General features: G+C 43.9%; 5 protein-coding genes and 1 long non-coding RNA gene across 18 annotated transcripts; 3 read left to right on the plus strand and 3 right to left on the minus strand.

Annotated features, from left to right (window-relative positions):
• Positions 1–3,704: 3,704 nt before the first annotated feature.
• ALG10 (ALG10 alpha-1,2-glucosyltransferase) lies at positions 3,705–9,959 on the minus strand. Its single transcript, XM_054847247.1, has 3 exons — positions 9,763–9,959; positions 9,234–9,431; positions 3,705–6,587 (listed from the first exon to the last, which is right to left on the minus strand). The coding sequence occupies exons 1-3, from the start codon at positions 9,925–9,927 to the stop codon at positions 5,532–5,534; spliced, it is 1,419 nt and encodes a 472-aa protein (XP_054703222.1). The 5' UTR covers positions 9,928–9,959; the 3' UTR covers positions 3,705–5,531.
• Positions 9,960–9,992: 33 nt separating this feature from the next.
• TPRKB (TP53RK binding protein) lies at positions 9,993–12,799 on the plus strand. Of its 2 annotated transcripts, none has more exons than XM_054847270.1 (5): positions 9,993–10,038; positions 10,295–10,532; positions 11,267–11,389; positions 11,682–11,858; positions 12,679–12,799. In XM_054847270.1, the coding sequence occupies exons 2-5, from the start codon at positions 10,392–10,394 to the stop codon at positions 12,763–12,765; spliced, it is 528 nt and encodes a 175-aa protein (XP_054703245.1). In that variant the 5' UTR covers positions 9,993–10,038; positions 10,295–10,391; the 3' UTR covers positions 12,766–12,799. The 2 variants fall into 2 exon arrangements, with proteins under 2 accessions (XP_054703245.1, XP_054703235.1); XM_054847260.1 differs by having other exon boundaries at positions 10,029–10,150.
• Positions 12,800–15,200: 2,401 nt separating this feature from the next.
• On the minus strand, positions 15,201–19,210 carry LOC129214932 (uncharacterized). Its single transcript, XR_008579852.1, has 2 exons — positions 18,767–19,210; positions 15,201–17,515 (listed from the first exon to the last, which is right to left on the minus strand). It is a non-coding gene; the product is annotated as an uncharacterized LOC129214932 (long non-coding RNA).
• A 2,584-nt stretch (positions 19,211–21,794) lies between these two features.
• On the plus strand, positions 21,795–34,304 carry GTSE1 (G2 and S-phase expressed 1). 5 transcript variants are annotated; one of them, XM_054813518.1, is made up of 12 exons: positions 21,795–22,007; positions 23,207–23,286; positions 24,005–24,068; positions 24,149–24,767; positions 26,019–26,186; positions 27,563–27,710; positions 28,933–29,310; positions 29,472–29,544; positions 29,923–30,171; positions 31,368–31,545; positions 32,711–32,851; positions 33,830–34,304. In XM_054813518.1, the coding sequence occupies exons 1-12, from the start codon at positions 21,931–21,933 to the stop codon at positions 33,911–33,913; spliced, it is 2,259 nt and encodes a 752-aa protein (XP_054669493.1). In that variant the 5' UTR covers positions 21,795–21,930; the 3' UTR covers positions 33,914–34,304. The 5 variants fall into 5 exon arrangements, with proteins under 5 accessions (XP_054669493.1, XP_054669494.1, XP_054669495.1 ...); XM_054813519.1 differs by lacking the exon at positions 21,795–22,007 and adding an exon at positions 22,199–22,265 and having other exon boundaries at positions 23,203–23,286; XM_054813520.1 differs by lacking the exon at positions 21,795–22,007 and adding an exon at positions 22,213–22,409 and having other exon boundaries at positions 23,203–23,286.
• A 2,287-nt stretch (positions 34,305–36,591) lies between these two features.
• TRMU (tRNA mitochondrial 2-thiouridylase) lies at positions 36,592–49,220 on the plus strand. Its single transcript, XM_054811175.1, has 11 exons — positions 36,592–36,721; positions 37,095–37,260; positions 39,476–39,582; positions 40,106–40,228; positions 42,109–42,281; positions 43,140–43,193; positions 43,736–43,802; positions 44,705–44,805; positions 45,834–45,978; positions 46,229–46,311; positions 47,511–49,220. Exons 1-11 carry the CDS (start codon positions 36,625–36,627, stop codon positions 47,655–47,657), a joined length of 1,263 nt encoding a protein of 420 aa, XP_054667150.1. The 5' UTR covers positions 36,592–36,624; the 3' UTR covers positions 47,658–49,220.
• Positions 49,221–61,227: 12,007 nt separating this feature from the next.
• CELSR1 (cadherin EGF LAG seven-pass G-type receptor 1) lies at positions 61,228–240,856 on the minus strand. Of its 8 annotated transcripts, none has more exons than XM_054847505.1 (35): positions 237,207–240,856; positions 165,409–166,047; positions 142,823–143,045; positions 138,495–138,610; positions 135,345–135,433; positions 113,608–113,765; positions 113,223–113,386; positions 111,667–111,792; positions 104,439–104,605; positions 103,774–103,959; positions 103,333–103,446; positions 102,842–103,016; positions 101,967–102,108; positions 99,871–99,991; positions 98,444–98,627; positions 97,516–97,617; positions 94,890–94,984; positions 94,363–94,572; positions 91,557–91,740; positions 88,316–88,459; positions 86,886–87,084; positions 86,381–86,548; positions 84,062–84,188; positions 83,233–83,433; positions 78,375–78,549; positions 73,719–73,831; positions 72,314–72,393; positions 70,893–71,019; positions 69,062–69,187; positions 68,623–68,759; positions 68,010–68,113; positions 67,022–67,189; positions 65,874–66,116; positions 65,302–65,566; positions 61,228–63,427 (listed from the first exon to the last, which is right to left on the minus strand). In XM_054847505.1, exons 1-35 carry the CDS (start codon positions 240,391–240,393, stop codon positions 63,403–63,405), a joined length of 8,784 nt encoding a protein of 2,927 aa, XP_054703480.1. In that variant the 5' UTR covers positions 240,394–240,856; the 3' UTR covers positions 61,228–63,402. The 8 variants fall into 8 exon arrangements, with proteins under 8 accessions (XP_054703480.1, XP_054703527.1, XP_054703500.1 ...); XM_054847552.1 differs by having other exon boundaries at positions 65,874–66,074; positions 68,665–68,759; positions 86,886–87,087; XM_054847525.1 differs by having other exon boundaries at positions 68,665–68,759; positions 86,886–87,087.
• Positions 240,857–269,849: the final 28,993 nt, after the last annotated feature.

Genomic DNA, 269,849 nt, shown 5'->3' on the forward strand with positions numbered 1-269,849 from the left:
CAGCCAGGCAATGCTTTGTTTGAGATTTGATGGGAACACAGGAAAATGCAGCACGATTTATGTGTATTAAACTTGCAGGTCTGAAGCAATGCCCTAAAATTAGGGACTCTTGTCAGCAATAATCACCGTAGCCACTCCTTTTGCATTGTATATTCACAAGATTATTTCTATGACAATACTTTTTGGAGGGTTGACATGTAAACGTGGAAATCAAATCTCATTAGAGAAGATCTGAAGGTAGCTAAAGGACATGAACTTTTGCAATTACACCTTTGAAAAGGCGTACATTGCTATTAATATATGTTCATACCAATTTGAATTGAATGCATGGGATATTTAATTTGCATCTACTTAAATCCAGGAGATAAAGCACATGGGACAATACTATTTTAAAAGTGTTTATTTTTTAAAATAAGACAAATTTTGCTTTGTAAAAACACTAGAGTATCTGGGCAACTAACAATCTGAAAACGAAAGCAACTCCTTCCCTATTGCTGACACACAGCTGCAATACAAGTAAGCTCACAACATTTCTTGAGCACAGTAAGAATGGTTTTTATTTACAGATCCACAACTAAGTACCAAAACATCTTTCAATAAATCAGTTCACTCCCAAATTTCAGCCAGATCATTCCCACAGTGATCAGGCCAGCTGCAGCAACAAGCAGCTTATCCTTCCAACTGGAGAAGACACTTCCATTCCTACACGGCAAACATCTCTCCCGTATCGCCACATACTTTAGCAAGCCACTGTGCACTGCTAAATACAGCAGTGCCCCAAAACCCCCCAAAGCACCCCACTCATTTCTGCTGCTGGTAGCACTGCACACACCGAGCTACGGCAGCACTGCAATGGCAATTATATTACCTGTACAAATCCTTTCCCTCTTGCTTCCTGCTCCTCATATCCCAACTATCCCTGAAGCTGAAGGAACAGCATGAGGTCCTGAGCAAATTCTGAGATTAAGCACAAAAACTCACAAATTAAAGGCATTTTAGCTACACATTGCTAGCTAGGTTAGCATTTCTGTCTCATGGAGAGATTATTTTTGTTTGCAAAACGATGTTTATTAGTAAAGCCAATTATCTACATCCATCTAAAGCATACTTTTAAGAAGGATGTTTTTCTAGAAAAGATGCCTCAGCTGACATACAAATGTCACTGAATCAAAAATAAAAAGCATATCCTATCTAACAAGAGATAAGCAAGGAAAGCAAAGCTTTTCAGGGAAAAAAAATAGGATGGTGAATACAGACAAAGAATTTGAGATAATTGGAAGCAATTGTTTTCACGGACTCTGGCTTTACACTTTTTCATTACACAAAACTTAGATGACGCACTTACAATGCAGTATGTCACCTACTATAGGGCTAACAGCCATTTGAGCATTTGTATTTCGTATGTGCATCATCTAACTAAAGAGTGAATATTTCAGAAAATCACCATGTGTCAGTCTCAAAAGTAGAATTGCTTTGCTTTCCTCCATTTGTCCTCCATTTTATTTTCTTTTTAGACAGCAATGAATAGAATGAATATATGAAGAAAATAAGAAATTTAATAATAAAACAGTGGAAGGAAATCTGCTAACTTTCTAAGCAACTACGCTGGTTTAAAACAATGACATCATTTCAACAGCAAGCTTTCAAGTTTCATTTTGTTCTCGGACCAGACACAAAAATTCCACAAATACTAAAAATGTCAAAATAAGACACTTTAAAGATGAGCAAAACTTGTTCTTTTTCTAAAACTTAACATATATATGTATTTAAAATTACATACAAAGATATTTAGCTAAACCAGTAACTGAAACAAGCTATCAGCCATGACAGAACCTGAAGTTTTCTAATTCTCGGAAATAGTCTTGCTAAAACCCCTGACGTTATGACTTCAAGTAGCGTTGCACTAAGGAGCTGGTCACCTCAACGAGATGGCACAAGACTGCCACCTTGTGAAAAAAAACAAACCCAAACAGATCTGCATTAACAGGCAAAAATCAACTGTCTGCCCCCAGAGACTATAGAATACTTTTTCCTACAATATTTTTAATAGAAGTAATCCATCTGATTTATCTACTCTCAAGAAAAGTAACAGATAAAGAAATATTTCAGCATGCACATATTGCTTATGGTGTAAAATTCATGCTAATTTTGTACATGAACATGTGTTGTCAAAGAACTTAAAAGGAATGAAATACGTAATGCTCACAAATTAACAGAAAATACAGTTCACAGCATATAAGATTATCAAACAAACTTCCTATCTTCCCAAATAACAATCTAGTTTTAACTGAAAGGCCCAATGTGTTCAGTTATTTGTCTTTTTTTTTTTTCCCTACCTCAAAACAATTCAGCCATGCTGTGGCTGTTCAGGTCTCTATTTTTATTATTCTGACAGTTATTAAAAAACTATCATCATCTTTCTCTCTGAGAAAACTGAACATGAGCCTTTATTTTTAAACAGCGATTATAAAAAAGTTACCTACGCTATTTTTGTGTTCATCTTGGACATTTCAACAGATTAGTTTGATTTTTTTCTAAATGGTAGCTGATTAATAACATTTACAATAAATTATCGGTTTAATGCTGTTGTAAGTAATTTCATTGCCAACTGATACCTGCTGAGGAATTAACCTAAAGTAAGCAAGTATGATTCTACTGAAACTAGAAGACCTTGGCAACATAAACCAGGCCAAACAGTCCTTTCTGCACGTCTTTTTAAGGCTAATAGCTAATAAACTACGAACAACTACAACAGAAATACTTCAGGAGCAAAATGCTAAAATCAATTTCCAAAAGATACTTGCTCCAAGATTATAAAGTATGTTTAACTAATTCTTACATCTAGATTTAAACAATGCCACTGCTACTGATATTTGTCAAATTTCTAAGAGGTGTTGATGGAATTTGGAGACCTTTCTTTATGACTAATTATGATATAAATACAACCATCTTGATTTCTGAGACTGAATCAGACTAACATTGAATATTACCTGCAAAAGTGAAAACATAGCTTTACTCTAAAAATAAATTATCCTTTCATGTTTTAGTAATTCATGGACACTCCTCTTTAAATTAAACTTATATTAACTCAGCCTGCTTTTAAATTACCAAAATACATTGAGAATAATTGTACTCTTAAATTAAAAAAAATATAAGTATACTGATAAATCCTGTGATAAAAATATTACGCCACCTTATAATATTGGTTTAAAAAAGCCCAACAGTTTGCAGACATCGCTCTACATGTAATTTTTCTAGTGTCCTGTGATGTGGAGCTCATTAGAAGGTATTGTGCTCTAAATTTTGGGGGAATTTTTGCATTCGCTTTTCTTTACAAATGAAATGCATTAAAATTGTATGTATTTAAACTCGGTTCTTTTCACCTGAAACATGGCTGCTATCTCTGTTAAGAGTAAGTAGGAAGCATGAACACTGTTTTCTAAGTGTTGACAATTGAAGGCATTCAGATACCAGTATCATAGACACAGTGGACAAAACAAAATGCCTGTGGACTTTGTAAGCACAGGAATTTTTGCATCTTGTCAAGCAAATGAATACCTCCTCCTCTACAGAAAGCCAGGAAAAAAACCCAGATCTGGAAGACAATTCAGAATTCTAGCCAGAGCCCCTCCCCCTTCCCATGTTACCATTTTCAACTCAGTACTAAAATTTGAGGACACAAATGAAGTTGTACTAGACATATGCTCTTTACCTTGTTTACATTTTTACTGGCATGGTATACAAAAACAAAATTGGAAGCAGAAGGCATGCAAGACTCCCCCCCCCCCGCCCCAAATTTGTCATCCTGGCCACATTGGATTCTTGAAAAGCAACCCATTTTGGGTTTTTCTTGCCCCTTCAACTTATGTATAAGTAAACAGGGAGTGATTGAAAACAGTTTTCCATATCATACACACATTATCAACAAATTACCATACTGGCAACAGGCCAAGAAGCAAACAGTGACCTCGCAAATGTCTTAAATTCAATACAAATAAGCCTACGCATTGAAGAGTGGCTTTAAGGTTTCCTTAGAAGAAATAAGGTGGCAAAAACATTCAACAGGTGAATCTGAGTTAACCACACTCTTCATAGTGTTAGTACAGGGAAGGGATCAGAGCCAGGACATCGATCTGCATACTGTAAAAGGAAAAAAAATAACAGTACCGCTGTGAGTAATAACTCCACAGTACTGACCTTTTGAGAAACAATTCCATTTGAGAGGGACCGGAGTGGCAATGATATGGTATGTTTGCACAGATTTGGCTGCAGTATTTTCATTACAGCATAAGAATGAACTTAAAGATGCTGCACAGTATGTGAAGTTTTGGATCCCCACCACCACATAATTTAGTTATAGTTATAAAACTGCTTAATAGTTAACTTTCAGTGATCAAATATTTTTGAGTCTAATTAAAGTCATTTACTGACAGCAACTATTACAGCCTTCTTTTATTCTGATGATAATGCACTAGATGCTTTTTAAAAAAATACATATATATACACATTGCATTTTACCTTTGTAAAACAAAATACATACTCCCTAGTTCCATTAGATTTGTATATATATGAAAAACATTTAAAAGAACAATTCAGTAATGCCATTAGTATTTCTTTAAGATTACACATCAAAGATCTTAGAAACACTCAGTTCAACCTGGGAGTGCACTCACATTCTACTTCAATACAAACCTGTGAACGCAAAACCTCAGGACATAAAAGCCTGATTATTTCAAAGGGCATTCATTAGACTGCATTCCACTGTGTAACGACACATTTCAGTCTGACGTACATAAATTACTCCCTTTCTAATAGGTCACATTATCAACTGTAATTTATCTTTCGTTGTACAATAACATTTATTCCCCCCAAGAAGGTACATGCACATAGCATCCACTATATTTTCTAAATATCAGTTTGAAATAAAATTTTCAAAATGCTCTAATGATTTAAGAACCTACATTCTGTTTGCAAAACTAATGTAAGCATTTATTGACAAAAAAATCATGAAAATTCAGTGGGATGTAGGAGGTTTTGAAAACATTATACTTCAGCAGTGGTTCATAGGTTGACCACTAGCAAACCCAGATGGAAGTGGCCTGATCCAAGGAGTACATATGCACCCAGAGGTAACAAAAAGGTTAAACACTTAAATACTTTGTTTTAAAGAGAAACTTCTGAAACATAAGCTGTCGCACCTTCAAGGGCATATTATATAATATTTTATTATAATGAAAAATGACTGTAAACATCTCCCTTATTTCACATTAATTACAGAAAGGTGTACTCATATTGAATTTCTTAATTTCAGGAACTCGTAAATTCAGTATATGGAATATCTTCACATTACAACAAATCAGATCTCACATTCAGTTCCAAGAAATAAGCAAGCAGCTTACTTCTCCCATTCCAACTGGGGAAAAAAGTCCTTACATAGTGCAAAACATATTGCTTCATTCCAGAGTCCACAGTCCTGAAACAGAACAGGGTTTTCCTAAGTGTATGAAAGTATCAAAAAAAAAAAAAAAAAGTCACCACATAAACCTTTGGATTTCCTCACTATTTGGCCATTGGAATGTTCTGTTTAGAAAAAGATAAAAACTTACTGCATTCACAACAATATAAAAAGCCAGCTCCAGAAGTTGTCTATATAGAGATGGAAATGGAATATTGAGCCTATATATTAAGAATGGCAAAATAAAGTAACGAAATTCTAGCAATTTTTGAGGAACTGTGACTGCTAATAAACATACAAAATACATTAAGATCCAGAATATCGACTTTGATTTTAGTGTATCAGCAAAACTCCAGCCAGCAAATATATAGACTGGAACTAATACATATTTTACAAGCTCATGTCTTTGGAAGACTTTTCTCCACACATAGAACGTATAATGTCTGTTATCTGCTAGTAAATACTTATGAACATATGTAAATTTCCAGATCAGGAATAAAGATATGACAGTGATTAAGCTGTACTGCACAGGGTGCTTTCGTAATGAAAGAAGGAATTTCCTGATTTTAGTAGGTGTCAGTAAATGAGGGAATGAAAAAAATACAGTAAAGGACAGAAAATAGAAAAGCTGAGGAAAGTGCAAACAGGCTTCATGGCTACTTCTGTCACCAACAACTATTCCACCATTGATGAAGACAAAACCAAAGAACACAGTTACTAATACGATATACGGCCAAGTTAAAGCAGTAAGCATAACTAAGTTTTTAGGTGATATGAGATATTTAATAAGAAACTGCAATATTCTGATCAAATCTGAAAATGATCCTTTCCTGGAAGAAATCTTTTCATCTTTCTTTTTCTGTAACTCTGTCTTCCAGGCTTCATTTAGCTTCTCTGCAACAATATTTCCAGCACAAAAAACTGTCCACACAATATTTGTCTGACGAAACATGAAGCCACAAAATCCAAGGAGAGCTGAAGTTTTATGGTTACCATAAAGGCACATTAAATAGGCAAAGAGAGTAAAAAATACCGATCCTGGGTCCGTATAATAAAGGAATGTAAAAAAATAAAGGGTGGGAAACATTGCAAGAGTTAATGTAGACAAGATTCTCTGGAAACCAGACACAGCCTAGAGAAGAAGCAGAAAAATGTGGTTAGCAATGTCCAATAAAAATAAAATAAAATTAAAAAAACAACAAACCAACAAATAAAGAGTATCATTCTTGAGAATTCCATTAACACAATGTAACATCTCTTATGCTCTTTGGTTCCATTACTGCATAAGCATGCACGCTATATTTTTGTTAACCTCCTGCTATGTTAATACAGAGTGTCGGACTATACAATGTTAAAAGACAAATGAAAGTATGGAACGTTATCACAGCTGAGTTAAAAATATGGCAACAAAAATACACCAACTTCTTTCATACGTCAGGTATTCACATATTTGTGACATTAAAATTACTGTGGGAGTATAACTGCTCCCATACCTAGGATAAAAGAGCTGCACTAATGGGCAAAAGAAAAGAAAAAAAAACCCTAAATGTTTTATGCCCCTGCAATCTCACCATCGCATTCTATTTATTTGTAAGACAGCAGAACACATCATTCTATGCTTATACTACTACCTCTTTTGAAGCCAGTCCATAGGGCAGCCAGTTCCAAGTTTCTAATCTTTGGTGCAGCTTTTATTGTTTATCTTCATTATAATTCATGAAGTAGAAAAGAAACTTTAAAGAAGGTAGGAGACCATGCAGTTAAAAACTCCTCCCCATTATCCCACTCACTACATGATGCATTGCAATTCACAACATTAAAAAATGTTTCTGAACAATGTAGCGTGGGGTGAAACAGTCACCACCTTACAGAAATGAGGAATAGAGAAAATGCTGAGTTCAAAGAAGTGCCAACAATACATTTTCTAATGCTTAGACTACTGTGATGAAACCTTTTGTTTTCTTACATTTATATTTCCACCTCCAAGCATAACATTAAAAATGTTCTGGAAGTGGCAACAATGTATTGAATTTGACCCAATTCTGTATAGTCTTATCATGTGCTTAAACATGAAGAGTCTCCTGTAAGAAAATACATCAGAATAAATTTTCTTTATAGCAAAGGAATCCTTCAGTTATCAGCAAGCAGGAAAAAATGTTCTTATGGTTAAAAAGTGAAACTAAAGAACCTCATTAAGGTGAAATATTTTTAATAGGCCATTAACCACTGGAACAATTTACCTACTGCAGCAATGGATGCTCCACCACTTTAAACATACAATATTCTTGTACACAAGTTGAACTGTTATGGTCTGGATGGGTGGACAGCTAGACAGGTAAAAACCAGCTGGATGGTTTACTGGTCACACTCCATCCAAAGGTGAGTGTAACAATCAGAGTATTGCAGGGATCTACACTGGGACCTGTCCTGTTTAACATCTTTATTGATGACTTAAAGGCAGCGAGAATACAATCTCATCAAGTCTGCAGATGACAATAAACTGGGGGGACCAGGCAATATGCTGAAGAGCAGAGTTGCCATTCCGAGTGACCTAGACAGGCTGGAGGAACGGGGCAAAAGAAATATTATGGAATTCAACAGGGACAAATGCAAATGGCTGCACATGGAAATGAAGAAATCCCCACTACGATACAGGCTGGGCACTCCGCTACAGGAGGATCTGAGGAGCTGCTGCTCTGTGGAAGGGACCCGGGGTCTTGGCACATAGCAAGGTGAACATGAGCCAGCAGCATGCCCTGGCACTAAGGAACAGCAACAGCTTCCAGGGCTGCGCTAACAACAGCGTAGCAGCAGATCAAGGGAAATTACTATCTTCTTCATTCTATTGGTTAGGCTGCACCTAGAATACCACGTCCAATTTTGTGCGCTGTGATACAAAAAAGGCATCAGTAAACTGGAGCAATGGCAGAGGGCCACCAAGACAGGTGAGGGCTGAAGCACCTGCCCTGAGAGTAAAGGCTGAGGGAGCTGGTCTTGTTCAGCCTGGAAAATAGATGGCTTGGGGGGACTGAACAGCAGCCTACCAATACCTGAGGATGTCAACAGGTAAAGGGAGCCAGGCTCCTCAAAGTGGTACACAGTGGGAGGACAAGAGACAAGTCATAAACTGAAATGAGAGGGTCAGACTGGATGTAAAAAAAACCTTCTTCACTGTAAGGCCAGTCAGGCATGAAGCAGGTTGCCCTGAGAGGCTGTGCAGTCTCTCTCCATCCTTGCAGAGTTTTCCAGGCCCCAACCCTGAGCAACGTGGTTGGATTTCAGAGCTGGCCTGGTCTGAGCTGGAGGTGGACCTCCTAAGGTCCGTTCCAATCTGAATCATTCTCCGGTTCTTTCCAACTAGAATTATTCCCTGGTTCTAAATATTGACATCAAACCTGGTATCTTTCTAAAGAACACATTTTAGTTTAAATGCAGCTCACAGGGCTTCACTCAAGATTCGCTTGGTTTGTGGAGAGTCTTAAGCAATTCCAACTAGATGAGCATTCAGACCTTTGGATTGTAAGTCTATATGCGTACTAACTTGAACTTTTATTTTAATGAGACTACTTCTAGTTATGCATAAATTTTTAGAGAGGATTGCACCCTGAGAGAGAAAAAAGATATTAAAAGAAATTAAAGGAACATGTCTCCTTGGCCAAACTGGTAGCAATACCTGCAGTTATATAAAATCGAGGACAGCTCACATGTAGTGAAGCGAACATATGCAGAGCCATCAAAGTAACTTGTATGAGCACACAAAATTATTCTTTGACCATACCTTATTCTTCTGATGGATCTTGGACAGAAGTAAATACAGTAAATAGAAGTTCCCAGCACTGAAAAGCAGGTTAATAAACCTGAGCATTCCCGCAGAGCACACCACGCTGCCCGTCCACCCGAAGAGCCACGCCGCGGGCTTCACTACTCCCACCGACACCAGGTACAAGCCCGGCAGCGTGGTGATCATGGGGTCCCACTGGAAAACGGAGAAAAATGGGGTTACGGAGCTGCTACCACACAAACAAGGGACCAGAGACACGGGACGGGTACAATATACTATCCCCACCCACGTCCCATTTTGTTAGCTTGGATGTTTAGCGAATTTCTGGCATTATTAGGTGGCAATTTTTGAACACTTTGACTCCTGCCTGGCACGCCACTGCACCACCAAGTAACAGAAAGCAGAAACCAGCGTTCTGGGCAACAATGACCACCAATGATTCCCTTTTCCAAGCGCCCACGGTATGTTTATAGAAATCATCGATCCTGACTGGAAAACCCGAGCCGGGACGGCTGCCGCGCAGCACCTGGAGGAAGCGGCCATGGCAGTAGGCCTGCGCCTGGGGGACGTGGAAGACCTCGTCCATATAGGGCCCGCGCTGGCGGCGGTTGATCGCCGCGAAGAGCAGGCACGACAGCAGGAAGGCGCCGCTCATAACGGCGGAGAAGCCGTAGGCCTCTGACCGCTCCATGCTGCCGCTGCCGCGCTGGCCGGGAAGGGGCCGCCCTTCCGGGGAGGGCTGGGCGCGGGGAGGAGGGGCCTGGCGGCGCGGGGCCGCGGCGGAGGCGCTGGCCGGGCGGTGGTGAGGGGTTGAGGGATACGGCGGCGACCAGGCCGGGCTGGGGAGGGCGGGCAGGAAGAGCCAGGCGCGGACGGAGGCTCCCTTCGGCGCGGCCGCCGCCGAGCGGGAAGGGGTGAGGAGAGCGGCGGGCCGGGCCGGCGGGATCGCGGCCTGCCTCCGACCGCGGAGCCCACACGCGTGGGGTTTCCCCTCTAGGAAGCGTTGAAAACCATATATGAATGATTGCGTGTTAATAAAATTGTGTTCTATACGCAAGAGACGAGAGTGGGTGCGGTTCTGTGTAATCGTTACTCCGGCAAACGCGGCTGCTGCTGCTGAGCGCTGCGGGGCCGCTCTGCGCCGTCGGTGCCGAGATGGATTTAACACATCGGCTGGAGCTGTTCCCCGACTGCAGCGTGACGCTCCTCCTCTTCAACCGCGTGAAAAATGCCGCTGCCCTCAGAAAAAAGGCCATGGAAGGATCCATCGAAGGAGCGTTAATAAACCCTGCAATGGTGAGTCAGTGCTTGTGTTGTGCTGTTCGTACTGTGTTACGGTTTGGAAGGCAGTGTGGAAATCCTCCTCTGGGAACTCTGTGAAAAACGACCTGTGCTTGTAATCACCGTCACACGAGTTGCTATATACTTCGCTTTCTCTGCGTAAATGCTCCTCCTTTGATTTCATTACAGTGTCGTACAGCGTAAACGGTCATCTCTGTAGAAGAAAGAGCCTTGGCAGGATTGGCCAAAACAATTTTCGTCTTGATTCACTTCACATCCTGCTTGGTGGAGCTATTTAAATCTTCTTCCATCTGTAAAATTTAGTACTAATTGCTTAATGCTGTCAAAATCTACTATTTGGACCTTTTGTTCTCATTTAAACCCATAACTAGTTTCTTTTTTTTTTTTTTGTTAGAATTAGCAAAGTAGTAGTTAGGGAAGGGGAAAAAAAAGAATCTAATCTGGCAATTTATTGACAGAAGATTTACTAATGTGATTCTTTTTTTCAAGAGTTCAGTAACCTGATTGAGAGAGCGTAGTCTTTCTTTTTATGTCAAGTATTACCCCACACAGGAAATAATCACATTGACTTTGGAAGAGCAAGAATTGCTAAAATAACTACCAGAATACTGTTTTGCTCACTTGTATGATTGCAGACTTTGGCTATCAAAATTAAGTGATCAGGTTTTTTTCAGAGTTCAAAATAGTGTGTTAAATTTCTGTTTAACTACTTCTATTGTGTTTTGCAGATTGTAGATCCTTTTCAGATTCTTGTGGCGGCCAACAAAGCAGTTCATCTACACAAGATAGGTAAAATGAAGACTAGAACCCTCTATGCAGAAATTATTTTCAGCCTCTCACCAAACAACAATGTAAGATTTACTGAACAAATGTGGTTTTTTTGCCAGAGAAGCTTGCTAAGATCCATGTAGCCAAACTAAATATACGCATTCGCTTAACTGTTAACCTGGCTACTAATAGAAGTTACTGTTATTTTTAATAACCCTAATGTGCTGTTATCTCTTTTAACTTGTCAGAATTCCATTCATCTAAAACATATGTCAATTTATAGTCTTGGTTTATTTGACCCAGTAACTGAAAAGGTTGTTTATATGTAGTGAGAAAGTGACTCATAATATTTTGATATTTTTCATCTTTTCTTAGATTTCAGATGCATTTAAAAAGTTTGGCATTTCAGATGGTGACACAGCAGTACTCATTGTTCTGGTTGTGGACAGAGAAAAAAATGTAAATCTGGAAGATATAGCATCTCAGGTAGAAGGCCAACAGGTTTCTCTAGATGAACTCCCCCAACTAACAGACACTGCCAAAGTTAAAAAGGTATGTAGCCAAAAGAGACGACTGGTGTAGAGAAAAGGAATAGTGTATTTAGTTGTCTGATTAAATATCAATGGGCATAATTAACTTAGGGTCTGTGTTTCTTTAGCACAACTGGAAGCTTGTTTTAAGTGAACCTTTATTATTTCTTTCTTATAATTTTTTTACTTGAAAAAAGTTCTAGTTGTCACACCCTGACATCACAAATTTAAAGTCTTCAAATTCTTAACATTGTCAGGAAGTTGGAACATAAAAATAAATTCCAGATTGCTGCCTACCATTTAGGCACTTCTGCTTCTTGTTTTCTCGGGCAAATATCCATTTAATTAAAAATAAATTTTCAGTCCTGAACAGTTTCATAATCTTAAGCACATAAATAGTCCCAGCATGGGCGGCTAAAATAAAAATGTGTTGATTAGCCGCTAGGAGCTGTGTTAGGGCGTGTGTGCTCTTAACAGATTACCATATGCTAGATAGGTATCTTGAAGCATATGTGTTTCACTTGATAAAACTCAGATAACTTAAATCATCTTGATTGTGTCCGTCAAAGTAATGATGGGAGACATGAATAAAATTGAACAAATCATAGCATAGAATGTGTGGAGCTAAAAGTGCTGCTCTCATTCAGTTTCTTAGCTTTCCTTCCTGTCTTGCCTGGTTCCTCAGTCCCAATTTTGTCTTGCAGTCACAACAAGAATTTCCAGTGTAGAAAGTGGGGAATAGGGGGAAGTCTTTCCTTATGTATGTATTTTTAGAAGATACGTGATCAATTTTTTTCTTCCTTATACATTTTTTATGTTTTTCTTGTTCTTTTTTTCTGCAGATGTACAAAGTTACTCCGCAGGAAGAAAAAATCGGCACCTTATTGGATAGTATTGTTTGCAGAATGTCAACAAAAGATGTTTTATGAAAATGTGGAAATAAATATTTTTTTAAAGGAAAAAGATGGCTTTTTAAGATGTAAAAACACTTTATTCATCCTGTGTTTCAGAGAAAGTGGTGTAATACTGAGTAGTTCAGTGACATCTGAGCTTTAACCATAATGAGCAAGCTTGGAAATGGGGGTAATCTGAGCTGTGTTCTAAGCACAGAGGGCAATTCTGCCGTGCAAAGCAGAATTTGCCATTGGCATTTCTGTCTATTTGCTTAATAAGAAAAAAATCACTTTTGCCAGTATCTAAGTTGTTCATAAATAGAAGGCTTGGAAATACTCTTCTCTTTCATCAAATGTTTTGCTAGTCCCAGATAGGATTCAAACATTGGAAATAACTTTTATTAGCCCTTCCCTGATGGATGATATCCTTTCAACAATACTAGTGCTGGAAAAGGTGTCTCTATGGCACGAGGTATTGCTGATGGACTAGAAAAAGGAAAGTTTCCATAAACTATCAGCAGCACCTCCCTCTTTCTGCTGATGGGATGGAGCCGCTGCCCAGCCTTTGGGAACCGGAAGGGGCAGGAGGGGCACCGTGGCAGCCAGGGGTGGGGGCAGTGTGGAGCAAGGGCATCAGAGATGTGTAGAACAATGAATAAATTTGGTACAGATGATGTGTTAGCACCTGACATTCTGATATCATCAGATGCAGCATACTGCTGAGGTACTGCTGTGTTGCTGTGGTACTTTAGTGTTGGTGCTAAAGGATAATGAGAGGTGGTTTTGCTTTATAACGCTGGATTATATGTGGTGATGCTGACTTCCTAGGGCCTGGTTCCAGATGCAGAATTCACCATAGATTTATACACTTAAATTGTCGGTATAAGTTACGTAGCATTCTGAAAGGATCATTGAACTCCTTTTGTTTTGTTGAGCCAGTGTTAGGAAAGGCCCTCAAAGGAACTAGAAAGAGTATTGATTTCCTATAGTCACCAAGTCCAAAAGCACTGCACGAGTATCATTTAATCACATGCTGGCATCCTGTTTAAGAAAACTTACTGACCTAATTAGGTAGAAATCCATACTGCTTGTTATTGTTACACTGTATTGTTTTTCTGGGATGTGTATAAAACTGTGTAGCTCTCTGCATTTTTGTTTTTTTCCCTAACATTCTCTGAGGTATTATGATCTGTGTACTAACAAGATATTTGGAAGAGTGTGCCCCAGATTCTTACACATAGTGTTTGGGAAAACAAAATATATTTGGATGGAAAGGCAAGTTTGAGGTAAGAGTTGAAATGTTATCCACTACAGTAAACAGCAAACTGACATACAGACCTAGTATTGTCTGTGTTTCTGTATTTAATATAGAGATTCCTAGCTTCTGTTTTGCACTTTTGGTTAATTTTTCTTCCCTTGATTAAAACAAAGCCATACAAATATTGTCCTTTTCTGACCAACCAAATCAATGGCAATATACCACACTTCAGGTGTGTTAAAGACAGGCTGCTACTCTCCATTACTTCAAACTACATGAGAGAAAAAATAACTATTGTAGTAATTAATTTCTTAAAGCCAAGATTTTAAAAAACAAAGGCTTAGTCTTTAACTCTCAATTCCACATTTAAACAAGCCTCTTTTTCAAGGGTGGAAATGGTCCCTGGTGATATCATTGGAAATAATTGGGCTTTTTCCAAAGAAAAAACAGATCATGGCCTGAATGCAGAACTGTCGATGGTGACTCAAGAAATGGTTTATCACTGTGAAAGGATTTAGGTATTTGAAGCAAAAAATTTGCTTCCCCTAAATCCAGCCTTGCAACTTTTTAACTCTGTAGGCATCCAAATGTATGTTAGCAAAATCCTTAGGTATGTAAGTTTTTGTGACTGACTGGACTTGTTTTCCTTACAGCGTTAGGGTGCAGGGCTTCCTAGTGCCTGTAAGGTTCACAGACTATGCTGTCCTGCATCTGCCACGTTGGATCAGCTCTGCTTTGGAGATCTAACTAAATATTTGTTAATATATAGAGACAAACTGCCTGACTGAGGAGTTGAGACACTTACTTGAGGTATAGAGATTAATCTTCAAGTCAGGAGATTCTTTGTTTATGCATTTTGGAACAGAGTCAACTTCTCATGTGAATCACCACATAGCCCTGTGGTAGAAGCATTATTATGACATCTGGGCTCATACCCTTCCTCTGAACTGTTGTAGCTGGAGATCTTTTAAGACCTAGTTTGAGGTCCCTTACAGCCCTGTTTTGTAGGATCTAGCCAATACTTGCCAAGTACCAAGGGAATGGCAAAGTTTATCAAAAGAAATGATTCAGGAGAAGTGGCTGTGCTGATTTCTTGATTTAAAGATGGTTTTATAGAATGTATTGTCCTCTCTAAAGGGGACAGAGGCAGTAGTAAAAGATGGAGCTTGGAAGGGCTTGAGTCTTTTGAAATAAAATGTGCATAACAACAATGTGAGAATGACCACGGAAAATAAAAGACTTGTTTTCCTTTTCTGACAGTCCATTTGGTACATGGAGTATATCATCAGGTTGGCTGGCCGAACTGCTGACATTGTTTTTGATAGCTTAAAATAAGAGCAGACAGCTTAAACCACAGCCTTTTTTGAACATGGTTAAAACATCACTCTGGTCTGTTTAATATAAAAGAAATATTAATACAAAGATCACTGCATAACAATTGATACACACGTTCCAAACTTGAGTTTCCAGTTTCTAATACTTGTCAGTCTATTTCACTGGTGTAGAAACACTGAATAGTTTGTTACTGTTGATATGAGTTAAATTATGAAATTGTAATTTACTGTGAGACCTGAATATGCTGTTTTCATGGGTGGATTTACTGGAAATGATTTTGGGAGCTGTAGCCTCCATAGCATCATTCAGCCAGGCAGATGATTTGAGTCTGTTGGCAAGGAGAGATTTTGCCACTGCCCTGCAAGAGCACAGTGTTCCTCTAGTCCTAGGTGCATTATCTAACTGAATTCAACAATTTATTTACAAAAACTGGTAATAAATGTAGATTTTGTTGACCCTGAAAAGTTACACTTGGGTTTCTGAACGCACTAAATAAATTTGGATCTATAATTTAACTGTCAATCAACCATTACTGCTTTGCACTAAGGCAAAAGTTTGAGGAAAAAATGTATCATGGAATGATAGGATGGTTTGGAAGAGACCTTGTATGTTAAATTTCATAGCTTAATATATTAGTTGAGGCATGCAGGCCAGTCCAGATATATTTTATAGCTTAAAATATTATTTGATGATACATTAAGTCAGTGTAATCATGAACCAACATTTTCTATAAGGAGTTTGTGAAAGGTTCTCCTTCCTTACTTCATGCTGGCTCATCAAGTGTGTTGTGCTGTGCTTTGTCTGCCCGCCCTTTTTTCTGGTGGTAGCTGAAACTCCCAGATACCAGTACATGTTCTTCAAGAAAATAGATAATTTTGTCAATCAAGATGGACATTTGGATGTGTTCAAAGCACTTAATGTTCTACTGCTGTCTCCTCTGAACTTTCATACCTCATCTCCTCTATTGTAAGGTGAAAGAGAGGAAGGTGAAGCATTTCCAACACCTTATTTGGATCTCCATTGCTTCAGAGGCAGGATTATCCCTGCAGGATTTATAAAGGGGATCAGTGATGATCCCATGATAAAGTGTGATGAGGTGGTTCCTTAACAACGGTGTTTGTCTGAGTAGGGTAACACTGGCAGAGTGCTGCATGGCTACAGGAAGACAGATTCCAGCACCCATGTCCACCTGTTGAGAGCTGGCACATGTGTGGGCTCCCCAGTTCAAGAAAGATGAGGAACTACTGGAGAGAGTCCAGCGGAGGGCTACAAGGATGATGAGAGGACTGGAGCATCTCTCTGATGAGGAAAGGCTGAGAGAGCTGGGTCTGTTTAGTCTGGAGAAGAGAAGACTGAGAGGGCATCTCAGCAATGCTTATAAATATCTAAGGGGTGGATGTCAAGAAGAAGGGGCCAGACTTTCTCAATGGTATTACCATAAGTTAAAAATATGCAGATGCAAACCCCATATAAACTCTCTTCAGCAACTGAGATCAGAATTTGACTTGTTCAGAGCTCTTCTTTTGCCTGCAGGATAGCTGGCTTTATTGGTTTTTTCTTCCCTACATTGCTGTGACATGGCAGATTACTTGCCTGTTTATAGTATATATTTTACCATGGATGAGGACAGGTAGTCTTAGCAGAGGTAGAGACTGGACAACTTAAGATCAAAACTAGAAAGCTGGGGTGGGTATATAAAACATTGACCAATAAATACATTAGTTGAACTCTTCTTGCTAGCATACTGTGCTTAAAGTAAGTTTTACATACATGCAAAGGGTAATATAAACATGTTTACAGTGCAAACAGTTATATGTTATTCACAAAGTCACATTCTGTACATTGCCTATTAGATTGCTTCACAGGTTCAGTTCCACAAGTAGCAATAGTTAAAGCAGTTTCAAGTAAACTGTAATATGCTGGAACCATTTTTTGTACCTTCTGGGTATGGATAACTGACACAAATAATCCTTTAAATATCTGACAAAGAACACACATTGCTGCTATGAGGATGAATCCTTTCTTGACCAGGCTCCCCAAATTGCCATTAGGAGGATCATGACAATCACTGTATAAAGGGTATGGACTGTAGCAAGATCATCTGCATGCTGGTGCTTGAACCCAGAAGTGCTGTGCCAATTCTCACTTTTGTTCCCATTGGTTTTCTGTCTGTGAGCACGGAGAGAATGTATCCTGCCATAACAAAAAGCAACATTAAGATTAAAAATGATTCTTTCTTATTAACAGTTCAATGATGTTTATAATGAAGTCCGGAGTGTGCATTGTATCATTGACTAGATTTGGGAAGAGCTCTTCATACTGTATGGGGCTAATAAAGTAATTTCCATAATTGGGAATGCAAAACATTTACCAGCCATTTGGTATTTCTCTCCCACTGACAGGCAGAGAGACTGGGTATGGGCTTATTAGAGGACGCACAGTGCTCTTACTCTTCACTGCTGATACAGATTGGTTGTATGAGAAAAAACATAACCTTTCATTTTGCAATATTATGGAAGTGGCAGGGTTTAAAAAAAAAAAATTACCAGTTTCCAAAGCTTTAATCTGTGGGAATAAGCACAGCATGTGCTACATGAGCTTCCCATCCTGCTCCGATAATGTGCTTCTATCTCTGCTTTTCAGAGGGGACTTCCCTTAGCAGTCTGTGTCAAGCTATTCATCAGCCAAAGATACCAGTGAGGAGAAAGTACACAGAAAGTATCTGCAGGATTCTCTGGAGTAACATTTTACATCGCTTTGCCACCTTTCCCAAATGGTTTGAAAGTAGAAGTGTCAGCCTCTGGTAAATGACCTCCAGTTATTGTTACCTCCACTGAAAATTGTCTGCTAAGCCCCAGTGAGGATGTTGTTTTGTTGGGGTTTTTTAAGAGAAAAAAATGTTGAATGTCCACAATTCCATCTGAACTAGAATGCCAAAAGAAGATCAATCACCTTGTGATTTTCATCTAGCTTAGGAAGGGGTCTGAGAAGTATTAGATGTGTTATAGCTCTGGTTCATACATGTTCCTGCTGTTTCTATCACAGAAGAGTAGGAGTTACCAAAAATGTTACCGTAGATACAGCTTACAAGTAAAGAGCTTTTAAACACAAATTATATTTATATACTTATGCACATTTGGAAGAGAGCTGTCAAAACTGATTTGTTAAAAATAAAAGACTAGGAAGTGCAATCTGCAAAAGGGAATTCATCAATAAAACAGAAGTTCTGCAGCTGAGACGTTACAGAAAGTAATTGTAGAATTATAAATACACATTTAACATTCATATCAGGACAAGGGCTACCTTCTGTCTTGTGTAACTGCAAATCAAATAACACAGTTCATGGTCATCTGGCAGCATCATGCTAAGACCACAAGAGGAATATTCTGTCAGTAGTTTGTTATCCTGTTCGTACCTGAGGGGAATGCAGTATGTGCAGCTTACCTCCTGGAAACATTCATGGCGTCTTGGTGATTGAGTTCCCAATGCGTCAGATTTCTTCTTGAAGAGAGGAAAAAGACCTTTTTTATCCTCTTGTTTCCTTGCACAAAAGAGGAAAATCTTCACTCCGTACCATCAAAAAGAATCTTTCTTCCAAGCTCACCAACTTGACCAATGCTAATCTGGGAGTGCTTGATATGTGTCAATCAAAGTTCTCAAATTGCTGGTTTTCTAAAGCTGATTTTGACATAGTTCTTCAAGAAATTCCCTGGAGCAGCTCACAAGGCAAGTGATGAGTAATCCCAACGACTGGCTGCTTTTAGCTGCTGGGATCCCTTCTTATAAACAGTAGCTTGCTGCTAAAGTGTTGCCAAAATCATAGCAACACAAGTAATGCACAGATGGAGGGTGCTGGTGATGAAAAATGCAGGATGAGCTGTAACTTAGAACTACTTTCTATTAGATCACAGGCTATTTTGGGATAAAACTTAGTTCCTTTCTATAACTGTAATTTTATTTAACTTGTCTGGAGTGAAATTTCAAGCCACCATGACTTAGATGTGCTCTAATATTCCAATTTTTTTAATGAAAAAGTAGGTGCCTTCTTTAATAATCTGTTGACTTTTATAATGCAATCATATTCAGTAAGCACCATATCAGCACAAAATAAAGCATTTGGACATTTAGCGTTAGTAACAAAGTCACATACATCCTGTTATTCCCTGACTACCCAGAGCCATGAATTAAAAAGAGGCTGTGCCAATGCAGACGGTCTCCCAAAAGTTGGGCATTGCATGATTAGCTGGGTTAACGGTGGCTTTAATGTAATAAATCCAATGTTCCAGCAACTATTTGTAGGGCTCATGAATATACAAATATAAATTCATAGTTTAGAAAAACAGGCCAAAGTCCTTCTTTCCCAAAACAAAATGTGAACATCATCTTGCATCATCTTTAAACTGCCAAAAAAAGTTCTCCTTCATTTAACCGTTACTTTAAGCTTATTGCCACATAAAATTACTGATAAATCTGAACCTGTAGTTCTGGTGCATTTCTAAAGGCTTTTGCCTTTTCTTCACATAGCATTTATGGTTTTATATAAATAAAATTGGTTCCTTTAGTTTTAGTAAAACAATTAGCAATTTCCAAATATGTCTTGGAATATCACTTACACTCCAGAAAATTAAGACTGAACTTGTTTACTCATACTCTCAGCTGTCTTTAAACTCTTTTCCATAAATAACATCTATAAAAAGAGCTATTTTAATTTGATCAACACTGACCATTTTACGGAAACTGATTGAGTCTCCATTTCCTTTAAGTGAACTTGTTACAAGACTAGTACATCAGTGTGCATTTCAATAGAAGTGCACATGCTGTTTACTTCTAATGGCTGTGTGAGTAAAACTCTCTCACTGGAACTAGTGGAGCTACTGTGGATGTCATATAATTCTTCATTATTAGTAATATATTAAATACAGAAAAATAGAAATATTACAATGACTTGGAGGAAGAAATTCAGACCGATAAAGAATTATTAACTTGAATCACTTCTAGTTTTTCAGACCTGATCCTGAGAATATAGGCAGTTACAACTTTTGGATTCTGTTTTCTGAAATAACATATACAGAGTGGTAGATGCCACAATAAAAGCTGTACGCTTAATTTTTCCTGTATGTTTTTAGTTTTTTTATACTTTTTTCCTACTTCAGTCCTAAAAGCTGTAGCACTTACAGCCTATTTGCCCCTTTCCCCATTAGTTTCATTTTAGTTTTCTGTTTCTAACTGATGTTTTCACTTTTTGACTGAACTAAGCAAAAGGAGGTATGTGCAAGCTTCATTTCAGAAGTGTGAGGTTGTTGGGTTTTGGTCATATAATACACTCTTGAGATCCCCTAACTTTTAGTCTTCTATCATAATTTTCTTTGTGGAAAATTATCCTTTATAATGTGCATGGCCCAGTTTTGTAAATACAACGATGGACTGTGGCTCAACTTAAGTGAAAAAAAATTGCTGTTGAGCTACTAGTGAAACATTCTATAGGCTAAAGCAATGCAAGAGAAAAACAATAAAAATGTAGAATTGAAATTGTTACAGCAGTAATTCAAGGACCCATGAGAAAAACACCACAGAGAACAGGTATAAAATCCTGAGATAAAAAGCTGGAAGACAGAAACTCTGTAATAATGAGGATTGGCCTGTTCTAGGAGCAACAAAGCCTGATGCTTCGCCACATGACTGACCACAGGCAGCCAGGAGGGACTCCTGGGCTGATGAGGAGGGGAGAAAGGTGGGAGGTGAGCATGTTGATACTCAGCCTAGTAGCCTGTTTGTCCCAGCCATTTCGTGTGCGCATTAGCCAATACATAGGATCCTTGCTATATACTCAAGTTGCACATGTACTGCTTTCAAGGCTCCATGAAAGATACCAAAGTATAAGTGCCCAACTAGAGAAAGCGTTACAAAATATTTTGTCTATATGAAAGTCTGCAGGTCATGATTAGCCATTTTCAGCTGCTACGTTCTAGTCCAGTGATTTAGTCATCCCGTAATACTTAGAACAGAATACATCACTCGACTGCAGTTTCTGAGGCAATGCATGTATTAGGAGACAACCCTTAGCACTGCACAGCATTAAATGGCAGAAGAAATGCGGAAGGGTGGTGTTTTCCTGGCATTTCTTACTAACATGGGTCTACTTTTAAAACCATTCTATCAGTCAGCCCATATTAGCTATCAACAGCTGGGACTGACATCCAGGAATCTTGCTATTCCATATGTCAGCTTAGGAACAGGTACATACACCTTTTGGTGCTAGTTAAGTTATTAGGACAATCATATCTAGCAAAGGTGTGGAGGAAACAAAAGGTGTCCGTCTGCGCCCTCCACCACAGCCTGCACGGCTGTGCCCGGCGTCACCCTGAGGCTCCGCACCTCGGCAGGGCCCTGAAGCCAAGTGCTTCAGTACTGCCGAGACGCTCTAGGCAGCTTTCCCTTCCCTTCCCCGGCTGCCGCCACCACGGCTGCCGAGGTCAGCCAGGCAAACCCGGCTCTGCAGCGACAGATGAAGCAGCAAGGCTGGAACCCGCACTACGGAGCGGGAAGCGCCACAGGCACGACCTGGCCTGCGAGGCCGAGGGGAGCAGGAGAGGGCCGTAGCCCCGGACATGGCTGCCGGCAGCCATCCAGCCACAACGCTGGGCTCTGTGATGCTCCAGAGGCCTATCTCTCGTTATACTACACTGTGAGTAATTATGTATATTTAATCTGTTAAAAACTAGCCACGATAAGCGGGTGAGGCCCGGCGGCGCTGCCGTTGGGGAGCCGCGGCCAACTACAAGCCCCAGAATGCCGTGTGTGTGTGTGTGGGGGGGGGGGGGGGGGGGGGGGGGGGGCGGGAGCCCGTGTATCGTTCGAACCTGCCAATGAGGGCGCGCGGGGCGCGATTTCAAACGTCCAGGCGGCATCGCTGCGCTGCTTCGCGCTCGGCGGCCCCGTGGAGGTGAGCGGGGCGGTGGGGGCGGCAGCGGCCGCTGGCTCGGCATCTCGGCGGCCACAGCCGCTCCCCCACGTCGCGGTGTCCGGAGGCCTTCCCCCGAGGCCCGGCTGCTGAGCTGCCTTGGCGATCGGCCTGAGCTCGCCTGAGGTGGGGCGGTGGGAGGTCGGCGGGCGGCTCCTCGCCCCTCGCGGGGCTCCGTGTGGCTTGTGAGCGGCTCCGCCGCTGGGGGGGGGGGGGGGGGGGCGCTCCCCTCAGCTGCGGTGGGCCCTGCTGAGCTGCCCCGTGAGGGACCAGTCCCGGTAGGCCCGTGCTCGGCGTTAATCCCTTCGGTGTGAGGTACTGCTCCTCCTATCGGTACAGCCTGAGCGGGTTGTGCTGAGGTAGGGACGAGACTATCTTCGCTTACAGGAAGCTCGTATTTATTTGATGGGTTTGTGTCCACAAGCAAAAGGCGCTGTCCTGAGCACAGCACGCGTTTCCTCTGCGGAGCAGAGATGTGCTGAGTCTCGGTTATGCCAGTCTCGAATTAGTGCTATAAAAAGTATTTTTAGCCTGCGGGGTGGCAGTGTTCTGCTGCAACTGTCTAGCTGTGCTGCCCGTTGCAGCTGTATCCTTACAAGGAGTTTAGTTGCTGAACACAGAGTTTGCATTAAGGAATTTCAGAAATCCTAGGCATTATGGCTGTATTTAAAGGCTTTGTACAGAGGTGGCAACACTTAACTATGTATATGTCTCAGATAATTTGATAGCACGTTTCAAGAGAGGATGGTGAGATGTGTGACATCCCATAAACCATGTTTGTGTGGCTGTCCCAAAACATAAGAGGCTTCAAAGGGAATGTTTACCTTCTTGCTAATTTGGCAGTATCATAAAATTCTGTGACCTTATTGTTGGTTTTTTTTTTCCAAACCTGCTGCATAGCTAATTTTGTATTTTCCAGACAGTATGGAGGAAGGAAAAGAAATGGCAGCACATTGCTCAAGTCATGCGATTGAAGAAAAACTGGATATTGACATGAGCCATGGTAGGTGGAGAACGTGTTGAGATAGTCACCACCTGATGTATCCCTTATTAAAAGTTAAGACAGTTTGGATCAGTAGACCTCCTGTATCTGCTTCATATCTTGTGCTGTGTACTTGTTTCCTTGCACGGGCTACTGTTGCCAGCTTCAGACTTACAAGCCTCCTCAAAAAGCTTGTGGAGGACTGGTGCTAGAGCATGTGTAGTAGTGACATGATGTTATCAACCTCTCTTCTATATATCTGATCTGAGCTCCTCCCTTTTCCTTATCTGTCTGCTGCAGATTCAGTTAATATTTAGTGTATGTGTTAACTACCAGAAAAATTAATCTGGCTCCTGTTACTGTCCTGTAGCGGTCTGAACTGGAAAAGAACTGACTGATAGGACAACTGTCATATAGCTCTAGATTATATATTCTCACTTTTCTTGATTGGAGGCTGCTGATACCCTTCCCACAGCCAGATCCCATGTTCCTGTTATGGATGCTTAGAAATTAGCATTGAGATCTTTCATGATATTTGTGTATCTATCAGAATTATCATCATATTTGCAGCTGCACCTGCAATTTCTTTGACATAAAACATGGGTTTATTATTTTAATTATTTAAACTTGGTAGCTAAAACTTCTTTGCTATCTGACATCAGCTTTACCAAATTGTCAAAGCATAATGCAATCATTTTTATTGCAAATCCCCACTGTGACAAAATCCTTGTTGTTATAGTTTCAGACTTTCCTCTTCTGACTGATGAAAAGTTTGATTTTGACCTTTCACTCTCTCCAGGAAGGTAAGTGAAGGGGCTACAGGTAAATATACCTTTAAAATGGACACACGTAAGGTGCTGAGCTGACTTATTTTTATTCATAGTGGAAATGAAGATGAAGTTTTTGTTGGACCTTTGAGACACAAAGAAAAATGTATTGCTGTCAATATTGAAGAAAAGCAACACGCTGAAAAAAAGAGTGCACTTTCTTCTGATGATAAACTCCTGTGGAGCCCACTTACAGGAGAGAAATTTGTGGAAATCTTCAAAGAAGCTCATTTGTTAGCACTGCAAATAGAGACTGGAAACAAGAATGAACAGACTAAGATAAGCCAATCAGAAGAACGGGAAAACAAGATTATAGAAAAATTTGTGGAGGACTCAAAGTCAAAATTGAAAATACTGAGAAACCAAAATATAGAGAAAAGTCCCAGGGCTGTTAAAAGGGAGACATACTGTGTGTGGGATAGCCCAGCATGTCAGCTGCCACCTTGTTTTCAGAAGGAATCGGATAAGCTTTTGTCAGATGACAAAACACATGCTTTTCATACTCCTCCAAACAGAAGCCCTGTTAAAATTTGTGTACCTCCTACAAAAATTGCCAGTTCTCCTCTGACACAAGAACAGAACACTGAAGAAAGAAATATGAAGACAACTGGCAAACTGCCAATGGCAAAACCTTCATCCACTTTTGGAAAAAGCGAATTGTTGACTATTGAAAAGGTAAAGACAGCTTATGGGCAATGTTTTCTTTAAACATGGTTTTTGTGTGTTTTAGGAATGTTTAAACTGTCTAGAAGCTTTTATTTTTAAAAGTAAACTTTAATTTTCTGATGTTTCTCTACCTCAGGAGATCCTTAGGCAGGAAACATTATTATATATAAGAAAGAAAAGTCAGGGTAGATACTATGGTATAGTAGCCAACTAATTTATCTATTATGACATTGTAGAGCATCTGCAGGCAAGTTTCTTTTCCATTGTATTCTGGTTTTATGAATACCATCATTCCTGGCTTCTGTTTAAACACTGTTTTGTTGCTGGTAAGATTACTGCACTGTTCTTGATGACTTAATGTGCAAAAATGGCTTTGGTGACTGTTAACCCTTGTCAATTGAGGTGTGTGGGGGGGAACCTCACAATTATTTTAATAGGACAAGAAAATCTTTTAGCTCTGATTCTGTCCACAACTTGTCTCAATCATGAAAAGCACTGATTAATGAGATTACATTTAGGATGTGGCTATATGAACAACTGAAAATGTATTCTAGGATAGCAAGGAAACAGTTGTGTTGATGACCTTGTGTGCATAAATCCCAGTCTCTAGATAGAGCAATAAAGTCCAGAAGATATTCTACACCTTATGGCTTAGACTCCAGTATGTACTGCAGATTTTACTGAAAATGTGATACTGGCTCCTTGAGAACCATCACCTATAGAAAATAGGGAATCCTTTGATTCCTTTGTGGTATAAGTCTCTTCTTGATTTGGGGTGCTAAAAGAAAAAAGCACAGTCTTAATGCTTTAAGTAGCCAAATTGTACCCCACTGTTTAAATAGTTTAAACACTGTTTAAATGTTTGGATGATGCAGTCTGTTGTAATGTCTCATCTTTTGGAAAACTAGAGTAAAGCAGAAGAGTATGAATTAAATGGAGATCTCGCAGCTGTAAGGAACAGCTGTTAACTGTATGTAGGTGAACATGATTATAAGAAATTTGTGCTGTTGAATTGTTGTTGCAGAACTGTCTTTAGGTTGATGTCCAATATCTGGGTTCAAGTATGTTCTAGTACTTAGCAAATACACTCACTAGACTAACTTTAAACTATATTAACCTAAAGACTAAGGACTTGATTAGGTTCAAAGGCTTCATTGACTCTTATCTTTTGTTTCTTAACAAAATCAATTTGTGTAAAAAGCTTATAGTGGTTTCTAGAAACACTAGTACCTTTTTAAAATGTTGCGTTGAAATTTGCAGCCCAACCTAGGAAAACATACCAGTATTTCTACAAATAGAGACTTGAACAGCATGGGATCATCTGAAGATACTTCTGATAAATCTAGTGCTGCTTCAGATGTCTTTGAGTCTTCGTTCAGTGGCAGTTCCTCAGTGCAAGATAAAAAAGCCCTTCCTGCACCAAGTAAGGTAATGGCAAGCATTCTTAATATGAAAATAATTTTTGTGATCTGATAAAAAGAAAAAAACTGAATATAGTTTACTTTATAATTTAAAGCTATATTGCTGTGTATAATGGTTTTAAGGAAGAGTAGTGTCTGTTCTGTAATTGCCGTTCTTGAATGTGTGTTCTAAGTCTATAACACAATGAACATACTTAAGAGCAACTATGTATGTGTTGGATTAACAAGCATTACTTTTGTAAAACTCTAGCTGCAGGGAAGTAATCAGCAATTTTATGCAAGAAACAAAGTTTTTTGATGTGTGTAGTTAACTATACAACATGAAAATGTTGCCCTAACTTCTATGAAGGTAGACTACCTATAGCTGTCAGGAGTTGTTTTGAAGCTTTAGACACCTACTTCCATGCTGTGTGCCAGTTCACTGGGTCACAGAATGGTTGATGTTGGGAGGGACCTCTGGAGGGCATCTGGTCCAACTGCCTGCTCAAGCAGGACCACCTAGTGTTAGTTGCTCAGAACCATGGCCAGATGGCTTTTAAATATCTCTAAGAATGGAGACTTGACAACCCCTCCAGGCAACCTGTGCCAGTGTTCAGTGACTCTTGCAGTAAAAAAAGTGGTTTTTGATGTTCAGAGGGAACCTCCTGTGTGTCAGTCTGTGCCCATTGCCTCTGGTCCTGTCACTGGGCACCAATGGACACTGTCAGATATTTGTATATATTGATGAAATCCACCTTGAGCATTCTCTTCTCTAGGCTGAACAGTCCCAGCTCTCTAAACCTTTTATCAGATGGGAGATGCTCCAGTCCCTTAATCATCTTCATGGCCCTTTAGGCTCTTCCAGTAGCTCCAAATTGCTCTTGTACTGGGGAGCCTGGAACTGGACACAGATCTTCAGGTGTGGCCTCCCCAGTGGTGAGCAGAGGGGAAGGATCACCTCCCTTGTCCTGCTGGCAACATTCCTCCTAATGCAGCCCAGGATACCTTTAGCATCCTTTGCTGCAAGGACACGTTGCTGGCTCATGTTCAACTTGTCCACCAGCTTTCCTTTTCTGCAAAGCTGCTTTCCAGCTAATCAGTGCCTGGCATATACTGGTGCCTGGAGTTACTCCTTTTATTCTTTAATCCATTTAAGTCTATACTCAAGTTTGTGGCAGGAGTAAAAATAACAGTCCACCTACTAGATCTGATGTTCTAGTTCTCTGTAATAATGCAGATATAATAAACTGTTTCTAAGAAAATTCACTTTTTAAACTGTACTCTAAGGAAGGAACTTCTCTAAAATTCACAAATAGAAAGCTATAATACCAAGAAAAAGCACACCACAATAGCGTGTTAAATAGTTGTGTTTTTTCTTTTGATTAACTAAATTTTCTGATTCAGCCTGGCTTAAAGAAGATAACACATCTGAAACTTCCTGGTGTTGCCAGTGGTGTCACAAGAAAGACTACTTCATCTTCTTCATCATCAATTTCCAGCATGAACTCAAGTCTGAACTCAAGTTTACCCATTTCTCCCATAGGAAAAAATGGTAATCGTTCTTACTACAGATTTGTGCCACAAATCAATTTTGAAGTAGCTAAGCATGTCTGGGACTGTGCGTTTGGATATGTTTTAGTGGTGTCCACTACTACAAGCAGTAATAAAGGTTTTGAGTGGAGAATAAAATTTTGTAGGCTAGCCCAATAAATCCCTGTGGACTAATGATAAATCTTACACCTCTGTCGTTTGTAAAAACCAGATTCATGTAAGCCTGATGCCTACATGAGAGGGCCTGACACAGCTAGAAAGTAAGCAATGCCTCAGGAAACCTGTTTGGGTTTTTTTTTGTACATGATCATCTCTATTATAGCCAAGTACGTAAGCTTCTGAATGATGTAAGCTTGGCTAACTTAAAAAACCCCCAACAACCAAACAAAAAAAAGGTGGAAGGCCTAGTTCCAAGTTTCTGTAAGTCTGAAAAGGATGAGCTTTATTCAAGCAGATAAAAAAAAAAAACTCTGGGGAGATAACTGAATACAACCAAGAGGCTTATACTGTAATGTATTATCTATTATACTATTATAAGGCATCAATTTAACCCTTCCAGTAAGCCTCAAAGTATCAGGAAAATGGTCTTCTAAAAATACTGACAGACGTAAGCACCACCGTTCTTGTAGATCTATCAAGATACCAAGTTACTGCAAATTTTTATTTTTCTACTTTGTTTCTGGGTGGATAATAACATATCAGTAAAAGTTAAAGCTTAATAAGAATTACTTTATATGACAGAAGTGTCTAGTCAAGATTCATCCTATTAATGAAAGTAACCTACGGACTGAAAGTAAGAACCTTAGAGAAAACTGAGAAAAGCACTTTGGGGTAGTTCAACCTGTGGTGTTAATCAGTGTAACTTGAACTGTTACCTTCTTAATGCCTGCTTAAGGAACAGCCAACTATGCTGGGAGAAAATGTGGAAAATGTAACTTGAATCTGCAAGCTGTTTTTTTGGCATTCCTCGAAGAATATTCTTTGAGTTGATTGCAGTAATTCAGGAATTTGGTGAGGAGACTTTCTAAAACAAAACTACTGGAGAATTCAGGGAGTAAGTTTTAGTGGTTGTAAGCATTCTCCTTAAACTTGAGTTGCTCAAACATATATTTAAATGCTGTAAATTGCTCATTTTCTTTCCTGTGAGAGCATAATTATTCTGCTTAGTCAAGAAATTACCAATAAGTGATGATTCAGAAGTATAATTTAACTTTCTATTTCAGGAAAATCAAGCATGTCTTCAAAAGCTAGCGTGAGTGGGTCTAAGCTTTCATCTAGTACAAGCAGGCTCGCCTTTGTCAGACCTACCAGTGTGTCATCTCTGCAGGCTGCCAATGCTGAGAAATCCAGAAAGCAAGCAAGATCAGCTAGTACTCCCAAAATACCTGGTGTTGCAAGCCTGGCTAAGTCTTCAGCTTCTGCAACATCATCTGAGGCTGTAGGTAGTGGAATTCAGAGGCTGAGCTCTGTTCCCAATCTGCAGAAGCTATGTCAGCAGAATAAAGATGGAAGTGCGACAAGAGGAAACCTGTGTCCAAAGCCCAGGGCTAGAGTTTTGTCTGTTCCTACAAGTCAAACTAAGGTTCCAGTGAAGACTGGAGGTAAGCATGTACTTGTCTTCTAGCTTGGCTATTAAAAGCCAATGGTACCTTGAATGCTTGTTATCTGTTTCATTACACTTCTGTCCGCCTCTTGGAAGGAATTAGTATTTTAACTGAAAGGTATCTGTGTGGATAGCAATTAACAAATCTTTTCTCTTTAGATACACCACCAAACAAATCGGCACCAAAAGCGACACCATCTCTTGGATTAACATTTTATGGCACACCTAGAAGGTAGGGCTTAACTGAAAACTGAATGTGCTGAGGCATACTTCTAAGAATGCAACATGGCTGGGTGTTGCAACAGTCTTTAGAAGTTCTAACTTCATTGACTGCCCTCCAGGTTGGCTGTGTTAATGCCTATTGGAACTGATTTAAGAAAAACCAAACACCACCACCTCTTCAGAAGAAGAGGGTTTTCTTTGCAGTGCTAAATCGTCATTAATAAAAGTATTCTTATGAAGTAAAGCCCTTGCTATGCTGTGATTATCAACTTCATGATGATTACTGTTTCCTTACTGACCAAAGGGAAACTGATTTCTATTGGTTTGCAGAATAGCTTGAATAAAACTGTTTCTAGATGCTTTTGGCTAATGCCTGTTTGTTTTTTAGTGCCATAGCAGTCAGCACTCCTGTGAAAGCCTCAGAAGATGGGATCTTTCAGAATTCTTGTTTTCCTGAAAGGTCTGTCTCCATGACTCCTGCCAGTCTGAAACGGTCTGGTTTACCTACACCTGTTCGTCGTATATCAGGACTTCCAGTAGCGACTCCTAAAACTGCACCAAGAATGGCATTTTCTCCATGTGCTGCATCTTTTTGCCAAAGTTCCAGCTTTTCTACCAAAAAGACTCTTACAGCTGGGTAAGACAGAAACCTCCATATATGAAATGAGTATTGTAGGCATGCTGCCTCTAAATGAATTTTAATGATGACTTTCAGGTTTCAAGGACCTCTGCTAAATGTTAAAGTGTTTGAGCATAGATGCTGTATAAGCCTAATACAGATTTATATCTTGTGACTAGTAAAATACGATAGGCCTTACTGAGATGAGTCAATATCTAACATTAAAGAATTAAAATCTCTAATAGGAAGTTATTTCTATTTCTTGATCTAGCAGACAACTTCAGACTTCTGTCTGATGCTCTGACTGAAAACAGATTTGACGTTGGCGTTATTTTGCTGTTGCCTTCTGATGAAGGGAAGTAGCTGGTTAAAATGCATATTACGCTAACTTTGTTTTATACTGTTGCCAACGCTTCTGTAAAATTATACTTTGTTAAAGCATCAGTCATAAAGCCAAGGATTTAGTTGACTGAACTTTAGTTTCTGAGCGGGTTTACCTATGTTTCACTTGAAATAATTGCTTGCAGAATGGATGAATCCTACAGTGTTGTTTTCTGTGAAAATAATTACAATGTTGCTGCCTTCATATTGTCAGCCCAACATCTCACAAGTGCCATATATATATGTATGCAGGCTTGGTTCATGGTTGGTGGAGGTGAACAGTATTAAAGCAGGAATGATTCATGGCTAGAAAACTCTTCCTGTATGTCATGTTACTTAGGCTACGTGTCCAAAACAGTCTTTTCTCTCAAGGAAACAATTATTTTCTACAATGATTTTATCATATTAATCAGATTACTGATTACAGATACTCCTGGTCCTCCAACTGGTGTCAGTACTTCCTGTCAGCAGGTACTGAAGTGGGTTTGCTCAGTGGTATGCAATATCTGTAGTTTGCTAGTTGTTTCTTCAAAGTCTAAAATACCCAAATCCCATGTGTGAAGTTAAGTTTATGTAAATTTAAGACTAAATTCTTCATCATTCTGAAGTCATTAGCTCTTTTTTGCATGAGTAGGCTATAAATTTATTGCAGCATGAAATATTTTATATTTTGCAGGTAACTAGCATACTTTTAGATGAAAGTATGGGAAATCCTTTTGTAATTAAAACTTGGGGTAAAAAAGGAGAAAATGAGATTAGGGCATTGGCTTGTCTGTCTTTAGAAGTTCATGCTAATTAAAGAACTCAGTTATTGCCAATGCTCTTTTCCCTAGTTCTAAACAGACAAAAGAGACTAAGACACAGATGTCATCTTCAGAAGATGATATATCTCCTCCACCTGTGCTACCTCTTGCACTTAACTTCTCACCAGAAAAAACTGCTACAGAAGTAGTAGAAAATGAATTAAGAGATGAAGTACAGAGTCAGCTGGCTGAAGAGAAACAAACAGAGGTAAAAAATGAAATACATTTTTCTACAGAACTACTAAATAAACTGCTTGAAAATAAATTATTTCAAGAGGAAGGATGAAAACCGCTTCAGTACACACAAAGTTAAAAATGGATTAACTCTAAGCCCGTGCACCCTCTAGTGCCTATTTTTAGCACTGAACATCTATCCAGTGTTTCCACTAAGTCTGTTCCCATCTCAAAGCAGAATGGTCAAATACTTGTGGATTTCATACTAAACTTCCATTTCTGGATAAGTGCTGTGAAATCCCTGTGGATTTGATCGGAAAAGCAGTGTCACAGGGTGGTTCCTGCCTTTATTGCAGCCATATGCCCTTTTGAGAAAGGAAAAAAAAAAATGAACTGCTGTAGCTAAACTCAATCACCTAACAGCAGTGCAAATCCACATACAATGAGTGAGAATTAAACCCCAAAGCCCATGTAGCAGTAAACTTAGTTAAGTGTCAGGTACTTAGTCCAGTGAACAATTCCCCCCCACCCCCCCACCCCCCAAGAATCTACTGATTTTATGCTTAAAGCTGGCACTCCACAGGCATTTAGGAAAAATGACTGAACTGGTAGTTCCGAAACATTAACCTGTTAAAGTGGCTATTGATTTACAAATATTCAGGTGTAGAATAATCTGTAAATTAATTATTTGATGTTATTGCATCAGTATCATTAAGTATCAAGCTTACTTGATGACACTAAGTATCTGTTATAGAATTGCTTAGCACATGTGTAGAGTAGTTAAACTGGACAAAAGCATAACTGAAGTTTGGAGCTCTACAGAATAGTTTATATGGATAAATACCATTGCACAATAATTGTAATCAAGTCATCTAAATATTAAGAGAGGTATAACTCTTCTATTTGAAATTCAGCTTAACTCTGCTTTTAAGTCAATTGCTTTGTGCCCCAAGGAGCTTTCTTGCTTTTTCTCACTGCATTTTCCCTATTTGTGATGCTAGCCATTGGCAGACCAAGAGCTGAGATTTTTACACCCTGTGCAAACAAACCTGCATGAAAAATACCCAGTCTATAAATTAAGCCTGTCCTGTGATTATTGCAGCTGTATAAGCTAAATTGACTGCCTAAGTATTTATGAAGGAAGCATAGAGAACAGAGGGGAAAACCTGAACTATCTTCTTTTTTTTTTTTTTTTTAAGGCCTTACTGGTAGATATTGGAGTAGACAAATCTCTCCTACACGCTTTGGAATGTGAAAGTAGACCTCTGATTGACCTTTCCAATACTCCCGAAGTGAATAAGATTATTCCTCTAAAGCCTACATTCTCAGGGCAGGTAAAGGTAAGTTTTATATTCAAGTGCAAATATGCTAGCAAGAAAATGTCAACTCGCTGCATAATTTGTCTGCCTAATACTGTAAGAATTATTTAATATTAGCTCAATATGTTCAATACAATACTACACACTAAGGTGCTTTTAAGTAAAGAGAACATAATGTTTAAAATCAAACAATGTGCCCTAAACTAGAGCTCAGTGAGCAATCTGCAAATAGGAAAAGGAGGAGGATGGAGAAAGAGCATAATGCTTAAAGCAGTTAAAGAATGAAAGTGTTCTGAAGCAGGAAGTGAATGCTGCCTTCAGTAGTATAGGCATGCTGTTTTTCTATTTTTGTACATTTTCAGTTCTTGGCACCAGCTCATTTTCAGCAAAACAGCAAGGCTGTCTCTCCTGTTTAACTTCTTTCCTAATCCCTTCCCTTAGATGAAAGATGTGCATTGGGATCTAGTCTAAATTTGACAAGTGTTTCTGGGCAAGTGCCTCTTATACACTAGTGGCGTGAAGGTAGATGCTTTTAGATATTGTCAGATGAACGGTGGTAACTATGAGGATGTAACCTTTGATATTAGAGGTAGTTGGGATCAATTTAATACTGGGTCCTTCAAAATATCTTAAGAGGATCAGGGAAGTCTTACTTCTGGGGGCTTGTTCAGAGGAGTTCAGAAGTGCTCTGCCCTGCCTGGCTGACAGTGTCACTTGAATAGGCATAGTAGTGAAACTTAGAAAAGCCTTTTAGGCTTTTAAAGTGAGTGCGTACAGGCAATAACCACCTTGTGAGAAGCTTGTGCTTGTCTAAGAATGAGCTAGATGTTTAAAAACCTGAACCTAAAAGCTCGAGTGTGGTGCTTGTATCTGTCTTCGGGGAACTAATAGGAATCCTAAACACAAAATAATTGAGAAGACAATGTTAGAGATCAGTGCTGCTAGTGGCTATGTACAACAGCTGACTACAATAGCTAAATTTTATTGTTTTTTTTTCAGCTAATTGATTTGAGTTCGCCTCTTATCACTCTGAGTCCTGATATAAACAAAGAAAATCTGGATTCCCCTCTACTCAAATTCTGAACTTGAGTTGAAATGAAGAATTCTTGACGTCTGTTATCTTTAAAGTGTTTAGGTGTTACTCTTCACTCATACAGTTTTAAGATGGTTATAGATTATCTGATGAATACAATAGAATTCTAACATTGATATTGTCAAACCAAGTCTGATTAATGGTTCTGTTCACAGATGTGCTGCAATGGATGTACTTAAACTGTGTCACTCTAAGGTGAAAAGGGATATTCTCTGTATTGGAAGCCTGTCTCTATTTCCTGCCAATTGTCCTTTGATTCATTATCCCCTATGTGCAGTGAAGATTTAATTTAAAATAAATGAGTTTAACAAACTGTTGTACAAAACATCAACCATTTATTACAGGCTTTGGTTAGACTAGTGTTTCACTAACAAATGTTAAGATGTAGGTAAAGCTAGTGGACTTCAGGGTGTTTTTTCATACAAAAGTGGAGCAAGTTTGGAAAGAAGTGTTTTACTGTTGAATGCTAGTGGAATACACTGACAGCAATGGCTGAATTTGTGTGATTCAAACGAGAAGGCAACAGCTTGTTACTGCCAGATGGCATAGTCTTGACATTTGAAGGTTAGACTTGAACTTTCTCACTCTCAAAGAATAGACAATTGCTTTCTTAACTGAATTTGCCACATGTGGATAATATGTGGAGATTTTAAATACAGGGAGGTGAATAGAAATGAAAAGGCACACAGTAGCCCATAAATGTTGAAGCAACAAGCCTGTCTTGGAGACTAGAGACTTCTGCCATGTAGGTACAGCTTAACGTATTTATGAAAGTTTATCAAGAGCTGAAAGTGGATTTTCAGCTGTTTGTATTAATTCAAAAAGTAGTAGAAGTTGGAGACTCTAAGTATTTAAGTAGGAAGAAGTGTTCAGATGAGTTTGGCAAACAATTTGATGCTGAACAATGCTGCTTAGTGCTATCTGAAGGCACTTGCCTGCTTCTCAGCACAGCTGCCTTTTCTGTGGTTGCTGCAGCCTCAGACTCTGTTCTGAAGGAAGGCAGGCCTTGGGGCACATTGTGAAGACTCCTCTGAGTCAGAGGGAACAAATGGTTTGTCTGGAGAAGAGAAGACTGAGATAGGATCTCATCAACACTTATAAATATCTAAAGGGTGGGCAGCAAGAGGATGGGGCCAGACTCTTACCAGTGGTGCCCAGCAATGGGGCACAAACTGGAACACAGGAAGTTCCATCTCAACATGAGGAAAAATGTCTTCATTTTGAGGGTGACAGAGCACTGGGACAGGCTGCCCAATATCTATATTTGGGAGATATTCAAAACCCGCCTGGACGTGATCCTGTGCAACCTGCTCTAGGTGATCCTGCTTTAGCAGGGGGGTTGGAGTAGATGATCTCCAGAGGTCCCTGCCAACCTCTACCATTCTGTGATTCTGTAAACCCTGCTACATGCCCCTTCCAACTATGAACCATAAAAATGTGGAATTTGTATACTTTCTTTGCTTCCTCTTGCTTTCCTTCTGTGAAAAGCAAGAGGGTTTCTTCAACCAAAGCATTTACTAAAACTTTATTTGAGCTAGTGCTGTGCAGTTAAAAGCAATACTTAAACTAGCTCCTCACTAGACTTTAAACAGGAGGATAAATTAGTTTGGTTGCGTATTTCTAAATTGAAACAGAGGGAGATTGTTTAAAAAAAAAAAACAACCAAACCACAAACAACCCATGAACATTCTTCTTATATGTATTTGTGATGTATTTGTGGTTTCTTTAAAAAAGAGATGAATGGGTTTATCCCCTGTACTTCAAGGATTGGCAGGAGAGCCAAGCATTCTGTGCCCCTTGAACTACATTTTGTGAATGTATGCTTCTGCAGGTGGCAGATCTAAATCCTGGGTTTGAGCATGACCATGACAGGTTCTGAGCAAGGGGGACCCCTAAATGTGTGGTCCTAAAGCAAGCACCTGGCCAGCTGAGTACTGCTGGGATTCACTAACTAGTCATTGGAGTTCAGAGGTGACAGCTTGAGGTGTCTTCAACTAAGAGCCAAATTCCAACCTTCAACGTACAAGCCAGTTGCCCAAACATCCAGAGGCCGTTGAAGCACGGTTAGTGCCTGGGGTGCAGAGCTGGGGCAGACTGCACTGCTCTGAAGTAGCAGCTGGAGCCAGGTGGAATAACCTTTGGCTTATTAAGCAATAATGAACATGAAACTATCAAATGGACACCAGTGTTTTCTTCTGGGCCTTCCTTCATTCTGAGCCTTGTGGCTTGGGAACTCCTGCTTGGAGTTTGGGGGTTCAGGGTGGCCTGAAGTGGGGAGGGTTGTAGGTCAGAAACCTTCTGCTATTTCCACTTTCTGGCTTGTTTAAAGCCACGTTATCCCCTGCACAGCCCCAGCCCTGCCTCTCCTGCGGCCATTGGCACCTTCCCTGCTGGGAGAGGTGCAGGCCAGCTGCATGGCACTGCATTAAGAACTGGATCAGGGAAAACCACGGCCGGTACTCCCAGGTACGTGTCTCTATAAGCGAGCAGGTGGTAAATCAACTGCTCACGCTACTTGTGGGGCTGCGGTAAGAAAAAGGCAGCCCCCTGCCCGAGCTCCTCCTCGGCACCGGAACCCCCGAGGGCAGGCGCGTTTTCCCCGAGCGCCGTTGGGCGCCGCACCGCGCCGGGCCGTGGCCGCCGGAAGCGGGGGGGGGGGCGGCCGGAAGCGGCGGCGCCGCGACCGCTGCGGGCGGGAGCGATGCTGGCGGCGGCGTCGGCGGCGGGACGCCGTGTGGCCTGCGCCGTCTCCGGCGGGGTGGACAGCGCTGTGGCCGCCCTGCTGCTGCGCCGCCGAGGTGGGTGGTTGCGGCAGGGCCGGGCGCGGCGGGGTCCGCTCCCCGCGGTCACCCGCTGAGTGCGGCGGGTGGAACAGCCCCACCTCGGGCAGGGCACCTCGGAGAGCCGGGCGCCTCGGGGGCGGCAGAAGTGAGCGGTGAAGGAGGGGATGGAGAAACTCGGAGTGACGTCGTTGCCAAGAAGAGCTTGTTTTGCGTGAGCTGTTTGCTATAGGGAAAAACAGTCGTGCAGTAACGGCGCTGCAAAGCTCGGCGGGATGTTTGCTTCGTGCGGGACTCTCGCAGTTACTCGAGCAAGTCTTGAGAAACACAGGTTTGGGATCCAGGCTGTAAGAATTTCGCTTTATAAGTCATTCTTACCTTTATTTCATAGGCTACCAGGTGACAGGCGTGTTCATGAAGAACTGGGACCCTCTGGACGAACAAGGAACTTGCTCCGTTGACAGAGATTGCGAAGATGCTTATCGGGTTTGTCAGAAGCTTGATATTCCTTTTCACCAGATCTCCTACGTGAAAGAATACTGGAATGAAGTATTCAGGTAGAAACACGTTTAAAATAGGTGGTCTTTCAGTATATTAGCACGGTACCGTCTTACTGTGAAAAGTAAGGATGGACAGATAACGGGCAATGGGAATTTATTGAAGTATTAGCAGTGCTAAGAGAAAATACTAAAGTCTGTTAAATATCAGAGGAATTACTTTTCTCTCATTCATATTTAATATCAAAATTTATATGTTGGTTTTAGTATGTTTGTTATTTTTGAAATGAATAGATTTCTTCCTGGTTATAAGTGCATAGCAACTGCTTTGCTGCGGCTTGTTTCTTCTGCTTCCAACATACTGGCCCAACCTTATGGCAACTTGAGAAAAAAATATTTAATGGGGCGCTGTTATTGTCTGCAAGCGTAACTTATCCAGTGTGTTTTACGTTAATATGTACTGACTCCTGTTTACCACAAAGTGATCATGAACTATCCATGTTTCTTTAAACTTCTAACAAATTGGAAACTGTTCTCTAAAGAGGATGTTCAGATTTTCTGTGAATTTGTTCCACTTTAAGGGAAGAAAGATCTGCATAGGAAAAACTGAAAGTTTTTCTTGGGAGGCAGGAGAAGGTGGCGAATACTAGTATAACAACATCATTTATTTTTTTATGCACTCAACATAAGTACATAAAAGTTGTTCCCTGATCTTCATCATCCCCCTTTAAGGAGTTCTATTGTTACCTTTTCTTAGAAGAAACTGAGAAATAACCTAGTCATGCTACTTCTGCTTCATGTTGAAACGACGTCAAGGTGAACACTAAACTTTTGTACAGTCAGTGAAGAAAACAGCCCTGTTCTGGAAAAGTTCGCTCCATTTTTCCCTCCTGGTGTGAGAGAATGAATAAATGTTATCAGAACTCTTGAGGGGTGTGGGGTGTCCGTAAATGGCAGTGAATCAAAGATCAGCTTTTCCTTGCTTCTCCTAATTTATTAGTACACTGTTGCCAAACAATCTGTTGTTGCAAATGTCTTGGTTTGTTTCATAATCCTTTCTTCTTTACTGTCATCACTGACCTTGAATTTACTCCTCCTCTGGAGTCTCTCTTTAAAGGGTTATTCGTTAAAACCCACCTTTTACCAAGAGAACTATTCCAGGTCTTGTCTTGTCTTTCCTGTGGTTTGCACAAAGTCTGTTTCAGATCTTTACATCAGAGAGGTTGCATAGGTGTCCCTCGTTGGCCTTTTCTCAAGTTCTGTACTTTACTTGAAGTTCCAAACTGATGAGAGCCTGGCTTTACACTGAGTCTTTTATAAAACTTCCAGCGTCCTCTTGCAGTATTTCCAAAGGCTTATTGTGTTATCATAAGAGTACAGCACTGACCCAGCAAGAGGGAGGACCTCTGAGTAGACCCAGGTGATTTAATTATTAGTATGAATTGTCAAATTCAGAACTCTTAAAAAGGAGTTAGACAAAATAAGAGATGTTGCTTTATTTTCTATATATGAATGTAATGCATAGCATGGTAAGGAAGAAGCAATTCTGTTTCAGATGGTGAAAAGAAAAAACAATTACTAGGGTTGCTGGTGTTTCTTTTAAATCCAGTCTGTGCTCTCAGTTCCTCTAGAGTTCAGTGACTACCGAGAACAAGCAAAATAATGCAGTGGTCAGGCCTTTTGATATCTCAGTGCATCACTGTATACTGGTTTAATTTCATTAGTTATTATTTCAGTGTTTTCAAGCAAATAATACTAAGCACTTTAATTATACAACAGTGTAAAACTACAACGTGACTTTGAGAAACTACTTGAATTTCTTGAAGGAAAAAGAAAAGACAAGAAAAAATCTCTCTAAAATTAAGCCCCATGACTGCTTATGGTGGCGTTATTACAGATTAAGTTATTGTCCATTCAGCTGAGACACAGTAACTCATAGTGTGTACGCCACTGCACTGTCACTTTGAAAAATTAAACAAGATTGTTTAGTAGGATGCGCACAGTGGGCAGCCATGTCTCCCCTGGGGGAATATTAATTTAATAAAATGCGGTTACAAGATTATGAGTGATCATTTGACCCCATCCTCAGTGCACTTTGGAGAAAATCTTCCAAATGTTTTTTATTGGTTAAAATCTGATGAGTATTTTATTTCTTACATATAAATGCTTAGTATGACTGGGTCTCAAGTTCTCATGTTTAAACAGATCGTTCTGTCTTGGATAGTCTTATGCAGTGTTAATAATGTTGATATACGTTTGAATTTTTATTTTACAGTAACCTCTTAAAAGAGTATGAATTGGGAAGGACTCCTAATCCTGATATTATGTGTAACAAGCACATCAAGTTCAGCTACTTTCTCCATTATGCTATGGATAACCTTGGTAAGGCATTTTCAAGTGTGTCAGTACAGAGTGTGTGCTGTGGAAATGCTTAAGGGGTATAAACTCTTGAAAAGGTGGGGAAAAACGTGAGTTCATACACAATGCAGTATTTCAAAATTCGCAAAGTATTTGGTTTTAAGTTTGCCTTTACATGTAGAATCATAGAATGGTTCTTCAAAGGTCATCTAGTCCAACCCCCGTGTTGTGGGCAGGGACATCTTCCACTAGACCAGGTTGCTCCTAATATAGGAATGGATTTAATTCAGGAACATACATTGACCTGACCACCAAGTTTTACATTCTTAAGTGGTCCTTAGAGTACAGAAGCACAAGTGCTGGTATGATGATTAATCGTTTACATTATTTAAATAGCAGGAGTACAGTTATTGTCAGTATAAGACTTCTCTATAGGTTTTCTTCATTCATTACTTTCTGCTTTTCTTACTGGATGTTTATAATCCTGTCTTAAACTGTGAATTTCAAGTATGTGCCTTTGTGTTTTGTGTGGTTTTTTTCTTGATAGGAGCAGATGCAATTGCTACTGGGCATTATGCTAGGACCTCACTAGATGATGAGGAAGTGTTTCAACAGAAATATATTAAAAGACCACAAAGACTTTTCAGAAACCGTTTTGAAGTTAGAAATAGTAAGTGGTTTCTTCATTTCATATTTCATCCTAGATATGAAAGATACATTTAAACTGTATTTGGTGTCACAGAACCGTGGAAGTTTGTTACCTTACAATATTGCCATTTAAACCCCAGGCCTTTGTAGAATGTTGATTGCACAAAACAGGGGATTTACATTACTGAAAATTGCCCTGACTAGTCAAGTATTACATTTTCTATTTTAAGAGTTCTGATCCAGGTGCAGAGGTAAGAATAAGCATTTCAGTAGTAATCAACATTCTGGAGGAGCTGTAATGTGGATTAAGGAGCTAGGGCTATCTTCTATACCCTTGAGAAGTATTTCAAGAAACCTTTATCAAGTATTTCCGTGACTTACATAAAATTTTCTTTTTTAATGTTTCTTCTATTTTGGGGAATGTATTCTTTGGCTATTCAGTATATAGTATAGATAGAACTCATCACGGGGATATGCTTGAATGGAATTTTGGAATTAAGGCTTTGAAATGTTAAAATTAATCACGTACTTTTATGCAGTAATTGGACTGTATGTTGTTTTACTGGAAAAAATTCAGGTTTTCATTCAGTAATTGAACTATTCTGCCTTATTTCTCTGTTCTTCTATAGAAGCCTGGTTTTCCCAGGTAGATCAAGGTTCTGCCTATGCTGCAATTGAAAAGTGCAAATGCAGCATGTGCTGACATTTTTAAAGCCATGATTCTCAGGTCAGCAAAGGTACTAGTAGCAGGAGTGCAGGCTTTACTCTTCACTTTAATAGTCCACCTGTGGCTATACGTAATCAGAGGTTGATCTCGGCACCACAGCAGTTCTCTTGTTATCAGTCCCAAAGCCAGCTTGCTGAATGCTGGTTTGGGTATTTCTCTGCATGGTGTGATCACAGCTTGGATGGGCAATGTAGAGATTTCCCAAATAGCTCTGCCCTGGGCCGTAACGCAGTAAAGTAACTCAGATAAAGCTCTGATGTATAATGAGAAGCATGCTATACCCAAAGGGAAAGAAACTTCAAAACTACCATTATGCAAAACTGCCATGGCGATGGTTTTGTGTTACAACTTCTCTGCTTTCATTTGTTCTGCACTTAAAGGGGCTTATTTGTTTCTTTGTTTTAATTTTATTTCTGGAAAGTTCAGATGGCCCAGCAGGACCAATGGTCTCTACTTATGACAGGCTGTGATTCACAGCTGCAGTATTTTGTGATGTTCTAAACAGGTTTCCTGCCTTGTTACTGAGATTTTCTGTTATTGAGTTGTGACTGAACTCTTGGCCTGTAGTTAGTGTTCATTTGAGTCAAGAAACTCCTAAGTAGCATTTGTACAACAGCAGGCCTATTAGCTCTTAAACAGAGTGGACAGAATGTGACTGAAAAGCTATACGAGTTTTATTTCACCTGGGCAATCAGGAGACTTCATCTATTTTAAAGAAAAAGTCAAACTCTCCTCTCTGAGCATTGGGAATAACTCTGCTGTTCGTTCAAATCCTTTACGTATAGCAGTGTGATTTCAGGGCAAAATTGAATGTCTTTTTGGAGACGCATATACTCTAAGATATTTGAATCTTCACTCCCTCTTTCACATGAAATGGGAAAGCTGTTTTCGTATTGTTGATGTTCTTGCCAGTGACACATGCAGTGTTGTAGTAGATGGGGCAGTGTAAAACTTTGTAAGATTCTGCGTTGTACAAAATCAGAATCTTTCTAGATCATTTTAGTGATGAGAAGATATCCAAATGTTTTCAATTAGATTTTGGAAAACCTGAAAAATACTTTCACATGTGTTTGGAAATAATAAAACTAAAATGTCGATTGTCAAACAAAATACTAAAGAAAGTTGAACTATTAAAGGGGGTTATGTTGAGATGCTTTGTGTTTTGCACTTTGCAGCTGTGAAACTCCTTCAAGGGGCTGACCTTTTTAAGGACCAGACCTTCTTTCTAAGTCAGATCTCGCAGGATGCTTTGAGGAAAACCATTTTCCCTTTAGGGGATTTAACAAAAAGTTTTGTAAAGAAGATAGCGGCAGAGCATGGCCTTCATCATGTGCTAAAGAAAAAAGAGGCATGGTAACACTTAAATTCTTTTGATTTGTATTTCTCTCTAAAATAGACTTTCCTGAACTTTTTGAACTTCGATCTGTGACAACTTGTCTGTTTCTGAGCACTGTAATAGAATAGGTTGGGAAGCAGTTTTATAGCTGTCTACTTGCTTGAAAGTACTTTTATGAGCTTGTGGTTAGTTGTGCGTTATAGTTTGCAGATCATTTATCTACCATTGTATCTCAGAAGAACTAAGGTGACGGTGAGTGTGTTAGGATGCTGTGAGCGTTAAGGAAAGCATTCTTTAGTACAGCAGGTGAGAAGCCTTTGATCTTTATTTTCCGTAGCTTTTAAAGGCTTCCTCACTGGAATTGTTTTTCAATATGTCCTTATAGAAATTGGATTGTACTGTTTTTCCACAGTTACTCTTTTAAAAAAAGTTCTGTTTCTCTGAGAACTAACGCTTTGTGAGTTCATCCTAAGAAAATGCAATGCAGGCAGCAATTGTACTGCTAATGCTGTCTTGATTGCTTTTAGTGTTTATATTAGCCCACTGTAAATGAGTGTTTGAAGGATGTGGGCAGTAACTGAAAGGAAAAGGAAAACCTATTTGGTTTTGAAAGTTTTTTTTCAAGAGATAAACCATTGTAGTCACCAAGGTTAATGTAACTATTTATTGAACATGTGTTCTGTTACTTCTCTTCTGTGCTTATGGCTCTGATACTGTATAGAATTAGTTTACCTATGTTGTAGCAGATGTGGTTTTGGTTATTTTATGAGATGCCTAGCGTAGTTGGGGATACATGGGAGGGGATCCATCTTGGACAGATTATTAATTTTTCTCTACTTTTACGGATTCAATACCACATTTCCTTTTCAGAGTATGGGAGTCTGTTTCATTGGTGAAAGAAACTTTGAAAATTTCCTTCTTGAGGTGAGTAACGTTAAATCTATGACAATCTTTGTCTTCTGGTTTTCAGTAGTAATTTATAACACAGCCTACAGAAGAATCTCCCACAGCTTGTGGCCCACACTAAGTAGCGATGTCCCATCTCCATTTGCAGTCCCAAGCCTACCCAGAAGCTAACGCCAACAGCCGGTAGGAAGTATCTCGCCCCTCCACCAGAAAACAGTCACGTTCTGTAGCAAAAGGAGTACGTGAACTTGCACTCCTGTGCCTGCCAGGCTCTGACAAATGGTTGGGATATGAAAGGGGCAAATGGCTGAATCCCGCTGTCCCCTGACATAAGTGAGGATGGAGGCAGCGAAGCACCGAAATAGTGCCGATAGGGACTACCCTCCCTACTTTTCTCTCTAAAGCAGCATCAGGGAAGAGGCAGTAAGCTGCTTGGGCTGAGTTTGCTTCTTGAAAAGTTATTTTCCAACTTCAAGAGAACGTAGTGACAGAACCTGAAATATACTGTGAGGGTTTTTGGGGTCATCTTGTGACTTAAACAATCTCTTCCTATTTGGTAGTATTTAGAACCTCAACCAGGTAACTTTGTTTCCATTGAAGATAAGAAGGTGATGGGAACACACAAAGGTAATTGGCTAACCCACCTTAATAACTGTGTTTAGATAAATGGAACAATACTGCTTACATTTGGAGGGACAATGGGACAAATTTTGTGAAATTCCAAAGTAATCTACAGGTTTTTCCCAGTTTGATAACTAATAATCACGGAAAACTTGCTTTATACAATAGTAGAGCCTTGAATTACAACTGATTCTTGATTTTGTTCCATATCGCAAGAAAGTAAATGATAATTATTAGGATTACTCTGTTGATACTAAGTGGTTGTTAATTTAATACCAAGACCATTGTTCATTTAATTCTTTCAAAATGACTGTGCTTTGGTTCCCGATTCCTTAGTACCTAAACTTTGCAGAAAATTACACCGTGCGCTTCAGTGATACACAGTAGGACATCACCAAACATGGGCAGTTTGCCTTTTCTTTTCCTTCTGTGTGTCCTTCCTTTGCTCTCCTCGGTTCTAGCTACCAGAACTGAGTTCCTCTCCCAAGTAATTTATGGAAGTAGGATATTCTACTAGTACATGAAAGTAAGGGAAACTGGTAAGACTGAGTGGTAGCAAAACCACAAATTGAAGCTGAAATAAAGAAATATTTGTATTTTATAATCCCTAAGAATACCAAAATTGAAATGGATTAATTTGAAATCATGTGCTTCAGGTACAGATGAAAACTCTTAGGCATGGTGGTGTTGGGTTGGCAGTTGGACTCGATGATCTTAGGGGTCTTTTTCCAACGTTAATGATTCTATAATTCTGTTAGTTTAGTTTGTAATTGGCACACTTCTCTAAGACAACTTGGTTCATTATTCTTTGTTTAGTGGTGCACTTTTGGGGAAATGATTTTAACATATTTTTCTGAAAGTAAAAGATTAAAAGTTGCTAGCAGCATTACATTTTTCTATTTCTTTAGGTTGGTTCCTCTACACAATAGGCCAGAGGGCTAGACTAGCAGGCCTGAAGGATGCTTGGTTTGTTGTAGACAAAGATGTGCGCACTGGGGATGTCTTTGTGGTGAGTTAATTAACGCTGATATTGCAAATGACTAATGGAAGTGCTTTATGACTCCTGCTGTACAGAATGTGATGGTAACCTGGGCAGAATTCTTGGCTTTCCTCTTGGGGGAAACAAGAACCAACTAGTGCAGCATCAGTGAAACATCCTGTCCAAACTGGCTTTTCTTGAGAAGAAAATTGTTTTAGATTTTGGCGTAGAACTTTTCCAAACAAAGGCCAATCTGCTGAGCTCTCATTTCCTACTCTAAAACGTGAGGTTTTTTATTGTAGTTGTTATGACACAGTATATAAAATGTGTATTATTTTGGTTTACTATGTATTGCTACTTTCTTTTTCTAGTAAAAGAAGTATTAGCCAGTAATACAGTTTTATCATTTTGAAAACTGAGTCGGAATATTTATAATACTGTGAATCATTGCTATCTTAATGACTAATCATATGAGATGACTGGGATTTCTGCGGCTTGCTGACATATTTAATGTTTCTTGCTGTTCATGCAGTTGTTATTCTTCTTTGATACTGATGTGAGTATAATGAGGTGTTCTGCTACTTGTTGATGTGCCTGCAGGTGAAAAATCATAATGAACGCTGAAAGGAAACAGGCAGAACCACTAAGAAAAAATTTTTATGCCCCACAGTAAGGTTGTTTGTCTGCAACGCCTTTGTTGAGGAGGTGTTGAGATGAGAAATTGGCGAAGGAGGAGGTAGTATCTTGTTGAGGTAGAATAAGGAGGGCAGTAGATATCTGAACTCAGCCTGAAGAAGGCAGAAATATGATTGGAGGAAAAAATACAAGAAGGGACATGACTCAGATGTAGAAGACTGACAAATAATTCAGGCTTGCTTTAGCCTATTTTTTTCATTAAAGGCTTCCACCTGGAAACTGATAAAGTGCTAATAAATGCTTGCTTTCTTACTCATTTTGCCTTCGTTTTGATATGCTAGATGTTTTTTCTGTATTTCATGCTTTACAAGTTATTTGCTCTCTGGCAAAAAAAAAGCATTAAATAAACTTTGTATTTTAAGGCACCATCAACAGATCACCCTGCTCTGTACAGAGACCTATTGCGGACAAACCGAGTGCACTGGATAGCGGAGGAACCTCCTGCAGAGCTCGTTAGAGAGAAAATGATGGAATGTCATTTCAGGTTTCGGCACCAGATGGAACTGGGTAATCAAACTTTGTTTTGTTTTTTGTTTTACTTGGTTTCTGAAACTGTGGTAGTGTGTTCAGTGTAGTTTTGCAGAAATAGTTGAAATGTTTTGGCTTGCCTTTCTGTTTCTGTATTGTCTTTATAAAACAATTCTGTGTAGTAGTATCTTGACTTACATCTGTTTAACCTAGTCATGAAAGTGGTTCTTTTTTTTTTAATGTGAACATAAGGATTAACTGGCAGGTTTTTGGCCATTTTCTGCTCTAGTGCCTTGTGTGCTGACTCTAAACCAAGATGGGAGTGTGTGGGTGACGCTAGTGAAGCCAGCAAGAGCTATCACACCTGGGCAGGTAAGTTATTAGAAGTGATTTTCTTTCCTTTTTTGTGTTTTGACTTCTCTGGCAAATAAAACAGAGTAGTGTTTTTATTAGCTGGAGCAAAATAGCTAATTTATTTGCATGTGAGAGCAGTTAGCTGTATTTTGACTATTCATCAACTCTTTTGAAGGAGGTTGTTTCTAGTTTTAAATGGTCTATTACCCATATAGTCTGTGAAACTGGCTTAAAAGTTTTAGAAATACTTAAAAACATCTCTGGCAATCAGTTGTATATGTAGAAATGGAATCTGTTCTTTTCTTCAAGAAATAGATTTTTAAAAGGTATTAGTTTGGTAATTGCTTAATAAGGTTTCAGTGTTCAAATTTGTTTAGTGAGGATCTTTGTCCAGTGAATGTCATTGTCCGGAACAGTACTGAGAAGAGGTACTGCGTGGTGATGTCTTTTAGCACTGCTAATATAAAGATACTTCACCACATCATAAACCACTTCTCATTTTCTTCATGCCCTCTCCCAGCATATGTTCTACCTTCCTTTTCCCTCGCCAAAATTTGGGGGCCCATGGGACACATCAGGAGGGAAATTGTGAGAACTATTTGTAATGGAGGGAGGGATGCGTATAAGAGAGCTGAGCTGAGAAGTCTCCAGCCAGAGCTGATAGGGACGAGAAGCCCCTGACTGCCAGGAGCTGCTGAGCCTGTCACCGGGCTCTTTATCGCAAGGTAATGAGACATGGCCCGGAGGTCTGTGCTCCTCCTCTCCTGCAAGAACCTGCTGGGCACACCAGGGAACCCCAGTGGCTGCCTTCCAGATGGCCTGCTCCGGTAGTCCTTGGTCCCCTTCCTGTTTTGAGAAGTGCTGCTGTAGCCTGGGCACCGTTGTCTGGGGGAGGTCAGTGAAGATGCAGATGATACGTATGCCGTCCCCTGTGGGAGAGGAAGCTTTCCAGCACAATCCATTCCACCGCAGTAACTGAAGATTTTTGAGATAATCTTGTAGAAGTTCATGATGGAATTTCCACTGACATGTTTATAGTTACACTCATGTGAGCCAACAAATCCTTCACATTTTTTATTTCTTTTTTTTTCTCTAAGATTTAGCCAGAGTAAGTATAAATGAATACGCTCACTGTCCAGCAGGTCTTGCACAGCCTGCAGTTGCTCACCATGCCATTTGCAGCTGCTGAAAAGACTTTTCCTGTGTTTATCTCCTAGTTTGCTGTGTTCTACAAGGGTGATGAGTGCTTGGGCAGTGGGAAGATCCTCAGGATGGGCCCATCGGTGTATACCATGCAACAGGGCAAAAACAGAGAGGAGAGTCCAAAGAAGGAAGAGATTGACAAAATAGAACCAGCAACGTAACACATGGGTTTGTTTACTGAAGGACTTTGGAGAATTTGCTGCCTGAGAATAATAAAAACAATAATAAACATTTTTTTTGTTTATCTGTATGTTCTAAAGGTCAGTAGACTGTTGAGTCCTAGCTCTTGACTGTTAGCACTGAACAGGTTTCAAACTAAAGCCAGTTTGGTACAGTTTTACTGGACTGGATGGTGATATTTACATTACTACATATCAAGGGATGTCTTAAAGTTGTTCTGTAATAGTAGTTACACATACAAGAATTTTAATATGAAAATCATGTCCGAAATCATAAATCTGTCTTTTATGCCAATGTGAAATACTTTTTTTTCTTACTTGAAGATACCTGTCCCTAGGTAAAGTACATATGTTATTTTACAGTAAATGTATGTTTGTGCTTTGAACTCTGGAAAAGGAACGACTGATATTTAAGTTCAGCATTTTGAATGAACTCCAAGCAACAGATATTTATTTTTAATTTTATGTAGTTTTATAAGAAAGGCTTTAGATTCTGAAGCTGTATTAAGTAGTGGTTTCAGATTTTTATGTAATTCAGAATTACAAATCTAGGGGCTTAAAAACAGTCTTGATTGTTAAACTTTTTAACTAATTTTTTGTTAACTGCTGAGGGCAGAGGCTGTTTGGTTTGTCTCCTGGGGAGGAGACATTGTGCCTCAGAAAAATGCAAATTCATATGCATTTCCTTGTTATGTAACTAACTTAATATAGACCTGATAATAATTGGGTCTTGCCATGTATTAACATGGAGTGGTATTAGGAAGAGGTGAATCCCCCTGTCAAAATTATCTATGATTATATGGATTGGGTGCATATTGAGGACACCCTAAGTTTATAATAAAACTTTATTTCAGCAAGTCAAGAAAAATGAATTCCTGTCTTTCAACACAGTAGTAGAAGATAACTGTGCCTACAGAACAGCTGTGCAGGAGCAGGACTTTCCAGATGAGATTTGCATCCAATTTGGGCGGTAGGAAGGCTGTACCTTGAATAGATCTTTTCAGCAGATGTGAAGGCTTGGATTACGTGTACATCCCTTTCTGTTGTCCTGTATCTCTATAAGGAAAGTAAAAGGTGGTCTCTTTTCTTCAAAGTGTGGAAGTAAAAGGGGGAGGAGACACTCTTCAGTGTCTACCTGCTAGTCTGGCAAAGTTAAACACACAGTTCAGGGAGCCCTGTGAAAAAAACAAACGTTTAAAATCTTATGTATTTATTTGAATTTACAGTAGATCTGCCTGACAGGGAAAAAAGCCATCTGTTTTCACTGGTGCCAAAATCAATTAAATTTAAATGTCTGTCTTCAGAGTGTCTATCCATACGCAGGTTAACTGTAAAGATTATTCACGCTTCACGTCTGCTCTTGATTTGTGTTAGGTTAGTTGTGTTACGGGTCCTGGTCATGACTTTTATGTGGTTTTCCTGATGTTTTCCTTATCTTTCCTGAAACTTTTGTCTTTGCAAAATGTGGAATTAATTACTAAGGAGTTAGTGCTTCACATTGTCCTCATCTGAGTTTTCCAGTAAATGTCCCAATTAAAATCTTCACACATGTTTTGTGTTACACTGGTGTGGTTTTTATTGCTTCATCCCACAGCACTCCCAGGTATGTTTGTTGTTTGATACTGTACTGGTAGCGGTAGGTTCAGCTGTGAGGACCTGAAATAGGTCATAGCCATTTCTCTATCTTCAAATTCCACTTTCTTTTAAAATTCACAGAATTGCAGAGTTTGGCAAGGACCACTGGAGATCATCTAGTCCAACTCCACCGCTCAAAGCAGGGGCAGCTAGAGCAGGTTGCTCAGGGCTGTGCACTCCACAACCTGCAGCTCCCCCCGAGCTGTCTCTTCTCAAGGCTGAACAGCCCCAGCTCTCAGCTTCTCCTTGTATGACGGATGCCCCAATCCTCCCTCGTCAGCTCCTCCATATCTGTGTCAGGAAGTTATCAGCGCTCCAGCAACCTCTGCGACTGCTTGTGCCTTTCTGTGTTGTCCCTCCAGCAGGTATCAGTGGTTTTAAGTCCTCCATGAGGAGCAGGGCCTGCAAATGTGAGGCTTCTTCCAGTTGTCTGTCTTCCTGATCACCTACAGCAATGTCATCCACATAGGTTGCCCCTCTAATCCTAACCCACGTGCTCTCAGCTGGCTCATTGTCCACCTCTGGGCAATGCTGTCCTGCTCTCTGGCATCCAGGATGAGTCCCCTGCCTCCCATCCCATCCTGTCCTTCCTGGAGAGCCTGTTCCCACGCACGGCAGCACTTTGGCTGTGTGAGCTGTCCCACTGTGACTTCGTGAGCCCGACTGCACACACAGCTCCTGTTTCTCTGGTGTGTTCCCCATACTGCAGGAGTGTACAGACACTTCAGAGGGCATCTGGAGAGGCTCCTCCTGCCTCTTTTTTTGTTTTCAAGGTCTCTCCTGCCTGGATCACCCTGCTGCTGTAGCTTGCCAACCCAGTCCATCACTGGGTATCCCTGTGACATCCTGGCTCCAAGTGCCTGGTGAGCAGCAAACCTCCCTAGACACCAGGTTGGGTCAGCAGCTGGAGCTTCTGTCCCCTGTGGCAGGGAGTGTCCCGCTGCTGTCCCTCTGCCTGTCCCTCCTCCCATACAGTGGTGTGTTTGGGCTCTCAAGGCTGCAGGGTTTCAGGGAAGATCCAGTTAATCTCGCCCTCATCACCTCTGAGGTGGCCTAGACTGCCGGCCTCCTGCCATGGCTTCTGGTGACACAGACCTTCCACCAGTGCCTACCTCCCACAGGCAAGGAGCCCAGCTCTGCCGGCCCTCCCTCAGGAGCTTGGTCTGAGTTGAGGTCATTGTTAACATTTCCTCATTCTTCAAAAAAATGTGAGTTATTTGGTTTTAAAGTCCTGAAGTTGCTGACTAGATACTGTTGTGGTTGCCACCAGCTGGGAATGAAAGTCAGACCTTTAGAGCTGGTAAATGACTGCTGGTAATTTTGTTTAGGTTAAGGCTCTGTCTGACACTAGTAGTTTCCAACCATTAACATTTCTCTTATATGATGAGTCCTTACCTCATTTTTACTATCATGTTTCTACCAAGCGGCGCTTCCTTTCCTATGTTCCTCAATTTATGTTTAAACACATACATTCTTTTGCATTACTAAACCTTCAAAATTTAGGTTCTCAGAGCTGCCTAAAAATGTCTGCTTCTGGGACTGCCCAAACCCACTGAAATCACACAGCACGGGGACATGAGGGTACCAGACTCTGCTGGGAGCTCAGGTTGAAGGAACCAAGATCCATACATCCGGTTCCCATCGTCCTGGTTTTAAACTCCCTTGCTTTTAGACACTTTTGAACCTGCTCCAAAAAAGTTTTCCAGGCCAAAAGAATACTTAATAATAAATTTGAATAGGCTTTGCAAATACTTTCAGAACAACAAAAAAAATCCCACAATAATTTTGATAAATTTGCTATTTTTTTGCAAGAAAATGTTCATCCTGCCCTATAGGCTTAGTAGTTACTTGTGCTTTTCTGGGTGTGAGCATCATTTCAGTGATGGGTGGAGCAGCTGGGTGGTTTGAGCTCTGCTTTACTCCCTGGGTAAAGTGTGGTGCTGCTGGCTAGGAGCAGAGTGAGAGAGCACCGAACTCCAGGGGATGCCGCATGCAAGCACAGGGAGGTGTTTCCCTGCGGTCTGAATGCGTTTCCTGAACCTTAGAAGAGAAAAGGACTTTTTTCACCCTTCCTCAGCTTTTTTTTTTTTTTTCCTTTTTATCTCTATCAGGTGGGTTCACTTCTTATGAATCCCATTCTGAGGACAAACTCTCCCAGTGCATTATCCCTGGGAAGGCTTTGCTGCTGGATTGCTGCTACGATGCCGGGCGCATCCCGAGCCCAGGGGACTCAGGGTGCTCGCTTGGCTAAGGCACAGTTGGTGCAGAAGTCATAAGTGTTTTTAATATCGTTATGGTGAATTTAGGAGTTCTGGCAATGAGATCCCAGGTTTGCTGAGAGCTGCTGAGGCAGTGCCTCATAGCAGGAAAGTTTAGCCAATGCTGCTCGTGGCACAGCTGGCACGGGGCACAACGAGCGTCTGCTATAACTCCTGTAGGATGGAGGCTTTTTAACAAATGCTCCGCTTCCCTCTTTATCTTTAAGCATCCTTAAAACTGGATACAGCAGCAATCCAGGATGGCTAATGCAGAAAATTCATAAGCTACCATGCTGCTCTTCGGTGGAAACCTCTCTAGCAATGGTCTCAATTCACTTTTGAGGCTCAGGGACTTTGACTTTTTAAGAAAGCTGAACCTCCTGGTTCTACTGAAGAAACCTCATCTGAGGAAGAGGTCAGTATGGACAGTGTTTGGTTAGTAGAGACTCACTGTCTGAGAGGGATGGAGGCTTCTTCTCGGCTTCAGTGTAGCTCAGCCTCTTGCCCTGATGATGAGCAAAGACCTTTGACATGATAAAGCAATTGCTGCTCTTGCTCCCAGTGAATCTCACCGTACCACTGGGAGCTATGAATTATTGGGCATTTGTGAAATTCAAATTGCAAACGGCTTCTTGCATGGGATGTTTTACAACAGGTTGCACACATCTAGCAACATGAAGCTCGCATGTTTAAAACAGCATTTCCAAAGAGCTTGTAGTGTTCAGAGGGGGTGGTACACTTCTCTTTCCATCCCATGAGTTTCTCCTGGGTAAGGGTCTTAACTACTGACCTCCTGCATGAGATCCTTGCTGCTCTTGTACGTAGGGTCTCTGGCAAGGGGAGTTTTATTCTGTCCTGCACAGGGACATAGCTTCTCAGGGGAGCCGGGCAGAGCAGCCTATAGAGGCACATATCTACCGCTGGATCTGGCTGTTATACACATGATGAGCAGCACCGTCACCATTTCTGACTGTGTTTGTAGAGGACGGTGGTTTCAGCAACACCTGTCCCGCCTGGCTGGTGCGTGCAGTAGCGTTGAGAGCGGCACCCAAATCCCATGCTCCAGCCTGCCCCGAGGCTCGCAGCCCAACCTCGATCATTGCAAAACGGTTGTGAAAACCCACAGGGGCGCAGCTGTAATAGCATGGAAACAGGGACGTAAAAGAGCAAGGGGAGAGCAGAGGCCGGAGCCTGGGGTCGGGCGGCCGAGCTCCCCACAAGGGACCGTCACTGACACCATCTCTCTCACGCAGCCTTTGCCAAGGCTGGAATTTGGCCAAAGTTTGGCTTGAACCAGGTAAGAGCAGTTTGACTGGCAGGTGAATTTTCTTTTTTTCTCTGCTGCAGAAGATTAGCATCGACAGGCTTTTTAAAATTCATTGGCTTTTCACTTTTTTTGGTCATTTTTCTCTCACTTTGGGCAACAAATTGCAAGCAGGTGATGATTTCAGTTTCAAGTTGTCATTAAGCTTTTCAGGTCTTGAAATATTTGGTTTCAAAGATTCAAGTGAGTAACTATTTAAAAAAAAAGGACTTTTCCCCTCCAAAGTAGAGAACATGGTAACAAGATTTGGATCATGTAACTGAAAAACTACGACTCGTGTCAGCTAAAGACTGAGACTGAATCGAAATCTCTGTGGTACCCTGTGACTATGTTTGAAACCTGTGGTGCTGAGCCTATAATGGCTGAAAAAAAAATGTACTCCAAGTGCAGTCTTATTCCAAAAGTGTTTGTGTAAAACCTTGTTTTAATTGCTCTCCAGGTTTCATTCCTTCTTGGCAGTGTTCCTGCCCCAGCTGGTCCTGCAGAGCCAGAGGACGGGACATGGCTGTCCCCGCACAAGGACAGCAGCGTTGTCCTCTGATCCTGTTTTCGCCTGGAAGAAGCGTTGACTCTTAGTGTTCGTGCTGGCTTGTAGGACTGAAAGACGCTTTCATCCTTCTGCTTCAAAATTAAGTGTCCACATGCTTTCTCTCATCAGCTGGAAACCATGGGGAACAGAGCTGATATGTTGTTTTTATGATGCCGTTTTTTGCCCCTTCATAGACTAGATCTATCTTTTCAGCATACTTGTAAGCAAAAAATAACAATTTTTGGGACGCACCATTTCAGTGTGTAGGTATGCATGCTGCCGTGCAGCCCCTGTCTTCAAGGCTGAGCCCTCCTCGGGAGCTGGGAGATGTTGTGGGCAACCACCTGTGCCGACTCGACCCTGCAGGTAATGGGATGGGACCGGAGTGAAGATTCACAGCACAGCCTCAGGGGCAGGTGGTTTCAGAGTTAAGGACGCAACTTCCCCTTCCACCTTTATCTCCAAACTGGAATTTTCAAATCTCTCTCTCTTTGTCCAACCCCCCTTTCAGCTTGGAGACTTCAGCACGGGAAGGTCCAGCGAGGGTCTCTGCTGTCCCTTTACATGAGAAGATGGCTTCTCAGCAATGGCAGAATGAGCTGGGGAGGGATCTCTGTGACACCAAAGAGCCTCTGAGGCCATGGCAAGCAAGCAGCACCATCTGCTCTGCAGCAATGCTGCCTTCAAGTTGGATCCCCTCTAAAGGATGGAGCACATAATATAGAGGGTGCACAGAAAAGTGGGTCTCCTGGTTGCTCTCCATAAGCACATGACACTCTTACCGGTCACACTCGTGGTACTGCCCCTCCCAAAAAAAGGGCTGAGGTTTCACCACAGCTGTAAACCAGTCTCAGTGGGAACTGCCACCAGAGCTGATGCCCTACCTGCTCCTGCCTGCTGGTCCTGATACTAATGGGCATTTCTTCAGCTTCTCCAGAGGTCTGGTGAACCTTCTTCAGGAAGAAGGTTCTGACGGCAAGAGACTGTTCAAGGGAAGGAGACAACTGTGAAAAGCTGATGTGGAATGATGCTAGGCTGAAAACATTGCATGTGTGCTTGGGGAGGTTGGAGCCAACTGATCTGTCAGTAAGGACAAGCATGGATCAGAGAAAATCAGGTTGAAACTGCGGATTTCTCTGAATGCCTTAGACGTTGGTTTCTTTAGCAAAAGCCAGACTACTAAATTTCTCCAAGCAAAGCAAACCCAACAGCCCCGACTACTCCCAAGGCTGAAAAAATCCCAAACCCAAACAGCTAAGCAAACAAAAAAATTATATTTGCATTCTGTGTGAGCAATGAATTTCACAGGGATGAAAATGGCTGAGGGGATAGGTACTGGCCTTCTGGCCGGGGAAAGTGTGGGTGTGAATGAGCATCGTGATAGCACGCACCTGTGGGAGATGATGGTGACAGTAGGCAGAGATAGATGAAGAGGATGTCCTACTGATGAGGAACATGCTTGCAGCCATACACGGTTTATGATTAGCACTTTTAAAATGCTACCTCTGCATTTATATGTATTTGCATGCTTTAATGAATTAAACCCAATGAAATTATCCATCAGAATTGCAATAATCACCCCAACGTGGCACACTCGGATGATGCGGCGAAGCGGCATGCCATTTCCAGCTTTAGCACCAGGAGGCACCAGGACATCACGTTCATCCTCCCAGCCGTGCGCAACTCGTGGTTGGGAGGCGATGACTGTAGGAACAGTAATTAACGCATCCATGATTGTGAAGTTTTCCCCTTATTTTTAGATTTTTGCTGAGCCAGTACGTTAGAAGAATTGTCACGCGGTGGGTTTGCTCAAGGCAGGGACAAAGCCGTGCTGTCATTTCACCACACCGATGAGATTTTTAGAGCCCAACTCCCACCGGGGCTGGGCAGCGATCAGGGTACGAGCCCGGCCAGCGAGAGCCCGGGCAGCGGGGCCAGCACACGCTTTTTATTTAGAGTTCAGGTCCTGCCTGTCCTCCGTCCCCTGCGCTGGGCGTTCTCTTTCACGGTCACTCTTAAACTTCATCTAGCTCTTGAATGGCTGGAGGTAAAAAAGAGATTTTTGTTTTGTTTTGAGAACCAGCACCAGATTCTTACGCTTATTTGGGTGTGTGAGGGGGTCTGATGAACACTAACCTCTGGGTTTGGTTTGCAGAATCTCTAGGATGTTTTTCTTTCCTAAAGTGCCTTGCATTTCACTAAACGTATAGCATCAGCTGGTGAAACTTGAGAACGGGAGAAGTTAGTGGACGACTCATTCAATGCAATTTTACAGCATGTAGAGTCATTTCTTCAGTACAAAAGAGCTTCAAACTCACTCTGATAGTTTTAGAATCCTAGTAACAATGAAATACATGGAGAGATTCCCATTAATCGGACACTACCTAGAGAAATGAAATTTTCCCAAGGGACCGCCCGGCTCTGGACTTTGATAATTCAGCGGCTCCATTCCCATTCAGTAGCACCATCTTTTGAGGATGCTCCCAGGAAAACACCAGCCTTGTAATTACAGCACATCAGTTCCTGTGGGGAAAAGCAACAGGAGACCTACTTCCAGCAAGAGGTTTCATCAAAAGTGACCCGACTGCTCCGTTCTGAATTTCCCCAGCAGTGCTGTGGAGGCTCATGATGGAAATTCCTCTGGTGCTTTGCGTTCCTGCAGGGCTCCTGGGTTTGCATCTCTGGGTTTGCAACAGGCTGGACGTACTCTGCAAGCAGTGTCGGTGGTAGCTGTTACCCAGCAGTTCTGGCTGGCAGATGGGCCATCGGGGTTGTCCTGTCAAACTTCAAGTTGGACTCTTGGCTAAAAGGCCAATTCTTTTTCTTCTTTTGCTCTGAGAAAGCGCCTAGGTAGGAGAGAGGATGCTCAGAGATGTGTAGCATCAACTTGGTGGGAGCCAGCTCTTTTATCCCTCTGTGCATCCAGTTCTCTTCTGATTTTAACAAAATCTGGTCGGAACAGAGACGAAAGGTTCACCCACGTCCTCCGGAGCAGGGACGCTGCCCCAGGTGCTTCTCTCCCTTGGGGCAGGTGCTGTAGAGATTCCCTCTCGCTGTCTCCCAGCCTGCTGCTGTCTCCAGGGCCGAGGAACACCAGCACAGCAGGAAAATCCTGGGCTGTGCCCACCGCTCACTGCAACGCAGGAGGAGAGACTGAGGTGTTAGAACCAGCAATGTAACGTTTCTTCTCTTATTTGAAGGAATTCAGGGAAATTTTCCATCTAAAAAAAAGGCTGAGCAGTAGCACAGATCTCTTTTCGGCAATCCGTACACCTCAAAGGCTGCGTCCCCGGCCCTGCTGCAGCCTCTGCCCGATGGCAAAGCAAACCCAGCCCGTCTGGTGTGGCTTCCTTACGCTGGATGAGGCTTTGTATAAAATTGTAAACATCAAAGAAGGCTGGGATATAAACATAAAAAAGACTGGTATACAGAAGTGAGATAACTAGATATGAGGCGTCTGGTTGATTTAAGATCAGTGCTGGATTAAAGGTAGTTTTTATTTTAATCTGGTTCCTTAAGGTGGGTTTTTCTACTGCTCACACATTTTTTATCTATCGCTCTTCTCTGGGAGTACGTGAAGGACTCTATAGGTTGTGTCACACCAACTGACTGCATGGCAGAGGAAAGCTGTTATCAAATTTACTATACGTAGTAAAACTGTGTGATCAATTTATTGCAAGTTTGAAAGGTTTCAGGCATGGCTTTTAAATTGAGGATCACTTTATGTACTATTAGTACTTATTGCTATTTTAATGCCTATAGAAATGAATCAGAATAGCCTACACTGGCTTTAAATATCAAAGAAGGTGTCTTATGGTATAAGATTTTTACACTGAGCTAGTTTTACACCTCGCTTTTAGGGTGAAGGAGCTAGCACAAGAAAAAACTCTGTGCTCTGATAGTAGCCAGCTGTTGAACCTTCTTAAAGGCACATGGCCACTTCATGGAGCAGAGACTGTCCTCATCTGGTGTGTCTCCTCTGCACTGCGATACAGCACAGTGCTTGAATTACGGAGAGAGCAGGAGACTTCACAACTGAGAGGAGAGGATTTGAGACTGATGACTTTTAAGGTGGCTCCCTGCAAGTTACCTCCTTTCTGAATCCAGAGGCTGAGCATCACCGACAGATCTGGAGGAACATGTAAATACTCTCTAAGCACAAAAGGTTGATCCTGGGAATCAGAGCAGGCAACTCTGCTCGTGTGTTGCTTGCCACAACTGTCTAACCCCTTAACTGCAACGGGCATCAGCCGTAACTCATCCCCGCGGCTCATGCTGCTGTGCTGAGCTCCTGCCATGCAAAGCTGGCCCAGTGGAGGCAAGGCTCCTCTCCAGTTAGAGGGGCAGGTTGAACATGGATGGAGCTTGCAGCAAATCCCAAGGGATGCATGGCATGTATCTGCATCGTCCGTGAGGGCAAGCTAAACCCTCTGTGAGAAACAGGAGTGCTCTGCTGCTGGCCTGCTCCAGCAAGAGGAACCAGCATCAACACAAACCTCTTTGGGGTCACCTCGGTGGCGATGGCACTGGCTCTGCCGCAGAGCACTGCCGCAGGGAAGCCACACATGGGGCAGATTGCTACCTGGTAAGCTGGCGTGTTGCTCGAGCGAGCGAGAAAGAGAATATACAAGCTGCTTTTGGTTTGTGCTTGGCATGACCTAGATGAGATCAGCCAAGAAAGTGTTTTCCCTTGGACAGCCCTGTGGAGAAGAGCCACATGGCAGGCGTGCTTTGGTGGCACGGCAGCTCGGTCCCTTCTGACTGCCCGTTCCCTCCCATTAGTTTGGCCATTTTGTGCCAGTGGAACAAACCCTAGCCCAGAGCCCCTAATACCAACCCTAACCCTAAGCCAGCAGGGTTTTTCCCTGACCCTTTCCCTCCTCAAAACCTGTTCCCTGTGCAGCTGGAAGGGAAGGAGTTAACCGTTCCAGGCTTTCTCATTTGTTATATCCAGAAAATTGAAACATGTAATAAAATGTACCAATTTTTCTCAAAGTCAGCGCATGATTTACTGCTTCACCTGGAAACTTGTTCACTTTGCTGGCTCCCCACTGCAGCTGCTGCTGTTTTGTACTGGGTTCAGTGGGATGTTCCTAACCTGAAGGGACCGCGTGGAACGGATCCAGGTGAAAGGGATATTTATTTCCTTTAAAACTAGGTATTCTTTCCCCTCTTAAAACATGCTGGCCTTTTGGGATCTGCTTTTATACCTAATAAAATTACTGCTGTTAAGTTCTTCTTTTTTTTTTTTTTTTTTTTAATCTGATGATCACGCACTAGAAATGCAGCTGTTTTGATTGAAGAGCACTCTTATCTCTTTGTACCTTCAGGGTGCTCACTCCAGCACAGCTATTTTATTATGGGTGGCTTGCCATGTGCCATAAACACAGGGTTTGGCGTTTTGGTCTTTTTTTTTTTCTTTCTGAGTAATCGTGTCATTGCAGAACCCACCTGTTTGCCTTTCCACTGCAAGCTCTCCAGTCGGCTTTAGCGAGCGCTGGGAGTTTCGCTGCTGCTGCGTGATGTTCCAGCAGCGCCCCTGGGATTGCCTGGGCTGGGACCTGCCTCCTCTCGCCAATGCCAAGGATGATCGGGTCCCTCGTGTGTGGAGCTCGTCTCACCGCTGTATTTTTCTCACCCTTTTTCTCCTGCACAGCTGCACGGCGCCGGCGGGCTCTTGGGCGGGGGGGTGTGCAGCTGCAGGGGCGAGCGCTGGCGTGGGGTCTCCCTGCTGATGCTTTTCTAAGGTCTTTCCTTGTCCCACCAGTCACGTCCATCACTCGCCCACACAGAGGGAACAGTGGCTCTGCAGAAGATGCCGTGGGGCCCGAACGCATCCCAGAGTGGCCCTGGCGCTGCAGGTGACGTTGGTGTGGATGATGACAGATAGCATCTCACCAGGGCTGCCGGGGCATCTCCTTTCTGCAACGCCCCTCTCCTCCCCAGACTTTGGCAGGGCCATCCTCGGCAGCTGAGCGAGCTGTGCGTCTAAGTGTGACATAAGGATATGGACAAACTAAGTTGTCATGCTAGGAAGTGCTATTACAGGCTTTTCGCAGACATACTGGAATCGTCATTTAGACGTTTAAGAACGTTAGACCCATCCCCAAGTATCCAGGGCTGTTGGAGCGGCTGGGCTATGCGATCGCTCAGGTTACTGCAGCCTTGTCGTGCCATGATGCTGCCACTGGTCCACCTCCTCTGGAGTCTTTTTTCTTACAATTTGCTTAGGCCAAATGTCATTGTAAAGATTAGAACAGGAAAAGGGAATGAAACGGAGACTATTTTTTGTTATTATTATTTCTTTTTTTCGGTTGTTGGTAGGCCTACCGCTTGCATTTTATGGGCTGCTTTGGTGTCTTCTCTCTCTCTGCCATTTCCAGGAAGGCTACATTAGACCTCGGAATGGGTTGAAGAAGGGCAAGAAGGAAGGCTGAAAGGTACAGCAGCGTTTCTGCGCAAGGAACAATTACAGAGATCTGAGCTGTTCAGGTGGAAAGAGACAACCCAAGTGCTCTAGGATGGAGCCTGTCTTCCTCCTTGACCTGGAGAAGGTGTCTGAGAAACGATTGCTCACTGCCTCTCGTGGTGCAGGCAGCAAAAAGGTGTCCGTCACAAGGGACGAGAATGAAGCTGAAGACAAGCAAGAACTTTTCCTTGCTGCTTGTGACCGAATCAAGCAACCCACTGCATAGAGTTTCTGTGGGTCCAAAACACAACAGGACATGTTTACTGGAGAAAAAAATGGGCCACTGGAGACAAGCACAACCCCTCCCGCTGGGGAGCCCTGAGCTGCAGCGTGCTGGGGGCCACGGAACCCACTGGGGCCACCTCGCCGTGTAATATGGGGCTGAAAATCCTCTCTTCCTAAACACCTGCTCTTGGCCATTACTGGAAACAGGATCACGGCTGGTCTGTCCCATAACTATCCTCATGTGACAGCTTGAGGCTTATTTATGCTTTTCCACAGTAAAGTGAACTAACACTTGAGAACAAACTCAAGTATTAGTGTTCCACCAAAAAAATGAACTTGTACAATAAAATTTAGAAGAGTTTCCTCTGGGCTAATTGCTTGGGTTTGTTTAATGGCAAGTTTTGGCAGAGCTGTTTGCAAATTGAAGATCCTGTCTTTGATTTTGCCCCTAAACCATGACAGTAACCAGGCTCTGTCTCCCTGACCTCACACCCTCCCAGTTCATTCCCTAATGTTTAGAAACATCTATGGAAAAGCTGGCCCGATAATACCAAGAAATACTTTTATTTCCAGAAAGCTGGCAGACACAGGCAGGTGACTGCTGTGCCTCTTGAGACACGTGAACGAAGACTTGCCCGAGAAGTGTCGAGTGAGCAAGACCACGTCTTGGCCTCAGCTGGCTTGAGGAAGCCAAGAAAGTCCAAAAAAGGTCCTTCTCATTGCAGGCTTTCATGGGCTGGGCTGGCTGCCTCACCCCCTCTAGCTCCTCTCCAAACCTTGTTTTCTAAACCCAGTGCTTTCCTGGCGATCCGCTTTGCTCCGGGTTAGCGGGGGTGTGTTTTTCTTCCACGGATAGTTTCCCAGGTATGAGAAGTGCTGCGGGTTTGTGCATGTGGTGGTACCCTCTGCCAGCACAGGGCACTGCGCTGGCGGCCGATGCTTTACAGCCTCTGCTTCCTCAGCGAGAGCGATGGGTATGCCCCCCCCCGCCCCCGCTTTTTTCTAAACCCTGGGAAATGCCATTCGGACCCTCAGCATCTTTATTGCAACTTAAAATAAACCACCAGAAGAAGAATACATGTTCAAAAAAAAATTTCTTAATTTATTGTAAATTCTCCTTTCATCTGTGCTGCAATTCCAGTGTTCTGCACATTAATAAATATACATTTGTTAAAAAAAAACCAACAAACCTCCAGTGTCTAATCTGCCATAAAGCTTTTAAAAAGTCATAAAAATAGGTTTTAATTTTTTTTGTCATTAATACAACTGACCCTCATTTACTGCAACAATTCTGATCAAAATAAAAACTACCTACATCTCACTGGGACAAAATATACATACACAGATGTAAAAACAACTAGCGTGGGTGATACACAACGCCTGAGCACACAGCCAAGTGCCAGACCCTTAAAACATTCAAAACTTTTTTTCAGTCAGAAAATGTCACACAGTATGTTGCATAATTTTGAAAGGAAAAGCATCCTTCCTCCCGCTCCCCTTCCAAAGGCCTCCTCAATACATTTGAAAATGCATAGGAATATAATGAAACCAAGATTAAAGTATATATTATTTCAATTTTTTTCCTCAACTCCTGCATTTTATTTAGCCTGGTTTTCTGTTTTTTCCCTTTTACACACAGCTACACAAATGAAAGCCAGTATTTTCCCAAAAGGGGTGCTACGGCGAGCGAGGAGTCCCTGAAAGCCTTGGTGGCAGAGAGGTCACAGCCACACCACCGCCGCCCTCCCCATCACGGGGAGCCACCAGCAGAGCGCTGCCCCATGCTGTTGGATGCAAACTTTTTCACATCTTAGTCTTCCTTTTCTTGTAAACACTGCAGGAAGGTGAAGACGGCGGACAGGCCATGCTTAACTTTCCTGTACTCATGAAACCAGCATATTTTGTGGGGAACATGAAACCTTAAGGCTTCCATGTGCTTTTTGAAACACCAAGGTGGCCAGGGCTTTGTCAAAGAGCTGGGCAGCGAAACCTGGACATCCTTAAAGAGTCCTAAATCTGCTTTGATTAGCAATGTGCTGACTCCAGTGGGAAAGAAATTACCAGTAAAATAAAACACTGCACCTGAGGCAGGACTCGCCCCACAGGAGGAGGGCCCACTTCTTGGGACATGCAGAGCGCTGGTTTGTTGCAGAGCCAGACCAAAGTCAAAACCCACCATACAATGACACCACTCGTTTTCTTGTTCTTGGTAAGGGAAATAGTGATTTGACTTCTTCCAGACAAGGACTGTGTTGAAATCTTACCTGAAGATATGACATTTTTAGTCCTTAAGTTCAGTTGCTGAACATTTCAATGCACTTAAGAGGTCAAAACACCAAGAAATGAAAAAAACAATACATTTTTTGTGGGTTTTAGAAGAGGTTACGAAAAAACATACTGTGTCCTTAAAGTGTTCCAAAATCTGTCAACAAAACTTATAATTTATTAGTCATGGATTTCAATGTAATCTTTACTGTATTACTTTGAAAACTGCATTGCATCTTAAGGTGGGCTTCCATGCAAACTCAGTTATTTTATCAAATGCCAAATTCAAGTAAAATTGTGCAATGTTCATATAAAAAATATCAAAACCTCTTTTAGTTGATTTCCTATTATCAAATTAAGATCAGTATAAATGTAAAATATACAAAGGAACTTTTTCTTTAGCAACACCATACAAAATATATAAAAGTATCTACACTTTTTATATATATATAAAGAATTTTTTTTTTTCTTAAGACGATGTGTCCATAGGGGGTTGGATAGAGATGCTGGCAGAGAAACGAAAGGACACTTGTTGGGATATTCCTCCCTAGAGCCCAGCAAGCTGAAAGGTTCACACTGTAGCTGGACAAAACTCCACAAGAGACGTCTCCGGGTGCTTGTCTAAAGGCTGATGGGTTGACATACTGTAGGTCCACTGCGATACTAACATGTTTTTTCCCTTGGTTCTCTCCAGTAGATAAGCAACTCCTGCAGCACGGTCCGCACTGCGAGCAGGTATCCGGCCCTCACAGTGCATCCCTGTGGCCATGTCCATGCGTTTTGGCACGTGCTCATGCCGCCCGGAGCGTAGCACACAGCAGCCTTATCACAAGTGCATCCGGGCACTGTGTCTCCACCGCAAGCGGTCAGGAGCCTGTCGTAGCGTGAAACCATGCGGGAATCACTGCCCACCTCATCCTCCTCACTACACAGCCACTCCGATGATGTCTGAGGCGGGCAGGCAGCGACCCTGCGGCGAGGAGTCCAGAACCGCGCAGCAGCCATCACAGTTTCCTGATGGTTCAAATTGAAGTTTCATTACTGCCTCTGTTAGTGAGAAGAAGTAATCATGCAGACTTAGGGTTAAACAGGCACAGGCAACCCACTCCACCCAAAACCACCTAACCCTTTTTAGTAAGGGTTGTGACGCTACCATGCCTTGCCAACACAACGCTTGCAAGGGGGATGCTGCCCCGGAGGGGAAGACCAGCTGGGAGAAACATTTCCAGGTCATACACAAGAGCTGCACTCTTCAGGGGAAGCTCTACCAAGGGCTTGTATTTGGCTAGCGCTTAGGTGAAGATGCGAGGTTCATACGCAAATCTTACAAGCTGTTAGAAACCTGGTATTTCAGACAGATTCATGCGATTTGCTGTCCAACAGCAGAGGTTTACATTATGCAAGATGTGTGGAGATGGAACACTTGCTTAGTGCAAGTTGGCTAGTTATTCTCCAGTAAAGACTGTATTACCTGGTAGCAGCAAGTAGTTAGTGCTTGTTAAAGACATCTATGTTTCCTAGCTAACCAGGATATGTTTCATCAGCCAGTTCCCAGCAACCCAAAGATGTACTTTTGTAGTGAGCTGGGAATGGTCTGTGCACCCAGACAAGATGGGTGTCTGAAGCATGGTGAGACAATGTCAGAGTTAAAGCCATGTGAGAAATTTTCTCCTGATTATTATATGTGTTAATAAAAAATGAGATTATATGCATAAAATGTTTGCACAGACTTTACATATGGCTGCTGTCCTCGTTCTAAATGCAAGAACTATGACGAGTAATGAGGTTTCTGAGAACACTCTTTGTCTCAGAGCCTGCTCAGCCTTTTGTTAACATTTGATTTAATTTACAATGGCAAACACAGATCACCACGCAGCGGGTGGGAATCACACACCGGGTTAATTTAGGGTCAGCAGCTTGACATGGAACTTTCTCTGTAGCCTTTGGATCTCCTGCCCTAGCAATGGTTTCCCTCTGCCCAGCTGGACACTCACCCCACAGTCCTCACAGCCTAGTTCCTTTCCCCCAAAAAACACTGGACCTCCTCGGGGTCCTCTTCACTGGGGTCTTGCCCCTACTTGCCCTCCTCCATGCTGGTTGCTGGACACACACAACAGCTCTTGCTGGTTTTACTGGACATGCATCAAGAAATGCTGCTCCATGTTTGCCCTCCACTTACCCTCTTTCTTGGGTGCCTGGTACTGGCTACATTAACTGCACCCCGTTAGTGAAAGGTCCCTAATGGCCCCAAACACTCTCCCTGCTACAAAAAGCGGGGACAGGTGAAAAACAGAGGAAAACTCAAATATTCCCATGATGCCAGGGGAGTGAAGGAGAGGGTTTGGGGGCACAGAAGCAGGAGCAGGGGTAGCCCCAAGCAGAGCACCCCCAAGGGCATGCACAGTTCTCAGGACCATGGGTGGGCATTGCTAAGCCATCCAAGATGCCTGCCAGCATGGGGGAGTGGGAAAAGCCCATCCTCGTTCTAGTGATGTCTGCAGCCAAGATGGGCGGGGGAAGGCGATGACCTCAGCAGCTCACCAGGCAGGGAGGGGATAAGTAACTCATGTGGACGTGGGAGCCCTGTTCGCTGTGACCAGGGGGCAGCAAGTCCCACAGCAAGGGGATGGGGCAGAGCTGGGTTGCTCTAGTCCACAGCATGCCAGTAACACGTCAGCTTGCCAATTCAGAGCAGGTGTCTGTCACAGCACCTTGCCCACGATACCTCATTTGGCTTTCTCATCAGTGGAACACCATGATCTGGGGACGTGGTATGGACAAGCAATCAGGATAGTCACTGGTGAAGGACTCTGCTTCAGTCACCAAGTGAAATCCTTCTCAGTGGGAGTTTGAGGCTGGAAAGAGGAAGGAGAGGCCACAGCCACGGGAGGTCTGCCAGGGCATCCTGATGTGGCACTTACTCTGAGTCCGAGGTGTCAGCATGCCCTGTTCCCACGTGGATGTTCATGGCCATGCCGTTGAGCTGGTCTCGAGACTGCTCCCTCCGAGCATTTTTTACTGTCACCCCCGAGTCCGAGGGAGAACGGACCCCATCATTTGTCCCCAGGGAAGTAGTCCTGGATGAGATCGTGGTCTGATTGTAATCCGATAGCTTTTCCCGCAGTCGATTCTTCATATTCTTATCCACCAGTGGTGGAGGGTAGGTGACTTTATTTTTTAAGATGCCTGTTACAGAAAAGAAGGAATGATGAGAATTTTGAAATGTATCAGTAATTTCATTTATCAAGCTGAACATATCCAAGAAGTGACATTTTCTATTTCTTAATTAGACTTCCAGTTTGAAACTTTATTTCAAAACCAAAACGTTAGACTTCAGCAACTGCCTACTAGCTTCCCATGGTGTATCTGGTTACACAGGTTGGAGCCATTTAGAAAGTGCTCTTTCCTGATAAGAGTTACCATATAAACTAATTAATGCTCATTAACCCCCTGGTCTCCCAGTGTGGCTGTGAGGCTGGGTTGACTGTCCTACCTTTCCTCTGCTCCGGCTGCTGGTTATTCTGGTGGGACAGAGGTTTGTTCTCCTTCTGCTGCCCTTCGTTCTCCTTGTCCTGGGGTGCTTCATTGCTGTGGTTCACCTGGTTTTCCCTGTGAAGCTCTACGTTGACCTTGGTCTCAACTTTGAGTTTCTGTTTCCCGCTGGGGTCCTCGCCATCGCTGGCTGTTATGCACTCTGTGGGCCAATAGGGTTTCACATGATTGGGAAGGGTATCAACTGCAATGCAAAAAAACACTAGCTTGAAAAACCCTTTTGATAGGTTTTCTCAGCCACTGCTCATTCAGTCCTGTTCCCTGTGGCTGGGAGGAGTTGTGTTTCAAACCAGAGCAATGCTTCGGATGATCCTTGCTGGACTGCACCGCCTTCGGGGTGCAGCGACACCCACAAAACATGCCTGGTAGGATGGCAGGGTGTCCAAATCCTTCCCAGGGCAAGGTCACTGGCTCCATTACTGAGAGGTGTGAGTCAAGCCTGCTCTCTCAGCTCTCCAGGGCCAGCCAGCTCCCTGGGGATGCTGGTTTCTGAGGGGTGAAGGGCACCCAAGGCACCTCGTGCTGTGTCTGTGCAGAGCAGCAGCATACAGCTGGATGTTTATCAGTCTAAGCTGACTTTAGCTTTAGGACAAAATGAACTGTGCCTAGAAATGCCTTCACCCTGCCACATGGTATTGATACCAATGGCCAATAATCTTCTATTCTTTAGGTCCAGCATCTCCCCAGCCCCACTAAATCCACATGCCTGATTGCATGAGGAGAGGTAGATATTTCTTCCTTTTGCCCTCAAAATAACCAGCTCCTTCTGCCTCTTCCTTCATATGAGACTGTGCAGTCTGTATAGCTAAGGGGACCCACCTGCAAAACCCCCGACTGCTCTCTGCTTGAGTGTCGTAAGTCACAGATTTGCTCAAGCACCCTTTTGTGTGCACTCAGTCACCCCTGTGAACAAACCCTTCAGAGGAAGAAAGGTTTCTAAGCTGGAGACAAAAAGACGTCTGCAAAAGTAAGGCACAGTGGTAGGGATGCTGTCTCCACTGTATGGTAGTCTGGCAAATTTGTCCCATTTACTCTAAAGCTACTTTAAAGAAGGGAATAAGCCCGTTGCTCTCCCCTCACTGGGAGTACCTTTGGGTGTGCTGTGGAGTGGGCCACGTTCATTATTTTTGGAAGCGGACATGTTCCACTTTTTCTCTGGCTCGAGCCCATCTTCCTCACTGTCCGATGAATGGGAAGAGGCGTAAGAGCTGCTGTGTTCATCAAGGGACAATTCGCTGTCAGAGTCTGAATCGTGCTCTACAAATGCAGAAAGGGGAAACGCAGTTATGAGAGCGTGGACAGGAGTTGAACAAATCTATCCGACAAATGCACAAGGAGAAAGAAAAGGCAGGTGTCTGGTTCAGGTCATGCCAGGGATGAGCTTTTACATCTGTAAGTGTACATAGGATTAATTCACAAGAACTGTGGTATCCATCTAAGTAATTATGGGAAGCATAACCGCTCGGCTCAGCTAGGGTGCAGGACTGCTTATGTGCATGGGAGGTGCAGAACAGAACGGGAACACTTTTTGCCCTATTCAATATGCAGAACAGTAACTCCACAGGATCTCAATCAACACAACACACAGGCAAACCAAAGTACCTAGAAATATCAAGAATCTGCAAATGAACTCTTAAAAACTACTACAAGGCAACAAAGTTTAACATCAAGACCCCAGATGAAAGGAAGTCAGGCAAGAGACACTTCTTATTTTCTTGTACGAAACACAGCAGTAAAAGAGGATATTGCCTCAAGGTCTCAAATGTTAAAAGATCTCCAATTAAAAATCAAGAGCAACAGCACATAATTTGTGAGAAAGAAAGGGGACGCCAGGAACTGTCAACAGCTGTGACAGCTGTCAGATTAAAACCGAACCATCACAAGAAGCAGATACATGATATTTCTATTCCAGGATTCCCTAGCAAAGCAACCATTGCATAGCTCGTTATGCCAAGAGCATAATGAGAATCAGACACACCAAGTCAGACCAACTATTCTTATTATAGAAGCCTTTGAAAAAAGTGCTGAGAAGGAAAAGGTGCACAACTGGGTCGAAGCGTTTAGAAAGTATTCTTACCATTGGATTTTGATGGATTCCTGTGAAAAATGGAGGAATCTGCTTCAGTCTGACCAGCCCTTGCTTGACTTGAGGATCCACTGAGCTTATGAGCAGCCTCATCCCTTAGAGAATAAAAACAGGGGACAGCTTTCTTGGTCACTTTACTGTTCTTAACAACAAGGCAGACATGCAGATGAGATTCTTCTGGTCAAACGCAGACAGCTGCAGCAGATGCTAGCCAGTCTGTGCTTGATTGTCAATGTGGTCACTTTCACAGCAAGACATAGGTTATCCTAATGTAGCTGTCTGCCTTTGGCCACATGAATCACACTCTGAAAAAGCCTGAAGTTTATAAGCTAAATCCCACTCCTGAGACATGACTGAATTTTAACAGGCAAACAGCTGAGCCCATATAGTTAACCTAATAGTTATGTTAACCACTCCACTGTTGGAACTCTCTACCAAAGATGCATGCAAAAGAAAATGCATGGAAGAAAATGACAGGCACATAAAACAGAACTGTTAAGACATAAACCAAGTAGCATTTGAAGCAAAACATTTCTGTTTTCCACAGGAGCAATGAAAAGGTAAAGGCAAGCACCTGAAAGCCATGCATCTGCCACCTGATTACCTGAGAATATAAGCAAGGTAGCTATTGTGGCTCTTGGCTGACCTGACGGTGCTTTCTAGGGAGACAGTGGATTCCCCAATAGTTGTGCGATACATATTTGGCTCTTCTATATACGTGTTGTTACAGTTCAGAGATCGCTGAAGGAAAAAAAACAGACACAAAGCAACAGTGAATGATCCTACCAAAACCCCACGTTACCCACAAGTGCATTAAAAGTCTTGAAGGACCCAAGCAGTTTTTGATGCTGAGGAAAGAAATTATTTCCTCTCAAAAGTTTTAATCAAAACAGTAATAAAAACTTTTGAGAGAGGCCATCAATATTCTTTGTACGAGTCACTGAAATCAGACAATTCACTTAACTACAGACAAGCCACCTATAAGTGTATTTAGGTAACTTCTACCAGCAAGAGGATGTTTTTTCCCCAGTGTTCTTCCTTACAGTTAGTAATGTAGCTCTTGTTGCAGTGGAATCATCTGGAAGAGGTTTCTTTCCAGTTAAAGTGTTCTTCAAGTGCTTCCTGACTTCTTTGTTAAATACGCAGTGGAAGAAGAAAATGAACAGCCCCTGGATCGTTTTAGAGAGAGGAAGAATAAATCTAAATGATTCATTACTACCACACTGCAAATACAAACAGGTATTACAGAACAGCCTTTTGAAATAACTCCTAAATTCTAGTTCATAGTCCATGATTTCAATAGCAATAAATATTTTCTGTCTTTGAAATGGCATTGATTGATCTCCCAGGACTCCTTCATCATTTGCTTCCATGTTCAAATGTGCATCAAGGGAATGATAGGTGTCCTTAATACTGTTGGTTAGAGAACTTTAGAAAGCCTTGTCAAACGTGGAGAGATATTGGGGGCAGAGAGGTCCCAGCTTTTGCTGCATACGTTCCTTGGTTCAGCAATACCTCCTGGTGAGAAAATCACTGAAATCCTCAGGGCTGGGCAGTTGTTGGCTGCCAGGAACACACATTAACAGCTTTTGCTGGGGTCAGAGGGCACATACGTGTGTGCCTTCAGATGTATTTGCTCTGAGGGAATTCATGCAGCTGCCAAACTGTTATCAATTTTGGTTGGAGATATAGTATATAGAAGCCAATCACTCATGAAGTTGCAGCTGTACCAACATCACAAGATGCCTGCATTTCATGATTTCAGCCAAAGCAATTGACTTAGAGAAACTTTAAACTTCAAGCTCACTTTCTAAACATTCAATCAAATGCGATCTTAGCTGGTATTAGCACTTTGGGATTATTCATTAATAAAATTCACATAAATGTCTCTTTAAAAATACAAGTTCAAAGAAGGCAATGACGTGAAACGCCACATACCACTGTGCCTCTCTGGGCAAGTTTGGAGAATTCCAGCTGCTGACCTTCCTCCCTCTCATCAGGTTTATATTTAATTTAATTTTATTTTAGGCTTGTGGAAGCCTGGTTTTATAGCCTGAGTAGGTGTATTTATTTTAGAGCACACCAGTTGCAGTAGCAAAATAACCTTGCTCCAGGCTGGCCTATCTGGTGTGCTTCCAGGGCATGGACAGTCATCTCCAGAGGAGACCCATCAGACTTCTTTTTCTCTTTGGCTGCAATTTGTGGCTGTTGTGCTGCAGCTGACAAGAGTGGCCTGCTAACAGTAGCTGGTTTATTACCGCAGGCACTTGCCATGACAGTTACTGCCATCCTTGGTCACAATCAAGTTGTGACCAACATGAAGCTTCATGACTAGTTCTGTGCCAGGTCTCCTACAAATAACTATGTTCTGCATCTTTAATCACTAAGTGTGCACACTAGGACAGGCAACCCAGTAAATCCCTAATGCAATGAGTTGTATTTGAAAATCATTATTTGGCTCACTTCCTTAAACAGTAACTTGTGAAAGCCTTGAACTTGAAGCCATCCACTCTCGGTAAAATAAAAGCCTCTTATTTGCTGTAGCAACAGAACAACTGTTAACAATGAGCAGGCAGAAGACAGTAGCAAAGCTTTTTGTCCCTAGAAAGACAGAGGCATAATTGCCTTCTGTTATTTATATGTCACAGGTTACAATAGTAGAGCACTTATCTTTAGAATGACTAAAAGTGAGAGATGCAATTACTCAAAGTTATGGTTTTGGTTGAAAGAACCCTCTCTTTTCTGAGAGAGCAAAAATTGTACTTGACATCTCTGTTGTTCTTAAGTCAGCTCATGCTTAGCAGGTTTTTGGAGGTCTGGGTGCAGCAGTGTGCTCACCAAGGTCTGCCACGGACAAGACACCATTCAACTTACCTGCAGGCAGCTGAAAATGGCAAAGAGATAGTGAAACGTCATGACGTCACTGTTCACTGCCATCAGCCCCAGCAGCCACGTGGCACTGATGAGCAGCAAGAGCAGGAACGCCGTTCGCAGCACAGAGCTGTAAAGCAAACACAGATGGGCATTTGCAGCGCGACAGGATACAAGAGAACAGCCCAACTTCTCTGCCCGGGCGGTGCCACGTGCCCAGTGATTCGCCAACTGGAAAGGACCTTTGGGAAAACCAGGGCAGTGTTCACCAGCTCCCAGCTCCCAACTGTCTCACTGCAGTACTCAGTGACTTAGCATGTTCAGGTAAAAAAAAAAAGGTGTTTTCTTTTCAAGCTCATTTCCAAGGTTTTCTTCAAACTAGGCTGCTTGCCAAGCCCATGCTGTTCAGCCTTGTTGACTCTGAGAAAGAGACCTGGGCGGTAAATGGCCACGTCCGTCCCATTTCTGTTTGTTGAGTTCACTCTCACATTCCTTCTCAACATTACAGCCCAAAGTTTTGGATCGAGGGCACTCAGGGGAATATTTGTTTGATTAAAAACACTATTTCCATAGACGCTTTCAAAAGATGGTCACAATTCTAGTGGCAAAAGTTTTGTATTATGAGTATAATAGCTGCCATTAAGTAGCAATTATATCCCATTTGTTTAGGGAGATTTAAAAAAGAAACTTAAAAAAAATACCTAACAGCCAGGGCTGAATAAATAGCTAGAAGAAGCTTTTTGAAATCTCATACAGCTACCTATTTGAAAAAAAAAAAAACAACAGGGGCTGTCTTGCCACTAGCTAATCACGTTTCAGTTCACAGGTAAATTCTGAGCTTTGGGCAAAATAGAAGTTAATGGGAACAGGCTGCCACAGCAGCTCGGGAAGTCGGCAGGTTGCAGCTTGCGAGGCTTTCTGCTCGTCCCACGGGAAGCAGAATGGGGGGAGGCTGGCCCTCAGCATGGGAACCTCAACAGGTCTCTGCCATGACATGGCCAGTCACCCAGGCATTTGTGAGGGGAGACCTTGCTGAGCCATGGGTGAGCATAGGGAGAGCCAGAACTATGTCTACCAGGGCATGGCACAGGTGGAGGTGAAGTGACAGTGTAGGAGGGAGTATGATGACAGATCTGGAAGGACTGTAATGATACCACCTGGAGACCAGACCTTTCCCTCTCCTCTCCCTTCTCCTGCCTACACTTGGTGGTAGTGCAGAGCACCATGGTGGAGCTTTTACAGAGCCTCCAAGGGAACCCCAGGAGGAGGTGCTGGTGAAGCAGCTCCAATCGCCTCTACCAATGCTGACTGTCTCCTCCAAATATGTTATTTATTTCCCACCCCAACACTTGCTTTTAGGCAATTCTGTCCCTTTATTATTCCTGGCCAGAATTTTTTCTACAGGTTTCTGAACCCAAACTTACATAACTCCAGTTTTTTCAAATGAACGTTGCCTTCGTCTGCATGATGCTTTCATTGCCAGTATAAAGATGACAGTGTTTATCTGAAAGGGAAATTGAAATAACAGCATGGATTCATTCTATAAAGTTGTTAGGGGTCAGTTTTCAATGACAATGCAATTTTTATCCTAAAATGATTTGTAGTGCCAAGAATACTTTTCCTTCAATTTACATGTCTCAAAGTTCCACGATTCATCTCCTTTCAAGCCACCATAGTCAAGAACACCCTGGGAATTTATCTGTATCAAACTCAGTAAGACGGCCCCATGCAAAGAGGCTTGAGTGAAACATAGAAACTCAGGAATGGCTGTCCTTGTCCAGCCCAGAGTCCACTCAGCCCAGCATCTTGTTTCAGCTGGGCAAAAGCAAAATATAGTAACAGAGCAAGCATATAGCAATAACTCCACTGAACACTCCTCCAGCCTCCACTGATTTCCAGAGCTGGGATGTACTAGGTGGGGTAGTGTGTTTGTATTTAACCATTCATCGTGAATATCGATGCTGGGAATTTATCCAGTTACTTTCTGAAACCATGCAGAGCTTTACCACCGCCATTGTCTTGTTTCTGTGAGTTTCTAACTTAACTCCCTGTGGAGTGATGATGTAGCTCGTCCTGTTTGTTCTGAATCTGCCACTTCCTACTACTAATTGTGTTGGAAAAGGCACTGAATGCTTGGCTCCATGGTCATATTCCCCAGGCCACCATGCTATTGCAAGCTTCTCCCTATCCCCTTCTCTGCAGCTTTCTCTTCTCTAGGCTGAAGGTTCCTAGTCCACTCAGCTGCTCCTCCAGCGAGGGCTGTCCCACGTCTTTGATGACTCATGACCCCAATTTACACCACTTCCAGGTCTACTTCATACTTTTTGAGATGAGGAGACCAGATTTGGTATTAAAAGATACAGTCACACCACGGATATGTATCTTCTGGTGCTCTGTTACTGAGGGATGTTTTAAGGGAGAAGTTAAACACCAGCCAATTCTTTTAAATTCCTGAAATTGGAATTATTTAATATTACTTTAGGACTTCTGGATGAAGGGACTTGTTATGGCTCATTTCGTTGATTTGTTTTATAAGCCCACTGACCAACACTTCAAACATGGAACAAAGCAAATGGGAAAAAATAAGTAGGTTTCTGGTCATACAGCCATTGCTCTACAAGTGATCTTTGCACTGGCAAGCGGCGCTCTGATTTCCAGGAGCTTAGCTCATGTCTCATCTGCTTAAGCAAAAGACGCAAACTCGAGTATATCAGCTTCAAATGTAAAGAATACATTCGCTTCACATTATGACTACAGGTTGACAAAACGTAAAAGAAAAAGTGGCAGTAAGGAAGAGACAGCTCAGGATGCCAACTCCACCATACTTACAACTACAACAATTACGATGGGCCCAGCAAAACTCCAGATTAGGGTGTCATGAACAGACAACCAGCAGAAATCAGGGTTCCCATAGCCTTGTGGATCCAGACCAACAGCAAGCCCTGGGTCACAAAATGGATAGAAAATACATCAGAAAGGTGCTGCTGAGATCTTCTACATAACCAGGCGCATTTTCAAATCACTATCTGACAAACAAAATGATAACGGCAAATTGTGTTCAATAGGACAGTCTGGGCAGTCGAAATCAAGGTAAATACTGAAATTAAACTTTTGTCAATCAAAATCTTTACCATGGTCACTCCATATCAAATGATACTATGAGTTTTGCCTACCAGAACAACATTCAGCTGCATAAAACCAACAATAAATGCAGGTCTCAAATTAATTTTGTTTCAGCACAGTTTTATAGTCATACTCACACAGTATGATGAAGCCTTGAGGGTGAGTGACACGTTGAGGAATTTCAATAAGCCTATGCAGCAGAATGACATGAATCATAACTGAGGAGATGTCTATACTACAAAAAAAGTGCATTCTTAACTGCTGTGAGCTTGCTGTCACTAAAATAAAACCAGAACCTGGGAACTCATGGGAGTTAACTGCTTGAGCTCAGGTGGGATTCATTTTGAGCTGCCATCCCAGGTACCTCACCTTGCTTTCAGCGCTGTTTGAAATGGAGTTTGCTAATGCCCCCAAGGCAATTGAGTTAAGAACACACCTTTTATTGTTTTAGTTTTCAAAGCCTGGATTATTCCAAGAGAGTCTCTGAGTAAAGCCTCCACCTGCTGATTTACTGTGCCGTCTGATTTGGTGACCTACACCTCGCCCATATGGCGACGGACTGGGATTGCTGCCTTTGACCTGCAAAATACTGCAGAGGTCTTCCTTCTTCGAGCCACAGAAATTGATCCCTACAAGGCCTATGGCCAATGACATATGGTAAATGGCTGCGGCATGTCGTCTGCACGTCGGGAGCACCTATTGCGTTGAGCGTATGTCCTGACTCAAGCAGGCAGCCAAAGTTGATGGCAGTGCTGTTCTCCGCAAGGAGAATTCATGTGCATTAATAACAATCTTTTTTTTTTTAAATTGAAGCCCATGTGCTTTGATGAAAAGACATCGAAAAAGGGAGAGGTAGCTGCGTTTCACTCTCACTGCTTAAAGCTGGCCCACAGCCAATATTCGCATCTGGTACAAGCCTACGGTCTATGAAAATTAAACTGGCTATTTGGCAAAGCAGTGGATATTGGATCTGCTTTCTCTGAAGTGTGGAATGAGATAGGACCGGTCTCCCTCCCTGCTCCCATTGGCCCTTTGACCACCCCTTTCAGCAGTTACCATCCAGAAAGAATTAGCCATAAATGATTAAGGGACCATAAAGTATTTTATACAGACGTAATTCTATAGACACAGCCTGTTTCCCAGGACTTGATTTTCCCATTAGTGGAACTTAAACTACATTTTGACCAAACATCTGGCTCTAAAAGTAACTGGCAGACAGCAACATTTTTTCACTCTCAAAATCCTACCCTAAAGTTCTCCATTAAACAAATGGGGCAAATTGCAGTCTTCAGGTACGCAGTTCAAATATGTCAACAATATGTGAAATAATGCTTTACCCAAAGGCAGAATTAAGCCAATTCAATGTAATATAGAGAATCATTTTGGCGCATCAATTAAATGCTGCAGCCTGGTCGACCTAAGCACATTAAGCATGTGGGCTGCATGATAGCTCACTGATGTTGGCAGAAACCAGGGCTGGTCCTATGGCTGAGCTGAGTGTCCTGTGGGGATCAGCATCCCTCCCGGGAGCGTGTCAAGAGCACGCCATGGGGAGGTGCTGCCGGAGGGGCGCGTTTTGAACCTTCTGAGCTCCTGTGGGCTCAGCAGCTGCGTGTGACTCAGGCAACTGCAGGTCAGTCTCACCTCTCTCCTGACTCATTGCCTCACTTACTATTCACAGAAAATAGCAGATTTGGAAAGTGCCATTTCTGGGGGATATTGGGTTTAGGGCTATGTCAGAACCTGTTTTAACATAAGCACTGCAGTCTCCATGGCAAAGCAGTTGCAGCACACATATGCCAACTGGTTAGCATGTCACCACGAAAACATGCAGAACTGGAGGGGTCTTGCTGGGTGCCAAATCCAGCCCTTTGCTCCTGAGGCAAGTAAGTCATAAAATCCCTCTCCTAGATGGATCAAACTGCATTTTAAAATGAGCAAGCCTAAAGCAAATTTAAAATGTTCCAGTATCGCTCCCCGTGGAGGAATATTCCAGATCCACACTCTTTTGATGGCTGTAAATCTTCTCCTAACTTCCATCCTACTTTCATTCATGGCAATTTGCTCTTCTGTGCTGTGATTAAATGTGGTTCTTCCCTGCTGGAGTGTTTCCTAGATAAACGTTTTGCTAAGTTTTTTCCCCCCCACTAAAGGTGAAGGTTCCCTTCTGCAAGTAGCCTGGTCCCATCACAGATGCCTTAGGACCACTAAGTCTCAGCTTGAAATGAATGTCACTTTGAGCATGGAAAATAGAAGAAAGAAATAAACAAACCAGAGTAAAGTCGCTGCTACTGTAAGTTCATTTTTTTTTAATGATAGCTATGATAAAGATGAAATGGGCTAGATATTTATCTTTCAAACAAAACAAAAAAGTCCTTTGGATGTCCAAGACTAAAATCCCTTCCCGTATCTAGACTTTTCCACTATTAAGAAACAACCTTCTCTCATAAAGCAATTTAAAAGAAATTACACGTAAGATCATGTTATGAAGTTGGAATCTTTTTTACTGTTTAGATATTAAAATTTAAAATTTATAAAAGAAGGTTATTTAAAATAGGTACAGTAACAAAGTTTTCCAGGGGCAAGAAATCCCACATTGTGCTATTTATGATGAAATAATTTTCTTTTCAGATGATTTCTAAACCTGGAAGGGCAAACTAAAGGCTTAGTTTTTGTTATCCTTCGCTTCACAAAATCCTCTGACTTGCTGAGTAATAAGGATCTGACTTTTCATTTCAATGAACTGCAAATACAGTAGATTACAACCTGGAACTGTAACTCATAGTTTTAAAAGTGCAAAATAGTTCCGTATCACAGACAACAATATCTAAGTAGAAAAATGTAAAAATGGTGTACTTGTAATATTTAGATTGCACAATACTGCTGTTGAGAAGGTCTGAATTAATTTAAAATTCAGGAGAGAAACTAAACAGGAAACAGAAAATCCTTCTGACAAAATTCTTCTAGAGAGTTGTCTTCTGAAATGCATTTTTTTTACTGCTGTTTAATGATACTTCTTTTCTACCAGAAATTATGCTGCCAACTATCTGATGGCACTTAAACATTCCTAAATATATTGCAGTAGTCCTCTATGTAGTGATAAAAGTTACACAGGTCTGAAATGTTTTAGAAGTTCAAGGATGATTTCTATTTAAAATGCCAGAGATATGTCTAGAGTGGCAGAGCCTTCTAGGCTATACCTTCCACTATGTTCTGGATAAACTGATAGAAGCAGAAATTATTTATGCAGAAGGTGACAAGGAAAAAAACTTACCAGCTCTCCAGAATGAAAGCTAACCTGTACTAATCTACATTATGTTTCTGTATTACACTTTGTTAAGTCACACAGAAAAAATCCCCATGTATTTTTTAAATTCTAACTTGTTCCACAGTGTTTTTCCAAGTGTATATGAGTGATAGCTATTTGTTTGATCTGAGAGACATTTAAACCTCTGTCATTGCTATGTTGCTATCTGTAAAAATAAAAATAATTGGATAAAAGTTAACTGTCTGCCTATGATCTGATTTCCCATATGGCAACAGATACATGCTGAAATAGTTGAACCAAAAAACCCCACTCCAACTGTTCTGCGAAGCGCACTTCCCGAGGAGCTGTCTGCCTGAATTAACGTAGCACCATGTGCTTAGGGTAGCACTGGAAATGTCTGATTGCAAAAATAGGCCTGGTGAGGACGGAGATGGATGTGCTCCTGTAGATCACCCTGGAACAGTTTAAAAGATTACTGCCTCCAGCTTTTCATTACTTTAACTGAAAGTTATTGCCTTTGTATCTGAAATGAAGTAAAAGGCTGCTTGAGTATTCCCAGCTTGTTTTTATGCCAAGTAAAATAGAACTGCTGAAGTCCCCTTCAGGGACCATTTACTGATAGTCAAGGGTAGGCAACAGGAACGTCCAGTGAAGGGCAGCAAAGCCCTGTGGGCAGCGTCGCTGCTGAAGCCACTGCAGCCACCTCCCTGAGAGACCAACCATGTTTCCATATCCCCAGGTGCAGCACAGGGAAGGAAAAGTTCTGAAGGCTGCAGGCAAAATTGTTAAAAATACTGTTATTCCCAAGCAATGTTATCAAGTCCTGTTTTAATCTAGGTGCAGTTACATTTATGTTATTGTAAAACCCGCAGTATCACTTCAACTGGGGCAACAGACATTTGGTACACAGATCTGCCAAATTCAGGCTGACTTCTGCTAGACATGATTTGGTGTTGCCCTCCTTCAGGAAAACCCTGAAGTGACAGCAGTAGTTGAGTGTACCCACAGCTGTCTTGTGGGATAACCTTCCTGAATCTGGCCAGTGAAGATGGCAGGGAAGGGAAACGAAGCTGTTTTGGGGTGGTTGAGGGTACCTGTTATGATGGCAGGAATGCCCCAGCCAACGACGTAGTAGAACCGCATGTGCCCAAAGTTGATGTTCCTCACTTCAGTCAGCATCCGGTAGATGTGAAGTTGCTCCACGAACATCCATGCAAAGGTGCTCATGTAGAAATAATGCAGGAGGATGGCAATCACGGTACACACAAACTGCAGAAGGGAAAGGTCAGGGAAATTAGAGTTGCTCTTCTGAATCACAACCTAGTGAGTCACCAGCTCCCCCATGCAGCTAAAGGCAAGTGTAATAAAAAGGTTTTGGCAGAACAAATATACTGCCATTAATTAAGTTTTTAGAGTTTCAGAAAAGCTGTTTGTATTATGAAAACTTTTTTTTTTTTTTTTAAACTATGTGGCCTGTTCTGAGTCTGGTTCAGCTTTACCCTCTCAACCCAACATGCTTTTGGTCACTGCCCTTGCCCTCCCTCTTCTGTGGTTAATTTCTCTGTGCTTATTTGCTGCACAGGTGAGGATTTTGGCTATTCTGACCAAATTCCTTCTGCTCGCAGGAGGGCCAGGGCTGGCAGAGCTCCTGACTCTTTCTCCTGGTGCGGAGCAGGAGGTGGGGATGCTCCTATGGAGGCTGCAGACCCTCTGCTCTGCCTTGTGTGTGAGTCTTGCCTGCACAACGCCACTACACTGAATTCAGACACAGTGTGTTTAACTGCATCAGCTAAACCAGTCTCACCACAAAGCCAACTGCTCCTGAGAACGGCCACCTTCAGCCCTGCACTGACGCAGTGTCTCCCATTTCCACATCAAGGGCCATCCTATAGGCTTTTCTGCTACTTCATTCTTTCTAGAGAGAGAGAGATCACTCTTCACGGAAGTGTGCTATCTTGGTACAGTTTTGTTTTGTCTGAAAGTAGACCATGTCTTGTGCCTGACATTAGTAGATAAAAAAGTACAAAGAAACTCTCCTTGTGTTTGGCAGAGGTGGAGGAGAGGTGCAAGACAGATCTTAGGCCTTCAGTTTAGGACCAGTCCCTGAGAAAGTCCTTCTTGCTCTGAAAACTTCACTTCTGGGGACAGAAATCCACAAAGCTTCAGCCGAAGAAAAGTAAACGTGCTGAACATGAACAAGAGATGATCTGTAGATCTTAACCAAAGAAATTCAGCCTTTCTTTGAGGTAGGTTCACTGATGAACCCTGCAGACCTTGCACATCTATACTTCAAGAAGTCATGGAGGATGCCTGGCTGTTATCACTGGACTAAAATGATGCATCCAGAAGTAGATCACCACCTACTCTGCAGATCAATCTTTTACCTAATGTCAAAATCAGAGTATTTGACTACAATGTGGGACAGTGACTTCTAGGCTCTACCTGGCTTGAGCAGGGGGTTAATCCCCTTCTCGTCCACTGCAGAAAACCACCCTAACCACCAGGCTGTAGGACATTCTGGATCCAGAAATGGTCGGCTCTACCTTCCTCTTGAGGCTGTGCCACTTGCAGTCAGGCACAGAAGTCATGAGGACAAACAGAAAGTGGGTTAGTGGTGGCCAGGTAGTTCACATCTTTGGCTAAGAACAAGGCGATGTGGAGCTTCTAGTCCCAGGTTTGGATTTGGTTTTCATCCTATGACAGCAGCACAAAGTGGACTACTCAGCTCTGCCAGGTTGAGAGCAGCAAAAATGAAGGACCTGCTGAAACCAAAGAGGCTGGGTCCTTAGTGTGACTAGGAGTAACAGCTATAGTGCGCAAGCTGGTAGTTGAAGTCATCTTTGTGACCAAATGGCCACCTTGAAACCTCTGACCTTCACAGCCATGCATTTCAGTAATATCTGCTAACCAGCTTTCTCTCCCAACTTAACAGTTTGATGGGTGAAAACAGGAATGACCACAAGTATCCGACACCTGAATTGAAATCTCGCAACTAATCTCCTTTCAGAAGCAAAGGATTTTGCTAAGGATCAGTTGATAAGCTTGAATTAAGAGCACTTTGTGTAATCGTTCAATTTTTGTCTCAAAATGTTTTACATTGTGTTTTGAATCCTTTTGTTCCCGTGCAGCACTGCCTCTGCTTTCAGGTTTTGGCATGACTTTTTAGTGTTTTTCACGGTATAATGCTTAGAAATGTATGTTTCCCTGTTTAACTTTGCTGACCGAAGGAATCACACAGACACCGCCAACTTTCTGGATTCACTTACTGCATCAGCTTTATTATAAGACCAAGTGTTATTGAAAATGTAGCTCACCAAATAAAAGACCTTTCTTCCCTCTATGTACTCAGGGCTTTTTTTGTTCATACTGGCACATGCATATGAGTAGCCTGCTGCCCTGAACATTACCTTTTTCAGGTAAGAAAAAAGAAAGAAAATAAATCACTTTCTATCAATAGTCCAAAGAAAGATTAAAACCTCACCCAGAAATGTGACTGTTAATTTACAGAAAACCATAAAAGCCAGGCTGGGTGCCAAGCAGTGCAGCATTATTTGTGCTCCAGCATTCTTTCTGTCTTTATGTTCATCAGTGCATGACTTGTTAGACAACTCTCATTCCATACAGACAGATGAATAATTGTCTCAAGCAGACATGGCTTACAGCCCTCCTAACTTCTCAAATTGACTGGGTAGGCTGTAAGGAGCGGCTTTCTGCCGTATGAAATATATTCAGGAACTTAAATGTCTTTGCAAGCGGGTTAAAGGTTTGGGGTGTTTCATTGAGTCCTGGTAACAGCACAGGACATGATCACACCATGAGCCCCAAAGCATGAAAATGAGAAGCAGCAAAAGAGAACAATCTCACCATGTACGACCATTAGTATTTGTGGTACTGCTGTAGTGAACTGTTTTACTACTCTTATAGACCTTTGCTTGGTGCTTCATGATACTAGGAGAGGAATCTGGAAATGAGGAGCCATCATTTACAGCATAATTTTTGGTAAGAACCTGCAGGGATGTGGGCTTGGCTCCTTGCTCCTCAGTATTCATGTTGGAGAACTGAAAGAGTATAAACTTCCTGTTAGTGAAATGCAGTGAAAAATGAGTGGTGTGCTCAAGAAGGCATGGGAGAGGTCAAGTTACACAGAGTGCTGTGGATCAATTGGCAAGGTGAGTTCATTTGGGCAAAGTTATTTTAATATGCAAACTCGTATATTATGAAACAAAGACAACATGGGTCACACATGATGTGAGACCATATCTCAGAGGGCAGGTCACTGCAGAAGACCTCACCGTAGCAGTAGATAACTGGAGTTCCTGGTGCAGGGGAATATCGGAATATGGGACTGGAAGCGACACTATCAGCTGGAAAGCTTTGTCTAGTTTAGCATTCACAATTTTCCAAAAGGTAAAGTGGGGGAAGAAAGCCCAGAAAAAGGCAACAGAATAACCTGAATCTTAGAAATTGAACAATTTAAGTAGCTTAATTTTATTTAGTTTTCCAAAAGAAATACTATTGAACAGAGGCTTCCTAAGAAAACAATTTTTATAAGAGAGATCTCTCAAATTTACTAGGAAAAGGTCTTGACAGCAACCAGTTACTGGAAGTTGAAATTAGCCAAAATTCGACTGTGTTTAACTGGGATGAGACTATGACACCTTACACTAACAGAGGTAAGGGACCCTGCCATCACACCAAATCTCTAAGTCAAGGTCAGATACTTTCTAAAATGCATGTTATAGCTCAAATGGATATCAGAATCCAGGGTGACACTGTAGGCTTAAGCTATATAGTAAGTGAGGCTATGTGGTCAGGCACAATGGTGTCGTTACCAGAACGGTGATGATATCCATTGTACGTAGACATTTTTTCCCATTCCTGGTGCTTGGACAATGGAATCGATGTGGTTAATTTTTTTTTGGTGTGTGTTTTCATCTCAAGATTGTACTTCCCTCTCAAAATTTAGACTGAAACATGTACAGTAAAGGATTTCTAGAATATAAATTTTCTTCAGAGTGTTCAGATAATCCCTACACTAACATTTTGAATATTCTTCATCTGTTAAGGACACAGGTTTTATTGTATGTCATCTCCCATCTGTCTACTGACTGGTAAAGGCGACTGTGAAGCTTGGCAGTGCTGGAACCCTTGCCTGCTTGTCTCCTACCTGACTGCGTGGTAACCATGACTTTTGAGAAGGGTGCTACTAAGAATTAGCAGCAATACTACATATAATGCTACATAGTTAAGAGAGCAATGAGGTTGTAGGTACAGAACATACACACTTCATGTGTGGCATATATCTTATATTCAGTCCATTCACAGCTCGCGTTCCTTGACATGCACAATGCTGGAGGTGCCTGCACTGAGCTTTGGCAACAGATATGATGGGCTGAAGCCAACAATCACTGTGGCTGGAAGGCACAAAGCAAAGCGGCAGGTTTCCTACTGATTCTTGGATGTAGCAAGCTGTCCCATGCCTGGCAAGTGCTTTCTCCAGAATGGCCATGGTGGGTGTGCAACATGCATATTAGCACCTGCACAGCAACATGTAGTTGACAACCTACCAGTCAACACCAGGAGCCGTTTGGGCTTGTGAGGTACCTGCTGCAGGAGAAACTGGAGAGACTCCTACTGAACAGATAAAGCAAGACAGAAAACATACTGATGGAAAGTAAGGAAGAAATCAGTATTCAGGGTTCAGTTCCTGGGATAAGCCTTCAACAGGGCTGCTGTCATTTGTTCTCTGAAAATAAGATACAGTCCTATCTCCTTGCATTGCTATTAATCATGTAAAACACATAAGAATATATTAAAAGTCTGATGTTTTTCAAATGACCAAGTAAAAGTAAAAAAAAGAAGACAAACAGATGGGAGCAGGTAAAAGTCACAGTATGAACCCCCTGATTTAAAGCTTGACAGCTCTAGCAATAAGCACAGAGTAACTCTTACCGGGTTTTCAGTCTGGTTGATTCCAATAAGAAAGACGAGCTCAGAGAAGAAAAGGGCAGCCACCAGGTTTTTGTGGATACTGTGCAAGTTGGAACGTAGCGTGCGGATCAGGACCAGCAGTATGAAGGTGATCAGCAAAGCCACCAAAGAGATGGATATGGTTGTGTAAGTGACGATCTTCAGAGGAAGCACCTCCCCATTCTGTGGAAAGACAGACTGATAGGACCTCTGGGAGTTTTTCATTCCCTTTCCTCCAATCGAATCTATTACTTGGAAAGTCCATGTTTTCATTACTACTGAGTCAACGTACAGATTCGCTTTAGGACCAACAGGAGTGGATGATGCCACCTCTTAAGTTACTCAACATGTCAAGTGTGTTCAGGCAGTACCCAGAGGGAGCAGACAGTTAAGCAAGAATCCTGGTGAATCTGATGCCGGACTGCCCCTGTTGACGCTATCCTGAGATGCTGAAAAACCTATGGTCTTTATGTCATTGTTCCTGCTACTGTAATTCTAGATGGACCTAGTATCAAGTGATGCCACAACTACCATGTGTCTGCAACCCTTGTCTCACTCCCTTCTCTGCACTGCTCTCTGCAGAACAGTCTGGCACAGTTCTACACTGCCAGCTACGCCATGCACTGACCAGGTCAGAAGCTCCTTTCAGCAGTCCCAACGGTGGGCGCTGTCAGGCACGGGGCAACGTGCTCCTGACACACTGCAACATGGGATCGATCTGCTGATGAATTTCTGAGTCACATTCAAAGCTCAAGCTCAAGCTCTGAATCAAAGCTCTTGAAAACCAAAGCCCTTGAAAATCATCACCCACCTCTCGTTTTGAAATGTCCATCAGGACAGCAAAGCTGGTTATATGGTTGCACTGGCAAGCAATATGGCTCTGGTTTCTGGAAAACAGCTCACATCCTCTGGAGGACCAGGCACCTGTCCCGCCAATCCTGTGGGGGAAAAGAGGCATTTCTGAGAGCTGTCCTCTGATCTTCCCTCGTCTCCTGCTGCTATTGCTCTCCAGGGCAGCTCTTGCTCTGCAACCAGAGAGGACTGTAAATACCAAGACAGCAATATTTATAGCTGTCACCTGCCTGAAAGAGTATCATCAAATTCAAAAAGCCTTCAGCTGAAGTAGTTTCTGATAGGACATCTGGCTTTGCTGGCCAAATTTTGTGGTTTTATCACAATCTGTTTTGAGTTTAAAAATAAAAAAATAAAAAAATTTGCTTTTGGGTCAGTGACCACACAAGCAATATGGGGAAGTGATTGCACAGAGCAAACTGGCCGTAACAAAGGTGAAAAATGCCAAACCCACAGAGAGATACATGTTTTTGAGTCATCTCTATTTCCCTAGATCTAGACACTGCTTGTAGAGCTCTTATATGAAATATGCTTCAGCAGTAACATGATTTCATTACAGTGTTCCTCTAAAATGTACACAAGAAAAGGTTAAAACCAGTAAATAATATTTCATATCAGTAGATGTCTTGTATTAACTTTGGGGAGGAACTTCTCCCTTAAAAATTCTTCCCTGTGCAGCCTTAACTCCAGAAATTTTTAACTTCAGAAATTATTTTGTATCAATATTAATTATTCTTTTCTGAAGTTAGAGAGTAATAAAAATAATCTTGTAGTTACTGAAAGAGTTTTTAATTAGATATGACAGGACATCTTTTTCATTCTGCAATAAAATATTTGTTAAACAGTTTTAATATCACTTTCTCTTGAAAATTACTCACTTTTTAAAAACTCTTTCATTACATGCAGATTAAGAGCTGCTTTTTAACTGTGGCTGTAGGAAGACGTAACACAGACAACAATGCCATTGAAGTTGCCAGCAAATAGCTAATAGATGAATCACTTTAGAGCTAATGCGTTATTCAAGCCCATACAATGTTTAAAAATTTATGAAAAAGGACTTGCCATTCCCTCACAGTTGGCAGAATCACCTGTACATAGCAGTAATTACGCTACTTTACATGCAGGGCAATAGCGTCGTTTATTATTATTATTTATTTATATATATAGTTGAAGACTGCATTATATATGTAATAGTTACAATATTGTGAAATCGTAACACACAGAGCGTGTAGTTACCTCTCAACACATTCTCTTTTGTTTCATCCACACTCTTGAAATATCTCCAACAGGGCTGTGCTGTTTCCACATTGCCATAAACCCAACAAAACACTTCGGAGCATATACACTCCTTAACACTTTTCACATTTTCAAGAAAAATGTCTGTATCTTTACTGAATACAAAAGACCTAAATGAGCCATTTTCAGAATATTTCATCTTTTCCCCCGACACTTCCCTCCTAGAGAGTCAAATACTCCCTGCTTATGTTCTGCTTATGTATTAAGGAATGCTTTCTAACAACTAGAAGAGGTCTAAGGTCCCAAAGAAGGCATTTCCTCTCCCTCCAATTTTTCACTAAAACGAATGAAAGCAAATCCACAATAGTTGATGGAAGGAAATGTAAGTTGCTTCTTATCAGTGTAACTGTCTTTGAGTTGACTTTTGATTCAAAAATTTGAGATTCAAAACTTTATAACCTCAACTCATATAATTTCACCTGCAAAACCTCAGTCCTCCTTTTTACCAAGATGAAGACTTGGTTTTGTAATTTTTTGCACTAGCCCTGCCTGAAGCATGAAGGATGGGTGCCTGCTTGCCATGTACTCTGTCCATGGTCACTGGAGTGTAACAGAAGATGCAGCCCATGTATCTTGGGCAATGAGAATCCTGACTTAGGGACCTCAGACAAGCCACGAGTTCAGGCACTGGAGTCGGACTATGCCTGTCCAGATATATATCTGTGAGCCAAAAGCATGAGCAAATAAAGGAAATTGTGAGATTTATTATTGCTGGGTGAAAATGAACCCTGCAGAAAGACATGATGGCACTGTGTTTGTTAGAAACCACATGCTAATTCTTTATTTGAGGAGCTATGATGATTATTTTCATTTTTCTCAGGTTGGTGGGAAGTTACTACATGGCTCTATTCCACCAGAAATCAGTTGCCAGTTGAATAAACTGAGAAAAAAGGGTTTTCCTCCAGAATTATTTTCCTGGGCCAAACTTCTCTGCTACTGAGACAGTTGCCAGGCTCAGCCCTAAAGCAAGCAGAATACATACGTGATGGAGTGATTCCAGAAGACACAGACAGGCTTCGTTCTCTCCTCCGTTTCCAGCATGGAGTACTCCACTATGATGGGCTTTTCCACTAGATTAGGAGGAAGCTCCCCGTCACTGTGAAGGGCTGTGCTCACTACAGGTGTGTTAATAATAGGGCGATTTGGCAATCTGCAGAAGGAGAAAAATTGCACAGTGATGTAAACCTTAAAATGCAAAGCACTGATTTGGTAGGTTCTGCAAATAAAAGATTTTCAGTCGCTTCCATTCAGAAAGCGAAGCAGATGCACCATCAGCCTTCCACACAGCCATGTTTCCAAAAGTTGCTGGCACTACTGACGTGGTTATTCTCCCACAGTGTACCAGAGGAGGACAAGAGACAGTTCTGCGGTGACAACTGCAGCACAACTGACATTTGGTCACTATAAAAGGAGCTCTGCCTCCCCCGCACACTCAGAGCAAGCAGAAGAAGGGGTCTGCACAATTCACAAACAGGTTTGAAGTTTACCTCAAGCTCCTTCGATCAGGATCATAGTTTTCAGGCAGGAGGTGTCCCAGGGATCGGTATATAATGACCATGGCAACAGTATGACGTGTTGAGTCATCTGGGTGTCGCTTCTTTCTCTTTGCAAAAGCACTCTCAGGGCTTAGTGTACCACTGTTCACCTTAGAGGGTAATTTTTGATTTGAAGGCTTCATTGTAGGCACTGCTACGGAATTAACACAAAATATTAAATTATTTGCATACAGCTTTGGAGCTACCATTTAAACTGGTAATTTTGCTTTGCAAAGATACAGAGATGTTACTGTTGTTATAACTCTAGGCTTACAGCACTGAGCATGCTCCTAATGTTATATTTGATATTCTTAACAAAAATTTTCACACATTTCTTAGTTATATAGCTGATAATCAAATAACCTTTGAACCATGAATAACCATTTAATCTAGCTAGAAAATAAGGCATTTCTAAGCTAGAAGATCAATAAGTATATAAATACTCTGTGCATGATTTAAGGAGAACATTAAAACAATACACATGCTATTAAATTGCATGTACCTTTATATATGGCAAAACTAGTGTTATGAATACACCAACTGGTGACATGGGATTTCTCCCTGCTAATTCTGGCATATTAAATGCCCTGCTAATTCTGGCATATAAAGCTTTCAGTTTTGGCAGTATCTCTTAAAATTCACATTCCATTTTTTTCTTACAGAAAAAGACACAAGTCATACAAGCAGATGCCCTGTTTATGAGGAAAAAGTCATAAAGTTGTATTAGCTTATTAATTATTATGTGTTATTTTCACAAGTGTTACTATTTCCCCATTCAGAGGACATTCAGCCATGGTACGTGTATAATTACTGCACTTTGAGTTACCCTCTCTTCCCTTGCCCAAGGTAACTTCTGGTTCCTCTCAGCAATCCTGGGATACTTCAGATACACCGGGAAGCAGATACTTCCCCACGTATTCTCCCTCATCATCCATCTCCCTGCGCAGCTCAAGACTTTTTCTTTGCTGTCTAGTTCTGATAACATGGCTCTGCTTTCAGATTTGGATTCTCCATCTCTCACACCAGCTCCCTCCATCTCTGCAGGGACCAGGGGAAGGTGGCTGTGGGGCTGCAGGCTCCGGGCGGCCATCCTGTCCCATCCTGGTGGGAACGGAGGCAGAGCATTTCTCCCGCATTGACAGGGGCCACAAGTGAGACCTGACAGACAGGTACAGCCAGTTATGCAGCCCCCCATGCTCTCATCGCTGCCGGCAGGCAAAATGCCTCAGAAGTATGCACAGCTGCTCCATCCCTAAATAATATTTGCTTGTGTAGACGGTTGCCCCGCTCTCACCCTAGTACCACTCTGCTTCATGAGGATTAATCACACTCCTTGGGAGCTAGTCAAAATTGCCCTCCGAATGGCAGCAGAAGGGTTTTACCTTTCCTGTCTGAAGGTCTGAACAAAGTATCAGGGAAGACAACAGATGACTCCAGATCTTTTGGATATTCTTCTTTAATCTCATGAAATCGTGGTATTCTAGCTCCCGTGAAATTCGATTTGTCAAAGAGGTCAACAGCAATAACTGGGGGAAAAAAAGTTTCTCATAAAATTAACTTCAATGCTTTCAAATATGATATTGTGACAAAATGAAACATGACTGAAAGCTAAAATATCTGTACAATGCAGAGAAGACATTTAAACCCCAAAATACAAAGTCAAATGTAATTTCTCTCAACTAATAGCTTAAATGACAACTAAAAGCTCACATGTCAGCATTATGTTACATTTATCAAATTATAAATTTATTTTGCAGTGGAAAGGAATTCACAAGACAGTATCTCATGTTAGGAAAACACTACTGCAAATACTGGAAATACAGACAAATGGCATGTTCCAATTTCAGACTTGCTTCTTGTAGGGAAGGCTAAATCCGCTGCTTCAGAAATATACTACTTCTACATCTGTTCAATTGCAAAGTCAGCTAAGCAGAGAAAATAACCTGGATTTTACCTGGGACTACTCCTTAGTCCTCCAGTTCTCCTTCCTCTACACTAGCAGCTCGTCTTGGGCTCACCTCATCAGCTCTGCCTGTTGTCTAACTGCCAAAATATTTAAAAGCAGCTGAGTTGGCTTGAACTTTCCCATTTAAGAGAAGTCATTGAGTGCCAATTTAGATGTTCGAATAAAAGTGAGAAGCTGGAAGTCCTGGGGGTAACCCTACACTGAAAGCTGTGATTCACTGCAAGTTTCTATATGAAGAAATATCCAAGTTAAGATCTGCAAATTCCCATTCCTTTCCTAGTCTCTAAATAATTCCCAGATGAGCATTAGGAAACTCCATTAACACCATGTTCACCTGGAAAAACTGTTCAAAAGAAAACAGACCCCTTTCAGGCCAAAGTTGCCTCATCCCTCCCAAACTCATGCCGTTTTACTCAGGAAGAACTGGTTAAAAAAAAAATCAAGATTTACAATGTGCAAGAAATGCTGGTTTTTGTTTTCATCTCAGTTCAGCTTGGTTAAACTACTAAGCATACTTTTTCTGAGTGTGAAGATCAAAATATTTTGATTCTGATACTCCTGAATCAAAAGGAAATATTTCAGTTTTGGCTTATTAAACAGAAATCAAAGTATTTCAGTTGGCTTAGTTCAACAATAATCCTTCCCCCCTGGAGTTGATGCAGGACTTTATAAACTTTGTAGCTTGACTGTCTTGTGCCTTTGCTTTTTATGCCCCTGTGACTGGACATGAAGCATTCTCAGGACAAGGTTTGCAGGCAAAGGTAAATTCACTTATACCAATGGATGTAGTTGGGAAAATAAGACAAGCTTTTGGGCATATAAGCCCTTCTTCAGGTCTGAAATAAAAGCAGCAGTTTGAAAAGTTCAGGCTGATGGTAATTTAGACCACCTCTGAAAGAAAAAACAGATAGCAATGCTGCTTGTGGGGGACCTCTGAAGGTCACCCAACTCAGGACTATCACCCAGTCACCTCAGACAGTTGGTACCTGGGGAGAAAATGAAATACAGAGGGCAGGGGAGAAAATGGGAAAGAGGCCGACCAGGCTGTGGTTGCTGTGCTTCAGCTGCACATGCACTGCAGGGACATCTGTGAAGTACAACACAGTTGTGCAAGTGCAGGAGCTGCTACTTGCTTGTCAGAGGAGGTGTTTGCTGCGATAGGTGGGGAAGGTGTCGTGGTACGTCTGATGTTTCCTTCTCAGTTTAGACCCGTTCTGGATATTTTGGACCTCAAGGATGTTGCTCTGATGATGGGTTTTGGAAGGCTGGGAGGGTGTTTGAAGGCTTGGGTGGGCAATTCTGAGAAAATACTTTTCAGCATGGGAATTTCTATAGAAGATGATTTTCTGGATAGGTTCCAGGCTAGGAAGGCATGGCATCCCCTGACATCCAGAGGGACCCTGACAGGCTGGAGAGGTGGGCCTGTGCGAACTGCACGAAATTCAACAAGGCCAAGTGCAAGGTCCTGCACATGGGCCGGGGCAAGCCCAAGCACGACTACAGGCTGAGTGGAGAATGGATTGAGAGCAGCCCTGAGAAGAAGGACTTGGGGGTGTTGGTGGATAAGAAGATCAACATGACCCAGAAATGTGCGCCTGTAGCCCAGAAAGCCAACTGTGTCCTGGGCTGCAGCAAAACCAGCGTGACCAGCAGGTCAAGGAGGTGATCCTGCCCCTCTGCACTTGCGAGACCCCACCTGGAGTACTGTGTCCAGCTCTGGGGGCCCCAGTACAAGAAGGACATGGAGCTGTTGGAGCAAGCCCAGAGGAGGGCCATGAAGATGCTCAGAGGGCTGGAGCACCTCTCCTGTGAAGACAGGCTGAGACAGTTGGGGTTGCTCAGCCTGGAGAAGAGAAGGTTCCAGGGAGACCTTAGAGCAGCCTTCCAGTACCTAAAGAGACCTGCAGGAAATCTGGAGAGGGACTGTTTACAAGGGCATGGAGTGATAGGACAAGGGGGAATGGCCTTAAGCTGAAGGAGGGGAGATTTAGATTAGGTATTAGGAAGAAATTCTTCCCTGTGAGTGTGGTGAGGCACTGGAACAGGTTTCCCAGAGAAGCTGTGGATGCCCCATCCCTGGAAGTGTTCAAGGCCAGGCTGGATGGGGCTTTAGGCAACCTGGTCTAGTGGAGGGTGTCCCTGCCCGTAGCAGGGGGGTTGGAACTAGATGATTTTTAAGGTCCCTTCACCCTCCTGCCATTGTATGATTCTATGAAAATCAGAGGTATACAATCAATAGTAGGCTGTTCGGGGTTTTTTTGTACTGTAGTAATTCCTCAGGTGGTGGTGGCATGATTCTTTCAAAAACCTGAAGTACTATGTTTAGCTGTACTAGGTGGTCTCAGAAAGCATTACCTTTGCTTACAAACTTTGTCCTTCCTACCATCTGTACACTACTGTGGCTGCAACAAAATGCCACACAGAGCAGTGGCACGGCCCAGAGGGAAAACAGATCAGACATCTCTCAGGAGGCCCCCATGGCAACTGAGAGATATGGATCTAGGCTCAATTGACTTGAAATGAGTGCATTGATTAGATTAGAAAATCCAAGTATGTTGTTTCTCAGTGAGTACTATTAAAACAAATAGCTAGCATCTCTATCCACCACATTTTTAAATTTCTAATACAAAATGGCAGATTTCAACACAGATACTCACTCATGTTAGTGGCAACAATGACAAAAGGTCTCATGTAGGTTTTCTTCATGTTCTGGGCCACATTGTTGAAATATTCCTCATAGTGCCTGAGCAGGTGAGCGGTGCCACCCTCCGTTCGCTGAATTTGCTCCCAGTGCTCCTTATTGCTGGGATCTAGTAGAGCACTACCAACTTTGATAATATTCTGAGAAAGAAAGTACAAGCCTAAATTATGAAGCAAATGAAGCACTGGGTTTCAAGTGTGGAATATTGAAAATGATTGGCATTACTGCCTCAGGTGAGTGTATAATGAAATATTTTAATGTAGGCATGTTCTACGGCAGCCAATGAAAATATGCACGCCAGTTACCCTGAGGTTTTTCAGTTACATAAAGCAAATCCCTCCAAACTTTTTATGAGCAAAGTAAGCCAAAATTGGAGGCTGTAAGAGAACTGCCTACTTTCTTTCCCCTTTATGACAGGAAACCTAGCAAGAAAATGCAGAAGGAAAACCTAAACATGTTTTCTTTGTCTCGGAGAGATGAGAGACAAGAAAAGCAGCAGAGTGAAGAACTCCCCAAAGAAATCAAAATAATGTGCTATGTTAAAAATCAAAAGAAAGCCATAGATAGCAATATTGCTTTCTCTTTCATTTTGATTTTTTTTTTTTTTTTTACTTTGTTGATTCCTGGATAACTAGGACAACTTGCATGGTGAAGAACGACAAGAGTGAATATTAACTTGCATATACAAACTGGAAAATACATAAGAAAACTTAGATCATTTTATTCTCCCCCACTTTTATGTTGCTTACAAATGGTGTTACAAAGGAAGTTCTAGCTGAGGACCTGCCCCTTCTGCCTTGTTGTACAAGAATATGCAAAGGGACACTCAGGCTGAATGGAAGAAGACCCCAAAAGAGAGTGTTAAATGGCTTAAATGGGAAAGGTGCTAATAAGTTTTTAATCTTGGTGTACATATGAACTACATTGTTGTGTCAAAACCCAATTCCTAACTAAGGTACAATTTGCATAAATGATGGTAGGAATTAATCACCTTAAGCTCTGAAATAGCCAAGGCAAATATTTAGGTTTCATTTAGAAGCAGACAGGGAAGATGCTATGTTCTCTAAGTATTGTCTGAGGTTGCAGGTGTGTATCTGAGATAAAAGAGGCTGCCAGTATGTCTACCTTTATCTAGGGTGAGAAGCACTACCTGCTTCCCTAGGAACGCAGGAGACACATGCTGTACTTGGTACCAGGCCTCTTCGGTGTTTGTGAACATTATTTATGCTTTTTATTATCTATTTTTTAGGCTTTTACCTGAGACTATGAAAAAAAAAAATTCCTTCTCCCCTTGTGCTCCCTCAGGCTAGGATGCCACCTCCTTTTTCTCATGAGCTTTACTGATTAGTTTTCAAATTCCTGACCTATCCTAAAAATATTTAGGGAGTTCTTGAAAACATCATCTGCAGGGGTTTCAGTGCCAAGTGCAGAGAATAATAAATTAAAGCAGAGGTTTCCAAACCTTTTTTTTTTTTTTGGCTTCTTATTCTTGTTGTTATTTAACAAAACATGCTGAAAACCAAGCTCCTTCTCAAGATTTGAATGGGGCAATTCATACACTCCACAGCCTGCAGGTACAAGTTTGTCAGCACAGTGTCTCCTTAGGAAAGGAAAAACTGAATCTCTTAAAATCTGATGCATTTAAAATGTTAAACATTTCAGAAGTTCTCCGGTCTCTGTTGACTGTACAGCCCAAGACACCAAGGAATTTTCTCAGCCACACTTCTTCCAGCTCCCACCTCCCTGGTGCAGTTTGGCCTTGTACAGGGCCTCCAAGTTCACCCCAAAGTCTGCCTGACCGGGCTGTTCCTCCTGGAGTACTGTGAGCAGTGAGCTGGGTGTAGCACACCTAATGGAGCAAGACCACCTTTGGCCAGTCTTGGCCCATGGAGGGTTGTTCCAGCATCCCTACGCTGGTGACCAAGCTCTGAGCTCTGCTAGCACAGGTCCAGCAGGATATTTTAGCTTGGACTCTGTGATGTGCCATGGTTGGGATCTTGGAAATAGTATTAGTGAGTGTGGACAGCAGTACCCTGCAGCACACATGGCGATGAGGAGTGCTGTATGAGCCTGACATGGGTCACCCAACCTTCACATTTTCAGACCACAGAAAACTTCCAACTTGCGCCACATCTCTCATTTTTCCGCCACAACTATGTGTTTCCCCCAAACAGGGAGGGTGCTACAGCTTGTTCTCTAGACCTGGTCAGGTCTTTGGTAATAACTGGGTCTTTCATGAATGCTTTGACTAGCAGAAGCCCTCTGGCATGCGTTTTTGTGTTTGCCTGCATCACTTGAAATATCAATACTGTATGGAGTGTCTTTCAATGCCCCAACTCTTTAATAAACATGACTCAAGTGTTTCCAAACTGAATTATAAGAAACCTTCAGAGTCAGTAACTGGCTCAGAGTTAGTTCACTGCACATTTAAATGAAAATGATCACAATAGGCAGGTTTTCCAACAAAATTGAATATGGTACACAAAGCTATTTTATCCAGGAATAACACATCGACTTGATTATTTTTTCATTTGGGGAATTTTGCTTTTGGTTGTTACTATGATGGTATTTATTATGTGTGCATACACAGATGTATAACTAACTTCCCATTCTAAATGGAGAAGACTGACTCAGTTGTGAAACATTAAGCAATTACATGATATTCACTCCACTATGGTCAAAGACAAATGTAATTATCCATTAACATAAAACTTTTACGGGGAACTGTAAAGGCTCAGCACAGTATATAGCATCTCTCTTACTTCATTGAATTCCACATCCCTCGTGGCTGCCAAGTCAAACCCTTGCTGCTGGCTCTCATACTGGAGGACCCGAATCATCATCTGGTAAGCTGTCCTCACGTCGTTGCCATACAAGCTGTGTGTGTACTTGGTGGCATTCTGCAGCACTCTCACGATCCGTATGGTTTTGTCTCCATCCAACTTGGTCTCATTGTGGTGTAACTTCTCATTCTGAAACAGAGACAAGAGGGAAGAAAAACAACCCAACGATGTATTTTTTTTCCTTTATTCTAGTTACAAAGACAATCATCATTTAGGTATTTTTGGCACAAAGTAGTTGTTTGATCACAATGGTGTTTGTCTTGAGAAAGGGGGTACAGGACAGTTCAATGGAAAATGTAACTGAGAGCCAGAAAAGCACAAGGGCCCTGATGGGAAACAAGGGGGCTCAAGGACTCAGTCAAAAGATGGAGTGCAGGGAATCAAACTGGAGTCTGAACTGATGATCATTTATAAAATAAAGGCAAAAATGAGAAAACACAGCTTACCATGATTTTTAGATCCACAAAAGTGTTGGTGGTGCAGTTGAAAAGCTCAGGAGGTAGCCAGCCCTTTTCAATGTTACAATGGCGAACTGCATTTCCTGAAGGAAACAAAGCATTAATGGTAAACAATGTTCTGAATTATGCTGGGTAAATCTTCATAGATTTCAAATATCCTAGACTATCAGACTTCCTACATTTTCAAGTTTCTTAGAGCTACACACATATTTCACTTTCCAAACTGGAAAGATTCCTGTCCGAGTAAAGTTAAAGACTACTAATCTTCATGAATCATTTACCCCAGGCTTTAGAGAAAAGTTAGGCAAGCTTCAAGATCTGCCTAACTGCTCTCAGCCTCACTGCCCTAAAGTTCTCAAATGAATTCAGCAATTTATTTATATCAAATATAAGAAAGACTGTGCACTTCCTGAATATTTCTGAAAGCATATCCCTGCTCAGATTTCTGTGCAATAGCCTATATAGGAAGACCTCCTGGATAAATGCTGTCTTCATGTCAAAACATGCTAGCACCTTTGCACGCTACACGCACTAAACACTTCAGCCAACGTATATAATTGCCTTTTGCCACTTGCGAATGGTCTATGAGCAGCTTACTGTTTAACTTAGCCTATTATTTTGTGCTATTTGTCATATTATTTTAAAATGTGATTCTCAACCATGGATCCTTCACAGTGAATTGCAAGTTATCAAATTCAAAATTTACATTGTGCTAGTTAACTTGCACATAACACATTGCGTGTGTCTAAGCCATTTAATTACTAATATCTAAATAAGAAGTATAATTAATTGAACAATATCTAATTATATTATTTCTCTTCCACAATTAGGTGAAAACAATTAAGCCTCAGGTTCTTAGTCTGAATATTCATTATTATAAAGCTTACTTTTTTTGAATGTTCTGTAAAATTCACTTGAAACTTGCAATTCCTATAGGTACCCTTGCCTGCTAGCTTATTTGCTAGAAGAAACACTGGGGTCAACCACAAGAACAGTGCAGAAAACTTACTTTAATTCAACCTTACACTGTTTAATAATGTAAGTATTCTTCACCTAAAATAATAATAACCAACTCTGTCTCCTAAAATCCACAGAACAGGAGCTTGGTTGACCATAAATCATCTGCACACCTACAGGCAGTGACCTCCCTCCAGTAATGTTTGGGGAAGTCACATAACCGTTCATAACTCATTGAGCCTGAGGAGTGCTCACAGCAGAGAGTTACCAGGCCCAGAAATGAGACAGAGTTTTCATTCCCACAGAACAGCCTTCAGAAAACATTGTGAACTCCCTTTTCAAAAATCTGAAAAAAATTGTCAGGGGCATGCATGAAAAAGCAGGTTGTCATTTGCTCGCTGTACAAAACAACACAGCTCATGTGCTTTATAAAATGTGTTTTTCAGCCGTCTGACTTATGGGTTAGACTTGTTGGATTGAGAGCCCTGAGGAGAAGGACTTGGGGGTGTTGGTGGATAGGAAGATCAACATGACCCAGAAATGTGCGCCTGTAGCCCAGAAAGCCAACTGTGTCCTGGGCTGCGTCAAAACCAGCGTGACCAGCAGGTCGAGGAAAGGGATTCTGCCCCTCTACTCCACTCCTGTGAGACCCCACCTGGAGTACTGCGTCCAGCTCTGGGGGCCCCAGTACAAGAAGGACATGGAGCTGTTGGAGCAAGTCCAGAGGAGGGCCATGAAGATGCTCAGAGGGCTGGAGCACCTCTCCTGTGAGGACAGGCTGAGAGAGTTGGGGTTGCTCAGCCTGGAAAAGAGAAGGTTCCAGGGAGACCTTAGAGCAGCCTTCCAGTACCTAAAGAGACCTGCAGGAAATCTGGAGAGGGACTGTTTACAAGGGCATGTGGTGACAGGACAAGGGGGAATGGCCTTGAGCTGAAGGAGGGGAGATTTAGATTAGATATAGGGAAGAAATTCTTCCCTGTGAGTGTGGTGAGGCACTGGAACAGGTTTCCCAGAGAGGTTGTGGATGCTCCAAACCTGGAAGTGTTGAAGGCCTGGCTGGATGGGGCTTTGGGCAACCTGGTCTAGTGGAAGGTGTCCCTGCCCATGGCAGGGGGTTGGAACTAGATGATCTTTAAGGCCCCTTCCAACCCAAACCACTCTATGATTTTACGAAAAGATGTTGGGTGTAAAAACGCGAGTTCTGCTGTAACTCTTAGCTTTATTAGCCTGCAACGTTAGTAAAACAATCATCACATAAATGATTTTCCTCATTTTATCTTTGCCCAGAGGAGCTGTATTGCTAAAGAACATGTACAGGTCATTACAAATTAAAAGTTACACGTGTAAGAATTGCTTGATAAACTGAAAAAAGAAAATTGGACTGTGTGGAATTTCTGTTCTTTATATGTGTTTATCTGCTGCAATTTGTATTTCTTTATTGCTACTATTCTAAATGTACTTTAACAGTTCTTGAGTTTCAGGTAGCTAAACTTTTCTGTTTGTGATATGCATGAGCTATGCTGTAATCTCTAGACCCAATGAATTAATGCCATTCCCTATGTACACATTTTTTTTACTCTTTTTTTTTCTTTTTTTTTTTTTTCCCCTCAAACAGGCATGTAGATAAAGTAGTTAATGTTTTACCCTAGGAACTTACCCACTGATCCCTTAGGACATGGCACAGCAGCTGGCTGGCCAAACTTGGTCTGTGGCCACCAAATACCAGCCTCGAAAGCTTTGGGACAGCCATTATAAATTACTGAAAGCAGAAAAAGAGATGATGAAATTTTTCTGACAAGATAAAAATCAAAACAAGGAGATATTTCAACCTGACTAAAGGACCTTCCTGTAATTCCCAAGCCCCATTAGGGTACATGCCCTCTGCAGTGCCTTCCAAGCTGTAATCTATCAGCTGCTCCTTATCCAGCAGTGGAGGCAGACAGGTACAGGCAGAGGAGAGCACAGGATGATTATGGGGCTCTGGATTTTGGCTCTGACTATCTCTGTCTGCTCCTTTATTGTGGGAAGATGTTTCTCCTTCATTTCGCCCACACACTGTGGTGAGATGGCTGCTGCAGCAGCTTTATGCTGATCACAGGAGGAGAGTGGGTGCGTGAGAGGAAAGGCAGGATGGGCAAGACAGGGAAGAAAGGCAGAGGGCACTAGGCTCAGCCTCTGTGGGCAGAAGGCGTGAGGGCACTCGCCTGCCTCTTCAGCTGCAGCACAGCAATACAATGCTGCACTGGCAGATGAACTCAGGTTTCAAGCAAAATTAGGATTAGTGTTTTGCTTTCCCCCCCTAAGCTAGCTATATTTCCATTTGATGAAAATTAAAGAAATATGAGCTTTTTTCTTTTTCCCCAGCCCTCGGTGAGGCATACTGGCACAGACTTAGGAGGAGGGGTGCAGGTTTAGGCTGCTGCAGCTCCCATTGCCCCTGCTGGAGCCACCTCTTTGGGTTCACATGCACCCCAGGATGCAGCTGCATGCCCACTGCCATGCACCCCCCGCCTCCCCGCTGCCAGGGGCTCTGATGCTGCAGCTACAGCCTGGCTAATCAGCAGCGCTCACTGGACAGGAGGTACCTTCACAGCCCTTCACCGTAACTTCAGCAAACGGGTTGTCGCAGCGGTTACACTGCCGTCCTATGACGCCAGGTTTGCAAGGGCACTGTCCCGTCTCCATGTCACAGGCACGCGTGTGAGAGCCGGACGGGAAGCAGTCGCAGGGGTAGCAGGTGTCACTGCTCTGGGGCCTGTAGTAATTTGCCTAGAAAAAACAAAACAACAGACACAAGGTATTTCACTTAGATTCCATATTACTTTCATTTCTGAAATCCTGCTCTAGCAGCATGTGTATCGTAAAAGGGTTAATTTTGCAAAGCATGGGATAATAACGATATTACTGTTAATAGGAAATGTAATAGCTATGGGAAGTGTGCTGTGTTAGCCCTGGCAATGCGGAGAGGCAGAGCTGGGCGCTGGGTGGATGGCTGGGCTGCCCTGTGCCATGGAGACCCTCTGTTTGGACCACCATTTGCAGAGGGGGCAGAGGAAGTACGTTATTCCTTGTGTGCTGACTGCCAGTGCCCAGCAAATGTATTCTTGGAGGATTTGCAGTTTTCTCTGTTTTGCATTTCCACTCTTGTATGGCATGAACAAGCCAGAGAGGAAGCTTCTTGCACTGTTCATTTGTTTCATGTACAGGGAGGAGAGCAACCCATGATCACGTATTCAAATCGCATTTGTAAATGCTTTTGATCTGAGGCGTTACGCGATTACACAAGAGCATGCTGCTGGCACCCCACTGACTCTATTTAACGCAACAGTTGCTGTGTGTCCTGCTGGCATTTAGAAAAGAAGTATGGGGCCAGATTCACTGCCGCTGGTCTGCACAGGCACAGCTCCGCTGATGTCATTCAAGCCTATTGTAAAACCTATTGTAAAAAGTCCTTTGTAAAACCTTCAGCAGGGAGGCACCTCCCCTCCTGCATGCCCCGTCTGTCCCTGCCTGTCCACAGCAAATTCCTCTTAAACTCCACAGAGCTGGCACTGAGGAAAGCGTTTAGCCTCTCATATTATTTACCCCTCTCCAGCTGCTAGGCCTTTTGCTGGCCCATTGCAGAGGGGAGAGCTTCACCCAGCTGGCCCGAGCTGTTTCGTGGCTATTACTCACTTGTGATACGCAAAACACCACTGGCACTCCTCTGCACCCAGGTCTGATCTCCCCCCGATAAACTGGGCTGCACTTCAGAGAGATCAGGGCCAGGCTTTCATCCTCTCAGTTTTGCTTTCCAAACACAAATAAGATAAGAGCTGCACAGTATGATTTTGTGAAGGGTGGTGCCAGCAAAATGTTTCAGGTAAAGATTAACTACACTGTGCACATATATATGATACAAAGCACAACTGTATGTACTTTGTCTCAGATATTCACTTGTTGTACTTATTAGTGGTATAGTTACTTTTTAAACTAACAAAATTTTGACTTAAGACAGGTTTCTCTTGCTTACCTTGCAGTGGCATTCTCCATTGGTCTTATTGCAATCAGAATCAAAGCCTTTGCTAGTCTCACAATTACATGGACCACAGATGGGATTTCCCCACCAGCCTCTGGGACAAGGCAGGTCAATCCTATAAAAGAAAATCACAATGAAAGAAAGTTTTTCTAAGCTTCCTCTTAAAAACTGAGAAAAAAGAGCTTTGGGCCAAATCTGCACTCAACTCCATCAGCTTATAGAGTCTAATGTATCTCATTGCAGCAGCCAAAACTCAATACATATATAAATATGTATACGCTGTAATAAAAAAAGATAAAGAATATCAGTGCTACAAAACCCTGATGATAATGCTTCTAAAAATGTTTTCAAGACCAGCTCCTCTTTATAAGGAGTATATAAATACAGTGCTCTCTGAGAGTGGGTGATGCGGCCCATGCTGCCTAGTGGAAACGGTCCTGGTCCCACCAGCCCCAGCCCCACGCTGGAGAAAGCGCTGATGGGGGCAGGCTGCAGAGCCTGTGCCGGGCTGTGCTAGCACTTCAACAGCTCAGGCAACTGCAGGCAGTGCTGAGCCCGTGCCCTGGTTTACCTACTGCCACAAACTGCCTCAGGGTACAGTTCTCCAACACTTTATATCCCACTTCCCACCCCCACGGGTTCCTGTCCTACCACTGCCATGGGCAGCAGTGCTTGTCCAACCTGCGGGGACACCAGGTCAGGTGCAAAGCTGGCTGCAAGCTCACCCTATGAAGAAAAGTCACTACTTTCAGTCAACCTGGCTTTCTCAGCCAGCTCACCACAGGGTCTGAAAAGCCCTGGTCTGCCACAAGGGAGGAGGAGGAGGGCACATGTGGTTGGGGACATGGAAGAGGGAAGGGTGACAGCTTTGATTGAGACTATGAATGCAGCAGCACAGCTGGTCGGAGGCTGTGCATCAACCCAAAAGTTGCCCTTGCTGAAGAATAACCCTTGTTTTTGCTGGTTCTTTTTCTGCTGGGTGAGCTTCTGAGCAGGTTTGTCCCACAGATGCCCCAACACTAGCGCTGGCAAGTAGAGCTCTGGGAAGGGGCTGGGGCAGCGACAAGGGTCTCTATTAGCTGGAAGTCTTTGTCAAGCAATAGCCTGAAGGATGACACTGCTGAGTCTATGATCAGCGTAATGCACAAGGAATCCCCTCCCTGCTGCTCATTTTAGGAAAGAAAAGCTGTTTGCTGTCTGTTTCAAAGACCACGCCGAATTTTGTTTACGGTAATTGCCAGGTTTGTACTTCTCTGCTTCATAATATGAAAAACCACAATGCTGCACTTGACATGATGTCAGCAGATAATGACAAGGGACAATGTCTCTGCATCGCTAATCCAGAGGAATGAAAGATGAATCTGGCAACAGCACGGCCAACATTTGCAAGCCCACACACCAAAAGGCGGAGGAAGAAGCTTGTGGTTTTCAAAGGGAAGGAAACATCACATGAGCTATTCCTAAATGGGCAGACAAATGCACTTCATTTGCACATCATGAATGGCCCACATGACAGTAAATCAAAGTGCCGTCTCTGGGATAAGGCTGGTTGCTGAATGCTTATCTGAGACCAGGAATCCAGTGATGAGGGAATCGGCACGTTTCTCCCACACAGCAACAAGACACAGGCCTCCCAGTCTGTCCAGAAGAGATGGCTTTTTGCCAGCCCAGGGACTAGACCCAAACTGCAAAGTCATTTTATCTGACCGCAGGCCACCTAACTGGGTGCATCGCTCTGTGTGTCTGCTTGGGGGAGCTGAAGGAGAGACGCGGAGCAAACTCAGGCCAAGTCCACCACAAGGTACAGGTCAGGTGCAGTGCTGTGTAACACAGCACAACTGGTAGAGCCCCTGAGCTGCTGCTGAAGAAAAGTGGCCCCTCAGTATATTGAAGTTTCCCTGGTCTCTGGGAAGAGAGCTCAGGAGTGCCAAAGGGCATGGAACCTGCAAATACCATCTACTACGAACACTCAAATTCAGGAAAGGAAACCGAAAGCTAACCGAAGCAGAAAAGGAAGCAGAAGGACTGCTGCCTTAGAGAAGAGGTACCTGGAAGGATCAAGAAACCAAGAACAAAAATAATTCTCTTACTTGCTCTCGCAATACTGTCCATAGTAGCTTTGTCCACATTCGCAGGTGTAGCCATGGGATGAGCTAGGTTTGTGCACGCACGTGGAGACATGCTCACAGGGGTTCAAGTTACATACATCAACACAGTCTCTCCCAAAGTACCCTGGGGAGACAAGGTCATAAAATTACAGCGACCATTGTAATTTATGATTTGCATGTCTCCAAAAGACCATCTATTTTAAACTTATACACTAATAACACATCTTCAATAATCAGTAGATTCCCCCTGAGATACTGTCAGACAGAAGATACTCTTTTTTCCTCTCAGCAAAAAAGATAGTGGGCTGTTTTTTCCACAGCCTGTTAACATGCTTGAGGCACCCTTGTGCCTTTGGTTCCCAGTTTTATATTCAGGGCATGTGTTAGAAATAGTTTTGTATTCTCTCCCTGCATGTATGGGAGGTGACTGTGCTGGGTGCTGACAGCATGTGCTGGCTACATGCACCAAAACAGAGAAAACATTCAAAGTATCTCGATTAGGATGCAGGGTGTGAGACTGAAATCCAACAGCAGAAAAGGCTGGGAAAGAAAAAGAAAAAAAAAGAAAAACAGACAAAAAGAAAAGGGGAGGTGCATGGAGAGAGCCTTTTGGACCAGAGACCGTCTTTCTGTTTGGTTGATATGTTGCCTAGACAAATGATCCTTAGTCCATGACTGCAGTTTCAAGGGTGCTACAGTAAGACTGAGAAAGATAATACTGATTGGAAGAAGAATAATCAGAAGATGAGCACTTTGCAAGCACGCTTCTGCTGCTGCTGCTGCCGCTGCTCTTCTGATGAGCGCATGAAGATGTGATCCAGCTCCTGGATGAGTGCGTGGGATGGTCACTGGGTTACCTGGGTCGCAGATGCACGAGTAGCTGTCCCAGTCATCACTGCAGTAGCTGTGCTGGGGACATGGGTTGGAATCACAGGGGTTATCCACTTCGCAACCCTCCTTCACGTTGATCTTGATAGCCTGTTTCATATTGAGTGTAGCAATATTTGTAGATGTCTCTCCCATTCTTACTCCCTGGTGACAAATTTTAAATTAGTCTTCGTTCAGAATACAGCATTATGTGTTTCACTACTTCCATTAATCCATGAGGCTACATTTTAAAGAAACATCACCTGATGAAGTGATGAGACAAACTCAGATTTTTTTTCCAAATGTTGCTCCCCTGTGAGACCAGATTTCTACCTGGGAAAGTGGGTGGACTTGAATATTTTGATTCTTAGATATTTTGATGGAGGAAACAGAAATGTTCAGGGATGGATGAAAAAGAAAACCCCACATTTTCACATGAGTATTTTCTTCAAAGTTTGTTGCTACACTTTTCATTTCATACCTGCATACAGCCATAAAATCCCTGCTGAACAGAGACTTGGTCTCCAGAGACACCTCCCACAATGATGCTTTTCATTTTCAGTCCAGGTAGTTGATTTCCAATTTGCACAGTGCTCTGTTGAGGAAAAGGACAGTCGATAAGAAGCACTATCATCCTCTGTGACATCGCCAGCCTACTTTCTGTAGTGATGGAGTCAACCAGTAGCTGACAGTAGATTACAGAAAAAATATCAAAGGAGTGAGGGGCTAGACATCTGAATGTGGCTTTTTACAAACTTGTTCATAAGATATCTTATCATTAGGCTTAATAAATTAATATAACTTCATTAGGCACAAATGCAGAATATGGCTCAGAATAAGTATTTATCCACAATCCTTTATTCTGATTTCTCCTAAAAACATTTCTGTAGTGCTTAGTGGCAAAGTTACGATGCTGCCTTACCTGGTACATCCCATAGTCCAAGGACATGACAGCAAGGTACTTGATGTCTTTACCATCTTTAGCACTCTTCAGCTCTATTAATAAATGATGCCATTCCCCATCACTGACTCGTGACTGGCTCATCTTCAAACTAGCAACCTGGCTTAGGCCACTGTACACTTCAAACTGCACGTAGTTGTTCAATATCTGTTGGGAAAAAAAAAATCATGTCTATTTTTTGCTACGTATTTGTATTTGATGTGGAAGGGAGCAGAGGGCAAGATAATAACATTTCCTAAGACAGCCTAAAAGGGAAAAAGGCTCAAACAGTAAAGATGGGAACACTTGCAGTAACTCCTCGTATCACTTTGGACGTTCAGACTCTAACTTACCCTACTGACAAAAAACCCCCAAAACAATCAAGAGACACATTTTTCCATCTATATTAATGCACACTACTACCTCTGTTTAAAAAAAAAATCTTAAACCAACGAATCTGAATTTTACAATGATCTTGATCTTTGATCATTGATCTTCTGATTTTTGTCAAAGGCTGAGCAAAATAATTTGTATTTATTGATGCGCATTTAGCTGGGTGGATGAAGCTATGTAGTTCATGTGGCCATATCCACTGATGGGGAAGAATTTATTAGCTCTTTTCTAACCAAAGGCAGCCACAATTTTACCTGAATATTGATCTTGGATGCAGCCCCAGCATTGGCTTGCATTAACATGCCATTGACTTTCCGGGTTCTGAACATCAGTCCAATGTACCACGGCACAGAGATGGTAATGTCCAGGTCACTCCAAATGAGAATGCTTTCACCACTGAAACGCTGAGGAGAAGGCATTGCTGTAAATCAAAAGACAGGAGAGAAACAGTTGATACGCTTCAGGACAAAGATTAAGTGGAGAAATGATGCTATGTCGTGGTAATGGCACAAGCTAGTCCCTCTTCCATTGAGCTATTTTTATACTAGCATGGATTAAAAGCTGGCCTAGGGGAGTTACTGTGAAGCAGCTGATAATACCGCAAATTCACAGCCTACCCCTGTTGTGGGGTAGGCACCTTGTCTCGGTGCCTGCACTCAAAGGCAGCGCCTCCACAATGCTACATCTCTCACACAGGTGAGAGATGTTCCTAGAAAGGTGAGCTCAGGATTGCTACTGATACAGTTCTGCTGATGAGTGGGTGGACAGAGCAGGAAGTATGAGGGCAACACTTGCTGCAGATGTTTTCAACATATCCTTGATTACCTACCTCTAATTAACAGATTAAACACAGAGGAAAAGGCTGGGAGGCAACAGGAAATATTAATTAATTATAAATACTCGAGGGCCAGATTACTCAGCTGTTTCAGCTACGCAGCCTTTTCACAGGGAGAAATCTCTTGTGGAATTGCCCATATCGTCTGCCTTAAATATCTCGAGGTGACAGCTGAAGAGTTGCCCTCCTCTCTAACCTTGCATGAACATAGCTCCTAGAGGGAGATGCTGATGACAGCCTTCAACGGAAAGCACCTTGCTGATGGAAAAGAGGGGAACACCCACCCTTTGAACTTTTAAAGTAGTTACCTTAGGTAACAGGAGTTACAGTACCATGGACTAGTTGATCTCACTGATTAGAAGTGCAAATTAAGCTGTGGGAGCTCTGTGCTATTTTCAGCACTCCATATGGCACCTCCACTATGTGTGGCACTTGTAGCAGGACCTGCAGTCAGCCCCTGCCTGATGTCCTTGCTCACGAGCATGCCTGTGAGGTTCATGGTAGCTCTTTGCAAGTGGAAGCAGGCCTTAGAGACTGGGTACAACCACCACAGACTGGCACACAACGTTGTATCTTGTCATGCGCTGAGCCCATGTGGATGGTCAGTGAGATGACAGGGTTTAAATGGCTCCTTCCCCTTCTGCTCCACACTACCGTATCTGCTGACTCTTCTGGATGTTCTTGTAGTAGGAGAGATCACGTATATACAAATGTATACATGTTACTATAAAATGGTAAGTCCTTAGAAAAGGTTAGAGGGACGACATCATTGCAGAAGATGGAGTCGGGCTGATGTGAAGTCGCATTTTTTTGAGGGAAAACCCCAAACCCTAAATTCTGATAGGTCTGCCTTACTAGTCTCTATAAAGGGAAAGGTTGGTGGTGGGAGTGCAGGGATTGGAGGGCAGTGCTGTCTGCAAGCCCTTCAGCTCCCTATTTGTGAGAAACAAGATGTCAGTGACAAGTGGACTATCACTAGCCAAGCCAGAGATGTAACTTGACTTGCCCTTCTCTAAGATGTGGTTACCCAACCACCCCAACCCCGGGTTAAGTGCAGGCAGCCCCAAAGGACATCCCTTCTCCCTCCTGCTCCAGGCTGTGATCTCCTCTTTGCAGTCACACTAAGTCCTCCACGAATGCTAGCGGGGGCATACGGCAGAACAACTGAAGCTTAGCCTGCTCTTGACACCTGGACAACAATTTAAAATGGTTTGCCACCAGACATAGCTGTCCCCAGCTTGTATAAAACGTGAATCCAGTGCTCGAGGTCTGGCTGGCTGGGCCAGGGCATGATTCATCGGCCTGCACTGCCCCACATCAATGTAAAAGTAACCAGGACATCAGTGTTGAGCACCATCATTTCCTCCTTCTGCTCCACATGTACAAAAGTTAGCCCTCTCCTTTCTCCTCTGCCCTGCCAACCTTCACAACGAGCTCAATTCCCACCTTCTTTGCTCATGGTTTTCTAGACCGTTGCTGAGATTTTTAAGTCTGCCTGCTTCCAGAGAGCGGAGCTTCCCGCTTGCTGGTGGCTGGGAATGCTGTTTGCAAGCATTTCAGCTCTCCTCCTGGGAGAACTGGACTGGCATGGCAATTAGCCATCTTCTTCCTTTTCTCACCGGTGGTGACTTTCCGTGCTTGCAAATACCATTCCCTTCCCACACCTCCTCCCAACCCCCTCCTTTCCCTGGGGCCAGGGTGCACCTTCCCTGGTAGTAAAACAGAAATCCCCATCAGTCAGCCCCCTCTGACCTCCCTCCCGCCCCCAACCCTTCCCCATGCCTGGGATCAGGGTCTCAGTGGAGGGGCTGGTGGCCACATCCCATGTCCCCAGATGGGATCAGCCCACCCCTGTCACCACAGAGGTGAGCACACATGCTTCCAAGCACAGCATCTCCCTGCCATCAGCGATGCAGTGATGCAAACTAATTGTATTCTCAGGGTTTTTCACTTTGAAGCACTACCTGTGTATCTACATACAATTTTAAGAGTCTCCTACATGTAAAAGGTCATCAGAAAGACGTGAGGGCTATTCACTGTGGAGACAGAGGTCCTGGGGAAACACACTGACAACACCAGGATGTCACCTGCAGTTTGGGTGCAGGACAGCTTATGTTTTGGTGCAAACCTGTGGTGTTCAGACCAAGGCCAGCACAATGACATTAGCCAGCCAAAAACGACTTGGGCACAGCTGCTAGATCTTCTTCAGTATCTCAGTTTTTAAAAGAATTAAACTACAACAAAGATGAAACTCATTTTTCCCTAATTTTATCTCCCTTCTATCTGAGCACTCAAATGAGCAACGTAAAAGCCAGGAGTACTGCATATCAGTGATTCCTCCTGACTTTAACTTCAGGCTCTTGAAATCTTCGGTCCCATTTCAGAAAAATTAATTTCTTTCTTGGCTTGCAATTTTTCCTTAGGGACACTTTGCCTCACAAATATCATCAAAGAAGCAAGCAGCCTGGTGCCCTCACACTATAAAACACCCAAACAAACTGAGGCATCAGCAAGAACATGGGGTTACCGAATGACAAAGAGGTCATGCAGGAATGCACAGCACTGGTGGCAGAGGGGATCGCTGGGTGGGGGACAGTGATGCTGTGATTGTCATCATCTGTATTACTTGAATGTAAAATGAGTTTCCAGTGATGGCTACAGGGCAGTTCTGAGGTGATTTTCTAAATCCCAAGCTTCATGTTTTGGTATTGAGTTTGGGATAAGAAAATGATGAATAAATCACGTATTTGATTGAATTTTGAAATTCCATTTCAAAACTAAAATAAAGACAGAGGCAAGTGTTTGTATACCGATAGCACTACTCCCCATTTACTCCAGTACAGGTCACACCAGAGTTGGGCCCCGTCACTCTCTCAGGAGACATCAGTGTGGGTTTCACAAAGATACTTGACATGAGACACATGGAAAAATTAGATCTTCATACAAACCTGGGGAACTCAAAATATTTGAGGAGCTGCTATAGAAAGCAGGTACCTTGCTAGGGGCAGTGATAGCAGCTCTGGGGTCTGTGTGAGGTGGAACATAGGAATAAGCCTCCATCATTCCCTTCCCTCGTCCCTCACCCTGCAGACCCTTATTTGCAAGCCAGAAACTTAACTATGTGTCCTCTCCTAAGCTGCTGCTTCTCAGGCAAGGGGAGAGCAGTTGCCACCACCTGATCTGGTCCAGGCTGAGGCATACTGTGCTAAAGTGGTTTGCAAATCACAGTGGTGTGTGCATCTCAACCTGGAGACCTGCTGTTCCAGGGTTCATATCCTGCTGAGAGTAATCAAGAATGTCTGATCTGGGGTAGATACTTCAAAAGAACAAAATCCTCGATCACACTGCAGACTATTCTGGGCTGGGGGGATAACAGAAACGAAGACCTACCACACCTGCATCAGAGGCTAGAATTTGGCCTTCTGTTTCTAGGGAAGCCATGCCTAGTTTAAGCAGGTTTTCTTTCCTGGTGTCCTAGTTACAGCTGAGATAGAGTTAATTTTATTTCTAGTAGCCAGTATAGAGCTGTCTTTTGGATTTAGTATAGGAATAATGTTGATATCACACTGATGTTTTCAGTTGTTGCCAGGCAGTTGTAGTGTCTACACTAAGTCAAGGACTTTTCAGCTTCCCACGCCCTGCCAGGTGCACAAGAAGCTGGGAGAGCACAGCCAGGAGAGCTGACCAAAACTGGCCAGAGGGATATTCCCGACCACATAATGCCACGCTCCGGATATAACTGGGGAGGCTAGCCGGGAGGTGGGATCAGTGCTCGGAAACAGACTGGGCATTGAGTTGGTTTTTTTTTCCTTTCCGTTGTGGTGATCAATTGCATTTGTGCATCATTTGTTGTTTGTTTATTATTATTATTAATAATTGTTATTACTATTCTTCTTCTTCTCTTCCTTTGTTATCCTATTAAACTATATTTATCTCAACCCATGAGTTGGTTTTTTTTTTTCATTTTCCTCCCCACCCCCTTGGGGGGAGGAGTGAGTGAGCAGGTCTGTGGTGCTCAGCTGCTGTCTGGGGCTAAACCACAACACCTGGAAGCCTGCAGGAAGACTCCAAATGAGCAACCTTTCACTAGATGTGAAGGTGCCACCTTAGAGCAGGCAGCCCGGTGCTGCACTGAGCCCACAGGACCCCTCATGCAGATGACTCCTCACTTCCTTGGGAAGAAACTAACTGCAAGTTCTTCATGTCCTATAAAACACACCTGCTGCTCCTTCGTTATCCTTTATCAACGAGGTTTTACACATATATGCACATTGTGTTCAATCAAAGAAAAACCCAGTAAAACTGAAACTGCTTGTACTCAGCAGAGACTGCCTTCTTGCCAAGAAAGTGGTGATTAAAACTGCACATTCATCCCTAGTCTGAGTCAAAGCCCAATAAAGTCAGCGGGATTCCTTCCACTGATTTAAAGGGGCTTAGGATCAGGCATTTTTACTATAAACAACTTACTAAATACTGCCAAGTTCTGTGGAACTACTTTGCTTATGTAAGTAAATCAATGAAAGCTGCTGTTACTCATGACAGTATGTCAGCTATCATATTTACTATATTGAATCATAGAATGGTTTGGGTTGGAAGGGACCTTAAAGATCATCTAGTTCCAACCCCCTGCCATGGGCAGGGACACCCTCCACTAGACCACGTTGCCCAAAGACCCATCCAACCTGGCCTTCAACACTTCCAGGTTTGGAGCATCCACAACCTCTCTGGGAAACCTGTTCCAGTGTCTCACCACCCTCACAGGGAAGAATTTCTTCCCTATATCTAATCTAAATCTCCCCTCCTTCAGCTTAAGACCATCCCCCCTTGTCCTATCACTCCATGCCCTTGTAAACAGTCCCTCTCCAGCTTTCCTGTAGGCCCTTTCAGGTACTGGAAGGCTGCTATATGGTCTTCCCGGAACCTTCTCTTCTGCAGGCCGAACAACCCCAACTCTCTCAGCTTGTCCTCACAGGAGAGGTGCTCCAGCCCTCTGATCAGCTTCATGGCCCTCCTCTGGACTTGCTCCAACAGCTCCATGTCCTTCTTGTATAGGGGCCCCCAGAGCTGGATGCAGTACTCCAGGTAGGGTCTCACGAGAGTGGAGTAGAGGGGCAGAATCACCTCCCTCGACCTGCTGGTCACATTTCTTTTGCTGCAGCCCAGGACACAGTTGGCTTTCTGGGCTGCAAGCGCACACTGCTGGCTCATGTTGAGCTTCCCATCCACCAACACCCCCAAGTCCTTCTCCTCAGGGCTGCTCTGAATCCATTCTCCACCCAGCCTATAGTTGTGCTTGGGATTACCCTGACCCATGTGCAGCACCTTGCACTTGGCCTTGTTGAACTTCTTGAGGTTCGCACAGGCCCACCCCTCAAGCCCGTTAAGGTCCCTCTGGATGGCATCCCTTCCTGCCAGTGTGTCGACCACACCACACAGCTTGGTGTCATCAGCAAACTTGCTGAGGGTGCACTCGATCCCACTGTCCATGTTGCTGATAGAGATCTTAAACAGCACCGGTCCCAATACTGAACCCTGAGGAACACCACTCATCACTGGTCTCCACTTGGACATCGAGCCATCGATCACAACTCTTTGAGTGCAACCATCCAGCCAATTCTTTATCCACCGAGTGGTCCACCTGTCAAATCCATGTCTCTTCAATTTAAAGACAAGGATGTCATGCGGGACAGTATCAAATGCCTTGCACAAGTTGAGGTAGATGATGTCTGTCACTCTTCCCTTATCCACCAACACTGTAACCCCATCACAGAAAGCCAACAAATTTGTCAGTCACGATTTGCCCTTAGTGAAGCCATGTTGGCTGTCACCAATCACCTCCTTGTTTTCCATGTGCCTGAGCATAGTTTCCAGGAGGATCTACTCCATGATCTTTCCAGGCACAGAACTGAGACTGACCGGCTTGTAGTTCCCTGGGTCTTTCTTTTTTCCCTTTTTAAAAATTGAGGTTATGTTTCCCCTTTTCCAGTCAGTGGGAACTTTACCGGACTGCCACAACTTTTCAAATATGATGGATAGTGGCTTAGCAACTTCATCCACCAGTTCCCTCACGACTCATGAATGCATCTCATCAGGCCCCATACACTTGTGCACCTTCAGGTTCCTTAGATATTCTCAAACTTGATCTTCTCCTACAGTGGGCAGTTCTTCATTCTCCCAGTCCCTGTCTTTGCCTTCTGCAACTTGGGTGGTGTGGCTAGAGCACTTGACAGTGAAGACTGAGGCAAAAAGATCGTTGAGTACCTCAGCCTTCTCCGTATCCAGGTCTCCCGTTTCCTTCCAAAGAGGGTCCACGTTTTCCCCAGTCTTTCTTTTATCACTGACATACCTATAGAAGCTTTTTTTGTTGACCTTGACATCCCTGGGCAGATTGAATTCTATCAGGGCTTTAGCTTTCCTAACCTGATCCCTGGCTGCTTGGACAATTTCTCTGTACTGCTCTGTATTCCTATATAGGCAATCTCTAAAATTATTTCAAATAGATAATGGGTGATTTTTATAGTCTTAATTGCAATTTTCTGTTGCCTATCCTTTAAGCATCACAGTTTGACATATATTCTATGAGATGTTAATGATGGGTAATAAAACCTGCACACATGACTATGCATGAAGAGGTTTTTGCATCCTACCTTGCTCACAGTTTTTCCCTCCGAAGCGTACAGGGCACTCGCAGATGTACGTGTTCCACTTGTTAATGCATGTGCCTCCGTTCTGGCACCAGCTGGTTTCACAATAGTTTCTCTGCGCTGCACAGCCTGAAATTCAGGAAAACAGTTACTTTGCATGGTTTTAACAAGAAAAAAGCTCTGAATGATTATATCTGAGTTTTTATGTAAAAAGAAGACATGGCCATTATAGGTTTGGGTTTTTTTTTTAATTTCCTTGAAGTCATTGAAGCAAAATGTGGATGGTAGAAGTTTACATGTGCTGAGCAAGTATTAAATTAATAAAGACAGATCTATCAAAGGCTATTAAATACTGTCACTGAGCTGTAAATCTCTGGGGACTAAGAGAAAATTTTGAGGAAATATCACTGCATGCTTGTCCTGTTTTTACGCTTCCTCTGGCATCCACTGCTGGAAACAGGCAGATGGACTGGTGCTGTAACTCAGCACCACTGTTCACAACTTACTGTCATCTAACTGACACACTAACCAGGGGAAGCCAATGAGCAGTGTTACATAGTAGAGTAACACTACTATCTATCATTGTTTTAAACTATACAGAAACACATTTCCAAATGAGGGGGAAAAAATCCATCCTAAAGAAAACACTTCTTGCCCCTCCTGATGTGTATTTCCATAGAATAAAAACTTATTTTTAACTAATAGTAGAGACATAACTGTTAAAAAAGGGATCCAAGACAAAATAGCAATTTGAAGGTTATGCTATGGCTCCCTTCTTAATCCACGATCAATGCAACATACTTAAGAACTGCACTTTAGCTCTTACACAGACCTTCAGCAGGGTGGAAGGAAGGCATTTGCCACTCTTGCGTGTAAGAGCCAGATTTATGATGATGAGAATATGTTGTACACCAGACCTAATCCTGATCAGGGATCCAGGGACTGGAAACCAAATCAGAAACTCCAACAGGCTGCTTCATGAAGCAGTTTTCAGATTTGGAGGACTGCAGAATTTGATTTACAGAACAAACATAATTTATGAAAAAGTCACTAAAAACATTGTCTTTTTCATGAACTAACCCCACTGGCTTTCAGAGCAAGCTGACATTTAAAAGGTAATTTAAAAAAAAGAGGAAAAGTTCATTTAGGAGTAAATTCCTGGATGAAACTCATAGCAATGGAGAAGGTCTATAAGTGTAATCCTGTAAGCGTGCGCTGTGCCATGGGCTATTGTGTGCGTCCCTGGCACGGGCGCGGACTGCTCCTTGCTCAAACAAATGAGGTGTGCTGAGCAGGTCTGGTTGCAGCCGTGCTGGTGACACCGTGGCAGCACAACGCCCAGCAGCCCCTCAAAATCTCTGCCACATAGCCTGGGGCAAATGCTTTGTACTCAGCAGTGCTAACAGAGGGACAGGGGCCATTTCAGACCCCTCTGTCCCCTGCCCCTTCCTGGGTTTCCTCCCAGTGCCAGCCCCTTTGACAACCTAAGCCCTGTTACACACACAGCTATGGCAGAGAGCTTTCTCGTGTTGACTTTTTGAAGCAGTAGTCACTCTCACCTGGCAAAGTGCCATTATTGGCGATGAAACTAGCCATGTCGATCGGCTTGCTGTCGATAGAGAGGTTCCTCATACAGCCGATAAACTGTCTGTTGTGCACCGGGAAATCTTCAGGTAAGTTTGGGACACCGCCAAGGAGGAGAGGGCCAGTTAGGTCCAAAGATCTGAAAAAACACAGAAATGCTCATAATGCGTTCCACACAGTGTACTGACACTTGCAGTAGCCTCCAACAAATTTCATCTACCAAACTAAACCTTGTCACTTTTTCTTGTTAAATCATATTTGCTTTTCCAACTTAATTTGCTTAGTGGTTAATCACATACTGTTGACTCTCCCCTGGAAGAAGAGAATGAGTAGGAAAATGCAGATAGAGGGAATCCTTACTTCTTTGAGCCAGTCTGAGTCCCCTGGGCAGCGCAGGTGTAGTTTCCAATGAGGCTCCCGAAGCGCACAGCCACTGCTGTGTCACAGTCGTCCACGGTCACCACGGCCACCTTCTCTCCTGAAGGCCCATGAGGAATTCCTAATCGCCCAATGTTGGGCTTCAAGAAGTACATGGCACATGTCATACAATGCAACATACACATTGGATTTAAATCCTGGTTCAGCCAGCTCAACAACATACTTCTTCTACCCCCAAAGGGGACTAAAATAGGATATATAAACAAAAAGCAGAAGTTAAGTTGACCTACGACACCTAGGAAAGAAAAAAACCCCAATGGATGACCTTCGAAGAGAGCCCACACGTGCCCAGTGTGATATACAGCATGGTCAGAAGTGCCTTTGGTCTTTTCCACTGCTGAACCACTTTGTTTCAAATCACTTCAAAGAGGCGTTTTCTTACTTCTGCACAGCAAACTCTAATAAATTCTGCTCATTTTGCAACTTTTCACCTCAAGTGAATGAAGTCACTTGAATTTTAACATTGTTTCTGCCCAAAGACAGACAACCATAAAATGATGTAATATCACAAGTGAGGCTAAAGGATTAAATCAAATTTTCTCTGAGGGGAGTACTCTGTCAGGACCATCAGAATCTGAGCCTATAAAGGCTGTAGTGAAAGGTTGTCTGACGACTGGCAGGGAGCTTAGATGAAGACTGCTTGTTCCAGCTACAGGATGGAGGGCATGGAAAACTACTGCCTATTGCTGAGCCAGCTGAGAAGTCCCTGGTTTCTAGTCACAGGAGAATAGAGACCAGTGACCTGTGGAGCTGGACAATCAAAAATGATCAATGGATCTGAGCTTGCTCACGCAGACACTTTGGTCCAGGCATGCAGACTTGACACCGTGGGTGGTGCACAGAAGATGGGAATGAAGTGTTTTCAAGTGGCAATAAATGCTATGACTTTCCCTCATCTCTGGCTTCACCCAGGCAGTAGGAAACTCCTCCCCACCCATTCACAACATGCCCTGGTGAACATGGGCCACAAAACTAGAATTATCACACTCAGCTTCACACCTCCATTGTTACTGCTGCTCTGCTGATCACCCTGCTGGCAGCTGTCGTTGTCCCCACTTCAGCACCTACCAACAACTGGGGAAATTCAGTGATTCCGACAGACAGGAAAGCCTATGGGACAACCAGTAACCCAACCCCAACCACCAAACTTCTGTGCCTCCATCACAAACACATCCTTCATCTCCACTGATTTTGTAACTGATGAGATGTACCCCAGTGTGACTGCCAGGAGATGACATCTGCTACGCAGAAACTCAAGAGACACATTCCTCCAGTGGAGAAGCATGTCATGACTATTAAAAAAGGGTGCATGTATAAACAGCAGCATGGCAGCCTCAGTGAAAAACTAGCAAAATCTGAAAGAAAACTGTTTTCCATGTTTAGTGTTCGTGGAGAGCTACAGAGTCCTCATCTACCACTGGTGCAGGATCTTTGAGGACTTTATGGGTATGCGAGAAGCAATGAGCTGAGCCCCCCTGGCTTTGCTGCCTTACGGGCAAAGGGACACCCCACAGGTGTCTCACACACCAGGGTCTGACCAGACACGCAGCACAACTGAAAGCCAAGAGGTATTTTTATGATGTGTTGATCAACAATAGTTGTAACCATATGAAAACAGAAGATGGCTGGGCATCACACTGTAGTTCACTGTACGCTCACTTTAAAACATACATTGCTCTACTGCATACTGAAATCCCTTATTTGTACAGCAAACAAGGAAGCAGTAAGGGGATAAATGCCTATGCTTTCTGTTTTGCTTGTACACACATAAATTTGTTAAAATACCTAAAGCCGCCTTCATCGTGTAAAGAGATATAGATTTATTTCTAAGGGTAATTATCCCAATGTATAAAAAACATTTTAAAAAGATGTTTCCTGGTGTCAATTCCAGTCGAAAAGTATTTTCCATTTCCTCTACCAAGAACTAATGTGATCACATTTTTTGGCAGTTACACAGTATAAGGTTTTGACCTCTCTTGAGTGATATTAATGGGGATTTTAATTTTTCCGATACTCCCTGGACTTTGCTACTGCCTAGCTTGGAAAGACAGGAAGCATATATATTTGCAGTGCTGAAAATGTTACTGCATGCAGTGATGGCAATGATGTCAGTGAGTAGCTTTTCAAAGTAAATAAAAAAATACATAGAAAATTGACCAACTGACAGGCAGACATTCCTTTCCAAAATTAAAACGTTTACATTCTGGGTGCTACTTCTATTCATTTGGAGGAATAATTCGATTAACATTTATGTTCCTGTGCTTCACTGAAATAATCTATTGTTTCTTACATGGGAGCCTTGACAAAGGCAGGGTATTTATTCTCACAGCAGGGGGGATCTGCCCAATGTTAATCAAGATTGCAACCTGATGAGACTCAGCAGTTTGCAGCTGCTCCTTCACAGTCAACTAGCTGCAGTGGCACATTGATTTTTTTTCCCCTCTACTTTTATTTAACATAGAAATTGCAAAGTGTTTCTCTAGATATCGACAGGTCATTGCAATGCAGACTTCTGGCATCTCTTCAGCTCTGATGACCCCATAGAACCACAAGCTGATGAAGAGGAAACGGAATATTCTGGAGAATGAAAAGAGACCTATTGGCAGTTCAAACCATGCTTAGTTCAAACACCTAGTGATTTTCTGACCATGTAAAAAAGCCCATTCGACAGAACAGGCTTTTCCAAAAATGGAAGAATATGTTGCTGGGAAGGAAAGAGAGATTTTTCTGAGTGATTTAATGTGACATGGACTCTTTTTTCTCTTATATGTGGCAAGTAAGACATTACTCATCTTCTCAGCACCTAGCATAGGGAAAACTTTATAACTGAAATAACATGAAATAAATAAAAGACAGGAACACAGAGATCCTTCAGAATTGAATCACAAAACTGATTTTATTCACTTAATATTTTGATTAATACTAAATATAGATTGCTGGTTACACAAAGGATATTTAGAGCATCAGGCATTAAAAAAAATCACTTTGAACAGTTGAGTCCTAGAAAGAGGGTTAATCACACAACATGAAAATTGGGATCTAATGACAAGAATTCCTATTGCAGGCTCAGAGACCATCAGCTATAAATGATGAAAAATAAGAAAAAAAACCCCCTATTCATTGACTACAAAAGAATTATGAACCATGGTGTGATTAAAAGGTAAAAAAGGCAATACAACAGTGGGTTGTTGCGAAGATGGGTATGATGGAAATTTTAGGACACTGAACAGGATAGAAAACCGTGGGCAATTTTGATTTAATTTATTAAAAATAACTTCCGACTAGAGCAGATGCACAGAAATGCAGCCAGGGAAATGGAAAGCTTTCCTTATCAAACAGACAAAAAGGACTTGGTGTGTTTAGCCTAGCAAAGTAAAGGCTGAGGAAGGGTTTTAGAAATGAGAGGATGCTACCACTGCAACAGACACAGTACAAGAACAAATGGGGATAAGATGCCCAGGAGTAATATGGGCTGGAAAACAGCAGGTGATGCTCAGCCATAGGATGGGTCATCTTTGGGAAAGTAGCAGGGGGGGAAATTATAAAAAAGAACGTAATTTGTTTGTGATTATAGAAGCTAGTGTTAGCAGAGAACTGGCCTACGTTTAAAAGAAAATAAATAACAGTAAGTAGTACTTGGAAAATACACAAGAAAGCAAATTGCCAGCACTAAATGATAGCACACACATTTACATTTCAGGCATGATCTCTGCCTCTGTGGAATCCTACTGGAGCAAGACTGATCCCTACCAGTAAGAACAGCAAACACTAACCAGCATTAATGTACACTATTATTTTCTGGAAATATGTTCAAGGAGTTAAAAGCCAGACTTTCATCTGGGTACTTAGCCATCATTTCTGCCTGTCAGACTCATCTCCTGAAACACCACGCTACCCGAAAGGCAAGTTTCATTAGCTGTGCCAATTCTGCACTCATGAGTAAATGTTCAATGTGGTGTACAGGAATTTACCAGCATGAGCCCCATTAATGGTAATGCAAGTCATGTAACTGAGTTCCTGCTCATGGGGCTGAAAATCTACCTTGCGCTGCCTAACCCTAAAGGCTGCCTTTTTACTTAGGGCTTGTCCAGAAAGAGGTTGGAATTCAAACTTCAAAGACCACATGCTGTAAAAATGAGTAGCAATAAAAGGTACCAAACAGTGCTAGAGAGAGAACTTGGTCTCCCTTACACAAGCTGTGAAAGAAGTGGATTCATTCTGAACTCAAAAAAGGGGAAAAAAAAAGCCCCGAGTGTTGCAGTGTATTATCACCATCACGTACTGATTCTTCAAACATTCAAACAGATTAAAGAATGTTGTGTTCATTGTACTGACCCTTATGTTTGCTCGTTATAATCGCATACAGTCACTTGGAGAAGAGAAAAAGGCAGCCCTGACTCAGGATCCACACGTGACAGCAGAAGCCACCTACCTTTCTCTCTATTTGTAAAACAAGATGAACCCCATTTATGTACCTCAAATAATGGCAATTAGTACCTCAAATTGTACACAATGTCATGAAACTTAACTTTACGTCACTGAGCTTTCATGAAGGAGATATTAGTGGTTCTGATCTATGGGCGGACAATCTCAAATCTCGTGTCTAACCCAGGACATTTTCCCTTGCCCAGACAGAGTCACAGGCAGACTGTAACTGCAAGAATTACAGTCTCCCAAGATGTCTTTTGAAAACTGCAGCTCCCTTTCTGACCATAGCAAAGTAAACAGTGAGATTCATCTGCCGTCCTCAGTGGTGACCTGGAGAGTGACCTTCTCAAGCTGCAAAGGTGCATGTAACTCCCTTTGGCCACCTGCAGGGACTTTCTCACGTTGCAGTCAGAGAATGCCACCGTGAAAGTATTTTACTGGCGATACCAAATATGATTTTTGTGAAACCCAAGTACGGAGCAATGAACTGTTTGGACTTCTCCCCACAACTTCAACAGAAAGAAACACAGGTAGATTCTCCCAGGTGAATGTAAAACCCTGAGAAGCTTCATCTGTAAACTTGTGTTTTATAAATGGAGACCAGATAGAGGAGAGAAGGTCATCAAAACACATCTGTTTATAGTTTGTGAATCTACTGCACAAATCTACTCCCGTTCCACTTAAAACATCAGACATGGATATTCTCATGTATCTCAGTTTCATTTGGATCCTCTATTATTTAAGTAAATACTTAAACTGCGAGAGCCCACACAGTTACTTATTAAGGACACAGATGGTCTAACGATGCACAGTGAACAGAAAAGACATACAGATTAATGGACAATGAAAACCTTGTCTTAAATATGGAACTGTTACATTTTTACATTATAGATACTTCTGTTTTCATGAGTCAGGATGCAAAATTGTTGGAGAGATTTAAGCAAATAGTCCAATCTTTGGTAGACTTATTTTGAATTAAAGGAGACTACTGTACATGTAATAGTAATACTAAAAAGTGCAAATGTTTGTTTAGTCAATCAGCAGCAGTGATGACACTCAGATTCCTGGATCTCACCCTTTTATTAGCTAATCTGCAAGACAGTAGGGCTTTTCCAAAGGTCCCACAAGCATTTCCTCCATCAGAAACACCTTCTTCCAACTTCCACTCTTAGATAAAAAATTGCCACTTGACTTTTCGCACAGATGGAAAGAGGGAGAGCGGTTTTGGCCGGCCATGGGAGAGTGTTCCAACTTCATGGATATTCCCTGAACTCAAAGTGAAAGCTGTGCTGTCCAGCGCAAACCTTGGCCACGAGGACTTCCGCCTGCTTTGGCTACCCCATTGAGTCTTTTGAAGGAGCTGACAGCTGAGGAGATGATTCAGCAGCAGACTGTAAGTATGGCCAAGACTTTGAGAACACAAACTGGGAACCCTTGCAAATGAGAGAGACACAACCCATCTCTTTATGCTTGGCATGAGGAGACCTGTTTTCTTGGGGGACAGATAAAATGTTGCAAATCGTAAATGCTGCATTTGCTCAGCTCACTGCATTAAAAATGTATCTATTTTAGAAAGTTGGTCTTTTTGTGAAATGCTTTGTGTGGCATGGCTTAATATGCAGAGCTCGGTTTGTTTGTATTTCTTTTTAATAAGTGCAAGTGTGTAAAAAGAAAAGCCATCCTGAAGTCAGTGCCAGCCTTTCAGCGCTTCCAAGTTTGCTTACTGGACAGTAAGTTACCCTTCTGTTTTTGTTAATCAGTAGCTAATGATTTATTGACTGTTTGGAGTGGCTAAAGGTTAAAAAGAATCTGCTTCCTAGTTATTTTTAATACAAAAAAAGCACTCCTCTGCATTGTTAACGTGCTGGTTCAGACCTCACTGCCCCCAAAAGTGCTGGGTGGAAAACGCCTCACGTTCATACCCTTTGGGGCTCTTTGCTTCCTAGCGCTTCCAGCTACAGTAATAATGGGAAAAAATGGAGCAACTGGCATTGGGTCCCGCTGGAGGCTGCTGCTGGGGCTCTGGCTGCCACTGGGGTCCCCGGTTGCCGGCTCCCTGGTGCTCATTAGGCAGCCCGCCAGCCGACCCCGCTCCTTCGTTAACCCGCTGGCCTCTGCTCCACTATCTAACACGGGGAAGGGAGAAACCCCCTCCAATTCCCAGGCAATGCTGTGCTGCTTCAGTGGTCAAAAAGCTCATTAAGGGCCCACGGCGGCGGCGATCTCCCTGGGCAAGCGGCCGGAGCCCGGCCCCCTGCAAGGAAAATAAATAAATAAACAGGAAAAAACAAACGGGGAAAGCACCATGCTTGCAATCCCGGGGCAGAGACTAGGAAATGCCGGAGAAGCTTATCGCTGTGGCGTGGGCTTGCAGACCATTCTGATCAATTGGGAAACTCCAAATTGGGCTAGATTTAGAGAAACCATTAATGTTAATCTCTGTTTTTTAAAGTTGCCCCCTACGGCTTTCAGAGCACTTTTAAAATAAGGTGGTGTGAAGAACTGAGAATCTTCTACACATCCTGATTAGTCACCAGGGAAAGGCAGGACAAATCATTTCACATAAACCCTTTCCTCCTTTGATGTATATACCCCCTTTATTCCTGGAATATGTTAATGGCATTTCTTTATACAAATTTGGCTTGAGTCTGTAGAGAAACATGAGAGCCTGTGACAGTGAAAAGGAAAACCAAAAAGCTTCTCATTGGTGAGTCAAAAATGCAAATCCTGAAAAGCCACCAGACCAGTTCCTTTTCCTAGACAAACTCCCTGAAACACCGATCATCAGGATCCAGGCTAGGCCACAAAGTCGAGCGAGTTTTACTAGCCTGATTTATTATCTCCTTCACGGCCTCATCCAGAGGCTAAACTTTGAAATTCAAAGCAGGGGCTTTCGGCACAGCTATGAGACCTGGCACATGTAAACAGCACTGCCCGAATTGCTGCTGCTTTTTCAGTGGTAGGGCAGAGACGGGGAGCAGCCCTCCTGTCCCACCATGTGGCAATAGCATCCAGACAAGGCACCCAGACATGATTCTTCCTTCCACAGAGACTGACCAGTATCTTCACAAATATCATCCAGCTCTGGCAAAGGGTATATTCTTGGACTTAACTAATTTTGGCAAAGGCTGCTGTAGTGTGGATGGGAAGAATGAGTTTTCCCCACCTGCAAAATGGAAATTTTATCCTCAAATTTGTATTCCCAGATGCTTCTCAGCTCTTTGATGCTGAATCAGTGACACAGCAAGAAGGACCTGTTTTGTCTGCTGAGAGATCATGCCCACTCCTAAAGACAACATCCAGCTTTCCGTGTGGGAGACACCACTCATCACAGTGCTCTGCTGCTGCGGGTCCCCTCGTCCGCCCTCTGCAGCCCTCTCCTCCCCTTCTGATCTGCCCCTGTGACTGGCGTGCCATCTTCCTGCCCTCTCCTGCCCTCTGAACCCTTTTTTTGCCTGTTTTGCTGCCTCCCTCCCTTCCACCAACAAGGATGCTCTTCCAGGATCCTTGGAGAACTGGGAGGAGAGAGGAAAGCACGTGAAGGATGCTGGAAGAACATCCTTGTTCTCCCTCACATGCTCTCCTCTCTCAGTTCAGCAAACCTTCCTCCCTTTGCCATTTGTCCCTATCTACCTGCCAAAGTACCACTTCCAAATATTTCCAGCTTTATATAAATCTTGTATGTTTTACAACTTAATTTTGCATCCAGGATGCAAATGTTATTGCTGTCAGAGTCCAAGAACTACCTGGAAATAGCACAACATGACACTTACAGTAACTAACTCCTTCTCCTTGGACTCACCCTGGTGATACTCTGCCAAGCAAACTGCTGCTCAGTGTGGGGGATGGGGACACAACTGGGTCTATAAAATCTAGGAATCCCACACTGCTCTATGGGCTACCCCCGCTCCTGGCTGGGTCTTTTCGGGGCTCTTCTGGCACACACAGACCCCCGCGTGGCCAGGCAATGCAAAGTGCTGCTTCCCCTCACTCCACAGACAGATGCAAAATACGTGAAAAGTTACTGCGAATCATCGAGTTACTGTCGATTTAATGTGTGATTAAGTGGAGATAACAGTGCACTTCAAAGCACTCACACTAAATTCCTGAGGTGCCATTTCAATGACTCCACTGGCTTTCAGAAGCCCTTACCAGGCTGGGCTGCGTGGCACAGCCTTCATCAAGCACCATCCTCAGGACCTTGCGGTGAGCCAAAGGCCATTCAGACTCTGCCAGCTCTCATGGAGGTCCCTTGCATCTCTTTAGCCTTCAGAAAGAGCTGAAAATCAACATTTTGGGAGGTGCCATTAAACCTCGGAGGAGTTTTTGCGGCATGGAAGTGTTAGACATCTCAGCTACAGAAAAATATGGCTCAGGGAGCACTACTGGGTGCCTGCACCCTCAGGGTGATCTGAGAGCCCCACACCATGGGGAAAGCCATGCAGCTGAGACCCAGCTCAGGCGTGGGGTGGACATAGACCTGGAAGTGGCAGTGCTCTAACTGGGCATGCAAGTCAAGCCTTTTAAAAACTGGGAAGAGCGAGAGGAGTAAACACCGAGCAGCCTTGCTGAGGATGAGGCTTCCAGAAGAGCAGGGGCTCGGGTTGTTTTTGACACGACATGGTCCCTACCGTTGCTCACGAGCAAAAACCCTGTGGATGGTTTCTGAAAAGGTATTGTTTGCATTTGTGTAAAAAATCACCGCCACAATGACGAGTGTTTTCAGGCGGTGTTTGCAAACTCTGCGAGAACAACACCTCCAAAAGCAGGTGGAGGAGAGAAAGAGCCAGGCACTGGGTACATGCTTGCCCTCCTCTTCCCCAGCTGCCTGAGAGATTTCCCAAAGCTGTTAGGCAGAGCTGAGCAACCCAGGGCTGGGGAGCAGGACACACTTTGCATCTCAATGACCTCCAAATGACTTTCACTGCTTTACACTTTCATTTCCCGAGACACAGATTTAGAGGCAAGTTATTTGTTATTTTGTGTCAAGACAATGGAATGTCGCTCCGCTGCCAAATCCTGATTTCCTTTCCCAGATATCAATCACTTCGCACTTACCCTCTACCAGAAAAAAAAACAAAAAATCATCAAAACCAATTACTAGTAATTGAAATCCGCATGAATAAGTATCGGTGGAATTGCAGGGAGGGGCTTTTAAAATCCACATGTGCTGGTTCTGCAAGGGCAGATCAGCTGCCCCCCCCCCCCCCCCCTTACACCCACTACCACCTGCAAGGGCTCCACAACCATGACTGAAAAGGACGAAGAAAAAGTAAATATTAGCCAGGCGGCGCTTCATTGCTTTTCGGGAGATGTTAGGAACGTAAATGGTTGCCACAGGCCAGACCAAAGTCCCGCTGTGGGAGTGGCAGATGTTATGGAAGAGCCTAAGAACAGGGCAAATGTGCAGCCACACTTCTCCTGTCCTCCTGGCTCTTGGCTTTGCCCCTGCAATACTGCTGGCTGAAGCTCAAGATGGGTTTTCATGGGATCCTGCCATGTTTTATGGATGGAAGGGACTCATCATCTAATCAGCCTTTTGATTTATACAGAACATTGCCCATTGAGTCCTGCCTCAATAATGTGGCTTGCACCTGAGCTAAAAATTTCCTTCAGAAAGGGAAATACTGACTTGATTTAAAGATTTCAAAGGAGAGCAAAAATATCAGAACTGTGGGCAGATTACCATGCCAATTATATACCTTCACTATTAATGATACTGTATATTATTTCTAATCAGATTCTGTCAAGCTTCAGTTTCTATATATCAAATCTACGGTCTTACCTAGACTAGGACTTTCAGTGATGGTCCTCTGGATTTAGGCAGAAGAGGATGAATTGGGTCTCAGCAAGGATGGAAGTCTGAATCGTGAGCCAGAATGCCAGGAAATGACTCATAAACTGAACTATTTCTGCAGAGATTACCTTTTCTCGTGGCATTTTAAAAATTGAGTTCTGAGCATGTAGGAAATTACATGTTTTGCAGTCAAACAAGAGCAACATATTTTATGTGTTTGACTAAAACAACATTTTGAACTTTAAATGTAAAACTCTGGCATGCATTCAGCAATGGAAAATCTAATTTCTTTCCCTTCCTTTAGACACTTGTTATTTTAATTGCTACAGTTTCAAGTTTTTTAAAACAGTCATGCCCACTAGCACCAAAAATACGTAGTACAGATAAATAATACAAATGCATAGCTACAAATTCCTGTGATTCAAAGGTCATACCCTCATATCGTATGTGTGTCTCCAGCACTACCCACCATCATGCTTCGCATGTATACAAGCCTGCCCACTGAAAAGCACAATAATCTGCTGATACAGATCTTGTAAGAAAGTCGTGAAAAACTATCATAACCTGCATCTGGCTAACAATATTGGTAATCCAGTGAGAACTCCTTGACCTCTTGAGATGGAAAGTAAATGAAACATGTATGTCCCTTAGGACACTGGTAAAAATTTTGGTTGTCACTAGCAAAGAAAGTGATTTTTTCACTTAATTTTTTTTTTCCCCTCATATAACTGAAGAAACTCTGGCAACTTTCTCCGTGCAGAAAAGAACCTGCACTTAATGCAGGTAACCACAGATAAATCCTTCTCAAAACTAGAGCAAACGACTTGACTGCAGTCATGGTCCCTGTGGTTCTGATGTCCTGCAAGCTTTCCCGTGCTTAAGCTATGGTGGAACTTTGGATCCCATGAAAATGCCGTAGAAGGAAAGGCATTCAACAAGAATTGATGATCTGGTGAAGTATACCATCAGCATTCTGCTGGAAGTTAGCACTGTCCACTGCCGCCTCCTTGCCATGCCACCACTGACCTCCACAGCTCTACAGTACCTTCTGCTATTACATATTAAATATTGACAATGAGATGAGTGATAAGGAAATGATAAAATTAGAAATATGGCTAAATCTGAAATAAGAATATGTGATCTGTTTTAAGAGGAAGCACTAAATTTAATCAGCTTTCTGCCTTGCACACTTGAGAGAGTCTTTAAAAGCTATACTGGCATTTCTTGGAGATATTATGAATTTAGGTTAGGAAATGCAGATCCACAAAACTGTATTTCTTCCTGGAAAAATACACCCAGAGAAGTAGGCTGTTCCTAACTGAATGACATTTTCAGTATTCACAGTACGCCCCTCCAGCCCTCCCCTCCAAATTTGCTTAACATTGCAATTAATGTTCTGCATTTTTCTTTAGCAGACAATGCCAAGCAATGCTAGAGCGGGCCTGTGTTGATCACGGACGCTGTAAACACAGCAAGTCACTCTGAGCCAGCAAAATTCAAACTCTGGTGGCGCCCACATCTGATCGTCAGTGGCATTATCATAATCTTCAACAACTGCATTGTTTAGTTAGAAAATCTCTCTCAATCCCTTAACAAATTAGTCTGGAAGCCACCAGGAGGATTAACTTCAAAAATTCTCCCTCAGATCGCAATTGCATCTGCTCAGATGTCACGAGTGCTAGACATTTGCGTAAGTCATACCCAGCCTTTATTACTAATTGCATTTCCAGTGATCTGACTTTGGTTGGGGTCTGTTTTTTCCAACCGAGTTACAAAACGCAGCACTCGGCAGGGGCAACCATGCCCCAGTGCAAGAGGTGCTCCTCGGCACAGGGTGTCATACCTCATACCTACCTAAGAATTTGTCAACCACTTTTCCTGATCATTCAGATTAAGAAGTAAACGATACTGGATGGTATCCTGGATACTTTCAGGGCAAAGTCTTTCACCTTGGGTCCAATGACTAAAAGTTATGCCTAGCTGGTGGCAGCTATGTGGCTTTTCTCCAAGGAGCTGGCAATCCCTATTCAGCTGCAGGCATGTGCCTGCATCATAAATCACCCGCGGCGCTGGCAGCCTCGTTGGCAGGCTCAGCAGGGAGACGGAGGGCTGAGCAAACAAGGCCTTTGCGCTGGAACGGGAGCCTTCCGCCTGAGGGGCAGTGTGGTGGCAGGGCGGAATGGGGAAGCCTGCGCTGAGCTGCTGCGTGATGCTCCTGTTTGCCTGTAGGTCCTGGGGGGACGGGACGCTGTGGAGTCAGCCCTGCTAATGAGAATTAGTCCCCTTTAAATGAAAGAAAGCACTAACCAGTGTCATCTGTGTCTTTTGATGCAGTTGCCACAATCTGAGTGTCACTAAAATGTTGATATCTGCCTTTTTTTTTCCCCAAAGGCAAAAGGGCAAGATTAATTATTGGTCCTGAATAAAGAATAATTATATTTCCATAACAGGTGAATTTGCCATCATCAGAGAGGGTCTATGTTTTCAGAAGGAAACAAGATAACCTATCTGTCAGCTCCACAGGCGCCCGGCACAGGCACGTGTGCTGTAGCCAGCAGGGCTTGTGCTCGTCTCTGCAGCCGACTCAGAGGTTGCTGTATTTCATCCCACCCTTTTCAAAACAAAGTCCCACATTAACCTCTCCAACAGACCAGCACCACTCCCACTGCCATCTTTTTTACTCCAGTGTGCAACTGCCTCCTACACATCTGCTGGTGGGCCCCGGTGGCAGCTGTGCAATCCACGTTCCTCCACCTCTGCAGCTGCCCCATGAGACTGCCGCTTCCCCGCTCCTGTCTCCCTTGGGACCTCAGTGGGTTCATTGGGCTTTCTGTCTAGTCTGTACATTTATCCAACCTTCTCCTTTTGCTAGACCAGCGGCTGCCACTGGACTGGAGGTCTGGAAGGCACCTGGGCAGAAAAGCCTTTCAAGCAAAGAAAGTGGCTTAACTTTTCTGTTTCATTTAGAAAATGGTGAGAAAAAACCCAAAACCCAACAACCTTCCCTTTACATCTTCAAGATGGCCAGGTAAACGTTGCAATTTTTGTCTCAAGGCCTTTGCTCCTGTCCATTACAGAAAATCTTTATCCTGAAGCTGCTAAACACCAGGCCTGTTGTAAAGTGCTTCTTATTTCTTGCTTAGTGTCGTGGTTTAACCCCGGTGGGCAGCTAAGCTCCACTCAGCTGCTTGCTCACTGCCCCACAGTGGAATGGGGGGCAGAATTGGGTAAAAGGGAGAAAATTCGTGGGTTGGGATAAAGACAGTTTAATAGGTAAAGCAAAAGCCACACACGTGAGCAAAGCAAGACAAGGAATTCATTCCCCACGTCCCATGGGCAGGCAGGTGTTCAGCCATCTCCAGGAAAGCAGGGCTCCATCACGTGTCATGGTGACTTGGGAAGACAAACGCCATCACTCCGAATGCTGCCCCTCCCAGTCCCTCCTCTTCCCCAAGCCTCTTATAAAGTGAGCATGACGTCATATGGTATGGGATATCCCTTGGGTCAGTTGGGGTCAGCTGTCCCGGCCGTGTCCCCTCCCAACTGCTTGTGCACCCCCAGCCTCCTCGCTGGTGGGGTGGTGTGAGAGGCAGAAAAGGCCTTGGCTCTGTGTGAGCACTGCTCAGCAGTAACGAAACCATCCCTGTGTTACCAGCACTGTTTCCAGCACAAATCCAAAACGCAGCCCCACACTAGCTACGGTGAAGAAAATTAACTCTATCCCAGCCAAAACCAGCACACTTGGACGTGACAAAAATTGCACATGAAGATAGAGAGTGTGCATGGAGTGAAGGTGGGTGGTTTGCAACAGACCTGTGGATGCTTTTCATTTCATTTCATTCTAACAGTGAGAGCATTGTCAGATACTGTCTCCCATTAGGAAAACTCTCAATTTATGCCTGTTCAGACATCTTCTGAATAACAGGCAAATAAAATGACTGTTGGGGAATGGCTAGCTCTAGCAAATAGAGAAGCTTGGCCTGCCAGAAAACATAAAAGGCCATAAAAAATTGTGCTGATTAGAAGTTCCTTGAGTCTGTCTACAAGACCAGAGTAAAATGCACCCCAAAATAAACAAGCTGCTGGGGAAAAGGGTAGAGTACCTCAAGATGTACCTCCAGACTTCTTTTTTTTTTGAAAAAAAGTTGTTCCTGTGGGCTCTTTCTTGGGATGTTGTCATCTACAGGTTTCGGGACACCCTCCTTTTGCAAATGAACCTCCATTTTTCCAGCCCACATGCAGCCCACTTTGAATCCTGCATAAGGACACAGGGAAGCTGAGGCTGATGGAGACAGCAGTGGTGGCCACGGCTGGCCAGGGACACTGACATGGTGTGAAGGGAAGCAGTGTGAGGGAAGATGGGCATTGGAAGAGGGTGATAGTTTCCCCAAAATGGTGGACCTGGTGGTTGCTGAAGCCTGATCTCTGCATGGTCACAGGAGAGGGCAGGATTTCAGCAGGGAATGGTGGTGACAGGGGAAACAGTGACGGTGCAGACCCGCTCCTTGGATGTTGAAGGTGAGTGGAAGTGGAGCCCTTCCCGAGCCTTACTGCCAAGCCCAGCTGCACAGAGCTCCCATACAACATTCCACTTTCTGACCAACATATTGCCTGACTAACTACTGGAACAGCAGCAAATGAAGCCTTGACCTGGCCTGGGGCTGCTTTTTTCCTCCTGTCTTTTCCTCTCTGACTCTGTCTCTCTTTCCACTTCACCCCCTGAGTCCTAGGGAAGTGCAGATGGGATCTGTTTCTCTGTCCCAGGCCTATCTGGGCTGGCAGCAGTCCCAACTCCACTTTGTCCTCAAGACCCTCAGCTGACCCCAGCTCCATCTGGAGCCCAGAAGGGCCCACAAACTCTGCCCAGCAGTGCTGGAGAGCCACCAGTTAGACTGCATAAGCAATCGGGGCTTGCTGAAGTCTCCCCAGAAACGGAGCTGGTTGGTTTTGCCCAGACATATGCTACTGCCCAGCACCGCGACCAGTCTGTAGGGCACTACTAGTGATCCACGGTATGGAGGATTTGTGGATGCAGACTCAAAATGGCAAGCTCTGCTGGTGCCGTAGCACAGCTGTACAAGAACGGTTAAATAGCCCTTTGGGATCAGCTTCGGCTGATGAACCCACAGGCGAAGGAGAAAGCTGCCCTCCTGCCCGCCGGCTGAGTCAGTACAAGGGTAGAGCTGCAGCATGCACCTGAGGTATGGAAAATCAATTACAGCGTGGGTCTTGGCTCTGAAACAGAGGGTGTTTTGGCACCTGGAAACAGCCTTGAGCCGGTGGGTGAGGGTTAGACCCAAGCTCTCCGGGAAGGAAAGGTACTGGCAAATTCTAGTGCACGAGTGGGCTGAGAGCTAAATCTCTACAGCGTTAGCTCAGACTTCAGCTATACTCAAGCTCCAGCTTGCCTGAGATGAAGGCCAGTTAACTCAAGAGAAGCCATCACTTACCACAGGCAGGAGATTTTTAAAAGCATGTGTGAGTCTGATTTAGAGCAATGCACGTAGCAATGCGCTTTGAATTCACAACTCACCGAAGATCAGCCCTAAGCAGCCCGCATTTCTTTTAAGTTTATCTCTAACTGAATAATTTGCCTGTTTTCTCCGGTGGCTGTCTTCAGGCTAAACACAGGTCTGGGCTCTGCTGGGTGGGAAGCACACAGCGATGCAAAGCAGCAGGTCCCTGCTAACTGTAACCGCTGTGAAAGGGTGGGCTACTCCCAAGACAGTCAAGCAGCTGAAACAACCACCACAGCACTCTTCAGTCTAAAGACATGCCAGGAAGGAGTGAAAGAATGGCAGCTCACTATTGATTATCAAATATAAGAAGAAACCTTAGCCCAGTTATGAAAAAAGGGTAATTTTTGTTCTGAATAGGAGCCTGCAGGGTCGAGTGACCAGCACAGCTGAGACACTCTCCAAGACACCCATCATTTTTGCACCTCCTGACCATGGAGGAGGATCCCACGCACACACACTGCCCGGCCTTACAGTCGTTACTTTTGTGAGTCACTTTGCGAGTCATTCAGGGTTTGTTCATCCCATCCCCCAGAATTACTGTACTGCACATCAGTGATAGCACATTTCTCTCTGCCCTTCTCAGGTTTTCTGTCATTTAGGTAAAATTATCCTGTGCTCCCTTAAACAGATGCAGAAGGAGCTTCCACCTACAGAGCAGTAACATCCTGAAGCGACTTTGATGTCATATATGTATAAGTAACACATAAGATACACAGTATATAAATATACATGCACATGCTCTCCATAATTAAAGGAACATGTCCATACGTAAAACATTTTTATCTTGTGCCAAATGATGAATTCTACCCTGAGGTATTGAGTCAGGTAAAACATTAACATAAATTTGATAGTATATCTTAAATTCTGAACAAAATTGCATTTCTATCAGAAGTTTGCAAGACTTGCTTGAAGTTTTCACTTAATTAAAAACACCACCCACTGCTGGGCTCATTAAAATCCCTGTCCCAAGCACTGCCTACAATCATACATGATCCTGTATGTGCAATGAATGCCGGATATTCAGGTGATATTACTGATACTGAGCATCGTTACCATTAAACATCCTAGTGGTTTTACTCCCATTCCAAACAAATATCAGCATGGCTAAACTTACTGACTGTCAGTCATGCTGGCAGGCTCAGGAGAGCCAAAGGGTAAGGACCAAACTCCATCAGAGGCTGACTGTGCTCTCATCGTGGGGAGAGAAAGCACATTACCAAAGCAAAGAGGGCAGCTCACATTGCTGCTGCCCCTTACGCCGCTATCCTGTGAACAAGCAGCAGGTTGCTTCTGCTATTTTTTATCAGTTTTATTTGCCAGGCTGAAATCTTCCTCCTTCTCCCACCTTTCCTTTGAAAAAAAATTCCTATTCCTTCTGAATTTCTTATCAATATATATACCTCCTCAGAAAGTAGGTTACGTACAGGCTACCTTTAATTTAATACCTCCCATTGATTTTAATGTCTGTGAGATCAGGATCCCAGAAGGTAATGTGTTTGAGCTAAGAGTCAGCGAGTAGCTTTCCTCCCTGCTTTCCCCTTACTGTTAGCAAACATCTATAATGGCAAGTAACGTTGCTAACAGGTAAACTGATACCTTGCTACTGGGTAGCTGACAAGACTTTTAATATATAACTGAAACTAGAGAATGGTTATGAAACACTCCTAGTTCACTTCTGCTACTAATTCCTTCCCCCTGGTGTTTACCCTTCCAGAAATTCAATACAGAGCCAACACTTCCGTAGTACAACATCCCTGTGCTTCCCTTAGGCACTTCCACTGAAACCAAGTATGTCAACTGTTACCAGGGGAGGAAGCATCCATTTCCATCACTACATGGTAAATGAAATGACATTGCTTCTCTTCCTCCCCTGATACAATCCGTTTCATTACTGCAACATTTTACAGTGTCTGCACATACCAAGATTTGTAAGAAAGCATCAAATATTCGAGGTGATAGAGAACTGGTTTGATGCTTCTCTGCTAACATGGTGGCACAAAGCTGGTTCTGGACCCATCTCTTGCCAGTAAGGCTCCAGTGTTTGTCCCTAAGAGGCAGGTGACCCTCATCATAAGGAGTTAATTTATAAATCAACATTCTTCAGCATCACTAAAGATAAATATTACCAAGCACATTGCTTCTGAGCTGAGTACAGAAAATAATTTACAGGAGTCACTTCTACACTTCTTATTTCATTAGCGTTTTTACCAAACTGACTTTGTGCAGGGTGGCTGCATCACCAGGATGCTGCAGAACTGCGTGCCACTTTAAGGAAATAGCTGCTGCCAAGGTTTCCTACCACAGTCACCCCTGCATCCAAGTCACCCACTCCAGGAGCCCAAATTCGAGCGATGTTCAGCGAAATATCATCCACAGGTGCTAAAAACCAGTCTACCTTTGCTCATATCTGACCATGATCGCCTCGCTTTGCACGAACAGCTTTCAGAGCTGTGAAAACTCATCTATGAAAATTTGCTTTGGACCAAAGTGACATAGATTATGTATCAAAGCCTGTTAGCCACTCTCCTCAAAAACTAAAGATGAAAAATTTACCTCAGCTGTGCTGAAATCTAATACTCCTTATGTGAATTACAGTATTATCTGAAAGCTCCAAAGAAGATTGAACCCTTTTTTTTCTAGCTAGATACTGTACAAACACAGAAAGAAGGAAATAAACTGAATAGTTTCTAGCTTAGTTTTTAAAAAGATACTTTAAAGCAGCTTAATAAAAAAAGGAACTGGGAGAGGATGAAGCTAAGAGAGTACCTGATCCCACACACTTGCTGTGAGCACAACAGGAAATTTTTTATTTGCTCTTTATTTCAACCTGCACCACAACATGTCTCACTTTTGCAAGGCAGGAGGAAAGGGTCCAGCTCAAAGCCTGTCACTGCCCGACGTCACAGCGGTGGGTAGGAGGAGGATGGGCACAGCTGTAATGACCCCAGTAGCAGGACAAGCAGCCTGGCAGCACTCAGCTGTAGGAGTGTGAATAATAATAAAAGCTCAAAATATCTGTATGGGTTTTGCTGTGCAAAAAAAAGCACAGAAGTGACACAGGAAGGAACTGATGAATGGATAGGCAAAGGTGATCATATTTATTAAATAAAGAAAGAGCAGGTATAAACACCTCTTTAAGGGCTTTTTAATGAGACGCATAGACAAATGAATAAAAATGGATCTCTACGGGTATCTGGGAAGATGGCTTACACATTTCCCATGGACAGCATCGGGAAGAGATGTCTGAAAAGGACCAAAGACTAGAAGCTCCCTGGACAAGCAGCTGAACAGAAGGGACAAGGAGCCTCGCGGGAATGCTGGCGGAGGCAGCCCCTGTGGCCTCGCTGCCAGGGACGGGGTGCTGCTGCAAAATGCTAGAGCGAGCTGGAGGCAGAGAGAAGGGAGGGGAGTCCAGAAGGGGCTGGAGATGGAGATCAAACATAGGCCGGAGGCAGGGAAGAGGGAGACAGCTCAGGGGAGTTCTGCCTGCTCAGGAAAGTTGCACAGTGTCTGAGTGGAGCAAAGGGGCTGAGTAGTCATGAGATGGGGACCTGACACTGTGCGGTAGGATTTTGGAAAGAGCGGAAGGATGCAGTACCTGCAAAATGATACAAATACATAACTTAAGCAAACTCATGAGTTTTGAGTACTGTTATTCAAACATGTCTTAGCCATGTCAAGTTTAGACACAGCATCCCATTTATCTTGGCACAACTCAAATCCCTAAATTATCTGTGTCTTTTTAACTTCCTCACGGAACTTTTCTTCCAGCTTTGTTAAAACATGAAGTAGCCAAGGAACTGCTTTACAAACAAATACCAGCTGAGGCGAAGGCATAACTCTGCTGCAGGGCACGGCGGGCAGCCCTGCAGAGCTGCCTCTGGCTGCCGCTGCCCCGCAGCAACCACTCCTCCTTTCACTACCAGAGAGCTGGTGCAACAGATACAATTCTCAGACATGCTGGAAAGTCCTGAGAGCATGCTGAATATATACAGGTTAGCATATCCTACTTGTGCCGTTTACTCAATATTGTGAGCTCCCGTCTGCCAGCCCAAATTCAACCATTCTGGAATAAATACTGCTAAGGGGAAGGTGATGACCTCGGTCTCTAACACGGACAGCAAAGGGCACAGTGCTGCTCTCCACACAGTGACCCTGCTTTTCAGCACTTTTACGTCAAGCGAGTGGCACAGGTAGTGAAGTCTATGGTGTTTCCTGGCACAGCCCCTCTCATCCCTGAGTTTCCTCCCATGCAGTGGGGTCTGGCTTGTTCCTCTTCGAAAAACTGGGGCAGAAGAAGAAAATGATGACAGCATGCACGTGTTAACGACAGGAAAACACCAGCTGCTAACACGGCTCACCTACCAGTCTGCTTGAACAGCAGCAAACCCTGAAAATGAAGCAGGGGGTTATTTTTAACACCCATGTCAGATCTCTTTGCCTTTTAAAGAGTGCCCTGGGGCTGCGTGGGCCCCTTATCTGCTCTGCAGCGCTTCAGTGAGCCACTCCAGAGGCTGTCCCCATGGCTGTGCCCTCCCCTCCTTGTCCAACGAGGAGCTTGTAAGCTGGAGTGTCCCTCCGGTGCCTTGGCAAGTGCCGCTTAATCTGCTAAAGTGATTCAGTAAGAAATATGCAGACTATGGAAACATGGCATGTTGCAGTTTGTAAGGAAGAGCCTCGCAGTGTCCACACATGATGCATGGCGACACTCCAAGCTTTGCTTCTATTTCTCTTTGCTCCGGATAGCATATAGTGTATGAAGTATATTAAGTACAAAACTTATAAAATAAGTTTTAATTTTTTAAAATAAGATAACTAATAAAAAAGACTTTTATTTCCTTAACAAAATACCCTCAGGCTAGGAGACCCTATGTAGGAGTCCAAATGAAATTTTAATCCTTCCATTCAAACTGCCACACAAACTGTGATGAAATGATGCAGCGCTGGGAAATAAAGAACTTGCTGATCATATTAATCCTTCATCTTCCATTCAGCTTCCTACAGCAGTATCCTGTTTCCTTTTTAACAGCCAACAATGCTTCTCTATTTTCTTACGTGATCCTCCATAATGCTATGATGTCAGACTTAAAAGCAACGCTTCTCAGTAACTAAATGAATTCTCTAATTTTTGTTATAGATTATAGAAGAGCACTGACATCTATCTGTAAACAGTGACACCGTACACCCTGAAAGCCTGCTTTTTGATTCTTCGCAAAATGGCTGGTTTGCACAAAGCCCCCACCATTGGTTCAGCTCTTGAGAGCTACCAAGGGCGCAGCTGCGGGACAGGGACCCAAGATCCCACGTCTGAGTGCCACGGACTGCATGCAACGATGCTTTTTGCATTCCTCTTGCGTATCTTTTTATATAGCAGACAAAAAAATGATTTATTAAGATAGCTCTTGACTACTCAAGTGTCAATCATTAAATTTTCCAAACCAGAGAAGCTTGCGCTAGCTAAACTGATCGTTTTACACAAGAAAAGACAGTTATAAGGAAGAATTTTGCTTTGCTTCAGAAAATTCTACACTAGTGGTTTGTAGTTACTACACTGAAGGCTCCTGCACTGCACAATTCTTTAAAAAAAAAACAAATGAGTGAATCAGTTGTTTTAGATACGCTGACACTTGTGATGGTTTAAAGAACTGAAAACTAAAACAGTTCCACATACTTGAAGGTTTCCTTCTGAAGAGGATGCACTAGGTCTGATTTTGCCTTCCTGAGACAAAACTCAAAAGCCCTCAGAGGGAATTTTTGTCCCAGGCAAGGTGAGCAAGACCAGCACCATTTGTGCACAGCTGTAGCAATGTGCCTGGTTAAATAAATAAAATTCAGGTCACCTGCATACAGAGCTAGATGACCCACGCCTCTATTACTTTACAAATAATAATAATCAGCAACACAATTAGTCTTACCTTATTGTAGTACTGCACCTGAACTGAGTGCCACTGACCATCGCTGACCCCTCCAGGAACAAACGGTGCCACTGTAGTGGTTGTCTCCCCTGCAAGGGTAAGCAGAAGGGAAAAAATAAGTCAACATCACTGCAAACTCTGCTCTGCCCTAAGCCAAAACACAGAGCGCCCCTCATCTGGCACAGGATGCAGCCATCTTCATCATGGAGGAATTTGAGTTTTCGTCCTGCGAAACAGTAAATATCCCCAGTTTCCTGGAATAATTTTGGTGCACAAATAGCTTCTGGCACATTTGCGTGAATTATGTTATTTTTTTATTACACTTCTGCAGAATGCGGTAGTAGATGCATTGGGTAGATACAGCTATTGCTGAAGTGGTCAACTGAGGAAAAAATATACATGAATTTTTCTGCATTTCTGCCAAAAGCAGCACTTTGAGGTTTTTTAAATATGATGGGTATCGTGCCGGGATGTTTTGTCAGGGAAGGGCAGCCAACTCCTCATCAGAGCTGAGAAAGTGAAATCCAAAAGTAAAAGCCATGGATAGTAACCTTGGCCCCAGCAAAATTTTACCAGTGATTAATGAAATTATTGGTGGCCTTTCAGTACACGGATTTGAAAGCAAGTCCTTGCCATTGCAACTGGAAAGCTGAAGCTTTTAAGTCATGTCTGAGTCAGCAGAACCAGCTCAGTAACCAGGCATATCTGTTACGAGGTAGCAGCAAAATAAACATTCGTGTTGAAAGTACATAAAAGGCCTGGCACAGAGAAGGGATTACTAGGTTTCGACTTTTTTTTCCTTTCTCTTTCTTTGCGGGTTTTTTTTTTTTTTTAACAGTTGGAAAATTCTACATAATAAACCACAGGAAAAATAACTCCCTCACGTAAGCTAACAAAGTTCACAGTATTGTTGAGCTTAAAATGTACTTTCTATGCTCTATATGCAACAATTATTTTACCCTGTGTGAAGTATTATTCCCGTGTCCCCTACTCTCCTTTAACTCCCATCCTATATACTTCTGTTATTTAAACAATACAGATTTCAGCTTAGCACATTTGACATCTTGCTGTTACGGTTTTTATCATTTAGTGATAAAAAATCTGTGGTAAAAGTTAAGAGTTTTTATTCAGCTAGCAAGTTTCTGGGAAAAAAAAAAAAAAAAGATCAACAGTCTCCAGTCCTTTTGCTTTGCTTACTGTGAAAAAGTTGTTGCGACAGGTAAAACAGATCAGATGTCCGAGACTTGTACTGTTCGTTAAAAGCCACTTAAAACTATAATACATAAACCATTCTCCTTCCAAAGAAAATACCATTTGCAATATACAGGACCAGACCTGCTCTCAGGTGCAGCAGTGCAAATCTAAATTTAGTTTCACGTATTTTAAAAGCGTTCCTTCACATTTAAATGCATATAAGTGCAAGCAGAATTTATTTTTTCTCATTCATCCTCAGGGTGCCTTCTGAGCAATTTGATTCAAGTTTAGACAGGCGGAGCAGACCTACAGAAGAAAGCACATCTCTCTGACTGCAGCATGTTATTTCGTTACACTAATCCATTCAAAAGCCTGCCTTAAAATCTAATTTGGACATCTTCGAGGTAACAACGGGGAAATGAAACTGGATATCTTCAACCCAAAGGGACCAGATATGCACTGAAGCACTGCTGGTAAATTGATGGGGTCACATAGGATTTACCATGGAGTCTTCAGGCAACGACCATCGCTGGCCATAAGTGTGCAACAACGACGTGGGCTGTGCCTCTGCTTCTACTGCTTTACTGCTTGCAATGTCTCACTTGTCACAAAAATAAAATAAGAGTTGACTAGAGCCTGCATGTCTATCCTGAATATGGATAACGGGAAATAAAAGGATTATTTCCTGAGTTACGTTCCGGGTACAGAGGTACAAACGTCTCACTTGACCTACATGTAACCCCACTTGACCTACATGACAACAGCCCTTCCCAGATATTTGTTTCTGTCCTGATGGAAAACATCCCCTAAACCTGTGTGGACAGCTTGTCTGCCCTGCTGAGATTTAGTAAAGCCACCAAAGCGTTCCCATCGAACTCACAGACCTGCTTGTGGGCTGAAGCAGTAATGCAAGTGGTCCACCAAGAGGGACTCCAAGAGCCTCAGCAAGCCTGATGAAGTCCAGGAGGTGATTCCTGGTGGTTTTGACATGCTTCAACCACACTATAGAGCTGTGTGCTAACAGCTCCACTTGCTGCCTCTGTCATGGCAATTAGCACAGCTGGGCATGAGTTTTTGTATAAAACTTGGGCTTTTTAAACTTGGGAAACTCTCCTCTGCTGAGGCTGGAATGGTCAGGGTTTGTTCTCATCGCACATTTGTTGGGAAGAGCTTGCCACCGCAGGGCTGATTTTCTGGAGGAAACCTCTCCCCTGGGAGAAGGCCAGGGTGGCAGGGATACATGCCACCCTGAGTTCGCTTGTCAGCCTTCCCCTCCCTCTGCTCCCAGCAGCACCAAAAGACACTGGCTTTGTCCTAGTGCAGAGAGCAAGCAAACGCCAAAGCCTCTGCTTCTTGTTTCCTAGCCCACTGTAGCAATGAGTGGGCAGCTAAGTTCTCCTAAATTCGTTGTTTATGGCTTCTTCCAAGGGGAGGTTCTTCTACAGCATAAAAGTGCATTCCAGCGACAGCACTGCTTGTTACCAATCCCTAACGAACGGCAGGCATTTTTCACTTGTCTGCTAGCTTTTCCTTTGGCTCGCGTGTATTTTTCAGATAACATTTATGCACCTAATTTCACTGATGGCATAGTGTAAAAATGCATAAACACACAATGTTTATCACTGTGTGATAAAATGAAGTCTCATTTAAGCAAACATTGGCTCAGAGAACAGCTTTCAGGCTAGAGTCAATCTTTTATAATAGTCATAAACTCTGGCTTTTATAACTGGTATGTTGACAAGCTTCTTCCTGCGACAGCAAGTGTAACCACCACAAACCGCTACAATCTGGAGTACTTTGCAACACCTGGCATCAGTTGTTCACTGTCCAATGTCAGCCAGTTTCTCAATTAATGAGGCATCAAACAGCCATATAAAATCATTAAAGTGCATTTCCAAACGGCTTGAGAGATCTCCTGACCACAAGCAGAAACACTCAACTTGAGCGAGACCTCACCTGCAGAGAACGTGAGTTGGATCTGTTCCTCAATGATCTCCAAGGCAATGAAGTCGTGCTTCTCATTAAAACGCCCATTGTAGAGCAGGAGAGCGTTCCTTTCCCTGGTTGCAAACCTAGAACGCAGAGACGAGGGGTTAGTTCACACTTAATGGCTTATGAATTAAAGACTGATGGTCAAGTCGCCCAGAAGAAAGGCAGCATTATAGTTGGCAGAAAAGCAAGCCTTTGCATCTTTCTTCAGAGAGAAAACTATAAAATTGAGCCAGCAACATAATAAATATATTCTTTTACAATTGACAGACACAAGCAAGATGGAAGTTACAGAAATCTACTCTGCTGAGACCTGCTGTGGATGTTGACCCTCACAAAGGGTAAAATTAGGCAGATGTATGATGCAGCGCGAGTATCTGACACTTGCCAAACAGTGGCACTTACTACACTTTGCAAACAGTCTGAAAGCTAGAAAGGATTTACACATCAAAGAGGGCGATACTTGCTGCCTGCTTGCTGTCTAAATGGTACAGGGTACAAGGAGAGTCACCAACTGATTAAAAAGACCTGATGGGGAGGCAAGGGGAAAAGAAAGATAAGAGTTACTTGAATAATGCCATGTAGACAATCAGGGTTCATCAGTCAACAGGTCGGTCAATGGAAAATAAACGCTGAAATGATTCCATTAAATCAGCACCAATGGGTGGGGTTTTGGGTTTATTTTTCTTGTGCTTTTAATATGGGATGTATCACACCTTTCCTGCAGAAAAAGAAGCAACCCCATTTTTAAAAAAGCCTGGGTTTTTTTGTCAGCACAGAACTTTTTTTTCAAATTTCTGTGTGTTGTGTGTATTTTATCATTTTTAATTTAATCTTATTATCTTTGGGGATTTACACACAACTTTCATCTACTTAAAAATGCAAAAAAACCCTATTACACTTTAAATAGATATTTTCAAAAATATTAACATTATCTAAAGAGATAAAGAGAGAGAAACCATGGGAATTTCTTGTGTTTCCAAATGGCAGTGTAGTTTGATTTTGTATCCTGAACTTCAGGAAATATGCCTGATTTAAATTAACCCACTTTTCCTACAAATTAATCAAATGCTGAACACAGCTAATGAAAACTGCTTTCATGGACAGAAGAAATGATTCTTGCGCCTGTCATGTCACATCTACCAGCAAGACTCTCACGTGATGCAACAAAACCTGCATTCAGAGAATGTGAAAGAAGCAGTATTTTAGAACATCAAGGTCTGGTATTTGAAATAAAAAATTTCAAAACCAAAGAATATTTTTTAACAAAAGTTGTTTGTCAGACATATGTATGTTGTGGATCACTTTGAGTAGAGAGCTTGCAGAACCAGAAGCCTGAATTTGAGCTACATGGAAATGGGAATTTTTATTCCATACATTTTTTAATATTTCTGAAAGAGAATGAATTGTTCTGGTTCAAACACAGAAGTCAAAATTTTGACATTGCCAATAAAATATAAACTCCAAAGAATATCTGTTATAGTCCATCAAAATACTATATTACTGTTTTGATTACTTTTAAACAGTTTTGAAATATAATTTTATTTCTAAATTTATTTAACATAATATAAAATAATATTATGCAACTAAAAGGTAAATTAAATGAATTAAGACAATGCTGCTGAAATATTTCAATATTATCAAAACACTGATTTAGTTTTCACTTTTCACCATCAACTATTTCATCCAAATGAATACAATTCCTGTAAAACACTTCCCAAGACTGTATTTTTCAGTGGACAACTGCTTCATCAAAACATTTTGATCAGATCTATCCAGAATATATATGAGCAAAAGAAATTAGAATAACACGAGCAATGCTTCTTTAGTGGGTGAAAGACTTAGTTTCGTTAGCAACAGTAGGAACCTTTGTTCTGTTTGAATATATTTTTCTGATATGGTTTCAATTCTCTACCATAATTTCAGTTATTAAATTATTATTTATTAAACTATTAAATTATTAAGCTATTTTTAATATTTCTTTACTCTGTGTGTGCTCAGTTCTGTTCCTTGCCACTAGTCAAAAGCATTTTTTGTATCATACTAATGGTTAAAGCACTACTACTTTTGAACTTGTCTGGTTATCACCGGCTGGGGAAAAAAATACTGGTTTTTAATAGAAGGGATATTTTTAATCTCAGGACATAGGAAACAAAAGACACTTTCTTAGGTAATTTTGAATAAATAGTGAGAAAACCTCTCCACTGACAGTGGAGAGAAGGAGTAGCAAGTGTTGGAAGGAAGCAAGGAAGACATATAACGTTGGGAGCAGAACGACATGCCTGGTCAATAACCTAAATATTTTTTTTAAAAATGACATTTTAGTTATGAGACTGGACAATGCAAACATCCTGCTCTTTGCCAGGAGCGGGTCATCAGTCACTTGAGGCTGAGGGAAGCCAGACACCCTGGGATTTTATGAATGCTCCCAAATCACAAAATACTTAATGGCAAATCATCGTCTAGTCAAACTGCTAATTCTTGCTTATCCTCACATACTGTTTTCCATCTGGACAAAAGGATAATAAAAGCCAAAGAAATAACAAATGTAAATAAAGGTGAACTTCAGGTATGAAAAGCTAAATGTATCGTTATCCCAGACAGTGTGGGATGAACCCCATGATGGTCTAGACTTTTTATAATCACACTGAGTGGACTGAGCAGTGTTTAGCTCATGACTAAATACGCCATCTTGGTTTTAAAGACGATGAAGAAACCCTGGTGTAAGCACTACCATGCTACAGTAGCTTGCTGTTTCTCAATAAGCCCTTCACAGAGCATTGGAGTCACTTTAACTCGAAGCACCCTTCACGTCAAAGATCTCTTCCTGAAAGCCTGAAAAATGGCACCACGTGGCTGCGGGGACAAGCCAAGGGCAGTGCAGGTAATTTATGCTGGCAGCCAGCCCAGACTGCTCCTTTGTTTGCACTCACTGTAGGTCTGACAAGCCCAACAGAGCCTTCTGCTCCTCAGCTCTTCCATCCACTTAAATCTTCACAGGCACATCTCTTCCTTGCCTCGACTCGCATGCAGACCATGCCTGCACTTTCTGATTTAACCAAAATGTCAAGATTCCATACAATTTCAGATCTTGGGATTAAGACAGATGAAGGATAAAATGGAAAGAAGCTGCCTGGTTCCTGACAGATGTAAAACACCAGGTAACTGCTGGGGGTGGATGGGACGTGTGCCTGCTGGTGTCCTCCACAAGCACTTTCTCTGGACAGACACACAAACATGTCTGTCATTGTCGCTGTTGTACCTATCAACAAATCCCTGGCCTTGCCCTCCAGGGTCGGGGCTAACACATTTTGTGTTATTTACTCACAGTCAACCGTGAGGGAGAACCAAAGGTCAATCCTGATCAGATAAACCATGGGAAACCTGAAAAACCACACCCTCTCTGGAGAAGAGGTGTGTGTGCACCTGGAGCTCTGGCTCCATGGCAGGCAAGCCCCATGCCTCACCCAAGAAGTCTTCTCCAGAAGAGTGCTTTTGCCCCTGGGATATGTGAGCCGGGGAGGAGAGCCCTGGTCCACGCAGTGTAGCTGCCACCATCACTCCCTTCATCTCCCTGAGTGACCCTACAGGGAGATAGCCAGCCCAGGAGAAGACTGGCCAACATGGGGACATCGGGGCAGATGGGACAGTGATAAGGCTGGTTGTGCCTGGCAGCCAGGATGGGACCAGAAGCAGGAGCTGGGCGTGAAGGCCAAAAGGAGCAAGGTGAGGAGCTGGGACAGTTGGGGTTGTCCCAAGCCCAAGGCTGGGAACCAGCGGAGAGCAAGGACCTGAGGAGGACCAGCCCGTGCTCAGCCATGGTCTGAGGAGACCAGATCCTCTCACAGGCCAGGAAACAGGAGAGGGGAAGAGCGCTCCCAAACAAGCAGCACGAACTAGCAGCCTGTGCCTGAAAGTCACGAGCCACAGGCACAACTAGAAAAACATCTGACATGGTTGAGAAGTGGCAAATCCACCAACCACCCTCGCGCCTCTCCGCTAGGAGCTGCTGAGAGGTGGCTACAGAGGCCCTGGTGTCCCCTCTCCTCGTGCCATCGCCCCACGTTGCAGCAGAGGAAGGTCGGGAGTTAGCACCTCAGCGGCATCCTCAGTAGGGCAGAAACCAAACGCTTTCAAACAACAGGATCACACCCCACTCACAGGAGTCACTGTCAGAAATATCCAGAGTGACCTGTACATGTAGATAATTCAGTTGCTGACAATATTTAACAAACACCCCTCAAGCTGAAGCGGAGAAGCCACCAGCCACAGAGCCCTTCCCCACCGGGACTTACATGAGGGAGACGGTGAAGTGGAAGCGCTGCCGCAGCCCCTTGAAGGTGATGAAGGACTGCGGGGGGAAGCTCCTGGTGGTCATCTCGCAGTACGGCCGCTCATATTCGCCCGGGGGACACTCACACTTGAAGCCCCCGATCAGCAGGTTCACGCAGGTTCCTCCGTTCTTACACACCCCTGGAGCACAGCGGCCAGAGCGCGCGTTCACCTCGCAGTACTCTCCTGCAAGGGGAGAAGCAGACATCAGGGAAGGTGACACCTCACCCCAGCAGCTCTGACATTCAGCTACCCAAGTGTTTCTGATAAAGGTTAAGCTGCTTCCAAACTTCTGCACCTGACCCCCTCTGCAATCGAGGTACAAGGCTGTAATTGCAGGGGGTAAGGATGCTGCATCGTCTTTCAAGTCTGAATTTTCAAGGGGGTGCAGGATATGATTTGCTGAGCAATCGTCTTGCAAATATCCAACAACGTTGGCCCCAGTTTCCAGATTCCCTGGCCGCTTCCAGACCAGGTGATAAATATAAAGCTAGTGACAGATTTATATGGGAGGAGGTAACACTACCAGTTAAAAACTTGCACGCTCCCTGTCAACCAATATATGAGTAAATTGTTCCAGCGCTTCACTACTGTTTGGAAACTGTGTAAACAGGTAAGTGTTTGCATTTCACCTCGAGTGAATTTGGCTTTGCTGCCCATGGCAGCAGCAGGGCACAGCTCAGCTCGTGACAACGTTTGCAAAATGTTTATAGAAAGAATAAGCAGGATGCCAATGACATATGTATTGCTTCCATGTTTTCCCATGTATCCTGCAGGTGACAGACATTTTCTGAACCTTTCGGAGATGTGCGTAGTAACTCTCCACAGAAGTTACGGATTCTGCGTACCGCTTGCTGAAGTCGTTTCCCCCCCAAATGCTTCAACTTTATTCTATTCAAAAGTCTGTATCAAGATGTGATAAATGCAAGTACCAAAGAATCAGGTGTCTTGCTTTGTCTGTACGCTGTAATTTTTCCTGCGCTTGCCCAAAATCTGAGAGTGAATCACAATTTAACAAAATAATTTGTGACAATAATAATCTGTGATAATAATAATTTGTGTTAATAATGTAGAGAGGATATCCACTTAAAAAATCTGCAGTTGGGACAAAAGCAGCTGCTGAATTAATCATTGTACAGAAAGCTAAACCTTCTACGTGAGTTAATTAGTTAACATTTATGTTTTGGCATGTGTCTTCCTAAGATATAAAGCGTGTTCAGATCCTGCACGTAAAATTGTCCAGAGAAATTGAAGATGGCATATATAGTTGAATTTTACCCAATAACAACGTCTGAGAAATAAACATAGAGCAAAATTACTCAACACAGCCAGCTGAAGGAATGAATACATTTTCAACAGTTCGATATTTGCATGATTACTCGCTACCAGATTATACAATTACATTAATTCAAGCACAGTTAAAACCGTACAAATGCATTCCTGGAGGAAAGTAAAAGCAGCAGGAGCTGTGGGCAGTGACTCACAAATGAAGGCAAATTAAAACGGAAAGTTTTGCTCCAGTCACTGCCCCCGCAGCCCTGCTCCCACACGTTCCCACGCCAAAGCCGCCCACGCTGGGTGGCAGGCTGCAGCCGGCAGTGCTGCCACATCCAGACCTGGATCTGCACCTCTTTTCTATGCCGGGCTGTACACTGCGGTGGTTTAGCCACTGCCCCAGAGGTAGTGATCTCTGAGACAAGGTGAGGTGGACAGCCTGGCTGTTTCGGCTCTCCAGCTTTGCTGCCTTTCTCCTCTCGCATCAACATCACGTGCCTTTTGGGCAGGTACAACGTATGCTGGCAAAACGCAGGAGCAAATATAAGAGTGCCATGATCATACAGCCAGCCAAATGCACCCCCCATCCAGGTGGGCTCAGCTCCAGAGGTCGGACCTCCGGTCCTTCTCTGTGCTCCCCATGATGAACAGAGCCATCGTACGACTGCCTCCTGATGAACACAGTTGTGGCTATCTCCTGGCAAACACTATACTGGGGTGCTGCAGTGTATTTAAAAAGGATGTAACACAAAGTACAGGGGAGCTGAACACATCTCTCTATAATAATAATTCTCACACTTAACAAATCATGAAATAAATCTTTCCTGTCATCCTAGAGGGAATGCAAGCCGAAACGTCTGAAGTAATAAACCATATAGCTGAGAGCTCAACTCCAAGCCTGTGCTTAAAGCTTTTCTGATTCAGGACTGATGTTCCTATATTCTCACTTCAACATATTAAGATGAAATGCTGTGAAAACCACTTGATAAATACCTTCCTGTTTCCATTTATCAACTGTGAGTACCAGGCAAGACTACGTGAATACACCTTCCTTAGTACTTTAAAATGCTCTATAATGTGTTTGGAGAGAAATAGTATGTATCATCCAAGAGAGAAAATTCCCTCAGTGTACTGGATATGCCAAACAAAGTGCACACACATCAGACGCACCAAGAGGACATTACCAAAAGCACTTCTTGATGATTTGCTGCATAAGTGCAGCCAATGCCCCTTAACACACACATTTTGTGTCAAAAACTCTCAAAAAACTGGAAAACCACAAGTCCTATAGAAAGACTAAACGCAGGTTCGTCGCTTTAAAAAAGCAGTAGGGTATTTTGTGAAATAACTCTCCAACTCAGAGAGGACTGTAATCTTCAAGGCTTTCTGAAAACAGAATGATATATTTGGCAAAGGTAAATAATGTGCAGGCTTGAATACAGAGGCAGAAAAAGGAGCAAGCTGAAAGGAGAGATTCCTGGCACAGTACCACGCTGTGGAAATGCCATGGCAATATGGAAGTGAAATATAAAAGCCTAAGTTGGAAGTCACTGATGGTTCCGTATTAATTCTGTGATATAACAAGAATTTATAGATCATTTGTTCAGCTACCTATACAGGCATAAAACTATTTAAAAGAAAGCTTACAGAAAAGTTCTACTGAATGATGTTTATTACTACTTTTCATTATGATGCTTAAAGAAGTGGTTTTAAAAAAATGTAGTTCAACTTTGAATAAGATTCTTTGTCCTATATTCATTCAGCTGTAGCACCACTGATGTCCCAGTTGCTAAAATTATTCTGAATTCGCTTTACTCTGTAATGTAAATGAGAACTGCATTTGATGCATACTCTTTGATGTTGTATTTTCATATTTTATGTATATTTACCAAAATATATTACAGTAACTCCAAGAAATCACTGTGCTTCAAGGCACAAAGGTCTACCAAGAAATTTGATAAATCCTTAATTACCCTTTTTTCCAAAAGTGCCTGGAATTATTTAGAAACAGGGCATTTTTGGCTTTATGGAGAAGCCATCCAAGTAAGTATTTGAAGCACTGCTTTGATCGGGATTGGCAACAGAACACACCTTTGTGCCGCTCTTGGCTTTGTCACTTCCAAGGGCGGCCACCTCATCCCGGACACAGCGCCATCCCACAGCACTGCCCTGTGGGAGCTTTGAGGCACGGCCTGAAAAGCATCCTCAAAATTTGAACCGAAGCCTGCGTGGACTTGAAGGACGAGCTGGTTGCTGGCTGCAGCCGGAGTCGGAAGGCCCTAAGGGAAGAGCTACTTGCGGAGCTGAAAAGGAAGGGATCTGCATCCGCCAGCCTTCAGGATGAAAAGCGCCTGTGTGCCTGCCCGCAGCTGAAGGTCAAAGGGCTGGGACATGCTGTCGGAGGGGATGTCTCGCAGTCTGGTGGGAAAAATTAGAACAGAAGGAGGGAGACCTGCTGTGCAGTGAGGGTCTGGAGGGGCTCGAGTGATAAGAGCACAATCCAGACAGCCGCTGCGCACAGCCCAGGGTTGGTCTGCGACACTAGCGATGCCGGCATGGCTCACCCCCTTACCCAGCCCATGAAACTCCCCTTCACTCCTCATGGCATTTCCTTGGCTAATATAATTTCATTTTTCACGCTGGCCAGCATTTCAGGAATCACTTAAAAAACTAGTTACATATCACAACTCTGTGAAATCCAAGCAGGAGATGTGAAGCTTCATCCCTCCAGCTGCTAAATCTAAAGCATGCACTGTCAGATAACACGGGCCACGGCTGCCTGTTATCTGCTGGCAGATTCCTGGGCTTTGAAAAAATTCTGGCCCTAGCCAGCAAACGGTTTCATGTTACAGGACAGTAGCTGATCTTATAGGCTCTCAATTAATATTGATGACTCTTAAAGCTACGAGTCCTATGGCTTTATGTAGTGCTTCCCAGTTTTAAAGCCCTTGAGATCACAACATGATAGTTGCTTTTGACACTGCTTCCTACTTGGAACCATCCTGTTTTTAATACATCTCTTCTTCAATTTTAGGACTAACTTTACAAAGATGTTAATCATACAATTTCTCTTATTAACTTCATGTAAGCGAGGACACCATGACATCAGGCGTAACATAACAAGAACAGGCAAAGCAAAAGACTGGCTAGAAGATTTGCTCTTCCTCTGACCTATTCCAAGTAAAGTAATGGAAGAGTTTAATGAATAAACAATAAATGATTACAAAAAAAGTGAAAAGAAATAAACATAAGCTATCTGAAAAATGAAAAAGTAATTTCAAAATTGCAAATACCTTGTGAGCTGAACATTTTGGGTTTCAAACAGCACACTGGTGTGCATCAATGAGCTGGTCTTTGCAGAAACCTGCCTGTGGTTTTGCTGGTGAGTTGCTTGACCTTACAACAACAGACAATGTATAATGTCGGAAAGCTTGCTGAAAATAACATGACGGCATTGGAATAAATACAGGATTACTCTACACTTCAGTTTACTGCAAGGTGTTTCCACAATATCCCTGTTTAGGGACTAGTCCTCAAAACCTTGTACTATTCTCTGATTGTTTTCAACTGAAATACTAAATATATTTGCATGAAGCAGCAGACATGCACTGATGTTCTTGTTTCCTTTATTCCAGTTTCCCTAGACACTAGTTAATTTTTCACTCAATATCTGTAATTGTTTGACTTGAACTGATTCTTCTCTCCTTTCCTCCATCCTGCCATTTGTTCTAGATACATATTAATCTTCTCTGTGTTTGTTGTTGCTTCACCAGAATGCAAAGCAATTTGAGCAGCTGATTTAAGCAGTCAGCCTAAAACTATGTACTTTAAGCTGGAAAGGAGAAACAAGAAGAAATAGGGCAACTAAATTCTTCAAAGAATTCCCATTGACCCATTGCCCTAATAAAGAACCAATTATCATTAAAAATGTATTTGTGATCTTGCACATTATGGGAAAATCTATCCTCCTTTTCCTCTAGTAACTAAACCACTACTAACCTTAAATGACAATTGGTACTAAAGCAATCAGTGCACTAACTAATAAGGAGGTTGTTAAAAACAAATTAGCTGCAGAATCAGCCTGGAAATCTCTACTGGGACAAGAGATAAAGAGGTTGGGATCCAACACATCCACTTTAGGGGTGGTTTCACCATAGTTCAGGCTGAGTGGGAGTTACTATAGTTGCCTCCTTTTCCCAAACTCGTTGCACTTTCCTCCCCCTCCCTTGTGTTGGCATTCATGCAATCCTGCAGTTGACTGATTTGTGGAGCTAAGATGGCAAAACACCATTCATTTCTTTATTGCAGGGTTAGTGATCTTCTGATTAGGTCTCTCCTAGGATTGATGGGATGAATAGCACAGCAGGCACAAGGGAAGGAGGCAGGACCATGCACCCTGGAATAAGAATGAAGGGATGGTCTTAGAGAGGTTTAACTGTTATGTAAATACAGCTTTAAGCCATTTTAGACGGTATGTGTGTGAGAGTAGTAGCTCATGCCTGACTTAAGTGAACCGGATCAACACCTTCAGTGTTGATATCCACCTCTCTCCACTGACTGTGCAGGGATGTACTGCAGGAAAATTTGCCTAAAACGTAGGCACAAGTCAAATAATAAAAATGAAGACTGAATTTTGCCCATAAAGGGAAATTCATGACTTTAGTGGCTCTGTGGTGCATGAGCCTGCTCTCAGAACAAAATGGGAGAAGTCAGCCTTACCTCCCAGCAAAGGCCACTTCCCAATGAAACATTACACAAACAACCAACATCTACTGGTTTTATGAGAGAAGTCAGAGAGCAGAAAAAGTAACCAAGTCATTCTGAATGAAGGAGAAGCTGGATCAAAGAGACGTTAGGAGCCGTTGGTGTACTAGTGACTGTGATTAATTAGGAGATGACTACGTTCATGTACTATTTTACACAGACAACAGTGCTATTTGAAGAGCAGAGGTAAAATCTGTGTCCCTTGGAAATCAATGGCCAAACCCCTACTGCGACTTCAGAGAGGCCATGCAGACGCATTTGTTGGACTTAATACTGACACTGACAGTCGTCACTTCATCAGGTTTCTACTTTATGCTGCTACTAAACATTCAAATTTCAAAATATACTTTGGTCTTTCTTTTTACCTATTACGTTTTCAGAATTGGGACTGATCTAGAAAAATGAAAATCAGCCCCAACCTTCTTACAGGAAGAAACACCAGCTTAACGTCCACTTTGGGGTCTCCTTCCTCCCCTTTGCTGCTTTCTGCACTATAAAGGCAGATGATGAGAAACAGGCTAAAGTAGAGCGATAGATACATACATAAACACACACAAGCACACACCACACACAGACACATACACTCACACTGTTCAGGACTAAATCCCAGTGACTCGTAATGACAGCTGTCCTTCGTAATTTAAGTTGCTAACCGTTCCAGATTTAACAAGTTGTATTTGCAAGAGAGTACCCTGAATTTAAAACACTACACAAAATAACAACAAACACATTCCTCTCACACTATATATATATATAGCTTGCCAAGTAGCTCTTTGAGGTGATAGATAGAAAATGATCCTATAATAAGATACTCAGGAAATCACCATTTTATCTCTGGATCTGGTTTAATTTTTCTGTGGGCATAAGTATTAAGCTCTGAGCTGGTGGGAAGAGAGGGTGCAGAACTAGTGGTGCTTTCTCAGCTATCCCTCTCCTTTACCATCACCCTTCTCCCTTCCTTGTGCCTTCTTCCACAAAGTTCCCCCCAGGCGTCCCTGATCCCTCTCAAATCAGATTTCCAAAAATCATAAGACTGGGCTAAATAAAAGTCATGAGATCTTTAATCATGAGATGCTCCAAAACAATGAACACGGGAGGCTTTTTATTTTCTTTTATTTGCCTCTGAAGCTGCGGGTGGCATCTGCTGGCCCCAAGGTGCGTGAGAGCTCTTAGTGGTCAAATTCCAGCCCAAAATACATGACCAAAACTGGCAGCTCTGAGGGAGCTCCCATTCCCACACCAACAGGAAGGCACTCCTTTGCCCTTCCCAGCTCTTCTTCCCACTGGAGTCCTTGGGGACAGCATCTGCACTCTGGCTGCTCCAGGATCCTGCGAGTTCCTGGGAGGAAGAGGACCACAATGTAAAACTCCCCTGGCCAAACAGGCATGGGAAAGGCCAGGACCCCATCCCACCTCTGGATCCTTCCCCACTAGCAACCATGCTAACTGTGTTTTACAAAAGCAGGAGCAGGGAAAGCTCAGGTCTCCATCTATCAAGCTGCTTTGGGCTGTGCCTACTGATGCACTGCATGTGCAGAGCAGCCACTGAAATAGTATCCCTGACAGTCCAAAATCAGGCCCAGGATCCTACGTGCAGCACCAGCCTGAGCAAAGATGTTCCTCCTCCTCGCCTCCTCCCCTTCCCTGGACACAAAACAAAGCAAAACAAAAGACACCCTGCAGGGATGGGTGGATGGATGGATGATTTGGGATTTGGGTTTTTTGTTGTTTATCATTTAAATGAGAAGGAATAATTGGGGAAAAAAAGAAACAATACTGATGAGGATTAGTGATATTTGGGGCACATCTGTTGGAGAAATGAATTAGTCTGTGCATTCCAGAAATTATGAACATGTTCTCAAGATGATAGATGCTCAATTTTAATGGTCACTGGACCTTGTCCTCCCATGCAACTTCCACCAGCTCTGGCAGGAACAGAGCACAAATAAAAGTCATGACTGAGTGTTTAATACCTGTGCTGTTCCTCATATATTTGTTGAGGATTAAAAATTCTCATTCATCACGCTTCCACTCTGTCTACACCAGATAGCTCACCTTTCACCTTCCAGCAATGAGGCCAAGAGTGGTGCGAGCACCAGAAGCACTACCAACACTTGTCACAAGTATTGCGGTTTTTCTTTCCTATAGCACTCTGATGAGCAAGTAGCCAGATACTACACTAAAAAAGAGGTGCACGCAATGTGCCTGGCTTCTCCCTGCTGCCTGCTCCCATGGGACCAGACATAATCACTGCCAGGCTTCTGAGGAAATGCTGCGGAAAAGCACTTTTCTGGAATGTGTTAGATGTGGTGGAGGAGAACAAGAAATAGAACATCCGTGCCTTCAGCCTGCCACAGCTCCCTACCAACATTTTTTTCTATGTGGGATCCAACAAGTAATTTCTTAATCTCTTAATCTTTATTCTTGGCTGATTTTACAACTATCTCTAAGCTCTGTAAATTATTGAACCATTTGTTGTAACATACAGTGCCCTCACAAGGTGTTATCTTCCTCTGCATTTGACCTGTAAGTTAAAGCTTTAGAGACCTTTTTAGGTTCTGTCTCTCACCCAGGACTATACATAGCACAAAGTTACACAAGAGAAAAAAGAAACGCACCAAAATTTCCAGTTTATGTTGAGTTCTGTGGCAGGTTTATATGTAAGACAATTTATCATAATGCAAATTGCACTTATTTGGGGTAAGATATGGTGATGAGCAGTGCCTTTCAAAAGCCTAAGCTTTATCTCTGGATGTATTTAGTAGGGGGAAGACAGTACTGTAGATGTCAAAGATAAAACCCAAATTAGATTATGCCATTGTGTCTGCAATTTGCATTATGTCTTACTTGGAATAAATCTCTTAGTTAAAATCCCATCTTAAAACGAATGAGAAACCTGGAGGTGTAAGAACAAAACACACCTCTGCATACCATACTTATATTCATTTAGAGAGGAATATCCCTACTTCCATTTATTTTTAAGAGAAACAATCATCCTCTACTTTTATTATACATACATCTGATACTATTTTTTTTTTTCTCTGCCCTCTATGCCCCTTGACTCATCTCCAGGAGCGTTACTTAAGGAGGGGCACATCGAAGGAACGGAGGGCTGGAGCAGCCACTGCGGTTTGCAGGACACGCTCCCTCAGGGACAGCCTTTGCTGTCTGGTCCGTATTTGCATCCCTGTGCACCTGCGGGCACTGCAGCATGGGAACCAGCTGCCATGCCTAGTTCTCACCTCCTTCCACGGGCAGCAGTGATAAAGGGCACTCATAGTCTCGGCATGCCGCTGCTCAGATGACAAAAAAGACTACTTCATCACGCAAAGTTGCAGTTCTTACTGGGCACTGAATGCCACCACTGGCACCATTAATTCCCCAAGGCTGCTGCTCCACAGGCCATTGTGGCCTCACACTGGACTTTTCAAAATACATTAAACTATTTACGTGAATGAGGAAAGCAGGCAAGGGGTAGTGGCTGTGCCAGGGGTGTGTGTGCAATAACATCTTTTATCAACAGGATCTCAGGAGTTGGAAAACCAGATGTGCTTTCAGGCACCGTCAGGCATCCCACTCGCTTTCGGCCTAGTTTCCCTAAACTGCTTTCCACAGAGGCGGACAACAAAGGGCTGCAACTCCCAGTTCCCAAATCTGTAGGGAAGGGGAAAGCTCTAGCACTTATTTTTGAGCAAGTTAACATCTTGAAGCAGTTCAAAAAGGGAACGTACCTGCAAATAACTGACCTCAGAAAGAGAGGAAAAAAGAAAAGGGCTCAGGAATACGGGAAAAAGGAAATCGGGGTCTCCCTTTCAATAGCAAACACCACTGTTTTCTTCAGGAGAGTCCAGCCCTTATTCCACTAAGATCCCATTTAATTTTCTCCATGCAGCTGTTACGCACTTGATGTTTCGACTCAGAACAAGAGACAAAGCACCGAAGAAACCATCTGCCCTGGTCCCCAGCAGCCCACCGGGATTAACTGCACAAGGAGCTAACTCCGCACACCTCCATTAAAGGAGGATTGGTGAGAGCCTGCATTTTGTGTTTTCCAGAAATTAAAATTTTTCACAGCAAAATGTCACTCTCACATCTTCTGTGTAATCCAAGGCTATGGTAAAAATCATGGCATTGAGAAATAGGCAGACCTCAAACCAAATCATGCTCCTTAATGTCCTAGGCGAGCCCAGAAGCTCTAGTGGAAAGCATAATGGCCAATTAGTGAGAATAATTGAAGAGCAGCCGTAAAATATTAATAAAGCAACTGAAAAACATGCTTAAAGTAAATCTACTACTGTAATTACATCTTACGAGGCTAGGATTTCAGAGTTTTATATTTTCATTTCATACGAGAAGCATTAAGTTAAAAGAAAGTTATACTTTAAAGTACTGTGTAACTGTCTGTATTATAGATCATATGAGTTTAGAGGTTTTGCTTGACGGAGTAGATAGAACTGGCAAAAAAAATCTGATGCTCATCAAATTTCCGTTTTTATACATTGAAAGCAAATTCTGAAAAAATCATAACGTCCCTCTGCTTGTCAAATTAAAAGAATTAGGGTTAAAAAGATAATCCTATAATCTTATGTTTTGGCAGTCTCAAAAATATTTCCTATACAGGTCAGTAAACATAAACTGAAAACAAAAAGCAACTTAATCAGTGAAGCTCTTCTTAATGACTCTTGAAAAAGCTATTGTAATGTCACGCATGACTCACACAGAAAATCTCAAAATCAATGTATTTTTAAATCTACAGAATAGGTAGAATTTTAAAAGTTACTTTTAAAAAAAAAAAATTAAACAGATTCATCAAAAATGAATCCAGCCAGCTTCCACAACTTGTACTTAACTCTTGTTACAATAGTTTAGTAGATTAAAATTCAGCCTTTGTGTAAAAAAATATGGTTTCATTTCATAGTCACTTTAAATGATTACTGTCTTGTTAGAGTTAACATACTTTACTGTGTCATCTACATTGTGTTTAATTATTAATATGACACTCATCTTCCTAATAATGTTTCTTACAATATGCACATCAGTGTGCTGACCCCGTGAAGCTGGGTAGCCCTATCTAATTAAAATATGCTTTTTAATTACTATATTGGAAAATGCTGTATAATAGCTCTCATATGCTTAGCTATGGAGAATTTGAGAGACAGCCTGAAGTGAAGTATCTTCATCTTGATTTTTAGAAACTGAAAATTCAGGCCGCCGACTGCTCGGGAAGCTGTGATTCGAGGGCACCATACAGTGCGGGTCACAGAACAAAACCTGCCCCAGGAGGAGCCAGGGCTGGGATGCAGGCACTGAACCATGATGCTCTAAACAAAAGAGCATTTGCAACAACAATGAAGTTGTGGTTCCCACCATGCTCTGCACAACTGTATTGCAGAACTGTAATTATCGATGTTGAAGGCCAAGTGCCTCAGTCTGGTGCTCAACTGTTGAAACTTTCAATCATCATAGCACAAAGAACAGACACACAAGAAACTACTTTATACTTTTTTCCTCCCTAACAGGACATCATCCTGATGCCCTCATCTCTGCACCCAACTGTCTTTCCTGCCACTTTCTTGTTGTTTATTTACTGATGAAAAAAAAATGTCTAAACTTGGGAATTACAAATATGTACAGAAGCCCAATAAGTTTTTCATAATTCAGTCTTACTGAATTATAAGGGGGCTTCTCAGTTTTGTTTCCCTGTTTCATATTTACAGCCAGGAGAAAAGGACTCCTGTTACCTTGTTCCTTGGAAGTTAAATTTCTTTTTCATTCAGGAAGTTCTAAAATATTCAGTTCCAGCCTTCCTGGAATTTCTTTTTTTTAGCCTTCACGTCTGATCTGCTGTGAAAATTGTGAGGGGCTTTCCAGAACATGAGGCATATTGGAACAAATACTATCTCATTGCGATTTTATCTTCCCCACAAATAACTTAAAGGCAAGTTGTTGGGTTTTTTCTCCTCCTTTCTCTTCTCCTTTTTCCCTGATTTGTTTTCAGCAAGAAAAGAACAACCAACACACCTAGCCATTGGCAAAAAAACCACTTAAAGGGTAGTATAATATTTAGGCTATTTTGACACTTAGGAAGTGTATGTTTTGATGTATTAGAACGCATTTGTGTGGCTTACATGCAGTTTAAAATTTTATCCAGCTAACCTATCTGGCATTAGAAAAAAAAGTTTCATATTACACAAGGCTCAACTTGGCTAAATTAATAAAAACACAATTGTAAACTATGGTCACAGAGAAGTTGGCCGTTGTTTAATAAATTGCTATTTAAAATATTTTAATTAAAACAAACCTCAGTGTGTGTAGTTTCTCTCAGATCAATGTTCTGCAATGCATATATATGTTCACAATTATGACAGTGTGTGGGAATTTAGCTACGTCAGTACCTATGAAATTATAATATCAAATACCTCCGCTCTGTGTAATTACGCTCCACCTTCCACTTTTTTTTTAGTTATACCAATGAAGATAAGCAAATGCATTATAAGAAAGGTTTTCAAAAAGCCTGGGAGAACTGCAACTCCCATTTAGGTGTGGTAACAGAAATCCCATCAATATAAAACCAGTAGTACAAGTCAACAGCCTAAAAACTGCTGAAAATTGATGGAGCAGTATCATTCAAAAAGAAATATATGTACAGCAGGTTAAAGACAATAAAAGAGATTTCACTTATGCTAGAACAAAGGGAATCCTAAATTTAGACTGCTCCGTTGTTAACCAGAATGCCAACAGGAAACCTGAGGTGCTCAATAGGTGTCTTTCTTCCACGGAACACCACTAACTGATAAGGTCATACTCACAGGACATTTTCTTGCCAAGAAGTGGGAAGGAGAGGCCAGGTGCCAGAGGTGGGCAGGTACCCACGCCAGGTTAGCAGTCTGCCTTGCTCGTGTAAAGCCAGCTGCCTGACAGCCAACACAAGCTTAGCTTGGCATGGCTTCATGGTCAATATGTTATGGTCACATCAGGGATTTAACGAGATTTGACTTTAATGAAAGAGACTGAAGGCAATGTTAGCCATGGCAGGGGGTTGGACTAGATGATCTTCAAAGGTCCCTTCCAACTCAAACCATCCTATGATCCTATGATCATACCTGGCTGTTAGGGCTTGATATTAAACACCTACATTGTAGAAGAACTGGGGCAGCACTTGTTCAACAGCAGCAATGCCATCATGCCGCAGTGTGTGCTCACAGGCCTCTCGTGCCTGCAAGCTCCTTGACTTCACACTGTACAGCCTGCAATTAAGAATCTACCTTCTCCCCATATTGCAATCTAACAGACACGAATGGCATTAAGAGCAAGTAGGTGTAAAAATGGAACTATCCTCAAACAGGTTATTGCCTAGGCTCTTTGGACACTGATTTTTAACTATATTCTACTTGAAATTATCAACAGTGGCAGAGAAAGTATAAAATTGTCAGTGATAAACTCTGCAGATAACAAATGATGGGAGCGGGTAAATGAACAGAAGAATGGGCCGGCTACACAGCCATCTCAAGGAAAAGCAAAAAAAAGATAAGCTGTAATCAGTAAGGACGATTTCCTAGACCCTGAACTGTTTGGAAGAGCTGAATTCATAAATACATTGGGGATGAATTACTAAGGCTGCTTCTGAGGCCAGGGTAAGTGATTACATGTGATCTGCTGCTCGCTTTTACAAAGCACCATCACATTTCCACTGCAGGAGCGACCGGTAAGAACAGAAGTCTTGTCAAACCGTTCTAAAACTAATTAAAAAAACCAAACACAACATTAAGTCTGTAGCTACATTTCCACATTACAGGCTGAGAGAGTTGGGGTTGTTCAGCCTGGAGAAGAGAAGGCTCCGGGGAGATCTAATTGCGGCCTTCCAGTACCTGAAGGGGCCTACAGGAAAGATGGTGAGGGGCTGTTTATCAGGGAGTGTAGTGACAGGACAAGGGGTAATGGGTTTAAGCTGAAGGAGGGTCGATTTAGATTAGATATGAGAAGGAAATTCTTTACTGTTAGAGTGGTGAGGCCCTGGAACAGGTTGCCCAGAGAGGTTGTGGATGCCCCATCCCTGGAAGTGTTTAAGACCAGGTTGGATGAAGCTTTGGGCAACGTGGTCTAGTGGAGGGTGTCCCTGCCCACAGCAGGGGGGTTGGAACTAGATGATCTTTGAGGTCCCTTCCAACCCAAACCATTCTATGATTGTATGATTCTATGAAAGCAAAGGACTTTGACCAGTGCAAGTATTTCCATGGGCATGGAGGATAAGATGCGAGGCTCCTGAAGAGGCATACGAACCCCCGACACTTGCAGTGGTTCAGCTGAATCAAAGACCATCCCACGTGCAGCATCTTGGGGCGGGGGGCGAGGGAGAGTTTGTACATGACTGGGAAAACCTTCAAACTTTAAACAGTAGCTAGTTTATGCACATCAGGATGAGTGTAATGCGATAAAACTCTTTGCTTAGGTTTAGGAAAAGGCATAGCCGATTGATGTGAAGGCTGCAGGCCATTTACACCATTTGAGAACTGAACTGTCAACAAATATACCACAGTAATCCAATTAGAAAAGGCTTTCTGCATCCTGACAAGTGAGCATAGGTTGAAGATTAGCTGAAGGATATATCCTTCAGATAAAAATCCACCTGTAGAAGTGGTAGATCTCTTCAGTGAGTCCTGTAAATCTGATATAAACTCCAGACTTCCCATGTTCATCTCCTTGGTGATATGGACAGAAATAAAATCATAGAATCATAGAATTGTTTTGGTTGGAAAAGACCTTTAGGATCATCAAGTCCAACCATCAACCTAGCACTGCCAAGTCCACCACTAAACCATGTCCCTAAGTGCCACACCTACATGTCTTAAATACCTCCAGGGATGGTGACTCCACCACTTCCTGGGCAGCTTGTTCCTGTGCTTGACAAGCCTGTCAGTGAAGAAATTTTTCCTAATATCCAAACTAAACCTCCCCGGGCACAACTTGAGGCCTTTTCCTCTTGTCCTATCATTTGTTTTTGGGGAGAAGAGACCAACAGCCACCTGGCTACAGCCTCCTTTCAGGCAGTTGTAGAGAGTGATCAGGGCTCCCCTCAGCCTCCTTTTCTCCAGGCTATACAACCCCAGTTCCCTCAGCTGCTCCTCATCAGACTTGGGCTCCAGACCCTTCACCAGCTTTGTTGCCCTTCTCTGGACACACTCCAGCACCTCAATGTCTTTCTTGTAGTGAGGGGCCCAAAACTGAACACAGTACTCGAGGTGCGGCCTCACCAGGGCCAAGTACAGGGGGACGATCACTGCCCCAGTCCTGCTGGCCACACTATGGCTGATACAAGCCAGGATGCTGTTGGCCTTCTGGGCCACCTGGGCACACTGCTGGCTCATATTCAGCCGGCTGTCGACCAACACCTCCACGTCCATTTCTGCCGGGCAGCTTTCCAGCCACTCTTGCCCAAGCCTGTAGCGTTGCCTGGGGTTGTTGTGACCCAAGTGCAGGACGCGGCACTTGGCCTTGTTGAACCTCGTACAGTTGGCCTCGGCCCATGGATCCAGCCTGTCCAGATCCCTCTGTAGAGCCTTCCTACCCTCCAGCAGATCAACACTGCCACCCAACTTGGTGTTGTCTGCAAACTTACTGAGGGGGCACTTGATCCCCTTGTCCGGGTCATTGATAAAGACATTAAAGAGAACTGGCCCCAGTACTGAGCCCTGGGGAATGCCAAATAATCAAAAGAAATATGACAATATTTAAAAGTTTAATAGATTTCAGCTTTTGACTGTTATATAAAAATGTAACTTTACTCTGTTTTTATTGTTTCAGTTATCTTCTGGAGCAAGCAGTCATGCAGTTGTGCTTCTGAGCCATAGCCTCAGGTCCAGCCTAGCATCACTGGGGTCCAGCCATAAGGCTGTGGCATGCTGGCCCCATCCCTGCATGCATTAACAAGGAGCCTTGCCACAAAAACAAGCAAGGAGCCATTTTAACACGCACAATAAATCTCTCAGTTAAACACAGTGGGCGAGCAGGCACACAGGCTTCTGCTGAGAGTGTGTCAGGAAAGAAATGTCTTTCATGGGGATCTCCCACAGGTTTCCAGCCGTGGGCAGCCCAGGAATGGTGCAGAGGAGCTGTCTCAGCTGCTCTGGGCTTGCCACTGACTACTTTTACATGACCTGGAAGAGATGAGGATGCTGTGCCTCAGCTCCCCACCCCTTTGGTGAGGTGCACAGCACTATCTTGCTCGAAGGGGTGTCTCAGAGGCTTCCTTTTGCTGTTAGTAACTTTTGTAGAGTTCACAGTGATCCTTAGATGAAAAGCGTTTTGTACAGATACAGATTGTAACGATCTGAAGTCATAGTTCTCTGACAATATATATAGACCCAAAAGCAAGAATTTTTCCAGGGGATACCTCTTAATCTGAGTATCCAAAGCAACTACTTATTTTCAGGAATTTATGACACAAAAATGACATTGTGCTAAAAGCAGAGAAAGAAAGGTAAACATCACAATTGGATGCTGTGCTCTTCAGATGCAGCATGCACTGCCCCAGAGCCAATGGAAGACTTATTATCCATGGCTAATTGCAAAGAATAGGTTGTATGGGTTCCTTATATGTTTAGATATTAAGTCAGCTCATGAGACGACATCTGGGGTTCATTGCTTTTTGGCATGGGTAAATGCAATGGTCATATGGAGAAACTTCAAAGCACTGAGAGTAAGATTTATGAGACACTATGTCTCTCAGTACATAGCTGAGTGGTGAAGATCATAAAAAGAGAAAATGATAGGCTTTTCCAGCTTTTGCACCAGTCATGCTCTGAAAAATGTTTGGAGGAGTTAAGCTCTGCTTCTGGACCATCCACTGCACTGCTTAGGGGGTCCTCACCAGCCGCCCAAGCACTGCAAGTGCCTGGGGGCTTGGAAGGGGCTGCAGGCTGGGAGGAAACAGAAGTATCCATCTGTACTGCCAACCACAGGGACACACAGCTTGCCACGTCTACATCAACGGAGATGTCTGCTTATTCAATAAGGCAAAAGAGGGCTTTCCTCACAAAAATTTCATGCTGATGAGACAGACAAAGTTGAAGATAGATGGAAAAGACTGTGCTGGGACATCTGTGCAGAGAACAAAACTAAGGAGTACTAATCGTAAGGAAGGATCTTATAAGCAAACGATCATTTACCTCTCCATCAGATGTGAAAAAGTTATCTCAGCTGCAGAGAGTGACAGGTCCACAGTAATCAAAGGGAAATCGTGTTGCAGTTATAAAGACTTAGTTTCACTACAAACATCAAAACAAGAGCATGGCATAGCACTGCTGAAATAAAAATTTCTACACCTGCAACATTGTACAGACCCCACATAAGCTTTCTCACGGTATTGCCATACAGAACCTGCAAGAAAAGGCAACCAGGTATTCTCCTCTAAGGCACCAAGAAACAACAAAAGTTATGAAAAGGCTGATAGTCAGCACTCGCTTTTTCCTGTAACCAGAATCAGAAGAAAAACTTAATAAAAACCTGCTAAGACTTTTGAGAATGGGGAAAAGATATAGCCTTTAAATTCTGAAAATGGTACAAATCATCCAGCGCCCTAATAGCTGTAATTGAACTCCTGAAAATGAATATAGTATTTTTAACAGTATTAGATCTTGCCACTGTTTTCATGTGTTTATTATATAAATGCATCTGGAATCCAGCAGCATAACCCTGAAGACCTGGACTAAGGGACACTGTTAAGGCAGCAATGCTACAAAATATTTCAGTGCCTTCCCTGCATCGTCTTAACATTTGAATGAGGTATCAGAGAGATGACCCACAAAGTTATCCCATACTGCAGATAATATCCCTACATATAGGAGCATTTGGGAATGACAGAATTTCTTATTTGGCGTTTTGTGGCAAAGACAAACTTGGTCACAGCTGTTGGAAAGTGCTGGCAAAGCCCCACAACCCTGGCAGGACAATCTTTGTTCAGCCTTGCTGTTGCAAAACCATGGGCTTTCATAAGCTAAACAAGGAGTTAAAGATGCAGTAGGGAACCTGAAGAAATCAAACAAAGCTTTGCTGCACAGGATTTTGGCTGTTACACACCTGTGATCCCACCGCTCCAGCAGAGCTGCAGAAGTGTAACCCAGAGTGGAATTTCAGACCCTTTCGCCCAATATAAAACACTCATTACGGCTACCCTGGCTGCCAGATTTCTCTACTTGAAAGCTGAAATTCTCCCAAATAAATCTCTCTGGCCTGAAAAATGAGAATCTGGTATCAGACTGAGCTGGGAAATTACTATCTGAAATATGGATATAAGTAAAGATAACACAGAAGCAAATTTCCACATTTACTGCTAAATGTTTGCAAGAGCCAAATGCTGAGAAGTTACTAAACAATATGAATAGAGACCTCTGGCATGATGCTGTAAACCAGCTATAATTACCTTCTCATGCCACAAAGTCAGAATCCATGGCGGCCAAGTTAGATGTCATGATTCCTCATGTCAATATGGTATCACAAAAATAAATTAGGAGGAAAAATGTATAACATGTAAAAGATCTCTAATTGCTGTATTTGATTACTAGAAGATTTATAGCCACTTAAGATTTCTCCCCTCTCTGAAGTGAAATCCAAGGAGAGATGCAGAGGATATGCGAAATTCTCTGACGATCTTTTTCCCTAGAAATTGCTCCTTGCTAGGGGTTAGGTAGCAAAGGAGGCAGAGAGAATGCCTTGTGCTAAGGAGAACTGTGGGAACATTAAATCTCTTCCTTATTTCAGGGGTTGTTTTTTTCCCCTTGGAGTGCTTTTGTTCTGTGAAAATTACATTTTACTTTTTGGGAGCACAACTGTAGAGGAGAAGGGTCGCGGCAGCTGCTGAGCAGAAGGACCGCCAGGCATCGAACTGCAGCGAGAGATGCAGGAGGCCCCAGCGATGGCAGGAGGCAGCACTCACAGCAGGGCAGGAATCGTGGGAATTCACACCCAAAAAGGTGGTGACATGGCCACAGTGGTACGTCCTATAGGAGGCACCAGGATGGGGCTGGAAATACAGCTCATTCTGGAACCGCTGTGGCAACCACGCCTCCAAAAACAGTGCAGATGATGTGATGCATGTGTCCCTGGGAGTACAGATAATTCCACCTCTGTCCACCTATAGTTCATCTCAGCTGCTTCTGCAGCACTCAGAGACATGAAATGCAGCTGGAAAAATTACACAGGCTTTCCACAGCATTCAAGTTCATTAAATTTGTTTGCTTAACTTAAATTACATCCTTTAACCCTTTAGCCATAGGGTTATGCACACAGCTCCCTGCCACCAATGGCACGATTGCTAGTGTGTACATTGTTCACTTCTCTACACTAATTTGTACATAAAGAAAAGAAGTTAAAGGGGTCACTATTCTGAAAAAAACATGATAAAAATATATGTCCTTCACTCACGTCCTTACATCACAGGAAGTGAAGCTAATTCCAAATCACCTCAAACTAGCCAGTAATCAGGTTTCAGAAATATCTTGTAGAAGCTCAGCTTACCTTTGTGCCCGTAACAGAAGACTCCTGAAGACAGAGGAACTTTCATCATGTATAAATGACTAACAATTACATCAAAACAAATGGAGGGCTTCAAAGCGGGGTGGAAAAATGGGGGGAAATTCCATCTGATTAAGATGGGACATAATTATCTTCTACAGGAAATAAACACTGTATTTTTAACAGGTGACCAGTCAGACAGATTCAGTACAGGGTTATGATTGTGTAGTGATTTCTCATCGAGTTGCAGCGTATCTCCCCAGATGACAGATTTTAGTATTTTCTCGTAATTATTTTCCTACATAGGCTCTTAATTGGAAAATGGAAACATGAGAGCTCCCAGAGCAGGCTGCATTTCATTGACTATTACCATTCATATTTCATCTTTTACAATTAATTCAAAGATTCCTAAGTACCTCATATTGGCATGTTACTAAACTGAGTTAATACCATGGTAACATTTCAGTAATACCAGAATCTCCCAACTTTTAGCCTTAGCAATTCTTTGGTCATTCGGATTTATGATTGCTGCATTCCATGAGCCAATACACACTGCTGCTATTGAAACCAACCTATGCTGTTTAAATATTAAATAGGTATAAAATCTGTATCGTTGATAACAATAAATATTTACATACAAGCGGAAAACACAGTATTATGATTAATAGATAGAAACTGAACTTGCAAATGGATATGAATGATTTAAAGAAAGGACAAAACCCATAGGTAACATAAAAGTTCTTAAGTGGGATTGGGACAAGATTCAATAATGCATCTTCATAAAATATTTCTGGTAATAGATTACTCACTGATAACATTTTCCACCTCATTCTGTAAAGGGGATGAAAATCAACCAACTAATGACCACCATATGTGGGTAAGTGTGTCAGGTTTGATGGAAAAAACATTCTCATGCAACATGGAGCCTAAAGGCACTAATGTAACATAAACCAACCACAGCGTAGATACTAAATTTCTACTGCATTCATTCAGCAATAAAACAGAAATATTCAGTAATATTTGTATCAATTTACAGGATAAGGGGTTCCAGAGCCCTCTTGATCATGGTTGGGTGTGTTTTCCCCTGGCCAACCTGACTGCGATCACGACCCAAACCGTCCTTCCAAAGAATGAAGTGTTTCACTGAAGCATAGTTAACTCTGAAACCTAAAGATGGCAAGGCTATAAGCAGTGCTGACTCCTTGACTTCTGATCACGTTAATATCCTGGCAGCAGGACGGTTAATTTTTAACTCAACAACTATGCACTGAAAATACAGTTACAGATCAAATCTTTCTTTGTGTATGAATAATATGGTGCCTCTCCTCTAAATATGTGCCATGTCTGTTCTGACTACAGCGTTAATTATTAAATATGTTCATCAATTATTAATATAAGATTATTCTCTTTCATTTTTAAAGTATATTTAGCCTTTTTTTTCCTGAAGATTTCTAGCAAGTGACCCTCAAAATGTGATGTAGGAATGCATGTCATTCCAAAACCTAAGACATGGATGAATTAACTCTACTTACACGCATAGCTTTGTTTAATGAAACTTGCTACTTCTAACCATTCCTTTTTACAGTATGATAGTACATAAACATGTTAAATGAAATCAACTCATAAAATCTATTCTGTGATGCCCAATGCTGCACGTATTTTGCATTAGCTGTACATAATGGATAATGACTTTATAATGCATTTCACTGTTGAAGTCATTCATGAGAAGCCTGGCAGGAAAATCACTCCTCAGCAAAGACCAAATATCCTAACCATCTCACAGCTCTATTCAGGAATTCACCAAGCAGGCAGTAAGTTTGTCTGCATCTCCTTAGGAAGGTCCTGCTGCCCTAAGCCTTGCTCCGATCTTGGGGAGCATCTCCCGTCCCCCTTGCTGAGGAAAGCCCAGTTCACTTGCTGCTGCCATATCCCTGCTCACTGATTCCTGGCTCCTTCCATCATCGCATTTTTCATTACAGCCCTGTGGCAAAAGCCACAGAAAGTGAAGGAAAACCCTTCCACCTTGAGGGCTGGATCCAGCCCAGTAGGCATACACATCATCTAGATTGTTTTTACATGGAGACTTAAATAATTTATGTTTTCAATTTTTTATAACTTCAGCAGTGAGAGGCAGCATTGGGAACAGCCCCCTCTGCTTCACCCCTCGTTTGTGGGGGTCACAGCAGACATTGCTGAGCCGTCAGCGTAAATTACAGCCGGCAGCACGTCAGTGCAGAACACTTAAATGCGTGTGCAATTTCAAATACATAAATAATGCCACTGACTTTACTGAAGCACCAGAAAACATTCAGCTAATATTCTTTCATAACTTCTCAGGCATATTTGAGAAGCAGCACTTTGATCTTTATTAGCTGTCAAGTCCATGATGAGGCAAAGTACGTTCCTCAGCAGGCTGCTGGAGACAGGCCTGGAAGCAGCTACGTTCTTCTGGAGTATATCTGGACAAACTGGAGCTGACTTGCAGTACTTCCCATAAATGTGCATTATTGAAGTTTCTTGGGACCATGAACCACCCTCATGCTCTGCACTTGTTGATGACCAAGGGTTGATGACCTCCTACCAAGGCTGCGCATCCCCACTATACCCTCGTAGGAGGGGACTGCTAAGGGGCCAGGAAGGTGTTAACATGCAAAACCACGAACCAGGAGATGTGTCCCACCTTTTTCCTTCCAGACAGAAGAAATACATTTGCATAAAGCATTCTGAGCAGAAATTCACACAATGCAAATTGCTTCAGCAGCTGTTGGGCCCTCTGCATGACCTGGAGCAAGGCTCAGTTCCTACCACCAGGCATGCACAAAGATACGGGGCATACCCTAAGTGACATGTGACACTCACAAGCCTTCTCCTGAACAGAAGGCAGCGCCAGGAGTTTTTCTCCCTTTGACTAAGAATGTCAGCAATTTCAGCTTGACACAGAGCTGGCCTGGCTGATGGTCTAACGTATAAATCATGGGTCAAAGATAAGATAAACACATACCAGTGTAGTCCTCGTAGCATTCACAAGTGTAGCCCCCTTCTCGGCTCCGGCACAGCCCGTTGCTCCCGCAGGGATTGGAGTAGCAGAGATCAATCTCCGTCTCGCAGTAGTCGCCCGTGAAGCCTGGGGGGCATCGGCACCGCAGCCCGTTGATGGGGTGGATGGGGCGGAACAGGACGGTGTTGGAGCTGATGAATGGGGCCGAGCTGTCGAACTTCAGGACGGAGACACACTTCATGTAGTTCTCACAGGGCTCACGCAAACAGATGTTGTCATCGAAGGGCAGCACCCTCTGCGTGGAAATCATGGTCAGCAGGGTCCTGTTGAGGTAGATCTGCTCCTGAAGGTCCTCGGAGGGGAAGAACTTGTTTCGAATGCCACCAGGGAGCAAAGCCGAGAAGGTCACATTCAGGATATTGGAGCTTACATCTGTGTCATTTTGGATGTTGAAAACGAAGATGCCGTCCTTGGCGGTGGACAGCACTGTTGCCACCCCCTCCACAAACAGGGACAGGAGAGGAGAAAGGAACCTCTCCTGGGACATGTTCTCCAGCCGCACTGTGATACTGTTGGTGAGCATGTCATCTGTTATGATGGTGACGCGCAGGGTGCAGACTGCCGTGACACTGTGGACACCATCTGAAGGGAAGAGAGAAAGATAACGGCGATGTCAGAGAGTAGGTTTCAACCTATGGACCAGGAGGCTCCCGCAGTGTCCCGGAAATAAAAGAGACCTGTGAGGGATTTCAGGGCACCAGGACAGGAGAGGGACCTTCTGCAGTGACTACCAATGTCTTCGCTCAGGAAAACAAAACAAAATCTCTGAAGGATTGCAACTCAATGGATCAGGGACATCTCAAAAGAGCCCAGAATCTTGGAGAACATCCCAGGTAAATGACTGGCAAGAGCTAGCAAGCAAGCAGATAGCCTGAAAGCCCCAGGATGGACAAGGGAAAGCCAAGGGGAAGGGGCCTCTCCTGATAGCAACTGAATGCAGCTTCATACAAGTCACTGCTAGTCTACAACCGGTGCTGGTAAGCTGTCGTTTTTCACAGCACAACAGCAAAATTATCTTCTCCAGGCACAGGCTCAGGCTTAAGGAACCAGAACTATGCACAGACAGAGAACTGTGACCAGAGCTTTATCTAAAAGTCACCTAAGGAAACAAGTCTTCACATTTGAACACCTGAACTCCATTCCTCACACCTAACTCCTTCAAAATACTTTATGAAAATTAAAAAAAAAAATAGAATAAAATGCATCAGTAGTAAAAAGCAGACATTTAAAAACTCTTCCATTTCATACTTCCTTTAAAGCATTTCTGATATTGCTGTGGATGTTCTGCAATAAAACCCGTAAATATAAAAATATAGCACTAATACCTGACACTGGACTGAGAGTTGCCACTGTAAAATCTCAGTGCACCCTGAGGCTTACAGTAGAGCTGTGAATGTACAAACTCTAGAGTATTCTATCATTATGAAACATAATTATGACACAGTGAGTACTATTATCCAAATTCAATGTGAGCATGGAATGGGAAATTGCATCATCACTGAAACCAAACCACTTAGTTTAATTCTGTCTCCTTGCTAACATTAAGGACTCATTAAGAAAATACAGATCACATTACAGAAAATATGGTTAGTATTACAGCAGCATCTAGAAATCCCAGGAGAGATCAAGACTGGCTTCTGATAGGAAATGTTCCTTCTCAAAGATCTCATAGTGTAAATAAACAACCAGAAATGGGGGTGAGTTCATCTCATGAGAGAGATGAACTGGTTTGAGTGGCCAATATCAGGTCCACAGGGGAGTTAAGACTGAATCCAGTTCCCCTAGGTCCGAACTCAGTGCCATAGTTTTAGCCCAAAGTATCTCAGAAATAATCATTTCACAAGTGACCTACTATTACTTTTTATTCAATTCAACCATAAGGTACATGCAGAAATGGATTTTGAATCACATAAATGTAAAATCGCAGCAGAAACTGCAAGTGAATCAATCTAAACCCAGTGTGAGCTCAAAATTCTAATAGCACAGATTGCTAAAGGTCATTTTCCTAAGGTCTACTATCTCAAAGTGAAAGTTAATGACTCATTATGGTATCTTATAAAAGGTCTTTCATCAGAATGGTTCCTTTCCTATCGACTGCCACTGCTACACCTCAACTGCTGTTTTGTTTTAAAAAGAAATGTATTGTTGGAAGATTTTTCGTCCAATAATGTAGCACCAACAGAGTAAATTACGGCAGCATAATTAACCAAATGGCTTTTGACTCCCTCCTGATCAGGTTGTCTGTAAAAGTTCAGCTGTTGACTTTTTTCCACCCTGAAGCAGCTTTCAGGCAAACAGAAAAATCTTTTCTCCTGTGTGCTACTTTACTACTGCCTAGCTAAAACCAAACAGTCACAAGAGGTCATTATTCGGGGTGATCTGTTTGATGTGCCCTTCACAGAAGCTCCTGCACCAGCTTTCCCTTTCTCCCAAATTTGCAGAAATCTTTATCTCCTCTTCCTCAGACTCATTCTAGAAACGTGTAGTTTCACCCTCCATCAAGACCCAAAGCAACCTTTAAAAATTATCAGTAGCCAAAATCCTCATTGCAACCCCCTCCTCCAATGCTGTCTGTGGATTTCCGACCAACGGACAATACAGGATGCACCGTATTTTCATATAAGACATCCTCAGACTAGTTTACCCACTTCTGTCAACTGCAGGGCTCATTCCCCTGAAAGGCCAGAACCAGAACAAACTATTCCCCATTTTTCCCCCTAAAGCAATTGACATTTGCCTGCCTGTCCCATAGGGTGCCTGAACTATTTTGCTATTTGTTGCACAATACGCTACAGAAGTTCTCTCATACCAGCAAGAACGCTGGACAATGGGTCCTTTTCTTAAGAAAACACTATGATCTATAGCCCATGGTATGTATAGTAAGAAGACAAAATACGATCCACTGTCTGACAACGCACTAGAGTCTACAAACTGTCATAATCAATATCAACTGTCACAATATGCAAGAGCTTCCCAGCATTCACAACAGCTATTCTGACACAGTCAATAAATCACGGGGAAAAGCCCAGTGTCAGATACCACACAGCCTCCTTGTTCCGCAGGCAGCACAAAAGAAAACCGGGCACAGACGTATAGCTGCAAAATGAAGTTGTGTTTTAAAAGCCAATTCGGCTTTGTGCAGCCCTGTTGCAGAGCATTAAAATAAAAAGAGAGTAAAAAAGGAGCAGAGCATGTGTACTATAGGCAACAAAAGAGTGGCACGGCTATACAGCCGGCTGGACAAGAGCCTCTTTCATATCACCAGCGAGTCTGAGAGCTGCACCACGGGATCCGATCATCTATTCATTCAGAAATTCATGGAAAGTTGAAACAATCTGTAGTTTTATGGGACCAAATTAGTATCTATTCTATTTTCAACAGACAACATTCGCTTTGAGGGTCTGGAACAAGTACAATAAAGAAAGTGGAAATTTTGTCCTCGTCTTTATTGGGAATTGAATTCAGCCCTAAATATACAATGATACATGTGTTTTGAGATTCACAAGTGAAATATCCCATGAAAGTTTCAAATGTTTGCTGCCAGAAATGTCAGAAAAGTAGTATGAGGAAGTACTATTTTATAGAGTGGGAACACTTTATGGCCTTTCACTGTCTGACATGCCTACCATATGCAGCTATCCAATACACACGCACAACCAATCTGTTATTCTGCTAAAAAGGCTCTAAAAATCTGATTTTTCAAAGGTCTTATGACACAGCTATAAAAAGTCCCTATCATGTTTTAGCAGATGCAAGATGGCTTCAGTTAAGGGTGTGAAACACCCTTCAAGTGATGCTACACAGGAGAAACTCTGGCTACGCTTCGCTCTTTGGAGCAGACCTTCACACAGATGAACACATACACATACGCAAGGCTTAGCTGTCACTGGTTCTCACAGCCATCATCTGCTTGGCTTCAGCAAATTGGCTGGATGCAGGAGTCTTCCTGAAAGGGCTCTAAAAACATGAGCCTTGCTGGCAGACGGGACTCGTAGGCATCCTGCTAAGGGTGGCTTGAGTGGGCTGCCTAGATCTTGGCAGCCCAAGCCCCTGCCACCCGGACAGCCTGAGAAAAGGGAAATGCAGGATGGACCAAGGAGGAGTACAGGATTCAATCCGTCCTTTTGCGGGGCTGATGCCTAAAACTCTTGTACCAATGGCTTTTGTCACTCTGTCCTCGAGTTTCTCTTCCCTAAAGTGCAGATAACGGCACTTATCTGTACGTCGTGGAGTAGTGGGTGCAGATGCTGAAATGCTGGGGTAATGAAGACAACATAAATATTCTAAACAAATCATAAAAGGTTCTTTCAAAAGCTGTTGCAACCAAGTTTACAAAAAGTAAGGTGGAAAGATTAAAATAAAAGACTCTTAGCGTCTCACATGTCAGTGACTGGACAAAGAGGATTCTGGACAGCTGGATGGCTGCACAGGAGAAGAGGTGTTCATTACAAACGCAGTCCCTGCACACTGAATTTATATCCTGGCAATATTATTTTACGTATGCTTTCTACAAAAGAAATCTCCAGAAGGTGGAAATCAAAGCAGACTGTTGTCTGTTGTGTCACTGTCATTGCTGAATAGGCTCCTCAAAACCAGAACTACCCATCTTCATCCTCCATCAAACTAATGAACAGATTTAATAGCAATCACGTACCCTGAAGCATTACAAAGAGAAAAGAAGACAGTAAGGCTGACAAAAGCTGGAACCTCTCTAAAATACACTAATAACTTGGAATTGATTAACTAGTCATTGTTTCATGATTACCCCTACTTCATGACAAACCAAATCAAATCCGAGACTTTAATCTCAGCTTTCTATCTTTTGGCAGTCCATAAACCAAAGAATTTTATTATCTAGAAATGTAAACACAGCAAAGTTTAACTGAAATGCACATTTGGCAATGGCAGCACCTGGCCAGAAAAGATCTTTTTGTTTGTTTTTTAAGTTGGCAGAAATAAAATAATTAACACTTTTTGGGTTTATTATATGTGAACATCTTAAGGCTGCATATCAAAGCTCAATATTTTATATAAATACTTTAGCACAGCTTGCTTTCATAGATAGCCCAACCCACATGTATTCTAATTCTGCTTTGTAATGCATCTGGAAGTAACAGATGTCAGAGTTTACAACAGCCATGCAAACTCCTTGGCTAGCAAAACGGGGAATAAGGACCCTCTATAGGTTCAAATAACCTCTTGCTCTTCCCAACTCATAAGAAGCAGGTGTGCCCATGGGTAGCAAACATTGCTTGGTAGATGTCTTTGAATGGTCAAACCTCCATCCCCCATTGCTTCCAGCCATGTCTTTACATATGGGAGTTGATACACACTTAGTCCAGAAGCCTTCATTTAATGATGAGGATGTCATACTTTTAGCATCCTCTCTACTGTTTGGGTGGCAGTAGCATGTAAGTAGCACCAGATTGTAGCAATGGAGACCGCAGGCAACACTTGGCTGCCTGTGCAAAGCTGGAACCCAAACCACACTTCCCGCTGAGCAAACAGCAGTAAAATATCAGCAGACATCCATAGAAGTGAGATGCGTAGTCCTGCGCTAAGCTTCAGTTTGCCTCAGAAAGTCTGCAAGTCTTGCAGGGCCGAGTCCCTTCCTTGCATGTGTGCTTCCACCACCACGGAGACAGATTTAAAATGCATCAAATACCAGTGTATTAATATTGTCCCTTCCAAACCACTGCTGTAGGCACTACAAAGCTTCACTTCTATGAGTAGAAATGAGACATCTACGAGCATGCATAAGAAAACTCTTCAAAATATTTTCTACGTTATCGAAAAGTTCAGCAGCTTACAGTACAGAGAAAATATCCTGAAGGAATGTAAGCGGCCCAGAAAATGGTGGATGGGAACTTAAGTAAGATGCTTTGCCAAAACAGCAGAAAACATTACCAGAAAGGAAAATGAAAATGGGCATAATTGTGAATTTACAGAGAACCTACCCCAGGGTCTTCCCAGTCAGCGAGCAGCCCCACTGGAGACACGTTTCAGGACAGAACCTGTGTTCGTGTCCCCAGTGTGAGTGCCTTCAGTGCACCTTGGCAAAGGACGCAGGGGCTGCTGCTGGCCTCAGCTCTCCAAAAGGCCAGAGCGATGGGCAGCGGCAAATGTCCGTCGTGCATCCCTAAGTAGTTCCTGGTTTCTGGCAGGAACAGATGAAAGTACAAATTTCTCCTTTGCTAGAGAAAAGTGATACTAAATGGTGCAATAACAGAAAAGTAATGTCACCTCCTTTTGGGAAAACATAAACATATTTTGTATAATGTCCTATCATTTCTTAGAAAGGCACTAATGGATTCAGTCAAAGTCTCCCTTTCATTGGGATCGGAAAAGCCACTGAGGAGCAATTCCTTCTTTATATTAAGTCGGATGAAATGACACGGAAATTATTCCCCTTGGCCACACGAAGCTTATGTCATTGCTTTTGTCCCTTTGCTTCAGGCTGTCAGTCTCAGATGCATGCATTTAGGAGCACTGACTGCCAACACAAGTTGTGGGCTTTGGAAAGGATATATAAAAATAATTATTTATTATTCACACAGTGCCAAAGGTTCACATTGGAATCACTGCTCTGAAGAACGTCGAAGCCTAGGTTTTCTCCAAACCCCATAATGTCAACAGGAAGATTCCCGTTGACTTCAGCAGGCTTCACTCCCAGCCAAAACTGGGCCTAGAGCCTAATTCCCTGAGTCCTTGCCAGTGCACTCGTGCAGAGCTTCATTCCTGACCCAGCAGCCCCAAAGAAGAGCAACAGTCTGCCCAGGAAAAGGCTTGGGGTGAAAATCAAGATGGCAAGAGCAGAAAGCAAAAGACGAGGGATGCACAGGGCAAGCATGCAGACAGTAAAAACATGCCACGTGGACTGCACAGCACGAGTTGTAAAGGTTGTAAGGGTTTTCCTAAAATCAGGTGTCTGAATCCACACCTCAACATCTCTAAACTTCCAGGAAGGTGTAGCTGCTGCAGCATCCCTTCTGCAGATAGTCAGTTCTGCAAACACTGGCCAATGTTGCCTGGCATCCTTTGAAAAAAAGAAGGTTTGGATGGTCCACAGGAAGGGTGAAGAAAAAGATGTGTTACATGTTGTTATGGGGGGATTTTAGACCACAGGACGAGGTAAAACAGAAGGTAGCTGAGCCACACAGGGTATGCAAGCACACTGGCAATGGGGGCTCAGTCCTGACCGAGCTACACAGGAGGGGAGTGTCCTGGAGAAAAAACTTTGGGGAGAAAAGAAGGTATCTGGGATTATTGATTCTGCCCCTCTGCTCCGCTCTCATGAGACCCCACCTGAGTACTGCATCCAGCTCTGGGGGCCCCAGTACAAGAAGGATGTGGAGCTGTCGGAGTGAGTCCGGAGGAGGGCCATGAAGCTGATCAGAGGACTGGAGCATCTCTCCTATGAAGACAGGCTGAGAGAGTTGGGGTTGTTCAGCCTGCAGAAGAGAAGGCTCCAGGGAGACCTTAGAGCAGCCTTCCAGTACCTGAAGAGACCTACAGAAAAGCTGAAGAGGGACTGTTTACAAGGGCATGGAGTGATAGGACAAGGGGGAATGGCCTTAAGCTGAAGGAAGGGAGATTTAGATTAGGTATTTGGAAGAAATTCTTCCCTGTGAGGTTGGTGAGGCACTGGAACAGGTTGCCCAGAGAAGCTGTGGATGCCCCCTCCCTGGAAGTGTTCAAGGCCAGGTTGGATGGGGCTTTGGGCAACCTGGTCTAGTGGAGGGTGTCCCTGCCCATGGCAGGGGGGTTGGAACTAGATGGTCTTTAAGGCCCCTTCCAACCTAAACCATTCTATGATTCTATAACTCTATGATTAACTAGGCCAAGGCTGGAAGATTGCTGGAGGACAGGCAATGGTCCACGCTGGCACAGAATGAGTGCCTATGTATGACTGTAGCAGTGACCAGCTCTCCCTAAATTAGCATTAATCACACTGCCTCCAGCTCCATCCTGCTGCCGCTGCGGCAGCTCAGAGCACCCGAGGGGTGCCCTGGCCAACCCAGGACATGGGGTACATACCTGGGTTGTGGCTATGCCAGCTCGTGCCCTGCCACTGCACTGCCCCACGACAGCATTAGCCACAGCCACGCTTGTGAAATGATGTCAGGGTCAGCGCAAGGAAAGGATCCCGGCAAGTCTGTCCAGACACTTCCAGGCAAAGCCACCTCTAATGCTCACAGGCTGCAGACACTCTTAAAAACACGTCAAGTCAAACTTTCATGTACTTCTTTTTTGGTTTAGTGGTTGGACTCGGCAGTGCTAGGTTAACAGTTGGACTTGATGATCTTAAAGGTCTCTTCCAACCAAAACAATTCTATGATTTTATGATTCTATGATTCAAGTCATCTCTTCATCTTGACAGAGATGGATAGCTGGGACACCTGGGGAAGGTGGGCAGTGGAACTCGGGGCTTGCGGCCCCTCTCACTCCGTGGTCTCCTCGGCAGCAGCCACAGCAGTACCAGCTAAATCAGACAGCTAAAATCCTCTAACTGTGGGAGGAGAAACTATGCATACAGCAACTGTGAATTCCCAACGTGTGTAAGAGAAAAAAATTAACTAATTTTGGCATCGTTGTCTTTAATGTAGCCTGTGCTGTTTAGGATTATTTACTTTGTACACAATATTGAAAAGAAAAAAACTTATTTTGGTTTGCAGCTTGAACAGGGGATTAAGAACAAATTGATGCCAACTGAATTGCTCAACATTGCTCAAGATTGCCATTAGCTCTTCTGAAACCAGCACCTGCAAGCTGGGAATTTTGAAATGTTAATTGGGTTGATAACACTAGTCTGGGGGAATATTTCTAGAGGGTGGGAAGTAAGGCAAATTGGATCTCCTGGCAGGAATAAGCACTCCCGAATTCTGACCACAGCAATGCTGAAAATACAGCTAACTTCCCTGAACATCCTCCCACAGCATCACTTCTTGCTCCTCAGATACCTGGTGCACATGGGTTATAACTGCTGGGGGGCATAGATGCAGGCAGGGGAAGCTGGCAGGGATGCAGCAGTAACAAGGTGGGCAAGGAAACAAGTCCCTGTCCTGAGCAGAAAGCACAAGTAGAAAGGATAAGGGATACTCAGAGGGAAGTATGATATGTGGAAGACAGGGTGAGCATGCTAATAACCAGCTCCTTCCAGAGCATTTTACCGATGAGGAGATTTTCCTGCCAGGTAAAATGCAAAACAATGTTCCTTTCTGGGCTCTGCACATCTCCCTGTACCCCAGCTGGCTTTCCTTGCTAGCAAGGACTGGCAAGACTCCTCTGCCTGGCTGTGCTTGGCAGCGGGGCTGAGCCTGCCCCAGCATCGCGGGTCTGGCCGGCTCCCTGCCTGCCATCACCATCACCATCACCGTGCCTGGCTCCTGGTCATGCAGGCCTTTGGTGGGGGTGCACAGCCCAGGAGCCCCCCCTCGCTGCCGCTCCACGGCCGGCACATGAGCTGCCACTCCAGCTGAAGAGGTGGGTTTCCATTTCATGCTAATGTCCACGGAGACTGTGCGTCTTACAGCGCTCATGGGACCTGTTCAGATGAAAAACCCCACTCCAGATCGCTACACCAGAGTCACAGACTGACTTGCTGGGGGCTCCGTCATCTCCCATACAGCTTCATCTCGTTCCATACATAATCAAAACTATTGCCTAACTACTGCGATAACTTTTAAGCCTCTCAGAACTTTAAAGGGAGAGGGTTTTAATACCATTTACATTATAAGTCTAATTAAATGCATAGCTAAATGTCCACAGCTAAAAGACGGTTTCCCAGCAGGCTTCCGCTGCCTGCAGCCACATCTCACAGTGCGCCGCAGCGGTGGCCGCAGTGGCTTGGACGGGGCACTGCCAGGCATGGGGAGATCCCGGAGAGCATCGGGGTGCACGAAGCCCAGGCACGGGGAGCCCAGTCACCCACTCACCCCAAAGGGCTATTCAAGGGCACCTCTGCCTTCCCAGCTGTAACCAGTTGTACACAGGAGTTGAAACAGGTTTCTTAAAGATCCGTGAAAGCACCAGACAAACTAAGCTGCAGTCACGGGATGCTCCAGCATTAATATCAATTCAGGGCACAGTCTTCAAGTAAATGATGTATTTTGTACAGAGTAAGATAACAGCAACATGTTTACCCCGAGACACACTTTTAAATCACTAACCCCCCTTCAAAAGAGAGAGCCTCCACTTGGGGTGCCCGGCCGTGCTGCCGGGGGAGCAACTGATGGGTCCCCACAAAAGCCTCCATTCTCCTCGTAGCTACGCATCCCCTGCAAACGTTTTTACTCACTTGGTCTGATTAAAGCAAGAACTTCCCCAGGGAAGCCAGGGCTCTGCTCAACTCTCTCTCTTTGCAGTTTCAAAGCAAGAGTGGATGAAAACTATTTTGGGGATGGCAAGGGGGGTGGGAAGAGCTGGGGTCAGGCCCTGAGTTTCAAAACTGGGAGCAGCAAAAGGAATTAGCTTCTCTGCCTCAGTGTTCGCACCCGTACTGCGTATTAGGAACCTCAAAGGGATCCTTTCAAAACAGTATCAGCGAAACGAAATCCATCGGGTTTATTTTTCTAAATGTCTCCCTATTCCCATGTTTCTTTTGCCTGGAGATATGCTCTGCTCCTTGCTGTGACCCACAGTGAAACCACGGGGATGCTTCCTGCTGGATGAAGTTCAGGTTTGCTATCTTGACTGGAAAACAAAGGAGGGAACAATGAAAAAAGATGATGGTCATGTTTTTCTGATGTCATTTCTGTTTACAGACAAGCTTTCAAAACAGTTATGTATCAGCTGAAAGAGTTATTGATATACTGGGCAATGCGGAAACTGTTCCAAAGTCTCCCCAGTTGAAGAAATACAGAGAGCTACTGAAGAGAGTCCAGCGGAGGGCTGCAAGGATGATGAGGGGACTGGAGCATCTCTCTGATGAGGAAAGGCTGAGAGAGCTGGGGCTGTTTAGCCTGGAGAAGAGAAGACTGAGAGGGGATCTCATCAATACTTATAAATATCTAAAGGGTGGGTGTCAAGAGGATGGGGCCAGACTCTTTTCAGTGGTGCCCAGTGACAGGACAAGGGGCAACGGGCACAAACTGGAACACAGGAAGTTCCATCTGAACATGAGGAAAAACTTCTTCATTCTGAGGGTGACCAAGCACTGGGACAGGCTGCCCAGAGAGGTTGTGGAGTCTCCTTCTCTGGAGATATTCAAAACCCGCCTGGACGTGATCCTGTGCAACCTGCTCTGGGTGATCCTGCTTTAGCAGGGGGGTTGGACTACATGATCTCCAGAGGTCCCTGCCAACCCCTACCATTCTGTGATTCTGTGATTTTCAACTGACCAGTTTTGCTGATATTTTTTGTTAACTGAGGTCTGCTGAGTTAGACAATAAGAAGCAAATAAGCAAATAAGAAGCCTGAGGAAATAAACTTAAGCAAATAAGAAATTGAAACAAAAAATATTTGCTTGCATCATGTGACAAAACTAAAGAAATAAGAACAGAAAGATAAACAGGCAAAACCAGCCTTACCAACCTTTTGTAGTTTTGGGAAAGACTCACCAGGCACTGGCAATATTTATAGAAAAAATGCTATGTACTTTGTCCAGACTCTCTGTTGATAGGCAACCCACACAATCTTTTAAAAACGCAATGTAAAAACAAAAAAAACTTTGATTAGCTAACCATCTACGTGTCACTGGCCACTGGCAATGAGATCATTGTATTTTTGGCTTCATGGTCAACTGAGAAGATTATTCTTGGATCCCTGCCGTTAAAACTAGTATGCTGGACACAAATCAAAAAGGACAAAGCATTTGTTTCCTGTTTCTATAGTCCTGAACCTGCACTGGGTATTTTTCTCTCCAAAACTTTCCCAAAGAGAAAAGCAGCCCCACAGACAAAATCAGGAGAATGCAAGAGCTTGACTCTTATCACCATACATCATCTTGGGAAGCCAATGCAGAGAAAGGGCAGGTCGAGTTATGACAGATTAAAGTGGGTAACATCAGTGACTCGGAGCCACTGGTGAAATGCAGAAACTACACTGATCTTCAGAAACGATACTGTAATCTCAAATGCCTATCTAATGATTTCTATTCAGCTGAGCAGTAGAAATGGAGTCATAGCTACATGATTCACTTCTTTAAGAATGAGATAAGATTTTCTGCCAGACACTTTGTAAGACACAGATCTTGAGCGAAACAGGTATTTTGCATTTTAGGACTAATATAAGGCTACTCAACAATTTCCATAACCAAAAGATTCTCTTTAAAGGAATTTAATATACTGGATAACAGAGGAAAACACTGGGTTGTCTCAATACATACTTGATCTTACCACAGCGTTAGCAGGGCATCACCGGGAGCGTGCCAGGCTAACCTCGGCCCAGCAGCCACATCCTTCTGGCCAAGGGCAGCATGACTGTGTCTTTCTCTTCTGGGTGATGGTTCTTTCCTTCCTACTCTGCCAAGGCTGCAGACAATCCAGACAAGTGGGATTTGGTGAGCTCAGGGTATCCAACAGCAAGCAGAGGCTCACTACAGGAGAGTGCCAACACCCAGCAGGCATATGCCCACCACTGAGCAGGGCAGGATGACTCCCTGTGCCACCACTATCATGTGCAGCACAAAGTTTTACCGGCGCAGAGACAATTTATCGACCATTTCCAGGCATCCCATTGAAATTATTGCTCTACCAGATTGCTGGACATCCTAATATCCATTAGGAAAGCCCCCTCTTTCAACTCAAGCAAAATTTCCAAGTGGAAAAGAGGATACCTCCAGTGAAAGCGGGACATACGATGACCTTAATGGTGCCACAGAAGAAGCATTTTTTGACTCTCGTGGAATAAACTACCCATGGAAAAAAGTTTCATTGTACACTGAGGTTTTCTCAAGGCTGTTTGTATTTTCTACAAAGTCTAATGAATATATATCTCTCCATTATAGCAGCAGTAGATTGCTATTAATATCTTGAAAGGCATTATTTTTTATTGCTTTAGTTGTATTTTATGGAAAAATATCAATATCCTTAAAAACTGTCACCGTTAATGTTGAGCTTTAAAATGTAAATCATTCAGGGAAAATATGAAAATGCTCATTCTAGGAATCCTAACCATATAGTCTCACTGATACCAGCAGAGCCTGAGCATGACGGGACTGTTGGACATGAAGCTTTCAGCCTGAGCTCCCAGACTGTGCTTTGGTACGACTCCAAGAGAGTGCGGCTTCCCGAGAAACCACTGAGTCAGAAGGGCGAGATTTCACCAAGCATTAGTAGAGGTTCTGTCACCTTGCCATAAAACATACCAAACCTCCATGTAAGCCATTTGTATGCATGCAATCTGGGATAAATATTATCCCCGAGTGAGTATAATACTAATTTTATTAAAATCCTTTTAAAAATTTTGTACTACATACTGCGAAAAGCAGCTGTCTGTAAATCAGGATTTTCTCTGCAAAGAGCTTATCTGAATTCCTGCAGGATTCTTCATTCTGTGGAGTCATTTCCCAAGAGCTCAGATAATTGCTGAAGTTTAATTAGTAGAAAGGATTTGCTCTTTCAGTGTCCAGAGCACACTTTTTCACCACCTGAGCTCCAGGGCCATCTGTACAGACAGGACATCAGAGGACTGTGCCCTCGAGTGCAGCCACTCCTCTCTGCACCGATAAAAATAGGCTTTACATCATGGCCTCAATCCGGTGATATCGTTCTTGGAAGAAAAGTGGATTTTAGGTATTTTCTAAAATTTCCTCAGTTTTCAAAAACCTCTTTAGCCCTGTTTAGATTTAGGCTGACATTATTCTACTCGTCCAGTGCTGAGCATCTTCATGAAGGAACTTTCCAAAGGCTGACAGGGCACCCAGTTATAGCACCCACAGTCACTGCACTGGGTTAATAATCCCTGCAAACGTCCTGTGGGCTTGTCAGGAGACTCACTCCTTCTCTCTGCACAGCACACCAGAAACCCCTCTCTGCCTCCCAGCCTGCAAGAAACCCATTGATATCTCAGGTGGGGACATAAGATGGTCGAATCCTACCCATGGTGGTCCACAGCTGCAGGACCTCACAGTGCTGGCTGCTCGAAGCATTGATTTCCTTGAATGTCTCACAGGTGGACCCTTGGGAAAGGGAAGCAGAGGTTCAGTATTTGCATGGAAAAGTATTTCTCTCTGGACATGACAGCTGGTGATGGGGAGAAAGGCAAAGCAGCTGCAACCTGCATCAGGAGAGGTTCATAGGGCTGCTGGGGTGCCTGAGCAGCACAGGCAGCAGCAGCTCAGCATGGGGCAACGTTAGTGGAAAGTCCCACAAAACTCCCGTAAACATGTGCTGGGAAGGGAGAGGGCTTTGGCACGCTCCAGGTCAGAGGCAGCACAGGCGGGAGGGCTGGGGGCAGCGTGGTGGCCAGCAGTGCTACCGGCAGCGTGGTGGCCAGCAGTGCTACCCAGCTGCCATCCAACCTGGCTCCACAATTCCTCACACAGACCCCATCCCTCACGTCAAGTAAACACAAAGCAAGATGCACACAAAGGTATCACGACAGCTGGCCGTGACATCTGTAGAAAGCATCTAGTGGAGAAAAAAACACTTCTACCAGAAATCTCCCAATATCGAGTCACTGAAACCAATATAAATTAACCGAAACATATCCATTCCGGTGAGTCTCTCACTGGGAATGACTTGGATAATTTCTACCACCCCATATATATATTTTTTGATGTCTATATATAACTCAAAATCCCATACTGGTATAGAGTCCCTGCTCTTGACCTCCAGCTCAGGCTGTTCCCGTCACGGCTGACTCTCGAGGTGGATGCAGCTCTTCCTCCAATCCCCCCACAAGCAGAGAATTACCCCAGAGCAGCTGGCTTTTACTCTTCTTTTATTATTATTTTTTTTAATTTTTTTTTTATTTTCTGCCTTCCTGGCCAAAACAAATGGCTGCATTTGCAGCTACAAGGAGGTGGAGCAGGACAGTTCACATGGTGAGCTATGCTGAGCAGCAAAGCAGAAGCAAACTCCAACAGCGCATTTTGGGGTGGGGGGGAGGAACTGTTCACAGGCACGAAGCCCTGAGGGGTGGGGTGTGTTTAGCCAGACTTGAGCCTTCATGACCTCTAACTTACTCTAATTTCATTACAGTAAAATTTAAAAGTGCTTCCCCAGTTGCCAAATGTATCTTCTACTTCAGTTACATTAAAAAAATCCCTTCTAATTAAGGATGGATGTATAAGTAAAAAAAAAAAAAAACCCAAACAAAAAACCAGTAAAATTTCAAAGAACATTCAAGATCAAAATAAAATATTCTAGCCCTGAAAAAATTACCAATTTGTCTCTGCCTCTTTTTCAGAGACCTGTTTGGCAAAGGAGACATTTCACAGTCTCCTTATGGAAATCCAACCCCATGTTCTCACTCCAGGACTGCTGCTGGCTCCACGTTTAATGGCTAAATCCTTTCACATTTGTCTTTGAAAGAGGCTCTTGTGAGCAGGAAACTGTGCTGTGACACCAGGTTCCCGTGCCGGGCAGCTTCCTCTTTAAAACAGCTCAAACTCTGTAAAATGACCTCTCTTGACTCGCTTTCTCAGTTGGCTCAAGACATCTCCTGCATGTTGTTTCTACGGCGGTAACCCGAGGCTTCAGAAAATGCTGTAACAGGTGGTTAAAGTTAAGTCAACACCCAAAAAGAGGAAATATTTTAATATTACCAACTTAATACACTTTTTTCCCCCTTACATCCACACTCGTAACCAGAATTTGGGTAGGGCTTTTTTTTTTTGTACGGGTCCATGACTCACACCCAGACACTACTCAAGGCCAATAGATAGGATATTGCAATTTGTTAATATACAGCATCATTTAACACCTGCTGCGTTTTACTGCCTGAGTCGTCTGGGAAGCGCAGGATGCTTTGGAGACCATGAAAATACAGGGGGGGCTCCTTAGGTCTTCTTGCACCTCTCTTTCACAACTGTTTGAACTTGCCAATCAAGTAATGATGTTTCCGTAATTACATTAAAAGTGTAAGTGGTGGGATTTGAATAATTATACCATCCTAGTGAACACCAAACAGTACTCCCAAGTTACCAGCAGAAACTGAGTAATGTAGTAAGAAATACCATAACAACGAGGTCGTACAAGCCTGAAACACAGAATAGTTCTCTATTACAACTTATCACTGTAAAATAAATACGGTGCTTCCCTCTCTCCCCTCTGAGTAGAGTAATGCCCTCAGCAGCACTGAACTCAAAACAGTCTCTACCTGAAGGAGCAAAGTAACCACTCTGCTCTGCAACATCTTTGGTCTACTGGGGTTACTCCAGATTTGCACACAGGTACCACAAGGCAGAATCTGAGCAAATTACTTTAAAAAGACTGAACTGCTTGAGATATTAAGACCTGAGAACCCACCTCTTAATACGCCATTGCTCTAATTTCTCTTCTTAAAGCATTTGCAGCAATAATCAGAGGTGATCACTGAGCTCCATCCTGCACCTTTAATTAAAGTCTGTTTCTGAAAGCCCTGTCTAGAGGCTAATCCCTCTCTACTAAGCTGCTAGCTTTGCAAAGCAGGGCAAGGAGTCAGATGCACATTTGGGGAAGTGAAGAGGGCCCAGTCTGGCATCCCGAACTGTCACAAAACATCTACTAATACTGAAGCCAACGACTTCAAATGCAAATTTTCAACAGTCAGTAAAGAAGTGCGACACAGAAGCACAAGCAGGGGAAAACCATGAATACAGATGTGAAAATCAGTCATCCAAGAGTAAGTACACAATATTTGTATTCAGTACTACTGGTGTGAGCTCAGGTCCTGTCAGCCCTTGTCTGGAGCAGGTGCTTCTGCTGGAGCAGATGTGGAGACCTGCAGAACTTGCAAAGAGGAAAACTGGGAACTCCCTACAAGAGCTCAAAGAAGATGGGAAAGAAAGGAGAACTGGCATACCAATAAAGCAAATTTAGTCCTCAAACCAGTAGTGTAGTGGCTCATAGGATCCTCATGAGCTGGGGAATTGTGTTGGAGAGCTCACATTTCGCTGTAGGCATGGTGCATTGAGATTTCCACACCATTATGGTCACTCTGCTGCCTCTGCTCTGCCAACGCGGCAAGACTCCATCTCCCAGTATTGGAATTTGAATGAATTGAATGAATTCAATTTGAATGAATTCAATTTCCCCTATGTTTCATCTCCTCTCACGTCTGCCCCTTCCTCTACCTCCCAGAGTGGCCCCAAAGTCCTCTCTCCTGTTCTCACGGCAAATGTTTCTCTTCTGAGGCACCTATGGGAATCTGCCTTCCTGTGATGGCAGGTGAGAGCTGGCACAAGTGGCTTCAGTCACTGATGCTTTCTTCATACTAATTATAACCACTAATGTGGATACAGAACGGTCTCAACCGCAAACGTAGATGTAAATGTACATGGCTGACTTGGCCATGCCCTTCCACCACCCTTCACCCTGAGCAAGCCTAACAAATATTTGCTATGTCTTTTCTCAGCCCCAAGGGATGAGTTTCTGTTCTGTGTCTGCATGTCTTGCTCTGGGTCTCATCAGGCTGCTAACATACTAGAAGGTAACAGAGCAGAGGCATCTCTGCAGAAAAGGATTTGTGGTCACAGTGCATATGTTTGTGGAGAAGTTACTGCACGGGCTTAAGGACTGCTCAGACTGACTGAGCTGCAGCTCCCACAGAGACCAATGCATGGATAAGGACACATGTACCCCAAACTCTCCAAACTTACAGTCCAGAAGCAAACATGAGACAGGGGGATGAAAACAAGTGACCGTGACTGGTAGCTTCTACGGTGAAGAGTCAGACTGGTGACACCATGGGCTGTAACAACAACAAAGGGATGTGATGTTGCCTTCTGGGAGCTGGGATGGGATTAATACAAAAAATGTATTAATGTAAGGAAAATACCCTCTAGGAATACAGGGGAACTTTCTGAGTCTCTATTTCCAAATGAAAACTAATGAGACCAGCAGCAGGCAAGTCAATGCTCAATAGGATCACACTAGAAATGTGAGACTAGACAAGCCAAGGGGAAGCCCTCTCCGAGATTGCTCTGGTACCCACCGCAGGTCAGCAGAGACACTGCGCAGCAGCCGAAGGATGCAGGAGTGCTGCAGGAACGGACCTGCATTGGCAGGGTGCTTTCTGCGATGAAAGGTTAGTACTAAGATTAAATGGTCTTAAGCAAAGAGGGTGCTAACCTCCCTGTGTTCACAGCTGACAATCCAGAAGAGCTTCAAGATAAGTGGAAAAAAACAGGGGAGGCACTTGGCTCAGAGGTCTCATCACTGGCTCCAGCATATAGCATAAAAGAGAAATTATTTTTCTTGCTTCCTAAATATACATTCTCACTTCTCAATTGTATGCCACAATACACATTACAAGAAGCTAAAGCCACACATTGTACACTGAAGGCTGGTGTTTGCCTGCGCTGCTGACAGCCCCACAGTGTGTAAACATCGCCCTAACACACACGTACCTCTCAGGTCTATGTAATCTGGGTTTTCTGCAAGGCTGGGGAAATGCCTGAATATGTGATTCTGCAAATCCAACTCATTATTGGCACTTTTTATGGCTTAAAGAAACCTTTGAAATTAAAAAAATACTAATTCAAAGAGTAAAATATAAGTGCTAGGTGACAACTACATTAATGTACACACACACAATGTAGACGGTATGGGAAAGAAGTGAGCTGTGGTAAAAACATTAATAAATGATGCAATTTGTGACCTAGGCAACATCACTAAACAGAGAACAATGATTCTTGGACCTGCAGTGGAGAGAGAGAATAGAGATAGAGGCAGAGGGGTGGGTGATGCAATGCTAGACGTTGCTAACAAAACCCCATACAATAATGCAGAAGAATAAGGAGGTGAAACATTATGGGAGTGAATAAATGGGATGAAACCCAAAGCAACTATAAGAGGAAACCGAAGGTGAGCATCAGGAAGAGATCAAGCACAATACAAACTTGTTTGGCTTTTCACACCATGGAAAGAGGTAGAGAATTTTAACACGCTATGTATTTTCACACATGGTAACAAAAATATCTTTATTTTCTGCTAGCAGAACTACAGAACAGTTCTGTGATACAGAAATAGTAGAATCTGATTACAAGAAAAGAGACTTGAGAGGTCTTATAAATTAAAGCAAGAACTAGCTGGTGATGCAACAATATGGTAGTTTAGTGCTAATAATGAACACAGCAGCCAGCACATTTAAAAGTGATTTGCCAAATACAACAAGAAAATCTTTAATTCTAGTGATGCTGCTATCTGCAGGATTCAAACATGACACAAGCTAATTTAACTTAAGAGAAACTTCAGTGGTTGCACTTTCCTTACATCATACTTAAATACTACATCATAAAAGTTGAATATCTTTAGAGTGTTTTTATCTGAATCACAGAAGTAACTCCCACAACACCTGGACCTGAGAGATGGCCACAATATGTTGGGTTCACATCTGCTGCATGTGCCAGTCTAACTGAGAGCACCACACCTACTTACTTACTGTCACCTCCTTGGGTTTAATTTCTGTCTCTCCTGGCTGCGGTGCAGCATGTGGGCTTGGCTCTCGGCACTTCATGAAGTCATCTGGAGAATGCACATTCAACATTTCAAGCCGAGACTCCTCGCCGAGCGCGGGTTTCCCAGCCGCCCCAGCTGCTCTTCCTCCGGCAGCTCCCCCCCCCGTGCGGCACGGCCCCCCCAAGTACTGGTTTGTTCAGCTCAATTAAACAGCCTCTTGTCAATGTGCCTTGGGAAAGGACAAGCTTTCCCTTCCAGTGAATGACGGAGATTGAAGCTCCTGTATTTATTGCATTCTGGCTGGTTTCAGAAGGATGTACACCCGTATTTAGCCTGGTGACACAGTGACAGGCACTACATAGTGTAGGAAACAGTTGGTTTCTCTCTTGATACCTTTGTTACAGAAAGATACTGAGTGGTTCATGTAAATGAATCCAGAAACACCAGACTTTCTAGTTAATCTATTTGATATATTAATAAAAGTGAAATAATAGTTTATGCTTTTAAAAGTGAGTATTTACTCAATTTCTGGTTCCTCTCTAAGGTAACTTCTCAAGCCAGCTGGTAACGCTTTCAGATTTGAAGCTGCATTTTACCTGTAAAGGGTCTTTTTAAATGATGCTCACCAGGAGCAACACCGCATTTTGCTGTTTTTTAAGCAGATATATCCTGCAGTTGGCAGAGCAAGGACAGGACCTTCTACCTTAAACCAATCCCGATCACCCAAAAGGCTCCAAAGGCACCTCATGCTCAGCAATACACCACGCTTGGCATAGCAGCTCTGTTCTCACCTACCGCCCTCAACCATGAGAAACCTTCTGCCATCCTCCCTCTACCTGACACTCAGGAGCCTGTTCATCTTGACACTACTGCCCCGGAGGAAAAAAATGACAAACGTCGGCTTACTAGCTGGAAGTTGTTTAAGTGTACTCCTCCTCCTTGCCGAGCTGAGAGTGAGGAGCTGAAAGGTGATGTGCGTGAGAGTCCCTTTGATAACAGGCCAAGAACTGACACCAACAAGATAATCAGGCCTTCAAACCAGGCGTGCACATCTGGGATGACTATCTATCTCCAGCTCCCATCTGACAAGAGAATAATCCTATTAATATGAGTCTTTGACACCAGGTTGAGTGCTGCAGCAAAAGACGAAGATTAAATGAGTTTAACTTGGCTTCTCTCTGGCTTTTCTTGGTGTCCCAAACACCGACCCATGCAGTGCAAGGAGGGGGGGATTTTGCACCAAGAGTTTTCTTGTGGATAGGTTTAATCCTATCTCGGTCACTCTGGGACATTTTGCACTAAAATTCCAAATATAGAAATTGTGGTGGAAAAAAGGTGGTCTCTCAGACCTGACTGTGGGACTTCACATGGACCATCCAAAAAGCCAAGCCCTGCATGTTGATCCCTAGCTGCCCATCGTGAGGGAGAGCAGGGCTGTCCCCACACTGCGCAGGGTAGGACTGTCCTCAACACCCTGCATGGTGCAGGGTACTCTACCCAGGTGAGGATGCCACCAAGGCCACGACACAATGCCTCCTGCCCAGGGTTACGTCCAACAACAGAAGCATCCACCCTCGCCTCTCACTGGGCTCCCACACGGCGGGAACGGTGGGGGTCATCCCACACAACGAAAGAAGTATATGAAACATCTGTCCCCAGCTCGTAGCGGCAGGGAGGGAGGGAGACAGCCTCTGGAGCGCAGGCTGGGTCGGTCAGGAAGTGCACTAACCCCAAAAGAATGTGTGACTCTGCTCCTGCGGCTGATGTCAGCTGCTCCTGTCTTCTCCTGCCTCAGGTGAGTTGATTCACGCATTTTATAGCCGTGAAGTATGAAAGATGCTATTGTCCCGCGAAGATCCCCACGGGACGCAGCTTCTACGCTGTTTGGCCCTGTCCTTGCCTCCTTACCAGTGGGGCCAAAACACAACTTTGCAACCCAACACTGCCAGCTTTGGAAAAGCTCACTCCAGGTCATCCCTTCGCTAACCCTTACTTTCCTTCTCCTGAATCCAACTAACCACACCTCTGAGCACACAAGATACGGGAGAAAAACTGAACGCAATGAAGCTTCAGCTCAGCCCCAGGTCTTTCAACTCTTCCTGATCTGGTTTTTGCTGCTTCCCTCGCCTTCGTTTTTTCTCACCAGTCTGGTGTGGGTAATGAAGAGAGAATATGCATTTTGCCTCAAGCAAGAGGTTTTTTAGTTCAGATCAGCTGCCTCTGACTGGAGTAGATGATTCTGGTACAAGAATGGGATGCAATCCACAGCAGACCAAAATAAGAAAAACCTGATGGGTACTTTACTGGCTGCTTCAAGAACAGGCTATACCCTGACCTGACCATACCTACGACAGCTATGGTGCTTTGATGTACTGCTGCTCTCCTGCAAAGAGCAAGACCGTAAGTGTGCCTACAGCTATTCCAGACTTTAATCTGGGGCTGCGATGCACAAACGTCTGTGCTGCTGGAGACAGCTGGAGGCCTCCGTGCTGACCTGGTGAAGGTGACGGTCCCGCAGGACATCTGGCAGCCCAGCAGGACACTCCGTGCCTGGCCTGGGACACTTGCCCTGGGTGGCTCTGCCAAGCCCCGGAAAATGGCTGAAATGATGGACATGCACCGCAGCCTCCCCAGGGAAAGCCAGCATTCAGGTGAAACCCATTAAAAACAGCCCAGCAATTAACATCCCACAGCTCTCAGTACAAGAAAATCAACTACTGCACCACTTGAATTGTAGCACATGTACATACATGAAAATACTCAAAGGGAGCTTCAAAAGCTACGCTGAGGAGAAAGGAGGAGCTGGGGAGGCTGAGTGCTGCCCAGAAAAGGAGCCTACAGCAGTTTTTGTCTCCTTACCTTTGCCAGTTGCCTTTCATAAACAACATTTGGGAGAAAAAGCCTCCATAAATGTCAACAATTGCAGTTTATTACATGATCCATGACCTATTTGTAAACTGACTCAATTTCTTAATTATATTTGCCTTTAGATGGTAAGAGCCATAGAAAAAATTGCTATCTTTTGTGGAGCTCTAAGTGAGCAAATTACCGGCTTCCGGAGCCTTCCTAACATCTCAGCGACTCCTGGCACCAGCTCATTCAAGGAGGAGTATGGAAAAAAGAACATGTTTGTGAGAAAGAATGTATATCATCTGTTATTTCCATATTGCTCCAAACCAGAGCAAACAGCTGAGCCCAGGTAAAGCTCAGACACACACAGCATGCCTTCCTACAGCACTGAAGAGGGAGAAAAATCCAGCTGGTTAACTTGTATAGACTAGCATTTGGAAGGTTTTAGCAACATTTTTAAAACATGCTGGGAGAAGCACATCGATCTGTCTCCACTTAAGTAATGCAGGCTAGCTCAGGGGTCGGCAGCTGTTCAAGGCTGGCACCCAGGGCAGGTTCTTCCTCCTTGCATCAGAGACTACCTTTGCCAAGAGAAACTAAGCAAGTTGTTGGAGACGCTGCCTCTGCAAGGGCTAACACGCTGCAGAACCAGTGATCGACAGTGTTTGGGTCTGGGCACTACAGTAGCACCCTGCTCCTGATAAATTTTATTGATCATTACCCTACGTTTCTTAATCCTCATTTTGTTCAGTGGATTCCTGAGTTATTTCACAGGACACAGAGAATTAGGACAGTTAAGTTGCAAATGTTGCTCACTGAAAGACTTCTTAAAAGCAAAATTAAACAACTAAAAAATAAAAAATATTCGTGAGCTGACCTTTTGGCACCGAATTAAAGTTTACCTTGCAAATTAAAGAATAATAAATTGAATAAAATAATACCTTCCTAGAACACAGAAATTAGGCAACTTAAACAATAAAAAGACACATGGAACATATTTCAACTGAAGGCAGGAACGCCAATGTAACATCCTTTCATGTACAACGGTAATTTCATTTGCCACTGCAGCTTATCTGGCTGATTATCATAATTTTACCATTTATACCAGCACACTAAAAAGGATGAAAAAAATAAAATGAAACAGTTTGCAGATTTTTCTGTGTAGTCCAGCGTATGCAGTTAACTGTTATTAGGAGGTGCAGCATGTTCCTCAACTGCCCTTCACTCCTTGCCTCTAACACTCCCAGCTTGGGCTGCTCAGCTCCTTTACGCTCCAGCACTAAACTTTGCTAAAATGTCCCACGTATGAGTGTCCCCGGGCAGGGTGCAAGGGGGACTGCAGCTCCCGCTCCGCTCCTGTCGCCTGCCCCGTGCCACAACACTCAAACGCTGCCCACGTACGGCTCCTGGCATGCTGCAGGTTGCTGAGCGCTGCCTCAGCTAACGCCTTTTACAGGCCCCTCTAGATAAGATTTGCAGTTGAAATGTCTGTGCTTTTTGGGCCACCCGACTTCTCTGAGCACCAAAACACGACCTTAACAGCAAATGTTAAATTGAAAACACTATACAGTTTCCAGAGTGCACCAAAGGGTCTCTCTGTGCTGTTTTGCAGACCACTATTTCAGAAACAGGAGCCTAAGAGACTTCAAACAGCCTTGTGTTCTGCAAATGAAGCCTCTACTGCAGATCTTTTTCAGTGCAAGGACGGAGAAAACAAACAAGTGTTCCTCTGCTCCTCATGGACGTGGAGAGAAAAATGGTCCTTTCTGGGATTTTTGTTTGATGTGGGGAAGACCCCCAACTGCAGTTGGTGTAGAGCTCAGATACCCTATTTGCTGAGATCTGAGATACCTCCCAATTCTTACCAAGTCTTGTAGAACAAGAGGCAGACAGAAAGCTAGCCATATTGATAAAAAATAAAAGTAAGCAACCGGAAAAATCATTACAAGGTATTGTATCCTATTGCACAGAGAGGAGTCTCATCTCAAGTTCTTTCCCAATTCAATTTACAGGTGAATTTATACTTCTAGATCTCCTCAAGTAAGTTTTTTTCCTAGAAAGATACGCACACACTAAAAATGTCCATTAAAAATTTGGGAATGAAAGGTTTACAAGGGTTTTTTTTAATGTGCTGAAAATCCCACTTGCTGCATTCCAACCTTTCAGCATTCTAAAGGGTCTTGTTGCAACCTGTTTGTGGTGCATCTCCGGTTGCTTGGGAAGCAGTAGCTAACGTGTACAAAATATAAGACTGGTGACTAACTAGCATGGGAATGGGTATCTTCAGGGCAGGAGTAAAGCATAGCCATGCATCAGCCTGTAGAAACTGCAAGCATCAACCTTCAGAAACCAAGTCCCCCATCAGCAATCTATGCTGAGAAGCTCATAGAGGAGCCAAATAGCATTAGCCTCCTCTCAAACCTGTCCCAGAAATGCACTGATCTGGGAGGTGGTTGATCTGCAGACTGGTTCCCCAAAGCTTTTCTCTCCCTCCCTTCATGCTCAAGTCAACTCTGCAGAGCTCATGGAGTCACCAGAGATCTGTTTGCAAACAAGGAGGGAAGAACAGCCTGGATTCTCATTTCCAATTGGAACCAGGGTATTTTTACTTTTTCTCTGCTCTGTACACGACAAATGGCCTTTCCAGTTAAGCCTTTGCTTGTGAAGGGTGGAGACATTTGTGTTTACAGTCCTTACACAGACTACTAAAAAACCACAGCTTTCTTGTGTTGTGTTGTGTAAATAGAGAGAAACATTCACCTATCACTACTCGACTTCAGCTGTTAACAAGTAACCCACACCTTCTTGAAGCCTTTTGTGAAGAAAAGGATAAAAAAATATTACTATCCAAACAACCACCTGATGACTACTTGAGCTGTTCTGTTCTACAAAGCTTGTGTTCACCCACCTGAGAGGCCTCCCAGAGACCATACAGGACCAGGGGATTTTTTGTAGGCAGGTAACACCCCACAGCAGCCACAGAAAGTACCTGTCTCTCCTTTGAAAGGAGAAAGCAGACAGCCTCCGGCAATGGCTCTGCTGATGCCCTTGCAGCTGCACCAGCCTGGATCACACCTTCCCCCCCCAGCACCCCCCCTCAGTGAAATAATTTTGTGTTGCCCATAAACCTACTGCGGTCAGAACAGGCACAGATTTTCATATAAGTCTGTGTATAATGACTAAAAAAACCCTGAAACTCTGTTAGAGAAATTCAGTAATGCTCTTTGGGGCTGGGTACGTGGCACTGGGGCAGTACTACTTGCTGCCCTAAAGAGGTACCAAGCAGGAGCTGCCCCTCCAGCCACAGGTGCAGAAGTCACCCCAGAGCTGCACAACACCTAAGCTTTGTCACCCCATGCCATTAAATAACGTAAATTTACTTAAAAGCAGAGCTGAGAGATCCTTCTAAATCTCCAGGGAAAGGACAATTTTATCAGCAACTTCTGGGTGGAGTGTTAGAAGACCCCTGAAGAATGAAACCAGGTTGGTTTGATGCACATTTCCAGGCAAACCTGCCCAGCTGTAAGCATGCGAACAGAGCTGCTGCAAAGCAAGAGAGCCTAAGAGCTCCAGCAGCTTCCCACCATGCTTCATGATTGGAAGCATGATGAATGAAAGACTTGGGCCACCAAAACTCACTCAAATCTGGTTGGAGAAAAGCTGGTTGGTTTGTATCAAGGCAAAAGAACCCAGTTTTTATCTGTTTTATCTTTTTATCTGTGTATTTGAACTCTGGCAGGAAACTAAAACATCACTGCCCTCGCCCTCACAATGCCAACACGAAGTAAATCCATCCGTTTTGATGAGGTCTGCATGACTGTTACTGAAGAGAGAACTTGGCATCCCTGATTTCAACAGTAAAGCTAACTTAGCTTTGTGAGTCTCAACCAAATGCTGAAACAGTAATATATGTGCCCTGGGAATACCAGAATGATCTAGAACACTCGTCGCAGCAAGACCCACCCCAAAAATGCTTTTACAGTTCAAATCGGGATTTGCATGTGGACTAGCCTAGCTGGTCTGGCGCCCCATGAAGCCTTGGCAGCTGTGGGCTGCTCAATTCAGGTTTCATTGTCCCCGCATGGCGTGCATTCCTTTTGGCAATTCTCATTCTGCTTGAAATGTATGTAGAATAAAAGGTATGAAAAGAAGGGGAAAAACCTGGGTATAACACGTCTCTAATATTTCCATTAACTGAGTTTATCTAATCTCTTCTTTTCCTGGTCCAACCACAAAGGGAAAATGCATGAACATGCTCATGCTCCCTAATAGCCACCACAGAGCCAGTACTAGGTGAACGTGAGAGGCTCCCTAGCTCCACGTTATCCCTATTAAAAATCTGCTGTGTCATGAGGACAGCCAAAAGTTTTGGGAGCCACACACATCTGCCTCATTAACCAGCAGACGTACTGGCCTCAGCTTCCCAGGGAGCAACAGGCTGCCAGGACTGACTTAAGACTCTAATGCTTGTGTGCCTTTATGTAGAGAAGAGGGAACGATGCCTCTTAGTATACCACTATTTACTCAGTGTCTGTATGCACGACCTGAAGACCCTGCTAATGTAGATAAGCGGCAGAAATGTCCCAAAACAGACTTAGCTCCTGGCAGCTTGCAGGGAGTCGCACTTGCAGAACTTGCCGTGTCTGCGTCAGGCACTATTACTTGGTGTAATATGAAAGCTGTACTGCATGCTGACTGTGGGCGAGAGGCTGGTCTATTCACAAAAGCTCTTTCAAATCTGAAAAACAGAGTCGGTTTTTCAAACTGTCTTTAATTGTCTGTAATATTTGCCAGATGAAGTGGTAAAACAGTACAGCAATGCTCCTACAGCTGCTATCCCATGCAGAAGCTGGAGGCAAATGAACTCACATCACGGAGACCCATAAACAAAACGTCAGGAAATGCTTCAGTTCTCCACCACAAACACTTCAGATACAGTATATCAATTTTCTTCAAACCATATCTTTGACTTGTATCTTCAAATTCATATAAAAACCATATAAACAAAAATAAATCATGATCAGTCTGAATGACAGCAAAGTTGCACACTGAAAGGCAACAGCATCTCCAGTTAATACACGTTTATTTCTACAGGCAAATTCTGAGCCAATAGTCTTTAAAATCAAGTTTACAGTTTTTCAGAATTGTGTAAATACATAATATGGAAGATTCCCATACTGAGGTCACCTGTGATTGAATTTACTACATTGATATAGACTGTCTAAGGATGATATATTTAGATCTACATATGGTCCCAAAATAGACATCTCTACCTCAGTCTTACAAAAAATGCCAAAGCAAACGAAGAAGAGATGTAGCTGACCCGGCATCCTCTGACACCTGCAGCCTCTGCGCTGCCCCTGCTGCAGCAACTTCTCCTGGGGTAAAAAAGGATAGTTCAGTCTTTTTATTTTTGCTTCCTTGCAGAGACTCGATAATAGCAATTTCAGTCGCTGCCAAAATACAGAGGCCAGTTCTGTGATCTGGACTGGCCTCCGTTGGTTTGGGGCTGAGCGCTGCCAGGCATACACCACAGAAGCCACTGAATAAAGGCCACTGAATAATAATTAATTATTTTATTAAAATACAATGTGCATAATCTGTTTCATTTTTAATTATCCAAGTACTAACTGTAAAACAACTGAAAGACCAATTATTTTCAATTATTTTGATACTCCTGAAACCCCTGAAAGAAAAAAGACAGTGAACCAAAAATTGATTGGCGAGTTAAAAAAATGAAGTTTAGATCCTATTGTTTGGTGTAAAGAGAGAACTGCAATGATGTGAATGAGTTGAAATTTGTACTATTTGCATAATAATTTAGGTGCATTAAGTTATTTTTTCACTGAGTTTTATTATACTGTGTTTTAAATCTTTAATGAAACTGTAATGGAAAAAGTGATTGTCAAGATCAAGATCAAGAAAAAGAGAAGGAATTCAAACTGGCATGGTATCAATAAACATCCTAATCCAGCTCCCAGTGAAAACAATAGGCATTAGCTATAATGGAGGTAGATCTGAGCCTAAGTATCTGTGTTTTAGGACTTTGCCTAATTTCTCTTTAGCTTTCAACTTTAATGATACTGTTCCATGCATTCGGTTTTTTCCCTTGTGAATTCACACTTCCACAGGAAAATATCTGTGTGTTTTGCTTGTGGATTTAAGCTCTGGTGAGGAGCTACAACATTAAGATCACAAGCCAAATACTATTCTCACATTGACAGATGCCAACATGAAGTAATCCCAGTGTTTCTCATGAGGTTTATACTACTGCAACATAAAACAGACACACGTGTATGTATACTGCAAAAAGACAAATGCCTTCACCTTTCTTAAGAGTATTAAAACTCCAGTTTCTAAAATGGAATGTACATTTCTGGGTTTATGATTTTTTTTCTCCATCATTTTAAGGAGTTTTCACTTTGACTTTTGAAGGTGAATCATTTCCAGCTGCAGATGCTGAATATGATAATTTTTCATTTATAGGAATGGAGTTTTTTGTTTGGTTTCTGGCTTTTTTTTTAACTCAAAGAAGTATTTTTGTTCATTGTTTTCTGTCTAGTCCAAATGCTACTAAGTAATTATGTAACAATATATGAATTTTCTTACTGAACACTCTCTTTACAGAACTGGAGGTTGCATTACCAAATAAAATCCCAATATATGACCATATATTACATAGACAGACATACATATACAGATATAGATATATATATATATATATGGATGGATTGAGGAGAAACACATATATTGACAGTCATGTCTTCCAAGCAGTGAGTTTAACTCCCGCGTCCTTCGCACGCTGGGAAACAAGACGTTCCCCAAGACCCATCACGTACTCCTCCCCTTCCATATATTCCCTCTCCTAATAAAGCTGTAAACACCAATCTCTACGCCTTAGAGATGGATGTTTTGCCATGTCCAGCGTACCAGGTATTTCTCACCCAGGAGGGCTAGGAAGGAACTCTGGGGCAGTTGGGAAAGGAAAACCTTTAGGATTAAGTAAGTGTGTCCAACACCAGCAGCTTCCCACAACTCACAGCCTCTTCCTTTCCCTCCCGCTCCCACCCTCCCACCTTGGGGGGCTGCTTTGCTTCATAGCCAGCTCCTGACTCTGCCCCTGGTTCCTGTTTGAAGGAAGTCAGAATTAGACTGACTTGTCTGTAAAAGAAAATGTACTTTGTTTCTTTTGGAATATAAACCCAAAGGCCGTGGGACCTCACCTTCTCAAGGTTCTCTACGTCCGACTCTCCTCCCTCCAGGGCCAGACTGCTGTTTCTCTCCCGATTCACGAAGCAGCACAGGTTTTCCCTATGTTATTCAATACCACTTTTGTGAACCAGAACAAAATACACTGCTTGATTTCTTTTAAAGAGGCTTTATCATGACCTAGGGCTGGAAACACTTCATGCATGTGTTTGTACAAAGTAGTCAATCACAAACTTCAAAAGACTATCACGCAGAAAACTATGTACCTAAAAACAGACAAGTCTTCACAGTAGTGTTATCTTTAAAGCCAAAGCAGCAGCCGTGTTAGTTACTGTTCTGGTTCAGGCCTGAAGACGCAAAATAAAGCTTTCATCCCTTCAAGCAGCTCTTCTTCTAACACAGCAGTCAAACAGATCTGGTAGGTGGGTCATTTTGCATCACTGTTGTGTGGAAATGTCCAGTGACTGCTTAAAGCGAGAGGAAAAACCTAAGCAAATCTAAGAGCTGTACATTACGGTGAGGTTCACCCTTTACAATGACTTCCGTATTTTTTCTTGCTCCTATTTCTTTCTTTCTGTTTATACAACTTCCATAAATATCTTCAGCGAATCTGCTCTAGTGCTTGCTTTTAATTAGCCTAATTATCAAATACTTCCTTAGGCAAAATTTTAACACAGTTGAAGTACGTATCTAAGGGCCCAACATATGCACTTTCATATAGGCAAAGCCCTGTTTTTCTGCCTGGACAAAATTGCTGGGAAGAGAAGGGAGACTTGTCCAAGAAAACCTAGAAGTCTGATGACTTTGTAGATAATTCTTACTGAATTCATAAGCAAATTAAAACAATTTACTGCCTATCTGATTTGTCAGTGCTTTCTGAAAGAGAGTGAAGTTGAGACAGCACTTGATATATTCCTTTTACAACTACTGTATTTAAATTAGCCAATTTCTGCTACACAGTATATGCAGCAGAATAAAAAAGGGGCTTAAATGCAAGGCTTCTGCTATCAATAACTCAGGAACATACAATCTGATGTCCAGTAACTGATCTGGGATCTAATAAAAGGGGAATCTCAGTAAAGTAGGCTGTTTTCTTTCTCTCTGCATCACAGAAAGGGATTTCTTCATTCACCAAGACAGCACATGGATGAATTTAAATCCTAGGTTGGAGAAGATCATTGTTATGAACACAAAGATAAAGACCTCCTACCCAACATTTTGACATATTAAGCCTTCACAGTCTTAATGCTTTTCCTGAAAGCAAATCTCTCCTTTTTACACTTTTTGCCATTATTGCATTATCAAAATTAACATGCAAATATATAACGCCTGTGGTTTTAAACAGGAGCACACCTCTCCAGTATGCAAGGCTGTCACTATACCTATTTCGGGCTTAAACAACCCTATGTGAAATAACTTTCTGGGTTTACACAGCCAGTAGTTGTTTAAGGTCTTGTGTCCCTTTTCTGGTGGAACAATGATAAATCATCCAACATTAGCTCACGCCTTTCTGCCTAATCACTTCCCAAAGCTAAGAATGCATGGAATTGCTTTCCCCCAAAACACCCAACAATGCCAAGAATGCACTCCTGCCCAAAGGTTTATAAACGCAGCACAAAAAGAAAAAAAAGAGGGCTAACATTTAGAGTTGAAGACAATGAGTGGTAACCAAAGGGGACAGTTATACCACCCCACGTGCCACAGCTGGGAGATTGATACGTGGCTCTAACTGTATAACACATGCTGTTTATGGTCACTTTAGTACTTAAATATCTATCTCCACATATGATACAGAAAGTTCATAAATCTCCATATTAAACACTTTTCTGTTAATCTACTCTTTTGCTCCCAGAAACCTTCACACCTCTGAGGAATCTCCCTGCAAGGTCTAAACTGCAAGGAGCTATGGCCCACACCAGAGGAGTCAACTCAGGTTCACCTCTGTAAGAGTGACTTCTCAGAGAAACGCTCTATAACGACCTCTGGTCTTGGTCTAAGAAGAAAATGATGAAGTTGGGGTCGTATGATCAAGCTCTTACTCAAAGCGGCATAAACTGTGCTATTTTACTGTAGTATTCATCAAAGCAGCATGGTTGCCACCAGGATGAGAAGTCAAGCAGTGTTTTTCCTCCAAGCAGCTCCCACTGACACCTCAGGAGCAATGGGCACCTACTTGATGAGCCGCCTCGAGCAGGCCCGGGACCATCCATCTGCCAGAGCAACGCGCTCTGCCAAAACCTTCATAGTTTTCACTCATCATCTTCAGGTGAAAACACTCACTCATCAAAACAGCAAAATACAATGAACGAAAGAGATCTCTATTAAAAATTGAAAGTGGCACATGGCACAACATTAAAATCTTTACATAACTTCCTGTATTATGTTGTTCAAATAATCCTATTTTAATAGATGGAAGTTTTAAAAGGGAATTTATAGATTAATTCTTTCTCAATTTACTTTAGCAGAGAGGGATTCCTGATCTCAAGGGGAATATATTTTTGTCCTTCAGTCATCTTCTACTTTTCAACATTTCAACACTGCCTGACACACAGTCCTCACTCAATACTTCGGAGAGTGCAAAAGTAACGAAATGAGAAATCTGTTTCCCTTGTGTGGAAACAAAAACCACCGGAGATATTTCTGTGGTACAAGAAATGAATCTTCTGCATGACAGTCGCACTATGCAGAAGGTGCGGTAGACTTGGTGTCTACTGTATTCCAGCAACCTTACACACAGATTTGGTCATATATACTGCAAAGCAAACATACCAATGCTGTATACGAATCCAACCACATCTGCAAGTCAGGCAGTAAGTCGTCTGAGCAGATGTTACATGGTTAATTATGAGCACCTTTTTTCTCTGCATTTCTCTGAAGGCCAAGGTAAGACCCTGATAAAAATGATATCCAAAAAGGCATAGCATATATAGACATTTATGGTCTACAGTATTGCAGATAACTATTTGCCAAGATAAAGTCAGAAGTCAAACAAAATTAATGGGTTGGTATTTATGAATAAACAGACTATAGATTATGTACTTCCCTAGTCGCACAAAATTTTCAGACAGTGAACAAAACATGGTGTAACTCTCAGGATGTGTGATTTGGGAAGCAATGCCGACTCTAATGCTGGACAGCTAACTGCTGTCCCTGCTTTTCATGTGCTCACGTCCTACCATAGCACTTCCAGGCACCCTTTCTTCACCATGGCATGCGCTATAATGCTAGCTGCAATATGGTCAAGTGGAGAAGACAAGATGGGCAACTCGGCTTGTCTGCAAACCAGAAAGGACTCAGCAAGGAAAGGAGGCAGATCCTGATTCCTCACCCCATGAAACCAACTCTTTAACTATTAGAAGATAAATTGTTAAATGCTGTTGGCTAATGCTGCTGCTCTAAATCTTTTTAGTGTAGCAAATGAATTCCATTAACAGAAGCAAACCACACGTAATTTGTTTTTTTTAAGGAGAGAGTCTGTTCCCTCCCAGGTTAAAACCTCCACCCTATAATCCACGTTCATCTTGTCTCTCCTAGGTTTGCTTTCTGTGGCTCTCCTGACCTGAGGTCAATGTAACCGCCACACCATGGCTACACCCAGCGCACCCAGCAGCCATCCTCGTCAGAGCCAGTCTAGGTCTGTATGAGCATGCACCAAGACCTTCTGCTCCCCTGGCTTCCAACTTCAAAATCATCATCTGAGAAGATGTGCCTCCAGAATCAGATGAAATCTTAGCTGAGAATTCAGCTCAACAGCTTTATAGCAAGAAACCACACAGAAATCTACAGGGCAGCAAAACATCTTTCAAACAAAAGCAACAGTCAATGAAGAACAATCAAAAAAACCCATGTGAGCAATGAGTGGATTTATCTTTACGTCCGTCTGATGGGAACAAACTCTACAGTATGTAATTCCCTCCTTTGAGCTACCTGCAAACACATACACCGAAACGAGTTTTGTCATCAGAGACTCTTGCCGCTCCCCTGGAAGGAATATTTGATGAAAGGCAATTAGTGTGTTGTATGTAAACAGACTTGAGAAGAGAATTTTGCTAATAAAGCATATACTGATTAATGCCCAGTTAAGATCCCCAAAAGTAAGGTGTGCTTACAGACTGTTGCTCTCCCTCATTGGAGTACACACTCTGCTCTTCTGTTATAAATCTCTTCAGATCCCGACATGCTAAAATATGGCACACAACAGACATTATTTACAGTAAAGGATTAGGTTATTTAATTTATCAGTGTTAACTTACAGACATTCACTTGTTGAAGTAGTTGCACATTTAGTCCACAGGCTTACCATGAGAATGCGACCAACACCAGAGTTGTTTAACTGGTCCCTCAGAGCTCAGCAAACTGATCCTTATCTTGCTCTCCACCAAGTCAAAGGAAAAATTCCCATCACCGGGAACGGTGCAGGCTCCAGCCCGTACTGCACTTCTTCCAGAGCTGCAGCCAACTCTTCCCATCATATTTTTACAAGGAGTTCTGATGCTCCCAATACTCTTGGCTTTTAGATAGAAAACAGCTTTATCTAAGTTTGCTAAACTTCAGGTATTAGACTTTGGAAAGATCAATATTTCTTTTTACACTAATGAGAATCTTCCACCAGGTAATTAAATCCCACGCTTACTCATAGTGTGCAGTAACATACTCCTGGTAATTGCCATATGACTGCTCCTGGAACAAAGTGTTGCTTAATGCAAACATGGCAGAATTAGGCCCTAGGACTCTATTAAAACATAGCACAACTGTCAGAGTATGGCTTTTTCATAATAACACGTGATTGTAAAATGAAATTGCAGCAGGTTGGGAAATCTTGTATTAAAGCTATTAAATGTTTGCTCATTAAACTTGTTTATTTTTTTTCACCCAAGCTTTCAATCTCACGTTGAAGCCGTTCTTATAAGGGATCACAACAGCAGTAATACACAGGAACAACAGGCAGAGATAATGATGCCAAATCCTCTTGTTTTTTGAGAGCTTAAGTTAGACCCTTAACATTAGCTTAACACTCTTTTTTTCTCCCCCCCCCCCTTTTTTTTTTTAAATTTAGTCTGAGATGCTCAAAGTGATCTAAAGGATTAGGATGTGCAAGTCCCACCAGCTGTAACAGCAGTACTTCAAATTGTCAGAGGAGCTTTACAGCCAGGGTGAACCCACCTCGCGCTGTATGCGGTGAAGAGGTGCTGCAGCAAAGCATGGCAACACTCCAGCAGTGATGGAAGTTGTTAGTTGCCACCGGCCTGTCGTGCTCAAACCTGGTAAAGTCCCCTGACCTTGTTAAACAGTGCTTGCTGTAAGGGGACATACACTTGTAGTGATAGCCACGTAGATCACGTAATTCTACAGATTACCGCGAAGAGAGGTGTCGGCTGGACTGGTGTAAACTGAGTGTGATGGATAATTAGCAATGTCTCACCCATATAAATCAAGACTTAATGAATCTAGAACCTGACTCTAAAGACACTTCAGATGGTATCAATAAAGGAGAAAGAAGAAAGGCCTAAGGCACTTCCATGCTAAGGTAAGAATATTAGCTCTCCCTGCTTGCAGCCTGAAAGAATTAATTTACAAAAGTATTTGAATGTTTATGATTTTTTTTTCCAACTCCGTGTATTTAAAAATCAGGAGCTAAGCCTCAAAAAGAACAAGATTTATCCAAATAAAAATAAATATTGGTATCTTACTATTTGTGATATAAAATGAAACCATTAAGTGACACTGGGGACTGAAGCTTCTCTAGAAAACCACGTTTCTTAAAATGGTAAGCATTCCTGTGAAATACCAGAGCTCCAGGTGTCAGGGCATTAAGAAAACCTGTAAGTATGCTTGCTTGCAAGAGTTTCACACCAGAAAAACGGTAGTGTTGTCTCTAGTACTCTCCTCTGGCTAAGGAGCCTGTTTTGCCATCCTGACCATGCCATAACTGCTTGAGGAGTAAAGAGCAGCTTGGAGGAACGAGGAGATGCAGGAGGCACCTGCGGCCCTTTGAGGCTGGACAGTGATTTCTGCCAAAGCAAATCTCCTGGAAACCTGAGCTTCAATTTTACCAAGCAAGGACAGGAAAATGCTAACTAGGAGTCAGCAGTTACCAAAATGATTTTATAACATGAGAAGTCTGTACTTAGAATGAAAACAACATTTTACTATTAGCAAATTTGACATATTTTTAAAAAAAAGGAAAAAGGAGTTGCTGAAAGGCCAATAATTCATATAGAAACACATAATCATAGAATGGTTTGGGTTGGAAGGGGCCTTAAAGATCATCTAGTTCCAACCCCACTGCCATGAGCAGGGACACCCTCCACTAGACCACGTTGCCCAAAGACCCATCCAACCTGGCCTTGAACACTTCCAGGGAGGGGGCATCCACAGCTTCTCTAGGCAACCTGTTCCAGTGCCTCACCACCCTCACAGGGAAGAATTTCTTCCTGATATCTAAACTAAACCTACCCTCCTTCAGCTTGAGGCCATTACCCCTTGACCTGTCACCACATGCTCTCTCCAGCTTTCCTGTAGGTCTCTTCAGGTACTGGAAGGCTGCTCTAAGGTCTCCCCAGAGCCTTCTCTTCTCCAGGCTGAACAACCCCAACTCTCTCAGCCTGTCCTCATAGGAGAGGTGCTCCAGCCCTCTGAGCATCTTCATGGCCTCCTCTGGACTCACTCCAACAGCTCCACATCCTTCTTGTACTGGGGACCCCAGAGCTGGACACAGTACTCCAGGTGGGGTCTCACCAGAGCAGAGTAGAGGGGCAGGATCACCTCCCTCGACCTGCTGGTCCCGCCTCTATTGATGCAGCCCAGGACACGGTTGGCTTTCTGGGCTGCAAGCGCACACTGCTGGCTCATGTTGAGCTTCCCATCCACCAACACCCCCAAGTCCTTCTCCTCGGGGCTGCTCTCAACCCATTCTCTGCCCAGCCTATAGCTGTTCTTGGGATTGCCCTGACCCACATGCAGGACCTTGCACTTGGCCTTGTTGAACTTCATGCGGTTCGCACAGGCCCACTTCTCAAGCCTGTCCAGGTCCCTCTGGATGGCATCCCTTCCCTCCAGCGTGTCGACCACACCACACAGCTTGGTGTCGTCGGCAAACTTGCTGAGGGTGCACTCGATCCCACTGTCCATGTTGCTGATAAAGATCTTAAACAGCACCGGTCCCAGTACTGAACCGTGAGGAACGCTACTCGTCACTGTTCTCCACTTGGACATTGAGCCATTGACCGCAACTCTTTGAGTGCGACAATGTAGCCAATTCCTTATCCACCCAGTGGTCCATCTGTCAAATGCTATGCACAAGTCCAGGTAGACGACATAAGTTGCTCTTCCCTTATCCACCAACGCTGTAACTCTGTCGTAGAAGGCCACCGAATTTGTCAGGCACAATTTGCCCTTACTGAAGCCGTGTTGGCTGTCATCAATCACCTCCCCATTTTCCATGTGCCTGAGCATAGTTTCCAGGAGGATCTGCTCCATGATCTTGCTGGGCACAGAAGTGAGACTGACCAGCCTGTAGTTCCCTGGGTCTTCCTCTTTTCCCTTTTTAAAAACAGGGGTTATGTTTCCCCTTTTCCAGTCAGTGGCAAACTGGACTGCCACAACTTCTCAAATGCAATGGATAGTGGCTTAGCAACTTCATCCGCCAGTTCCCTCAGGAGCTGCGGATGCATCTCATCAGGTTCCATGGACTTGTGCACCTTCAGGTTCCTTTCGACGGTCTCAAACCTGATCTTCTCCTACAGTGGGTGGTTCTTCATTCTCCCAGTCCCTGTCTTTGCCTTCTGTGACTTGGGTGGTGTGGCTAGAGCACTTGCTGGTGAAGACTGAGGCAAAAAAATCGAGTACCTCAGCCTTCTCCATGTCTTAGGTAACCAGGTCTCCTGTTTCCTTCTGGAGAGGGACATATTTTCCCTAGTCTTCCTTTCATCACTGACATACCTATAGAAGCTTCCCATGTTGCTCTTGGCATCCCTGGCCAGATTTAATTCTATCAAGGCTTTAGCTTTCCTAACCTGCTCCCTGGCTGCTCGTACAGTTTCTCTGTATTCCTCCCAGGCTACCTGCCCTTGCTTCCACCCTCTGTAGGCTTCCTTTTTGTGTTTGAATTTGCCCAGGAGCTCCTTGTTCACCCATGCAAGCCTCCTGGCATTTTTGCCTGACTTCCTCTTTGCTGGGATGCATCACTCCTGAGCTTGGAGGAGGTGATCCTTGAATATTAGCCAGCTGTCTTGGGCCCCTCTTCCCTCCAGGACTTTGTCCCATGCTATTCTACCAAGCAGATCCCTGAAGAGACCAAAGTCTGCTCTCCTGAAGTCCAGGGTAGTGAGCTTGCTGTGTACCCTCCTTGTTGCCCTGAGGATCTCGAACTCCACCATTACGTGGTCACTGCAGCCGAGGCTGCCCTTGAGCGTCACATTCCCACCAGTCCCTCCTTGTTGGTGAGAACAAGGTCCAGCATGGCACCTCTCCTCGTTGGCTCCTCTATCACTTAGAGAAGGAAGTTATCATCAATGCATTCCAGGCACCTCCTGGATTGCTTATGCCGTGCTGTGTTGTCCCTCCAACAGATATCGGGGTGGTCGAGGTCCCTTATGAGGACCAGAGCTTGTGAACGTGAGGCTGCTCCTATCTGTCTAAAGAAGGCCCCATCCACTCAGTCTTCCTGGTTGGGTGGCTTGTATATATACTACATGAATTTGCTGGCTCTGAGAAATCCAACAGACTAACTCAGTAAGTCAAAAGTCCTCATGCACGAGTCAGGATTTGATTCACAAACTTATTTTTAAGACTGCTAATGCACTCATTACACGCTCAAAGCCCTACTAAATCGCTCTCCACTCACTGCAATTTGGGCTAAATGTAAGAACAAGGCAACATGTTCAGATCTTTTATTAACACCATAGTTTATGTCATTGCTTTAAAAAGCTCTATGGAGACTTAAACATTTTTTATAAGAGAAATATATATAGATAATGATACATTCACGAATATATACAGAGAGAGAATTTATACAGAAAAACAGAGAGAAAATGCAAGCCTGTACACTATTTAGAACTGGGCCAACTACATGCCCAGTGGAGGGTGTCCCCACCCATGGCAGGGGGGTTGGAACTAGATGATCTTTGAGGTCCCTTCCAAGCCAAACCATTCTATGATTCTATCATATGATTCTATGATATGCCATGGAAAACAGACTGACCTAAAGCTACAGTGAAACAAGAAAACAGTCCTGTGAACTACAGCTACAGTCCTTTGTCTTCTGTATTTGGGTACACATAAAGATCCTTCTAGATCACCATCCACATCCAATGGGAAAGAGAAAAGTCCCACCAGGGTGTACTGGGAACTCAGTTAGCAGAGCTATGTTAGCACAGGCAGTATCAGCAGAAGCACAGGAAGGAAGTTCAGGAGAGTATTTGGGATCTGAATTCACGGCAGGGAGGTTTTTGTTTCAGTTTAACTGCAGTTAACTAGTGCACGTCACCTACCCCAAGGGAAATCATAGTCAAGATAAGGCACCCATATTTTCTGTAAGGTCAGCTCACAGGGCTCAGGTAGGAATACTCTACTGACCTCAGCAAATTTGCCAGAGGATTGTAGAAGTCCCTCATCTTCTTGATCCTGTGACAATTCACTGAAGTGAATTGTTTGAGCCAAGCCAGAAAACATAATGTATGTTTTGTAGTGAAAACAACCCAAGAAGTAGGTATTTTAGGCAGAGAAACTACACCTGACATTGCACATGATTTGGAGGAAAAAATATGTAACTCATTCACCAAAAAAGTCTTTGCATCATTTCTAGAAGCACAGGTGCCCCATATAGTCGGAAAAGATCCACCCCAGATGGGGCAGATCTGGCTTCTGGTCGCCCTCTCTTCACACCATCCCTGAACTGTATCTGAGAAGAGAAGCATTAGTAACAGCTAGCAATCACAGATTATTTGAATTATGCTCAGCCCAAGGAAGCTGCATTCCAAAAAAAAAAGATAAACCCCACCCCAACAGGGAAAGGAGACCTCATAGTTCAGGGCAGCTCTGCCTGATGCACAGCTCTGGCCGTCCCGCTCCACATCCACTCTGTGGTGAAAGCCCCGGTGACCACCAACCCCACCTCTCTGCCTTCCTTCGCGTGCGGTGAAGGACTCATACTCTCCTTGATGTATCTCCTGTTTAGAAGGCATATTCTATCAATGCACCTTTTAAAAAGTAATTGTACCCTAAGGAAGGATTGTGCCTATTACATTCGTTTGCTTTCTTTTTCATATGGTCACCATTGGAAATGTCACTTGAAGTGCAGGTACCAAGAGCGAACTGTGCCTCTGATCTGTCCAACAACCTATGATACAGGTATAAAATAAAATTATGAAAACCAAAAAACCTCATTGATTCCCTCAAGCGATCACACAAAAAACCCCCACCTAAATAAAAAAACCAAAATTACCAAGACCTCAAATACCTTTCCACCAGTAAACCACAGTGCAGAACACAACCTGGAAATGTCCTGCAATAACAGCCAGCGTGACAATTTGGCATTTTTAAATTAAGGAGGACATTCTAGAGATTAAAAGTCTGACATGGAAAAACTCTCCCTACCCCAATAACCTTTGTGAGAGAGGCCAGCTCCCAAACCCCTCAAAATGAGACCATGAATTTTCTGCTTTTTATGAGCACTCACATAGTATCTGTGTCGTTATTACTCAGAACTGTAGCTGGTTAAGCACCGGCTAACTGCACTGCATTGGCCAAGGGAAAAGTCAGAGACATTCCCAGCCCCAAGGTGTTTACATGTATTTGAGATCCTTAGTGAGGCTGCCAGACAGTGCAAAAAAAGATTGACAGATGTTCCTGGTGGCGTAGCAAAAATGGTTAATCCGACAGTGAGACAAATATGTGAGACACGGAAACCTAGTGGTATCACTGTACGAGTGACTGCAGCATTTTAGGTGTAAATTGCTGCGAGCGTACGGCTTTTACCAAAATAATGATGTTAATTAGAATAGATCTCAGCAGAGGAAAACGTTACAAAATCCCCAGGTGGGCAAAATCCATACGAAAAGAGGACAAACAAGAGAGTCTAGACTGCTTACCAAAACTAGTCTTAAATCTTAAACTAATCTTAAAAATTAATTGAAAATGACAAAAATCAGTATGTTATAATAAACTCTAGCACCCCGTGGGAAAGTAAGTCAAACTGTTGACCTGGTCTTGCAAACCTCTTTCTACCCAGGCAATTATAGTGAAGTTAATGAAATTGCTCAAGGAATAGAGGATAGCTCACTCAGGGAAGAATTTGCAGTATCGGTGCCCAGAAGGATGTTTATGAGGGATAGACAGAATTTTTAGACCTGAAAATTATTATAATAAGCTTCTGTGTCTCTATGCTCTACAGTGAATCGACCTGTTTATACCTGAAAACTGTTCTACCGCTTGCAACCAAATTACACATATTCCAGTATTTTAGGCAGAGACAGCAGAGGCCATCGTTGTTAGCCACACTGAATCATGCTAAATATCCCTGCAAATTTATCCTCATTAGAATTGTTCCAAATTGTCTAACTGCGATAGTCTCTTTGCCGACAATTTTTCGAAGCAAGCTGTTCTGAGAGTCAGTATTGGAGAGTCCACTTTCTGCGATGATGTGTGATGGCACAACTAATTATAAGCCATTGGTACCCACATGGGAACTGAAAGAGCTCCATCAAAAAGTGAAATTAAATTAGCATTTAGCTCCCACAGCAGAAGGACCACTCAAAGGTAATACAGCAAGATTATAAACAGTTTTAAGATACTTCTACACACAAGATAAAAGGTTTTTCATAGGATAGATTTCCTCTAATGCAGACGAAGCTACTAACATAAGAGTGATATTGCCTAATATCTGCTATTTTAATTTTGATGATACAATATTTGGATATTTTGGATGCCCTTTCAATTAAACTAATGAATATTTTTTCTAACTTATCTTTTCATATACAGTATTTAACATTTAGAAGCAAATATCTTATCAAGCTCCTAGTCCAGAGTGATGTGACATCACAGGAACTAGAAGGGACACATAGCCAGTATTATGTTTATAACACAGTAAGAGAGTTGTTTTCTTGGTGTATTCAAAGAGAAGAGGTGGGGGATTTCTGTCTTGAAAATGGTATAGATGTTCAAAAATAACAGGAAAGGAGCAAAATATATCCCGTAAGTTAAACACATCACAAGAATATCATCACTGAGTAGTGCAATTCTGCAGGCTCTAAGGCATCACACCCCAGACCACTCAAATCAACTTGATATGTTTCATACCCCAAGTAATGCAGATTGTGCTGGACAGGCTGCAGTCACACCAGCAGCCAAATCCTGCTCACCTCCCTGCTGGGAATGCACCCATGGAGTCAGGCAGGACACTCTGTGTGACTGAGGCTCATAGGAGCTGGTTGTAGCAAAGCGACAGACTTCACTGTAATGTGAGCAAATGTAAAGAGATGCATTTTACAGCTAAACCATGTAAGACGCACTATATGATGCTAGGTAACTAAAATGTACTGCCAATGGATAGGAGACAGGTTGTTCAGGAAAAGAAAAGGCTAATGCAATTCTTGGCTGCACTAAAAAGAGCTCTTTATGCCACAGAACAAGCCCTGATGAAACTGTATCTGGCCTATCATCTCCATTTGGGGCTGTAATCCCGCAGTGGCACGCAGCCCCCGCCTGCTACACCACCCTGACTGCCTTTACTGCCCCATTTGCCTTGGGACGCCTCTCCTTGCAGCACCCCTCAAGCTCTGTGTCTGCAACTCTCGACATGGTACAAGGAGAGCATCTTCAAAAATCCACGTTGTTAAGCCACACTGAACCATACCCCGTTTGGGAACTTCCAACAGAAGCAAAGACAGAACTCAGGAAAAAATGGGATACAGGTTTAACTGCATTCACTCCCATGGTTTTGTTCCTGACACCATCCAAAATGGACCGGCTGTTCACTCCCTTCGCAGGACCAGAAGCCAACACAGCGCTCCACTATTGCCCCTTCTCCTCCTCTGACCCAAGGGCAGGACCTCCACTGTCGGCAGTGAGCTGCCATCTTCCCACTGTAAGGGCTGAGGATCTGCTCAAAGCCATCACCTAGATTTTAAACTCAGGCAGACAATAATTCCTTAGGTGTTTTCATTAACTGCATAGGTGCCAGCATATTTTCCCTGTAAGCACCGAAAGAATAAAGGCAGTGAAGACCTGAGCTCTGGGGATATACTAGGAGTGATAAGAAGCAAGGAAAGCTCCTGAAATCCTAAGCAGAGCTTGGAGTGAGCGTCTGAAGTGGGTAGGAGGGGGGCAGAGTCCCGCAAGGGGGGGCAATCTCAGTACTTACACCTCTTGCATTTCCCCTTCTGCCAGAGCGGTGCTGGGGAGCACCAGCCCCTTCCCCCCTTAAACCCACACTTGGAACTAAATGTTTTAAGTAATTCAAGTAAATAACGATGTGATGCATATGGTCTACGGATACAAAACCCTCTGAAAAACAAAGTCGTTAAAATAATATAACAGTGAATGTAAGACAAAGTACGATGGCAAATGAAGCAATATTATCATGTCTCCAGTGCTCTGGCCTTGATTTCTGTTATCCAGTGACATATCTTTTTGCAGTAGATAGGAACAAAATTAAAAAAGTCCCGACTGAGAACACCCTCCCGCAGGCAGGTGACTGCAGCCTTTCAGGCTGAAACACATTTATTGTGAGATCCTGGAGAAATTTACTGTTCAGCTGTGGTTTTGTTGCTGTGACTACGCGGACAGAGTCTCAAGCTTACTTTCTGTATGTTCAGCCTCTAGCTCAGGGCATTCAACGCGTTAATTCTGCTGGGGCCAGATGAGTGATACCCCAGAGCAGATATGATCTGGCTACTACTGATGAAAGACTCATTAAAATTTTCTTGCTGCAAGCACACAAGCACAAGAACAATTTTGAGTGACCTTATACCTCTGCAAACGGCCAAGGACCAAACCCCTACCACTGTGCACGACCCTTGTACCAGAGCTAGAGAAAACAAATTTAACAAGACCATAGTTGCAAGGGAATATGCCTGAAACTTAAAAACCTTCCAACGTTTCCCTTGTTGCAAGGCAGAGGGATTTACTTTCTTGGAGAACAAGCCTGCGCTTCATCCGCCTTGTATCAGATAACCTTTTACATCCCAACTCCCGGAGTTTTGTCTTCTCTGGGAGCTGTGAAAATTCCTCCGGAGCGGTGGCTACAGTCAAAGATTGCATTTACAAGTGGAGCACGATGCCGCCGGTAACCACAGTAACCGGGTGCCCCGCCGGCCCCTCCAGTTGATGAGTAACTCGGGGACAAAGGCGCACGCCCAGCGCTCCTGCCAGGTCCCTAACGCCAGCTGGGCTGGGAATGAGGGATGAAAGGCTGCAGCACAAAACAAACCCCGGGCAAGGTGGACTAGGAAAGTAACCAAGCTGAAGCTGCAGCTGGAGAGACACCTGTAGCTGGTGGGAGTCACCATAAAGTAAATACTAAAATAAATTTCTCCCAATGCCTTTATTATTCTTCCTAAAGGATTTTTGAATTAGCATTTACAGCAATTTCTCATGTGGAGAATAAAATGTAAGAGGAACTTCAGCCACAAAACTCTGAATTGGATCCAGATTTTCATCCTCCTTAACGTCGGGGCTGTCAAGAAGAAAGGGCAGACAAAAAGTTAATTGTAGCATGTTTCAACCACAGTTCACCGTTAGCCACTTTGCCAAGTGTAACTCCAGGTCTGACTGTGTTGTCCTGCTTTAAAAAAAATCTATTACCAACTGTATTCCAATTAGTCCAGGAATATTTCTTAAGTATTTAAAATCAGCTGCTTATCCGAAAGGAAAAACTTTCTATGAAAACAGTAACCCTGCTGCAGCATCCCCAGAGCAAGAGAAGGTAGACGCTGTGTGAGCACCGCTGTGTGCTGAAACGACAAATCCCGTCTCTAGCTATCTAAGGTCTTGCGAGCTCAGTTACCCTCCTGTGGGTTTTCCTTACCCCATGAGACCCCACAAGACTTGCTCCAGGCTATAACCTGACACCCGGGCAAGGATGGACAACTGGGAAACCCAAGGTTGAACACATGTTCCCTTCCAGGCTGCCGTGGCAGCTTAGACGCATGATGTAGACATGGCAGTGCAGTAGGATCTGTAGGGTGAAGGAGTGGGGGCTGACAACCTCTCTGTAGGCATTTCAGGGGTTCCTGGTCTCGCCTGCCCTGGTTCAGTCCTGAGGACTGTCAGACAGAGGTTACAGAGCATCCTCTGACTAGTTTCATCTGGGAGGAGCACAGTTCATGTGCTCCCAGGCGACTCCACGATGCACATCAAAGTGGAGTAAGTGGGAATGATCAGCAGATCTGCTTCAAAAGCATGGCTGTGATCTGAACTAAAATGGTAATGCAGATACACCCACCGTGAACCAGATTTAAACTGCACTTCAGCTTCACCTAGTTCCCTGGAGACCCTGATGCAATTTAAAAAACAAGCCCCCGATTCTCACTCAGATGGATTTTCCCATACCCACAGACCCTGAAGTCACTATTTTAGAACTGATGAACTCTCACTAAGGGGATGAAAGTAAAATAAATGGCTCCCAGGTCCTGCTCCTTTCAAGTCGATTGCAGAAGTCCCTTTGACTTCAGAGAGAACAATAGGAACAATAATAGGTTCTCATTAGGCCTCGTTCCCAGCGGGGCCTTGGGTACTTCCAGAAATAACAAGATCTTCCCAAAGGTTCTTTCTTTGTCTCTTCCTTTAATCCCAACAGGATTGGAATTTGGGGTTAATTTTGTTGCAGGAGTAGGCATTGAAATCCAGTGCAGCTCACATCAACACCTCTCTCATTCTGCCACCATCTCCAAATGTCTCAGGATTAGACCTTTCTTGTTGGGCAGCCAGGTAAAAAAAGTAGGTTTCTAACAGATGGCTCTGGGCTAGCCACGAGTTTAGTCTTCATCTAATTAATATTCCTTGCGTGTACGTGTGTTATGAAAGAACTGAAAGTAAGTGTATGGAATAAGGCACATCCAGCGACTCCAAGCACTGAAAGATGTAATTGCCAGTGGACTTCTACAACTTCAACCCATCCCCTGTGCATATTTCATTCCTAGCTTAACTCTCTTCCGATCTTTTCCTAGATTACCCAGCGTGTATTTCGCTTCACTTTATAGTGAAGACCCTATCCTAGAAAAATGCCGTTCCTCATTTTATTTTGCTAAACAGAAATATAACACAGATATAACACTGATTCAAATGAATAATTACATCTCTATATAAAAACCATGCTGATTAAATGCTATATTTCTAGATTCAGTATAAAATTATTTGTTTATATTCCGAATTCTCTCTTTTTTTATCTACACACAGTTCTGCCCAGACACAAACACATGGGTCATCCATGTGGATCTGCCTGCTCAGGAGATAACAGTGAAGTCCTGACCTTTTTTAGGTCTTTTCAGGCGAAAGACCAAACATCTACAAGGACAGATTTCCCAGGCTGTGCTTTTCAAGCCTACTCAGAGTCATTCAGGGCTCAGTTTGAGTGTCTTCCTTGAATCTTTTCCTATTAATCTAGGGAACCAAGCTGTGATCCTGATTTAGAACTAAAAAACTTGGAGCCTTGCAATAGCAAGAAATTGGAACTTAACTCCCATTGAGCCATTTCTTGTAGAAAGTAATTAAAATAAGCATTGATACACAAACAGCACTCCAGATTCCTATTGTTTTACAAGTGACAGAAATCTGCATTTAGACAATGAAATAGGCTCTTCAATTTAAAGGGTCCCTTACTTAAAAAAGGGACTACAAAGGTGCATCTTGCAGCCTACTTTTCCTGAGGAATGTCTGTGAGGAGGTTTCAATCACTATGACAACCTCTTTTTAATGCCAATGCTTTTCTAGCCCAGACAACTCTTTTCTGAGAAAGGGCATGTTTCAAGGCTCTGCCAAAACTGTGGTTAAAAGCCTTACTGACAAGAAGATAATCTATGAGGTTACCGTTTTGGCAAACATCAGCTTTCAAAAATAACTGGGAATTTTGCATTACTGCTGGCCAAAAGACTGCTGCTGTAAAAGGAAAAAACAATACAGAGAATAAGAAAAAACCCCCAACAATCTGCCATAAGCATTATTTGTGTAAAACATGGGTGTTCTGGGGTCTAACAGTTTTGGCACTTGAGGAGTTTGCAAACCTATAAAGATGCACTGTACAGGGACAGATAAGGAGAATGTGAGGTACCCTCTCCAAATCTGCATTTTATTTCAATCTGCAGTAAAGATTCTTTAACATTTGTCAGTCTTTATCTGCTAAGTCTTTGCTACATCTCCATCCACAAAATTATATGCAACCATTTCTTTTGACTCATATTTACAGAGCACTTCTTGTACTCTATTGCCATCTCTATCTAGAATAAGCAAATAAAGAGTTTCCCTTTCATCAGTGATTTGACGTTATTCTGTAAGAATTACCTCATGGTGAATACCATAAAAGAGACTCTTCAATATTCACAGCACAGTCCCAACCTGGTGTCAATTTAGAGGCACATTAGCGCAGCCCCGTACAGGCTTTGCATTCCCGCGGGACGGTTTGCAGCCATGTGGCTGCCTGGTTTTCCATTCATTGAACCTTTCCACCCACCCAGGTCCCAGCGAGCTCATTTTCTACTCCGATTTCTGACCTGTTACTAATTTCAAAGGGAAATAAATTAACACAGGTTAAATGGCACAGCTAAAACAGTAAATCAGTGGTAGATGCTGGAGTGCAAAACGAGGATTTTGGAGCCTCACCCTGTAAAAATGGTCTCACTACCCAGAGCTCACAGGCAGCCTGTTGCAGGGGTGGCAGATCGGCATGGGAAGAAACAGGCAGAGAATGGTTTTGCAATCGTAGCCGGCACAAAAGCCCTAGCAGCTGTTGCTATTGAATCTGAGGAATGGAAAGGCTATACACACAACCAACCGCCTGCATTGGCAGCCGTAACAACGTGTTGCAAGAAATGTTCGCTTTTACGCAGTGGTGTTCTTCACACATGTAGGTATGCACACAAAAAAGAGGGTTTCGATGTTATACAATAACAATACAGTGGTATAAAATACACAGTAGTTAAAAGAAAGGAGGTAATTTTATGTAAGATGTGCCTGAGTAGAATGTACTCCTGCAGCAATGCACTTTGACTTGCTAAGAGTACAACCACTGTACTGAGCCTTCTCTTCTAGAAGCAGCACAAGCATTATAAGAAAAAGAGATGTTACAATAAAAAACACAACAAATAAAGGGGTTGGGGAAATCCCTTTAGTTCTGGAAGGATCCACATAAACCTGCATATCCGTGCCTGTGGCTCTCACTAGGACCTGTTGCTTCAGAAAGCGATTAAAAGGGTCAAACTAATACAAGATCTTGTCTCGTGCTACTGCCACTATTTACAGGTTAAAATATCAGAAGAATAGTGGATCTCTCAATATATTTTGACCTCAAAAATAGTTGCAGTGATATACTGGGATATGGTCACATACAGACACACAGTAAGCATGAAAAATGTTGCAATATAAGGATATTTATAGACCTCTCAGAGTATATAAACCACCAAGTAACTGGTAATATTTGCGTCTCTGCCATGCTACCATCAGACAAAAGGAAACTAAGCTTCAAAGTGTTCAGCAAGGGATCTGAGGAATTTTTCTACAACACATTTATGAATGCCTATACATTTGGCTAATGAAAATAAGCTTTGTCAGAAAAATTACATCAGTAAAGGGACTGGCAGCCAGATCCCACTTCAGGACACGACACCCAGTTAAGGCTGTGTGTCAACAGCCCCCCAGATGGAGCAAAAAGGCCCTTTGGTGAGGACCCGCGGGAGCAAGCAGGACATGCCAACAGGGCAGGACTGGCGATGCTGAATTATGAGAGCGACAGATTCCTTTCCTGAAATGCAGCCTCCTGCTCCAATGGCAGCAGAACTATGCGAGCATACATTTAGCCCTGGGCTATCTATAGCTTCTGTACATAGATGACATTGTCTTTCAGCTAAGACAAAGGCTGGTCCTTGTCTAGTCCTCCAGGACGGATGCTGGCCAAGGTGGGAGTAGTTTGAACAGTGACAAACTTGGGCATTCATCAAAGTCAACGGAGGTACAGGTGCAGAAAGGCAGGCACAGCCCCACCGATCTGCTGACAATGACGGAAAAACATCAGCCCAGAAGGCAACACCTCCTAAAGTTGAAGATGCAGGTAAATCAATCTAGAAAAGAGGTGAAAAGGCAAGAGAAGTCGAAAGTCCCGAATTTTGCTGGCATAGTGCCACTGATCAGGTTATTTCAACAAAATGTGTTCATGTTTGGAGACTTGTGTCAGGATACTCTACCCACAGAGCACCATGCTCCACTTGCAACAAGGGTGTGCAGCTCTCCAGCTGGACCTCTTGGCATCCTCCAGCAACACATGGGAAAGCTGTGGTCACATACTCAGGGCAGCCGCTGGCATTTGGTACATGTAAGCAACTGGGGAAATGACGGCAACTCCTCTGGTCCCCAGTGCTCTGCCCTGTAACTGGCCTCTTGCAGGCACCACTTAAACATTTCCCATCTCAAGGTACAACAGTATAACAGGTTTCAATATCCTCCAGTTTCTTGGAAGGTGATCTCAACCTCTCCAGGAGCTGACAGTGAAGAACAGTTCCTGGTTCTGCTGATATCACCACTTCCTCCATCTCCGAGGGTTTGGCAACCTCGGCATGCTCTTCCTGAAATGATCTAAAATCCAGATGTTGCAGATATTGGCATCAAGGACATAATTTCTGACAATATGAGAAACAGGGGTTGTCCAGCCTCCCAACTCCAGTTCGATTTGATAAGAAAGGTTTGGCCACAATGCACAGAAGACCTGTTTCTCAGTGCAACTGATGACATTTCAGGCTCTTCTGCTCCACAGGAACTACAGCAGTGCAATATCTGAGATCCCCCAGTCCAACACGGGCTGTTCAGAGGAGGAATGTGCAATGGAGACAGCACCTCTCAGCAACAGTGAAGAGGGAACTGGTGGCCATGGAGACCTGTTCCCCAGACCTCAAGCAAGGGGCCTTGCAGATGTCTCCATCACAGCTTTGCATTGCTTAAGAAAAGACATGGTGCCTCATCTGGATTCTCCAAGGTCCAGAGTATTGCTCTATTTCAATGATACATCAACCTGGCAGTGCTCAACATCAGCAGAGATGTGCAGTTCAGCACCAATGACCCAGGTGTCAGCCATGTGGAGGGGTCAGCCAGCAGTATTGGGTCAAAACCAAGTTTTATGATTCAGGTAAAGATGGAGGTAGTCCACAAGGCTACAGGAGCTTTGCAGTAAGTTCCCATTAAAGCTGGAAAGACCTGAGTCACATCACTGCCAGGTTCCCCCATCCCTAGGAGGGTGTCCCTGCCCATGGCAGGGGGTTGGAACTAGATGATCTTTAAGGTCCCTTCCAACCCAACCCAACCCATTCTATGATTCCCTCCTTGAGGCTTTTGGAGAGACACTGATAATTGGTTTTAATATCCCAGACACTGATGTAGGGGAAGGTAGCTAGGCTGTAACTCTGGAGCATAGAGCTAGCACTGCTCAGTTTAAACAAAATAGGCTCTCTTTGTGAGCCCTGCCTGAGGTGGTCAGTGTCTAACAAAAGACCACTGACAGTCCTTTGGCATGATCTCAAGCAATTTGAACTTTCCACAGCTTTTGCAGTAACACAGTTCACTTAAAGCTGACACAGACAGGAACTTTCCAGTAATCCTCATGTTAGCTCTTATGCTGGGTTAATAATTCCCTGCTCAATCATCTGTGACCAAGACACCACCAGTAAGAGTCCGGTTAAGTCTCACCTACTAAAAGTGGAGTCAAAAACACATACAGAAAACTTTAAAAAATTAAATAAAGCAAATGCTCGATCATACTTGTGTGCAAGGCAAAGCTGAGTTGCTGGCTTTTTTTCATTTTATTATAGTAATTTATAATCCAAAATGGGACCAAGACCAAGACCCTATGCTCTACAAACATAAACACAAGAAAAACAGCAAACACTCTCCTTTTGTTGTCCTTTGAACCATGTTGCTTAAGATTTTCTGGTTTTCATTTTTTCGTCTTTTTTTAAACCAGTAAATAGAGACAAATTTAAACCTAACACCTAAAAATAATATGCATCCAACGTTGGTAGCCTCGAGGCACGCTCTGAGCTCCCATTTTGGGTAAAGCTGTTCTCCAATGGGCTGGTGACAGGGCCCCATGAAAAGCCTCTCCCCAGCACCACAAGGCTCCCAAAGCCCTGAACTCCTTGTACTATCTAGATAATATTCTCACTACTTTGGTCTTTTTTTGAAGCCTACAGAAATCTTTCCTGAACTGATTTTGGCTTAGTAAATAAATTCAGCGTGTTCTGATTTTAGTGGAAAGAGCTCTAGCAATAAACTCTGGCCACGTACACTCACCTTGGTCTTTCTATCACAAAGGGCTCAGCAAGGGGTCGAAGAAACCAGGGAGCCGTACCTGTCCCACCTCAAAGCAAAATCCCAACCAGTATGGCAGCATTAATTGTTAAAGGAAAATACAAGGATTTTCCTTAGCGATTGAAAGGCAATTCAGATAGCAATTAAAGTATCAGGTTCAGATGTACTCACAATTAATGCGGTTATAATAGCAAAAGTATCCATACATATAAACAAATAAATAAACAAACCAGCAAACAGGGTGAAATGTCTAGCTTGAGTTGACCTCTTCCCCTAGGGATGAGGGAGCCACGATGGTCCCTGTGCTCAGCACAGCCTCCAGTGCAGGGGTCAGCTCAACTGCTGTGATACGCACACGCTGGCTTAAGGTGAGCAGAGACCCTGAAGTCATGGGTATCTCCTGCCCTCCCCTTCTTGTTGTTTCCACAACCAGCAATTACCTTGAAACGGGCCCGAACAGAATCAAAAGTCAAACACCTCAGGACAAACATCTTAATTTTGACAAGAAACCCAGCCCAGATCACGGCTACCCTGCATCACCTGCAGCACAGAGAGGAGAGCAAACCCTGCTCAGCACAGCTCTCCTGCGCGCGTTTGTGTTGGCAATCTGCAGGCTAAAAGGCTGCCAACAAATACAAATGAAAATGTAAAAATACATTCGCTGCACCTGGTTCTTTATTCTTCTCTGAAATATATGACTAAGCGTTGCTCTAACATGAGTGGGGAGGCAATATAGCTACTATTTGTGTATTGAAATGGGTATTAGCTGTATCCAAAACACCCCAGTTAGAGGGATGAGCAAAGACAGTAACAAAAAACTAGATGGGGCACCCTGCTGCTTTTCAGAGTAGCCAGCAGCCACCAACAGCGGCCATCCAGGGATGGGTGTTCCCATAGCCAAAGCTTTGCAAGTTTTGCAAAGGAGTTTTAAAGAATGATGTAAACACCATAAAAATTTTGCAGAAAAATAATGAAGTTCAATGCATCTGAGAACATTACAGACAGTTACCACCTCTGTAATTTGCCCTTTCCCTGGAAATGGTTTGGGCATAAATACACCCATTTACAGTGGGATGCTTTTGTTTACACCCTCCTGGGCAAGTAAGGCACATCTGAAGAAGTCATCTTCACAGTGCAAGACTAGGAGGACTCCTTGTAGAGTGGGAAGACAGACAGCTAAGGGGAGGCATGACAAGGAAATATAAAATCACAACAAGAAGGGGAACAAAGAACAATTAATCCCTGTTCCTCATAATATAAGAACTAAAGATCACCCAGTGAAATGATCAGGCAACATGTTTTAACAGAAGACAATTTCTACAAGTGTGTGCATCTGAACGGTGGGGACTGTGATCAGGCATTGGAGAAAGCAGAAACATCAACGAGGGATTAAACAAATTGAGAGATGAGGGGGCCATGGATCGTGGCACTGACTCGCTCCACAGCAAGTCAACACCATGTACCAGGGGAAGCCTGTAGTCCCAAAAGCCCTAAACTTCTTCCTGCCAGGAGCTGGGACAGTGCAAGAAGGGAAGGACCGGTCTGTACTTGCCCTGTTTCTCATCCTCTTTCCTTAGTATTTGTTACTAGGCAGAGCTAGAGCGGGACTATGGCTTAGACACCCCTTTGGCCTCATATAATTTAGCAGGTCTGAGAGGTGATGCTTATGGTAGTAAATTAAACAAGGCGCCACGTACAATCACCTGCAGCAGCATCAGTGCTGGACCTGGTGCGGTTTTTGGCTGGTGCTGTAGCACCCTGCCAAGCTGGCTCCCTTGCAGGGACGGATCCTGGCCATGCCGGGATAGGACGGAGCAGAGGGAGCCATGCCGGCTCAGCCAGGCTCTGCCATTTAGCCTCCGGGGCAGGCAAGCATCCCTGCCTTGCTTAATGAGCTTCTGTAAACATTAGCAGGGCAGGTCTTTTCTAACTTTAAATTACTTAAACATGCAAAACAGTGGTTAAAATCATCCAGACTATTTTCTGCTATCTGTATGGCAGTTGGGCTCATTGATCTCACACATCAATAAAAGGGCCACTTAGGCTAATTGGAGGGTATACCTTAATTACCTACACATGGTGCTGAATCAGGCAGCCCAGCTAAATCCCAGTCCCCGTGCGGCCTCCTAGCCCTAAAATGAGCTGTGCTGGGAGATCCTCTTTCACTGTTTACCTGCCTCTCCTTCAGACTCACTTCTCCTGAAACAAAAGGAAGTAAGTGTACTTTTTGACTAACAAACACATCCAAAAAGGGTGTGTTGTGCCTCACAGAAATTGTTAACTCACAGAGCTGGATACACCCAAAATACTTCTGCAGGGAGCACAAGCTTTTCCCAGAGGCTGGTTTTGTGCATATTATATTCAAGAAAACATTTTATTAGAGACTGTTCCTGTCTGCAGCAATCAGTGTGAAGGAGGCCCTCGGCTCCTTCCCACCGAGTGCAGCCTCCGGGCCCCTGCGGCAGCTCCCGGCTGCCACACCAGCTCTGCGTCCGCAAGACCTGCCATCTGCAGATCAAACCAGGTTCTCCTCCCAGGGCTTTGCAGCTGGCTCTGCCTTCCAGTTCACCTCTTAAGGAGGGTTTCTTGTGCAGGAACACATCCCTGACTGGATTTCTTCTGACAAATCCCAGAGTGAGGAGCAGGGTAATCCCGGTGTCCATCTGGCCATGCTCTCTCTGCCTCCACCTGGCTCCTCCGAGTTCATTAATATGAAGACCTGTGACTTTATGCCACAAGAGAGGTGGAGATCTCAGCGTGCGGTGAATATCTTTAACACAAGGACGCCCAAGAGAAGAGTAAGAGGGAGGATGGTTTCAAATCAAAACACAGCTCAGGAGACATGAAAGCAGCTTTCCTCATTGCACTACACAAGCCTGGCTTCAGGGAAGCAATTACCACACTTGCTAAACCAAACCGATGAATAATTGCAGGTCGCTTAGCCCAGCGCTACCTACTGTACCAAGTCCTCTGTACAGGTTTCCACACAAACGAGTGATCTGAGTGCTTTTTTGGTCACCTTTGCTGATGGAGATGACAAAAAGGGAACCCCAGGTGCAAGGACACAAGTTTAGTCTCGGTGGCTGCCTAGCAGTAACATGAGTGTTGCTGCCCGGAGCCCCTGGGGAATTCAGTATCAGCCAAGCAGAGTCACCTTTTGCTCTGACTATGGCTGACACGGACTTTACAGGTTGTCTTCAGCAGCTCCGAAGAGCGGCAAACCAAAGGGAGATAATGATTTCAGGACCGTGACAGCCCATTTCCCAGCTCTGAGCATTTTTATACACACAAACCATTCCATGCCTGATTCTGATGAGTCACCCTGTTTAGTTTGACTCATCTCCTCAGCTCCTCACCAAACGCAAGCCAGTACAGGCCAAATCCTACCCAGTTGATACTGTTTCGTGAAAGCAAGTAGAGCAAGCTGCCTCTCAGATTGTAAGGCCTTTGGGTGCAGCCGACGAGCACGGTGAGGGAACGCATCTGGGAACAGCCTGCACGCACAGTTTGTCTCCGTCCAGGTTTTTTTTCCTAGCCTCTGTCTTTTCTAAAAACCCTGATTTCCAGCCCTGCAGTTCTGAGGAGACAAAGTAGGGGAAAAGAGAAAAAGGGAACAATTGTGGACAAGGCTTGAAGTAGCTCTAGATAAGATGATGCCCAAAATCCAGCAGCCTCTCTGGAGCCACTTCTCTCTTCCCTCCTCTAGAAACGTGCCTACTGGTGGGGCTGCACCCATCTTTGCAAAGATAGAAGCTTTTTTTTTTTTTTAAGTGTAGCTAGAGTTATGAGTACAACCCTCTGAAACCAGCAAGGTTTCCTATAGTGTGGAGAGGCCAGAGACCAGCCTTTTCTATTCTCCCTCTTTGTTCAGATCAGGAATTTGCAATCCAAATCCCAGCCACACCAGGGCAGGCAATGAGCCCAGCCACTGTGAGTAAGAACCATCTCAAAGAGTTCATAAGGCTGCTTGCCAAGGAGCTGCTGCGAGACAAGGTGAACAGAGCTCGAAAAAACTGTATGTATCTAACACCATTAAGATAGCAAATAAAAAACCTGTCCTGCAATGCAAAGGAATGTGATAGTTACCGACTGCTCCCCTATAGTTGCAAAGAGTCCTTGAAATATTAACAGGGCTATCAGCATTCACTTATCGATTACAGTAGTGCCTAGATAATTCAAAGGACTGAGCCAGAGCTCACAAATACATACACTTTCTCAGTGAAAAATACGTACTACCAGAAAATTTCTTAAGTTTTTTTTCTATTAACAAACATAGAAAGGCAGCAATCTACAGGGACTGAAGAACTAAAATTATTCAGTTGTTTATTTTTGCATTCATTTATTACAATATTTTGTTGTGCTCTGTGTGTTTCCAAGACAGGTGTTTTTAAACATGTCTACTTAATCTCCTATGGTTTTGATGTTAGCACAATGCAGCTGCGTTTTGCATCACAAAATCTGTGGCAGGTTCAAGGTGTAGAACTTCTAGGTGGCAGACCTTCATGCAAATGAAATCTGGGAGTTTTGTACCCACAGAAGAGGGTGGTGAGAGCTCACACACTTGCCTACATGGGTTAGGTGCTGAGTATCGTGCACAGAGCATTGGAACAAGTTCTCCCCTTAGTTTTAGTCAATGTGGTCACACAGGCCTAAGGGAGGGATGGCATAACCTTCTCATATGTGCAGGGACTTTCTAGAGACTTTCTACCTTCCAGAAGGAACAAAACACAAGCAGAAGCAAACATATATAATGTCCTCCAAGAAGCAGCAGCAGAGAACCCCCCAAGCCAAGGGCAGAGCCTAAACCCACCTAATTACTGCCTCCTCTTTTACACCATCCCTGGTACCTGTCCAACCATGTGCTGAACTGTTCTTGCACGAGGTAATAAAAATCCTACCCAAAAAACCCAACAAAAATGAGTATTTTTCTTTAGGCTTTGGTTGCAAATGCACAGTAGCCCTAAGCTAATCTAAGGGCTGACTGCCACAGTCCCTCTCCTCCTCGTATTGAACTGTTTCTTTGCCCTAAGTCAGGCCTTTTTTGTTTGCTTGTTTTTATTGGCAGTTTGGCTTTTTATCAACTTTCATCCTCCCTTGCACTGTCTCTGATACTCATTTGATGGACTGAGCTGTTTTTTCATGATAAGTCAGAAGTTTGTTTTGGGTTTTTTAATGGCAGGTTGGCTTTTTAGCAACTTGGTGCATGGAAACAGCCCAGTACAAGGTCATACAGGTGCTGGAAGCCAAGGACTGTAACAGCCGGAAGCAAGATTGGCTCAGATTTGCTGCAACTTGCAGCCTGTGACATTTGTGAATATCTTCCAGCCCCATTCATTTATCTGCTGAACCACGCTGCCTTGTGGATTCTTTATCTTCTTTGATACCAAGTTTAGGAGAAGATTGCAATGCTGTTATCAACACACAACAACTTACACAAGCTCAGGCAGTTCAAAGGGCTAATGCATTTACAATTTGTTAATATGCATGTTTAATTTCTGCAGCAAAAAGAGAATGGGAAATAATATCCCACCAACAAGTTTAATTTTCTATTCAAGGAAACTTCTCAAGGAAGTGTGTTGTGTATATATACATAATACTAATAAACTATCAAGCATTCATTAATTTATCAAGCTGCATAGATCATAGAATACTGGGTTGGATAGGACTGAATCACAGATTGGTTGGGGTTAGAAGGGACCTCTAGAGATCATCTAGCCCAACCCCTCTGCTAGAGCAGGATCACCTAGAGCAGGTTGTACAGGATCGCGTCCAGGCGGGTTTTGAATATCTCCAGAGAAGGAGACTCCACCACATCTCTCGGCAACCTGTTCCAATGCTCGGTCACCCTCAGAGTAAAGAAGATTTTTCTCATATTCAGATGGAACTTCCTGTGTTCCAGTTTGTGCCCACTGCCCCTTGTCCTGTCACTGGGCACCATTGAGAAGAGTCTGGCCCCTTCCTCTAGACATCCACACTTTAGATATTTATAAGCGACCTTAAAGATCATCTAGTCTCACCCACCTGCCATGGGCAGGGACGCCCTCCACTAGACCAGGTTGCCCAAAGACCCATCCAACCTGGCCTTCAACACTTCCAGGGAGGGGGCATCCACAGCTTCTCTGGGCAACTTGTTCCAGTGCCTCACCACCCTCACAGGGAAGAATTTCTTCCTAATGTCTAATCTAAACCTACCCTCCTTCAGCTCAAGACCAATCCCCCTTGTCCTGTCACCACATGCCCTTATAAACAGTCCCTCTCCAGATTTCTTGTAGGCCCCTTCAGGTACTGGAAGACTGCTTTAAGGTCTCCCCTGAGCCTTCTTTTCTCCAGGCTAAACAACCCCAACTCTCTCAGCCTGTCCTCATAGGAAAGGTGCTCCAGCCCTCTGATCATCTTCGTGGCCTCCTCTGGACTCTCTCCAACAGCTCCATGTCTTTCTCGTACTGGGGACCCCAGAGCTGGATGCAGTACTCCAGGTGGGGTCTCACCAGAGCGGAGTAGAGGGGCAGAATCACCTCCCTCGACCTGCTGATCATGCTTCTTTTGATGCAGCCCAGGATCCTAAACCCAGCTACACTCGTTTGGATCCCTTCACAGAGGGGTTGTTCCAGAAAGTTGCTTCCCTGAAGGTTTCAAACTGCCTTCTAACATTCCACCTAAATTTATTGAGAATGAGTCACTTACAGATTTTTTTCCTTTAAACTGCCTTGCTTTTAACTTTGTTTTCCGTAAGTACTTCAGAGAGGTAGGCAGCAATCATAGTCCTCTTTGGTCTTCATTTTGCAATATGAACGATGCACTCTTCTACCATAAATGATACCTCCAGTGAAACAAATTCTGTTCCCCAGCTTGTCCTCTTTACAATATAGATTAACTTCTCTTGACTATGAACTATCAGAACAGTACAGAGATGAGATATTCCTTGTACAACAGCATTGAATACCTCACCTTCTTCAATAAATCTGTCGTGCTTAACAAACCTCTGTGGTGGAAGCCCCATGCATCAACGCATTTTTCAGCTGGTCTGTTGCTTCGATCCTTCTGAACCAACTCAAACAGGTAGACAGTGGCTCAATGAGAAAAGTCACCCAAATACTTTAACTTCAGAAAATGGAATAATTTCCCATCCCAGTATTTGCTAAGCATTTCAAATACTACCTAAGTCGGTGGAGGGCCTGACTCCAAAGAGAGGGCAGCGTGGCCCTGCCACATCACACCCAGGTAACAATATATTGCTTTCCTCGGGGAAGCAGCAGCATTGCCTCTAAACAAGCAGCAACACAAGATCCAACCAAAGGAAATGCAGGAGGTGCTGAAACGCCATCACTCTGAGGCTAACCTGTTCCAAGAGATTTCATGACTCATAAATTATTGTAGAGCTAATTAAATGCTATGAAATGCCTAAGAATAGTAATGGAAAAGAAATCAATTAAGATGTCTAATAAGGAACAGAAGCAGTGGCGTTTTCTTAGTGTGGGATTATTAACTATTGTGCTTTCCAGAAGTGATTAAATTATCCTGAAGCTCTAATGGATCAACATCTCATTTGCTAGAGGACCAGCTCTCAGCTGCAAGCTTGAGCCCCTGCCCCGGGACCAGAGCATCCCTGCAAGGTGCCTATGCCCATCGGCCTCTCCCACCGCACCACGAGGATGGAACAAAAAACCCATCCCAAGGATAGACCACCAGCAAGTTAGCTGCTGACTACCAGGAGTGGGAAGCAGAGAGGAATGACACTGGTCACGAAGCTAGTCAGAGCCCTGCTTTTAATATTCACTGTACTGTAAAAGGGAAACTACTGCAAAAAGGAAAAAACACTGGAAATGCAAACGCAGACGTGTGGCTGTAAAATCATCAGGCTGAGCTCTCCGCTGAGTACATGGAGGGATTCAGTGACCCTGAGGGAGCCTGACCTGCTGAATGAGCCAAGAATACGCCTTGCCGGGTATTAGGCAATGTCGTGTAATATGACTACAGCAGTAAGCACAAAAGCTCTACAGTGCAAAGAACAATACTGTGAATTTCACAACTGCTGAAATCTCAGACTGATTTCTTTCAAATTCAGTTTCAGCACAGGAATAATATTTAATTAGTCTTTTCTTATCATAAGTCATTTATATAAGTTCATTTAAATACCTAAAAATGCACAATATCCCACCTTTATGCAGCACTAAGCCAGTAAAACATCATCCTATATGATCAGTATGGGATGTGTAGAGTGTGAGTAAAGTTGTTTACCCCACGGGATGCTTTCCAGTCTGAGAAAGCTTTCAAATTGACCATCAAAATTGTCACTTTACTTTCCCTTTAGGCCTTGAAAAGAGTAATGGGATCTTTTGACAGCTAAAGTCTGATCAAGGAGACTCAGAGCAAAAACCCAAGGAGTCACTGACACCACCTCAAGGAAAAAAAAAGGGGGATGGATACTCAACTGCCACTGGTGGTGTGAAGAATTTTATCTGATCATCTCAGCACCTCAGCTTCAGCACAGCCTGATGCATGTTGGCTGAGCCAAGGAGTGAATCAGTCATCTCAGCTTAAGAAATTCCTAACCATTTGGCAAGGGACATATTTTAGAAGCAGATTGTACAAAAGTTCGTAAAACTCATTCATACAAAACAAACAAGTTCACTGCATACAATAGAAAAAATATCCTTGTCTCTCAGTTCTCACCAGATTTTATTGCCATTAATCGGTCATGTCCATCAATGCTGTCAGTAGTAAATAGGAATTTCTTAGTTTAAAGTCTCTTAAAGCTGAATAAAGTCCCAGACACTGCTATTAGCTGAGCCATGAGGAAGCTGAGGCACAAAGGAACCAGCCAGTAAAGGCAACTACAACTTGTCACAAGGGACAGGAAAGAAATACAGTCACTGTCTATACACAAACTGGGCCAAATTCCCAGTTCATGGGTACAGGTGCTGCTCCCACGGACTGCAAAGATGACAAGCACCAATATTCAGTGTGCAGCATGCCCTATGACCTCTGACTGCCCATAATGGGCAGCAAAAGCTCCATGGGACCGTCACCACCTCATGCCATGGCCCCTGAGTCCCTCTGCAAGGAAAGGGTTAAAGGATCACAGCTGCAAAACCTCTGGAAGCTGCACCCAGCAGCCAGCACCGCTGAGGTCCCAACCCCAAAGTCAGTCCCCAACACCGCCGTCCATATCTAGCTATCTCACAGGGCTGTCGGTCAATCAATGTCTGGTGGTTACCCTAACTATTTACAGCAAGTATTACAAACACAGCCCCTGCGAGGTCTCTGCTGCGTGCAGCCCTGTACAAACTTGCAGCAGGCAAACTCCACAGATGTGGCGTCTCGCTGCAAAACAGCACATGGCAAACAGATCCAATGAACGTGAAGGGAGAGTGGAGAAGATAAGCAAGAAGGAAAGAGGAACACCGGTGTATTTCATGTAATAAGTTTTCAACATCCACCAGGTCACCACTGCGAACAACCAGCGCCTGCTGTCAGCAACTTGGTCAATAAACTCAAATGTTAGATTGCCAAACTCAAGTGCAGAATAATGTTGGTTAGCTTAGTAGGCAGGACCTAAAAGTTAACCTGTGTTACCTAACATTCAAAAAAACTCACAGAAGTTTGCCCACATTGCTTTAGCTCCTAATGAATCCTTTTGCAAACAGCCTGCAAAACCAACCAGAAGGCACCAGCAGGTTTCGTGATCTCAAGAAACTGAAGTTAAGATGGGATTTAAACTAGCAGGCAATTATCTGCCAGATGGAGAGCTCATCATGCAGAGCACACATTGCTAAATTACACTGTGTCAATAAAAGGAGGCCAACATCAGAAATACACCCCGTGAGAAGGGAAACTGAGTCAACTGATGGGATAGTTCAACCCAGTCATTGCTGCCAAGAGACCTTTACAGTATGTGTCAGGACAATGTCGGCTAGCTGTAACGTCAGCGAGCGCGTTGCGGGAAAAGCCACAGGATCCAAATGACAAGCGGCAGCATGTTGGTAATTACCAGCAAGTCTATCATCATGGCAAACTGCAGTGAGAAAGAGGATTAAACAGTAGGCGAAGATGGGTTGAACTCTGGATATTTAGCAGCGTAATTTAAGTCTGAGCCTGTGAATCCTTCCATAACTGACCATTTAACCCATCTGAGGGCCACCACATCAAAGCAAAATACATTTACAAATAGTTAAAGCCAGAAGACAAACTAATCAGCTCTGATCAATAGGAAAGTACTCCTTGGAAAGCCCTGGGGCTCTTGTTTATTTTACCTCTGAGTTCCCAGGTGGGAAGAGCTGAGTCCCTGGCTACAGCCAGAACTGACCTAGTCCTGATATGGCCTGAATGGTTCATGATCCAGCTTCTATTATGGCCTAAACTAAATCCAGCAGCTGAGGGTCAGAGCCAGACTGCCCACATACACGAGGTAAGCGGAAGTGTCTGCATACATGAACGTGAGCCAGAAAGCCTCCTCTCTGGCGCCCTGCAAGTGTGAGCATGACCCCGTAGCTTATGGCACTTACCAAAGAGATGGGAAATGTAAGTCCCACAACGGCTTCTGTACCTTACTCGGCTCCTCTTTAATGTATAGCACAGTAAGAGCTTTGAGATCAAGAGCTGGAGCCCAGCCCATCTCTGCCCTCGCTAAGTGTCCTGATCGCTATGCTGAGTGAAGTGCCCAAGCTGTAGCAGGATGGTATTTCAAGTACTCCCACTTTATAGGACACTTAACTGCCTAAACCAGGATACCACTGCAGGGAACAGGCACCTCCGAGTGAGGCACTGTGGCATTTGATGGTCAGATATAGGTCCTTGACTGGACCTAAGCTGTGAAAGGTGCCAAACGCCTCTTCCTAGCCATGCTGAGCTGTGCCTGTAGCGTCTGGAGGCTGGCAATCACGCACTGCTAAAACAAGCAATGCACTAGTTTGGGATAGCTTTTACACGATTTAAACTAAATTCAGAAAGCTAAATAAACAAATTAATTTAAAAAATAAAAATCACAGCTTGGATGTTACAGGGTCTCCTTTAGAAACAGACAGCATGAACAACGCTGCAAGCACAGAAGTAAATGAGGGGCTGGGCTGGTTCCTGGAAAGTTCAAAAGTGCCATTCAATCCAATAAACTCAATGACTTGCTAACATCAGTTTTGAATAGCGTCAAGGAGTCTGATCTGGAGCTAATGAAAGGAAAGAGCAAACCCAACTGATCCAGCAGCTCTTTGTACCCATGATGCGTGCTCCAGCAGCATGACACCTACAGAGAATCCACTTGAGTACACTTGCTTCCAAACTTAACAGCCCCTTGGGATTTAACAGCAAAGACAGACTGCTAGGTGCTGGCCAACATGTCTGTGAAACTCAAATCTGATAATATAGTCCCTGCTTTGCCCATTTGGTGGGGGGAGATGCTTTTGCTTCTCCCTGAAACTGGATCTAGCCCACAGACTCCACAGCAGGCAGGAGATGCTGTGTTGGCAATGGTTGTTAATGATGGACTCTCCTTCTCCCTCCTTCAAAAAGCAATGAAATATTTTTACCAGATGCATCATTTCCAAAAGTGCTGGAAACCTGACGGAATGTAGCATCTATCACGCGTTTGGCAATGGTGTTGAAAGCAGATTACTTTCCTTTGTATTTGATAAGCGTAACATGTCTATGTTTACTATGTGGTCCCCTGAGGATTTATTACAGGTTTACCATTTCATTTATTTGCTTTTTTTGTGCTTGTCAAGTGTAAATACTGGAATAAATAGGAAGGCGGCTACAGCTTAACAGAATTAACAACTTGTTGAAACAAAGTCCAAAAGTTTTCCTTTCCGTCCAGCAAATCCTATTTTTCTGTCCAACTGCTTTTTTTTCAAGTGCAAAGATCATCTTTCTCAAGTATTTTAAAATTTTATTTCTTTGTTGAATGCCAAATCCTCATAAAAGCATACTTTCCCCCTTCATTCACTCAAACTCTTGAAAATATTTAAAGTCTCTCATAAAATTATGCACGGCAAGACATTTTCCTGTTTGCAAGTTATAGCCTCCCCCATCCTTTCCATCTAGTCTGCTAAGCCTGTTACTACAGTTAGTTTGCTGTAACAGAAATAAGTACAATCATCACCACAAAAGAAAACAAATCCTTCCGTCCTGGCACACACATTCAGGGTGGGTTCATCCCACTGAACTTTGGCCACATAACAACAAGGCAATTAGCCCAAGTCAGTCATTTATGTTCCCTTTTTAATCAGTGGGGTGAGATGGACATCTCGAGCCAGCAGCCCTCCTGCCTATCAGCCAGTCATGGCTGCAACCTACATGACCACCTGTGAAGAGACACCTGATTTCCTGGGATGATCACAGAATCATACGATCGTTTAGGTTGGAAAAGATCTTTAAGATCAGCAAGTCCAACCATTAACCTAATCATGGTAGGTGATACAAATATGACCGTAAGAGCCAAGCTGTACCTTTGATTACGCTGTTTCAATCCAACAAAATAATCTCATTGCATGAAATCTCAACTGAAGTGCATGCACCCAGGTCTTACAAAAAAAGGTGTTAGGCAAATCCTCACCAAACAAACAAGAGATCGCTCAATAGCAGATTTCAAAATTTTCCATGAAGATTACATCCTGCCCCTTTCGGAAACTTGTGTTACACCTATAAATAGTTCAGTGTTTTTCAACACTGGAAAAAGAGCTGCACTGGGGGGAAAAATAATAAAACTGTCACTTGTTACAGAAACACAAAGAGGCAAAACTGAATTTAATTGGTTCTCAGATGTTCGTTCTTTCAAGTGGACAACCACTGTGAACAAGGCTTTGAAGAACCAAATCCCTCGTCAACTTGTTCTGTACTCTGATTTATGCAATCTTTTCGCCAAATAGTCTTTAAGAAAGGAGCAGACAACAAAATAGCCTATCATTCATAAAAGACAGCACAGCCATACTTGTTTCTTAAATGGCAAACTAAATGTCAGCATAGTTGAAGTACTATTTTACCTAAAAATACCATCATTCCCACAGAAACCAGGACAGAAAGACTATAACATGGAAGATTGCCAATAAAAGGTCATTAGATCTGATCTGTGTATCTTCAGCCCTTCTAACCTTCCTATGTTTCCTAGAGATTCTCCATAGATACTTTTGGAAATACAAGTCAGTATGCCAAAGAAAGCCAAGAGAGACAGTTGCCCAAATCCTGTAAATTAGGCAATACTGAGGTAAGCAGGTAAGTTGTGTTGTTATCTCAAGCACTCAAACGTAGTGAGTCTGTCCCCACCAACTGGTTCTCAAAATCCTGAGGGCTTATAAAAGAGAGAGAAGGGATGGAGAGCTTAGATCTTGTGTCTGACATTTGATCCTCCCCTTACTCATCTTCCATGCATGAGCATTACATCTAGAGTTGCCTACACTGCTAAATATTGAAAAGGTATTTGTAGCACATGGGTTTTAGAAGAGGTTTCTGCTTCACGTTTACTTGTTTTCTGCCCAGAAAGTAATTCTGCTTCCAACTTTTAGAGCAGTCACGTTCCCTTAGAGCAGTCACGTTCCCACAGTCTTTGTATCAGTCTCACCTGACCCACGAGGGAATTGAGGGGCCCAGTGAAATCGCAAGCCAAAGCTGTGCTACAGCGCAGTCATTGCTGTCTGTACCCAAAATAACCAGATGAAAGTGAGCTCAGCTATGCCTATGTATGCAGCAGCTACACATCTGGCTGAACTGTAAACACCGTCATAGGTGTTGCGTGCTATCACATGCTGCTGAACCCATGAACCATGAGCACCCAGCCAGTCAAAACCCCGGAGACAACCCGTCAGCTGCAGGGGTGTCTGGCAGACGTGCAGCACATCCTGAGGAGGAGGCAGGAGACCACAGATGAGTCTCCCCAACCCTTCCTTGAAGATGCTGGGAGACACTGGGGCCACGCTCTGACCAGACTGGTGGAAATGTGAGAACGCTTGGGTTCCCATCCAAGCATCTGCTAAGGATCTCACCAGCAAGAGCCCTACCAGATGAGCAGTAAGCATACTACCTACCTTCACCCAATGTCATACTTTAAAACCCAGCATTACTTTTCTCAGTCATGGGGTGTCTGAGAAAATCCATTCAGCTCAAAGATGGGAGTCAACAACGAAAGGGAGTTTCAAGATATTAAGTATATAAGCTGAAAGAAGACAGATGGTTTAATGAGAAAATGTAAAACTATACACTTTATCAGCAGCCAGCCACTTCCTCAGGTAGCGATTGGGATGTTGGAGATAATGAAGTATAAAATCCCACTGCTTCACATCACCTACTTTCCCCACCAATTCTACTGCAGGTTTACTATCACCCTAACATCCAAACCCAGAAAACTGCTCTGTATTCTAAACAAAGGGTTCTTTTGTCATTACCCTTGACAACAATTTCATGTTTATTCTGTATTTGGCAGTTTCAGCAGGCTCCGCAACCCCAGTCTAAACCAACTCTGAACTGCAAGGAAACGTGTGACCAGAGCAACAGAACAAAAGAGGATTCTTCCCAACCTGCAAGTGCAAGTGAGAAGTAGGAGCACTTCAGTGACTTCTAAGAGGGAAGTAAATCACGAGAGAATACACCAAGGAAACCAATTCACTAATACACCCTGAAGCTTAAAAAGTAATCAAAAATATAAAACAATTACCAATACAATTTAAAAATGGTTATTACAACTATGTCCCCACTTGCAAATAATTTGAAAATAGGAGGAAAAAAGTTTTCCAGGCAATCCCACCATCATACTTCTCTAAAAATAATTACTATCCCTTGGTAACTTGATTATCAAGTAAAGCCTAGTAGATCTTTCTCCTCACATCTTCGGTCTCATTCTTCTAATGCCTTCTCCTTGTTATCCTAAAGTCTCCCTCTTTCCCAGAAATCACTGAGACAAGCATCAACATTTAGGCAATTAAAAAAAAAAAAAAATTATCAGTACACTGAGCAGAGTGCGTACAAAAGCAGCCAAAACTCCCTGCAACCTCAATAAGCCATTTCTCACACCCTCTCAATCAAGGCAACTCTCTCAATGAAGGTACAGCAATCTTAACAAGAAGATGCTGCAAATACAAAAACGCCCTTGGGGTTTTAAACAGCATTGCTGAGTTTGGGTTTATGTAGGGCTTTGATACACACTTTTTTTTCCCCTCCTCTCCAGTTACTGATTGTGACCTCTAGTATTCACAGTTCAAAGTTTCACTTTGTGGGACAAAGTTAACAAGTGCCATCTGCGTATGCTTCAACCACCGAGACATACTGAGGTAGATCTATCTTGTTAAAAACTGTACAACAAAAAAATGGGAATATACAGCCTGCACTGCACACAGACAGAAACAGGGAGAAACAAACATCTTTAGTGATGGCTACATTGCATAGTAGCATTTTCTGAAAGACTTAGACTTACAAAATAGCTTTTATCTGAGATAAAACATCTTGTTTACTTTTTAAAGTGTGCTGTGGTAAACATTTCTCTTTTTTTATTACTAGGGATCACCATTTTAGCAAAGAAATTGCTTATTTACTGTAGTTTGAGCTGCCATTTTATTTATTTACATGCAGAAGATAGCTTTTATGTCAGTAAAAAGTTATTTTCTCAGTCAGCCTTCCACTAAATATTTTCCTCTTGTAGCCACAGACATTTTCCTGTCTTTTGAAACAAAAATACACCACTCCTATGAATCCAGGGACGGAGTGGAAGGAAGCACACAGGAAAGCAACAAGGCAGCCACAGCTTTTTATCAGCTGGAACAGATCATACAGATGAAGAGGGAAAGTCACATTCCTCTAGGCTGGAGGGACGCACATTTAAAATGCACCTCACCTACATAATAAAACAGAATATAGAACCTATATGGATGCAATAAAGAATTTAGGTAGCCACATCAGATCCAGGAGCTACCCTAACTTTAAAATTATGAGCCCTGCTCTTGATTTGCTATTTTAGGAAAATAAACAGAAGTGTTTAAAACCACTGCTACTAACTATTATGGGTCATCCTTCACTTCAGCCCCACTTAATGCACCAAGTAAGGACTGGGGATGCAATCCAACAGCTCCCAGTATAACACCATCTTTCTAAACAAGGTCCCTCACCCCTGCCTCCCTGGGCTTTGCAGCCTTTGAGCCACTGCTTCCCCTTCGCTCACCTTAGTGTGGGATGCACACGCAAAGTGCAAGCACCTGAAGTCCCTGGGAACACTAGCGTGCAAAAGCCCTGCAGCCACGCAACATGCTGGCACACCTCCTCCCACCCGGAGGGAGGAAGAGGTGCCTCCACCCCTCGGTTTCCATCATCTCCTAATTGTATAACCCACAGGGATCCCACCACAGCTGCCTGCGGGAATGTGTTCGCCGAGCAGTTCGGGTGCTAATTGCCCCTCGCTGACCCTGAAAGCAAGTCCTCGCAGGCAGCCAGAAGCATCACCCCTAAAAGAACCGGTTGCCCTGCAGATCTGCCCCCCAAAACCCATAAGGCCCCAGCAGCCCTGTTCACCCTGCTCCCAAAAGTGGGGCCAGAAGGCCAGGGTGCACCCCGATGCTGCCGGGGCACCAAACCCCAGCATCCTGAGCAGTTGCCCAGCGCTCATCCTCTGCACCCAAAGGTGCCCCTGTGCTTACAGAGAGCACTTTTCCCTTGGGTTTCTTTTTTCCCTTTAATCTCAAATCTTCTTCACACACAGAAATAACCCCCCCAATGCCTTGCATCTCAGGCAGAGCTACGGCCTTACCTTTATCAGAACGGCTAAACCTAAGTATTGCATCTTCTTTTACATTTCTACGGAGAAAGCACAGAGCTGGAGATCCAGGACCGGCAGCGTAATGACTTTTAAATTACAATAATAATGAAGATCCTTTACCAAACCTTGAGTAAAAATCCCAAAAGTTTATTGCAACACAAACAAGCACCATCTTAATTTGTATTTGCTAATAGTCAATAACCTCACTGAATGCCACTGGAGATTAAAAACCAAAGAAATGTAAAAGGTGATACTTGAGCTTGCGTGCCCTCGAAAATGCTCGGGTGTCTATCCCTCACTGCATAAGAAGCACTACCTTCCCAAAATCGTACATTATACCATGATATTTCACATTTATCTGGACCACTCGAAAGCTGTAGCATCCGGTCAGGTTGGGTTTTATTTGCACTGGTGAGTTAGGCTGGGTTCCCAGAGGAGTTTGCACACACACCTATTGTATCCCATCGAGCTGCCGTTGATAAGTGGGACTACTTGTGGCAGCACAGCCGACCAGGTGCCGGCAGCGTCTGCAATGTGATACCCAGGCAAACTTGTGCAACATTTGTGCAAAGTTGAGGCTAGCACCAGCCTTCCCCCTCCAGCACCGGCTGGGACTGCAGTATAATGTTTAACACGGGCAAAGGCAACGTGACTTGAACAATGTTTAACCCAATTTTTGGCCAAATAAATCCCAATTTGTTATCGTGAACATTACTGTGGACAAAAAGAAATCGTTTTTAACAATCCTGTCAATTTACGCCATATATTTAATAGTAACACTAAGAAATCACAGGCTGATTGACTCTTGACCACCTGTTTCTGAAGCCCAGGGTAAAAACCTGCCCCCTGGAAAGCAAGGGCAGGATTTCAGCAGGGTCCAGACTTCACCCCAGTTGTTAAAACAACATAAACCTAACGATACAATGTACAGGCATGGGAATATAAGGCCAAGCTCTGCTTTTCTGTAGGAAAGCTTGAAAGGCACAATGGAAAAAGGAGAACATGTCTTTTTTAAGGGACCCCTTGGGGCACCCCTGAAGCACATCTGGATTCATTTCATCCAAAAGAGATCCAGTTTGTTCACTCTGACGGCTGTGCATGACAGGCATGGGCAGAGGGGCACCCAGAAAGATTCACTTCAAAAGAGATTGACTTCAAAAGCTCCCTCCCGATCCAAAGCAAAATGCTAATATCCACATCACCCACATTCCTGCCTCCTGGCTTGGATGGGTTCCTGACCGGCTGCCGGGACACAGCCCAGCAGGAACTGCGGCACCAGGGCAAAGGCAGAGCCGAGCCTGCCCAGGGCTGCCCACCGTCCCAGCGAGCTTCTGATGATGTTGGCACTGTTAGGGTAACTTTTAAACACCGAGCATGGTGTTCTCAGTTTTTATGAAAATATCTTTGTTTACTTGATTTTCGTCATTCTTACGGCTTTGTTTATATGCAGAAGGCCAACATTACCACACTTACATGAATAATCCCCAAATCAAATGAAAAAAATGCTGTGTTTAGCCAAGTATCAAAGTCTCAAACTAATTTAATTGAGTAGCGCAGCTCCTCACTAGCATCACACACACTCACATGCCTCCACAGCACAACACATCGCTAGGTGGAAATAAGATTTTTATAGCAGCAGCGTTACTTCCGACTCGTACATAGATCAAATTCCCGAAGTTCATAAAGAACTCCAATCCTTCCCCGACCTGAAGAGCAGCTGTGCGTAGGGCAAGACTTTGTGTTTGTCTGGGTTGAGAGGTTAATGGCTACTCCATAGACGGGTTTTCAGTTAACTGGCAGGTCATTTTAGCAGATGATTTGCAGGTATTTCGCAACACTCAGAGATAACCCTGCGGAGTACTTCTGTCTGAGTTCATCTCTGTCTTTTTTTGTAAAGACTGCATCAGATAAACCAGAGAAAGCAGGCAGGTGAGAGTTTCCTGGACGCAATCACACTGTCAAACTCTGCCCTTTCAATTTCTAAACAGCAAACTTCTCCAAATTAACGTCACACGGAGTTCAGTGCTTGTCAAAATTATTTTAAAATCCTATCCATAAAAAGCTTTAATCTTTCAAGTATCTGAAGACATGCAGCAGACAGCCAATTTTGATCAGTATCATAGCAGTTTCAAAGTTCACACCTTCACCAAACATGACAACGATGCTTGAACGATCAAGCTCCTGTTACTTAAGAAAAGGTCTTCATTCCTAACTGAGATTTCATCCACTTACACTGCGTAAATCATTAGATTGAGAAAGGAATAGTTCGTGACATCTATTTTACTGTTCTGAACACTCTCCTCATTTAGTCTAACGAAATGTCTTTTCCAAGCTTCTTGCTCCAAGTCAAGTTCTTATCATCCACTACTAGATAAAGAGCTACTGGTTCAGACAATGAGCACGCAATCACCTGCACCTTAATCCAAATGTTTTTCTTTAAGGTCACAAGCCAACTGTGTGTTTTCTCTGCAAGTCCTCACAGGACATGGAAATGGCATTTATGAGCCAACTTACCACATCAGCTGCCCCCCATCATTTTGGAAGAAACAGGAGTGGCTCGTCAGGTGATACACCACAGTAAATTCGATCAGTTCAGTTGACATCACTTTCATTTTCCTGAAGCAAAAAGGACTTCAAGCCTGCAAACACAAGGGAGAGCACGGCTCTCTCTCCCGAGACCCCACTCCAAGCCATGACTACTTACAGTAAAACAAGCGCTGCCAGGACTATGCCATCATTTGATTATCAGTTTTTTAATACAATCATCCGAAATGAAGCATTTCCCACTCAAAGTGTCATTTTACGTACCTAGTACGTTCAGCTATTTTTTGCAGAAAGAATACAAATATTAGCTTTAGGCTGCAGAGAGAGGTTGCAAGGAATATATCTGGTTAAACCTCTGAAAGTCAACAGAAATATGGGATCAGGTCCACAGCAAACTTTATAGAGTGGCACCTGCAGAGGAAATTACTCACTGCATGATTGATGCCACAATTAGAGGCATAAAAAGTAATTCCATGATAAACAAGCAACAGAGCAGAGAAAGAATAACATCCTAAGAGCATATATGTGCTTATATAATAGTATATATTGGACGATATCGAACAGTCTTCAAACACACAGAGACACAAATTCTCTGAGGAAGTTAATGGTGCAGTACCCCTCCTTCTCTCCTCCTCTCCCTCCCCCCAACAGCGCAGAGTTTGGGCTGTATTTGGCCAGTATCTGTCCCCAGCTCTACTAAAGCAACTCCAGTGCAATTAGCAGCGATACACAGCTATTACACAGCCATAACTCATTGTTCTCAGCGTCGCCATTTCCCACAGCAACGCACGCCAGCAATGCAAACCAGCGCAGCTCTGCCAGCATCACATCTACCTGGGCCACACCAGTGGAGAACTGGTCTGAGGGCTAGGGATCTTCCAGCCAAACCACCCGGCATGCAGAAGGGAATAAACGTGGTTTGTTGCTAAAAAAAGCAGAGATACCAAATCTCAAGTTTGTTTTTTTTAAGAGGAAAAAAAGAGGGAGGGGAAACGGCATTACAGATACACGTGCATTCCCTACATCTTTGCAACTTACGTCATTTATTACCTTTATGCAACCACATCAGAAAAGCTTCAGCCAAGCTACCACCTCAACGGAGGGAGTATACACTCTTCCATGCACACTCGTATTTATTTACCCTTGTGATCCATGTTTACCAAACAACTTCAATGCACCACTTCAATCCACAGCACATGGGCTTGATACATTTTTGTGGTTCCTCCAAAAATTTCACAGATAAATCGCTGCCTCAGGAAACTGAAAGCTGTGCACTAAACTGCAAGCGGGTTATTTCTGCCCATGCCCCTGTGCTGGTCTGACAAGCAGAATTACGCGCTTTATGAACTTCAACGCTTGCTTACCTGAGACTGAAACTTTCATGAGGGCTTCCAGGGGTCTGTTGTTGTCCAGATCGCGACTGAGTTTGAGTTCCCCAGTGGCAGAGTCCAAAAGGAGCAAGTTTAACTCATTGCCTTGCACAAAGGTGTAGGCCAGGCTGTCAGACACATCAGGATCATGAGCTGGGATCTTGCCAATGACACCAGAGGGGAAGCTGTTAGACTTGTTGGTCACATAGTTATTGAAGAGGATCTGGAAGTCCTGCAGCACCGGTGGGTTATCATTTTGATCCAGGAGGCGTATGTGCACTGTTGCCCGGCTCACAAGAGGGGCAGAAGTGGCCTGCACCACAATCACGTACTCTGTCCGGCTCTCATAATCCAGGTCCATCAGGGCCGTGAGGTCTCCATTGAGCAAGTCCAGCTGAAAGACCTCAGGGATGTTCCCCTCTACGATCTGGTACATGATCTGTGCATTGGTCCCCTCATCGGGGTCAGCAGCACTGATGCGTGCCACAATAGAGCCCACGGGGCTGTTCTCCTCCACAAAGATGTCAAATTCATCCTTCTCAAAGACAGGGGGGTTGTCGTTGATGTCTAGCACAGTCACTTGGATATCCACAGAGGCTTTCAGCGGTGGGCTGCCCCTGTCCACAGCAAAGGCCCGCAGGCTGTAGACAGCCACATTCTCGCGGTCCAACTTGCGCAGTGTGCGTATCACTCCAGAAGTGGGTTCGATGTAGAAGTCTCCATCTCCATCGTCACCGCCTTGGAATGTGTAGAGGAGACGGCCATTGAGGCCTGAGTCACGGTCAGTGGCAGACAGCTGCAGGACGCTGGTGGAGAGTGGCACATCCTCGAAAACCGAGCCCTGGTAGCGGTCGCGCAGGAAGCGGGGTGCGTTGTCATTGGCATCCAGGATGAGGATCTCAACGTAGGTGGTGTCCGATTTCTGGGGGATGCCATTGTCATGGGCTGTAATGGCCAACGTGTAGGAGGCCTGGTCTTCATAGTCCAACTCCATCAGGGTGGTGATGGTGCCTGTATCAGGGTCAATGCGGAACTGGGGGATGTTATCGTCCAAGATGTAAGTGATTCTCGCGTTCTCCCCCGTGTCTTCATCAGTGGCACTGATGGTGACAATAGAGGTGCCGATGGGCTTGTCCTCACTGACGCTTACTGTGTAGTGGGAGCTCTGGAAGACCGGGCGGTGCGTGTTGGCATCCGTGACATTGATGAAGACCTGGACGGTGTCAAAGCGAGTGCCATCAGAGGCAGTGACTGTGAGCACATACTGCCTTTCCTGCTTGTAATCCAGGGGCAAGGCCAGCGTGATCAGCCCCCCTCCACTCTGACTGGTGATGGCAAAACGGTTCCTGGTGTTGCCACTGGTGATCTGGTAAGTTACAACGCTGTTAACGTCCCTGTCCACTGCTGTCAGGGTCAGGACACTGCTGCCCACAGCTGCGTCCTCGTTCAGTCTGAGGTGATACACCTTCTCCGTGAAGGTGGGGTTGTTATCATTCACGTCCAGGACAGTGATGGATACGCTGGCTGAGGAGGTCATGACCGGTACGCCATGGTCCCTGGCCTCCACCCCAAAGTGATAGTTCTCCACAGTCTCTCGGTCCAGCTCTGCAGCCACCGTGATCCACCCTGTGCTGTTGTTGATCTGAAAAGGGAACCCAGAGTCACCCGCTGCGGGGGTACCTCCAGTGGATGGTGCCATCTCTATGAGTTTGTACTCCAGGCGGGCGTTCTCCCCTGCGTCAGCATCCACGGCCTGGATGTGCAACACCGAGTAGCCCAGAGGAACGTTCTCCAGCACCGTGGCTTGGAAGGGAGTGCTCACAAAGATGGGGGCATTGTCATTCACGTCCACGACCTGCACCGACACCATGCCACTGGAGTTGATCAAGGGAGGCCTGCCCCCATCCTGGGCTTTGATCCGGAGCGTGTACTCCCGAATAGTCTCGTAATCCAGAGGATTGATCAGGTCGATGGCGCCGGAGAAGGAATGGATGTAGAACTGGCCTTTCAGGTTGCCGCTCACAATGCTGTAGTGCACCTGGGCATTGCTGCCCCGGTCCCGATCTGTGGCCTGCACCTGCAGTATCTGGCTGTTCACTGGGGCATCCTCTGGCACCTGAACTAGGTAGCGCTTCTCACTGAACTGGGGGTAGTTGTCGTTCTCATCCTCGACAGTGATGTGCACCATAGCCGTGGCGCTGCGTGGTCCTGGATCCTTGCCCTGGTCATTGGCTTCTACCACCAGGTGGTACTCGGAGACGTCCTCACGGTCCACTGGGGCTCGGGTCCTCACAACCCCGGAGCGCGGGTCAATCTCAAAAACCCCATCACCAGCTCCTGGCTCCAGCAAGCGGTAAAGCATGTTGGCGTTGGCTGGGGCATCGCCGTCAGTGGCACGGATGGTCAGCACCTCATAACCCACCTCCAGGTTCTCCCGGATGCTCTCCCGGTACTCGGGCTGCTCAAACACCGGCTCGTGGTCGTTGGTGTCACTCACAGTCACTGTCAGATAAGTAGTGGCCGAGCGGCGGCGCGGGGAGCCGTGGTCGGAGGCGGTCACCTTCAGCACATGGGTGTCCTTCGTCTCCCGGTCGAGGCTGCGGGCGGTGACCACGCTGCCTGTCTCAGCGTCGATGGAGAAGTAGTCGTTGGAGCGCTCGTCGAAGAGCGCCTCCATGGAGTACGCCAGCCGGCCGGCTTCCCCCTCGTCGGGGTCCTGGGCCCGCAGCACGATGACCGCCGTGCCGGCCGGCTCGTTCTCGGGGATGGAGACCTGGTAGCTGGGCAGCTGGAACTGCGGGGGGCTGTTGAGGCTCCGCGCCCGCCGCGCTCCTCGCCGCCCGCCGCCCTCCTCTCCCGGCGGCGGGGCGCAGCCGGCGGCGGCTCCGCGGGACTCGGCGGCCGCTCGTTGCCGGGCGCGCCGCGGGCAGGGCCCGCCGACTCCTCGGGGCCCGCGGGGCTCGGCGGGCGGAGCGCGGCTCAGCGCGGCTCCCGCCGCCCTCAGGCGCCCGGCGGGCGGCAACGCCGGGGGCTCGGCGGCGGCGCGGCGCCCCGCGGCCTCCGGGGGCAGGTGGAGGAGCGGGGCGGCGCGGGGCGGCCGCAGCTCCCCGCCGCCCGCCGGCGCCAGGGCGCAGAGCAGCGCGGCCCAGGACACGCAGGCGGCGGCGGACAGCCGCAGCATCTCCGGGGCTCAGCGGGCAGCGATGCCGGGCAGAGGGCTGCCGCACAATCCATCCACCCGCCGGGCTGCCCGCCCGCCCTCATCCATCAGCCGCCGGCGCGGCCTCCCCTGCCGCCCTCGCCGCCCGGGCGCCGCCGGCCCAGAACCCCGCGCCCCGTCCCCGTCCGCGGCCAGCGGGCTGGAGAGCTCCAACTTTTCCACCTTAAACTTTGAAGTGAGTTCAAAATGGCTCCTCTCCTCCTCCTCCCACTGTCGCTCCCGAGAGGGTGATTAGCATAAACCTGCTCCTCGTCTCCTTCGCCAAAAAAAGAAAAAAAAAAGAAAGAAAAAAGAAAATTAAATATCGAAGTCCCCCCCCCGCGGCGGCGCTGGCCCACGGGCGACGCGGTCCCGCGTGGCTGCGCGACACAGCGGAGCCGCCCTGTCCCGTCCCGTCCTGTCCCGTTCCTGCCGCTCCGCTCGGTTCCGCGGCGGCGCTGAGCAGCGCAGGCTGCGCGGAGCGCGGCGGGCGCTGCCCGGGGCGGGGTTTCCTGCCGGCCCCGCCCGGCCCCTCCCGGGCGGCGGCGGCGGCGGGGGCCGGGCTGGGTCCGGCCCGGCCCCGCGGGGCTCTCGTCCCGCCGCCCGGCGCCTCTCGGCGGCCGGGAGAGCTGCCCGCTCGGCTGGGGGGCTGCGCCGGGCGGAGGCTGCGCGGACAGCCGGCGGAGCAGGTACCGCTGCTGCAGCCCCGCTCCCCCCGCCAGAAACGGCGCTCCGGGGGGCGGAGGTGCAGCGGGAAAGCGCTGCGCTGCGGCTCGCAGCCGGTTCCCCACGTATAGCCAGCCACCTGTCGTCCGGACCAAAGTTAAACTGATTTTTTTTTTTTTTTTTAATATTGTCCCCATGGAGGAAAAAATAAGTAAAAGTACTTTTCAGGGCAAAATCACCATCATCTGACTTAGAGACTGCCGTGTATCCCGGCGGTAGGCTTTGCTGGCACGCTCACGCTTTGCTCTGAACCATGCAAAACAGCAGGTAGGATCCGGAGCCTTGAATGAAAGATTTCTTTGGGGCAATTGCACATAATTATATACAAGATGCAAACTTAGGTAGTTTGCGGGAAGAAGCAAAGCCAAACCCCGCATGCAAATGTTGCACTGGTGATTATAATGTCAATTCTATGACTTTATGCTAAGCCTTTTTCCCTTTGTAATGTACGCGTTGAAGTGGGCCGCCCAGGCTGAGCCTTCATCCCTGCGGCTGCAGCGTCCTCTTGTGGGTACGGCCTGGAAAAAAGATGCCTGTTACCTACCTCTGGCGCACATCGTACCATCGGTGGTACATACCGACGCTAATCTACGGGGATCTTGCGTACAAGAGCTTTAGGTACGAAGACGACCAGGGGGGTGGCGAGCAATAAGCAGTGAAAGGTTGCCAAGCGGGATTGTGCAAAACGCTGCGCTTTGTAGGAGCTGGAAGGCAGCTTTTAGAGCAATCTCGTACTGACAGTTCAGGCTCTTCAGCACTTACGAGAAGTCTGTTAAAAAAAAAATAAAATAATAAAGATTCTTTCAACTGCTTTCATCCCCAGAACTCCATTATTGCAAGGGGGGGAAAAAAAAAAACAAAACCAAACCAAAACCCAAAAGCCTCCAGCTGGATTATTGCCAATATGTCTGTCAGTGGAAAAAAAAAGCTTTATAAATTGCAGTTTTGGAAGATGTTTAGCTGACTCAGCTTTACTCAATTAGATTTTTTTAAAAAAATGGGACTTAGAGGCTTAGTTGGCTTTTCAGATCCGCTGATGAAAATGATAGTTCATGAAAAGGAAGAGGAAAGATATAGGTAAAAAAAAACCCAAAAAACCTCCCCTCTATCAAGTTTGAGTGGAGATAGTGATCTGTTTTATACTCTAGAAATCAAGCAACTCACTCTGTAGCTGATTTAAATCATATCAATATTAACTTGGGATCTGCATAAGAAAACCCTATTTTAAGTCCAAACTTTTCTTACTTCTCTCTACATTTTCTTGCTGCGATGCTTAACGCCCACAGTTTGAAAAATAAACGTTTGTTACAAAATAATCCTTGTCTATGGCTTTTTAAAAGTGAGATCCAAGTACATGTTTCCAGAGTTGTTATTAGATAAAATAGATCTGCAAAAAATGATAGTTTAAACTTTTTTTTCTTTCTATTTTCTTGCAGCAAGAGGCAACATCTGTAAGGCCGGAAAGGGAAGATACTGTAAACGCGTTTGTATGAAACCAATTATGTGCATAGTTACACAAAATCCTCCATCCTATTCCTGTTTGTATGACTTGCCCTCTGTTTTCAGTTAATTTTGTCTTATCTGATGTTTCACTGTTTTCTCATTAGTTGTATAACCCCTATTGTTCCTTTCACGTGTTTTACCACTTGTCGTATCATTTTACCATAAAAATAGATTTCAAATGCAAAATGGTAAATATAGTATTGAAATGCAAGGCTGACTCATTGCCCCAGTGAAAGGAGGGGGTTATTTAACACTAACACACTGACAACTCCAGTGGCTTTCCAGACCCAGGCAGTGGTGAGCCTGTGCCCATATCGCTCCGTACAGAAACGGGAGTCGCTGCTTGGTCAGAGGTTTCTGCTGCTTCTGTGGATCCAGAAGAGTTGGAGAAGGCAACGGTGAAACCGAGCAGTCAGTAAAGGCGGCTCATGGTGGGGAGGAAAATCAGAATTACATCTGTCTTGTGTTTTAACTGGCAAGTTTTCAATGAAGGCTGGTCCTTCTAAGAAAATCAGATACTCCCTTTGTGTCTGATTCTGCAGATTTTCTGGTATATGCTGCCCTTTTCTATAGAAGAAGTCACACTGACATCACCATGATAGGTGACGTCCATAATAATATGCAAGTGGGCGAGGTTTCGCCTGACCCTTTGTATTCTTGGTACCAATCGATGACATATTCATTTCACAGTTCAAAAAATGCTCTGTTTCAACTTGTCCGGGAGTGAAGTATTTCCAGTTTCTTTCCAAAGGGAATTAAACAAAAAACTGAGAAGCTAAAAAAAAAAAAAGATAACATTGTTACCCAGCTCTGTTCAGTGCTCAGCTCTAAAAAAAGTGTAATAAAACTTCAAGGGATTTTCTTAAAACATAAAGTTTAGAAGACCACGGAAGAGACCAAGATTTGTTCCTTAATTGAAACTCTGCTGTGAGACCTGTAGCCCAGAGGAAGAGGAATGCAGAGCTGGGGTTGCCTGCATCTAGATCTGATGACATTTTTAAGGTTGGGAATGAAGTGGTTCAGCGTGACATTCATCCCTGTGGAGGAGGTGATTGTCTGGAAGAAGATGGAGCTTTTCTTATCTCAGCCCATCAGTACTTTGAGGAAAGACTTAAAATTCATGTTCAGTAATTCTGTGTTACAAATAGTTCACTTTTTTAAGAATAAGAGTGGTGAAAAGCTTTTTGTCATGGGATTTGTGAAGTATATTGCAAAAAGGTGATATGCAGTGTGTCCCCCACCCCACCAGCCAGTGGCTTTATCTATCTCCTAAACTCTTGCTTGAGGGGAGGTTATGCACGAGAAAAAAAATTATCCTCAAATTTAGGCATCCATGCAACGCAAACTATATCTTGTATGGGATCTCTATATACATAGTGTTAACATAAACTGATAGATGTAACACATATTTGTAACTGCATTTATTTACTTCACCAGTGATCTATTCCTGCTAAAATAATGCTTTGAGAACATAATCTGAGAAACCACAACAGGCAGCAGTAAAGCAGCCTTTAACCACACTTTATTCCTCAACCTTCCAATTTTCCAGCACCTGGAAAGAAACTAGAAGTTGTGTGTCACACATTAGAAGTGAACAAAACTAGGTTCTGGAGGGCAACACTATTTATTATCCATTATTTCAAATAAAATGACAACAGTAGATGTGAAGAAAAAACCTGAATAACAAATAACTTGCTAGTCTTTAGGCTACCGGTGCTGGTTGCTGTTACATCTGACCCTCAAAGTTGGGTCTCTTCATTGTCTGGGACGGCACATCAGCAGAGATCAGTCTTCTGTGAGCCCAGACAAAGTCTAATCAGAAAAGAGAGGGGCCAGCTGAGAGGAATTCCTCAATTTTGAAGGTGAGCCTTGCCCTGCTGTTGTTCCCCCTGTCCATGCAGGAGGGAGCCCTGGGCCGCCCCCGGCCGACTCGCCCCTGGTTCTCCGGGGCTAGGCATCACCAAGGGGGTCTCCATCTGCCCAGAGCATCCACAGGAGACCTCATCCCAGTGCAGTCTGCAAACTGGTCTGAGGACCAGAGCTGAGTCCCAGTGTCACTCTAGTGAATTTAAATTGGATAAAGTCAGGATTTTAGACAATTTCTCCAATCACTACAGAAAGCACGGTAACAAGTTGCTCTGTGAACAGGCGTTTGGAGTTCCAGTCCCCATACAAACCTGTTCCACATCCAGCCCAAGAAAGCTCAAGTGAGCAAAAGTAATTTATTTTTTCACATTTCATCTAAGTGTATTTTAAGAATAGAAGAATTAGTTCGAGCTCCATAAGGTGAAACTTGAACCTTCACCTATTGCAGGAACCACACAGGTTTGGAAACATTTCAGAAATACTTTTATTGCTAACATGCATTGTTCTTAAAGCCAAAAACGAATTCCAAAACACTGGGATCCTTATTGCAGGAATGATGTTCAAGGCTTCTTGGCTGTATGTAGTTTCTCTTTTGTAGGAAGAGAAGAAACAATTTACAGCTCTTAGACAGCGAGTTTGTTGTAGCTAATCATACTGTTGCTTCTTTTAAAATCCTTGGTGGAGATAGCAGCGATTCGGTGTTGGAACTTGTTTATTTCCTTAGACTTAATACCATCCATTTATAATTTACCCTAAGGAGCTCAGCTCCACCCTTCTCAAACACTGCCTGTGAATTTCCTCACTCTAAATAGGTTTGGGTTGTTTTTTTTTTTTTTTCCTCCTCACTTATATTAGCTAAAAGCTCCACTAGTTACAACATGCAAATAGACAAATAAACCAATAGAAGAGCAAATTTCATGTCCAAAAGTTGCACCATGGCCAAGAGCAAATAAAAGCTGAATATGACTCGACTTTTATTTATGGGAGAAGCGATGCAGAGGCTAATGCATTGGAAACGTAGTTCTACAAACTAACAAGATCTGTAACAAATCCTGTAACAAACTAGTATATAAAACCCAAGACTAATAATCCAGTTCAAGTAAGCAGAGTAGAAAGCCCTGGTCTACAGATTCATGTGATTTTCTTTACTTTTCAGGTCTCTCCTATGCATTAACAGAGGTACTGAATGAGAAACAAACCCTTGGAAATTACCTTTTACTGTTTGTTTTGCAGGACTTGCCCTCTCTCTCTCACAGGGTCTCACCCTAGGTTGTACAAACAGATTCAAAAATCAGCTCTCATGGCTTTGCCCAAGAGATTCAGGTGAGTTTGTGGCAAATTTGCTGTCAGCCCATCAAAATAAAGGTGCAGCAGGATAGGTTTCCTTGCTTTGACAGCTTCTGTTATTTAATCGGGGATTAGGGGACTAATTAATAAAGGGTGGAAAAGGTAGACACATCTAGCTTGGCTAAGAGACAAGTTAGAGTCTGGAGCGGGCTGGAGTCTGACACCACATTACAAACATCCAGGTGTAGTCACCAAGGAGCAGTTACTGATGGTGGTACAAGAGCATGAGGAGCAAGGAGGTGACACAGAAGATGAGTAGATTGAGTAGTAGGGTTCAAGTACTGATAGAGATGTTTCTGGCTGTGGAGCAGCCTTCTGCAGGACTGCACAGCATGCTCATGGGGTAGGAGTGCTCTGCATTCACATGGGAGTATGGGGGTAATGTTCTTGTACCACCATCAGCAACTGCTCCTTGGTGACTGGACCTGGATGTTTGTAACATGTTGTTAGACTCCAGCCTGCTCCAGTTTGTCCCCAAGTAATTCCTTAAGCTCTCTCTACTCTTTTGACAGCCATTTAGTATTTAAACATTATTTTTCAGGGATTTTAACACCTCCAAAATATTTTTTTCTGGAGCGAACTGATATTTTCTGAACTTTTTATGGTATACATAGAGACAGGATTAGTTTTTTTCCTCCAATCTCTATTACTTTGTGCTTGTCAGCACCGAGCATCATCTGCCATTATATTGCCTGCTCACTCGGCAGCACGAGATTCTTCTTCATCCCTCCAGAAGCCAGTTAGGTTTGATGTCATTAGATTCAACTATCCTGGCTATTTTTGTAACCTCTACAGACTCATTCACCTGTCTACGCAGCTCTTTCCCAGCAGTGGGGTTTTTTAGCCTGTTTCCATGAGCTTGGCGTGGGCTCCTCAGACACAGCAACCTTTGCACAGGGAAACTGTCAAGGGAAATTCTTTCAACTGCTTATAAAAGAGTATTCAAAGAGCTTCTGGTGGATGGGCATGAAGGAGTGTGTGGTGGGTTGACCCTGGCTGGGGGTCAGGTGCCCACCAGAGCCGGTCTATCACTCCCCTCCTTCACCAGACAGGGGAGAAAAAGTACAACGAAAAGCTTGTGGGTCAAGATAAGGACAGGGAGAGATCACTCACTAATTGTTGTCACGAGCAAAACAGACTGAACTTAGAGAGGGAATTCATCTGATTTATTACTAAGCAAAACAGAGTAGAGGAATGAGAAAATAAAATCAAATCTTAAAACACTTCCCCCCACCCCTCCCATCTTCCCGGGCTCAACTTCACTCCCAGCTTCAACCTTCCCCCCCCTCAGCGGCACAGGCAGATGGGGAATGGGGGTTACGGTCAGTTCATCTCACGGTGTTTCTGCCGCTTCTTCATCCTCAGGGGGAGGACTCCTCTCATCGTTCCCCTGCTCCAGCATGGAGTCCCTCTCACGGGGTGCAGACCTTCAGGAGCAAACTGCTCCAGTGTGGGTCCCCCACGGGGTCACAAGTCCTGCCAGCAAACCTGCCCTGGCGTGGGCTCCCCTCTTCATGGGTCCACCGGTCCGGCCAGGAACTTGCTCCAGCGTGGGCTTCCCACAGGCCACAGCCTCCTTCAGGTGCCTCCACCTGGTCCGGTGTGGGGTCCTCCATGGGCTGCAGGTGGAATCTCTACACCCCCTCATCCTTCCTCCATGGGCTGCAGGGGGACAGCCTGCTTCACCATGGCCTTCACCAGGGGCTGCAGGGGGATCTCTGCTCCGGCGCCTGGAGCACCTCCTCCCCCTCCATCTGCACTGACCTTGGTGTCTGCAGAGTTTCTTACATCTTCTCACTCCTCTCTCCGGCTGCAAAAGCTCTCTCTGTCCAGGTGTTTTTCTTCTTCTTAAATATGTTATCACAGAGGCGCTGATTGGCTTGGCCTTGGCCAGGGGCGGATCCATCTTGGAGCCGGCTGGCATTGGCTCTGTCAGACACAGGGGGAGCTTCTAGCAGCTTCTCACAGAAGCCACCCCTGTAGCCCCCCTGCTACCAAAACCTTGCCACACAAACCCAACACAGAGTGAAAGCAAGGACACAGTGACTTTGGTCTAAACTGTTCCTTTTCCAGAAGTTCAATTACATTCAAAGACAAGGTATTTCAGACTCTTAGGGGAGGAAGCACACAGCTGTAATGAAACACTTGCAGGCAGGGGATTACTTGACCTGTTGGAAAAATAAAAACATCAGCTGAAATGCTTAACTTGGGAATATGAAGTCAGGGTAACAGGTTGCTCAGATAACGGTGGGGTTTAAGGTTTTGTGGCTGTCTCAGCAAAAAGACCAAGAAGGTGATGTAGGTGTTCAGCATCTCTCTTAATCACTGTATTTTTTGCAGATAAGGTATTATGGCTATCATTATATCCTCCCCTTTCTTAGCATTATTTCATACCTAGAGTTTGATGGGAAGATACAGTCTTGGTTTCTAGTCCTGGTCTGGAAACACACTGCGCATCACAATCACTTTTCATCTTTTCCCAAGAGGCCTAGGAATAGTCATTTTTTTTCTGGTAGATGCATTTTGTAACATCTTTCTGAGCATTTTTCATCGTCCCTGGAGCTTGGCACCTCTGAATGTGAAAAAATAGAAAGTATTTGACAAACCAGTATACCAAATCACTTAAAAAAGCATCAGTAGAAGTGTGATGGGCCCCAGTTTAGACTCTCTCTGGCTCTGGGATGGGTACACAGACACGATGTCCTCCTGCAGACATCCAGAGGCGTCAGGCCCGAGTGCTGGTGCAGGACCAGTGCGTTGCACCGCTGCCGTGCTCTCAGGCTGAGCTTTGCCCTGTGACAGATCACCCCCTTGGCCAGCCTGTGCCAGGCTGGGCTTAGCACAGCCCTGGGACCATGCCTAGTGAGAAATTTGGACTGGGTTACCTTGTGTATGTCAGGAAAGGTAAAAGAGCTTTCCTCTGGGTTCAAGCCATGCTGTACCCGTTGGCCTCTGTGCCAAACAACAGCCCCTTCCCTGATTTATTTCCCCCTCTAAACAAAGTGAAAAGATAGGTTTCACTCCAAATGCATGAAATATATAGCATTTTCAAAATCCAGTGTTTTAACTGTCCACTTTTCTGCTCCTCTGCTAGCTATATAGCACCAAGGCATTGCCTGGGGGGGGATCGGTTGTCCTACCTCTCCAGCAGCCTTCACCAGGCTCACCACTTATTAGCAGATCATGTCTCTGGTTGCTGGATTTCTTTGGGGATCACTCAATATTGTTTCATAAAAGAGAGGAAGCACATTTGCACTCTTAATGAATTTAGTTGTCATCACTTGTCAGCTTTGTGCTCTGAGGTCTCAGTTAGATAGCATAATTATAATTATATTTATATATAGGTAATTATAATCTGGGAAATGGTCCAAATTCTGCTTTTTAAGTAAAATTGGTCAAGCCTATTTGTAGTGACTGGAGCCCCTCTGCATGTAGCAGTCTCACCAGCAGCACCGCGGTGGCTGTGGGAGGATGCACTGTGTGGAAACAAGGGGACCTGCTTTCTTGCTGGGGTACAGCCAGGGGTCATTTCTTATTCTGCCTGGCATTCTCTGAAACACTCTTATCTTCAGACTTTCTAGCCTGGAAGCTTAAGTCAGAAAAAGGACAAAAATAATCACTGGTTACACAAGCTGGGGAGTGGGAAGGTCATTAGGCTGTCAGGCTTGTGCTCCATCCCCACTGCTGCTGCCAGGCTGATTTTCCCTACACCAACAGGCACGGGTCCCACAGTCCTCAAAGGAACAAGGGTCACACAAGGTGGTTTCTCATGGAGTGGCTTTGGTTTCAAATCCCACCGTCACTCTTGCCACGGCAACAGCTGCTGAACGAACAGCACAGGGCTCTGCAGAGCCAAAACAGCACTGTGAGCACCCTGCCTGATTCTCCAGACCTGACCTGCAGCTGTAAATGCTGTCTTGATGATTTCTTTGTCTTCAGGGGCACAAAATATATTTTCCGGTGAAAAAAATCCTCTGGGAATATCTCTAACCATTTTTACTGGAGTGTGCAGCATCACCCCCAGCTGCTGTCTCAACGATTAGTTGCAACTTCCACCATGTCACATTAGGAAAATCATAGAATCATGGAAACATAGAATGGTTTGGGTTGGAAGGGACCTCAAAGACCATCTAGTTCCAACCCCCCCTGCTATGCCAGGGACACCCTCCACTAGACCAGGCTGCCCAAAGCCCCATCCAACCTGTTCTTCAACACTTCCAGGGAGGGGGCATCCACAGCTTCTCTGAGCAATCTGTTCCAGTGCCTCACCACCCTCACAGGGAATTTCCTCCTAACATCTAATGTAAATCTCCCCTCCTTCAGTTTAAGGTCATTACCCCTTGTCCTGTCACTCCATGCCCTTGTAAACAGTCCCTCTCCAGATTTCCTGCAGGTCCCTTCAGGTACTGGAAGGCTGCTCTAAGGTCTCCCCAGAGCCTTCTCTTCTGCAGGCTGAACAACCCAAACTCTCTCAGCCTGTCTTCATAGGAGAGATGCTCCAGCCCCCTGATCATCTTTGTGGCCCTTCTCTGGACTCGCTCCAACAATGCAGGGTGCTCTTGGGTTTTGCGAGCCATGGGCGAAGCATCAGGACTTCTACCATCGTCTCTGCTACTCGTCCAGGGAGCATCGCTGTAGCGTTAGAAAGCACTAATCTCCATTTCCACCCACAGTGCAAAAATGAAAATTTTCTGAACTATGAGGAGGCTGAGAGACTCGGAACTAAAAATATTCCCACAGCTGTCACTGTCACTGATGAAAAAAGTTGTCAGAACTGGCTTATTCTGAAAATTTTAACCAGCAGACCGTGCTGTCAGCACAGGCAGGGGCAGAGAAGGGTCCTGGGTTAGTCACGGGGCACAGCGTTGGGATGCGGGACTTCTCATGGGTGGATATCACTGGGCCTAATGGGTTGCTTCTTGGAGTGTTTCTTTGTCTTGCTTTCCTTGCTACTTCTGGTGAGCAACAGTTTGGTTTTGATGAGGTTGCACAAGTCTTGTCAGCCAAACCGCAATACTGAAAGTGTCTGCCATGAATGAGCTCAGCGCAAAATCTCTGCTGCTCTACCAGCCCTGTTATACTGGCCTAGCTAACGGAGCCAAATTCAGTCTGATCCAGAAAATCCTCTTAAATCACAGGAACAGCTGAAAGCGGAATTTGGCCTATTGTGCACAGTGCCTGGGTCAGGGCCAGGACTACTGAGCCAGTGATGTGCTCTCACCGCAGAGCGAGCTAACAGTATCCTGGGCTGCATTAGGCAAAGTCTTGCAGCAGATGGAGGGAGGTGATCCTTCGCCTCTGCTCAGCACTGGGGAGGCCACACCTGGAGTGCTGCATCCAGTTCTGGGCTCCCCAGTACAAGAAAGACATGGACACACTGGAGAGCGTCCAGCAAAGGGCCACAAAGGACTGGAACATCTCTCCTGTGAGGAAAGGCTGAGAGAGCTGGGACTGTTCAGCCTGGAGAAGAGAAGGCTCAAGGGGATCTCACCAATATATACAAATACCTGATGGGAGGGTGCAAAGATGACGGAGCCAGGCTCTTCTCAGTGGTGCCCAGTGACAGGACCAGAGGCCATGGGCACAAACTGAAACCCAGGAGGTTGCCTCTGAACATCAGGAAATGTTTTTTTACTGTGAGGGTGACCAAGCACTGGCACAGGTTGCCCAGGGAGGTTGTGGAGTCTCCATCCTTGGAGATATTCAAAAGCCATCTGGCCATGAGCCTGGGCAACCTGCTCAAGGTGGCCCTGCTTGAGCAGGGGGTTGGACCAGATGATCTCCAGAGGTCCCTTCCAACCTCAATCACTCTGTGATCCTGTGTTTCAAAACAGGACAGTGAACAGCAGAGAAGGGCCAGGATGAAACAGGGCAAGAAGGATGGAGCGAGGTGCATTACTGAGGTGGAACAGAAGAGAAGGACAAGACTGCCAGGAGGGATTACCAGTTAGCGTTCCCTCTTTTCTGTCCCTGTCTGAAACCAGTCTCTCTTAGGACTTATTGAGATATAGACATAGAAAGTGGTTGCAAGCTGGAAAATGGCAATAATCTCACAGCTTGGCAGGCTTCCCATCTGGTACTGAACTTCTCAGGATGGCTGTCAGTGGTTTTTAGTCAGCCTGTGCCAAGCCAGCCCGTCCTCCTGCGATACTGAGCCAGTGCAACCTGGAGGTGCCAGAAGAGCTGCCCAGTATCTGCCCTGTCCCTGTGCTTCATCACCTGGGCACAGACACAGAGGTTTCCTGTGGATATGCAGAGGTGATGGTGGGGTGATCCAAGAGATGTGGCTCCTAATCAAGCATTTTTCTGTGGTTTTCCCTCTCCCTTGGAGTCTTAATCCTGGCAACTGGAACTGCTACAGGGCACGAGCTTGCAGCGCTGCAGTGCTTGATCAGAAGCAGCTGGCACGTCAAACACACACAGCGCGGGGTGGACCATCCCGGCAGGCCTCACCAACAGTGTTCATTTAGATTGCTGAATTATCCGTTAACAGTTTTGCTAAGTGAGATGATACACTGGGATGTCATAACCATAGCTGACATTGTCTGCTGGCAGGTCCGAGCCCAGATTCCTTGCTTGGGCTGGATTGCCACTGTATTACTCTTATTAGCACTGGCACTGCAAGAGTTTGTCTGGCACCCATTGGCGTACCTGAAAGCCATACAGACCTGTCTTCTTGATCTTGGTGCTGCCAGGGGCTGGCCATGCAGTGAGGACCATGTCTGCAGGTGGGGTGGCCACAGCAGCAGGTGCTCAGCATCTCTCAGGCTGAGCCCCCCGAGCACTGGTGCTCACCATGGACCATGTTCAGAGTTTCAGCGCTGTGGAAGCACTGACTGCCCTGAGACACAGACTGAGCAGGCAGACAGGACCCTCCAATGGGTCAGTGTCCGCGTCCAGCATGGGCTTTGCCTGCACTTACGGGAACAGAGGAGGCAGCCGCAGCCACACTGGGTATGATAAAGGAGTCATCTCAAAATGAGTGTAAATGTAACGTGTTCCTGATTTTATAAATGATTCCTCTTAATTATTCACACAAAAACACACATACAGACTAAATTAAATAAACATTACTGTCTTTGCAAAGTCAAGCTCTCAAGAGTATGCCAGAGTTAAGGTGACCTACGCATGCTATACAGCTTCCTTAAGTACACATATTATGGGAATATGTTGCAGTTTCTCAGTGTAGCGGTTGTTGTACACTATGGACTTAATAATGGAAAAGATTTCAGCCCTCTTTCACATTTAGTTGAGGCTTTTCTGGCTATCTTTCTCCATTCCTATCATGGACCCTGTAAACAGCTCTGACTGAGGTTTGAAATGTAATTTAGTGGGAGAGAGATGTACTCCAGCAAATGTTTTATAGCCTTTGGGGTTTTTCCTCAAATGTGGAAGGTACTGGATTTGAGTGATACATAAAAATCAAGAATAAACAGGCCACAGGGCTGCCTGGCTTGTTACCCTGTCTCTGGTGGTGGCAGGTCCTGCAGGCAGAGTGTGCTGGTGCTTTCCAAAAGTGCTCGCAGACTGCAACCGTTTGTGGTCCAAAGACTTCCTGACCAGAAATGACACCTTCATTTTTAATAGATCCAAATGGATTTTTCTTCCTCTGAATTTGGCTGATTGCTTTCTGAACCAAGTAAACTTCAGCATCCTCCTGCAAACTGCTGTGAAGCTGCAGCCTGCATTGTGTGAGAAGCCATCCCCTTCCCTCCCCGTAGCATCTGCCACCTGCTCCTTGGGTCTCAGACACCCTCAGACAGTGCCCTCTGCTCCCTTTCTTCATACCGCTCAGGACTTCATGGGCAACCATCATAGTCCCCCCTCAATTATTTATTTTCAGGGTTAATAGCTGTAATTTTTTTCTGTAACTGCTTTTTTCTGTTACATTTGCCTTGAGATAGGGGCCCAGAACTGCACATCGTGTTTTGATTTGCAATAGCTGGTTCAGGTTATATCTCTGCATATTGGAAGTTAGAATTGGCTTTGCTAAGGGGTTTGACATAAATTAATCTACCTTTTATCTGCAAATGTCACCTGCCATTTTACTGTCCAATTTCTGGGTATTCTGAAACTCTTCTGCAACTGCTGAAGTAACTTTATCCTTTTTACTTTGGACAGCTGCACACAGTTGACTGATTTTACCCATTATCCCTGAAGGTCTATTATTCACCTTCTTTTGCAGATATTTTAGAAATTGGTTGCTCAGAGCAGCCACAGCACATGCCAGTGTAGGAGTCCAGCTGGGACTCCCCTTCCCTGTGAATATTGCTGGTGTATTCCTGGTTTTTGCCACATGAAGACACTCTCTTAATCCATGGCAGCTACTTTACAACCTGCTGTTGAAGGATTTCCCCAATGCCTTTTGAAAATCAAGTTGACTGTATCTGTTGGAATTTGTTTGTCTGTTGACACTCACTTGTCGATGCTTTCAAAGAAATCTTACAGATATGTGAGTCATGACTGCTGACACTAAGTGTGATGAATATATAATATCTATTCACATATCCACACCACCAATTCCTTCCAATGGTTTCTGCATCCGACGGTGGTATAAGATAATTAGTCCCTAGATAGTGATAGCTTAGAGTGTTTTTCATGTTTACGTATATATTTTTATCCCAAAAGACTGCCTGCCTCCCACCAAAGAAAAACTGGGAATCATGCAATTCATCTTCCAGCCACCAGGTAGAGGCAAAAGCCATTGCAAAATACCTACCCAGGCGATAATATAACAATATTTCCAAAATACCAGTCTGACTGACATCAAATGAACGCTTCTAGCCAATCTGTCTTTATGGTTCTTAAAATAGGTCTGGCCAAATTCAAATATAAAAATAAAATATTAATCTCATTAGCTCTGTAGTCAATTAGCTAATTAGAAAGCAGTTGCAGACAATCAGTATGAAATACACTCTAATTATCCCTTCCTACCCAACGCATGAAAAATTAATCATAGTAGAGTTGCTCTACCTTTTAAGACAATGATAAAAACAGTTGTATAAGTGTTAGCTCTCTCAAAGAGTATCCAGTGAAGCTCTTTAGAAGGAGTCTTTTCTTTTTCATAGGAAAACTTAATAATTTGCCTATTAAGAATTTTTTAAATCACAGTCTTTTCAAATCTGGCCTTAAGAAAAGAATCATTGAAAAAAAAAGGGCCAAATCTTAGCACCAAAACTCAAAGGTATTAAATACTAATTATACAGAACAGTATCTATTCATAGTGTTTTCATGAGTTTTCAGGGGTTACTTGTAAGGAGGAGAAATATAAACAAATGTAAGTTATTGGGCTATCAAGTACAAAATTTTCATGTACCATTTATTCTCTGTACAGGAGCAGCATCAATCCTGATCTGTCAAAGACAAAACTTTTCTTTACCTTACACATCAGCTGTGCCTATTATTATTCACATCGCAGCAGCTCAGCGGAGCCCCTGATGTGGATCAGGACCCCATTACACCATGGACTATGCATGTATAAGCTTGAACGAGACTGCTCATAATCCACATCTGTCTTGGAGGAGCAGGGTTGTAGATGTTCAGCTCTCCCCCATAATTCCAGCACACAGAACTGCTCATTCACCAGTCAGAAAAAAAAAAATGCAAACAACAAACCACAAAAACCCAAGAAAATCTTAAAAGTGTATTAAAGTTGCAGTTAAAGTACCTCAGTATTTCAATATGGTGAAACTGATAGATATTTTAAGTTTTTTCAGATGTCATAGGATTTTGAGCTTAGGAGTACTGTATGAAGGAGAGTGAATCATAGAAACGTAGAATGGTTTGGGTTGGAAGGGACCTCAAAGACCATCTAGTTCCAGCCCCCCTGCCATGGGCAGGGACACCCTCCACTAGATCAGGTTGCCCAAAGCCCCATCCAACCTGGCGTTCAACACTTCCAGGGAGGGGGCATCCACAACCTCTCTGGGCAACCTGTTCCAGTGCCTCACCACCCTCACAGGGAAGAATTTCCTCCTAATATCTAATGTAAATCTCCCCTCCTTCAGTTTAAGGCCATTATCCCTTGTCCTATCACTCCATGCCCTTGTAAACAGTCCCTCTCCAGATTTCCTGTAGGCCTCTTTAGGTACTGGAAGGCCACAATTATGTCTCCCTGTAGCCTTCTTGAAGTGATATGCTTGCTGTTTTCCTAAAATCTATCATCAGAGGAGCAGAATTTGATACATGCAAAATAATTATTAATAATTATTAATGAATTAATAATTAATAATTAATAAAATAATTATTAATTTCATGTGAATATGACTGAATTCTGTTATAAATGAGTAGCACATGACTGCACATTTTGGGTAGTCTCAAGGGCCCTGGGCAGAGGGTGCTGGCAAGGAGGAGCAGTGGTACGCACCTCCCAGTGTCCCCTGGCATGGAGGAGGCACATTTCCCTGCCTCCCCTTGCAGCACTGCTGGGGCTCGGAAGGGGAGGACACTGCTCAGCCAGCTGCTGGTGGTGCAGGAGGTGTTGGATTTCTCCCCGCTGACAGCACTTCATTGTAAATATTTCATCTCACCTGAAGTATTTGCTGGTTTTACCATGTAAGAAACTAAAAAGACTTCCAACTACATCAGGATGGGTTTTGGCTATAGATGCTAGGAAACTTCTCTCAGCAACCCAAAATTCACAGCCTAGACAGTCTTTGGGTCACTCCTTCCCTTTTCCCAGAATCAGTCCAGAAGGAAAAGTCATCAGCTGGAAAACTTTTGCCTGAAAGTGTCATCTCTCAGCCCCACAGAGCAAAGGGGGTAAATGCTGAGCCCAGCCTCACGTCTGGAAGGTGCTGTAGGACACACTGGGGATGGGAATGTGGGTCATGGAAAGGTGGCTACATCAGCGAGGTGTCACTGCAGGGGGTCCCAGCATGGCCACCCGATACCTGCACTGCCATCTGAGCACAGTGGGCAGCACTGGGAGATGCGTGGCTTGGCAGCACGCTGGTGGCACACAGCAGGCTGGGACGCCTATCAAAGAGCAGCCTCCGGGCTTCTTTTCAATCTGTCCTCCTGTCGCCACAGATCCCTGAAAGCCTGGGGTCTGGCACTTACTGAGGTCTTGTCACCTCTCTGCAGTGCAGTGTGGTGCTTCAGGCCGAAGCCCCAGGACCGGGCCTTTCATTGCATTTTATTCCATTTGCTGGTAATTGCCCTGAAATCTGACCATGCCTTGCAGGGTCGGCCCTTCCAGTCTTCTCACTGCAACATGTTTACAACAGTAATTTCATGCATTGAACCTATTTTTTCACCATCTGAGAACTACACAAGAGTGGAAACTTCTTTTTTTTGTCTGATTACTTAACAGGAATGAACCAGAGAAGGGCTCTGTTAGCAGCAATGAGACAGAGATGCCAGGCAGAGCGGGAGGACAACGGGGAAGAGGTCACTTGTCAGCTAGCACGAGAGGTAGAGCTGGCAGTGCCTTGGCCTCCTAGCCCAGCTCTGAAGAGCATGCTTCTTTAATTTTAGCTTTATTGAATATTAACTAATGCAAAACCAATAGCCTGCATCTGATAATATCCCCAGGATAAAGGTGCTGCTTCAGACATAGCATAGTGGTGCAGGCCAAGACTTGGGTGAAGATCAACACCTGGGACCCCACGTCCTGGAGTGATGTGGTTGTATCCAGTTTTGAGCTATCTTCTGTACAAGTTTCATTACATTTCAGAGGACGCCCCCTCCTTCTCAAAATGGAAGAGGGATCATCAGTGCTTGCTTCTCCTGACATGAGCAGGAAGCTCTGTTATTCCAAGGAGATGGTTATAAGACTCTTTGGCTGATAGAGTCAGAGATGAGATAATGGGATTTACCACTTACAGCTGAAATTTGATTAGTCTGAAAAGTGGATTCAGCAGCAGGATGATCCAGCACTTTTAGGCTTTGATCAAAGCAGAGAGAGGCTTAATTTGTCTTCTCAGATGAAGAAGAGGGGTGAACACATGATGAGGAGGAGGATGACAAGGAGGGGAAGAGCTTCTGCAGAGTAGGAGCCATTTTTGGGAGAGCCTGGGAGGCAAGGGAGAGTGCTGCAGGGGTCCTTGACAGGTGAGGAGCAGGGTGAAGCAGTGGGAGCCTGTGAGGTTGGTCCTGGAGCCCTGGGGAGCTCCAGCAGTGAGGCTTGTGAGGGATGGGGGCCTGGAGGAAGGGTGGTAGGAGAATAACAGTGATGTAGAGGAAAGGCAGCCCGGAGGAAAGACCAGAAGGATACTTTTATTCAGTTCTTCTGGACTGACAAAATTAACTGAGCTTCAGGAAAAGACCTGATCAGCCTGAGGACTTGCTGTCTGAAGTGGACACATTCCAAAATGGGAGCTGCGACACAAAGTGCCAGCTGTGGTACTCTGCATGTGGGTAGGGTACCTGGGGCCAGGCTGGGTAAGTCCCAGCTACACAGCTTCATGTAAAAAACACCCCTGAGTGTGACAGCTGCCTTCACTCCCTTAGAATCACCAAATGGTTTAGGTTGGAAGGGACCTTCAAAGCTCATCTAGTTCAACCTACCTGTCACAGGCAGGAACATCTATCAGTAGATCAGATTGCTCAAAGCCCTGTCCAACCTGACCTTGAACACTTCAATGATGGGGAAGTGCCCTTGCTCTGCTCAGATGACCTTTCTGTGCCAAAGGGCACATGGGTCACAACAAACCATCCTGCTTCCAAAAAGGGGCTGATGTACATCTACTCGCTGCTGGTAAGCTTTTTCCATGCGTAGCTACATCAAAATTCTTCCCATGGATGCCCAAATGAGCTGGATAGATGGACCAGGTAGTTATTCTGCAGCTGTCAAGTATGGCTTTGCCTTCACCTTGTGGAGTGTTTCACAACTGACAGCAACTACAGCCCCACTCATTTCCGTTCTGTCTGACTTTGGAAGAACTGCAGTGGTGCCTCTGAGCTCCACAATGTCTAGAAATCCTTCAGTGACCATAAATAACACTTTACTTCCCTGCTTCCATTTGCTAGTGGTGGACCTTCAAAAAGGCAAGTGAAGGTAAGAAGGCAAGAAAGGTTAGTTCGCTGGGTAAAAACTGGCTGAATGGCCAGGCCCAAAGAGTTGTGGTGAATGGAGTTAAATCCAGTTGGCGGCCAGTCACAAGTGGTGCTCCCCAGGGACCAGGACTGGGGCAAGTTCTCTTTAATGTCATTATCAATGACCTGGACGAGGGGATCGAGTGCCCCCTCAGTAAGTTTGCAGATGACACCAAGTCGCGTGGCAGTGTTGATCTGCTGGAGGGTAGGAAGGCTCTACAGAGGGGTCTGGACAGGCTGGATCCATGGGCCGAGGCCAACTGTATGAGGTTCAACAAGGCCAAGTGCCGCGTCCTGCACTTGGGTCACAACAACGCCAGGCAACACCTCAGGCTTGGGCAAGAGTGGCTGGAAAGCTGCCCGGCAGAAATGGACCTGGAGGTGTTGGTCGACAGCCGGCTGAATATGAGCCAGCAGTGTGCCCAGGTGGCCCAGAAGGCCAACAGCATCCTGGCTTGTATCAGCCATAGTGCGGCCAGCAGGACTAGGGCAGTGATCGTCCCCCTGTACTCGGCCCTGGTGAGGCCGCACCTCGAGTACTGTTTTCAGTTTTGGGCCCCTCACTACAAGAAAGACATTGAGGTGCTGGAGTGTGTCCAGAGAAGGGCCATGAAGCTGGTGAAGGGTCTGGAGCCCAAGTCTGATGAGGAGCAGCTGAGGGAACTGGGGTTGTTTAGCCTGGAGAAAAGGAGGCTGAGGGGAGACCTGATCACTCTCTACAGCTGCCTGAAAGGAGGCTGTAGCCAGGTGGCTGTTGGTCTCTTCTCCCAAGTAACAAGTGATAGGACAAGAGGAAACAGCCTCAAGTTGTGCCAGGGGAGGTTTAGATTGGATATTAGGAAAAATTTCTTCACCGAAAGGGTTGTCAAGCACAGGAACAGGCTGCCCAGGGAAGTGGTTGAGTCACCATCCCTGGAGGTATTTAAAAGACGTGTAGTTGTGGTGCTTAGGGACATGGTTTAGTGGTGGACTTGGCAGTGCTAGGTTGATGGTTGGACTTGATGATCTTAAAGGTCTTTTCAACCTAAATGATTCTGTGATTCCATGATCAGGAAGGTCAGTGATGTGTTTGGTGTGCCTAAGTTCCTTACTGGTACTTATAAATAAAGTACATGCTCTCACATTACCATCCTGTGATGCCCAGTCCAAAAATCAGTGTGGATTTTATTTCTGTGCCTGCTTTGCTCTAAGAGCAGGTGGTATTGAAGCTGTCAGAGTGATGGAGGAGGAAAGCTGGAGGGAGCTGGGCTGTCCTCCCTTGCTACACATAATTAAAGAGAACAAATATTTGTCATTAGCTTGTGACTCTTCCAACCTGCGTACAAGGAAGATTCATACTATTCAAAGAACTGTGTAATTAAGTACTACTAATCTCTCAAACTCCCACTGTAGTAGGATCATGTTAGTTTTAGGGAGAGATGTGGCATGTCAGATTCTGTTCCCACAAGTACCTTATGAAATAAGATGCAAAGTATGGGATACGACTTGCAAGAAGAATCAAAGAAACCCAAATCTCCAGGATCTAACCACAGAAAAAGGAACACAGCCTGCTCTGCTGCTGAGGAAAGCACTGTGGTCTCCTAGCTAAGGGAAGCCAAACTCAAATGGAGCCATCTTCTGCCCCTGCCACATTGGTGCAATGGGAGTAAGCCCTTCAGCATCAGGAGAAGCGACACAGGCTTCAAATAACTGTCCCTAATCCTCCTGCTGCCTCTGTGCTAGTGCAAAGATTTTTCTGCCTCAGGGTATCTCTAAGACGTCTGTAGAGGAGACAACCTGCTCTCCCACCTTCACAGTGATGATGCTGGGTGAAGCTAACACCCACCTCACAACGGAATTAAAATTCTGCTGCAGAAGATGCCCATGGGAGTACGCCCACACCAGCACCGTGGGTTTGACCAGTGCTATCAGGCAGAAGAAACACCGGAGGGAGAGTGGGGATGGCTGAATACAATGTTTGGCCACCCTGTGACAATATTTAATCACCCTCCATAAGCTTCAGGGATCTGTGCTTTTCACATCCCTATTCTTATCGGAGGCAGGGTGAGAGGAAGGATAATTTTCCTGGTTTATTTCTAACCACAAGATGAAAGGATGTGTGTAGTTCACTCCATGACCACTGGCACTAGGCATGAACTGAGTCCCTGAGAAGCTGTTGGCTGAATTTACCCAGCTTCCTGCTGCTCCTGCCATAGCTCAGTGCAAGAGAAGCACAGCCAGGTGGCTTAGGGATTTCCTTTTGATGTTAACTCTATGCCGTGGGCAGGTAAAGCTCAAGCTCCTGAAGTTCAAGGCTGTTCTCAAGCTCCTGCCTGTGCTCACAATCTCTGAACAGCAGAGAGACAACCTCTTCCAGGACAGATTTGGGAAGGGCAGAAATCTTCTGGCAGCAGCTGCAGGCAGGACAGAGGTGTGCAACTGATGCCAGGTGTCTGCGAAAGCTGCCTGCAAAACTTGCACACTCTATTTCTTCCTTTTTTGCCTGAGGTGGATTTGCCTTGCTCTCTGTGGGATTCAGAAACCAGTGCTGAGTTCTTCCTTTCAGTGGAAAGGCTTCCCATGGGGAAGGCAAGGCAACTCTGCCAGCTGAGCAGGCAACTAAGAGCAGAGCCATGGGCACAATCTTCTCAAGGGGCTCTCCACTGCCCAGGAGGGCATGACACGAGTCCCTGACATGCTGCTTTCAGATAAACCCTGCTGAGAGGTGACTCAGGCAGACTTTCTGCCTTAAAATACACAAAGATGATAAAGGGCTGTAGCTCTGGAAGGGCTTTTGGCTAGGGGTATGTCCCTGGTTCTGGTGAGCATCAGGTCTCTGGAAAGGACGTGTCTGTGCCAGCCTCTAGCACACTGAGCTGGACCAGATGTGGTTCAGCATCTCTCAGCACAGCAGCTTGCCATGGCGAACGGTTAATAGCCTACATATGACTGGTGGTGGGATGGTCAGGGATGTGACATCCTGGGGGATGCACAGCCACCAGGCACCGCCGGATGGGCCCTTTGTGGGTCTGTGTTCCCCCTCTACCACATCTTACCTACTACAAACTCACCTAATTTCAGATACTGGATTTCAAGGAAGGTTTTCAGACTCCCTCCATTGTAAAATGAGAGAAATGTGCACTCCCAGCATGTAGGTCACTTCATCCTAGTGCAGGTCAGCTGGCTCGCAGCACAGAAATTGCTCTCCACTCCAGTGATGATAAATACCAGCGTCTGCACTAGTCATCCAGGCAGAGCGGAGTAAAGCAAAGTGATGTTACTTCATCAGTGCTGAGTTTTTGCAGCTGCCAGTGTGTGTGGGAACTGCAACTCCCTTTCAACTGCACCGTAAGTGCTCAGCCTCCTCCATTGTGGCGGCATGATGAGCAATCCTTTGAGGCCTTTTCACCCGTGCTTTGTGGTGAGGGGCTTTGACACAGATAAAAAAATCTCATTTCTTCAAGTTTAAGCTACTTGTGGAGACAAGGGCTCAGAGAGAGAGGGAAATGATACCTCCTTGCCTGTTAGGGCAGAGCTGGCCAAAGCCACCTGCAGTGAGGAGCAGAAGAAAGAGGAGGAGGCTTGAGGAAACTTTGCAGAAAGGATTTTGGGCCTATCAGAGACCTGACAAGGCCAGCACTTGGCTGGAGAAGCTGGAAAGCTGTGCAGGACAAGGTATGATATAAGCAGATATTGGCACTGTGGTTTTATGTTGACCGAATAGACTGCAACAAGGGGTGCCATGCACGTGTCTGGGAACAATTAGAGACCTGCAGAAAATGAAATGGAGGCAGTCACCAGGATCTTATCTGAGAACTTCCTCAACATGCTGGGATTGTCAGTGCTAAATCAGAGAGGAACATCTGTAGAGTCTAAGCTAGATGTGACCCTCTGGCTTTAGTGGTGACCCTCTGGCTTTAGTGGTGAACCAAAACAGCCACCACCCCTGGCCTGCTGGGTCCTGCCTACAGCTCGCTGTTATTGCAGACCATGAAATATGGGAGTAGAGGTCACAGACAACACCCTATAGGGCTAGTTTTGCCTAGAAAACAGCCATTTTCAATGCCAAGCAGACCAAACCATCAGGCATAAATCTCCACTGTCCAAAGTCACCTACAAATGGCTGCACACGGCGGTGTCACAGCCTCTCACCACGAGCCTGGTGCACGTGTAGGCTGTACCTCACCAACGGGGCACCACTGGGACCTGCCGAAGGCTGAGCAGATTGTGAAGTGTTGGTAAGGGGCAGGGAAGGTCAGGGAGCCAGGGACAGGCACTGCCTTCTGCTCCCCCGTGCCTGGCAGGGTCCCTTGGCGCGCTCCTCCTCGCTGTGCCCTTGCCATCCTGCCAGCCTGTCCCTGTGCTTGTGAGCAGGCTCTCTGGCACAGAAGCTGTTTTCTTTGCTGTCAAGACCTGCTCTCATTTGAATTATTTTAGAACTGCTGAAATAAAAATAAAATAATTGGGATGGATGGCTTATTCTTTTCAGTTTTATTTCAGCCCTGACACAAGTTGGCTGAGTTTCAATGAACTGATTTATACCAAATACTGCTCTGTCATATCCACAGCTTATCTTTATCTATAAGAATGAAAATAACTGTCAGCAGCAGGTTTAAGCCAGCTCGTCCAGGAGCTGCTGGAAGGAGCTGCACGTGTGTTGTCCTTCAGGGTCAGGGCTTTGGCCCGGATTGCAGGGGAGTGCATTTGCTGTGCCCACGGCCTCTCTCCCTGTGCCTGTCTCAGTGACTCAGCTTGGCAGTACGGCACAAGCACAGTTTCAGCTCAGGGTTCGAAACCCAGATGATATCATGCCCATTTCTGTAAGGACAAGGTGCTACCATCTTAGGCTGTGTGACTTCAGCAGCCCGGTGGAGGTGTCTTAGCTGGCTGACTTGAAGGAGGGAACCGAGCCTCAGAAGATGAAAAATGACTTTTTCCACCTTGCTAAAAATAAGTTCAGTTCTTAGTGAAATCTCACTTAATTATAACCTGAGAATCCAAGTAGGATCTCACACTGGAGCTTACTGAGTGCAGCAACCGGGCCTCTAGCAAGACACACAGGAAATAACATGTGGTGTGGTTTACACTATGCACATTCACATCTTAAATCTCGATTGTGAGTGCTCAGTGACAGTCAGGGAGATGCCAGTACGGGAGAGTAGCAGTCCTGCACAGCCAAACACAACCTGACATGTGCTGTGCCATGAAATCCCATAAGTGATCGGGATGTCAGCTCAACCACATGTCTTCCCATAAATCTTTTAAAATACTCAGTCAAACTGTATACCTGGCTGACTCTAGGGGACTGAGAAGACTGTCTGATACAGCTTCTACCTCTTCTGGGTCATCATCTGACAAGGGCAGGAACGTGACATAACCGAGGTGTGGAGAGGACATTATTTTCAGTGCTGAAATAATACCAAGAGTTTCACTGTTAAACTGCCTTCAGGGACAGGCAAAAGACCTTTTATGAAAGTTGATAGCGACAACAACAGATGCTACTATTACTAGTGCTCGGATCTTCGTACTCAGCTAAGAAAACAACTTCAGTTTTGAAGCTAGAATGGAAAGCGGAGGTTGGATTTCCACTCGTGTGCAGGCACTCAGCTGTGTTAAAGAGATGTGTGGAAGACTTAAGTAATGTTTTCACTGTTGTGCCTAATTTCCAAGGAGTCCTCACCCTTGGCCCCTTAATAAACTGACCCCTTGTCCAAAAATATTAGAAAGTGAAAGTGCATCTGATGCTGAGCCTGGAGGAGATGGCGCTTGCTGGGGAATGGACTCCTGCTCCAAGTCATATGCACTTTTCTCATCAATCATTTAAGGAATGAAAACGAACGCTTTCTAGGGTACTGGTCTGTTATCCTTTACTTGAGAAACGCTTCTTCCTTCATGTATTTTCCCTGATTTCTTTTTTCCCAATAGCAGCCCAGCCTCAGCAGGAGGGGTAGAAAGGCATGCCCCAGGTTAGGAGTAGGAGTAACTACAGGGCTAGAGGTTGTGAGCTGGGAAGCAAGGGGCTACAGCCAGCAATTCCTGTGCTCCTCCTAACAGCTAGTGGTCTTATTCCAAGCCCCCTTTCCCACTGATCAAAAAAGAGGGAAGAAAGAAATCAAGGTGCTTTTTTTTTTCCCCCTGAGCTATAGCATTAAGTGAGCAAGCAGTGGCTCTGTACTCTTGCTTTTCCTAAGACAGCTTGCAAGAGAGAAACTGGAAGAACATCAGGGTTAAGCATCAGTACAAAGTTGTTCAGCCTTGTATAGGCACAGATGCTTTGGCATCTTTGTGCCCAGAAGCAAAACTGCAGGTATTTAGGTTGACTTCACATTTTTCCAGGTCACCCAGAGCTGTTGCCCACTCAGGCCTTGGCAGGTGTGTAGCTGGGTGTCAAAGTTATCCACAGTCAGGCTAAGCCTTGAAGAAAATATGAAAAATGTGATGCAAATGGTAAATTACAAATGAGAAGAAAAGGGAAAAAGCTCCAAAACATGAGTAGTCCTTTCTGAACAGTCCGAACTGGCTATTCATTTACATGAAAAGGGCACTTAGGCCATGAATTTCTGTTCTGCCCCTGCCTCGTGGAGGCTCCTTGCCAGGGCTGACAGGTATGGGCTGTTTCTGAGGATGCTGCAAGCCCCACAGCAGCTGGCAGGGTGGGATAAGACTTCTTCCTGCTGTTCCTTTGTATCTAGTGTAACTTTCCTATAAAGCAGAGAGCTACCGTTGCTTGCAAACTTGCATCTATGTAGTCTTTTGTTATTAAAATTCTTCTTGCCATCTATGCACTTCTAATCCCTTTAAATTATGGCTGAGCTCTCGGTTGCTGTGATACCCTTTGGCACGGAGGACCTCCTGTTCATCCTTCACGGCATGCAGCTGCTTGCATCGAACTTTCTTCTGGTGCTGTTCAGTGTCGTTCAGCGTCCTGCCCTACAAACGCAGAATATCACACGTGGTGATTAGTTTATACCAGGGAAGATGCTGGCTCTGAACGAGAGATGGTGCATGCAGTGTCCTGTGATTCCTGAGAGCTCCACCTTTTTCATTTAAAGATACTTAAATGACAGAAATGCATTACGGGCATATGTTCAGGGAATTGACAGAATCAGAGGTTTGTAAGAACTTTGGTGCCCTTGTATTTAAAACTTGAGAAGAGGCGTGATGAGAAGAAGTGCGAGATGCCTGCTGCTGAGCTATAAAGGCTTCTTTGTGCTGAATCATCCGGGCTAAAAAGAGCTCCGGCTCTGTCCTGCTAATTGGCCAGGGGCTGCTGGTGGAGACAGCTTTTGTTAGCCGAGATCAGCTGCGGTGAGAGGTGTCTGGGTCCTTTTGCTGTAACACAGGCTGCAAAAAGGGTCTGGAGGATGAATTTTAATTTCCTTCTTTTGCTTTCTCGCTGAGTTTTCCACGTAAAGCTGCAGTTGGTTTGCTCTAGACCTGGGCCAGAGTGCAAGCCAGTATGGATTTAATGAGCTCATGTGGACGTGGCATTGCAGGGTGTTTGTGGAAGAGATGGGACGATGCTGCATCTCTAAAGTCAGCACTGAGATGTGACTTTTTATTACATTGATGACAGGAGAAAGTAGCTGTGGGATAAATGTTCAGCCCACAAATGTAACCTCTCAACAAAAGCAACCGTCTACCTCTTGACAGGCTCAGGCAGCCCTTGCCGTCACAGGCTTCCCACTTTGCTAGAAATGAGCCCGTGCCTCAGAAAGTTTCCTGCAAGGGCAGGTTTTCTTGAGAAGGAGCAGTTCAATAGTCTGTTTCCATCAGTGCCTGCAAGATCAGGCTTCCTGGGAGCCCTTGAATACTGCAGCACCCCAAAGAAACTGAAAGCATAAAAAAGAAGATGGTAAATGGCAATAGCACCCTCACATTTCCTTTACTTTAGTGAAATTGGATGCAGTGCACTTATGTTCCCTCCTTTTGTTGGTCTTCCCAGTCTCAGGTGAAGAGAGGAGACTGAGCGCTTATGTTGACAGCACTCACGGCTCTCCCATCTGGTGCTTTGTTTTTCAGAGGCAGCCTGGTATTTACCAGGACGTGTCCCAGCCCATGGGGCAGGTTAGGTCAGAAGCATCTCCTGGTTTATTTAAAAAGTTATGCTCAACACTTTTTCCAGTGTTGGCAAATATGGATGTACTTTGTATAAAGAATGTTCTCCACACCTGCACAGGAGGAGGTTCAATGGCCAATAAATTGGAGAGGTGCTCAGAAGATGAGATACTCGTCCTTCCCCGAGGCTGGATGTACGTGAATAATGGATGAGCAGCCACAATGTAGCAAACTCAACGCAAGTCCCTATAGGAGGGTGACTTTATCACCTTATAGGCAGGTGAATTTATTTTAAAGCAGTACTGATTTGACTCAGTCACGCTCATATTCTCATACCCACGTACTCACGAGATGGATGTATCCAAGCCATCTGGCCAGCATGCAGACACCAGGATGCGTGTGTCCATCTTTGCAATGACTTTGAGGATGGGGGCTGGTGCCATCATGTCATCATCAAATTTCCCAGGTTCCTCTTAGATTGGTGACCATGTGCTGGCTCTGGATGTGCCTTTTGTACCTTTTAGCTGCTGGTAGCAACTACACTGTCCATCCGCTCCACCTTTGGGAGGTACCAGGATATACCACCTACCCTTCGTTTCCTGACTGTCCCAAGCAGCTGCACGCTGTGTGTGTGCTGGCATCTTGATGGCATCCTCACAGAGGTCCCATCAGCACCTACCACTCTTACAGAATTCACTTATAGTATCCTGCCTTCAGTCCCTCCTGGTGCCTCATACCCAGCCATTGCCATTTCTTCCTCATTCTTACCAATCTTTCCATTTCTATTACTATTACAAACTTCTTCTGCGTTAGAAGACAGTTAAATCTGTAAGAAATTTTTTCTGAATGAATTCTGTAGGAAATTCAGTAAGAGATTTTTTTTGTGGGGGGAATTAGCTTTATGGACATTAAGAGGCAGGAAATTGTGTATAACTTTTTTAAAATCAACTGCTTCAAGGGAGAAAATGAGAAATGTTTTGAGAACAGCTTTCCTTTATATGAGAGAGCAGAAGCTCCATCCCTCTCTCTTTCTCACGCCATCTGTGTGTTTATTAACTCTAACTATTTTAGAAACAAAACACCTCTTAGATCTTTCATGTAAGCCAGGCTAACACAATCCACATAACCATCAATGCACGTAGGAGAGGAAGATGAAACACTTTCTTTTATGCTTTCTCCTAAGCTTCAGAGGCCTAAGAAAATTGCCTGAAACTCTTCACAGTTCATGCATAGTACAAAGCAGACATTACATGAGTTTATGCAGACAACCTGGATCAGCCCTTTGGTGCATCCAACCCAAAATCATGTTTCCAGCAGTGGCCGTGACAGAATAGGCAAGAAAGACTGTAGGAATCAGGCAGACACATAGAATAACTTTGTCTTCATATTCTCCCAGCCTCTAATAATTTTCAGCATAGTTTGTATGTGCTTAGCAACTCTCAGTGTATTTCTCTCCCATTACTTTGTTCTTGAACCAAATTATAGCATCTCTAACATCTGTTGGCAAAGGGCTCAATAAGTGGACTGCTTGCTGCATGAGGTGCTGCTTCTCTTTACTTATTTTAAACCTCATTCTCTCATAGTTTATTTTGATGCTCCAGAGTTCTTCTATCTGGTTCTGCCAACAGCCTTAGCCATGTGGCTCCTAAGTCCAACTAATGATCTTTGAATAACCAGTCAATAAAAATTAAATAATATCTGAGTAACTACAAAGAACTAGTTATCTCCCAACATCCTGGAGAAATATGCTCTACCTGTTGTAACCTGGTTTGGGTCTTCCTGAGACTCAGATGTCAGCTCTGTTATAGAATAGAAGAATCATTTAGGTTGAAAAGACCTTTAAGATCATCAAGTCCAACCATCAACCTAGCACTGCCAAGTCCACCACTAAACCATGTCCCTAAGCACCACAACTACACGTCTTTTAAATACCTCCAGGGATGGTGACTCCACCACTTCCCTGGGCAGCCTGTTCCTGTGCTTGACAACCCTTTCGGTGAAGAAATTTTTCCTAATATCCAATCTAAACCTCCCCTGGCACAACTTGAGGCTGTTTCCTCTTGTCCTATCATTTGTTACTTGGGAGAAGAGACCAACAGCCACCTGGCTACAGCCTCCTTTCAGGCAGCTGTAGAGAGTGATCAGGTCTCCCCTCAGCCTCCTTTTCTCCAGGCTAAACAACCCCAGTTCCCTCAGCTGCTCCTCATCAGACTTGGGCTCCAGACCCTTCACCAGCTTCATGGCCCTTCTCTGGACACACTCCAGCACCTCAATGTCTTTCTTGTAGTGAGGGGCCCAAAACTGAACACAGTACTCGAGGTGCAGCCTCACCAGGGCCGAGTACAGGGGGACGATCACTGCCCTAGTCCTGCTGGCCGCACTATGGCTGATACAAGCCAGGATGCTGTTGGCCTTCTGGGCCACCTGGGCACACTGCTGGCTCATATTCAGCCGGCTGTCGACCAACACCTCCAGGTCCATTTCTGCCGGGCAGCTTTCCAGCCACTCTTGCCCAAGCCTGAGGTGTTGCCTGGCGTTGTTGTGACTCAAGTGCAGGACGCAGCACTTGGCCTTGTTGAACCTCATACAGTTGGCCTCGGCCCATGGATCCAGCCTGTCCAGACCCCTCTGTAGAGCCTTCCTACCCTCCAGCAGATCAACACTGCCACGCGACTTGGTGTCATCTGCAAACTTACTGAGGGGGCACTCGATCCCCTCGTCCAGGTCATTGATAACGACATTAAAGAGAACTGGCCCCAGTCCTGGTCCCTGGGGAGCACCACTTGTGACCGGCCGCCAACTGGATTTAACTCCATTCACTGCAACTCTTTGGGCCTGGCCATCCAGCCAGTTTTTTACCCAGTTTTACCAGTTTTTATGTTATCACAGTGCGCTATGGGTGCTGTTCTGCCAAGGGGTAT

The sequence above is a fragment of the Grus americana genome, chromosome 1 (assembly GCF_028858705.1).
Source record: "Grus americana isolate bGruAme1 chromosome 1, bGruAme1.mat, whole genome shotgun sequence".
NCBI lineage: Eukaryota > Metazoa > Chordata > Aves > Gruiformes > Gruidae > Grus > Grus americana.

Excerpts from the sequence above, each read along its gene's own strand:
- ALG10 (XM_054847247.1), bottom strand. The coding sequence starts at position 9,927 with ATGGAGCGGTCAGAGGCCTACGGCTTCTCCGCCGTTATGAGCGGCGCC. Across the intron at positions 9,432-9,762 it reads GCCATGGCCGCTTCCTCCAG|TGGGACCCCATGATCACCAC; the intron begins GTGCTGCGCGGC and ends TCCGTTTTCCAG. Across the intron at positions 6,588-9,233 it reads AGATCCATCAGAAGAATAAG|GCTGTGTCTGGTTTCCAGAG; the intron begins GTATGGTCAAAG and ends CTTCTTCTCTAG.
- TPRKB (XM_054847270.1), top strand. The coding sequence starts at position 10,392 with ATGGATTTAACACATCGGCTGGAGCTGTTCCCCGACTGCAGCGTGACG. Across the intron at positions 10,533-11,266 it reads CGTTAATAAACCCTGCAATG|ATTGTAGATCCTTTTCAGAT; the intron begins GTGAGTCAGTGC and ends TGTGTTTTGCAG. Across the intron at positions 11,859-12,678 it reads ACACTGCCAAAGTTAAAAAG|ATGTACAAAGTTACTCCGCA; the intron begins GTATGTAGCCAA and ends TTTTTTCTGCAG.
- GTSE1 (XM_054813518.1), top strand. The coding sequence starts at position 21,931 with ATGGCTGCCGGCAGCCATCCAGCCACAACGCTGGGCTCTGTGATGCTC. Across the intron at positions 24,768-26,018 it reads AATTGTTGACTATTGAAAAG|CCCAACCTAGGAAAACATAC; the intron begins GTAAAGACAGCT and ends TGAAATTTGCAG. Across the intron at positions 31,546-32,710 it reads CTGAAGAGAAACAAACAGAG|GCCTTACTGGTAGATATTGG; the intron begins GTAAAAAATGAA and ends TTTTTTTTTAAG.
- TRMU (XM_054811175.1), top strand. The coding sequence starts at position 36,625 with ATGCTGGCGGCGGCGTCGGCGGCGGGACGCCGTGTGGCCTGCGCCGTC. Across the intron at positions 40,229-42,108 it reads CCGTTTTGAAGTTAGAAATA|CTGTGAAACTCCTTCAAGGG; the intron begins GTAAGTGGTTTC and ends TGCACTTTGCAG. Across the intron at positions 43,803-44,704 it reads GGTGATGGGAACACACAAAG|GTTGGTTCCTCTACACAATA; the intron begins GTAATTGGCTAA and ends CTATTTCTTTAG.
- CELSR1 (XM_054847497.1), bottom strand. The coding sequence starts at position 240,393 with ATGCTGCGGCTGTCCGCCGCCGCCTGCGTGTCCTGGGCCGCGCTGCTC. Across the intron at positions 113,387-113,607 it reads ACTCAGACTGGCTCAAAGAA|ATCTTTGGACCTAACTGGCC; the intron begins GTAAGGATTCCC and ends GTGTTTTTTCAG. Across the intron at positions 103,960-104,438 it reads CATCCAAGATCAATATTCAG|ATATTGAACAACTACGTGCA; the intron begins GTAAAATTGTGG and ends TTTTCCCAACAG.